Consider the following 284,480-nt stretch of genomic DNA (forward strand, 5'->3'; position numbering starts at 1 on the left):
TCCTGGCTAGCACAGTGAAACACTGTCTCTACTAAAAATATAAAAAATTGGCTGGGCACGGTGGCACCTGTAGTCCCAGCTACTCAGGAGGCTGAGGCAGGAGAATCGCTTGAACCCGGGAGGCAGAGGTTGGGAGGTTGCAGTGAGCTGAGATTATGCCGCTGCACTCCAGCCTGGGCGACAGAGCGAGACTTCGTCTCAAAAACAAAAACAAAAACAAAAAGAAAAAAAGAATAAAACATCCTGTTTTTCACCTTCAGTACAATATTCTATAAATTATGTGAGATATTCACCACTTTATTATAAGATAAGCTATGTGTTAGATGATGTGGCCCAACTGTAGGCTAATGTATGTGTTCTGAGCACATTTAAAGTACGCTAGGCTAAGCCATGATGTTTCATAGGTTGTGTACTAAATGTATTTTTAACCTGATTATTTTCAGCGTATGATGGGTTTGTTGGGATGTAACCCCATCATAAGTAGAGGAGCACCTGCATATAATTTTTTGTGTGTGCATATACTCAAGCAAGTGTCTAAGATGGGGGAAGGCTACAGAAGCAGGAAGTAGGGGATGGGGTATCAGGAGCTCTGTTGTGGATGCACGGAGTTTGAGCTTGTCTGTTAGAAATCCCTGTGAAGGTGCTGAAGGGCAGGTGGAATCTGGAGTTCAGAGTCATTTGATAGATTAGGTGGATGGGTGAGGTGGCAGAAGACCAACAGGGGTGAGAGGGTGGACTGAAAGGAGGAGAGAATCGAGGCCTGCCCAGGGCATCTGCACTTAGAGTTTAGACAATGAGGTAAACCCAGCAGGAAGAGGAGAAGGAGTGGCCAGTGAGGTACAGTTAATCTTCCTGAACGTTAGTTTCCTTGTAATAACTAGGCAGTAGTCGTTAATAGTATTTCCCTCATAGCGTGATGGTGAGGTTCCTGGAATGTGCACTAAAAGTGCTTAGAGCAATGCCTTGCACGTAGGAGCTGCTCAGCGCGTGTTAGCTAAAAATGAGAATCTTCTCTAAACCTTCTAAAGAATTGTCAAACCTTGCCTGCTGGCCTTAGTTATCAGGTGAGAGCATCTACAGAGAAACCTGGAGCCCACCTCAGCCAAGTGGCCTGGGCACTGTAGGATGCCAGCTGCTCAGGGGGAAGACTACTGCCCACAGCCTGGCACCAACAGGCTGGCCGAGGCACATCACCAAGCCAGCAGGTTTGTGCAACAGACTTGGCTCCCAAAAGGGAGGCCCAGAAGGCCCAGAGACCCTCAGGGATAGGGCCTGGCTGAAGACTGTGATTAAGGAGGTGAGAGTTTCGAGTCTGGTAATTTTGCTATTAAACAGAAATGTGACTTCATTTATACTCCTGAGCCTCGAAGCCCGGACTTAAATATTAATCCCCAGTGGGTGAGGCTGGGTACCAGGACTAGCTACATAATTTGCAGAGCCCACTGAAAAAGCAAATGTGGATCTCTTGGTCATGTGTCATGAGGAATGTAAAGGCAGTTATAGCAGAGCATTAAACCAAGTGTGGGGCCCTTAGCACCAGGGCCCTCTGTGACTGCACAGGTCAAAGGCCCATGCACCTGGCCCTGTCTGGCCCTGTCTTGTCTCCGTCCACAACCATGAGGGAGGACAGAGTCTGGAAGGTTGAAGAGAGAGGCACTAGACACTCGTGGGTAGAGAGACCGCTCTGGCTGCAGTGTGAAGAGTGGGTCATGGTGAGCAGGGGTGCTCGGGGCTGTTGGAGCTTCATGCTGAGATGGGATAAGATCTGCCCAGATGGGTGGGGAAGGAATGGGAGAGGGGTGGGACCCTCTCTCTGGGGAAGTTGTCCTGCAGCTTTCTGGCCCTCCCTGTTTCCTGCTCAGTTTTTCTGCCTTCTCCTTGGGAATTCTCCTGGGACTGCCATTCTGGGATATGCATTTTTGTTTGTTTGTTTGTTTTTGTTTTTTTTGAGACAGAGTTTCACTCTTGTCGTCCAGGGTGGAGTACAATGGCATGATCTCGGCTCACTGCAACCTCCGCCTCCTGTGTTCAGGCGATTCTCCTGCCTCACCCTCTGGAGTAGCTGGGATTACAGGTGTGCACCCCTATGCTCGGCTAATTTTGTATTTTTACTAGAGATGGGGTTTCACCGTGTTGGTCAGGCTGGTCTCAAACTCCTGATCTCAAGTGATCCACCCTCCTCGGCCTTCCAAAGTGCTGGGATTACAGGCATGAGCCACCAAGCCCAGCATGTTCTTTTATTCCACTCCCTTTGGTAGAGAGGGAAGCTTCCCCACTGGTGTGGGGGCTGAGAGCAGATATCCCCCACTGACAGAAACGTAGACACCACAACCCCTCCCTCATGGTACCATTGCTGTCCCTTCAGGAACTGCAGCTTGGGATGTCCTGTTGAGTCACTTCACACCCAGCCTCTCACTGGCATTGACTGTCTATGACATTCAAAGGCAGAAAAAGTACAATATGATTTTATTTCTTAATTTAATTTAATGTTCATGAGACAAGGATTGAACAATAGAACTTAAAAAAAGTTTTAGACAACCTCTGTCTTATTTATTTATTATTTTTTATTTTTCAGATAGGGTCTCACTGTGTCGCTCAGGCTGTAGCCCAGTGGTGCAATCTCTGCTCACTGCAACCTCCACCTCCTGCCTCAGCCTCCTGAGTAGCTGGGACCACAGGCGGGCACCACCACGCCTGGCTAATTTTTTATATTTTTGGTAGAGATGGGGTTTCATCATGGTACTCAGGCTGGTCTTGAACTCCCGAGCTCAAGTGATTTGCCACCTTGCCCTCCCAAAGTGCTGGCACTACAGGTTTGCGACACTGAGGCTGGCCAATACAACTTTTTTTTCTTTTTTGAGACAGAGTTTCACTCTTGTTGCCCAGGCTAGAGTGCAGTGGCATGATCTTGGCTCACTGCAACCTCCATCTCCCAGCTCAAGGCATCCTGCCACCTCAGCCTCCTGAGTAATGGGGACCATAGGCATGCACCACCACGCCCGGCTAATTTTTTGTATTTTTAGTAGAGATGGGGTTTCACCATGTTGCCCAAGGGTCTCGAACTCCTGGGCTCAAGTGATCCTCCCACCTAGGCATCCCAAAGTGCTGGGATTACAGGCATGAGCCACTGTGCCTGGGCAACAATTTTAAAGAAAAAAATAATGAGAACAGTGTCACCAAAACTTTGGCATAAGGAACCTAGATACTGAGCAACTGAGCATTCCTCTCAGATGCCCAGGGCACAGGGAACAGATGAGGCATTTCAATCTCCATAAAATGGGGAGCATAGCTGCAGGAAGGGCAATCATCATAAGCCCTAGTGTCTTTAGTAGACCCCTCCCCACCTAGGAACTTAACCACCCACCCACATCACTCCAGTCCCACCTGTCCAGGGGAACAAGAACTTCAGAAGACAAGAAACGATTCTTGAATGGTGGAATTTCAGGCACCATGGTTATCATAATATGTGTTGTGTTCATGGGTGTGTGATGGTGGCAGAGGGATCTTTGTCTCCTACCTGGGACGAGATTAGTGTTGCCTCTACTTACCATAAAATGGGTCCTCCCAGGATATTAAATCCAGCTTGTGAAAGATCTCTGTGTTAAATTGACCCACTCAATTCAATGATGAACCACAAGCTTTTTGGAGCACTGTGATATGTGAGTGGGGCCCTTTCTGCAAAGAGCTCACAGGCCAGTGCAAGAGTAAGAAAGCAGAGAGTTTTGAGGCAGGAGTGTCCCCTGACACTGAGGACAAGCATGGGAGACTTTGGTGGCTTGGAAGAAGTGAGCTGGGCCAGCCTGGAGGTGAGGGAGGGTTTCCAAGAAGAGGTGACTTCTGAGTCCTGAGTGGTGCATCGGTATGTAGGAGTGAAAGTGGTGGTGGTCTCTAGGCAAAGAGCGATTTCAAGGTCAATTGGCTTGTGATTGGAGGACCTTCTGCTCGGACTCTGGATCCCACGACTCGAGCAGGTTCAAGGCCTCCATTTCAGCGAGTATCCTGCTTTTCTCTGCACTACCATTTTATCCCTTTTATTCTCATTTGCACACAAACATGTTCTAGTATCTCCCTTCAAGAAAGAAAGAAGGAAGGAAGGAAAGAGGGAGGAAGGGAGGAAGGATGGGAGGAAGGAAGGAAGGAGGGAAGGAAAGAAGGCGGGAAGGAAGGAAGGAAGGAAAGAAAGAGAGGCGGGGAGAGAGAGGGAGGAAGAAGGGAGGGAGCGGACCTCTCTATCAGTTAGGGTCCTGGCAGGAATCATAATCGGCTCAGATGGCTCAACTGATGTCAAAGAGGTCTAGGCTGTGTTTCTGGTTATTCTATGAATAAAACCCACTGAGCTAATACTGTTTACCTTGTGACTACCACTGTGGCATTCAAGCAAGCTGATATAGGTGAAAGGACTTCAAAGAGTCCTTTGGTACAACAGAAAATCAACTCAATCAATGAATGATCATCATCATGACTTATATCACAGTTGTGAAAGTATCTCATGGCATTCAGATCCCAGGAATTTTTGTTCCTGGGCTCAAACACCTGCTGCATTTCCTGCAGGCAGGCAACAGAGCAAGGGCATTGAAAACATGAATTCGGCTTCAATGAATTTATCTAGAATGGGGCAATTGGAACATCTAGAAAGAGACTGTTTTCATTTCACCATACATTCAGATTTTGTGTTTTGTGGTTTTTAGTGTTATTTTTATTTTGACTCATATTTGTGGGAATAGATGCCATAATCCCTTCAATGCTTTGACCCTGGAAAGGACATTACATCATCCTTCATTTCTAGTCACTCCTCATCCCCTTCCAAACAACCTGCCAGAAACAGCTGGCAGCCCTCAACTCACTGCCCCAATCTGTGTGCATCACCTCTTTCTGTAGCCTGTGATCATTGGGAAGCTTCTGGAAAATAATATCCTAGCTATGGAAATGATTGGCACTGTTCCAGTGTGCTTACTCATGCAGGGCTCAGAGGCTGGGGGCTTTCTGTGTATTGCTCACTTAATCTCTGTGACAACCCTACTCAGGCAATTTTCAGATAAGAACCCTGAGGCTCAGAGAGATAAAGTGACTTGGTTAAGGTCACATTGCAAAGGAGGGTTAGAAATGAAATTTAAACAATTTCCTGTTCTGCAGCCCTGGCCTTTAAGCCATTCTTCATGCTGCTGCCTCATGGAGGCTGGATGGAACCAGAGGGGGCAAAGAGATGACCTCATTCTGAGTCTTCACTTTATGGAATTATATGTCAATAATATGAGACCTCATCTACTCCCAAATCCAGGTTGCCAGATCCTCTGTTCATATTTCCCATATATGTGTAATATATGTGACTATAAATTTAATAGGAAAGGAAGTTTCCTTTAAAAGACCCGGTAGAATATTTAGGTGCCTATGAGGAAATTCAGTCTTGCAAAAGTAAAACAGTGGAACTGTTTTTGTGTATGTTGGTTTTTTTTGTTTGTTTTGAGACAGGGTCTCACTCTGTCACCTGGGCTGGAGTGCAGTGGCATGAAAGTGGCTCTCTGCAGCCTCAACTTACCAGGATCAAGTGGTCTCCTGCCTCAGTCTCCCAAGTAGCTGGGACCACAGGCACGTGCCACCATGCCCGGCTAATTTTTGTATTTTTTTGTAGAGATGGGGTTTTGCCATGTTGCCCAGGCTGATCTTGAACTCCTGGGCTCAAGAGATCCTCCTGCCTTGGTCTCCCAAAGTGTTGGGATTACAGATGTGAGCCACTGTGCTCGGCCAAGCACAGACAACTCTTCCAAGACATTTTGCTATAAACGTAAGCAGAGAAAGGGCAGAAGCTGGAAGGGGATTTGGGGATGAGGGAAGGTGTGCTGGCCATTATCCCATCCAAGATCCATTCACTGCCCATTTGGTTTCCACTCTAGGCCCCGGGGGAGAGAGACCCTTTTGCACTGCATTACCAGGGCTCTTCTGGATAGAACACTTCCATATGGGTTCAGCCAAGCGGAGGCAAAGGCAGGAGAACTGAAGGCTGGAGGAAAGAGAGAGCAGGTGTTCTGCCCATCCCTCTCTGCTTCAGTGCCCTGTCTCGGGCAGGAGCTGTGTCCCCCTCCAGGCCTGCAGTTCCTTCCAGGCTGCCCTTTTCTCAATGGCTCCTGGAATGCTATTTCTTCCCTTGGTCCTTTCTGGGCCAGGAGTTGTCACCCTACAAACCTTCATTTGTCTCTGGGTGCTGCAACATCCTTGTTTGTTCCCTTAACTTTGTTAGCAGCCTCTTTGAATCAGTTGGACCATCTGAGAGAATCCTGATTTCTGCCAGGACCCTAACTGATAGAGCGGTCCCTCCCTCCCTCCCTTCCTTCCTTCCTTCCTTCCCTCCCTCCCTTAAGGGAGATACTGGAATATGTTTGTGTGCAAATCAGAATAACAGGGCAGATGGCTGGGTGCAGTGGTTTATGCCTGTAATCCCAGCGCTTTAGGAGGCTGAAGTGGGCAGGTCGCTTGAGGCCGGGAGTTTGAGACCAGCCTGGCCAACATGGTGAAACCCCATCTCTACTAAAAATACAATTAGCCAGGGATGATGGCAACATGCTTGTAATCCCAGCTACTCAAGAGGCTGAGGCAGGAGAATTGCTTGAGTCTGGGAGGCGGAGGTTGCAGTGAGCCAAGATAGCACCACTGCACTCCAGCCTGGATGACACAGCCAAGACTCTGTCTCAAAAAAAAAAAAAAAACAGAGCAGAAAGGGAGAAAATGATGATGCAGAGAAAAGCAGAATACTCACTAGATCAGAGGCCTTGAGCCTGCTCGAGGGCCTGGGATCCACAGTCCCAGCAGACAAGACAGACATTGCCTTAGACTCCAGCAGGATGCCTCCTCTGCGGTTGCAGGAGGAAAGGCAGGAAGCCTGGGCGCAGGGGCAGGAGGGTTGATAGATCTGGCCTGAGGGCTTTCAGTTTCTCAAAGGAGGGCGACCCATGCCCATCAGCTAAGGAGTGCAGGGGAGTTTGTACAGACAGAAGACAGTATGAAATAGCCATCTCAGGGAACTGGAAAACGAACCTTCTAGGAAAGGTTGGTAGGATTGCCAGGTATGAGGAATGCCAATTTGAGGTTTGTGGTCATGAATTTATTTATTTATTTATATTTTGTTATATTATTTTTTGAGACAGAGTCTCGCTCTTGTTGCCCAGGCTGGAGAGCAGTGGCACAGTCTCAGCTCACTGCAACCTCTGCCTCCCGGGTTGAAGAGATTCCCCTGTCTCAGCCTCCTCAGTAGCTGGGATTACAGACGTCTGCTACCACGCCCAGCTAATTTTTGTATTTTTAGTAGAAACGGGGTTTCTCCATGTTGGTCAGGCTGGTCTTGAACTCCTGACCTCAGGTGATCCACCCTCCTTGGCCTCCCAAAGTGCTGGAATTACAGGCGTGAGCCGCGCGCCTGGCTGGGTCATGAATTTAAAGAGCAACCCGTCAACAGTGCTGTGCGCTTTTCTCCAGCACCTGCAGCTGCTCTGGCACCGGCCTGAAAAAGGTGAGGGTTAGGTTTTGGAAGAGTTGGGATTTAGCCAGGTTTACGTGATGGACAGAGAGGGGCAGGTTTATTGAGGGTTTCAGCCAGGGAGTGACAGTCATGGTGGAGCATGGGATCTACTTGGGGTTAGAAGGGAAGCAAGCACATGAGTGGGTGACAGTGAAAAAGGAGATACTGAAAGAGGATTGGAGGCTCTGATGAAGCATGGCATGGAGGGAAAGCTAGAGCCCATGACAACCGAGTTGAAGTGATTGGGAGATGAGTGCAAGAAACTGCAAGTGAGGGAGCTCAGGGTGTACCCTGATGGTATCAGCCGGGCAAGGGTTTTGAAAGCAGAGGAGGAGAAATGGCTCAGAAAGTAACTGAATGAAAAGAGGGCATCCACATACCCTCCTGGCCTTCCCAGGACGTTTCTCCCTACATCTCCCAGAGCAGTTCTGTCTCTTGCCAGGTTGCCTGAAAAAGCCCACGACAACTTGGGTGGCTTCAGTTTTAGGCCAAATCAGGCCATTTTTCAACTTTGTTTCTCCTTACAGCCTGATCCACAGCCTGGTTCTGACTGCACTGCACAGGTGGTAGTGATGTGTCTTCTAGAACAAGCACCTACGGGCACATGGGAGTCAGATCCCTAGACAGAAGGCCTGGTTTTTTCCTCTGTAAACTGCATTCTCTCCCTCATTTGTTTATTCAAATATGTGTTAAGCACTACTGCATGCCAGTCCTATTTGCTTTATTTTCTTTACCTCTCTCAGCCACCCTGAGGGGAGGGATTATTTTTTATTTATTTTCATTTTTATTTTGTAGAGACAGGATCTCACCATGTTGTCCAGGGTTGTCTCGAACTCCTGGGCTCAAGTAATGGGGGGAGGATTATTATGCTCATTTTTACAAATGAGGAAATAAAACTCAGAGAGCTGAAAAATTTGCTAACGTCATATTGGGTCTATCTGAGTCCAAGGAGACTCACTATCCAGATAGGGAAAGAATCAGGTAGGGAAATAATAAAACATAAGTACTTGTGCCAAGTTTTAAGGGAACATGGAAGTTAGAGAGATTACTCCTGTTATGGGAGAAGAGGTGGGGTGCATGTGAGTTAGACTTCCAGGATTAGTAGAAATTTACATACGGAACTGGAGAGGAAGGACTGCAGACAGAAGTGATAGCCTGAGCAAAGACATCATGACATGAAACTCCATGGTGTGACCAAGATTGTTGAGTTAAAGGCAGAGACAAGATTGTCTATAGGCCTGGGGTTCAAGAACAGCCTCAAGGAGATGGCCCACAAACCCCCAGACATTTGATCTCAGTTGTGGGTGTCTTTTTTTTTTTTTCTAGAGAGAGGCTTTTTATTTTCATCGATTCTTCAAACCGGGACATTCACTCAAAACAGCCTTGGGTAGCAGATAAGCTTGGAGACATCAGCAGGGCCCGGGAACACAGGACCACAAAGCCCTGGTTCAAGAATTCATACTTCACTCTGAGGCCAACAGGGAACCCATGGTGTTTTCTAGCTGAGAGAAAGCACTCACCTTAAGCACGCTTTCTAGCCTTAGGAAGACAACGCAGTTTACTGTGAGCTGAAATAGATGGAAAGTCCTTTTATAAACGGCAACATGATCTACGTTTACTGCCGTATCCCTAGAGTCGGGCGCAGTGCTGAGCACATATTGGGGGTTCAGTAGATATTTGTTGAATGAATGAATGAATGAATGAATGTGCACAGATGTATGTCATAACAATAAAAAGAATGTATATCTCCAGGGTGGCTCCATGCATTTCTTGACTGATTTAACTGAAGGTGAAATCCACGAACTGCAAACTCTAGAGCTTCAGGCTCTAACAGAAACCTACCGAGTCCTGAGATGATGCTACGAGTGGCGGGGCAGGGGTGGGTGGGGGAGAGTGGGTTTGGCACCTGAGGGTGTGGCCACACCTGGCTGCGGGATAGGGCTCTTCCCAAAGTGCCCCTTGGCGTCTTTGGAGGAGTGGAGGCTACACGGTCAGGATGGCCGGAATTCTTCTTTTCCTCCTTCGACATTCAATCCATCGGCTTGTCCTGTTGACTCTGTCTCCAAAACATATCCTCTATCCCCTCAATCTCCTCCCTCTCCTCCACTCTCACCCGGTTCCTGCTCCCCACCTGGCCTGGGCCATCGCAGCTGTCTCAAAACCAGAGTCATGGCTGTGCCCTTGCCTCCCTACCATCGGCTCTCCATGTGGCAGCCTGAGGGATCTTTAAAACTCTCCACCTGCAAAGAACATGGCTTTCTTAGAGTACTGTGCTTCTAAAAATTTAATCTATTTTTGGGTCATGTGGGAATTTTGCTAAGATGCAGTTTGTGATTCAGTTATCTGGGGTTGGGCTCAAGACTGTGTTTCTAATAAGCTCCCAGGCCATACAGTTGCTGCTGCTCCTGGATCGCATTAGGAGTAACAAAGGCTTGGAGAAAAATCCAAACTTCCTTCCCATGTCCCACTTTATCTGGCCCCTGCATAGCTCTCCCACATCATCTCCAGCCCTCGCTCCTCTCCCTCATCTTGCTATGGCTCCTCTGGCCTTCACTGTTCCTGGAGTATGCCAAGCTGCTCCTACCTCAGGGCCTTTGCACACGATGTTCCCACTGCCTGGAGTGCTCCTTTCCTGGAACATTCCACATGGCTTGCTTTTCTTTATTTATATCTTAGTTCAATGGTCAGATAATAATTCTCTGTCCACTTCACCTAGTGAAGTACCTTAGCCACCAGAGACTCTCGGCTATTTGCTTTCTTCTTCTTCTGCATAGCACTTATGATTCTGTTTATTTTGGGAATATATTTGTTGACATTCATTTCCTGTCCTTCCCTTCATGTAAGTTCCACGGGGATAAGGACTCAGCTTCCTTCGCTTTGAGCCTGCCCCAGAGCCTGGCGCATGGTAAGTGTCCTCTTCATGTTTCTTGGTCCTGTGCATGAAAATGCTCCCACCGCTGCTGTTGGTGTTTGGATGCAGACAAGCTGGGAAAAGCAATGGAGGGACCTGAGACAGAGGAGAGGAAGGAGAGAGTAAGCAAACTTTCTCTACTGAGGTGCCTCAGAAAAGGCCTCAAGAACCTGGAAATGATGCTGAAACCCTGAATCAACACATAATAGATCAATTCATCTAACTAGAAGAGATTCATTCTGGAAGATGGGGAAGAAAGTAATGCATAGTTCAATGAGTTAAGCATTTGGAACAGTTTCAGTAGACATACAGTAAATATTTATCAAATAAATAAATATGCTGAACCCTTATTTTATGACCATTACTTTGTGTTATATAATCTGTTCATCCTCATAAAACATTATCACCATCTTGCAAATAAGAAGCTGTGCTACCAGATTAGGAGATTTGCCCGAGGTCATATAAGACTTGTCAAAGGTCATACAGTGATTCAGAGACAGAGCTGACTACCCTACTCTCTAAAACAGCTCTATTCAAAGTTGTAAAGGCCATATTCCCTGTCCCCTTCCCTGCAGTGCCATACCACCTGTTACCACTGACACACTGTGCATTTATCTGCTTGTCTGTTTCCTCTCACCACAGCATAAATTCCCTAAGGGTAAGAATCTTCGTTTTGTTCGCTACTCTTTTCCAGAGCCCAGAACAGGGCCTGCCATGTAAGTGGCACTTCATGAATGCTTACTGAATGTTAAAAGGATGAATGAAGGGATTATTTAAAAATCCTTATTTCGGCCAGGTGCCATGGCTCATGCCTGTAATCCTAGCACTTTTGGGAGAGTGAGGCCAAGAACAGGAGTTTGAGACCAGTCTATATGACATAGCAAGACCCTGTCACTACAAAAAATTTACAAATTAGTCAGATGTGGTGGCAGGCATCTGTAGTCCCAGCTACTCAGGAGGCTGAGGCAGGAGGATGGCTTGAGCCCAGGAGTTTGAGGCTGCAGTGAGCTTTCTTGCACCACTGCACTCCAACCTGGGCAACAGAGCAAGACCCTGTCTCTTAAAAACAAAAAACAAAAACAAAAAAGTTTCTCCACCTCTGATGGGCAGTTCTATAAACTTGTGGCTGACAGATGACTCAAATCCAGGCAAGAAGGCTGGAGGCTATCTGTGAAGAAGGAAAGCTGTGGCCTGCTGAATGCTTTGGATAATCAGAGGGAAGACTGTATCCACAGAGGAGAGACTCGTTGCATGGAACCTGGCGGGAGAGTAACCAGGGAGCTGGCATTTGTCCAGTCTCAGGCTCTGACATCACCCCTGTGGTGATATGGGTGGGCATGAATGCCACTAGTTGGCAGTGGCTCTTCTTAGGATGTGGCTTCCCACATAAAGTGGCCCTAGAGGGAGAATGTGATGACCAGGCCCCCGTGGCAATAACAAGTTCGATGTAAATGCATAAATAGGCACTTACCGGAACATTTCTTGTGAGCCAGGCATGGTAATTCACGCCTATAATCCCAGCACTTCAGGAGGCTGAAGGGGAAGGATTGCTTGAGCCCGAGAGTTTGAGACTAGCAGCCTGGGCAATGTAGAGAGACTACATTTCTAAAAAAAAGTTAAAGTTAGCTGGGCATGGCGGCACACTCCTATAGTCCCAGCTACTTGGGAAGCTGGGGTGGGAGGATCGCCTGAGTCTGGGAGGTCGAGGCTGCACTGAGCCATGATCATGCTACTGTACTCCAGCCTGAGTGACAGAGCAAGACCCTGTTTCAAAAAAAAAAAAATCTTTTGTGAATTGCGTTAGAATGAGTGAGTCGTTCAAGCCTGGAAGCTCTGGCTGCTGGACAGAGGCTCTGAACCAGCCAGGCTGGGTTGTGGATAGTCCCTTGAGATAGTTCTCTGCCCACTGACCTTCTTCTGTACCTAGGCTTCTCAAAGTATAGACTTGAGACTGGGCTCAGACTAACCACATCAGTACCACCTGAGAACTTGATAGAAATGCAAATTCTCCTGCTCTGTCCTCTGATCTACAAAACTAGAAACTATAGAGGTGAGGTCCATGGTTCTGGGAATTAACAAGCCCTCCAGGTGATTCTGATGCATGTTCAAGTTTGAGAAGCACAACTAGTTTCCCTTTCATAATAGTTACTACTTTGCAAGGAGTCGGGTGGGGTTAAGGTAACAGGCTGAGAAATTCATAATATCGTGCAGGGGGTCTTTTTATAAGTTGAGTGAGGACTGGATCAATGACTCTCAATGGGAAAGGCCAGGGGTTAGGGAGGAACCTCTTCGCATTTGGAAAATCTCGAGGAGGGGTTAATTTGCAAAAACAAATTTTAAAGTTATAGTTTTGCTTTCTATACCTGATTTTTAAAAATTTATTATTTTTTTAGAGACAGTGTCTTGCCATATTGCCCAGGCAGGTCTCTAACTCCTGGCTTTAAGTGATCCTTCCCCCTTGTCCTCTCAAAGTGCTGGGATTACAGGCGTGAGCCACGGTGCCCAGCCCTTTATTTGGAAGGCTGGTGTAATATAAACATTAAAGGAAGGTGTAATACAAATTGCCATCCATTATTGATTGTTTTAGTGTCTATAAGGTTTGGATCCCACCTCCTGTCCAATTCTCATCCTCAAACACAAAAACAAAACAAAACCAAAAAAACAACTGTCTATCTATACACACACACACACACACCCTTGGCTGGCCTGAGAGGTAAAAGAAACATCCCGTAGGACCCGCGGAAAGAGCTCCTGAGGCACGTTGGAGGCTTTCTTGTGTGCCATGCACTATACATCTGGCACTGTAAAGAGGGTACGATAGCTAGTGGCTTCTGCAATCAAGCAGCTTACAAGAGAAAATTCAGAGGGGAGACATTTTTTCTGGTTGACAGATGTCGAAAGCATGAAGGTGTGGGAGCTTTGATCAGAGACTTGGTTTTTCAGTTTTGCCAGATAATAGAACACATGGGGTGAACTAATGGGAGAGGAGGGTGAACAGATGGGCGAGGCTTGATTGCTGGGTTAGGAGGCACAGAAAGGCACAGAGGACAGAGGACTACCAGTCCTTGGCAGTACTGTACTGCTCCATGGCCACTACTTGGGTCCAGGGCCACATTCAGATCTGAGGTTAGATGGTAAGAATTGCTAACATTTATCCAGCGACCACATGTGCGAGTAATCAATCTAGGTGCTGTGCATGTATTAACTCATTCTTCATAGGAACCCTACGAAAGAGCTATTTGATGAGGAGACTCGGGCATTCATAGGAAATCGAACGTGCCCAAAGTCTCACCCTAGACAGTGGTGGAGTGGGAATTTGAGTCCTGGCCACTTGCTCCGAAGCCACCGACAATTCAGTGTGCTGTCCCCCGTGTCTGGGCTGGCTTGGTGGGCTGGGAATGGCGGGGGAAATGGGACACTTATTTTGGTAGGTAAATGTGGTTCAGAAGAAAGCTCTTCGTCTTTCTCCAAGCCTGAACAATCCTTTTGGCGCAGGCAGTCCAGACTAGAACGCTTTGTGAGCCAGCTACAGGAGAAGTGCTGTAAGCCCCTTCCCACTAGATGGCAGCCCCTAAACCCACATACAAATCCTGGAACCTTCCTGGTCCCCATCTTCCAGGGCTGGGCTGCAGCTGAGGAACTGCGGGACGCACGCCCGCCGGGCGTCCAGGGGGCGCCGCCCCATCCGGGGGTCGCGGGAAGCTCCTAGGCCGGGTGGGGGGCGGAGGCAGACGGGGAGAAGCTGCTCCCCCGACTCTAGGCGCCTGGGGGAGGAGCCGGCACGGAGCAGCCCCACCCGGGGCTCCCAGTTGGGGCCCGCCCTCACCGCCTGCCTCGCCGCGGCCGCCGGGAGGGGACGGGAGAGGAGGGCTGGGAGGGCGGCGCGGGCGCGGGCGCGGGCGCGGTCTGGGGCCCCGAGGGCGGAGGCCGGCGGCAGGTGCGCGGCGTGGACTACAAGTCCCAGCATGCTCGGCCGCCCTGACCCGGCCCCCGCCGCCGCTTAAAGGCTCCGGGAGCCGCAGCCGTCGGGTCGCCGGGGCTTTCGCTTTGCCGCCGCTGCTGGGAGGGTGGAAGCGGCAGACGAAGCGGCAGACTCAGCGGCCGGCTCTATCGGCGTCCCGGCTCGGGCAGCGCCGAGGGGCGCTCCTGGTCCAGCTCTCCTGGCTCGGGGGTTCCTTGCCGAGGCGCCCGCGCCCCGGTCTCCCCGCCTCGGCCGCCGCGGCCCCGATGCCGAAGCATGGATAGAGCTGCGCTGCGCGCGGCGGCGATGGGAGAGAAGAAGGAGGGCGGTGGCGGGGGGGATGCGGCGGCCGCGGAGGGAGGCGCAGGGGCCGCGGCCAGCCGGGCGCTGCAGCAGTGCGGGCAGCTACAGAAGCTCATCGACATCTCCATCGGCAGCCTGCGCGGGCTGCGCACCAAGTGCGCTGTGTCCAACGACCTCACCCAGCAGGAGATACGGACCCTGGAGGTAAGTGGGTCGGGGACCGGGCTGGGCTCGAGGAGCGGCCCGGACACCTCCCTCCGGGCCCCAGTTCACTCTTGGCCGAGTTGCATCCTTGAGCCCGCGTCGCCCCCTTGGAGGCTTCCCCTCCCTCCGGCACTCGCTGATGCGGCAGACGGAGGACCCGGGACCAGCCCTCACCTTGGGCAGGATTTGTGGGGCAGGTGCGTGGTGGGAACTGGGATGGAGGCTCGAGGGGCCCGTGGGCGGGGTGGGCTGCGCGCGGACATCCCCTTTCCCCCCTTCTCCGCCCCACCCCATTTCCAGTTTGCGGGGCCGCAGGACTCGTCCCACTGAGTCACAAGCTGGACTTTTCCCCGTGTGACTGAGCCGAGCACCCGTGGGCCGGGGTGACGGAGGAGGTTCCCCTGAAGCGTGATCGCAGGCCTGCCGTCCCCTGTTCCCCTCACGCCCCAGACGCCGTCCTGTCCTTCCTTTCCTCTCCTCCCAGGTCTTGTCTGCCGCCTTTTCAAAAAGTGTTGCTGAAACTGCATTTTTGCTATTCAGGCGTTTGGTACTTTCCTTTCAGGTTGCCACGGAGGCTCGCTGCTTAAAATGTATTAATAATTACCCGCTGACTCCCCCTGCTTCCCCCCAAAGATTGGATTTTGGCTTAGGAAGGATTATGCTGGGAAGCAAGCCTTTGGTGGGAAGATGACACTGTTTAAGGGGTTCTGATGGAGACAGCCTGGAGTGTAAAGAAGAAATAAGATATGCGGGCCTTCCTCTCTAAAATTATAGCTGGGGAAGTATTTGAAGGTTTTGGAAAAACCAGCCGGAGGGTTGTTGGGGCACCCTGTCCGTACACAAATGAGGGCAACTAGTGGATTCCGAATGTAATTTTGGCCAGGGACGGGGCGGTGAAACGTCAGACCAGTTAATAGCTGCCCCGTCTTGAAGAAGGAACCTCTCACCATCTTGCCCTGCCACATCTGGCCTCCTGCAGGTCTGGGGATGTTTTGTTTTATTAGATCCTGAATTTCTCCTCCCCCTAAACCCTCCCCCCGCCCCTTATTGCTAATTGCCTCCGCCAGCTGTCATAAGGCCCTCTGTGATCGCGGTAATTATTACAAGACCAATCCTTCCTCCAGGCATGCCACAAGCCTGAATCCTTATTTGATCCCAAATGCTCGGGGGTGACTCTCCCTCAGTTTTATTTTCTTAAAAGCTATAAAACCACAGGACATTGGAAGAATACAGTCAGTGCTGGGTATTATTATTTTTTATTACAGTTGGCTAAAGCTGTAGTGACCAAGGCTTTGCTTAAAAAACAAACAAAACCCCTTACAACCGGCCTTTCTGCATGCATGCTGCAGGTTTCCAAGTATTGAGAGAAACTGATTTTTTGAACACAGCTGAGTGTGTTTGCTCAGCAAAGTTCAGTTTTTAAGCTGACACAATAGGGGGCCTGTGAGGCTCAGTTCCGGGAGGAGGGGTCGCTGTCCGGCAGAGTGTGCGTGGTTGGACTTCGGTGTTGCTGGGCTTGGAGAATGCTCTCTGTGTTGGCCTCTGTGGGATTGTCCCCACGTTGCTCTGAAGTACTCCTGGCTTCCAGAGTGTGTATATAGGAGAACCATTTGCTGTGCATTCTCTGGAATGGCCTTTTGTCCTACCCTAACTTCCGGAGTCCCTCATTTTGATGGCAGTGTGGCGTTCATGACACCCCAGAGCATCCAGCTATTTAAGTCTTGGAGCTGGTTTATTCAGGGGCTTCCCTCCTGAGTGTTTGTTTAGACGATCATCCCTGGCAGCAGAGAACCCATCTGAAGGCCCACGGGGGATTTGCAACTCCCTGTTCTTCCCATCGTGATGTGGATTCGGGTTCACTCCACTTCCTGAAAAGGCAGGGCCTGGGTTGTTTTTGGGGATGGGAATTTAGACCCCTGGAGCGAGTTCCATGGGGCTGCCACCAGCTAGTTTAGATGAGTCACTTCATCCCGGAGGCCTCAGCCTCCTCACCTGCAAAACAAGGAGGCTGGAGTGGATCTCTGAGGGCTCTGGAAGCTCGAAATTCTCTAGGTTAGAGAAGGAGACTTGGTTGGGTGAAATCAAATGTTTGTGATTGTTTTTATACTACCCTTGTTTAAGAATAACCCTCTTTAAGAATGGTTCTAAAATCCAGATTTACTGAACCCATAGTAACATAGGGGTTAAGTTTATTAGAAGAATCTTTGCCATAGGAGCAGTGTGGTGAACAGGAAGCCCCATGGCTTTCATACTGGGCCTGGGTTCTGTCTGTGTGACCTTAGTCAAGTCCCATGACTTCTGAAACTCAAGCTCTCTTGTCCATAAAATAGGAACGAGACTGCTCACACCTGCAGCATTTTGTCTGTCAGTCCATGCTGTTACTACCAAAAGAGTCTGCCTGGCAGCTGTCCCTAGTGAGGGTCCAGTAGCATTTATGGCACAGGCCACCACTAGGGAAACTTAACCCCTACTGGACCCTCGCTAGAGAAACAACTCCTACTTTATGGGTTCAGTAAATCTGGATTTTAGGGAAAGGTACTTCTGCAGCTGCCTCTCATTTCATACAGGTGGGTGACACAAGCCAGGAAACAATCTCAGCAAGCTGGGTGGGGCCGTCCACCGCCAGCAGCATGTGTTGAGGCCGGGCAGGCCAGTGGCATTGTCCACTCCAGCGTTCTTTCCTGTTCTATGGGCTCCCCACACACCAGGCCGTGGCCCCAGAGACTGTGCTTGCAACACTGGATTCCTGGCTTTTGAAGAAGGATCTGACCTGGAGGGCTTGGCCTGTGCAACTGCATCGGACTTACCTAGAATCTTAGGAGCCCCAGCTCACTCTGGCCTTCATTAAATAAACACTCAGTGGGAGAAGCAGCACGTGAAATGTCCCTGGAGGTCCCTGACCAGGGATGGGCTGCTGCCTGAAATCGGGTTGTGATGGGGTGTAGTGGGTCAGCATGTCTGGTTGTCTGGGGATAGCTTTTCTCTGTGTCGTGGTCCAGTTTGGATGGAAAAGGGTAGAAGGAGCTGAGACTTAACGTTTGCTGCCTATGTGCCTAGCAGCGTGCCTGACTCTTCTCAAACTCACACATGTTCCTGGAGATCAGCAGTCTTCATCATACACATTTTCCCTCTCTAAATAGAAAGGGAGGGAGGCACAATCTGAAACCAGGGTCTTAATCTGTAAACAGAAGTTGTGAGGCTACTGCTTCCTGGCAGGACCTGGTGTTCTGTCTCCGCTAGACCCTCCTAGGGGTCTGAAAACTCCACCGAGGCAAACGGGAATGTTCTTATGCCCCAGTATACTCACGGAGGGACACCTGGCCTGCCTAATAGCTGGGCCTGCAACCTATGCCACTAATAATTACCTTCATTCCTTTGAATCTGCCTAGCGCTGGGGAGACAAGGGTGTGTAGAAGCAGACACATGTTGCCTCATGGAGATTTATGTTCCAGGGACATTGTGACTTGCCCTTTCCTGCCAGCCTACTAGTACTTTCCAGAGACAGGCTCTGCCATGCTGAGTCTCCCCACCTTGCGTTCTTGTGGAGAAAAATCCCTCCTAAGCAAGCTGGCGTGGAGAAAGGGGCTGCAGGACTTTGACCATCAGGCTTTGCTGGGGGAGGTGATGTTGGAAACTGTGGTAGGTGCAGAGGGGAGGCAGTGTTGGGAACTGTGGTAGGTGCAGAGTCAGGCTGTGCTGGGAGGCGATGTTGGGAACTGTAGTAGGTGCAGTCTCTGCCCTTCGGCTGCTTTCCTGAGCCGTTGCCTTGGAGCCGCAAGGGGTCAGAGGGGAGGCCCTCCTGCCACCTGGAAGGTCAGAGAGGCCTGGCCCTCACACAGCTCTGCCATGGCAGAGGTCAGAGTCCCACCGTGTGGGGGACCTGAGCTCGCCCTGTGCCTCCCAGGAGCATCTGGCGATGGAACTGCTGGGAGAGGGGAGGGGTGGCATGCCTGCAGATTGGGTCCTTAGGGTGTGTTGAGGCACGTTCCCTGGACAGACCTTTAGTTACTGTTGATGTGCTTACCTGGCTGGTGTTACTGTTGATGTGCTTACCTGGCTGGCGGCCACCTAGCAAGGGTTCTGAAGTAGGTGGGCTGTTCTCCCAGTCTTTGGGGTTTAGGGACACTTCTAGTCTAGTGAAGGAACCAGGCAGGGCACAGTAATGACTGTAGTAGCACAGCTTGCAGGACCCTGCATTGGGAACCCCACTGAACCCTTGGCCCATCCAACCTCCTGGGTTTTTTTTTGTTTTGTTTTTTGTTTTTGTTTTTCTTTTAGTCAGAGTCCCACTCTGTCGCCCAGGCTGGAGTGCAGTGGCATGATCTCGGATCACTGCAATCTCAGCCTCCCAGGTTCAAGCAGTTCTCCTGCCTTAGCTTCTGAGTAGCTGGGATTACAGGCATGCCCCACTATGTCCAGCTAATTTTCGTGTTTTTAGTAGAGATAGGCCAGGCTGTGTTGGCCAGGCTGGCCTTGAACTCCTGGCCTCAAGTGATCCACCAACCTTGGCCTCCCAAAGTGCTGGGATTACAAGTGTGAGCCACCTCCTGGTTTTCTGGGAAATATTCCCAGAGTCTTGGGGACTTCTCCCAAGTCACAGGTCCCTGGCAGAACTGAGAGTGAAACCTGGTTTTGCTTTCCCACCCAGTCACTGTCTCGAAGTGTGGCGTTTCTCTGCTTCTGCTCTGTGGTCACGGTTGTAATCCTCTGGCCAAGTGGCTCCAGCCATCTTTGAAGAGATACAGAGCTGGGAGCTGGGGCTCTGGCCCTTTTTGTGTCCACTTTCACCTGGGTAACTTTTTCGCTGGTAAAACCTACCTCCCAAATGTTTCTCGGAGGCAGCCTGGAGGGAGACCCACAGTGGCTGTGAGCCTGGGGAGGGCTGGGTGGTGCTGGAGAGAGGTCTTATCAGGTCTGCAGCTTGGGTTGACGTGGGTGCCGGGAGGTGTGGTTTGCTGCCTGCAGCTATGGGAATGCCTTCTTCCACATCAGGGTTGTTTGCTGCTCTTGGAATGGTCTGGGCTGCCTCAAAATCCAGGAAAGTGCGCCGTAGGTATTCTACTCCTGCCCGCTGGATGTGTCTGGAGATGGACCATGCAGAGATGCTGGCCCATGGTGGCAGTGTCTGCAATGCTGGGGAGAAGCAGCAAAGCCTGTGGCCAAGTCTCTCTAAGCTGTGCCTTTTAAAAAGGCCATCCTTTCAGAATAGGCTGGTTGAGATCTCTTTTTTATGTTTAATTCAAAGGGAAAGCTGCATAGGTGCCTTTGGGGTTAGGGGAATGATCTTCGAGTAGAGAGGGCAGACACAGATGAGGAACATGCTTGATCACCTGTTCTATGTTGAGCGCTCCACTAGGCTCTCGGCATATGTCGCACCTTAACATTCACAATGATGCTATGAGGCCTTATCCTGATGTTGCAGATGAGGGAGTTGCAGCCCAGAGGGGTGGAGAGACTGTCTCAGCAGGTGGTTGAACCCAGGTTGACTGGTCTTGAGAACTTATGTTCAGAACTCCTCAGCTGTTGCTATGGTGGGGTGCAGGGCCATGGTTGCTGAGACCAAGGAAATGGCCAGTAATAAAAAGAGCTGGGCCGAGAGCATTCCGTGGCTCAACTCTCGATGTTTGGGCTTCCTGGTGGCCACCCAGGCTGTGCAGCCTCAGGGTTCGGGCATGGGTCTGCTTCCCTAATGTCCAGGCCAGCACATCCTCAAAGACAAGACTCTCAGCACCATGATGCAGCCAGCTCTACGCTTGTCTCATTCTGAGAAAGGAGAAGCTGCCTAGAGATCAGTTTACTCATAATTTTTTAAATGGCTACCTGTCTTATTCTTTCTGAACAGTTCCTCTGATAAACAGTATATTCTTTAACTTTCTACTTTTAATTAAAATATGTAAAAAATACATAATGATATATGTTCACTATAAAAAAGAAAGTACTAGATGTACAACAGTGAAAATCACCCATAATGCCACCTCTCAGAGTTAATTCCAGTGCACGTTTTGTTGTATATTCTTCCTGCATTTGCATACAAATGTACATGTGTATATTTGTGGCACATACCATGTGCATTGCCTTGTAAGTGTCTTCTGTCTATATCAGCACATATACATATGCATCAGCACTATTAGTGGCTGCATTGTGTGGTCATACCACAAATTCATCTAACCGGTTTCCCTGTATGGGCCATTCAGGCTGTTTCCAAGTCTTGCTTTTATAAATGGTGCTGCAATGAGTATCTTCCTACAAGTGAGATTTGCTGGGTCAAAGTGTATGAATACATTTAATATCTGTCCTAGTCTTTAATATCTTTGTGGCATCATAACTCCCCCTCTCCTAAGCAGGAATGGCAGCCTTCATACATTTATCCATTTGCCACTGCATCTGTAATCACACTGACGGCCACGAGTTTAAAAGGAGGCTGGGGCTGGGTGCAGTGACTCATGCCTGTAATCCCAGCACCTTGAGAGGCTGAGGCTGGTGGATAGCTTGAGTCTAGGAGTTCAAAACCAGCCTGGGCAACATGGTAAACCCCGTCTCTACAAAAAATAGAAAATTAGCCATGCATGGTGGCATGCTCCTGTAGTTCTGGCTACTCAGAAGGCTGAGGTGGAGGTTGCAGTGACCTGAGATTGCACCATTGCACTCCAGCCTGGATGACAGAGAAAAAAAAAAGAGGCTGGACATGGTCCTCTGGCTGAGGTTCTGGGATAAGTGTTAGGAACTATGGCTTCTAGTTTTGTGGTTCTTGTGTCTGAGGTTCTGGGCTATGTGTCAGGCATTGTGGCTTCCAGTTTTTGTGGTTACCTGCAGCAAAGGGGGGCCCCCTGGGCTGTTCAATTAGAAGAAGGCCTTTTCCTTGCTCCAAGATAGCGGAGGGAGGGGCTGGATTTCAGGTCTCCCTGTCCAGGGACTGATCAGCTTTGGTAGTACATAATCATATGGTGAGGTCTTGATCACTTGAGGCTCATGAAAGTCACTTTAACTGCATTCTTGGTTGCATCCCTAACTACAAATACTGATCACAGTGCTATTTGGGGTGCCTGGCTTTGGGGATGATTTAGTAGAGTTGTGGGTTTCTACGGCTGCAAAGGGTCTTGGAATTTCCATCTGGTCCAGCCCTCTCATCTTGTAGGTGAGGAAACTGAAGGCCTGAGGGAGAACTGACTTGCCAGGAACCCCTGTTAAGCAGAATTAATAAAGGGTGGTTATTAAAGGAGCACTGAGTTGGGAGTCAGACCTGGAGGCCCACACCCTTGGTTAAGACGTTATACCACCTTGAGTCTGGCCTGTTGACTGAGGGTGAGCCACTCCATCCTCCTCTGATTGTGGGGTGTTGACCTCAAGGGGTTTCCTGTAGGAAGAAGCAAATGGATTTGCTTTCCTAGCTCTGTCCCAGTGCCTTAGGGACCCTGAGGACTGGAGAGATTCTTGGAGCGCCATCTGGGGTATGTCGTGGGTGGGCCTTTTTTGAAGGTCAGTCTGCCCAGTGGGCTGGCTCAGCCCGAATGAACTGTCTTGAATCTTTGGAGTTGTCTGTGTACTTTTAAGGGCTTCTCATCCTTGCACCAAAAGATCCCCTGGAAATTAGGTGGGAAAACCTTAACTTTTGTGGGGGGCCTTGTGTTTGTCTTAAAAGTTCATGCACATGGCCAGGTGTGGTGGCTCACACCTGTAATCCTATCCTGGATCCCTTGAGTCAAGGAGTTTGAGACCAACCTGGACAACATAGTGAGACCCCGTCTCTACAAAAAATAAAATATTAGCCAGGGGTGGTTGTGCGCATCTGTAGTCCCAGCTACTACAGTGGTTGATGCGGGAGGAGCACTTGAGCCTGCACTGAGCTGTGATCTCACCAGTGTACTCCAGCCTGGGCCACAGAGCAAGACCTTGACTCAAAAAAAAAAAAACAAAAAAAAACCCAGCAAGAAAAATTCTTGCAGATTTTGCATTCTGTGCCACTATGCATTGGTTTTCATGTCAAGATAATGTCAGAAATTCTTTACAATTGCTTCCAGAAGGAGTAGCCTTTTAATCTAGTGCACAGGTGTCCAGTCTTTTGGCTTCTCAGGGCCACATTGGAAGAAGAATGCTCTTGGGCCACACATAAAATACACTAATGGTAATGATAGCTGATGAGCTTAAAAAAAAAAAAAAGGTTTGTGCATAATTTTCATGATACCCACCACCACAGATAGGCGGAAAAGTCCTTGTAGTCAAAGGGTTGGACATGGCTGATCTAGTGTCTTGGCGTCCATTTTGGCTTTCTCCCTGATTCCAGAATGCAGGTAGAGATGTAGAGATGTGCTCTCAGGACAGCTGTTGAGATAAAAAAAATTCGTTGTCATTTATTCCCAGGCACAGCTGTTTGTCATTTGCATTGAAAAAGTCTCCATTCAAACTGCTGTAACATATAAAACCTATTTATGTAATTCTGTATTTTTCTGTTGTCTTGGCCTTGGTGGGCCGCAGTGTGTTTTAACTGAGCAAACTGTCTTTCCAAATAATGAAGCTGAAGTCAGCCTACCTGCTTGCCATTTTTCTTCCCCTTCCATTTTTCTAACCTCAGGATAATTGTAAGAATGAATTAAGATTTGTGTTTAAGGCCGGGCACAGTGTCTCAGGCTTGTAATCCCAGCACTTTGGGAGGCAGAGATGGACGTATCACTTGAGCTCAGGAGTTCCAGACCAGCCTGGGCAACATACTGAGACTCCGTCTTGTATAATTAAATTAAAATTTAAAAAAAGAAGAGGTAAAGACCTGTGTTTAAAATTTTTAAAAAAAGAGGGAAAGTGTAATGCAAAATGTGGACTATGCCAGCTATGATTGGGAAAAATAATTTTTCATACAGCATTATCTATAGACTTGTATTAGCAGCATACTGGTCATAAGCGTTTTGCTTTCTGCAAATATGATGAGGTAAGCTACTTTAAAGTGTGTTGGGGCTTTCTTCCGCGTGGCTCCCGGAGGTGTTGAGTCCCAATTTAGCCAATTAATTTGGGTTTAGTTTTGATATGGATAAGGGATACCAGCTTCATTCATGGTGTACACACAGTTTTGCCAATAAGGAAAAAAAAAAAAGCAACCTGAATGTTCCTACTCATTAGGAGCTATCTGGAGAGCTCCCACCCCACCCCCATCAAGGCCCGGGCCCTTAAAAAGACTCAGTGCAGCCTTTCTGTATCTCACTGTATTCTGCAAGATGCTCCTGTGAAGAAAGTTGTGCTGCATCAGCCATCTCCCTCCTGAAGATCCCTGCGGATGAGGATTTGTCTTTTAAAGGTTCTGAGAAGTACTGCAACAACAGTTCTCAAACTTATTTTTCCAAGGGATCTTTTCTTCCACTGAACGTAGTTGGGGAGACACGACCTTAAGCCTTGAGCAGAGAAGAGACAAGAAACTGTTGGCTCACTTACAACCAAGTGTTGTGTTTAAGTTTTAGGTTTTTATGAAACTGAGGTGCTGTTTGAGTTTCCAAATAAAATTGGGTGGTTCAAGAGAGGCTGGTATCCCTGTAGACTTATCCAGCCATGAGGGGTTGCCTTTTTTACAAAGGGAAATAGGGTGTCTCCTGGGCATCACATTAGTACTTAAATACATGTATCACTGAATCCTTCTAACAAGAAGAGGAAACTTGCCCAGAGAGGTGTGCCCGCCTGCCTGCCTGCCTGGAGTTTGCACTTCCTGCCTCCTCCTGGCCCTGGGTGCATTTAGGTGGTGTTAAGGGCATGGTCTGCTCAGGGTCTACCGGGAACCTCATGATCCCCTTGGTGGGCAGAAAACAATCCAAGATAAGTGCAGATGGCTGTGGGTGCATTTGAGCTTGGGCTGCCGGGAGGTTGGGGGAGAGGGCTGGGCTACAGATGAATGCTTTTTAAAATAAAAAAGGAAATGTTGGCTCTGAATGGAAAGGAAAGGAAGCAGCTTCCTGTTTCTCGTGGTGGCTTTTTGAAAGGAGGAGCTCTTTCTGGCCTCTTGGCCAACGGAGGCCTGGGCTGCCTGGGGCCACTCTAGATGCGCTGGAGTCGAGGCTCCCACACCGCTGCCTGAGGTTTCAGAAAGAGAGCGCTGGTTCCACCCCGTTTCATTTTCCCCGGTCGCTGAGTCAAATGGATGCATGTGGTTTCCAAAACGAATATCTGTACCTGTTACAAAATGGATGTGTCATAATAGGTGACATTTACTTTTACGGCAAGCTTGCTTGGTGCCTGGCCCCCTTGTTAAGCTTTATGTAGCATTTACTTTTCACAACACCCTTGTGAGGAAGGTCTTCTGGCTGTCCCCATTTTACAGATGAAGAAACTGAGGCGCAGAGTGGTTAAGTGACTTTCCCAGAGTCACATAGCTAAGGAGAGACTCAGCTGTGACTTGAACCCAGGCAGTCTTAATTCCTTGCCTTTACCACCCAACTTGGATTTGCAAACTCCTCTCTCCGTCCAGCTGGAAAATCTGTTAGCATAGGATAATTTTGAAGACTCTGGTTGTCTTTGTCTAGGCTCTGGGGGGTAGCCCCAAACCCTGGGCCAGGCCATAGTGATTCCTTGGTGTGTAGCGGCCAAGGGAGAAACTTACTTTTTGCCCTCTGAAGGTTTACTGAAAAATTAACTCACAACATATAGATGACTAAGAGAAATGGCATATAAATTGATTCTCCCTGGTGTATCACAGAATCACAGAGTGATTACTTAATATCCCAGTGGGACCCAAATATTTCTTTGAATGTTCCTAAGAGATAGACATTATCTTGTGAATGGGTCTCTTAGGGTGTGGTTGCATTTTTGGTCTTTTTTCCTGCAATAGATAATGAGATAACAGTGAGGGGAAGAAAAAACAATCCTTGGTCCCTGGTGGGTCCATCTGGTCTTTTTATAGATAGGGGAAATGTCTCTTTCAGTGTCTGTTAATCTCTAAGGGCCTTTAGTTTAAAATGCTCATTATATCAGAGAGCTATGTTTTGAGGTCAAGTTCCCTGTGCTCCATCAGGTGAAATGCCTAGGTCTGAGTTTATTTATTTATTTATTTTTTTTTTGAGACAGAGTCTCGCTGTGTCCCCCAGGCTGGAGTGCAGTGGCGCAATCTCAGCTCACTGCAAGCTCTGCCTCCCGGGTTCATGCCATTCTCCTGCCACAGCCTCCCGAGTAGCTGGGATTACAGGTGGCTGCCACTATGCCCGGCTAATTTTTCGTTTTCATATTTTTAGTAGAGACGGGGTTTCACCGTGTTAGCCAGGATGGTCTCGATCTCCTGACCTCGTGATCCACCCGCCTCGGCCTCCCAAAGTGCTGGGATTACAGGCGTGAGCCACTGCGCCCAGCCATGTATATTTTTTTAACTTTATCATGGAAAGGTTTAAACTTGTACAAAAGTAGAGAGAATGTTGTGACCACCTCTATGTAGTGATTACCCAGCTTCAGCAATAACCAGCTGTGGCCAATTATTTTTTTTTTTTTCTGAGATGGAGCCTGGCTGTGTTGCCCAGGCTGGAATGCAGTGATGAGATCTCAGTTCACTGCAACCTCTGGCTCCCGGGCTCAAACAATTCTCTTGCCTCCGCCTCCCAAGTAGCTGGGATTACAGGCACACACCACCATGCCTGGCTAATTTTCTTATTTTTAGTAGAGACAGGGTTTCACCGTGTTGGCCAGGCCAGCTCGTGAGCTCAAGCAATTTACCCACCTTGGCCTCCCAAAGTGCTGGGATTACAGGCATGAGCCACCGTTCCTGGCCTGTGACCAATCTTGAGTGATCTAGGGTATTTATGCTCTGTTTTGGCAATGGTGGCCCTGGGCATTTCGTCTCTAGGAAGCAGAGTGACCCAGGGCAGTCTTCTCCAGCCATCCGCTTCCAGGCTGAGCTGTACCTATCTCAGCAGGCTGGGAGGAATCTCTATGTTTTCCTATGAAAAGGCAGTTTTGATTATTTTCTCCTAAGCTTGCTCTGGCTTCTGGCAGCAGGTACATTGCGGAGTGTCCGTCTCACTATCTAACCTGAGTCTCCTGCTGCACCTGAGACCTGTTCTCAGACGGCTGAGTGCTTTCCCTCTCCCCACAGCAGTCCTGCCAGAGACTGAGATGAGAGTCTTTAACGAAGCAGGGCCCCCAGACCCAGCGGAATCCCACTGTGCATGTCCTGATTTCCAGTCCACTCTTGCCCATGCCTCTAGTGTCTCTTCCCTTCCTTTTCCTTGTTGCTTGTTCCCATTATGAGATAAGTGTATTTCAGCTAACATTGATTAAGCTTCACTGTGTGTGGGCCCTGGAGAGAAAAGCTGCTGAGTACAGGAAGGTGCTATTCTCTGGGAGCCCCTGGCAAACCCTCATTTCTGTGGTTCCAGCCTGGAACCTGGATCCAGCACCTGTAAAAGGCTTCCTTGCCCTTCCCGGCTCTTATCTTGAGGCTCTGCACAGTCCTTCCCGAAGCCTGGCTTTGCTGACCGCTTTCTCATTTCTTTTCTCCGTGGTCTTTTGATCCCAACAGGTAGTTTTCTTTTGGTTGTTTGTGCTTTGTTTTGGCTTTTGCTGTCTTCTCTTGCAAGCATTTCTCAGGTGCCAAGTCACTTTTTGCTGGCTGTTTCAGTCTCCGAGTTTGGCCTCCACAACACAATCGTGATGTCGCTATGGGAAAGAGCCCCTCAAGCACTTGGTAGGACATTGAGGCGTGCATTGAGGGCGCCAGGATGTGCGGGAACTCTGGGGTGAGGATGACATATTCGTATTCTGACTCCATTCCTTGCCAGCTCTGTGACCTTGGGCAAGTTCTTTAGCTCTCTGGACCTCAGTATTCTTGTTAGTTAAAAGGGGATAAGAGTAGGTTAATTTTGGATTCTTTTGAGAACCAAGATACAGAAGGAGTGCTGGACAGTGCCAGGTACTTAGAAGGAGTTCAGTGTTTCCCCCCCTGCCCCCCGCCTTTCATGTAGCATTACTCCAAAACACTTTTCCATGTTTCCCTGTTATCTTCCTTTTGGTCATTTTATTTGCCACATGAGAGTGTATCTAGTGGATCTGCTGTAACTTGGCAAAGCATTTTCCCTGTTATTGGACATTTCAGTAGTTTCTAGATGTCTGCAATTATAAACAATGTGAATGGAATCGTTTTTATATGGGCGCTTTATTTTTGTTCCTATTCTGAATTTGTTTTCTTGGGATAATTCCCAGGAATGGAATTACTGGATCAAAGAGCATGGAGATGGAGTTTGTGTGTGTGTGTGTGTGTGTGAGAGAGAGAGATAAGACTTGCCAAACTGTTCTCCCATTTTTTTTTTTTTGAGGTGGAGTATCGCTCTGTTGCCCAGGCTGGAGTGCAGTGGTGTGATCTCAGTTCACTGCAACCTGCACCTTCTGGATTCAAGTGATCCTTCTGTCTCACCCTCCTGAGTAGCTGGGATTACAGGTGCACACCACCATGCCCAGTTAAGTTTTGTTTTTGTTTGTTTGTTTGAGACAGAGTCTCGCTCTGTCGCCCAGGCTGGAGTGCAGTGGTGCGATCTCGGCTCACTGCAACTTCCGCCTCCCAGGTTCAAGCAATTCTCCTGCCTCAGCCTCCTGAGTAGCTGGGATTACAGGTGCCTGCCACCACGCCCAGCTAATTTTTATATTTTTAGTAGAGACAGGGTTTCACCATGTTGGTCAGGCTAGTCTCAAACCCCTGACCTCGTGATCCACCCACCTCGGCCTCCCAAAGTGCTGGGATTACAGACGTGAGCCACTGCGCCAGGCCTAAGTTTTGTATTTTTAGTAGAGACAGGGTTTCACCATATTGGCCAGGCTGATCTCAAATTCCTGACCTCAGGTGATCCGCGGACCACGGCCTCCCAAAGTACTGGGAGTACAGGAGTGAGCCACCACACCTAGCCCCTCCATTTAACTCCTTTTGAATGATGGCTGTTTTAAAAATTGTACTCCTGGGTAAGTATCTCGTATTTTTTACAATTCTTTCTGACCTTTGTGCCTTTCTTCTTCTCTCCTTTATTCTCCCCATTTTTTGACCTTGTTAGATATTCCTCATCTTGAATTTGCTGTTTGTCTCTTCTGTCCATTCATTCAGTGACTTTTTTTTTTTTTTTTTTTTTAAATTTCAGACAGAGACTCACTCTGTCCCCCAGGCTGAAGTGCAGTGGCACGATCTTGGGTCACTGCAACCTCTGCCTCCCGGGTTCAAGCGATTCTTGTGCCTCAGCCTCCTGAGTAGCTGGGAGCACAGGCACGCACACTACACCCGGCTAATTATTGTACTTTTAGTAAAGACAGGGTTTTGCCATATTGGCCAGGCTGGTCTCAAACTCTTGGCCTCAAGTGATCTCCCTACCTTGGCCTCTCAAAGTGCTGTAAAGGCATGAGCCACCATGCCAGGCCCACTCAAGTGATGATTTATTGAGCATCTGCTCAATATCAGGTTTGTTTTAGGCACTGTTTTAGGCACTGAGGAAGGAGCAAGGAAGAAAATAGAGGGCTTCCTTCAGTGGAAAGAGAAAGATAATAAACACGCCAAATAGATGTGCTCTCAGGAGAAAACTGGAAGTGGGTTAGAGAGAGGTGGGGGTGTGGAAGAGGTGATTTCTTTAGATGGGGTGATTGGGAAAGGCCTTCCCAGAGAGGGTGACTTTTGAGCTGAGTCTTGAAAGATGAGAAGGCCACTGTAGCCTGGAGGAGTGTTCCCGGCAGAGGGACTGGCTTGTGCAAGAGCCCTGAGGCAGAATCGAGCTTGGTGTGGTCAAGGGCCAGGAGGAGGCTGGTGTGCCTGGAACACAGTGTCAGGGGAGGATGGTTGGCCTTGGGGTCAACGAGGTAGGCAGGGGCATGGGGCTGTTTTTTCAGTGCTGGGCCCCAGGAGAGAATTAATGCAGCAACTCAACAAACAGGTGTCCTCCCACGTCCCCCTCCACCCTTCTGGCCGGGTTTCGTGCCAGGCGCTGTTCTGGAATATAAGAGTGAATGAGAGGTGTATTGTGCTCCAGAAAGCCAGCTTAGTGGGGGAGTTTGTGGATGAGTAAACCCATAGAAGGTGCTGGTGAGATGTGAATGAAGGCTCATCAGGCCGCACAGCTGACTCGTCTCTGCACTGAGGTGTGTAGGGACTTGGGAAATGTGTCTTGATTTGCACGGAACTGTGCTGTGTGCTGCCAGCCTTCACTGTGGTAACTGAAACTCGGTTCGCTGATGTAAAGCCTGGCAGTCCCGGCCTGCTTGGGGGCACGTGGACCCCCGTCAGGGAAGGGGTCCTCAGACTTGAGGTTGCCAGCTCAGATGTGGGGCTGCTGATACCAGGTATGAGTGTTTAGGCTCCCAGTTATGGGAAACAAGCCCAAGAGACAGCCATGGGAAACCCCCTTCTTACTGAGCTGCCTGCCCTGCCTCTTTCTCCCCTGACTGTGGACTCTGATTTGTGGCTCTGGTTGGGAATGTAGACTTGGGGACATTGTGCTCCTCATGGGTTTCTTCCCGTAGGATGGGGCAAAGAAGGGGTTATGAGATCGAGCAGATGCTTCTGGGAGTCTAGATTGTACTCACATAGCGAGGTGTGGACCTCATGAGAGTGCCTGGAAATAGCCTGGTGGAAGATGTTGGCACCATTTCGTTTGGAGGAGGCTGAATGACTCATAAGCCCCAGGGGGGCTCTGATGTCATTGAGTTAGGGGCCTCCTTTGACCAGGGTTAACCAGCACCTTGGGTTCCTTGCGTGTAAGCTTGTTGCTATTAAATAAATGGGAAGTGGGCTGGGCCCCGTGGCTCATGCCTGTAATCCCAGCACTTTGGGAGGCCGAGGTGGGCCGATTACCTGAGGTCAGGTGACCAGCCTGGCCAACATGGTGAAACCCCGTCTCTACTAAAAGTACAAAAATTAGCCGGGCATGGTGGTGGGTGCCTGTAATCCCAGCTACTCAGGAGGCTGAGGCAGGAGAATTGCTTGAACCTGGGAGACGGAGGTTGCAGTGAGCTGAGATCATGCCACTGCACCCTAGCCTAGGCAACAGAGCGAGACTCCATCTCAAAATGAAAATAAAAAAATGAATGGAAGGCCAGAATCCTGGGAATATATCAATAATAACTCAGGGCCCTATCCCTTCCTCCCACAGTTATGGCTAATGTGAAGTGGACCTGCCCAGGTTTTTTGAGACAGGGTCTCGCAGTGTTTCCCAGGCTGGAGTTCCGTGGCACCATCTTGGCTCACTGCAGCCTCTGTCTACCTCTCTGGCTCACCTTCAGCCTCGCAAATAGCTGGGACCACAGGTGTATGTCACCATGCCCAGCTAGTACCCAGGTTTAAGGCAGCAAGATTCTGACAGCAGTTCTCTCAGTTAACTTCTCGGTGATGATAACTTTATGAGCCCATGTAGGTGATGAAATAAGGCCCAAAGTCACACAGTAACTGGTGGAACTGAATTGTCTGAATTTCCATTTGTGTTCATTTCATTGCCCTCTTTAGAAATTTGCTTGATCTTGGGTCATGTTCAGGGCAGAAAGAGATAATACAAGGCTTTGGTAATGCTTAGCATTCTAGAAGAAGTAATGCTGGGTGGAAATGGATTTGGCAGTCTCGTTTTTCGCATCATTGGAATGGGAGTCCCTCACAGTTGGAGACAGGATGAAGTAACAGAGTGTGGGGATCTGGATTAACAGGTGGCCATTCGCAGAAAGGAGGCTGCAAAGCAAGAGGTGGGGGCTTCTGGCTGAGCAGGAAGATGGGAGAGGGGCATCCTTGTGAGGAGCAGCCTGCAGGGCTGGGGTTTGGGCAGCAGGCAGGCGGAGGACTTTATCTGATCATCTCAAATAATTTTGCCTCTGCTTGGAAGGGTTCTAGCTACAAAGGCAACATAGCAGGTAGTGCTTGGGTGTGATGGCGATAGGCACAGTGGTATTTTAAATACTGGTGGTACATTTTAGGAGAAAGAAGGTGACAAGTCCTTGGGGAGAGTCCCTGTGGTGGCCATGACTCACCGTGGCACAGGGGACAGAACAGAACAAGGAAGAATCCATCAACGAATGGAAACTTGTCTTTTTAGGGGACAGGAAACTTTTTTTGTGTGGTTGGCCTGGTGGCTTATGAGGAGAGGTGAACATTTGAGACAAAACCCCAGGCCACTCTTCCAACTGCATCTTTGACAATTTTGAGAGTTTTAGGAAGTAGTTAAAAAAAGAAAAAGAGAAACCAAAAGCCAAAGACCTCGTTTACTCACAATACCTGTGTACAGCCAGCCGTGTGGGCTGCGATCGGCCATGTGTCTAGAGGAAACTCCTTCACTTGCATCCCTCCCACCTAGACCCCTAAACCAGAGGGGGCTTCTGACTATTCTTAGAAGACTTAGGCGGCCTCAAATGACCAGACCTTGTCTCAAGCATCTAACAGCTTAGGCCAAACTTCCTCTCTGGCCCTGTTTGGTTTAAGCAGTTTCCTGGTCTAGCAGGATTTGTTATCTTAGCACCCAGCTTGTCAAAGCCGTAGTGCTACTTGTCATAGCAAACAGGCCCCTGTCACCCTGTGGCTGCAAGCCAGGCAATGCTTATGTTCCAAAAGTCAGACCTGCTGTTCTTACTATAAAGCTCTGCTGGACCATGGGTGGCTTCTATCTTTGGATGTAAGGATGGGAGGATGAGCAGCACCTCATGCTGTGTAAGAGCACAGGTTGACAGCCTGGATTCAGGCTGCACTGCCTTTCTGGCTAGCTGTGTGTCTTTGGGCAAGTTGCTTACCCTTTCTGAGCAATAGTTTCCTCATCTGTGAAATGGGGATTATAATAGGGTTGTTTTTCATAGTAAGTAAGATGAGCCATGGAAAAGCACAATGCCTTGTGCAGAATGCGAATATTTTTATATTATAATATTACTATTTATTTTCTCGACAAGTGTTTAATTAGCACCCATTAGGGGCTGGGCACTATTCTTAGCTCTGGGGAAAATAGCAGTGAACAAAATGGACACAAATGTAGACCTTGTGGAACTTATGCTTTAGTGTTGGGAGGAGACATTCAGATGACAAGTAAATAAGTAAAGCCTGGAGCAGTGACACACACCTGGAATCCCAGTTACTTGGGAGGCTGGGGCAGAAGGATCACCTGAGCCAGAGTTCAAGACCAGCCTGGGCAACATAGCGAGATTCCCATCCCTAAAAATACCACACACACACTAAGGAAAATGTGTTATCTGTTAAGTGGTAAAAGTGCTGTGGAGAAAATGAAAGCAGGGAGGGGTGCCTAGATGGTGGTATAATTTAAAGTAAGGGATCAGGATGGGTTTGCAGAGGAGGTGATATTTGAGTAAAGAGTAGAGAAGGGCTCCACGGGGATACAGCTGGAAAAGAGCTTTGGAAGCTGAGCTCATGTGGAAGCCGAAGGGGAGTGAGCCCGGGTTGTTGGAAAACCCTGGGGCCAGGGGTGAGGCCACAAGGGGCCCTGGGCATGACATTTAGGGAGGTGCTTGCTCTCCAGTACCCACTGCACTCACGGGACTCTGAGCACAAGTGTGAAGGAGGAAAGAGTAATGAGAAGAGAAGGTGGTGAGAAGTGCTGGGTTTATGTGGGCTCTGCCTCCGTCCTGTAGGATCCACAGGGGATTTTGAAACTTGTGTCTTACTAAAAAATGGAGTTTGGGGGCTGGCACACTAACCTACTGATTTACAGAAAGTCACTTTCTGACTGCGTGGGCAGGTGACAGAGCACTGGCCCAGGGCAGGCTGAGGCTCTGCCACTCACTGAGGGCATCAGGTGGGTGAGCCATGTTTATTCCTCCAGCAGCTTTTACAGAGCTCCCACGGCAGGAGATCGTGCTGGCACCTGCCCGGTATTACTCTCTTCATCTATGACATGGTTGGATGCCCTTCTGTCCGCTCCATCCTTCCAGGGGTGTTCCTCCTGAGGCAAGAACGCAATAGAAAAGCAAAGCAGAATGTATGAGGCTATTTGCATTATCCATAATACAGAAAAAAATGAAAACAAGGTAGCTGTCCAGTGGTAAGGGGAGGTTTGGCAGTCCATGGCACAGCACACGATGGGTGGGTCATCACACACACAGATGTCAGTTACAGAGGCTGGGTAAGAACATGAGCATATTCATACTGTTACATCGAGAAAAAATACACAGTATTTAAGACTGCATGTATGTGGCATTTGTAGTCCTGTAAATATGTGATGATATGTATGCAGATGGAGAAAACTAGAGGTGAAATTGAAATGAGTTATGTGTGGTGGGACTGTTTTTCTTTTGGAAAAATTCCTTTATTATTGCTATAATTGCATTCCTTCATTTATTAAAGTAATGAATATTTGAGCGCCTCCTAGCCATCAGGCTCTGAGAAGGTGCTTGGGTAAAGCAGTGGACTGGACTGCACGGCCCCTGCCCCCGGGAGACCATGCTCGGTGAGCGATTCTTGAGCCCCCACCCCTTCTCAGCACTCAAGGATTGAAGGCTAATGAAGTGGTGCAAAATTCAAACTTTCTAAAATAAAATGGAGAGTTGGTCCTCCAGGTTCTCTGCAGGGTGCTTGTTGAGCCAGTCCCAGATTCTGCTGAGAAACAGGGAAGTTTCCAGAGTTGCCACCCCCTCCTGAGGGCAGAGAACTCAGGGGTAGAGCTGGCTTGGCACCAAAAGGGCTCCCTGAGTCTTGGCTGCTGGGACTTGAGCAGTGCTGGGGCGCTGCCAGTGAGCTGTGATCCCCCCTTCCCAGGGAGCGCCCCTGCCCTTTTGACTGGTGCCATTGGTATGAGGGGTTGTCCCAGGAAGGAGACCGCAGCTGTGGGCTCATCTCCTGGGTGCCCAACACTCACAGGGTCCACATTGCCCGTGATGTGCCCTGGGAAGCCCATGGTTGACTCAGAAGGACTGAAATGTTGGACAGCCACAGATGGTTCCCGCTGCCCCACTCTGAGAAAAGCCCTCTGGCTGTTTGGATGATGGTGGTGGCGATGAGGACATTTATAACTATAGCACACATGTAAGGCCTGCTGTCTATGTTCTGGGCTCTCAGATAGCACTGGGAGTACTGTATCCCACCAGTCCCCTCCATTACAGGAAAGGGGTCCCGATCCAGACCCCAAGACAGGGTTCTTGGATCTCATGCAAGAAAGAATTCAGGGCAAGTCCATAGAGTAAAGTGAAAGCAAGTTTATTAGGAATGTAAAGGAATAAAAGACTGGATACTCCACAGACAGAGCAGCCCTGAGGGCTGCTGGTTGCCCATTTTTATGGTTATTTCTTGGTGATATGCTAAATAAAGGGTAGATTATTCATGCCTCACCTTTTTAGACCATACAGGGTAACTTCTTGACATTGCCATGATACATGTAAAGTGTCATGGTGCTGGTGGGAGTGTAGCAGTGAGAACAACCAGAGGTCACTCTTGTGGCCATTTTGGTTTTGGTGGGTTTTAGCTGGCTTCTTTGCTGCAACCTGTTTTATCAGCAAGGTCATTATGACCTGTGTTTTGTGCTGACCTCCTGTCTCATCCTGTGACTTAAAGTGCCTAACCATCTGGGAATGCAGCCTGGTAGCTCTCAGCCTTATTTTACCCAGCTCCTGTTTAAGATGGAGTTGCTCTGGTTCACACGCCTCTGACACCTCTAGCCGCCCTGGAAACACCGGAGTTTGGTTCTTACCTCCTATTGTACAGGGAACTGAAGCCCAGAGAGGTGAGTTAGACTCTTGAGGGCACACCAGTGGTGACAGGCTGAGATTAGAATTGGAGTCTGGCTGATGACCAAGCCCATGCCTTTGCAGTTTCTTTGTCACAGCTCACTGGACTGTGGGGTGGTAAAAGTTAAAAATCTGTCTACATAGGGAAAACGGTGATGTATAGACCCCTCTCTGCCTCCTGCTCCACTTCCGGCCCATCCCTCCCAGAATGCCATCATAGCCCCTCCACTTCTACACCAGATGCTTCAGGGAAAGTTCCCTGCTCTCTTTTTTTTTTTTTTTTTTTTTTGAGACAGGGTCTCACTCTGTCACCCAGGCTGGAGTGCAGTAGTGCAGTAACAGCTCACTGCTGCCTCGGTTTCCCAGGCTCAAGCAATCCTCCTGCCTCGGCCTTTTGAGTAGCTGGGACTATAGATATGCACCACTACACATAGCTAATTCTTTTATTTTTTGTAAAGATGAGGTCTCACTATGTTGCCGAGGCTGGTCTTGAACTTCTGGTCTCAAGTGAGGCCAAGGCCTGCCTTGACTATGTCATGACCTTTTTACCCAGAAATTCCAGGGCCTAGCCCAGTACTTGGCACACAGTAAGTGCTGAGGAATTGAACGAGGGTTCTGGAGTATGTGCTTTAATCAGGGCTAAACTAACCTCACGGCATTCCTAGAAAAATAACACAAACCAGTGTAAAAGGGGATGGTGTCAGGGTTAGGAGTGTGGCCTCTGGGGTCAGACAGCCTGAGTGTGACTGCACCTGTGCTGTGGACTCTTCTTACCTTGGTCAAGTTATTTTGCTTTTCTGGGTTCCAGTTTCCTCATCTGAGGAATAGGGACATATGAATGGGGACAATGTCATACCTACTGGTTGGGGCTGTTGTGCGGATTATTTGTTGTTTTTTGCATGACGTCACCACATTGGTCATGAGATGTTGTGAGGATTAAATGAATACAGTAGGTGGAGTAGGGCTTTGTGCCCAGTAAGCACTTGATAAACATGAGCTGTCCATTATTGTTCTCTGGGGAGAATCCTCTGCCCCCAGGTGTGGGTTCTCATCCTGTCTGTGGCTTCAGAGTCCAGACCTAATGCCACTGACCTCCTTGCCCTTCCTGCACCGCCACCATGGAGCACCATCAGTGGAGTGGGGTTGGGGGCTTATCACCCCAGAAAGATTAGATGAATTGGGAGGTGGGGAAGTCTTGGGCAGACTCAAGACCCCTGAGTCCCAGCTTTGTCATGCTGTGACCCTGGGCAGGTCCCCTCCTGGGAATCCATTTCCTAATCTGTGAAATAAGCACGACTGTTGCTGGCGTCACGAGAACATGGTCAGTGCCATAAAGCATGTGGCGGGTAGACCTCCATCCATGCTCCTCCCTTCATCCATGCTCCTCCCTCCATTCATGCTCCTCCCTCTTTCCATGCTCCTCCCTACATCCATGCTCCTCTCTCCCTCTGTGCTCCTCCCTCCCTCCGTGCTCCTCCCTCCATCCATGCTCCTCCCTCCGTCCATGCTCCTCCCTCCCTCCATGCTCTTCCCTCTATCCATGTTCCTCTCTCCCTCTGTGCTCCTCTCTCCCTCTATGCTCCTCTCTCCCTCTGTGCTCCTCCCTCCATCCATGCTCCTCCCTCCATCCATGCTCCTCCCTCCATCCATGCACTTCCCTCCCTCTATGCTCCTCCCTCCGTCCATGCTCCTCCCTGCATCCATGCTCTTCCCTCCATCTGTGCTCCTCTCTCCCTCCATGCTTGTGCATCTGTGCTCTGCCCCTCCTCCCCCATCCATGCTCCTCCCTCCATCTGTGCTCCTCCCTCATCCTGGAGTGCCAGGCCCACTGTCAATCTTGTGTGAGTTCACAGAACCCACGTCAATAAGGCGAGAGCAGATGGGTGGCTGGGTTCCCATTCTCGCTGCAGCATCCCAGGTTGTACCCCTCACCTCTCTTTGCTCTTCCTTTTGTTCCTTCTGAGGCGGGTGTAGGGAAGGGAGGAAGGTGCCGCTCCTAGTGCAGGTGACAGGGATGGGCCGCTGTGACCCATACTGGCCCTCCACCTGCTTTCTTTGCTCAGTTGAGACCCCTTCATCTCCTTCAAGTGCTGCAGGACATGAGACAGACGCTTGGACTTCCCTTGAGAGCTGGGCATCCCAGACCTCTGTTGCGGCCTCCAGGGAGTGGGTAGGTTCTGGTTGGAAGGAGGAAGGGCTTCAATGGGATGTGAGCCTCAAGCACAGGAGAGAATTACATCCCTGGGTCCAGATAGTTGAAAGGGGCCATTCCCAAGCCATCTGCAGCGCAGGTGCTGTGGGATGAGAATGACTGACTAACAGGGGTGGCGGCACCACGCAGATATTAGAGGGTGACCTGTGCTGCGGGGGCACCTGGGTCGGACCATATTCTCTGGGGTGTGTGTGAATGTATGTAGGTGTCTGCCTGTGTGTGGGTTTGTCTGAATGTAAATAGGAATTCTTGGTGACATTCAGGGAAAAGTTTAATGATAAAGGGGTCCTTTAAAATGCAAGTCAGCTCTTTTGCATCATCTGCAGAGACCATTGACTCTCATTCCACTTGGGGCAAAAGCCAAAGTCAAGGCCCTAGCTTCTGTCCTTCACCCCATTGCTCATCCTGCCCCAGCCCCTTGGGCCACCTTCCTGTTCTCACATCCCCCAGATGCCCCCAGGCCTCCTCCCCTTGCCTCCACTCCCAGAGTGAGGTCTTCTCTAAGCAGCCCATGTCATTGTGAGCGCTCCTGCCTCCCCCACCTAACACATACTGTGGTTTTACTGACTGGTTCATTGCCTGCCTCACCTCCCTAGAATGAAAGCTCCACAGGGTAAGGATTTTTCTCTTTCATTCACTGATTTTCTTTTCTTTCTTTCTTTCTTTTTTTTTTTTTTTAATTTTAAGACAGAGTCTTGCTCTGTTGCCCAGGCTGGAGTGCAGTGGTGCGATCTTGGCTCACTGCAACCTCCACCTCCCAGGTTCAAGTGATTCTCCTGCCTTAGCCTCCTGAGCAGCTGGGATTACAGGCATGCACCATCACGCCCATCTGATTTTTGTATTTTTAGTAGAAACAGGGTTTCTTCATGTTGGCCAGACTGGTTCTTGAACTCCTGACCTCAGGTGATCCACCCGCTTCGGCCTCCCACAGTTGTGAGCCACCGCACCTGGCCTATTCACTGATGTTTTATCCTCAACGTCTAAACAGAGTAGATGCTTAAATAATATTCAAATGAAAGAAGGAACAAAGCAAGTTACTAAGAAAACTGCCAAGGCCTAGTGCAGTTTGACACTCAGAGCCCAGTAGGACCCATTGAGTAGTTTTCCGATATTGGAAATAACACCAGTGGATCTGGGCTCGATCCTCCTTAGTTGCATGCATGTGTGTTTTCTTCTTTTGTATCAGCCAGGATAATGCAGGGTGTGTTCCAGGCCTCTGTGATTAAGGTTTCAGTAACACTGTGATGTCATTTTACAAAACAAAACTACCTTTGATGGAAACAGCTTATTGTGTCTTTAGCTTTTGTTGTTTTTATTATTTACATCTCTTGACTTTGTTTTTTGGTCAAATATGCCGGAGACATGAAACCAAATACCTCATCAAAGTCCTGTAAATTAGATACTCAGCTTTGTTTAAACTTCAGGTAGTTTTTTTTTTTTTCTTAAAATAGAAATTTTGTTTTTGGGAATTTTTGTGAGTTTTGTGATTCACATACTGCTGTGAGTTATTGCTTAGACTGCTAGGTTGGGAGGCTGTAGACGTGGGTCTGCCGTGAACTGGTTTTGTGACCCAGTGTCCTGAGCCTCAGTTTTCTTGTTTGTGGAAACAAGGTGAGGGAATTGGACTGGCTGATTTCTTCTGAAGTCTCTTTCAATTCTTTAGTTCTGTCTCTCAGGGGCCAAACTCACAGAGATAGTAATTTCAGTTCATAGCACATACGTGCCATATTTTAGCCGATAAGGCATGCTGCACCTTGTACATAAGATACACGTAGGTACTGTGGCCCTTCAATCACGAGTCAGCCTCATGGCTTCCTGTTGTGTGGTTGTGGACTGTGGAGCCACCAGCCTTCCTGCTTGACTCTCTGGTGACTGCCAGCATGATGAGTGGGGCCACCAGCACTTACATAGCTATCTCCATGCCATGGAAACTCATCCTTTTGGGAGTTCAGCTTCAGGGGGTGCAGTGGTTTTAGGTTACGTGGATTAATTGTAGAGTGGTGAAGTCTGGGATTTTAGTGTACCCGTTACCCAAGTAGTGAACATTGTACTCCAGTATGTAGTTTTTCATTCCTCACCTCCCTCCCACTGTCCCTTCTCCTGAGTCTCCGCTGTCCATTATACCAGAACTGTAGATTTTATTGCCAGAGTTTGAAGCTGGTGCCCTTGGGCTTTGGAGACAATTTCGTTTAAATCCTGAGTGCTATGATGCTAGCAGTGTTCATTGATTGGACTCTGTATGTTGAACCTTAATTTCTTTTGTCCATCAAATGAGGGCAACAGCTTCTCTCAGAATGTTTTTGAGGGTTAAATGTTATCGCACATGCTAGCTGCTTAGTAAAAAGCATAAATGTTGTTGGTGGTGCTGAGAAAGAAGAACTACTATGATGTGGGGGTAAAGAATATCTCCAGGCCAGGAGTGGTGGCTCATGCCTATAATCCCAGTACTTTGGGAGGCCAAGGCAGCAGGATCTCTTGAGACCAGGAGTTTGAGACCAGTCTGGACAACATAGCAAAAAAAAAAAAAAATTATATGTATATAAAAATTATATCCGTGGTCCTGGGGTTGCAGGAGCAGGGATTCACTGTCTGCAGAACACCAGCAAGGAGAAGGCCCCATCTTTTGGAGTTGCTGAGGCAGATAGTGAGCCTGAATGTGTACGACCTCTGGTAACTGTGCTGCAGGTGGGAACAACCCATTGTTTACGTTTATAAGATGCCAGCTCAATAAAGTTACATGAGTCTCGGCACTGGAGATTTGTGTTAAGGACCAACTACTATTTAAAAATAATTTGGCCCCAGGATGTTAATTGCAGCATTATTTTATACTGATGAAGAATTACAAATCATCTAAATATCCAGTATCCTATACCTACAACCTTGGGATAGTGTGTAAGTAAAAGTAAAACTGGAACACATTTGGACCTATGGCACTTAAAAACAGCAAACATTTGCTATGAAGAATTACTACTTGAGAAGATATTAATGATGAACCACTAACAGGCAACAAAACAGGTTACCAAATAGTATGACCCCAGTTAATTATTATAAATGAAATAAGTGGAGGGAAAGTGAAGGAAATGCATGCAGTTGTTAAAGATGAGTGATTTGTCCACCATCAGTGGATAGTGGCCTAATACTTAACTTATTTTCCTCTTTTTTCTTTCCCAATTTTTCAATAAATCTATATGTCTCGTGTTGGGGGGAAAATCATGTCATCCACAAAAAAATATTTTGGCTGGATTTTCAGTACTTCACAATGTGACAGACATTTCTCCCATGTTATTTTTGTGCCCACTGTCAAGTTTTAACCATTTCATTGCGCAGGCCTTGTCCCTGGCTTAATGTGGTTATCTGCTCATGTGATGTGGTTTGAGTCTACAGGTAAAAAAATAGGTTTTTCGAGTATGTGAACTAGGAGCTTGAGAATGATGAGGGAGAAAATGGAAATTTCACATAGCAACTCATCAACAGGTTTTTTGAAGTGAAATTATGTGCTCTTAAAAATAATCTGAAACCAGGAAAGAGCACGTTAGAGCCTATCAGCTCAGTTGTGAGGTAGAAATCACAGACCCAGCTGGGCACAGTGGCTCATGCCTGTAATCCCAGCACTTTGGGAGGCCATGACGGGTGGATCACCTGAGGTCGGGAGTTCGAGACCAGCCTGATCAATGTGGAGAAACCCCGCCTCTACTAAAAATACACAATTTGCTGGGGATGGTGGCACATGCCTGTAATCCCAGCTACTCAGGAGGCTGAGGCAGGAGAATCGCTTGAATGTGGGAGGCGGAGGTTGCAGTGAGCTGAGATCGTGCCATTGCACTCCAGCCTGGGCAACATGAGTGAAATTCTCAAAAAAAAAAAAAAAAAAAAAAAAAGAAATCACAGACCCGTGCTTTTCCTCTGTGACTTTATGTGTCATTTCTTTCTTAGGTGACTGGACTGATGTTCTGTTCTAGATGAAACTCCTTGAGGGGACCATTTGAAAAGGCTTGATGTGCTGCCCAAAGCCCCCTTCAGAGCTGACTTCTCCACCCCCAGCTGCTGTGAGCCTTGGCCGCTGACAGCTCATAGCTGAGTCCCTCCCATGAAGTCACCTTCTGCTGAAGGGCACATCCTCTCCCAAGGTGACCCCCCTCCAACATTTAGTGTCCGTTGTAATAATGCGTCTATAAAAATAGACCTTTTGAAGGAAGAGGTAAGGAAAGCTCTGTTTGCTTCCTGCAGCTCTCTTTGAGGGCCTCTGGATGGGAATTCCTAGATGGAGAACTCCCTTGTGTTGCAGTGGTGGAGGGTGGGGAGCTGGGGATGTGTCTCTTTTGTATCTGCAGTGCCAGGTATAGAGGAGGCTGACTTGGGGTGTGAGAAATATTTGCTGGAAGCAGACAGAGAGCAGTGAGGTGCCAGTGACCTTGGTCAGTCCCAGTGTCGGAGGCTCCAATGGGGAGCCACCCTTCCTTCCAGGAGGGTTCTGTCCTTTTCACAGATTTCAGAGAGTGATAATAATACTTGTTATTTATTTATTTAGAGACAGATTTTCGCTCTGACGCCCAGGCTGGAGTGCAGTGGCACAATTTCGGCTCATTGCAACCTCTGCCTCCCAGGTTCAAGCAATTCTCCTGCCTTAGCCTCCGGAGTTGCTAGGATTACAGGTGTGCACCACCATGCCCGGCTAATTTCTATATTTTTAGTAGAGACGGAGTTTCACCATGTTGCCCAAGCTGGTCTTGAACTCCTGGCCTCAAGTGATCTGCCTGCCTTATGCTGGGCATTACAGGCGTGAGCCACCATACCTGACCCCGTTGTTATTTATTTAGTGAACATTTATTGAGTACCTAGTGTATGCCAGACATTCTGACACGTGTCATGGGTACAGAAGGAGGAGCCCTGATCCCCAGCATACACACAATTCCCGTCCAGTGTGATGGGGAGGTCCCTGGGGAGCTTGAGGTCCTGCGAGGGAGGGAGGGCAGGTGCACAGAGAGGGAAACAGCCTACCTGCTTCGGGGCTAGGGGTCAGGGCCTGCCTCTCAGAGGAGCCGATGCTTGATCTGAAGCTTGAACCTTCCTGATCAGAAGAGCACGGAGGATGCTCCAGGCAGGAGATTACCCTGGAAGCTGCGCAGTGTTCGTAATGGCTGCGTTGTGCAGGGAGTGGTACATCACATCTGTAAAATGTGTCTCAGAGCTTTATTAGGAAGTGTATGTGAATAGGCTCCTTTACCAACACTGTCTTCCCCACGGAGTTGGGGATGGAAGATTATCCCTACTTTTACAGGTGAGGAGACATCCCGGAGAGGTTAAGACAGTTTCCCCAAGAGGGTTGTTGGTCAAGCCTGGATTGAACCTGGCTTCCTATCCCTGGCCCACTTCCCCAGCCTGGCAACACTGCCCCTGCCTAATACAAGAGAGTCCACCAGCTCTCGGGCCATGGTTGTCTGTCATCGGGGCAAGTATGCCCACCCTGGACTGTTCTCTTCTCTCACATGAGTCATCTCCTGGGTTGTCAGCCTGGCATGGTGTCCACATGTGGGCTGATGGGTCACCAGGACCCTTGGTCTGAGCTGAGGCAGAGAGGGCAGGGTGATGGGTGGACGCTAGGCTCTTGCTGTGTTTGTAACTGCTGGGGAGACACTCCCTCTCCCCCACTGTCAATCTGGCTTGCATGCTCCCATTCCTGGAGTTCAGATGGGTGGGCCTGGGAGTCTGGGAGCAAGAAGTAACAGGCCTGACTGGCCCTCTGCAGACAGAGTAGATTTAGAGGAAGCCCAGGACCTCATGGAGGGGACACAGGGCAATGTCTTTCACAGTGGGTTTATTATAAATGAAATAAGTGGAGGGAAAGTGAAGGAAATGCATACAGTTGTTAAAGGTGGGTGGTTTGTCCACCATCAGTGCCTAATAGTTAACTTATTTTCCTCTTGGTACTTTTTTTTCCTTTCCCGATGTTTCAGTGAACCTACTCGTCTCATGTGTTGGGGGCAAAATTGTGTCATCAGTAGGGCTTGTGCACAGGGCTGTGTCTTGTGTAGTGGGTGGGGAATGGGCCTTGGAGCCAGCCAGACCTCACTTTGCCATTTGCTGGCTCTGTAACCTTGGATGAGTGACTTAACCCCAAAACCTTGATTTCCTTTTCTGTAAAATGCGTCTCTCCCCCGAGGGCTGCTGGGAGGATTGAAAGAGGCTCTGTGTGCAAAGAGCTTAGCTACAGGGCTGCTATATCTTAATTCATAGTAAGTGTTCTCCAAATGTTAGTTCTTCTAATTATTCTTCGTGCTTCTTAGTGTGCCTGGCTCACAGTGGGGTAGGATTTGAAAAGAACGTATGAACTCAGGTTTATGAGCGTTTGTTAAATAAGGAAGTATTAGAATTTGGATTAAGTTGTTTCTGGCCTCCAATACATGAAGCAGGCATGGTGGATTTTTGCTGCAAGCAAAACCATCCTGTTTTCTTAACTTCCCCTGGCTCTGAGCATTTGTGATTCTTCTGCACAGCCCTTCAAGGATTTTCTTTAATGTAAACACACTGACAAGGGTGGTATTTAACAACTGGAGTCTGGTTTGGCTCCGGGTACCCACCGTTGTCTTGGGTCTGGCATCCAAGGCTGCTGAGCTGGTGAGTCTGGTGCGTGGTTGGCATGAAGGCATCAGGGTAAGTGCTCCCCAACCCCAACCACCCCGCCAAATGTGGTTGTGACTGCAAAGTGGCCAGTATGTGGAACTCCCTAGTGGGCTTGCTTGGCATCAGTTTGCTGGGAGGATCTCTGCTGAGGACACAGGAGTGGCCATGCAGGCTGACAATGCCTGGAGAATAAGGATGGGAAGTGGGGGCCCTGGAGCCCATCCACCCATCTGAGTGTACACAGGCTGGAGGCAGCAGCCCCGGGGATGGGGTAGGGAGGCTTCAAAGCTCGGAGTGCCAACCTTGACTGTGCTCCTTGACTCCTACCTTGGGATTTGTGGTCCCCTCCCTGAATTCTCCCTGCCCACCTGAGACTGCACTGGGGGAGGGAGCTGTAGGAGGCACAAGCAAGGCGCGTGGTTTGGGGTTGGAGTGGCCTGGGAATCCCTGGTTGAGAGAGCAGGCTAGATAACACTGGACTGCAGGTGGGACACTTGGCTTCTCTTCCCGAGTCTACCACTCACTTGCTGGGCAGCCTTTGACAGGACATTCAGACCCTCTGGGCTGCAGTGTCTTTAGCTGTAAAATGGGGAAACTGTCGCCTTGGGTACTTTCCTGATCTATGATGCTGAAACACGCTGGAGAATTGCCAGTGACCTTTTTTTTTTTTTAGATAGGCATGTGATAAAAGACACTAGAAAGCTGTAAAAGAATATAGAGTGAAAGAGTAAACCTCCCTCATACTGTGTTAGTCCACTTTATGTTGCTATACAGGACTACCTAAGACTGGGTAGTTTATTTAAGAAAGAGGTTTATGGCCGGGCGCGATGGCTCACGCCTGTAATCTTAGCACTTTGGGAGGCCTAGGCGGGTGGATCACCTGAGGTCAGGAGTTGGAGACCCGTCTGGCCAACATGGTGAAACCCCGTCTCTACTAAAAATACAAAAATTAGCCAGGCGTGATAGCACACATCTGTAATCCCAGCTACTCAGGAGGCTGAGGAAGGAGAATCGCTCGAACCTGAGAGGTGGAGGTTGCCGTGAGCCGAGATTGTGCCTCTGCACTCCAGCCTGCGTGACAGGAGCGAGACTCCATCTCCAAAAAAATAAAAATAAAAGGGGTTTATTTGGGCTGGGTGTGGTGACTCACTCCTATAATCCCAGCACTTTGGGAGGCCAAGGTCGGTGGATCACTTGAGGCCAGGAGTTCGAGACCAGCCTGGGCAACATGGCGAAACCCCATCTCTTTAAAAAAAAAAAAAAAGGTTTATTTGGCTCACAGTTCTGCAGGCTGTACAAGCATGGCTGTACAGACATAAATTTTATGTTTTTTTTTTAGAGGCGGAGTCTCACCTTGTCGCCCAGGCTGGAGCAAGTATAGTAGAGCATCTGCTTCACTTCTGGTGAGACCTCAGGAAGCTTTTACTCCTGGCCGAAGGTGAAGGGGGAGCAGGTGTGTCATGTGTCTAGACAGGGACCGAGAGAGGAGGAGGTACCAGGCTCCTTTAAACAACCGGCTCTCGCCTCTTGCTTGAACTAATAGTGTGAGAACTCACCCATTACGGTGGGGTCAGCACCAAGCCATTCATGAGGGATCCACCCCCATGACCCAAACACCTTCCACCAGACAACACCTCCAACATTGGGGACCACATTTCAACATGAGACTTGGAGGGGACAAATATTCAAACTATATCACATACCCAATCCCACTGCCTCTCAGTGTCCCTGGTCAGAGGCATTCATAACAGCTTTTAGAGATTTTTTGTGCATGTGCACCCATAAATGTGCACATGTGTTCCAGCCTTTAAAATTTTTGAATTGTGAAATATCATACATTCAAAACATATATAAAGTTTAAAGAATGATAAACTGAACATCCATGTACCCACTACTCAGGTTAAGAAATGGAATATTCCCAGTCTCTAGACCCCTTCTGTGTTCCACAATCCTTTTACTGAAGTGGGAATATGCTATTTATGCTCTTTTTACTTTTTTACTTCTGTCTGGCTCACATGTCTTGTTTTTTTTAATAGCTGATAACATTTCCTCTATCTGGATGTACCATTATTATTAGTAGTTTTTTTAAACCAATTTCCTCTTGATGGTTACTTAGGGTGTTTCCAATCCTTTGCTGTTACCAACAATACTGCAATAATTTTTCTGGCTTCCAAGAACTGACATTAATTAGAATGTGCTATGAGAAGTCCTATTAGCAGAGCATGGTGGCTCACTTTGGGAGCACTTTGGGAGGCCAAGGCAGGAGGATTGCTTGAGTTTAGGAGTTAGAGACCAGCCTGGGCAGCATGGTGAGTCCCTGTCTCTATTAAAAAATAATATCAGGCCAGGCGCGGTGGCTCACGCCCAGCACTTTGGGAGGCCGAGGCAGGTGGATCATGAGGTCAAAAGATCGAGACCATTCTGGCCAACATGGTGAAACCCTGTCTCTACTAAAAATACAAAAATTAGCTGGGCGTGGTGGCGCATGCCTGTAGTCCCAGCCACTCGGGAGGCTGAGGCAAGAGAATTGCTTGAACCCGGGAGGCGGAGGTTGCAGTAAGCCGAGAACACGCCACTGCACTCCAGCCTGGCGACAGAGCGAGACTCCGTCTCAAAAAAAAATTTTTTTTTTAAATGTCCTGTTGTCTCGGCATCTCTGACCTGTCAGTCCTTTCCAGAGCAATACAGAAACATTTGCAGCACGAAAGCCCTGCATGGCTCTGGTCTAACATGTTGATGTCCTGTGCCACTCTCCCTGTACCTGGGTGGTGCCAGCATTCCTGTCTGATGCCATGCCTCCCTGGAAGCCCCTGGGGGCCGGGCCCGTGGGAGAGTGTAGGATTCTCATTGGACTCTCAGCTGGGTGTCTGCCATGGGCGTGCCCACATGCAGGGTGTGGAGAAGTGTGCTGATGGGAACTCAGCTGCAGGCTTGGCTCCAAGCAGAGTTCCTTTTCTTTTGATTGTGCAACATCCCTGCAAGGATCTGGGTCTGCCCTTCTGCTTTTCTTCATCTTCCTGCAGCGGGGAATGAGGCAGGGGGCCTGGTTTGGGGGTTCAAGCCCAGGCCACTTGAACTTTTGAGACGAGGCTCCTTGTTTTTCTTTGCTTGCTCCATCTGCCACTTTCCCTTTCCTCTTCTCTTTTGTTCTTTCTCCTTTTCTCTTTCTTCATCCCCTCTTTAGACTACAATTCCTGGTAACCCTGGCTCATTCTTCCATCCGTGTGTACAAAAGTTCTGGCTCTTCTCTTTCTCTCCCATCTGAATGAGATTTGGGGGCAGTAGAGTGAAAGTCAGAGACAGTGAATCGGAGGTTGGGGCCCTAGCCCGCTTTTGCTTCTTCTCTCCCCTGTGGGGCTGCTCTTCTTGGTATCCTCACTGCCTCCTCGTTCAGGTGTGTGGCTGTGAAATGAGAAGACCAGATCTGCCCAGGAGGAGGTTATGAAGAATCCACAGTAGGGAAGATGGGGGCCCAGGGGCAGGGAGGTGGCTGGGAGGTCGGCAGGAAGAAAAGGAGGGGCAGCTGCGTTCTCAAAAATGACAGTGTTTCCTTGCTTCACTGATCTGGGCAGAAAGGGCTGACCCAGAAGCTTGTTGCATGCAATTGGTTCAAAGAGGCCAACAGGCCAAGATCTGGAAGCATTGCGTGTGTGCATGTGTGTATACCTGTGTGTGTGCTCAGACCCTTCACTGGAAGATGGTAAGGTGTCGGGCAAGTGTGTGGACTCTGGGATGGATTGCCCAGGTCCATTCTGCTCTACCTGTTATCAGCATCCTGGTGGGACCTTACGGAAATAACTTCTAAGTCTCCATTTCTGCATTTGTACAAGGGAGCTGTTGAGAGGATCAAATGGGATTATCCTTAAAAAGTTAAGCATATAGTAAATGTTATGTAAATGCTAGCAATTATATGAGGTGGTTTTGTTGATACTTACTGTAAAAGACCACAGCAGACTATCTCATTTATCATGGAAAATAAGGTTTTGTTGTAAAATTATGAGAAAGTTATTTTTACATAAAACCATTTTATCTTCCCCATTGTTAAAGAATGAAGATGAACGGAACCTTAGAGTTCATCCTGTGGTTTCCAAAAACCTTCGCCAGAGCAATCGCCCTTTCTTTCCCAAGTGAAATCTTACATGGAAAGCCAGTGTATAAATAAGGTGAAATGGAAGCTGCACTGGTAGGAGGATCGGGGGTGGGGGTTACAGAATGTGGGCAGCAAAGACCTGGGGGGTCTTCCTGCTGGCTTCCTGAGCCTCATTCTTGTGGTCCAGGGAGCAGTTAGCAACTCTAATACATAATTGAGTTGTACAAATAGGTACTGCCTTTTTGGATGGTAATTGACAGTATTACCCTTAGGCAGCTGACCCCTGTAAATTACCATCATTATTGAAATTGAAAATGTATGTTCCTTAGGATTCAGCAGTCTCACTTGTGGGACTCTGACACCTGTAGAAACGATAGCCTGTACACATACAAGCATAAGCACAAGGTGGTTCATTGTGTAAAGGGCTAGAGACACCTAAATGTCCAGTAACAGGGGAAAGGCTGAGTCAATTTTGAACTTGCTTATGTAACCATAAAAGGGACAAAGTAGATCTATGGACTGTCTTGGACAGATTTTCGTGATATATTCAAGATGCAGAACAATATATATAGTATGATCCTTCTTTTGAAAAACCATATATATCTGTATCTATAACTGTGTGTGTATGTATACACACACATATACACATATACACACGATACACAAAGCACTCTAATTTTTATGTTTTTTTTTTTTAGAGGTGGAGTCTCACTCTGTCGCCCAGGCTGGAGCAAATACAGTGGCATGATACTAGCTCACGGTAGCCTCAAACTCCTGGGTTCAAGTGATCCTCTGGCGTTGGTCTCCTGAGTAGGTGGGACTATAGGCTCATGCCACCAATCCTGGCTAATTTTTTGTTAGTGGTGTGTGTGTGTGTGTGTGTGTGTGTGTGTGTGTGTGTGTGTGTTGGGGGCGGGGTGGGGGGGGAGTGGAATGTCTCACTTTCTTGCCCAGGCTGGTCTTGAACTCCTGACCTCAAGTGATCCTCGTGTCTTGGCCTCCCAAAGTGCTGGGATTACAGGCACGAGCCACTGTGCCCGGCCACAAAACACTCTAGTGCTCATTACTTTAGGAACCAGCTGGGAAGGCTACAGACCAAACTGCTAATAGTACTTATTTGGGGGGATAGAGGGGAAACTGGTGTTTTTTACTTTATAGTTTTCCCCTGTCCACAGAGGCTGGTACTTTGTGTAATTTATTTCCTAATTGGTATTTTCCTTCAAATTAAAAAGGAAGGGAAATAAAAGTATGCTGGTCATCATAGAGGTGAGAAAATGACTTACAAGGGGGCAGTGGATTTGCCCAGGGTCGCCCAGGTCTGTGTGGGGAAGTGGCCGGCTGTTTAGTGTGTGCAGCAGGAGAGCTCAGGGGCTCCGATTGAAGTTAGTCTGCTGGGAGGCCCCTTGCTCCTGCCTTGTTTTTGCCCTTACAGGCTGGCTCCAGGGCTGCACTCCTGCTACACTCTGCTCACCATCTGTTAAGGAAGCAGTTGGTAGGCTGTGAGCAGCGCCTGCCTCCCTCCCATGTCTAATTTAACCAGTCACCCTTCTCTCCGTCGGCCTCCACCAAGGCTGTGGGATCATTCTTTAATTACTTACAGGGGTCAGCCACCTGATGGGACGCCTTTGCTGGAGACAGACGGTACTGACAAGCAGATTAGTTGCACATTGGGAGGTGGGAGGAGGGAGGAGACGAGGAGAGTGTGTGCAGCAGATATGAGTGGGTGGCTTCAAAATAGAAATTCATGAAGGCTCTAGGAAGGTAATTTTAAACACTGTTCATTTAGAGGCTGTGGTTCAGGGGTGAGCAAAGCTGGTGGCAGCCCACCCAGCACATGTTGACCTTGCTTTCCTGTCAGACTTGGGAGGGAGGAAGGGAGGAGTCTCCTCAACTCACCTTTGCAGAGCTCTGAAACTGGGTCTGTTCAAAGTTACACCTGCTTGTTTCTTGTGCCCGTGAATTCCTTTCTAGGAATGATCAGGCATCCATAGGCAGGATCTTCCTCAAGAGTCAATAGACCTGAGCCCAAATGTCAGCTCTGTGTCTGAGCTGCCATGTGACCTTGGACAAGCTGCTTCCCTTCCCTTGCTTGGGCTGAGTTTCTAACATTCCTAACTCGGGATCAAAAGAGGTGAGTCCTGTGGACTTCCACAGCTCTAGAATGTTCTGTGAGTAATATGCCCCTACTTGCTGTTTGCAGGGAGGCAGCCATGAGTTAGATAAAGCCCCAGAATTCGAGGCACCCATCCCTTCATGCTGGCCACCAAGCAGACCTGTGGATCTTGATTTGTCCCTTATCTGCCCATAGATGTTGGCTTGGAATAGGGAGGAGGTGGGACTTACTTTGAGCCTGAGTTCCCCATGTACAAAACGGGGCTAACAGGATTTGCCTTGCAGGGTAATGAGGATTTGTGAAAATATGGTTGAATTCCTGGCACGTGGTAGGTGCTCATTAAATGGTGTTATACACTTAGTACTTGGCATTCCCAGCCTTACTTTTTGTCTTTGCTGGAAATATATTCCATGCGGGGAGGGAAATGGGAATGATCTTACTTTATAGATGCCACTTCATAGAAAGCATTGGCACTGGGATTGCCAGCCTTTCCCAAAGCAGTGTGTGTTCCTTCATCATTCTGCTGATGATGATCATTTATGGAGCAATTTACTATGTGAGGTACATGATAACCCCAGTCTCCTTTAATCCTCGTGAAACCCTATGAAGCAATAAGGTACTATTATTATCCCCACTTTATACATATAAATGAAGAAAGTGAGGCTTTGTGAAGTTGAATGATGTGCCCAAGGTCACCCAGTTAGTAAATGCTGAAGCTGGAGTCCTCAGTCTTAGTTATTAATGTAAGCTTGCTTTTCAGGACAGAGAGGGCTTTGGAGGACCAGGAAGGGCTCCAATTCTGAGGCAAAGGCTGTGAAACACCGGGGTCAGACAGGAAATCATGCCCTTGAATTCTTTAATGGGGCACATTTTTTAAGTCAGAGACATTAACGATCAGCTCCGTGTAGTGTTTCTGGCCTGTGTGACCCTGCCGCATGGTGCCTGTAGACCCCACTGCCCATGTGTGCCTCATGATTCCATTTCTGTCTTGCTTATTGCAAGTGACCTTGAATTACCTAAAACCCAGGGAAATGTGTTCTTAATCTGCCCTTTTAACAATGCTGATTTTACCCTTCCAACTCAGATTTAAATAACCTTTCCTTCTGTGTTGTCACGAGTGTAAAGAAGCAGCATCATGAAAAAGCCCAGCCCTAAACTCTCTGTAATTATGGGGTATGGTGGAGAGGGAGGGGCACTGAATAGGAAATAATGGGGTCGTGAGACCATTGGAAATTGCACTGGTTATATTCGGTAGCAGAGCTGGAGATTTTTGCCTGCTGCTGGGAAAAATTTAAAAAGCAAAACAACCTCTGCCTCAGCCTTGGAGGTTTAGCTGTTGAATTTACTCCCTTTAATTTGAGGCACCTGAGGCTCGCATTTTGTGGTGTGATTGGCTGGGCTTTCCACCACTTCTTCCTCTCTCTGGCCAGAGGGAAACTTGGGGACGCTGAGGTGGTTTGTAGCAGCTGTCATCCATGTCCGCCTTTCATGTCCGCAGTGGTTTGGAGCAGAGGCCCAGAAATGCTTGGGGAGTCTCTGTGAATTCAGAAGAAGGCTCCTTCTCCCACTCCGCTGTCTGACAGCGGGTTAAAAAAAAATTACAAAGAGCTTCCAGGAACAAAAAGTGGAGGTGATTTTTTTTACGGCCCTTAAAGACTTGAAATTTGCAGGAGAAATGCCGTGTGGTTGTGTAATTCTATACATGGAGTATCTGGAATTATTCCTGGAGAGGCGGGCATGCACCCGGATTAGAGATGTGTAAAGTGCAGTTTTGTCTTGCAGTCCAAGCAGGTGAGCATTCAGGCCTGTGGGAAGGAAGGAAGGAAGGAAGGGAACAGCAGGTGGCAGTAACTGGGAAGCTTGCCTCTGAGTGAGATTAACTAGAATGCGTTTTTTCCGCTGCATTTAAAGAGCCAGTGAAAGGGGCAGATTTACCCAGGGTCACGTGCCTGGTCAGTGCCTTCAATGGACCCAGGGTGTGAGCCCCTGAGTCGTCGTCAGCCCCCTCTGCCTCGACTTTAACAGAGTTAATGTTTCCCCAGAGACTAATAGAGGGACTGATATTAGGGATTCTGGGGACAAGTACGAACAGCTCTTTTGATTTACATTTAAAAGCAGTAGAGAGCAGGAAGGAGATTTCTAGCATTTGTGCAGTTTAAAAACCAACTAGACAAAAAATCTTGATGGAGCTGTTTCCCAATCAGCCTGGCAATCCTCTCAGCATTGACGTCGTGAGAATGAAAGCTTCTCTGAGAGTGCCATTGGGCGGTGTCCCTTCCAAGTTCTCCAGGAAGCAAATTTTGGACCCTGGCCGCTGACTCAGTGTGGCCTGCTGGGTGGCTCCCTGTGCCTGGGAGGCGGCCCTGTCAGTGTCCCTGGGCTCAGCCCATAAGCGAGTGCCCCAGGTGATCCTGCTCCCATTCAGTGACTGGAGAGGCAGAGGGAAGGGGCTCCCGGGCAGTGCGGGTTCCAGGTGGGCACAGCTGGTAAGCCGGGCTGCTGGACAGGGGAGGGCGGGCGGAGGCTTCAGGTGTGCAGAGTGGGTGTGAGTTCTGCACAGCGCAGGAGGTGGTTTTTGCCCTTACCCATTGGGCAGGGAAGGAAGCTTGAGAAATCAGACTTGATTTTAGCAGGACAGGAGCTTGTGGGCTTCTGAAAGAATGCGTGCCTCAGCGGCACAGGGGTCTGGGGGTGTTTGCAGGGTGGGGAAGGAATCTTCAGAAGCTGAGCTTGATTTTAGCAGGACAGGAGCTTGTGGGCTTCTGAAAGAATGCACGCCTCAGTGGTACAGGGTTCTGGGGGTATATGCAGCGGCTGCTCCTCTCCTCCTCCCCTGAGTCCTCTAATACTGATCTCACACTTTCCTGGCCTTGTCCAACATCTTGGGAGGCAGAAAAGCATAGTTTATATGTGTGCTTGTCTTTGTACAAGGCTCTGTGTGTGACTGTGACTGTGGGTGTTTATTTAACTCAAGAAAAGTCCAAGGGACCCCTCACACAGAGGAGGTGAGGTGCATTGGACAACCTGGGCCAGGACTTGGAGGACATGTCTGTCCCAATGATGATTTAGGCCCAGTCCCGTGGTCTCCTTGGGATATAGTCCCCTGATCTGCCCCAAAGGTGGAGTTGGGCGACAGGAGGGAGGCTTGGAGATAATTTCTCATGTCCCTTCCAGCTCTGAAATCTGTGAGCAATGTTGTCCAGTGAGGCTGTCTCTACCAGGTAACACATGACTGCCAAGTGGGTATTTTAATCACTGTGATTTCAGAGTAACAGGGCGAGCTCTCACAGAGCATTCATTGCTTCATTGATCATGCAATCCCTGTGGAACCTGAGTTGATGGCGGGTCTACAGTCGGTTCAGTTTACTTGTAGCTGCCATTGATCAGGTGCAAACATGCTTTTCAAAGCCTGGAATCATTTTTTTTAAGTTGGATCATATTTGCTTATTATAATTAGTAAAATTTGAGTGTTGCCCCTGGGCTCTCAGAGGGAACAGTTTGGAAAGTGCTTCCTTCCAAGAAGAGACGAGATGGTAATGCGCATAAGCCTCCTTTAGGGTTGGGTCTTTATGCAGGCAGATAGTAAATGCTTCTGGAACGTTTTGAGTTCTGCCGCCTACTCCATGAGCCGTTCTGCCGCCTACTCCATGAGCCGCCGCAGGATCTGGCTTGTTGGGACCTCATGGGCCAGTGGTCAGGCCCAGCATTATGAATCTCTTGGCCAAGTTCCTGGGATAGGCCTGTTTCTCCTTTAATAACTGCAGTGTGAACAAGTCTTATTTTGAGTAAGAGAGTGAGGCCCCGGGTGGCGTTTTTTGTGTTTGCCTAAGGGAGATGCCTCATCTCCAGCCACCCAGATGTGACCGGAGACAGCCATGATGCTGCTTTTGTTTGTCTCCAATTACATTTAATAAGATGGGGGCAGGGGAGGAAGGCATAAGAGTGCCGTAGAAACCCCAATTTCCCCTAAAATTAGAAACCCTGAAACTCATGAGTTGAATAGAAAAACCTAGATGGATAATTTGCATCCCTTTCTCTATTTTGTTCACCTTGGTGGCTGATTCTGCCTGATTTTAAGTATTTGAAATATGTCTCAGCCAGATTTTCTGGTCCTCTTTCCTCACCTCTCCCCTCCCTTCCAACAGAGGGGAGGCCCCCATGTGGTCTTCTTGCCTAGCCGGGCCTCCTGTGCCCCAGAGCGAGAATCTGAGAATGCAGGAATTGGGTTGGGACTGTGGGGAATTTGCATGTGCCATGGTAACCAGCAAGGGGATCCTGGGGGATCTCAGGTTAATGATTAAGCCCTGAGTCTTCATTCAAGCCAGGCAGTGGCAGTGGCCCTCAGGATTTGCAGCCACCTGCCAAATACAGGGCCTCTTACTTCTGTTTGCTTTTCAGGCCGAGTGAAGATGGAAACTGTCTTGGAGGGATACCGAGAGGCTGGCCGTGTGCTAGTGAATTTGCTAGTAGCTACAGCCCTGCCGTGTCCTTCTCTGAGATGAGAGTGTGGGCCAGCAGGTTAGAACTCTGAGGTTCAGCTTTCATCAATTGCACACAGTTTTAAAAGCTCACATTTGTCTTTCTTTTTGCGTAAGCAGAAAGGATCCGACCCTTCCTGCTCTGGTGTTTTCTAGGGGCAGCAGTAAGTGGGCTTTTCCTCCCTCCCTGTTGGGCAGGAGAATGCGGAGCTGCTCATTAAAGTCAGCAGATGAACAGATATTTGGTCTTCAGCTCTTTCATTTGCACCCCTTTGCGATATGAGACAGCAGACATTCCCAAAAAGGGCTTGTAGTTTATGTTATCGGTAACCCATTTCATTCTTCCAGATGGTGAAGGACCTTAAACTCCATACAGAGAAACAGAGGCTGAAGCTGGGGAAGATTGAATAACCAGTGCCAGGGTGGGCTTCATCCTCTTATCGTGGGACCAGCTGTCCCAGTGACTTTCACTTGTCGGTACTGCAGTCCTGTCTGGAAAATGTCCTGGGACAAGGATGGTGCCCAGATGTGGCTGCATTAATTACTGTAAACCCCATAATGAAGAAGACGTCTCCTTACAGCCCCCTTTCAGTCCTTGAATGGCCTCTAGGAGAAAGTCTGAAAGTGACCTCCCTTTCTAAAAAGCAAGGAGTGGGACCAGGAGGAAACAGGCCTCAGGATCCCGGTCTTCTGCAGGCAGTGGGGCCCCAAATATATAATAATGTTGTTTTGTTTCAGTTATGCTTGTTTTTATGGAAATCTTCTGTATGGCACAGATACTAGTGTCTCCTTTATGGTAATGAGATAGTTTCTTTTTTAAAAAGTGAGTAGATTTAAGAGAAAATATTAAATAATCGTACTGGTGGCATATGCCAGATTTGATGAACAGCCCACGTTTGAGAAGCCCTGTTTGGCTGCAGCAACACATGTGCAGCAAGGAGGGCCGGCAGAATTGGTGAGGAAGCTCCAGGAGTGACTGAGAAAGAGATCTTACTGGAAAGTCTGGCAGAGTCAGCGCGTGCACAAGACCGTCACGGTGACAGTTTCTTTCCGGGATGGGCAGGCAGGTTTGTACAGGTTTTGCTGCAAAAATGAGGAGTGTGCGTGTGCGTGTGCATACTGTTTTTTCCTTTAGTAGCAGTAATATTTTGCCCTTAAAAATGCCTCTTGAGGCTGGGAGCAGTGGCTCATGTCTGTAATTCCAGCACTTTGGGAGGCTGAGGCAGACGGATCACTTGAGGTCAGGAGTTCGAGACCAGCCTGGCCAACATGGTGAAACCCTGTCTCTACTAAAAATACAAAAATTAGCCAAGTGTGGTGGTGGGCGCCTGTGGTCCCAGCTACTCGGGAGGCTGAGGCAGGAGAATGGCATGAACTCGGGAGGCAGAGGGTGCAGTGAGCTAAGATTGCACCACTGCACTCCAGCCTGGGCAATAGAGTGAGACTCAGTCTCAAAAAAAAAAAAAAGGCTCTTGACCAACCAACTCTACTTACACACAACTTGGTGTGACAATTCTATTTAGATAATTTCAACCACAGGGGAACAGCTCAGGAGTTTCCAAGTAACAAGCCCAATGGGCAAAATCTCCTTTTCAAACTCTCCCACTTTCCGGACAGTCCAGTGGTTCTCAAACTTTTGTCATTGTCAGCATTGCTTGGGGAAGCTGATAGAAGATGGAGGACCCACCCTGCTGCACCCAGCCAGGCCTCTTTGCGCTGTTTCTCCCAGGGTGATCCCGATAACACTAGTGTTTGAGATCGTGGCCCAGGTCGTGGGTGCCAGCCCTGGCTGCCATTAGAATCTCCTGGAGACTGTTAAAACTGTTGAGGCCTGGATCCCACCCTAGCGAAGCCCCACTGGAATCTTGGGGTGGGGCCTGGGCATTGGAATTTTTAAAATGCTCCTCAGGTGATGCGGTTGTGTGGGCAGGTGGAGACTCACTGGCCTTGATGGAGACTCTTAGGGAAACTTTAACGAACATGTGGCAATGCTTTGAGGAAGAAGCAAAGGGCGGCATGAGGCACTGAAAGAAATGAGTGCGGCTGCAGAGGAACCCTCAGATCTGAGTTAGGTTTTAGAGGACTTCTATGAAAAAATGGAGTTAGAAGGCAAGTAAGCCAGGGTGAGTGGGAGAGCAGCACCGGCCTGTTGGTTTTAGAGCAGGGCCAGGAGGGTTAACAGCTAGGGGATATGCAAGGGCATCAGAAGGGTTCTTGAAGATTTGTTCAGAGCAAGAGGAACAAGGGTGCGATCAGCCTGAGGCAGAAGCCAAGCAATACACCATTAACTCAGGGAGGTGGAGGGAAGCAGCGCCTCTCTGTTTTCTGTTGGGCCCCTGGGCAGCAAGTGTAACCCAACCAGGAGCGAGAGGGAACTGAGGCAGAAACCACAGTCTGCTTTAAATGAAGTCCACCCCTAGGGCTTATTTTCCTGGGCACTTGGGAACCTGGTTATTACCATCACAGGATGGTTTATCAGTCAATTGAAATAGCTAAGAAGGGAGATCAAGGCACCGGACAACCAGAGGGGGGCAAAAATTTTCCCAGCTTTTGGGAAATTAGGAAAATGTGAATTCCAGAAATTATAGTCTGCTAAGGCTGGGCTTCATTTCTAAGAAATTTCCAGAAAGCATTATTAAAGCAGTTGCTTTGTGAGCACATGTTGAGCCCAGTCTGGGTCAAAGTGATGGCCCCTTCCTATTTTCAGAACAAGGTGTGCCAGGCTAGCCAGGCCTGTTCTAGTAGGTGGCAGACAGCTGGCCCTTGGCAAAGCTATTGGCAAGGCACTCATGATGTCATCTTCATGTGCTCCCCACAGTGAAGATGGGTCTGGCTCTCAGGTAAGCCTTCAATAATGTGTTAGTGAAAATCCTGTGGAGAGATGGGGACTGAATGAACTATTGTGTGTCAGAGTTTAAAATTCATCAGCCACCACCAAAGCAGAGGGGATGTACGAGGCCTTCTGTTTGGAAGGGTGTCAAAGGGAGTTTGTTGCAAAGTACTGACTGTGGCAAGCACACGGTTCATTTGAGTGCCTGTTATCTGAGGCTGGCCTGGGAGGACTGGCAGCGATTGTAGGGTGGAGTCACCTGCCACATCTGCACCAGTGCTGCTGTCATCTTGAGAGTGGACTCGTGTCAGATGGGAGAAGGCACCTTTGGCCTCTGCTGTTCTGCGTTATGGCATCACCTTAGATAAAGGCACATTTGCTGAAGACCCAGGTCTGGGGGAGCTGAGCCAGGATGGATGACCAGCAAGCTTATAAAGAGTGCAGGGGTCAGTGGGACAAGGGAGGTTCTGTGCAATGCAGTGGGTGTAAAGCTTTGCACCTGGTCAGAAGCCTCCTAGAAATGAAACCCTTGAAGCCTTCCCTTGAGCATTAGGGTCCAGAGTGGCCCTAGTGATCTTTAAGATGATGAAAGCTGATGTTAGAAGTGATGTTCCCAAGGCCACCCAGTAGCTGTGCAAGTACTGATGGGATAGTGTAGGTTTGGTGGTGTGAAAAGACAGGTTTCAGCTGCTGTCATGCTCCAGAAGGCTCTGTGGAGGTGTGGCAGCCAGCAAGGACAAGGACACCTTGGGCCATGGCAATACAGGTTTGATGCTTAGCCATGCACCTGGACCAACCAGGCCTCATTGAGATGTTCATGTTCTGTTCTGGGTACCACATTTTATTTTTAGCTTATTTGGTTAAATTAGAAACTAAAGTTGTTTTGGAAGAATATTTTAAAGTTCTAAAAGTAGTGTTACGACAACTGAAAATTTGGGAGAAATTGAGGGGTACACATTGGAAGAGATGTTGACAAATTTGTGGGTCATTGGGGTGCAGAGGTATGAGAAATGGGAGGAGGTTTGTGGAGGAAGGATGGCACTCACCACCTTCAGGGATTGGGGCCCTCTGCGGGTAGGGGGGGCAAAGGGTGCTGCCGGGTCCGGACCCTGACTCTGCCAGGCCTTGCAGCAGCCCCTTTACATGGGTTGACTCTGAATCCTTGGCTTTATCAGGAGATCAAGCTTATGTGAAGCTCCAGGATGCAGGATTCATACCAAAGGGTATGCAAGTTATGTGATAATGACAATGGCGGATGTGTTTCAAGCCCTTCCTATGTGCCAGGCATTGTGCTAGGCTGCATGAGCTCCAGGATACAGAATTCAGACCAAAGGCTATAGGAGTCTGTAACAGTAATTGCTGATGTCTGTCAAGCCCTGAGCCCTTCACTTTGTGCTAAACTCCTTTCATACATTGTTTCATTTAACCCTCATTGCAGCCCTATGATGCAGTATTTAGGCTTGTGGTTGCTTTAGAGTCAGAACCTTGACCAAGGCTATATATTAGGTCATCAGGAGTTGTCCTAATTTTCTTTTCTTTTTCTTTTTTTTGAGCTGGAGTGCAGTGGCTGTGATCTTGGCTCACTGCAATCTCTGCCTCTGGTTCAAGTGATTCTCCTGCCTCAGCCTCGCAAGTAGCTGGGATTACAGGCACGCGCCACCATGCCTGGCTAATTTTTGCATTTTTAGTAGAGATGGGGTTTCACCATGTTGGCCAGGTTGGTCTTGAGCTCCTGACCTCAAAATATCCTCCCGCCTCGGCCTCCCGAAGTGCTGGGATTACAGGCGTGAGCCGCCGCACCCAGCTTGTCATAATTTTCATCACAATGATTGCTGTTCCAGACACTGCTAAATACTTTCCATACATTGTCATTAGTTCTTATAATAACTTGATGGAGATTTAGGAAACATTTTGAGGTAAAGGAATTGAGGGTCAGGTGGGCTGCTGTAGCAGAGCATGCAGACTTCGCACAAATTACTGAAAGTTGTCCCTCAGGTAGACTGTGCCAGGTGCTGGGCTTGGTGGAAATTGTGTAGGCTGGATTGTGCCTCCATGCCTGCCTCCTTGATTGGTACCTTAGCCAAGGGCTCAGACTGCATGACAGCTGATGGCTCTGAAAGGTGAGCAAGGGGCTGAGAACTTGGCAGAGCCTTTCAGCTAGGAAATGGCAGAGCTGGAATTCCAAGCCAGGTCTGCCGATTCTGGAGCCGGTTGTTGTAAACCACTGTGGAGGGGAGAAAGCTGTATGCCTGTCAGAAGCGTCCGGTGTAGCCTCGACCATCCTGAGGCTTGTCTTTGGATGTGGTCCTGTGAAGACAAGGTGGCTGTCCATCAACATCACAAGAGGAATCCCCCAGTGGGTGGAGGGAGAGTGGGCCTGATGACCCTGAAGTATCCCCTCCCTGATTCCGAGACCCTGTCTTACATGTGAGGCCATCTGTCAAAACTTAATGTCTTAAAATATGACATTTTCCCTGTACAATCTTTTCCTTTTGCTAATTTAAAATCGACTCCATCCTCTCCTTCCATTCTCTAGCCCTTGGTGAAAAGGCAGAGGCCGGCCTCAAACCACATGCAGCCTCACAGGCGGTCATTGTAGGCTTGTGGGTGACCTAGTCCCTTGTCAGGAGCCCTCCTCGGGGGCAGGCACTGGTTTTTCATCTTTCTGTGCTTGCCCACACTTGAGCGTCAGCACATTCCAGAACCTACCTTAACCGTAATCACGGCACAGATGTTGTTTGACTTAGTTGTTGGGGGCTGGGGTGCAAATGGCAAGAATTCTGCAGCAGCCTTCCAGCCTTGGATTCCTGTCTGGGGCCAGGATGACCTTGGGCCAAGCGAGTGGCTCCCCTGGCTCTCTAAAAAAGAAATCTCTACCTGGCTGTTCCCATCACTTCTCACGGACAGTAATGCTAGCAGCTGTGCTGATGGTAACAGTAACACAATGAGCCCCAGTTACTGACAGGCAATGCCACTGCTGCCTCACCCTTACCATTTACCATGTGCCTGGGCTGAGTGCTGTAAAGGCATTTGCCTGTTGAATCCTCACAACGACCCTTTGAGGTGGGTAGCAGCATTCTTATATTGCAGATGAGAAAACTGTCTCTTAAGAAAGTTCTGAGTAAGATATTTTGAGGGAGGAGGATGATGTCATTATTTTCTTTGCTCTTTAATAAAGAGTATACTTCTTGTAAGTCTAAAGCAGAGGTTCTCAACTAGAGGTGATTTTTGTCCTCCAGGGACATTTGGCAATGTCTGGAGACATTTTTGGTTGTCACAATTTGGAGAGGGAGTTTGCCACCAGCATCTCGTGGGTAGAGGCCAGGGATGCTGTTCAACACCTTGTGATGCACAGGACCTCCTGCAACAAAGAATTATCTGTCCCCAAATGTTAATAGTGCAAGGTTGAGATTCTCTGATCTAGGCCGGGTGGCTCCTGCCTCTAATCCCAGCACTTTGGGAGGCCGAGGTGGGCAAATCACTTGAGGTCAGAAGTTCGAGATTCTCTGATCTAAAGAGAAGACAAAATCATACTCAGCCTTTTGTCCAGTTTGGTATCATTAACTCCTGCTCAAATCCTGCTTGTGGTCGTTGGTGCAGTTCCCATCTATTTCTGGTTGTCTTTCTACTGAGCACGTGGGAGCATTGCACTCTCCTACCTTCTTCAGTTAGGTGTGGATGTGTGACTTGTTTTGACCAGTTAACTATGAGCAGGAAGAAACATGACATTAAAGTGGGGAAACCTTTATTGCTCATGTGATTTGCCACACTCCTTGCTCCTACCCTCTCGTGCTCCTAGATGGTGGAGGCGCCATCAGCCTAGTCCTGGTGTAAGGAGGTGCAGGTCGGAGCTCCTAGTCAACTCACGATGAACATGTAGTATGAATGAGATGTAACCTCTGTTGTTTATATTACTGGGATTTGGGAGTTGTTTGTTACCATGGCATAGCCTATGCAATCCTGACAGATGTACTCTGAGAAGAACAAAAGAAGAAGTTGGCATTTGGATTAGGCAGGTGGATATCTGGATACTGTGGATAAAAGCCCAAAAATATCCAATATTTTATGGGTTGTTTCCTATAGTGAAGATGTTGTGCTTGGCCCCGTGGGAAGTATAGAGACACTGGCAGGTTGCTTCATAGAAGAAATGGAAGGGAGTTTAAAAGGTGAGTCTCTGAGGTCTGGAGAGGTTTAATGACTTACCCAAACATCTGTGAAGGCACCTGCTGGGATCCAGCAGCTGTGCCCAGCCTGGCTCTGTGAGGCTGGGCCACAGTCAGCCGGCCATTCTTACCCACCTCAGTCAGTGGTTTCAACTCAGTTGCAGGTCTGTGAATATTTCAAGGGCAAAGTCTGTCTTTACCTTCCCAGAGCCTCTCGCAGGCTGTGGCACAGTCACGTTTGTTGAGTGAGTTGGGATATGGGGGGGGAGAAGGCAGACAGTGAGCAGTGCCATGATGGGGTGCAGCTGTGGGGTTTGAGGGTTCCAGGGAAAGAGATGACCTGAGGAGGCCGGCAGAGACCCTGGAGCCTGCTTGAAGGGTGGGTACGGACGGGGATCGGGCCTGGGCAGGGAGAAGGGCTGGACATTTCTCACTTCTCTCTGAGTTTCACATGGGCAGGAAGCACCGCAGTCCTGAGGGACTCCATGAGGGAGGAGCACTGTGGGGTGGGGGGATGTCTTCCCTGAGAGGACATCCCCGCCGCCATCTGTCTGAGCAGATGCTGCCTTACCTGAGTAGCACGTGCCCTTGGGAGGGCTGCTCCTTTGCAGGAAGTGCGCCGAAGGCTCATGAATTATGCTCATCTCCCTCAGCGGCTTGGAGAATAATGATTTAGTGCCAGGAGCCGGCTTATCCTGGCCCAGAGCCAGAGCTGTTCCCAGCAGCACAGAACAAAGTCAGCTTGGCTTACACTCCCAGGCGCCTCAGTGTTCCTGTCTATAAAACGGGCATTATCTGGAAAGCTCTGCCTCTCTTCCACTAAGGTAAGCATGTGGGAGGGCTCTGTCCCATAAAGCCAGGGAAAGATGCCCTTATGGGTCAGAAAGGGATGGTTCAGATCTTCAGGGAACTCTTACCTAGAGAGGGATTGGGACAGGAGCCCTGGGACAGCTCTGATAGCACCTGTGGAATCAGTACCTGTTGGCTATGGCCATGGGCTATGACACTTCAGGAGGATAGTCTGTTTGAATCCTCTGGGAGCTGGCCAGTGAGAGGGATCTGTTCTCACCTCCTGGTTCTGGGTGCTCCCAGACTGAGGGGTTGACCTGAACTCGTTGTGGGCTCTACAGTGCAACCCATTTGCCCCTGAGATGGCCATCCCCCAGGGTCCACAGGCCTGCGTGTGCATGCTTCCTGTGACTCTGCCCCTTCTCTGTCCTCATTAACCTAGGAGGGATTAGTTCTTCATCTAAGAAGGTGCATGCCTGCAGTCTCCACCTGAGCTGGGTGATTCGCTCAGATACAGGCAGCAGAGGTTTGTTATTAGTGCTCTAAGAGAGGCAATACGGCAAACAGCCCTGCTCTGGAGCCAGACTGCTTGGGTTTGAATCCCAGCTTTGCCACTCCCTGGCTGTGTGGTCTTGAGCAAGCTGCTGATCTCCCTGTGATTCAGTTGCTTTATCAGTAAAATGGGGATGGTAGCCGTATCTCCCTCAGGGGAGTTATCACGCGTCTTAAATAAGTTAGTGTAATTACCATACACTAACTTATACCAGTGCTTATACCAGTGCTGGCATATCATAAACATGTTTGCTGTTAATATTTTTTGTTGATGTTTCTTCCATTTTGTACCAGGTATTGGTGTCACCAAGGGGTTGCCATCAACCATGCTTCCAGTCGGTTCTTTGATAGAAACAGTGGATGTGTTTTCAATCTTATTTGAAGCACCATGGTTCTAGTCTCAGCCCACCCACTATGGGGGAGCATGGGGCATCAGACCTCAGGGGTGACCAGGATGGCTTGTGCATAGTTGATGTTCTTGGTACTTTTCTCATTTTTTTCTTTTCCTAGAAGATAGCGTTTAAAAAACGATGCATTGCATACACGGCATAAGAATGTAAAAACAACTGGTTCAGGGCCCCCACCTAACCAAACTTTTCATGTTTCTGTGCTCCCTCCTTGTCCTTGTCTGCAGGCGGATATGTATCTGGTTCACATCCTCTGCCCCAGAGGCACCACGGGAAGGCAATAGTGTAGTAATAAGGTTGGATTTGGGTTTTGGAGTCTGAGGGGCTTTGGCTCAGTGTGGCCTTGGCCCCTTGCTGGCTGGGCCATCTTGCTTAAGTGAATTTTACTTTGAGGAACCTCACCCTCACTTTCTCTCGTAGCATGGGAATAATACTACCCTAACTCATGTCTCCACTGCAATAATTACAAGAGGTAGTTTAGGTAAACATTCTAGCTCGATATGGTTGTTTAACAAAGCATAGTTTTTATTATTAATTGTAGATGTTCACTGTAGAGTTTTTAAGCACTGCCTGGTACTCGATTATGTGGATATAGTTGGATTTGTCCAACCTGTGTCTGGGGTTGTACATTTCGGTGATTTCCACCTCCCCTTCTTGGTCATCTCTGGAGAGAGCAGACTTGTGGGCTGGCAGCTGGGAATCCCCTGGAGTCTTCCCTTTGCAGTTGGTAACTTGGCGTTCTTGGGAGTTTGTCCAGCCTTTATCTCCCATCTCCCACTCCCACCCCCCTCCCCCCACCCCCAAGCTGCATTTTTCTGTGGTGTGAGTATTGGTTCAGCTCCCTAGGGGATGCTTTGGCCTCTGCAGGTGTCATGGGTCATGGAAACCCCCAGCCCTGCCCAAGCCTGAGGAAGACAGAGGGGAAAGCTTTTTCATAGCCTGACAAACAGGTATTTCCTGTTAGCCCCCAGCTGTCAGAGAAGTTGGTCCCTCTGGTAATTCAGAAAGAAGAGCCGCACACATGCCAGCCTCCCACCCCTCAAATCTCAGGATCTGATGAAAAAGGACAGCTGCACTGTCTAGAACTTTCTGCAATAATTGAAATGTTCATTCTGCTTTTTCCAATGCGGTAGCCATCAGCCACATGTGGCTTCTCAGCACTGAGGCTGTGGCTAGTCCAAGTTGGGGTGTGCAGTGTAAAAATGCTTGGTGGATTCAGAAGACAATATGAACAAAAGAATGTGAAAGATCTCTTTAGGCTGGGCAAGGTGGCTCATGCCTATAATTCCAGCACTTTGGGAGGCCGAGGCAGGCAGATTACGAGGTCAGGAGTTCAAGACCAGCCTGGCCAACATGGTGAAACCCCGTCTCTACTAAAAATACAAAAATTAGCCAGGCATGGTGGCAGGGGCCTGTAATCCCAGCTACTAGGGAGGCTGAGGTAGAAGAATTGCTTGAACCCGGGAGGTGGAGGTTGCAGTGAGCCAAGATCATGCCACTGCACTCTAGCCTGGGTGTCAGAGCAAGACTTTGTCTCGAAGGAAAAAAAAATATATTTTTTTAATGTTTTATATTTATTTTTGTATGTTTTGTGTGATTATGTGTTAAAGTGATATTTTGGGTATGTTTGGTTAAATAAAATAGATCATTAAAATCTTTTTTGTTTGGCTTTTTTTTTTTTTTTTTTTTTGAGACAGAATTTCACTCCTGTTGCCCAGGCTAGAGTACAATGGTGCGATCTCGACTCACCGTAACCTCTACCTCCCGGGTTCAAGTGATTCTTCTGCCTTAGCCTCCCCAGTAGCTGGGATTACAGGCATGAGCCATCACGCCTGGCTAATTTGTATTTTTAGTAGAGAAAGGGTTTCTCCATGTTGGTCAGGCTAATCTCGAACTCTCAACCTCAGGTGATCCACCTGCCTCAGCATCCCAAAGTGCTGGGATTACAGGTGTGAGTTACCGTGCCTGGCCTTTGTTTGGCTTTTAATATGGCTACTAGAACATACCAAATACATCTCTTGGATAGTCTTGTTCTAGAGCGTGTAGCCTGGCAGCTGCTGTCCTGCCCTAGAAGGGGCTATCTTGGCTTCAGAGGGGAGAAATGACACCCATCTGGGTACCTCCCTAATCTCCCACGTGCCTCCAGTCTCCTGCTCCCCAACCTGCCACCTTGATTACAAAGGAGCAAGTGCCCTGGGCAGTGTTCACTGTGGCAGCCACCCTGTTAATACATTACTCTGGGGTCTTAGGTCAGCAAGTTAGGTTACTGAGGGAGCTTCTGTTGGGGTGGAGTGGCTGGTTAGGGTGGACTTTGGAGGCATGGACATGGATTTGAATGTGTCTAACTGGACAGAGGAAGCCATGAGCCCTGTATGGAATCCTGGCTCTGAGCAGTTAGAATAATGGTTACCATTGACTGGGTGCCTATGGCCTGCCAAACCCTATGCTGGGAACTTTTGTCATCCCTCTGAATCCTCCCACTGAGCTGGAAGGTGCTGTGATGTCCATTTTGCAGATAAGGATCATCAGAGGCCTAAGTTGTAACATACTAGCCTGGAGTCCTGCTATTTGTAAGTGGCAGGAGCTTGTAGTGAAACCCCTCTCTGACTCAAGGTCACGCTCTTTGCCCCACATCACTCCTCTCTGGGCTTATTGCCTCTTCTCTCCAACCCTTAGTTTCCTGATGAAAACAAAGAAGACTGGACACTTGCTCACAGGAGGTGCAGGAAGGGCAGGGACAAACACAGGCTTGAGATTCAGCCTGTCTTCACTGGGCCCTCTTTCCTAGGTTTGGGCCTGAATTTTATTGATTGATTGATTGATTGATTGATTGAGGTAGAGTCTTGCTCTGTTGCCCGGGGTGGAGTGCAATGGCGTGATCTCGGCTTGTTGTAACGTCCGCCTCCTGGGTTCAAGTGATTCTCCTGCCTCAGCCACCCAAGTAGCTGGGATTACAGATGCCTGCCACCACGCCTGGCTAACTTTTTGTATTTTTAGTAGAGATAGGGTTTCACCATGTTGGCCAGGCTGGTTTCAAACTCTTGACCTCATGTGATCCACCCACCTTGGCCTCCCAAAGTGCTGGGATTACAGGCATGAGCCACCGTGCCCAGCCTGGGCCTGAATTTTGAACACACCCAGCAGAGAAGCCAGGTGCAGAGGGGTTGGGCAGCCAGGCCTGATGCTCCAGTGGATCCTTTGCAGAGTGAGCAAGGAAAGAACAGTTTCCTACATTCCAGGCATTTTTCTGCAACCCTGCTTCCTAGGCCAAGTGGCTTTTAAATACCAAATAAATATTAAAGAAGCCAGAGCAGGCTGGGTGCAGTGGCTCATGCCTATAATCCTAGCACTTTGGGAGGTTGAGTCAGGAGGATCTTTTTTTTTTGTTTTTTTGAGACGGAGTTTCGCTTCGTTGCCCAGGCTGGGGTGCAGTGGTGCAATCTTGGCTCACTGCAAGCTCCGCCTCCCAGGTTCACGCCATTCTCCTGCCTCAGCCTCCTGGGTAGCTGGGAATACAGGCACCCGCCATCACGCTCGGCTATTTTTTGTATTTTTAGGAGAGACGGGGTTTCACCATGTTAGCCAGGATGGTCTCAATCTCCTGACCTCGTGATCTGCCCACCTCGGCCTCCCAAAGTGCTAGGATTACAGGCGTGAGCCACCACGCCTGGTGACTCAGGAGGATTTTTTGAACCCAGGAGTTTGAGGCCAGCCTGGGCTACATAGGGAGAGTTTGTCTCTATTTTAAAACAAACAAACAACAACAAAAAACAAACAAAATAGCTGGATGTGGTTGTGCATGCTTATAGTCCCACCTACTCAGGAGGCTGAGGTTGGGGGATTGCCTGAGCCCAGGAACTTGAGGCTACGGTGAGTTGTGTTTGTGCCATTGCACTCCAGCCTGGGCAACAGAACAAGACTCTGTCTCAAAAAATAAATAAATAAAATAAAGGCCAGAGCCCTTCATTTTGTATGAAAGGCCATGTTGGGGGAGCAGAGGCAATACCCAGCCTTGGCTTTAATCTCCTTACCTAGAGGTGGGCAGACTTGGCTCAGAGGTAGTGGAGTTCATCATATAATCCTAGTTTTGGGGGCCTGAGGAGGGTAGTACCCTAAGTGCTAGCACTTCACCTTGTCCCTCCTCTTGGCACTTGGGAACTGGGGAATCTCTCTCTTCACACAAGCTCACCTGGGCCCTGCCTCGAAGCTTGCTGCACCTTGCCCAGAGAGAACCTTTCTGGTTTTCCCTTTTTCCGTGGACTTCTGATCCTTTCTTCTGAGGGCCATGAGTTGTGGCAGAACCAAGACTCTGGAAAAACCATCCCTGATTAGCCTGGGAAGGTGGCGGGGCTGCCCCACCAGGGCTCTTCCTGACCATGGTTATCCCAGTGACCTCTGGCACATCACTTCACCTCAACGAGCCTCAGTTTTCCTCATCTCTAAAAGGGGAGTGTTGGTGGTGATAAAACTTATTCACTGAAGAGTTATAAGGACCGAGTGAGTAGACGTAAAAGGGCTTGGTTGCCAATAAAGCATGAGGTACCAGCATGAGTGGTCATTTTGTGTAGTTTAATGGATGGTTTTTAGACACGATGAAATTGGAAAGAGTGTGGGAGCTAGAGAGAAATCCAAGTCCTAACACCAAAGAGCTGAGTGGCCTTAGCTTAAGGTAATTTAGGTAATTTAACCTCCCCAAGCCTCAGTGCCATTGTCTGTAAAATAGGGCGTTTGAGAGGATTTGAGTGAGGCTGCAGTGCCATCCGTTCAGAGCAGATGCTCTCTTGCTGGTTCATTTTTCCAGATGCATGGGTTGGGGGTATGATGTGCTTGGCAGAGGGCTACCAAGAATGCTTATCTAATGTCTTTTAAAAGTGTACAGATAACCATTTCCTGGCGCAATTCTCTGCAGCAAATGCACTTTGATCCTCCTCTGAGCATCCCGCGTTGCCTGCCAGGCACCCTTCTGAGCCAGAGTTATCTTGGTATGGAGCGCCGTACCACCCAGGAGCCATGTAGCATGTTTCCCATTCCTTGATTCTCACAACTGTCTTGAGAGCAGGGAGAAAGCTATTATCCCCATCTGAGAAGACAGAGTCTCAGAAGGTGGGGATGAGCCTGCCTGTGCACACTGCACACAGCTCTTGGAAAAACAATCTGGAAGCTCTAAAAACACCTTTTCTGTCCACTTCTTCTGCTGTTTACGTCTTTCTTAGGAAAAAAGTGAGAAGGGTGAGGAGTTTCCTGGCTAGAGATTCTAGTGCATCTTGCTCCTGCAGAATGTTTGGCTGTGAAGAGGTGGGCCAAGAAACGTGGTGACGGCTGGCTGGGGCTGGAACACTGGCAGGCAGCTGACTGGACTGTCATGACATCTCAGAGCCGGAAGCCTCTTACCTTTCTTCCAGTCTGAGTGCTCTGGAGATGCACTTGCTCACCGGTGCGGGGAGGTAGAAGGCTGGGAGAGTGTGGAGGGTGCATGCTGTGCATCGAGGGGAAGGCCGGGAGGGTGTGGAGGGTGCGTGCTGCTGTGCATTGAGGGCTGTCTGTACTTGGCTGGGAAGAAACTGAACAGTGTCAGAAGGTAGGGAGGGGGAGCATCGTTGGTCACTTGGAGTCTGGAACTGAGAAAGACAGGAAAACAGCCTGCTCTCTGGAGCAGTTAGACCCCACTCAGGAGGGGCCTGTGGAGCGTTGGGCCAAGTTTCCTGCAGGACCTGGGGCGAGGTGGGAGTGGGATGCTTCTGGGCTGGCAGGGCTGGGCTGTGGCTCCTTGGTTGAGGTATCTCCATAGGGAGAATGTGTGATTTAGAGGCAGCTTGGTCAGCTTAGGAAATGGAGGTTCCTGAGGCAAACCTTTTCAGTGCCCAAGCAGGGTTGCCCAGGTGAGAGGGCTCTCAGGGTCAGACTCCTCTGCATCCCGTCTCACCGGCGAGACCGTTGCTGTGATGAGCTGCAAGCATCCAGGTTTGTTTGCTCCCTGCCACACATATAGCAATTCTTAAAACTAGTTTTTGGTGTTAGGATAAGCACACCCGACAAACATCTGCTTAAGTGTAAGCTTGCTCACCAGGGAGAATACGCTGATTGATGTGGACTTTCTAGGATAGCAGAACCCAAGTGGCTTTGTGCAATTGATAGTAGTCATGTGTATGTTAAGTTAGCTTGAGCCGACTCTTCAGGGCTGGATTAGACCAGATCCTGAACCCCTTGTCCCCTCATCAAGGTCCTGATGTGTCTCTAGCCTTTGTTTTGATGACCCCAGCAAAATTCCCTGCTCTTCCTCCCTGTAGTGACTTCTTTGTTGCTTTCTGAGCTAGGTTAGGTTTCCATCACTAATCTGTGGAGAAAATGTGTATATCCCAAGCCATTTCCTCCTTCAGAGGAGGTTATGATTTTGGCTTGGAAAATAGAGATGAATATACTCGAAGCGTCCAGGGAAGGATGAATTGCTGTACCCTTGCCAGTTTCCAGTGGAACATAAATGTGAGCATTTCTTCTCTGAAGAGGAGGATGCCAGGCATCCTGGAGGGGTGATAAAGTGGCATAGGATTCAGGTTCAATCAAGATGTATTGAGAATGGCCAGGTGCAGTGGCTTACGCCTGTAATCCCAGCACTTTGGCAGGCCGAGGCAAGTGGATTACCCGAGGTCACAGGAGTTTGAGACCAGCCTGGCCAACATAGTGAAACCCCGTCTCTACTAAAAACACAAAAATTAGCTGGATGTGGTGGCGTACGCTTGTAATGCCAGCTACTCGGGAGGCTGAGGCAAGAGAATCGCTTGAACCTGGGAAGCGGAGGTTGCAGTGAGCTGAGATCGCGACACTGCACTCCAGCCTGGGCAACAGAGCAAGACTCCGTCTCCAAACAAACAAAAAGATGTATTGAGAACCTATGGTAGGCTGGGTTTGTTTGGATCTAGATATCATTACTTTTCATTTTTGCTTTCTGTTTATATTGTAAAATATATACAGACTCAGAAAAGTACACAAAACGTAAATGTACAGCTTGGTGAATTATCACAAAGTGAGCACCCTTGTAACCACCGTCCAAGAAAAGGAACCCTGCCAGCGCCCCCGGAGGCTCCCTGATCATAACCTCTTCTCTTACTGCCACGCACAACATTAGCTTGACTTTAGTAGTAGTAGTTGCCTCCCTGCTTCTTAAAATAAGTATTTACCCAAAATATAAATCCCTAAACACTGTAATTTAGTTGTGCCTGTTTTTTGAACTTCCTACAAGGATAATCATGCTGTATATATTCTTTAGTATCTGGTTTCTTTCATGCAACATTGTTGTGAAATCCGTGCATTTTCATTGCATGTAGCTGTCATTTGTTCATTTTCATTGTGTGTTATTCAATTGACTGATTAGCACAATCTTTCTATTCATTCTCCTGTTGAACATTTTATTTGTTTACATTTTGAGGATATTCCTAAAAAATGCTGCGGGCTAGATGCGGTGGCTCATGTCTGTAATCCTGACACTTTGGGAGTCTGAGGCAGGAGGATCACCTGAGCCCAGGAGTTCAAGACCAGCCTGGGCAACATAGCAAGACTCCTTGTCTATAAAAAAAAAATGCTGCTGTGAGCATTGTTGGACATGACTCTTGGTTAGCCTGTATTGTGTGTGTGCATGCACACACTTGTGTTGGGTGTACCTGGAGGTGGCATCACTGCATCTCATCCCATCTTCATATTAACCTTGTAAGCCGATGGGGAGAGTGGCTCACCTTAGCAAGGGTGTGTCTGCTGGGACCCCAGGGAAGCTTTGCTTACTGTCCTATGTCTATACCCCTTGGGTTGTCTCTGAGCTTCTCTTGGGCACACATCGTTTTCCAGGTGTTATGAGGAATTACAGCAGTAAAGCTTGCTTGATGCTTGCGTTTAACCCCTGCAAGGCGGAATACGGGAGTTGTATGTAGCCAGTGTGGGGGGCTGGTGAAGAAGGGTGTAGGGCTGTGTTGGGGCACAGCCTGCTCATCACACAGGTCCTCCAGAGTGGACCTGAACGCCCAACCCCTTTAATCTTTAGTGTCTGCCTGCAGTGTTTCCTCCCAAGTGGGTTTGGTGCCCTTCCAGCATATTGAGTGGAGAATGGTCAGAAAGGCTGAGGCTTCAGCCGAGTCTCCGGGCCACTGCTTGCGGTGCAGCTAAGCTCTTAATGTGTTTTCATAATCAAAGCAGAAAGGTCCCATTGTGGCGCTAACGCCTTTGCCATAAAGCACTTTTTGTTTCCTAACAAAATTCCAAGTCTCAAAAGCAAGTCAGCTTAGCAAAAACACAATACCAATGAATGGCCATTTGCCACTTGCAACAGCTAGGCAAGCTCCCAGTAAATAACACTCGGTCAGCCTGTGTTTTATTGGGGCACCCCAAAGACACCAAAATACTTTGCAGGCTACTTGGAGGAAAACAGTAAGATATTAGGAGTCATATTTATCACTGGGGAATTATAACCTGATATTAAGGTGCCAGTTTGCTTGGCTACATATTTCAGAAAATTAAGTAAGGCTGGGGACAGTAGCTCACGCCTGTAATCCCAGCACTTTGAGGGGCTGAGATAGGTGGATCACCTGAGGTCAGGAGTTCAAGACCAGCCTGGCCAACATGGTGAAATCCTGTGTCTGTTAAAAATACAAAAAACTAGCTGGGCGTGGTGGCGTACGCCTGTAATCCCAGCTACTCAGGAGGCTGAGGCAGGAGAATCCCTTGAACTCAGGAGGCAGAGGTTGCAGTGAGGTGAGATTGTGCCATTGCACTCCAACCTGGGTGACAGGAGCAAAACTCCATCTCAAAAAAAAAAAAAAAAAAGAAAAGAAAAGTAACACTGGAAGTTAGGGATTATTTTTCTTATGAAATAAAAAGCCCAGAGGCTGACAGTCTTACGGCTCCACGTTGCTGCCTCCTGTCTTTTTGCTTTACCATCTTCAGCACAAAGCCTCATGCTCCCAAGATGGCTGCTATATCTCCAGGCTTCACATTTGCATTTCAGGTAGGAAGGTGGCTTTTGTCACCTGCCTCTTATCCATTTTAATGAGGAAAACTAACTTTCTGGAAGTACCAAGCAATAGGCTTTCCCTTACATTTCACTGGCTGGAAGTGGATCACATGGCAACTGCTGGTTGTCAGGGTGGCTGGGAGCTGAGCACATTGTTATTTGAACAAAATCAGGGATTCCCGAGGTTAAGGAAGGAAAAAAGGAGGATGGACATGGGAAGGCAGCTAACAGCAGGTGCCATGATTCACTGGATAAAATAGATAGGAAACAAGCTGTTTCATGGAAAGCGAATTTATATTCAGTAACTGAAACATTCCTGTAAGCACTAAAATGTATTTTAATCATTTTAATTGCAGTCATGTGCCGCATTGTCAACAACAGACCACGTGTATGACAGTAATCCCATGAGATTATAGTACTGTATTTTTGCTGTACCTTTTCTGTGTTCTGATATGTTTAGATTTGTCTTACAAATGTATTACAGTCACCTACCGTACTCATTACTCTGATGTTCACACAAAGCCAAAATCACCTAAGGACATGTTTCTCAGAACGTATTTCTGTCGTTACACGCCGCATGACTGTAGTTTGAGAAGACACATTTTCTTCTAAACAACTTAATGACTTTTTCGGTGTGGCTGGGAGTCTCAGTAGGCTCTACTGAGGTGTGGTTTGAATGGCCACTTTGCCTCTCATATAATAGTCCCAGAAAATTATGCTTTTTAAATCTTGGGTCTGCTTCGTAGTTTGTTTTTTTTTTTTTCACTTATTCCATTATTGCTGTCAGGTCTTCTGGCCTCTGTGCATTTACCTCTAGAAACCTGGTTCTTTTCACCTTAAAAATGTTCTGCTTTACTATAATCTATGGATGGGAGAAACCAGAGAACCCAACATGGTAGAAATGCGGATTGAGGAAGGAGGCTCTGGGGGAAACCATAGACTCTCCTCTAGATTAGGTAGGGCTTTCATGAGCAGGCTTAGTCTGTTTTATCAGCTCTGATCTCTTCTGGCCTATCAGATAAAAGAATTTGCCTTTTTTTTTTTTTTTTTTTGTTAAGGGAAGGAGTTTGAAATCTTCTCCAGTCAAGGCACTATTTAACAATTGGCTCTCCATGGCTGACTTAATGCTAATTTTCTCATCACCATTCAACATAGCTTCCTCCTTACCTCATCTGTCTTTGTGAATGTAGCCCCCATTTTATAAGCACAACCTCTAGAAAACCTGGTTTTATCTGATTAAGAGACCTATCACATCCAGGAAGTTGCAAAAGGAGAAAATCGAGAAAAGGTAGTTGTGTGACGTTGGGCTAGTTACCTGATCTCTGTCTGTTTTCTCATCTGTGAAAGAGCAATCGTAATGATTGCCTTATGGTCGTTGTAAGAAATGAGGATGAGTTAAATGAAACAGTGCCTAGTATGTAGTAAATGCTCAAAAAAACTATTATCATTAATATTATCATCATTATCACAGATGGGGTGTGTTCAGCGTGGGATTGGGCCACCCTGGGAGGGTGTTTGGACGGAGGCCAATGTGAGCCATATTTACCTGATGAGAGAGATCAATCCATTGTTGGAACAGATGTCTTCATGTGCCTTTGTCCTCGCTCCCTTTCTGTGATAGTGCAGAGTAGAGTCTCCCTCCCCCTCCTCCTCCTCCCCCTTTCATCCTTTCTTCCTTCCATTCTTTTCCTATCTGATTACAAGAGTAATATATATTCCTTGTGGAAAATTTGAAAAGCATAAAAGAAAATTGAAACACTCTTAAAAATGTATATATAGAGAGAACTTTTCAAAGCTGGAATCATCCTGTACTTTTTGCTCTATAGCCTGCTTTCATTTTTTATTTTCTTTCTTTCTTTTTTAATATTTAAAGAGATACATTCTGAGCCAAATGTGAAGACCATGACCCATGACAGCTTCAGGAGGTCCTGAGAACATGTGCCTAAGATGGTTGGGTTACAGCTTGGTTTTATACATTTTCGTGAGACATAACGACCAGTCTAAACATTAAAACAGAGATCTTAATACAAAAGAGACTCTTTGTGGCAATGAGATACCAAATTCCAACCTGACTCTAGTATAACATCACATGACAGATAGCAGGCCCTGACAGAAAGAAACAAAAACAAAAGTATTTTATCCTAAAATAGATTTCTTTGATATATTTTGAAATGGCCCTGCAAAGCTGTCTCTTGTGGGAGAAATTTACATTCTGTAGAGAATCCCCTTCCCTTTCTAGGTAATTTTCTGATCCTGAAAACATTAACTGATCTGATCCTGAAAAGATTCACCTTTTAAAGGTCTGAATGGGAAACATTTGCCATCTATTGCCTTTAAGGGTGGCTACCTATGAGACTTCATCTACATAATAAGAACCTTGTGCTCCACAACCCCTTATCTTAACCCAGACGCTTGTTTCTATTGATTCCAGGTTTTTAATAACTCTTTTTCTTTTTCTTTCTTTCTTTCTTTTTTTTTTTTTTAAGCCAGAGTCTCACTCACTCTATGGCCCAGGCTGGAGTGCAGTGGCGTGATCTCGGTTCACTGCAACATCCACCCCCTGGGCTCAGGTGCATACCACCATGCCTGGCTAATTTTATACTTTTAGTAGAGATGGGGTTTTGCCGTGTTGCCCAGGCTGGTCTCGAACTCCTGATTCTGAGCTCAAGCAATCTGCCCACCTTGGCCTCCCAAAATGCTGGGATTACAGGCTTTGGCCACTGCACCTAGCTGATAATAATTCTTTCATTTTCATTGGATGATAAACTATGAGTGTTATTGAGTACCGCTCCTGTGTAGCATTTCATCAAATGGATTTCAACCTGGAGTTGGAAGAGACCACTGAGGATTGAAGATAGATTGGTTTTCCTGGGTGAGCTCAGAGAATCCACCCTTGGCCCACTTCTGTATTGTAAGACTTGCTTTTTTCTAACTGAGGGATGGAGTGCATTGCAGTTGGGTCCCTATGTTATGTAATTGTGGGGATTGTAAGCTTGGATTGTAAGTGGAAGATTTGGGGACCTGGGATGATTTCAGATATAGGCAAGAATGGAAGAAGAATGATTATAAGCTAAAGCAGTAACGCGATTCAAGCTATTTATTCATTTGGTCATTATTGAGGACCTGCTGTATGCCACCACATGAAGCCAGATGCTCTTCATACAGAAATAAATAAGAGGACCTTCTAGTTTCAGACAGCATCTGTCTCAGTGAGTGAAGACTTAAAAAACCAATTCATGCAGTAGGCTGTTAGAGATGCTCTCATTGAAATCTATCCTGTCCCCAAAAGAAGTCTGAAGGTGGGGGTTGGCAAGGGGGGAGCTGGCAAAGGCTCTGTAGGGAGCAGGGCATTCTAGGTGGAGAGAGCCTATAAACAAGGCCCCAGAGGTGTGAAACAGCTTGGATGGATTAGCTTAGCAGTAATGAAGCAATAGCTACACCTTTTCATTTCTCAATCCATTTAATACTGGGTGGAGTAGCTGCACTTGTGAAATTTGGCGTGAACCTTAATATTCTTAAAGAAAAAGGCAGAAGGTATGTATTTAGAAAGCATCCTATAGTTTTCTTTCCGTCCTTTCTTTTGGAAAGTGTAGCTCTCCCCTGGAAAAGCATAGAAGTGGTTTCTGTTAACTCTGGTGTTTGCTGTCTGCCTGCCCACCCAGTGCCCATCCATCATCTGAGTGCCCCCTCTCTACAAGGCACTGTGTGGGGGAGCTCAGAGCCTGACCTTGCCAGGCTCTTGCAATCTGGGTCAGTGGACATCTATGTTGATAATTGATGTTCTGTGCTGACAAGTTCTGTGGGAAAGTGGAGGTAGGAGCAAGAACTGTGTTGGCAGGAGTCGGGAAAGCTTAAGGCTGCGATGCTCAAAGGAGAGGATAAATGATGGACACTCCCTTGACCCTCCTCCCTCTCCACCAAAGGCATAGCCTTCGTAGTGCTGGAAATGTTCCATATCCCTCCATTGTGCCGTGGTGGGAAAAAGACAGGGAAAGAGCCCTCCAGGGAACTGGCATTTGTTGTGGCCTGCACTGGCTGGTTCCTGGAGTAGGATGTGTGCATCATTAGCCCTGCATAGCACAGTAGCTGTGAGGAAGTGACCGCTCAGGTGTTGGATGATGTGTCTAGGGTCACATTGCCTAGAAGAGTGGCAGGGCTGCGCTTGCTGCAGGCTTGCTTGATCCTGAAGCCCTGGTTCCTCTCACCATGCCCTGGGCTGCAGAACTCACTTCTGGGCCTTGTAAGGCCGCTGGTGGGTAGTGGTGACAGTGGAAGGAGTAATACCTGAACAGAGGCTGCCCTAAATAATAGCTTGTGGTGGTCAGCGCCTGGAAGCCCTGGATGTGGTTCCCTGCAGAAAGGAATTCTGAGTCCTCAGAAATGAGGTTTTGTTTTGTTAAAATTGTCTTGGGCACCCACTCTCCAGTTGCAGGTCAGGGCCTGCCCTGTGGCTCAAGTGTGGGGCCACATGGAGGTTGAATCAACTGCTCCCTTAGGGCTCCCAGGGGTGGGAGGACAGGAAATCCCTGCAGGATTGTTTAGTTCAGCAATACTCCTCCCCACACCCATGTTACAGCTGAGGAAAGGAGGCCCCTTCAACCCCAGGCATTTGGTGATTCTGTCATGTCGGCATAGTTTCTTCTCTGACCTGGCCATGGTGCGTTTGATGCCAAGAATGGGCAGCCTGAGTGGTGATGGTCAGTCAGTGCCACTCTGTCAGTCCCGGGACCCCAGCTGTCCCCGTTCTCTGCACAGCCCAGCCTTGGATGCTTGCTTGTGGGGCCTGCAATGTGAGTGTTTAGAGCTGCCAGATTTGTGGGGGATTTCTGCCACTGTTAAAATCAAACAAAAAGCAAGGAGCTCTACTGAGCTGTATGATTATTTAGGCTCCAAACTGGGACGGGTTGTGGTTGAGGGACCTAGAGTCTAAGACCAAAGGAAAGTCCATGGCACGGGCTTTGAATGTGGGCCCCGTCACCTGAGAGCTGTGAGCTTTGGGAGGAGCTCTTCATCCAGCCCAGCTGGGAGTGGGGATAGTAAAACTGTTTCCCCAGCCAGGAGTGGGGATAGTAATACTGAAGCTGGCAGGGCTGCTGTTAGACCGTGGGTGCGCGATGCAGCAGAGTCTCTGTAAATGGCAGAGGTGGTGCTTCGCAGATGGGAGAAGGGAATAAACCTGTAGCTGATGTCAGGCCCTTTGTTGCACCCTTTATACCGAATTATTTCATTTCACTCCATAACACCTCTGAAATAGGCTACATTTAGGTGACAGACACCAAAATGAGTTTCGGAGAGTTTCTGAAACTTGTCCAAGTTCATGTAGCAAATGGAGTTTAACTTCCAAATTCTTTCCACCTTGCCATGAGAAAATTTCCATTCCTGCAGAAGATGGCCTTCTATAAAGGGCACCAAAGGGATTTAAGTCACACCTTGGGACACATTCCTAGATCCAAGTGGTTTCTGTATGTTATAGGCCAGACAGTAGCAAATGCAAAAGGTAAATGTATGTGCCTGTAGAGGGGGAGAATTAATTTTTTCCGCTCCCTGGACTTTAACTCTGGAAAGCTTAATCTTCTAAAGCTTAATCTTTAGAAAGGGCTCAGAAACTCTGCTTGGTGTGCATAATAAGTGCTATGTCCCCTAAGGCATTTGTTAGATAAAACGAAAATTAAATAAATAAATAAAATGCTAATCGTGCCACCAGCCCTGAAGTCTCCTTGTCTCTGCTGGCTTTTCCGTGCAGAACGGGCACAGTGGAGCTTTGTTCTTCTGCCCCTTTGTCCGGACGAGGCCTCTCAGGGGCTGACTCACAGGCAGGGAGGCCAGGCTGTGCCCGCCCAGGTTTCCCAGGCCCCGCTGCCTCCAACTCTCACTGGCCTCCTTTTCCCGAGGGTGGGGTGGCCCCCTGCCAGTGGATGGGAGGGGTGCTACCTTCCCCCTTACCTATTTCTCCCAGTGGCCAAAAGGGGCTGAGAGCAGGTAGCTGGAGGGTGCGGGAGACATGTGATTCCCTGTTTGCCAGTTGGCGTAACTGGAATCTTCCTGAAATCATTGTATTCCTGTGAGCAGACAGCAGGCACTATGGGCTGTTTGGCCTTGGGTTCGCTTCCTGCCTTGGGCAGTCTGTGGAATGGGAGCCCGGTCCTCAAGCACTGGTGGCTGTCACCAGCAGGAAGTTTGTTCAGCACCGTGGTTCTGAACCCTGTCCTCATGTTTGAATCATGGGTGCTTTTAAAACACATCCATATCAGGAGCACAGCCCTGGGCCAGCTGACTTAGTACCTCTGGGGTGGGAATTGGCCCAGGCATCTCTATATGTATACCTGCTCCAAGTGATTCTGATACACAGGGAGGGTGGAAAGCCCCTAGTTAGGATACCTGAGCTGAAAGCACTGCTCAGGAGTTGCTTGTTCCACCCTTCAGTTTACCCACGAGGACGGTGAGTTGACAAAGGCCATTCCTTTTTTTTTTTTTTTTTTTTAAACAGGGTCTAGCTCCATTGCCCAGGTTGGAGTGCAGTAGCTCACTGGCGCCCCGACTTCCTGGGCTCAGGCAAGCCTCTTGACTCAGCCTCTTGAGTAGCTAGGATCACAGACATGAGCCACCATGCCTGGCTAGTTTTTCAATTTTTTGTAGAGATGGGGTCTCACTGTGTTGCCCAGGCTGGTCTCAAACTCCCTAGGCTCAAGTGACCCACCTGCCTCAGGCTCTCAAAGCATGGGGATTGCAGGTGTAAGCCACCACGCCTGGCCTGCAAAGGCTACTCTGATGGAGGCAGGTGGGTTAGAACCAGGTCTCCTGACGTCTGAGCTCCCAAAGCACTGTCTGTTGCCCTGTTAATCCACACTCTCATGGCTATGGGAAAGGCAGGCAGTTGGAATTATGATGTTGATGGTAAAAATGTCTGCTCATCACCCATGCTGCTAGGGAGACCAGGCTTAGTTAGGTTTACTTTCTCTGTTCTTTCCTTTGTCTTGCACATATTTACCATCACATCTTTTCACATGACATCACAAGTATTTATTTTCTAGGCCATGAGTTCTCAGAGGGCAGGTTCTGGGTAATGGCTGAGTTTTTGTTACAGCCATTGTTATACACTGGTACCTGGCCAGAGCAAGCTTTCAATAAATGTTGTGGAGTGGAAAGGTGGATACCAGACCCCGAGCCTTGAGCCCGGTGGAGTGTCTCTCTGAGCCCCTGGTTTAACTGGGTCAAGGCAACTACCCTTTGCACTTGGGGCAAGTTCACATGAAAAATCCATAGACAGGCAGAGTCAGGAAAAACAGGACTGAGAAGGGGCTATGAACTTGATCCTAGGAATACTGGCTTACTTAAAACTAAACAACCACACGATCCTCCACACAGCTTCGGCCCCTGCTCCCTGTGGCCCTCCCGCCCAGCTCGCCTTTGCAGTGAGTGGATCCAGTATACATGTCACATCTGGAATCTGGCTTGTGTTTGGAAATAAACAACTTGGCCCCTCTCTCTGCCTGGGATTTTCCTTTATCAGGAGATGCTCATGAGCCACCACCAGAGATGAGGTGTTTCTTTCCAGCAGAGATGAGATGTTCTTTTCAGCAGCCTGCCTGAGAGCTCCAGGGAAAAGTCGGAGGGCTTTGTGGTGGGACAAACACCTTCACATTGTCCTTTTCTGGTTGGTATTGGAGAGGGCTTGAGTGAGTAGGCTGGATATGAAATAATTTGAGGGGTGGTGAATGCAGAGGACTAATCCACCAACCCCCCAGCAAGTTTGCAATGAGGGAAAGTCTCTATCTGTCTTGCAAGAGGAGACACCATAGATAGAGAACAATGGGTGCACCGCTCTGAATGCTGGCTGCCCAGCTAGGTTGCTTTTTGCAGGGTGGCCTGTCCTCAGGCAGCAGCCAGACAACATTTTGGGAAGAGTAGCTCAGGGGATTCCTGTGTTTCTGCTGTAGCTAGTTCAGGGTACTAAGAAAGAAAAAAAGGATCCTGCTACCATCATGTTAGGTAGAAACTGGCAGTTTAGAAATACAGCATGGGGAGGGGCCTCCTCTCTCACACAGGGCCCTGGGGAGTGTCAATTGGTACAACTACTCTCAAGAGAACTTGACTAGATGTGGTGAAGTTAGGGATACACAAACCCTATAGCCAAAAATTTTACTTCTAGTGTCTGTACTGGAAAAACTAGCATGCAAGTGCTCAAGGAGAAATAGATGTACGTTGTAGCATTTTTGGTGATGATGAAAAACTAGAAGGAAACTAAAAGCCTATTAGCCAGGAGATATATCAATAAATGATGGTTTACACAGTGTAGTACTTTTCACCAGTTCCATCTGACTTACATGAATCAGCCCGACTACATTTAAGAAAAACGTTGGTAGAAAGGTTGCAGAATATCTGTAGTAATGATACCATTTCTGTAAGGTTAAAAAAAAAAAAAAAAAGGAAAAATACCATTTTTGTGTGTTTGAATTATTTAGAAAATGAGAGACATGTTGCTGCCATCAAGTTGCTTGCAGTCTAATGGGGAAAGTTGGCAAATAAATAGCTGGAGGCTTCCAGATAGTGAATGTTGATGTTATTGACCAAGTTCCTTGTCTTGCAAGACATGACCAATTTGGAGGGGATATTAGATAAAATGGAGTTCAAATAACAGGAACTCAAGCAAGTTAATTTTTCTCACACATAAAAGAAGTCTGGATGTAGGTAACCCAATGTCGGTGTGGTGGGTCTACAAAGTCATTAGGAACTCAGGAACCTTCCAGCTCACCCTTCTGCCATTCCTTGTCCTTATGTTCCTAGATGGCTGCTGGAGCTCCAGCTTTCACATCAGCTTTCCAGGGAGCAGGATGAATGAACTGGAGAAGGATGTGTCCTATATATATTCCTTTTGAAATTACCATGTGGCACTTCCATTTATGTGTCATTGGCCAGGTATTAGTCACACAGCTACACCTGCCTGCGAGGGAGGGTGGAAATGGGCCAGCTAAAACCTCAGCATTCTGTTAGGAAGAAAGGAGAGTGGAAAGTGGGAGGCCACCACTAGATGATGAAAGATGAGATAATGAGTTTGGGTACCTCTGGCCCATGCAGGCCAGCCGTCCATTTGGGGGTTAGATTGGGGCTGGAGCTTATGAGAGGAGTGGGGTTCAGAGTTTTCTAAATTGGGAGTCATAAGCATGTAGGTGATTGTGGGAGTCCTGGGAAAGGAGGCTGCTGAGTTGTCAGAAAGGTAGGAGAACTGGGAAGCTAGAGGTGGGCATGTCTGGGAGGAGAGACCACCTGGCCAGATGCCCCAGTGAGGTCAAGCAGGATGAGGGTGGGAGTGAGAACACAGATTCTGGGGGCTTCTGCAAGAGCAGTTTTGGTGGAGTAGAGAGACTAAGATCAATGGAGGAGTAATATTGAACAGCTGAGGAAATGTGTCAAGATCTTTGAACTTGAAGGGAATGAGAGAGAGAAGGGGGAGCTGAAAAGAAAGTATTTATTAAGGCCAGAAAGATTTGAATGCAGGTTTGGAGGCTGAAGGACAGCTAGATCTCCCCTCCCCATCCCCTTTCCAAGGAGGGAGGTAATGATGGGAGGTGAGGATAGGCAAATCCAGCAAGTACAGGCCAGTGGCCTCCAGTATCTCTGCAAAGGGGCTTGTAGAGCATGAAACTGGTGAAATGCTGCCCCAAGAATTGGGGAAGAGCAAGGAATTAGATAGGATCAAGTCAAAGAGCTGCTAAGCCAGAGGAAGTAGGTCAAAACCTAAGACTTTGGATGTCCCCAACCCACCTGCACATTGAGTTTTCTCCAGTAGCAATTACAGGAGCAGAGAAAGAGAGATTACCCAGGATTAGAAGGCTGCAGGCAGAGCGGCAGGAAAAGGCGGGGAGGGGGCTCTGGGTTCCTGGAGTGGCAGTGGTGGTGTGGAGTTCAAGCAGGGTTATATTACATTATGCTGTAAGGTGAAAAAGAGTGGGGCACATTTTAGAAATATTGCCGTTAGAAATGGTAAGAAAGAAAAAATCTTATGCCCATGAAGTTGTAAATGTCAGAGCATTGTCTCATCGTTACTGAAAATGTGATCATCTAGACACACAGAATTGTGCTCTCAGTCACCCGCATCAGTGCTTCTGTATATTTTGAGTTGCATTAATTTGCAGACCACTTATTAATATGAAACTGTGCCGGCTTGTTACTTGGTAGCAGACCTGGGAGCCAGATGGCCTGGGTTCAGATTCCAGCTCCGCCTCTTACTGTGTGAACTTGGACAGGGCTGTGTACAGTCAAGCAGGTTGTGCACTGCACAAGGGGGTGAAGGGTTCCTGAAATCCAGACTGCCCCTATTGCCAGGAATATGCCTTTTGTGGTTCTGTGCTGTGTCTGTGCAGAGGATGGGATGCACTCTTTCACCTTGCACAAAGGCACTGCATGGGTTGGTTCTGGCTCTGGCTTTGGGCAAGTTGCCTCTGTGCATCAGTTTTGCTGGAGAGAATAAATGAGTTACCGCATGTAATGTGCTTGGAACAGGGCCTGACACATGGCTAAGAACCATGGTAAGGATTAGATGCTGATTATATGTAGTACTGGAATGAGCTGAGCCTTCTGGGTCTCCTCTGAAGGCTTATCTTGAGTTTCCCAAAGCCTGGCATTTAGGAGAGGATACAGCTCTCCACCCCTTATAGTTTGGTCACTGAGTTTGCATTTTTTCCCAAAGGTTCCAAAGGTTTCCAAAGGTTCTCTCTAAACCTTAAGCTTTTCCAGGTTGCAGCTGCTTAATCTTAAGGCAGCTGACCTTGGTGTTCCTGGTGCCTTCTTCATCTGAAAGAGGATGAGGTAGTTGGGGCCAAGGACACCCCGGGTAGTCTAGCAAGATTTGCCCTTCAGACATTTGCGTAAATCTTCTCCCTAAACATCAAACTGGAGAAATATAGGTGTGCTATAGGGAGAATGAAAACAGCCCTTTCCAATTTGGAACAGTTTGCGTGGAAGGTGGGGCCTTGCCCCTATGGCATCCAGATCTGTTCGGTAACTGCAACTTTCTCTCTCTCTCTCTCTCTCTCTCTCTCTCTCTCTCTCGTATGAATTCTAATTAAGAGACATTACATTCAGAATTATAGCACTCAGTGATAATTTTCAGAAGACAGTAACAGCTTCTTTGCCACTTAAGGGGTACAAAGGGTGCAGCTGTTTCCCTGAAGGAATTCTTAAGTTAGTGACTACTACCACTCAAATTTTCCTAGTTGTCGCTCTGTTACAGGTTACTGACCGCAAGTCCATGTTCCAGACATTCTTTGCCAACACAATTAATTACAAGAGAGCCACCCCCAAAGTCTTAGGGTGAATTGGGAAAGGGCCAGTTAAATGAGGAAACAGGCCATTCCTTGGTAAAAGTTTGTAGTTTTCTTTCCCAATACATCTTCTCTTTATTGAGAACTTCATTTTTATCCTGTGTTCCTCCTCTGCCATCTCACACTCTCGCTCTGTCTGCTGGATTTTGGCCACAATGCACCTCATTCATTTGTATCAGTTGCAGTTGTAAGATGGACATTTGTTGATTGTGTTCAGTCCTCATGCATCTTTTTTAAAGCACCTTCATGAGAGATTTTGCTCCTGTAGTTTTTGTTGGCTGTTATTCTGACAGCTGAACACGAGGGTTCAGATTGATAGGTCCTCTCACGTGTTGGAAAACGTATGAACTCTTTCTTATCATCGCACAGTTCTCTATCTGAAACAGCAAATGATTCTTGGGCCATGGCGTCGGAGTGGTATTTGGGCTACCTCCTCCGGGGGAAGGGGTGGAGGGAGTGCTCTGCAGGAAGTAGAGCTGCTCCAGGAGCATGCTGGTGATCTCCTTCCCTAGGACGTGGGTACTCAGGAGGGGGTTGACGCTCCCTTTCACCTTCTCTCTCCTTTCATGGGCCATAATTGTTTTAGTCTGAGCCTCGATGTTCTCCCAGCACTTCTTCAGCTGTTTGAAATCCGGCAGGGACAGCTCGGCTGAGAGTTGCATTCGTGGGTCAGTGCCTGCAGGTACATTGATTGCTTAAGGGCAATAGTTCACACATCAGTTTTCTTACATTCCAGCACATATTTGTACGTTTCTACTAAAACCAGCAGGGTGCTCTTTTCTACTTCTGAGAAGTATTTGGCAGGTTTTATAATTTCATTGTTTTGCATTTTCCACTATATTTCCCCTGGCCGCCAGCTATCCTGTAATCCCAGCTACTTGGGAGGCTGAGGTAGGAGGACTGCTTGAGCCCAAGAGGTCAAGGCTACAGTGAGCCATGTTTGCACCACTGCACTCCAGCCTGGATGACAAAAGGAGACACTGCAGTGGCACACCCGCCCCCCCCTCTTTTTTTTTTTCTTTTTTGAGACAGAGTCTTGCTCTGTCACCTAGGCTAGAGTGTAATGGCGTGATCTTGGCTCACTGCAACCTCCGCCTCCCGGGTTAAAGCGATTCTCCTGCCTCAGCCTCCCGAGTAGCTGGGACTACAGGCGCCAGCCACCACGCCTGGCTAATTTTTGTATTTTTAGTAGAGATGGGGTTTTACCATGTTGGCCAGGCTGGCCTTGAACTCCTGACCTCAAGTGATCCACCCACCTTGGCCTCGCAAAGTGCTGGGATTACAGGCGTGAGCCATGCCCGGCCTGACTTCTTGTTTGGGGCACAAATCAGACTGTAAGAATCATGAGAAAAACAGTAATATCTTGGGCTTTCACCAAATGTTTTATCCTGGTCAGCAGTATCTTTAGAAGACATAAATTTTCATAGTTTCTTGATTTTAGGATATATTTCGTAGTTTAATATTTCTGAAATTGGGAGGCTTTGTACGATGTCTTTAATGTAGTAATTCTTTGCTCTCCCCAAATGCTGTTATTACATTGATTATGTGTCTCATAAATGAACATCCCTACCTCTTGTGGGTCATCCAGGGTGGAATTTGTTTTATTGGTTAGTAGAAAAGGCTATGACCTAATTAGTGTATCGAGTAGGTATTCTGTGTAAATTAATGCATTTATTTTGTTTTTTATTATTTTTGAGATGGAGTCTCACTCTGTTGCCAAGGCTGGAGTGCAGTGGCGCCATCACAGCTCACTGCGACCTCTGCCTACTGGGGTTCAAGCGATTCTTGTTCCTTAGCTTCCTGAGTAGCTGGGATTACAGGTGCGTGCCACCATGCCTGGCTAATTTTTGTATTTTTAGTAGAGAGAGGGTGTCACCATGTTGGCCAGGCTGGTCTCAAACTCCTGACCTCAGGTGATCTGCCCACCTCAACCTCCCAAAGTGCTGGGATTACGGGCGTGAACCACTGTGCCTGGCCAAGTTAACACATTTAGTCTTTAACACATTTAGTCTTTGGAAGAAACTGAAGCTCAGGGATGGGTCAGTAATTTGTTAAAGGTCACACCGCTAGAAAAGAGTGGATCCAGTATGTGAGCCCAGCTCTGTCTAACTATGATGTTCAGTTCTTTCTCCTTCTCAGGAGAGACCTGTACTTCTTCACTTTTGGCTCCTGCTGTTTTTTTAAGCCAAGGATGCCCTCTTCTCTTCCTATTGAAACTCCATTTATGGGCCAGGCACAGTGGCTCACGTCTGTAATCCCAGTGCTTTGGGAGGCTGAGAAAGGAGGATCTCTTGAGCCCAGGAGCTTGAGACCAGCCTGGGCAAGATGGTGAGACTCTGCCTCTACAAAAATTAAAAAATAAAAAAAGTTAGCTGGGTATAGTGGTGTTCACTTGTAACCCCAGCTACTCAGGAGGCTGAGGTGAGAGGATTGCGTGAGCCTGGGAGTGTGAGGTTGCAGTGAGCTATGGTCACGCCACTGCACTTCACCCTGGGTGACAAGAGAGACCCTGTCTCTACTGGAAAAAAAACCACAAAAATTCCAAAACAAAACTTACACAACTTGTTCCCCAAAAACCTATTGGAAAAAAAAACTCCATTTATTATTCTTTCAGTTTGGATAACATTTTATGATTATAAAAATGACACCCGTTCTTTAAAAATACAAAAAAGTAAAAAAACTTTCCAGTGTTTACATTTTGAGATGTTAATTTTGCTATAAAAATAGAAATTGACCTCAAAGTTGAAAAAAGAAAATTAATGCCTTAAATTAAAATAAAAAAGATATGTGAAGATCATACTGCAAATGTAGTTTTCTTATCTTGAGTTGTTAACTTTCTAGAAGATTATGGGCGTTGCCTCATATCATTAAGTACACTCTTAAAAGGGACTTAAAAAAAAAAAACTTGCCTCATAGTTTTCTGTGATTGACACACCAGAATGTAGTTACCTGCTTCCCCATGTTTGGCTATTTTAAGTTACACTTCCGTGAATAGGCTTATGCTTACACTTAATTGTTTCTTTAGGATAAATTCCTAGAAGTGGAGTCTGGCTCAAGGGTTAAGGGCCACCTGGCGAGGCTTCTGTTGCATCATCCTGTTTCTCTGCTGCCCTCCAGGGGGGCGATGCCACTCCATGCTCCTGCCATGCTCCTGCCACAGCCACACTGGGGAGTCCCTCTGCCAGTGTTGCCAAACATCTGCCCATATGTTTCCATTTTGTATTTCCTTGCTTATTATTAAAGTGGGAGGTTTGTTATGGTTGCCGGCAGAGGTAACTTTCCTTTGAGATAAACATGTATATTTCCTTGGCCTGTTTAACTGACTTCTTTGTGCAACCCCAGTCGTTCTTCAAGACCCAATTCAAAGCTCTTCTTTTCCATTAACTCTTTCCCGACACCCGTCTTTTCTCTGAAGCTGGAAGCTTTAATTTTCATATCTGAATTCTCACATCCTGTGTGTATCTGAAAACCCTTGTCAAAGACACTTTTGCATTGCAACTTGATATCTTTGGCCCCCCACTTGAATCTGAGGTCTTTAGGGTAGGAGATGGGTCATTCATTTCTGTATTGTTTGCAGAGCCTTGACACCATACTGGGTAACTAGTGGGTACTCGATAGTCTTGAATGGATGGATAGATGGACACACACTGTTCTTAACAAACCAACCAATCCACCCCACACCCGTCAGCAAAATGAGTTTAATGTCACCTTATGAAATTGCTCTCTTCCTTTCCACATCTTTCCCTTTGGAATCAGTGAGGTTTTGCTCCATCTAAAGACCCAGCAGGGGCTGGGTGCAGTCCCAGCACTTTGGGTGGCTGATGTGGGTGGATCGCTGGAGCCCAGGAGTTTGAGACCAGCCTGGGCAACATGGTGAAACCCCGTCTGCACAAAAGATACAAAAATTAGTTGGGCGTAGTTGTGTGTGGCGGTGGCCCCGGGTACTCAGGAGGCTGAGGTGGGAGGATCGTTTGAGCCTGGGAGGTCGAGGCTACACTGAGCCATGATTACACCACCACACTCCAGCCTAAGCAACAGAGTGAGACCCTGTCTCAAAAGAAAAAAAAAAAAAAAAAGACCCAGCAGGGCAGACGGAGTAACCAGCAAAGCCGACCTTAGTGGTGAGGCTGGGCATGGCGGCCTGAGCAGGGATCTGCTCCAAATAGTACGTCTACCGTGTGCTCCTGGACCTTTCTCCCTTTGCTAGAAGAGAAGCACCAGCACCCTCCCTTTTCCTCTTGCGACATTTTAAAATGTATTATTACCATTCATAGCCTTACAAAATCAGTACACAGTAATTAGAGAACATTTGGAAAACACAGAAAAGTAGAAGGAAGAAAATGATTACCTATAGCCTTCCCACTCAGATCAGCCCATTCACAGATGGACATTTCTGCTGTGTTTTCTTTCAGTTGTGTTTTCCAGGCAAAGACTTTGTGTGCGAGGTTTTGCTTACGTAGTTCTTGCCATCCATCATGTAGATTTTTTTGTCCTGCCTGTCGCTTAGTAAAATAACACAAAAAACTTCCTATGTTTTTGTAAACCTGCTCAGTGGCTCTGTCATAGTTTAGTAAGTGGTTTTACCATCACCTCCTTAGCTGTGCTTCTATTGTTGGGTCTTTGGGTTGTTTGCACTGTGTCCCTCTTGTAAACAATGTTGGGATGGACAAGTTTGTGCTGGGCGTTTCCTTGTCCCTTTGGCTGGTTACCTCAGGCAGACTGGCCCATACCAGCCCTTCCCCTCTTCATTCTCCTCCCTTGGGGCCAATGCCCTATTTGCCTCTCGGTTTGTGTTTCTCAGTCTCTGTGTGTAGCAATATGTTGAGAAACGGCTTCCTTTTTCAGGAAGAAAGCTCAAGATGTTGAGCCTCGAGGAGGCTGTGCACAAAGGTGCAGAGTCCTGCCTGCTGGGTCATGGCCTTGGCACTGCAGGGCGGCCCCCTTCTGCCTCACAGGCCCAGGGTTACAGAAGGTGCAGGTGACGGGGAGGCCACGCCTTTGGAGGGGCTGCCTGGCAAACCTTTTCCCCTGACAGTAAGCTGAGGGGGTGGCCCTGGTCACATGTTGCAGGTCTCTGGAGGGGGTATAGTGAATACCTGAGTCCTTTTTCTCTCTGGTCCCAGACTCGGATCCGTCATGGCAGATCTGGCCCCTGTGTTGTGTGGGCGAGTGTTAGGGGAGAATCCCTCCTGTGGGGCTGCTGAAATGTGTGCTGTGCTGGAGGTGGCTTCAGCCCTGCTCCTCTGAGCAGCTGCTTGGGGCTTGGGGCATGCTGTTGAGCTCCAGAGAGCACTTCAGCATATAGCCAGCGGCGCCCTGAGGAGCTGCAGTGACAAAGGCCACTGTGGCACTCAAGGCTCCGGTTTGGACGGTGGAGTAACATTGCCTGGGTTCACCTCCCACCCTGGACAGTTACTTTATCTCTCTGTCTTTCATCTCCACGTGGGGATAGTAATAACACCCACCTCCCCAGATGAAATGAGTTAGCATTTTATACACTTCTCAAAACAGTCCCTGTTTGTTAAATAAAAATAGGGAACCAGTGTTAACAGCTAGACCACTTGCTCACAGCAGGTTGAACCCAGGACTTCTGCCGTCCAGTATGGGGGAAAGAGTGCTGGACAGAACCAGGAGACCTGGAGACCGTCCTGGCACTGCCTTCTACTTTGTGTGACTTTGACTAAGTCGTTGTCCCTCTCTGGGCCTCAGTTTCCTCATCAGTTTTTCATCTATTTCTGTGAGATGACCTTAGGCCCTTCTTATCTTAGAACATCCAAGGATTTTGTAATTTAAAGGCATTTCAGACATCTCAAGATGGGTCTGGTCCTGCTAATAATCCTCACTGGTTGACGTGGTCCTTAGATGGGGCCAATTGCAAAGGCCAGAGGGCAGGAGATGCAGAGCCCTGTGGGGTTTGCCTGGTTGTTCTCGGTGCGGGTGAGCTATCCTCCACCTGGAGGGTTATGGTAGCTGGGTCACCTGGGAACAGGCTATGGGAGAACTGGCCTCCTTGGGAATGTGCTGTCCTGCACGGCAGAGCACTTTCAGGTACGGGCTGCTCTGTGAGGCCACCCTGTGCTCCAGCCCGCAGCACTTGAGACTGACTTGCCCTGAGGTTTGTGTGAGCGAAATTGGGTCTTATGCAAGAGTGAGTGCATGCATCTCCGCTTCGAGCTGTTACATCAGAAAGCTAAACACGGAGAGCCCTTGCGACTGGAGAACTAGCAGGAGACCCTCGCTCTGGTTCTTTGTCAGCGGGTGGGATGGGGTAGGACGTGGCTTACAGGCCGCTGTGGAGGAGAGGACTGTGCTAGGAAAGAGGTTGGAGCTGGTGGACTCTCTCCCAGGCGCTGCTTTTCCAACAGGCTTTCTGGAAGATTCTGGCCTCCTTCTGATCAGGTGGCGGAGCATCCCCGGGGCTCCTAACCAGGATTCGTGTGCTCTGGGTCAGTGATGTCTCCATCTGCATCACTGCTGGTGGAGCACAGTGGGAAAGGTCAGCCTTCAAACTGTGGAAGGTCAGATCCAGCACCTCAAGCCTGGAGGGGCAGCGTGGGGCATCAGCCTCTTATGAGTTTAAGTTGGCTCTAACACATACCAGCTGGGTGAAGTTGGATTGGCTTCCTGACCCTCTGAGTCCTTTTTTATAAATGAGAACATTTGTACCAAGATGCCCAGCATTGGCCTGATGGACAGTAGGCACCCCAAAAGTCTCATTCAAGGAAGTAATGTAGCCCATGGTTAAGAGCATGGGCTGAGCAGCTGAACTTCCTGGGTTCAGTTTCTTGCTCTGCCACTTACTAGCCACATGACGTGGGACTGTTCTTCGTTCTCAGTTTACGCCTCTGTACAATGGGGATAGTTATGTTAGGGTGTCTCTCACAGGTTTGTTGCAAGGATTAAGTGAGTTAATTTAGTTGTCCCTTGGTATCCACGGGGGAGTGGTCCCAGGAACCCCTGAGGATACCAAAATCCAGATTCTCAAGCCCTCTTAGTACAGATGCAGATGCAACCATTCTTTTTTTTTGTTTTTAGACGGAGTGTCACTCTGTCGCCAGGCTGGAGTGCAGTGGCATAATCTTGGCTCACTGCAACCTCTGCCTCCCAGGTTCATGTGATTCTCCTGCCTCAGCCTCCCGAGTAGCTGGGACTACAGATGCACACCACCATGCCCAGCTAATTGTATTTTTAGTAGAGATGGGGTTTCACCATGTTGGCCAGGATAGTCTCGATCTCTTGACCCTGTGGTCTGCCTGCCTCGGCCTCCCAAAGTGTTGGGATTACAGGTGTGAGCCACCGCGCCCAGCCGCAACCATTCATTTTTTAAAAAAGATTTCTGATCTGCCATTGAATCTATGGATGCAGAACCCACAGATCCTAAGGGCTGTCTGTACACATAAAGCACTTAAAGCAGTGTCTAGCGCATGATAGTCACCCTTGTTGGAGTTAGCTGTCATTGTCTAATTTCTTCAATAAGGGTGGTCAGTTGATTTCTTGGGAGCTTGGCAGCATACCGCCTCTCTTTATTTTGAGATGCATCCCCACTCTGTTCAGCTAGAGCTTGTCCAGGTTGACAGGTGTGTGTGCGCACGCGTGTGTATGTGTGTGTGTGTACGCGTGTGTATGTGTGTGTGCGTGTGTGTGTGTATTTTTCAGCCGTGTCACCGCTATCCAGGTCTGGAGAGTAGCTCCCCTTGCAGCCTGGGGGCCAGGCCTCTCCTCGGCTTACTTCTTCAGGCTGTGTGCATCTTGTTACCAATCCTGGTTTGCCTCCCTCTTCTGCACAGACTGTGCTCAGAGGTTCGTGTTGCACAGTTTGGCTCGGGTGTGCCCAGCTCTTGACCTCCTGAGAATAAAGTAAGGGCCAGGAAAGCCATCCTTTCAGTGTGAGTGCGTTCCAGCCACGCCTGGCTTTGTCTACGTTTGCCCATTTTCAAGGAATACACCAGGGTAGCTTGGGACATGCCATGTAGATGGAGTCATCCAGGAATGTGTTTAAGAATCTTAAAGCAATAAACAAGTCAGACTAACTGCTTTCAGAGTACAAGAGACTGGAATTTTCATGATAGAGATAGCTGACAATGAGTGTTAATCTATTATAGCAGGCCTCATGTCTTCAGCAATAGACATCCCCCTCTTCCCCCATTTTGCAGATAAAGGAAACTGAGGCAGAGAGTGGTTAAATAATCTGAGTTAAAGCAGCTAGTCAGTGGCCGAGCTGGGATTTGAACCCTGGTCTGTTGGCCTGTAGGCCCCAGCACCTGACTATCCATCACTATACTGCCCCTGGCTGGCATTCCTGGGATTATACAGCAGCGGCATCCTGTCGCCTGAGCCCTTTCTCATCCCCCGCTAATGATAGTGCTGGTAATGTGAGTCCAGTTACAGCTGTGTTGCCTGAGGTGCACAGGGCCTAGGGGGATAACTGCATTGTCTTTAGCCATTGCTTGTTAGAGAGGGTGGTCTTGCCTTCTTTCTCCCTCCCAGAGCTGATGTTACCTAAACCCTGCTGCAATATTATTCCTGGGTTTCAGGTCTGATTTTTATGTCCCCTACATCCCATATCTCCTTCCTCTGACCAGACAAAATGGTCCCTCAGGAAAAGAGCTTTGAAGATTATATAGTGGAGATGGCTGTGGCTAATCAGTGACCTTCTCAGATCGCTTAGGAAAAGCGTGTGGATGTCCTTGTCAGGTCTTTCTTCCCTGAGAGGCATCTGAGAGGTCCCTGGGGTCACAGCTGGGAGTGACCTTGGGTGGGACTCAGTGTTTCAGGGGTGCTTGGTTTTAATCTAAGAATTTCAAATCATGCTTTCCTGGGTGGGAGTTGGGGTGGGCAGTGGTTGTGAAGCTGGCGCCACAACATAGGATGGTGTGTAGCCTTGGCCATGTGCCTTTACCTCTGAGCCTTGGTTTGCAGTGAGGATCAGACGAGGTGCTGTCTTGCCAGAGCGCTCCGTAAACTCTGTAGTGCTGTGACTGAGCATGAGATGCTGCGACCAAGTATCCGTAAGGTACACAATCATCACATTGGTATGCGCCACAGAAAGAACACACAGTCATGTCACTAGGAGTAATTCTGGTCTCATTTGAAACTCAGCGTGGTGGTTTGGTGCCAGAGGTGTTCCTTGGGCCTCTGGTACAAGTGAATTGTTAAAAGGGTGTGGGTGCTGATATGCCCTCTTGCATAGAGCTTCATTTCACAGCCGGTTGCTCTCCTTGTTCCATGGGAAGCTTGCAGATACATTAACAGATCAACAATCGTGATTCTTCATCTGGACGCTTTCCTTCTGCACTCTTCCCCAGTCACCCATCCTGGTTTTCCTATCAGTTGCCAAAGGCACAGCTTTGATGTTAAGATTAAGATTGCAGCGAAGGAAGATGGGAAGGAATCTTTGCTGGGAGCTCGCAGTCAGCCAGCTGCTGTGTCATATTGTTTTGTCTTCACAGTGATCTTTTGAGGCTGATCTTTGCCCCTCATTTATAGCAGAGGAAGTGAAGGCTCAGACATTCAATTGCCCATGGGGCCCTTAGCTGGTAGGAGTCAGGGCCGAGTTTCAAATGAGACCAGAATTACCCCTAGTGACATGACGGTCCATTCTTTCTGTGGCGCACACCAATGTGAGAGGGCCCTGTGGGGTCTGGCCATGATGGCAGACACTGCCTCTCTCCCATTGCTTTCTGTCTGACCCACCTCCACGGGTGTGGGGAAGAGTTGGAGATGGTACTGTTGGAGCAGCGGCTTGTGCTGTTGGCAAGCATAGGGTTCCCCTCTGTCTGGGAGACAGGGCAGGCACAGCACTGAAGTGAGAGACAGCTGGGCTGGGGCTGCCTGTGGGCTGAGTGCCCTTTGAGGGTGGAATCTCCAGCCAAAGGGCCCCTCCCCGAGAAGCACCAAGTCCTAGTAAATCAAACAACAAACAGGGCTCTGCTTGGGCGGCTCATTTGCTGGAGAAACTCAGTGCTTCAGCTTCCTGCTAAGGTATGCTGGTATGCCAGAAATTCCCTGGACAAGCAAGAAGGGAAGTCATGTCTTTATAGTAAAAACACTAATAAAACAGCTCTAGAATCTTCTCCTTCCTTTACACCCACACTGCCACTAACTAAATTACCTTTTGTTCTCATCGTTTGCTGAATTGCAGTGCTTCTTAATTGATTTTCCTGTCTTTGGTTTCTCCACACCCACTTCAATCTGTCCTCCTTATGGTTTCCAGAATGAGGATCGTTCAGAAATGCAAATCTGATCACGTTTTTTCCTTTGCTTCCTGCCCCACGCCTGCAAGATTGAGTGCAGATGCCTGAGTGTGGCATTCCAAGACCTTGTGGAACTTTGTAGGACCTGCATGAACTGGTCCTGGTCCCTGACTGAAACAAAAAAAAGTGGCACCAGCCATTGATCTGGAGGGTCTAAGAAGGCCCTGCTCATGCACCTGGCCCTGGGTGGGGACCATTCCATCAGGGGCAGGCCCAGGGCCACTCATTATGGTCTCTTCATCACAGTAGTCAGGACTCTAGGAGACTCTGTACTCTGTTGGACAAAGTAGCCACAGACCAACCCAGGTTCAAGGGGAGAGGAAATAGACCTCCAGATTGGAGGAGTGTCATATACTTTGTGGCCATCTTCAATCTGCTGTGGTCGTCTACACTTGTATGGTAGACTCAGATGATCCTGTGACTACCCAGTGGGGAAGAAGAACCCTCACCACCCACTGCCAGGAGCGGGGGCTCCCCCACCTATTCTTTTTCTCTAGCAAATGCAAGATCCTACATAGCCTGCTTCACCCCCACCCTTACCTTGTGCACTCCGGGAAACTGAGTCATCATGTGTCTTCCTAAGTGCAGGGGTGCAGCTGGGGGTTGTATTCCCAAACACTCAGCATCAACTGAATCAGGGTAGAACAACAAGGATTCCATATCTCTAGCTCGTGGCAAATGTTTGTCTGTACTCCAGGTCTTATATAATAGACTTGAAGGTACTCTAAGGTACTGCATGTGGTTTACAGTGTGCTAGGGTCCTTTTTCAAGGATATGTAACTCTCTCAGCCTCAGTTTCCTCAGCTGTAAAATGAGATTAATAATAGTACCTGGCTGGGCGCAGTGGCTCACACCTGTAATCCCAGCACTTTGGGAGGCCGAGGCGGCAGAACGCCTGAGGTCAGTTCGAGACCAGCCTGGCCAACATGGTGAAACCCCATCTCTACTAAAAATATAAAAAATTAGCTAAGCGTGGTGGCGGGCACCTGTAATCGCAGCTACTTGAGAGGCTGAGGCGGGGGAATCGGTTGAACCCGGGAGGCGGAGGTTGCAGTGAGTCAAGATCAGGCCACTGCACCCCAGCCTGGGCAACAAGAACGAAACTCCATCTCAAATATATAAACAAACAAACAATAAAATAAAAATACCTATCAGGGGATTCATGTAGGTATTAGGTGAGATAATATAGAATGTATAGCATGATGCCTAGTACATAGGAATGCCCAGTTAAAAAGAATATATCCAGTTGTGGTTAAAACAGTCCTGGAATACAAAAAATAACTCAACGTGGATCAAAAACCTAAATAAAAAAGATACAACAATAAAACTTCTAGAACCCAGGAGAATATGTTTGTGAATGTGGGCTTGACAAATATCTCCTAGATAGGAAATAAAAAGCACAAACAAACAAAAAAAAAGATTATTAAGTTGGACTTCATAAAAATTAGCTGCTCTTCGAGATTTAAGGACTTTTGGAAGAATGCTTTTGGATGGCATGTGGTTTGAAGAAGAATGAGGGATACCTTCTTTTTACTGTTGTAGGTTTTCTGGAAGCCAGCAGGAAGCCTCAGCCTTAGAAACATTAGCAGTAGAAGGAGGTTTGGAATACTACGAACTTAATAGAACTACTTTTGGTTGCAAGTAACAGAAAATGTGACTGGAATAGGCCACTATGTTTCTCCTACAGTGAGTCTGGAGTTAGGTGGCACACATATGCTGGTTTTGCAGCTGAACAGGGATACTGTCTCTGGTTTTCCAGGCAGCTCTTGCCATCCTTGTGGTTGCGAGATGGCCACTGCAGCTTGTCTGTTTTCAAAATGGGCAGGAAGTGTTGGGCAGCCCCAAGATCTGTCCCATGCTTTCCCAGCAGGTCCCCTAGCAAGCAAGTCCTCATGCCTCATTAGCCAAAACTGTCACAGGTAACCAGCTTCAAGGGAAGCTGAAAGTGGGGACTGAATCATCATGATGGCTGTGCAGGGACCCCATTCCGGATCAATTATGTCACACTCGCTGAAGCTGAGGCTCGTGGGCTGTGATGTGAAGACTGGGCTGTGAGCCACTGACTGAGACCAGTTCATCACTGGGCACAGTGCTACCCTGAACAAAACTGGGTCCTGTGGGCAAGGGAGAAGCTGGGAGCTGATATTAGGTGGAGATGAGCAGTCTGAGCATGGTGCTCCACAGGGCGTGGCAATTCGGGCGCCCCTCATCCTTCTGGGGGAGTTCACAATGCATTCATTGATCCCTGGTGTCTGGGGCACTCATCTGTCATTGCCCCTTGCCCCTGTCCAGCCCTTTGTCCTTTTCTGTGATGGCCTGAATTGCTAAGCCAACAGTCACGTCCCCGGAAAGAAAGCCCTCTATCTTTCCAGCACTGGGCACAGTCTCCTTCTCATAGTTGGTGCATATAGGTCAGAGTTTAAGGTGCCTTGCCTTCCCCATCCCTCCCTTCCAGTGTCACCCCAGGGAACAGGCCTTAAGGATAGGTAAGGGGTTTGGCCCATTGGCAGAAATTTACCTTTGCCATTAGGTGCAGCCTCTGCCTTTTTCCCTAGGCCCCTGCTTGGTAATTCACACCCAGGTGCCTTTCAGTTTGCAATGTCAGGAATACTCCAGGATTACCTGTTGTGATTGAGGAGTTGAGCTGAGGGGGTAAACTAGTTCGTGGCTGTGCCCTGTGGGCCTGGTGACCTTCAGACAAACACGTGGAGTGTGTGTTTGAACTGGGACACAGGCCGTGTTGATGAAGTATCTGGTCTGTGAGCAACACCACACCTGTGGCTCCTGACACCTGGGCCAGCACTCCCCTCAGCCTCCCAGCAGAAGCACCGAGCAGCGGGGCTGCTGTGTCATGGACGCTCAGACCTGCTGTCTGTTGCTTTGCCTTTCCTAGCCTGCGGTCAGGTGTCTGTGCGGACACATCTGTTCCCCCAACTTGTGTGGGTTCCTGAAAATTATGGACCCCTGCCGCTTACGACCATTGTCCTTGGAGTCCAACGGTGCCTGGCATTGGGAAGAGGTTTGGTTGTTGAATGACTGGATGATGGGCAGAAGTTCTTTGTTGCCCTTATTCAATTGCTTCAGGCACAGGGGAGTTAGGGGGTAAAGTGGGTGTCTTTCTTTCTCATGATTTAGTCCTGTTGGTCCCCACAGCCCCTAAGGACTGCGGGTACTAACAGCACATGAGATATTGGGGGGTTACATCAATTGAGGCAGGAAGGAAAACTTGAAAGGCAGATCAAGACAGATCATTTACTGACTTCAAATAATTGCTTTCTGAAGAGCAGTGTTTTGACTCACCTTGGCTTTGCAGGTGGGAACTGTATTAGGCTGTTAGGTCAGGGAAATGCCTTCCTCTTCGGTTCTGCCGCATCTCACAATGTCTGTGGCGCATGAAATGGCCTAGCAGTTGTTGCTGAGAAAACTCGGGCCCTTGGCCATTCACTCTGGCCCAGTTCAAGCTCTGCATTTCCCAGGAAGCATCATGGGTGCTTTTAACCCATAGTTGACCACAGTCTTCTTTCCCTGACTGCTCATGCTTAGTACTGGAGCAGTGGGAACAGGTGATTTATGTGATTTATCTAAGGTGGGTGCCTAGTTGCACAGAGGAGCTAACTCATCAGTGCTTCCATACAGGGTCTCCTGCACCCACTGCTGCACCAGCCAAAGGCAGTCAGTCATACTCTTAGACAAGTGAGCTCGTTTTGTCTCAGCCTGGGGTTGAATCTCCCATCTACAGTCTGTTGTCAGGTCCTCAGACTTTGCATTCCCAGTGGAGCTTAGGGAAGGGCAGGAGGCCCTGAGTTCCCAGCTGTGGCCGTTCTCACCCCTGGCCTCCTTGGGAATGTCTCCACTTGTGGTCTGGGTTAGACTTGTTTGTTTGTGTTTGAAGTTCCCCGACTCCGAGTTTGACGTCAAGGCAGGATTGCTGGTGGGAGGCTTGGCTGGGAGGTTGTCTCTACACAAATGTAAAAGCCTGGCAGCTTCCCCAGAAGAGTGCGGGTACGGGCCAGGCCGGGAGAGGGCTGGCTATTGTGAAATGCCCAGCTCAGGGATTGAGGTCACTTGTACTTTCTCCTCTCCTTGCCCCACTTTCCCTGTGTGCCTCTCCTGCTCTGTCCCATGCCCATGAATGTCAGCCCCCGTGGGTGCCCTTGAGGGCTGGGCAGTGCTGGGAGCCAAGGGCTGCCTCTGGTGCCCTTGGAGCTGGGTGCTATGGTCACTGCGTTCCTGTGCTTGGAACTGTCAGCTGCATCACAACTTCCAGAGGCCTCCTTACATTCTCAGAAATCATTTTGCAACAAGTTGGCCATGGCAGCCAGGCTAGACTGCTTAGCTGGCTGGGTTGGCGGGAAGTCCCCAGAAACGCACTCCAGCTTTGGGAACGAAGTGGAAGATGTAAGGGGAGCTTCCCCGAGGCATGGACAGAACGGGTCAATAGTGGAGGAGGAGCAGCAGCTTCAGGGACCACTGGAGTGAAGGCTGGAGTAAGTTGCCAGGGCTTTGGTGGCATCCTGAAGTTCGGGATGGTGTAGTCAGCGACTTGGCAGGAGCAAAGACTGCTGTGGGCACCACGTAAGAGTCTGGTGCTGCCTACTGAGGAGAAAGGAGTCAGGGTCTTGTGGGTGCTGGTGAGCTGGAAGCTGGTCCACAACTGCACCTGCCACAGGAGGACTAAATAAAACAAGAGGCAAGTGATGGATGAGTGGAGTGGCTGTCCAGTTGCTTCGTGTCACTCTGTAAAGCATACTAGGGTCTTCTTAAAAGGGATGACCTCAGGTTATAGGCAGGATGATGGCTAGTTTTAATGAATTTAATGCTGGCTTAGAGCCAGGGGTGGGGTACAGCCCAGAGGGTAGGTTACTGCAAGTCAGGACCAGAGGTGGTGGCCCAGCTGGGTGGCTGGATACATTTAGAGGGTGTGGGCAAGCCTGTGGCTCTTATTCACAGGATTCACTGCCTGGAACAGTCTAGGCATGGCTGGATTTTGGGCTTTGGATCGCAAAAGAGGTAGACCCTGCCCACTGCCATCCTGCTTGTACCAGTCAAGACAGCTTAGGGTGTGGGTTGCAGGAGTCATTATTTTGAGAGGTGCATAGAGAGCATTAGATTGAGGTTGGAATTCCTTCTTTAACCACAGGATTCAAGAAAGTTACAAAGGCTGGTGCCTTGGTTTCTTCATTGTAAGATGGGAATGATGAAGTACACCTTTAAGTCTTGTGGGTTTCACATGCGAGGTTTTATGATTTGTGAGTGACGGTGAAGGATGAGCAGTGACTCGTCATTTGGCTGAGGCTGGACTCGATGGCAGGCATGCAGGTGAGCATCCCTGAGCCAGTGAGTGAGCCCAGTGTGCTGTCCAGTACCCACATCCCGATGTAGCTTTGTTTTTCTTTACTCAATGTTGAATACACAGTACATCCCATCAGAAGTCTGGAAGGGTCTGTAGTGTTTTCAGTTACACATGAGTGTATTTTGTGGAGGGAATGATGTGCTTTAGGGACATTGCCAGCTTTAGGGTTGTGTGTGTGTGAAGATTGGGACATCAGTCACCCTTGTGCTATTGGGGATCTACTCTAATTCCTAGCCTCTGGAATTTTCATTGACAGTCCAGGTAGAGGAAGTGATATGGTACCATACATAAGGAAAAGATTGTTAACGCTACTAGGTTGACAAATGAGTACTGACATGATTCTGTAACTGAGGGAGCCTGCTACTATACATGGGAAACTAGTGTCCATGTTAGCCTGTGCCTTGGATTCATTTGCTCATTTATATGTTAACATCTGTGACATCTGTCACAACAGATTTAACCCCCTGCCCTGCTTCTGAGACATGAAGATCTGGGCCACTGAGAGGGTCCTGTGTCAGCCAACGACCAAAGTCAGGGTTAGGGTGACAACCTATAATAGGCCTTGGCATCTGGCTGCTAACATAGCCAAGATCATGGGTTTGAGAGTTGCCCACAGAAGAGACCTCCCCATCTCAGGCCCTGCAATTTTAGGGTGGAGCTGACTTTGTTTGCAAAGTCAGTCGTCTGGAAAGAGGTGTTTTTTGCAAAGGTGCTAAAAAGCCTGGGTGGGGTATAATCCAAACGGCACCTGCCAAAAGTCTTCATGCTTCTCCTTTTCGAGGTCATTCTGCAGGCTGAGCAGGAGTAACACTAACAGAGTTCTATTTAGTGAGCACTTTATATGTTCTGGACATTGGACTAAACACTTTGCATACGTGAGTCTGCAGCAAATTCTCAGCAGTGCTATGGGGCATGTATTGTATTTTCTCTGCTTTACAGAGAAGGAGACTAAGATGATGTGATCTAGATCCTGCCACACAGCTGATGTGTGATGGTGCGAGGGGTAGAGCCTCCTGGCTGCCAAACCCAAGCCTCTCGCAGGTGGGGATGGGACCACTAACTAATGGTAGGCATGGCCTCTGACCAGTCAGAACAGGTGCTGGTGGTAAACAGGAGGCGTGGGTCATCTGCCTGTCACTGCTGCACTTCCAGCCAGTCCAGCACAATGGCTGGCCCATCCCTGTCCACACACCCTGTGGAAGCCCGTGGGAGCTTTCTGTCTAGACTGCCATTTTAGCTGGTGCTAAATGGTCTTGCTTTTAGAGGCAAGGCAGCTGTTGCTCCAGCTCCACTGTGGCAGCCTCCAAGGGATGGTTGGTTCTGTGGCCACAGAGGAACCCAGCCTCCCAAATCAGACTGACCCACGGGTAGGTTGCCTGGGACAGCCATGACACACCATGGAGGATGGGCCCAGGACCCATGCTATGGGGCACCAGCTATGGAGAGGCAGGTTGGGGCGCAGTGTAAAGGAAGGATGACAAGGAAAAGACCTGCAGGGTAGGGGTGTGAGGCCTCCATGTTCCTGGGGATCCCTGCAGTTCTGGGGACTGTGTCCTTTACCTGAAGAAGTCTCTTTCCTCAGTGGCACGTGCTTCTTGGCACAGTATCTGCTCAACCAGGCCCACGCTCTCCAGGGATGTCTGACAAGCCTCACCACCATCCAAGTGATACTCATGGAGCCTCCATTTGGGAGGCCTGTGCCAGAGTCATACCAGAGCAGCTGGGGTGGCAGATGACACTGAGGCTGATCAGGATGCCAGGTTACGGGTGCAGATGTTCCTTTGGGCAAGTGGAGCCGATGTCATTTCATTCCCATCACATCCTCTGGTGCTGAGGTTGGAGGTGAGCACTCAAAAGAGGATGGGATTGGGTTCCCTGGAGTCAGCTGGGTGGGTACAGGTCTTGGCCCTCTCGCCTTTAGAAGAAATATATCTGATTCGTGGGTTCCTCCAGCATTGTCCTGAAGTCAAGACCAGATTTCAGGGTCTTCCTTAGTCCCATCTCTGACACGGGCAGATTCCCACCCGTATCTTCTGTATTGCCTAGGGAGGTAATAAGAGAGAACGTGAGGGCTTCGCCTGAGAAGAACACCACCCACGTCCGCTGCCGCACAGGAGTGTTTTCTGTGTTCCACACGTTTTGCTGAGCATTTTGCATTCATATTTTTCTCATGTAAGCCTTCACAACAGCCTTTTGAGGTAGATCAACCCCATTTTACAGGTAGGAAAAGTGAGGCTCACTGATTAGATCCCATGGCTATGTTCACCTAAGGGAGTGGTGTCAAGGGACTTTAGGGCTAGAGATGTCCTTCATGGAGCCACACTGACTCCTAGGTATGGCTGGAATAACCAGTGGTAGAATAATAGGACCCGTGGTTTGTTTTTTGTTTGTTCCAAGCACTTTGTATATGGCAACTCACTTGGCCTCAACCTCCATAAAATGATACTCTTTTTATAGGTGGTAAGACTGAAGCTGAGCCAAGGGGGATTTCCCCAAGATCTTTGATTTTAGATGTTAGAGCTGGGACTACAGCTGAGCTCCTTCAGCCCCAGATACTTAGTGAGCACCTGCTGTAGTATCGGTAGCACCCTCCAACTGTTTGTGGCTGGCCTGATGCTATTCTCTTTCTGTAAGTCAGACTCTGGTCAGGGCTGGGGTGGGCCCACAGTACATTCTTGAAGCAAAAGAATATTGGGGCGTGAGAGATGTTGGTTCCAGCCCAGGGCCTCCCCTGTGGCCAGAGACCTAATGACTCTTTCCTTTTTGCTGCTGGTCCCATCCCTGAAACCCCAGGTGCTTGTCTATTCCGGAAAATTTATATCTTGCGGTTTTGTGGTTAAGAGAAAATGACGCTACCAATGAAAGGTCCCCTTTTAGGCCCCCAGGGCTCGGCTGGCAGGCCCCACTGTGGTTTGTCTGGGAAAGTAGCCCCTTGGCGCTTCTGTGACTGCAACCAACTTTCCAAGAAGTGAGAGCAGCTTCATTTCACTCTGACGGGAGTGGCTGCCTGCAGGCCACCTCCATCCTTCGTCAACCAGAGAAGTTTTGCTCCATCAGCAGAACCCAAATCTGCAGAGGTTGATTCTTGACAAGTTCTGGGAGATAGCAGCTGCCAGGACACCAGACCTGCCAGTAGCTGGGTCGTGCTGCACTGCATGTCTTCCCTTTTCCTTGTCTCAGGCACAGCTAGTCAGGTTTATGGGTTATCTGGGTGCAGAGAAGAATCACTTCAAGTTCTGCACAGTCCTACCCATGGGCCTGCTTTGGGCTGTCTAGCGGGGATCTCTACTGGCCTTTAAAAAAAGAAACCGCTCGCTCCTCTTCTAGGGAAGCTGCCCTGGCTTTTGAGATGTTCAGACCCCTGTCTCATCACTTGCCCAGTTGGTGTTTGTTTTTCGCTGCCATTTGATAAACTTTGTGTGCCTGTCTGGCACAATGTATTGTGTGTTTGTGTGTTCATCCTTTCAACAAAGGTTTTAAAATAGCAAACCAGGCCAGGTGTAGTGGCTCATGCCTTTAATCCCAGCACTTTGGGAAGCTAACACAAGAGGATCACTTGAGCCTAGGAGTTAGAGACCAGCCTGGGCAGCATGGCAAGACCCCATCTCTATTATGAAAAAAGAAAAAAAGCAGACCATGTGCTGGGTGCTGTGCTGGCTCCTGAGGTCTGCTGGTGACCAAGAACACCAGCTGGACCCCCACCTCCCAGAGTTTCCAGCCTGAAGAGGGAAGCAGACAAGCGTGAAAAATCAGAACTGCGATATGTGATCTGGGCAGGGGGCTGGAGGGCTTGAGGAAGGCTTCCTGGATGAAGTGGTGTCTGAGCTGATCCTTGTAGGCGGAGAGTCACTGGGAAGAGCTTGCTTAGCAGGGGACCCAGTGCCTCAAAGCTGAAAAGGAAGGCAGGTTGTGGGGAGGCTGGACTGGGGAAGGCCCAAACGCTGGCTCAGGCTAAGGCCAGGTGGGCTCATCTCAATGTTGGCCTGTGGTGGCCAAAGTCTTGTGCAAATGGCATATGTTATGAATCACTCCCAGAGGCAGGACCCTTGAAAGCCATGTGCCAGTGACAGAAGGGCTCTAGTGCTGCTGCTTTTAGTGCCAGCAGCCCGACCTCTCCAGTTAATGTAGAAAAGAGTGGTTTTGAGTTTGCACAGCTGTTTGATTTATAGACCTGTCTCTGGTCAGCCCTTTGAAGTGGTGGTTTCAGAGCCGCGTGGAATGGAGGGAAGGGCTGGCTGTGAGAAACATGGGGATAAGAACCACACATTTTCTTCCTCTGGCACTCCTGAGCACATGTTATGTGCCAGGTGCTGTAGTAGGAACTAGGGATATGAGGGAAATACGGCCCCTGCCCTGATGTGTAATTATAGGGGGATCTAACCTAGTCTTTTGGAGGTCTCCATGCTGTAGTTGAATATGAGCTAGGTATCATCATTCCTGTTTACAGGTGGGTGAACTGAGACTCAGAAAAATTAATTTTCTTCCTTGGGGCAGTGCAGCCTAGTATATGGTGGATTTGAACCCAGATGTGTTCAACTCAGAAGCCTGGGAGCTTGTGTCTATTGGGGGAGACCGAGGCAGAAGCTGTTAACTGTAGTATGATAGTAACTTCATGATCGGGGCTCTGAAAGAGTCACACATGACACACCAGGAAGGGGAGAGGCGGACTCTGACTTGGCCTGGGTAGGAAACTCCAGCAGGTATTGGAGGAATAGCTGTTGGGTGAGTGTGTGCCTGGTGGGCAGGGCCAGGGGCTATGGAACGGAGCTGGGGGGCTGGGGGAAGTTGGGGCCCTGGTTTTGGAATTTGCCTCTGGTCTCACTGGGCGGGATGGATCAGAGTGGGGTAAGCCAGGATAGGGCACATGAGTGCCTCCACTTAGACCTGTAGGATAAAAGCTTACTCGTGTGTCTACGGTTGTGAGCTTCATGCTCTGTAGGTGCTCCCCAGGGCTTAGGTTCCATAATAGGACAGCAAGTAGACTCAGAGTCCTGAGCCTCAGCAGTATGTTTGATTTAGCAGGGTCTGCTCTGGGCGCGTGAGGGGCAGGGGTTGCAGGAATGTCAGGGGATCAGCCTCTGGGTCTGTGGTTTCACCAGACATCAAAACTGTGCAGTTGAGAGTGTGGAATTATTTTGATTCTGACTCAGTGCTCCCTCTCCAGCAGTTGTCTGCACTTGCCACTGAGCCCCTAGCACCCTGAAGGGAGCAGGGGCCATGCGAGAGGGTTAAGTAACCCCAAGGGGGTTGAATCTGGCTCTGTCAGATTGTTGGTGAGCCTGGGGCCAAACTAGTTTTCTGGGGGAAATTTCAGAAACGCTGATGTGGCAGCAGTGGTTTCATTATTATGGGTCTCATTTCATGCTCACATCTCTCTAGCCATAGGAGTTCTTGACCTGGCGTCTGTGGATAGAATTCAGGGGGTCCATCCATGAACGTAGATGGGGAAGAAAATTGCACTTTTATTTTCATTAACCTTAACTGGAATTTAGCGTGTCGTTCCACTTGGTTGTAGGCAATGAGGCACAGTTATCTTAACAAACACCTGTGACTTGGTCACCAGTAGGAATCACAGTTGTGGAGCTATCTGAAAAAGCAGTTTACACTTGTCACAACTTTAAAGTTATGGCAGTTATTAGATGCACTGTTGGATGTTTAATACTTTAATAAAGAAGCTTTTATGACTCTATCACAGGTTTTTTTTTTTTTTTTTTTTTTTTTTTGAGACAGAGTCTTGCTCTGTCACCCAGGCTGAAGTGCAATCAGACAAGGGATACTCAGCCTGTATCTCAATATATTTTTCTTTTTATTTGAGACGATCACCAAGGCTGGCAGGCTGGGGTGCAGTGGCACGATCTTGGCTTACTGCAACCTCTGCCTCCTGGGTTCAAGTGATTCTCCTGCCTCAGCCTCCCGAGTAGCTGGGATTACAGGCATGTACCACCACGCCTGGCTAATTTTTGTATTTTTAGTAGAGACAGCATTTCACCATATTGACCAGGCTGGTCTCGAACCTCTGATTTTAGGTGATCCACCTGCCTTGGCGTCCCAAAGTGCTAGGATTACAGGCGTGAGCCACCATGACTGGCCATCTATCACAGTTTTCAGTAATTTGATAAATGTGTTTAAATAGAATTGATTTCCTTTGTAATTGTAAGTGCGTCGTTTTATACATTTCAAAGCATTGTTCTGTCCAGGTGCGATGGCTCACGCCTGTAATCCCAGGACTTTGAGAGGCTGAGGTGGGAGGATTGCTTAAGCCCAGGAGTTCAAGACCAGCCTAGGCAACATAGTGAGACCCCCATCTCAAAAAAAAAAAAGATAAAGATAAAAAAAAGAAATAAATGAAAGTATTGTTCTTTGAAAAGAGATCATGGGCCTCCCTAGACTTCCAAAAGGGTCTATGGCCCCAAACTGGTTATAAGTTTTTATTCTAATTGGAAATTTGGAGTCTTTCTAGGTATTTGAAATTAAAAATTATTAATTCATCATTTTTTTCTTTGTAAAATATTGTGACTCTGTTAACAAGAGTCCTTGCTCTTTAGAAGAATGTACTAAGGTCCTGGTGCAGTGATCCTGAGTGTTTTGTTTTATACTCAGATCAAGTGATCTGCCCACCTTAGCCTCCCAAAGTGCTGGCTCATGCCTGTAATCCCAACACTTTGGGAGGCGGAAGTGGGCAGATCATCTGAGGTCAGAAGTTGGAGACCAGCCTGGCCAACATGGTGAAAACCCGTCTCTACTAAAAATACAAAAATTAGCCCTTTATGGTGGCATGCACCTATAGTTCCAACTACTTGGGAGGCTGAGGCACAAGAATCACTTGAACCCAGGAGGCGGAGGTTGCAGTGAGCCAAGATCGTGCCACTGCACCCCAGCCTGCCAGCCTTGGTGACCATCCCAAAAAAAGAAAAATATAGTGAGATACAGGCTGAGTATCCCTTGTTTGAAATGCTTGAGGTCCAAAGTGTTTTGGATTTTTGATTTTTTAGAATTCTGGAATATTTGTATTATACTTAATGGCTAAGCATCCCAAACCCAAAAGTTCAAAATCCAAAATGCTCCAGTGAGCATTTCTTTGGAGCATCATGTCAGTGCTCAAAATGTTTTAGATTTTGGAGAGGTTCAGATTCTGGGTCTTTGGAAGCGTTTCGGATTTTGGGTTTTTGGATTCGAAATGCACAACCTATATTTACAGATGAAAGGAAAAGGAATGAATTAACACCAAAACCATGAGGGACAGCAGGGTTGAGAAGTGTCTTCAGAAGGCAGGTTCCTGTAAGAGACTGTGAAGGTGGTACTTATTTTGGGGGGATGCTTGGAAGTCACCATTAGGAGGCCACCAGAGTCTTAGCAACATTTCAGGAGCTCTCCCTGGGTCCCTGGGTCACTTGGCCGTAGCCAAGCCAGGCAGCTCCCTGGTCTTCTGGCGGTGAGCTGGTTTCCATCTGTTCCATCAGTTCCATTCCAAACTGACCTCTGTTTGGAATGCGAGTCCCTTATTTTTCATCATACCTGGGCCATGCCCTCCTTGTGCTTCTCTGTATCCCATGTTCCCCAGTCCAATGCCGGGCACCCAGTCAGAGCCGAGTGTTTGTCGGGTTGACCCAAGTCAGGCTGTCCTTGTGTAAGCTTATCTTATTTGAAGTTTTAGCCATTTGCGAGTCTTTTGAAAGCTTTGGACAATAACTCTAGAAAATACACAGACTTGCATATCTGAAATGTGCATACATTTCAGGGTGTGGATCCCTGAAAGCCTACTGGGAATCTGAGTCCAGGACCCTGGCCAATACTGCTGCTGCTCAGTGGTCATGGCTACACTTGCGGTGCTCACTACGTGCCAAACGCGGCATTTCTTCCATCTCTCTGAGAGTCAGCTTCTGTTATCCCCATTTTTCTGGAGGACAAGATGGAGACCTTTGACAAGATGGAGACTTTGATAGGGGGTTGAGTAACTTGTCCAAGGTCACAGAGCTAGGGTGTGACTGAGCCTTTGGATCCCAACCCAGGCAGTTGGATTCTTTGCTGGAAGCATCCTAGGCGGGAGGTTACCCATTCTCCCCAAACCAGCAGGTCTTCCATATTAGCAATTACCAACTCCCTGACCCCACCCTGGCAGGAAAGCCTTCTTTTTTTTCCCGAGACACAGTCTTGTTCTGTCACCCAGGCTGGAGTGCGGCGGTGTGACGATGGCTCACTGCAGCCTTGACCTCCTGGGCTCAAGCGATCCTCCCACCTTAGCCTCCCAAGTAGCTAGGACTACAGGCATGTGCCACCATGCTCGGCTAATTATTGTATTTCTGGTAGAGACAGGGTTTTGCCATGTTGGCCAGGCTGGTAGGAAGGCTGCCTTATATTTAACCCAGCTCTCTGTTCTGACCAGTGTTGCCCATGACGCTCATGTCCTGAGGTGGGCAGTGTCAGCCGCCTTGGGTAGGGCAGGGGGCTCATGGGTGGCCACCAGCCTCTGCCTGTTCTCCCAGACCCTTCTCCACCCTTTCCCCTCCCCTGCAAACAGCAGAGAGGAGAGCCAGCCCCTTCCCTCATCACATTGCTTGTGTCTGCCTGAGCTCCCCTGTAGTGTGCTTGGGCCTGCCATATGGTTGGGCCACAGATGAACACAGGCTTTCTTTTTTGGACTTTCTGCAGGCGAAGCTGGTCCGTTACATTTGTAAGCAGAGGCAGTGCAAGCTGAGCGTGGCTCCCGGTGAGAGGACCCCAGAGCTCAACAGTTACCCCCGCTTCAGCGACTGGCTGTACACTTTCAACGTGAGGCCGGAGGTGGTGCAGGTATGCAAGCTGGGGCTCAGCGCAGGGATAGGCATGAGGGGCCAAGCAGAGGGAACACACACAAACCCGAGGGCTAGCTTCCCCGTGGCTAAGACTAAGGGTTGATGCTCTCTACTCTTGAGAAGGAGGATGGGGAGGGACAGCAGCAGCCAGGAGGGATCCAGGGTACATGTGGCTCCAACAAGTGCCCTGAATGCTATTGCCTGATGAACTAGGGCAGCCCCACGCTGGGCATTGATTTGTTCATCATACTTACAACAGCCAACATATCTGGAAGCATTGGCTGTGTGGCAGACACTGTGTTAAACGTTTCTGTGTTTTGTAAGACAGATAATCTCACTTCTCATGAACTCCTATAAGGAAATTACTATCATTGTTGCCATTTTATACTTGAGGAAATTAAAGCACAGAATGGTTAAGTAAGTTGTTTAAAATCACACAGCTAGTAAATGATAGCTTGGAATTTGGAAATAAGAGTCTGAATTTAGTTTAGTCTTCTGACTGCTACAATATGCTGTCATCCTTCCATTGTTCTCTCTTCCTGTCTGTGCAACCTACCCACCTGCCAGCCAGCCAACTAACCAACCAGCGTACCCGGAGTGTGTACTCTGCCAGGTGCCAGGGGTGCAGGTCAGCTCTCATGGAGTGCAGATTAGTCCTACTTGGCAGGCATGGTTCACCCAGTCAGATCTCATAAATCCCCTACTTCTATCCTAAAATTAAAAATATTGGCTTTTGCTGCTGTGTAAAAAGCAGCATGAATTCATTATATATAGATACTTTGGAAACAGAGAAGGAAAGAAATCACATACATACACCTAACACTCAGAAAATCTATGATCATTAAGGTCTTTTTTTTTTTTTCTTCCTCTCCTCAATATGGAAATCTTTTAAAAATTTCTATCTGGACTGTCCTGTATGGTAGTCACAAGCCTCATGATTATCCAGCACTTAGAACATGGCTAGTCCAAATTAAAATGTGCTATAACTTCTTCCCTTGCTCTCACCTGTGTGGGCAAGGCCCTGTGGCTCTCCCCCAAGGCACACTGCTGACCCGCCTGCCTCTCTCCCTCCCCATCTCCAGCACCATGGTCCAGGCTGCTGTCACCTCCTGCAGAATCTCTGCAGCGGCACCTCGCCCCTTGCATTCCATTTTCCACCCAGCAGCCAGGGTGCTTACCTAGAAAGGTGACTTAGATCCCATCCTTTTTCAGTGCTTCCTGTTTCCTTCAGGATAAATGCCAGTTGCCTTCCTTGATCTGGCCTCTCTCGCCTCTGCTTGCTCACCTTCTCCTTTGCTCGGTAGACTCTAACCTTTGAACTTGCTCCCCCCTTCCCTGGAGTGCTCTGCCCATGACTCATCCTGTGAATATTTTTCTGGTGTTGAGTGTTGTTACCGCCTCCAGGCAGTCGTCCCTGGTGATGTGATCTAAAGATCACCCCCTGCTCATCATTCTCGCCTGCGCACCTGAGTTTATTTTCTCAATGACACTGACCACTTTCTGGAGTGACCTAGCTGATTTGTTGTCTGTGGTCTGTCTGCTCCCCCTGGGGTGCGAGCACCATGAGACACGGCCTTGCTGTTTGGGTTTGTTTGCCACAGAATCCCCATTGAGTGTTGGGCCCAATATGGCAGTTGCTTGGTTGCGACAGATATAAAAATAAATACCTATTTATTTACTGAGTAAGTAGATTTCATCATGACATGGTAGATGTCTCCAATAGCCCAGGGTTTGGCCCCAAGTGGGTGGTGTGACACAGGTTACTCTTAGCTCTGGCTTTCAGTTAAGTCCTGCAAGAGAGGCCAGTGTAGGGATCATAGCCCCAAAGAACCCCCTTCCCAGCTATGCCTGCTGCCATGAGTCACCTCCATGAGTCACCTGCCATGAGCCCTGGGAGAGTTGGTGCCCCCAGGTGAGATGGCCCTCTCCAGGAAGGCTAGGGCAAGTGCCCCAAAGATTTCTTGGATGCAGTAGCACTCCCCTCTTCCCATGCCAACGTCCTTTTCATTCATGAAGGGCTTGTGCTGCCAGGAGCCCAAGCAGCCCTGTCCTGGGAGGCCTCTGCTGTCTGGTTATTGAGCTGCACTGGTGGCCACAGTGGGGTCCTGGGGCCCCTGAGAGCCTCTGGGTTCTTTTGCCTCAAAGTTGACACAGAGCACATCTGGCGTGTCATGATGGGTACACTGATGTGTTATTTAATTATCCCAACACCCTACTTAATAGAGACCATTTTCCCCGTCTCACAGTTGAGGAAGCTAGCACTCAGTGGGTAGAGAAACTCACCAGGGTCCTAGAGCCACAGAGGAGCAGAGCCGGGTGCCCCTCCACACCTGACTGTGAGTCCTCAGTCTCAACCACTTCTCTCTCCTTCTTCTTGGAATGCTTGGATTTAGTCACCTGGCCAAGCCCTTTCACCTTCCAAAGCTTCAGTCTCCTCCTTTTGTGAAATGGGAATAACCCATGTGCTGCTTGCTGGCACAGGCAGTTGTGAAAGTCAAGTGCGGGGGTGGAGGAGGAAAAATGAACAATTTCCCACCTCTCTCTTACCCTCAGCTACTGTTAATCCCAGGTGAGAGCCAGACCCAGCAGAGGCAGCTAGAGAGGCCTGCACACACGGCAGCTCTCAACAGCCTCCTGGGGAGTGAAGGAAGGCTGGGAACGGCTGACTAGAGGCAGTTTTCTGAATCAGGAGAGACAGCGGGAGTCAGCCCAGAGCTTAGGACAGAGAGGGCAGCACACCAGCCTGACAGAGCTGGCCAAGTGTCCTCCTTCCATCCCCCCAATTGGTACCAAGGGTGTCCTCACCAGCAGGGCCAGGAGGAAGTGAGGCTGGAGTGGATGGGGAGCAGGATGGCGGACTGGGCTGCAGGAGCCTGCTGGAGGTACCTGGGCCTGGCAGCTTTCTTCCTGGGCTTTAAGAACCACAAGGAACCGTTAGCTGCTGTCATTCCATCTTCCCCAGACTCTCCAGAAACCCCTTCTCAAGATTTCTCTTTTTCTTCCTCCCAAATCTCATGTCAGTTCCTAGGCTGTAGCCAGAGTATTCTAAACCCTAGAAAGAAAAGGCTATTTCCTTTAGTAAACCCAGCTTCAGCTCCTACAGACTGAGGAGAGGGCTACCTTGGTTCAGTTCTACCTCTGGGAGTTTCTCCTTGTACATGTGTGGAAGCCTAGTGATGGGGGAACCCTGAGTTAGAGCAGTTCTCCAGGGCTTCGGCTACAAGGGCTGGCCCCAGGGGTATGGGTCTATTTTATTCTGTTTCTTAACCCAAACAGTTCTTTGGACTCTGATTCGATACCCACTGCTGCCCCTGACCCCTACCCTGGCCCTGATGGATTCTGTGTGCTTTCAGTGGGAATTGGCTCTATAAGTTCTGCCCATCAAAAATAGGTGCAGTATTCAGAAGCCAAAGTTCCAAACAGCATTAAAAACCCACGTCTGTCAGAGAATCTTTTGACTTCTTAACCCATTTTTGCCGGAGGTTGCAGTTTTTTGAATTTTTGCAGTCAGACCTTGGCAGTGACCTTGAGCAGTAGGATATAAATAACTCCCATGTGCTTAGCATTCCAACAATGGAACACTAGGCATAAGTGGTTTGTCATCTAAAACAGGGGACCCATCCCCCAGGCCACTGACAGGTACGGGTCCACTTGGCCTCTTAGGAACTGGGCCACACAGCAGGAGGAGCGTGTTTACAGCTGCTCCCCATTGCTCGCATTACCACCTGAGTTCTCCCAGCTGTCAGATCAGCAGCGGCATTAGATTCTCACAGGAGCACAAACCCTGTTGTGAACTGCACACGCGAGGGATCTAGGTTATGTGCTCCTTGTGAGAATCTAATGCCTGATGATCTGTCACCGTCTCCCATCACCCCCAGATTGGACTGTCTAGTTGCAGGAAAACAAGCTCAGGGCTCTCACTGATTTCTACATTATGGTGAGTTGTATAATTATTTCATTATATATTACAATGTAATAGAATAAAGTGCGTGATAAATGTAATGCACTTTAATCCTCTGGAAACCATCCCCCACTCCCTGTCCCTGGAAAAATTATCTTCCATGAAACCAGTTCCTGGTGCCAAAAAGGTTGGGGACCACTGTTCTAAACCGTTGTTTATTTTCTTAAATAAACTTTTTACTTTGGAATAATTTTAGATTTACAGAAAAGTTGCCGGGATGTACAGAGAGTTCTCGTGTGTACCCCTCACCCAGTTTCCCCATCATTAACGTTGTCGTGACCAGGGTGCCTTTGTCAAAACTGAGGAAATGACACTGGTATATTACTATGAACGCAACTCCAGACTATTTAGGTTTCACCAGTTTTTCCTTTACTGTCCTCTCTCTTTTCTAGGATCAATCCAGGGCACCACATGGTTTACATTATTTTGATTTATCATGTCTCCCCAGTTTCCTCTGCTCTGTGACAGTTTCTCAGTCTTTCCTTATTTTTCATGACCTTGACACTACTTTGTTTTTTGGAAGTGAGCCCTCCCTTAGGATTGGGGGGTATGGGGGGTAGGTGGGTTAAGCTCCGTCTTCTCTGGGGGTATATCTACAGATTATTTGGAACTTTTCTATAGGAAAAAGTTGTCTTTTCTCCTCCATTTATTTATTCATTCAGTCATTTATATCAGTATAGGCTCATGTCTTTTTCTTTTACACATTGGGTTCTAATCCAATACTACATGATTTATTTTGTTTCTCAAGTTCTTCCAGCTTTGGCCATTGGGAGTTCTTGCAGGTTTGTTCCTGCATCCTGTGACATGCCCCATCCTTCAGTTTTGTTTGGCATGTGTGTGTGTGTATGTAGCACTTCCTTTGCTTTCTGACACTACGGTATGCTTCAGCCCCCTCTGTTTTTTACTAACCCCACTTCTAGAATCAGTTATTTCCCCAGGGAGCCTGGTGAGTCATTCGCTCTGCTTTGTTTTGATTTTATTATTTTTATTTTTTAAAACTGTGGTGAAATACATATAACATAATTTACCATTTTAATCATTTCTAAGTTTACAGTTCAGTGATACTAAATATATTCACATTGTTTTGCGACTGTCACCACTGGAACGTTTTCATCTTCTCAAATGAACCATTGGTTTTATTAGAAGAGATGTGTTTATTGTAGGGGGTAAAATGAAACAAAGGAGATAAAGTGAAAGAAAATTGCTGCATTCCATTTCCCTGAAGCCTGCTCATCTTTCTGGACATTTTCTAGCCCTCACATTCCTCTGCATGTTGTCTCTTTTGTACATATGAGATCAGGCCAGACATTTGGTTCAGGAACCTGCTCTTTCCCCTTAATGACCTGTATTTCCATGGTTACAAACACTGCTACCAAGAACATCTTTGTGCACCTGTGTATTTCTACAGGGAAAAAATCCTAGAAGTGAACTTGCTAGGCTGGATTTTAATCAGTGTTGCCAAAGTGTCTTTTAAAATACAATAAAAGCAGTCTTTTTCTTCAATGGTTATTTATTTATTTATATATTTTGAGACAGGGTCTCGCTCTGTTGCCCAGGCTGGAGTGCAGTGGTGCAATCCTGGCTCATTGCAGCCTCAATGTCCTGGGCTCAAGCGATCCTCCCGCCTCACTTCCCAAGTAGCTGGGACTGCAGATGTGTGCACTACCACCCTGGCTATATATATATTTTAATTTTTTTGTAGACACAGGATCTCTCTATGTTGCCCAGGCTGATCTTGAACTCCTGGCTCAAGTGATCCTCCTACCTCAGCCTCCCAAAGTCCTGAGATTACAGACGTGAGCCACCGTGCCTGGCCTGCTCAACTTTTTAATGAGACTCTCATTCCAGGTGTACCTGGACCAGACAGTAGACTGCACATATACCTTTTCTAAACTTGTACTTGGCTGGGCGGTAGTTAAGACCCCCAGCTCATCCCTGTTCCTGTCCCTGTATGTTTCCTAAGAAATTGCGTAGGGCCATGCCCACAGAAGAAGACTCAGAGTCATAGGAGGGAGCAGGGTCCCTGGGTGTGTTGAATGGTCAGTGTGGTGCAGGGCCCAGATTCCAGCCTGCCCTAGTCCTGCCTCAGGAATCCCTCTAGGGTGCCCAGGTCTTTATGGGTTGGTGTGGCCTCTGTTATGTCCAGACTGGCCTGGTGCCTTGGAGGCTAGAAGCAAAGTTGAATTTTCTCCCTGGCTGACCTGACTTAGTGCCTTAGCCCTCCTGTTGTTTAGGAAACTAGAGAGCCCCGGAAGGGCCAACAGGACAGCTTGGCTCACACGGAGGGGGAGGAGTGCCAAGGTCCTGCCAGTGCCCCCATGGGACAGCCTGATCCAGGTCTGCAGGGAAAGGGACTTCCCTTTGTCAAGCTTCAGGAGGGACCTAAAACCCAACAAGATCTCCAGAAACCTGGCCCAGGGGGTGGGGATAGGTCCTTGGGGGTTTCTGTGGGGCAGCTGGTCTGGCTTGGAGGATATTAGAGCTGGACCCCTCTCTGCCTGACCCTGAAGTTTGGCCTGGAGAGAAGTCTCCTCCAAGGTAGCTCAGACTGCAGAGATTGGCACCCTGAAGGAATGGTTCCCCGTACGTGTGAGAGAGGTTGGACCAAAAGACACCACCAGCATCAGGAGGAGTCCTGGGGGGAATAGAGGGGGCCAGGAAGTCATGGCATTTGTCCCCTCTTTCCAGGCAAGAATTAGACATAGCATGCTCACTTGGCTGCTAGTGCCCACTGTGGTGGGCACTGCAGGGAGGTAACCCTGCCTCCCAGAACCACTGTCCAGTGGAAGCAGGATGGACCTGCATGGCCGTGGCCATGGTTGACCCAGGCAGGACCTGAGATCCTATGGGTATCTAGAATGGGCCTATCTGCCTTTTACACAATGTGAGATCTTGGGCAAGTGACTTCATCTCTCTGGGCCTCAGTTTATCCATATGAGAAATGACAGATTAAGTGACCTTTTAAGTCCTTTCCTCAGATGGCTGCTGCTTCTGGACAGTAAAGGAGCCTAGAGTAGAAGGAGTTCTGTCAGGTGAGGTGGTTCGGAGAGACCATGTGGAGCGGCACCTTCCCCTGAACCCTCCAGATGGTGGCTTTGCCTTGCCTCTCAGATGTGTCTGCCCTCCTGTAAGTTGTATACCGTGCTCTCTTCGAGGTGTTTCATCATGTGCTTTTCCCACTGGCTCCTATGTAATGTTTGTGTGCAGCAGTTGGAGCTCTGCCGCACAGATCATGGTGCAATTTTTTTACTCCTGTACTCTGTGCCCCCGAGTCGGGCTTTTCTCCCGTGGATTTTGGGCAAAGCTTCCTTGTGTGTCTTCACTCATTTTTTTTCCTTTAGCCCACACAAGATGTGATCAGCTATCCATTGTTACTGAGAGATGGGAGTTTTAAATTTTTCAACACCAAGCAAGTACAGAAGTGTTAGAAAGCAAGCAAAGGCCCTCCTCCTCTTCCACTTCACGGGGGTAACACCTTGTTAACAGGTCGGTGGGTGCACCTGCCAGACCTCTTCATGCATTTTACAGTCACTTAAAATGACGTGCAAATTTACTCCCTTCTCTTTTTTTTTGTTTGCTGAAATGGGATCATATGATAGATATCATTTTGCAGGTTTTCAGTCTTAACGTCATCTGTGTTATCCATAAAAATTCCTGTTATCCTTCTTTAACAGTAGAGTAGTAAGAGATACAGTTTCTTCAAGGTATGATATGAATGCCTGTGTCTGAGGGATACCTACCTGCTCACATACACGCGCACACAGTGACATCAGGCAACTTGGTGGTTCAGATGACTCAGCACCTGAATGAAGATGAGAGCCCGCGCCCAGAAGAGGCCAGGTGCCCAGCTGTAACACCTGGCACATGGGAGGCCCTGGCAAATACTTACTGGGTGAAGGAATGTACCAAAGTCACTGCAGGATAGAGGTCAGGGATGCCAGACTTGAAAACAGGACTCTTTCAATATTTGTCTGTCTGTCTGTCTGGTTTTTTTTTTTTTTTTTGCTTTGGAAGGGAACAAAATCCGTGAAGTCTGTCTGTTTCCTTTTGCTAACCTGGTAGTGCTGAAGCACCCCAGTATCTGTGCAGTCAGTGCCTGAAGATGATCTGCCCAGGGCTGTCCCCTGAGGCTTCCTGGGGAAACTTTGTGTGGTGAGATTTGTCCCTTCAGTCGCTTCGAGTTCTCTGCTGACCTTGACTCTTCATGGCTTCATGACTAGGACTTTGATTTTTCCCTTAGGAAAACACATACATGGATCGTTTGTGTGTGCAGCCATCTGTGTGTGTAATCTTCTCCTTTCTTTTCTATATTGCTTTCCTAGGGGCCATCCCTGCAGGGTTATCTAAATACCATTTCAGCTTTTGTCTTTTGGTTGGATAGTGTTTGCGGTCTTAAAGTTTCCAGGAAATAATGCCTTTTCTACTAGAGGAAGAGAGGGGGTAGACGTGGATGTGGTCACACAGCACGGCAGCTGCATTTCCAGGTTCCTGGTGTGGCTGAGGTGGCCCTGCGTGGGTTTCTTTCTGTTCCCACCTGAGTCAGATGCCAGCCCTCTGTGGCTCCGTGCCTGCTGCGGCGCTGCATGCCTGACCTTTGGTTCCTCGTCTCTTCCCTGTCTGTAGATGTTGGAGACAGAACTTGGGCGATGCCTCCATATGTTTGCCCAACCATTAGACCTTCATCTAGAGCAGCGCTGTTCAAAACGTTCTGTATTGTCCATTCAGTGTGGCAGCCCTTAGCCATATGTGGCTTGGGGACACTTGAAATGTGTGTAGTGCAACTGAGAAACTGAAATTTGTGTTTTATTTTATTGTAATGAATTTTAATTTGAATAGACATCTGGCTATGACTGCATTGACCAGGGCCCTGTGGTGAGAGCTGGAATGCTGAAGACACCTTCCTCTGCCCCAGGAGCGCACAAACTGGGGTGAAACAGGAAGTGAGAGCCCCAGATGCCCTGATGGCTCTGGGATGGGATCTGTTGGAGCCAGCGGGCCGACTCGTCCTGGGTAGTCAGGGAAAGACGGATGTCCGGGAAGGCAAGAGCACACCAGGCGGAGGGAAGAATATCTGCAGACACCCTGAGGATGAGGAAATCAGAACGCTCGTGAAGCGCATGAGAAGGAGTCTGTGAGGAGGCTGGCGGGGAGCCGGAGTAGATTCCTGCAGCTTTCCCTGTGTGCAGTGTAGGGGTTGGGGCTCCTCTTGGGGGATATTGGAAGCGTGTATGAGAGAGGGGGAGGAATTCCAAATGAACATTAGAATTGTTTAAAGGAGAATAAAACTCCTAGCGAGAAGGCTGCATTCACATGGGGATGGGCTGAGAGTGACGGGGTGAGGAGCGCTGCCTCCCACTTGGCTGGAGGGTGGAAGGGCCAGGGATAGGAAATGAGATGGGAGGGAGCTCAGAGGCGGGGCCCTTCCCTGCTCCCGGTCATTTGGATTTGCACACTGTGGCTGTTTCAAGCTGCCCCCTGTCCCACAGGTTACAGCTAAAAGTCTCAGCTTCATGTTCTGGCTGCAGCTGGGGAAATGATTTCAGAGCCTGCTGGCATGGAGCCATTTTTTTTTTTTTTCTTTAGCAATTTCCCGGTTGGAAGTTGTTGAAAGGAAGTGGCAACCGCTGCCTGAGCAGTTCTAGCTGGGAGAGGTGGGTGCTGCAGAGTCTGGGATTCCAGGGTGAAAGCCACAGGTTCGCCTGAATAAGCTCTTACTGCTTGTGGTTCCTGAACTGAAGATGCAGGCGGATCTGGTAAGGGGATTTTTGTTGTGATCCTGACTGGACATGTTTCTCTTTCCCCTCTCCTCTATCCTTGCGTTCCTGTGTTTAAGATGAGGCCTTCTCCCAGAGATGGGAGAGAAAGCTGCCTGACTCCTGCCACCATTTTGGATTCCCAGTGGCTGGGGGTGGCCAGAGTTCTGTGTGGACACCAGGAATGTAGTCTGTATGAGGCAGTAGGATGTGTGAGACCTAACCAGGAAAGCGAACCCGCATTTGGCTCCTGGGGTGCAGCTTGAGTCGGCATGACTATGGCCCTCATTCCTAGCGTCTCCTTCCCACCCCACCTCCTGTCGGCCCCATACTCTCTCTTTGAGAGCCAGAGGCCCAGCTGTTCTTACAACCTTGCTCTTTGGCAACTGGGAGCCTCCCCAGGAAGCAGCATACACCCTCACCCAGCCTCCTGGAGGGATCTGTGCCTTGGTACCAGCCCAGTGGGGGATGGGCCACACAGTTCTCCACTTAGGAGGGGGAAATGGTGGCAAGTGGTGGACCGGCATGCCTGTATCACCCAGCCAGTCAGGAGAGGAGCTGAAGTTGGAGCATGGAAGGAAGGGGCAAGCTACAAGGCCAGCATTGTATAGATGTCATCCTGTTTCATCCTTACCTCTGGGACAGGAGAGAGGGAGATCTGATGATCCCCTGCAAGCTGATGGCAGGATGAAGATTCAAACCCAGGTCCTTGTACTTCCTTCTTATACACAATTTTGTCATCTAATATCTTACCCAGAATAGCCCCAGTAGTCTGGGGCTACTGTATGATGCGTAGTTGTGTAAATGAATTGACTGCCTGCCTTTGTGTGTGCGCATGTGTGCGCATGTGTGTCTCTCTCTTCCCCCCTCATTTCTTCTTTCCTTTACATTCACTCGTTATTCATATGCACCCATTGATCACTTACCTTTTACCTGCTACCTTGATTAATTATCACAGAGGATTAACTGATGAGCAAAATAGTCTGTCCTGGACGCTTACAGCTAGTGTGATGCACACGTCTGCATATAACTAGGGTGCATAGCTGACTGGTGGCCCCAAGGAGGGGGGAAGGGATGAAGCATGGTCAGGTACAGAGCTGAGGTCCTACTTCCATTCAGTTATTTATTCACTCACTGAGTGTGTATTTAGTACCTCTTGTGTGCTCGGCACTGTTCTAGCCACTGAACATGAGTTCCTGTCCTTCTGGAACTGGCAGACATCACTTTCTCCAACAGATGAAGTCATTAATTTTTCTGATCTTGAGCCAAAGGTACCCACTTTTCAGGGTGCGGGTTCCCCTGGTTTCATGAATCTGAAAAATCATGAGCATGAATGTCCTGCTTAGTCCTGTACTGCTTGGTGTTTGTTTGTTTGTCTGTTGTTTGTTTGTGGCAGGGTCTTGCTCTGTCACCCAGGCTGGAGTACAGTGACGCAATCTTGGCTCACTGCAACCTCCACCTCCCAGGTTCAAGTGATTCTTGTGCCTCAGCCTCCTGAGTAGCTGAGACCACAGGAACATGCCACCACACCCGGCTGATTTTTGTATTTTTAGTGGAGACGGGTTTTTTGCCATGTTGGCCAGGCTAGTCTTGAACTCCAGTTCTTAAGTGATCTGCCTGCCATGGCCTCCCAAAGTGCTGGGATTACAGGCGTGAGCCACCAGGCCTGGCCTTGCTTGGTGTTTTTGATCAATCCTTTGGATTTCTGGGCTGCCCAGTCCAGTGAAAACTGACTAGACTAGAAGCAACATGTTGGCAGGGACCTGGCTGTTTTGTTCACAGCTCTATTCCCAGTGCCTGGCATGTGGTAGGTTTTCTTGTTGAATGATCGGATTCAAATAACATTATCCAAAGAATTTTGGTCTCTTGGCCCAAGGCGTCTCAGGAGCTCTCACCTGGGCCAGTGAAGGTTGCGTTACAAGGATCTCTGGGGAGGGTGAAGACGAGGTGGCTGCTGGTGGCCTGCTGAATCCCAGGGCTCCGAAGCTGCCTCAGGCTTCTGTTGGCCACAGAACTTGAGCAGGACTGTGTGCCTATAGCCCTGCCATGAGATGGCTTTGGTGTAGTGTGTGCCTGAGCCCCCTCTGGGGACTACCTGGCTCCTGAGTGGTCCTGAGCCCCCTCTGGGGACTACCTGGCTCCTGAGTGGTCAGCTTGTGTGTGTTCCCTCCTCCTCCTAGGACCACCTCAAAGGCAAGATTGCTCTAGAACAGATCTGACTATGGCCAGATATCATTGGGAAACATTTATGTCAACACTGCACTGTTTTAAATATTATAAAGCAGCAATCTCTTATTACCCTTCTTTTAAAAAAATAGCACATAAATTTCAGTGGCCCCTGCTCCTAGCTATGTACCTTTGGGGGAGGCCGCAGGATTGGGAAACAAAATTGTTTGAGTGTCAGCTCTGGAAGTAAATGGCCTTGGAGGCAGACAAAATTTTGACAAAATTCTTCCTTTGCCACTTGCAGCATTGTGACCTTGGACAGGTCCCTTGACTTCTCTGAGCCTGCTTACTGTCTTAGCTGCTCTTGCTGGAAACCTGGGAGTCGTTTCCAACTCATTCTGCTTCCTCAATGCCCACGTGGAATCAGCTAGCAAATCCTACTGGCTCTATGTCCAAGTATGGGTCTCAAGTCCTTCTGCATCTCTTTTCCATCACTGCCACCTCCCTGGTCCTGACTAGTCCTCGGACTGTTGCAGTTTCCCCTGTCGCTCCCTGTATCCACTCTTTACCCTCTTGATTTCATTCTTCATGACCTAAGAGTGGTTTTAGCAAATCCGGCTATCTTACTTTCTTACTTTCTCACTTTCTCTTTTTCCTTTCTCCTTTCCTGTTTCCTTTCCTTTCCATTTTCCTTTTCTGTTTTCTTGCTGCCCAGGCTGGAGTGTAGTGGTGCAATCATGGCCCACTGCAGCCTTCAACTCCTGGACTCAAGCTATTCTTCTGCTCCCCAGTAGCTAGGACTACAGGTATGCACCACTGTGCCCAGCTATGTTTTTATTTTTTAGTTGAGATTGGGTCTCACTCTGTTGCCCCAAGCTGGTCTCAAACTCCTGGCTTCAAGTGATCCTCCCACTTGGCCTCCCAAAGTGTGGGGATTACAGGCACGAGCCACCGAGCCTGGCTAGATAGTTCTGAGTTAAATATTCTGTCAGTGTCTTGTTACGCTTAGCACAAAATCCAAACCCTTCACCTACCTTTGAGGCCCCTTAAGTATTCAGTATCTGCCACCTTCTTCCACGTCATCTCCTGCCTTTCCGCACTCTGCCACTGGCAGGAGAACGCATCAGATGGTTTCCTGTCTTAGCCCAGGGCCTTTGTATGTTCTGTTTCCGCTCCCTGGAAGTTGCTGTACCCTTGTGGCTAGTGCCATCTCATCCTCTGACCAGGACTTAGAGGTCAGCTCTTCAGAGAGGCCACCTTGTCTAAGCTTAGAGGCCTGCTATACCTGCCGCTTTATCTCAGCATGCTTTTTCCTTTTAGCACTTATTCACAAGCTTCAATTACGTATTTTAGCTATTTTTTGATTTGTACAGTTGGTATTTGGTAGCTTTTTTTTTTTTTTTTTGAGATGGAGTTTCACCTTGTTGCCCAGGCTGGAGTGCAATGGCACGATCTCGGCTCACTGCAACCTCCACCTCCCAGGTTCAAACTATTCTCCTGCCTCAGCCTCCCAAGTAGCTGAGATTACAGATAACCGTCACCATACCCGGCTAATTTTTTTGTATTTTTAGTAAAGACAGGGTTTCACCGTGTTGGCCAGGCTGGTCTCGAACCCCTGACCTCAGATGATCTGCCTGCCTCGGCCTCCCAAAGTGTTGGGATTGTAGGCACGAGCCCCCGCACCCGGCCTTCAGTAGCTATTTGTTGACTGGATGGGATGGATAGATGGACAAATGGAAGAATGACATGGCACCAGGGCTCATAGTAAGTACTTACTTAATCGAAGTTATATTCTTCTATTCCTAGTTAGAACTTTTTTCAAAGCAAGTTCAGATACCTGTTGGCTTAAAACAGAGACTTACCAGTTTAGGCAATACAAATCCAAGGAAGTCTGGATGCAGGGGCTCAGGTGATGCCATTAGGATGTGCCTGTGGGACAGGCTTGCTCCACATGGCAGGTATGAAGAGCACAGGCAGCTGAGCCTCACTGCCTTCTACTGTAGTCATGCTTGTCCATGAAGGGCTGTTTCCCTTGACTGAAAAATAGCTGAAAAATCCCAGAGAAGGCTCTGATTGGCTTGGCTTTGACCACATGTGCATACTGTAACCAATCACTGGGCTAAGAAGATGGAAGACCCCCACCTCCCCCACCCCCAATAGGCTCAGGAAACGGGTTCTTGGAGGAAAGACAGCCCTGATAACAGAAGGCAGAGACCTGTAGAAACTTTTCCTCCCTCAGAGATGATTTGTCAGAGGCTTTGCAGCTTCGCAGGAAGGGTCTGCAGAGATCATGTTTCTAGACTACAGTAGGTGAGCCCACCCTCCAGTTTTTGTTTTTAATAACATTTCTTATTTCTCTCACTATGAAATCAATGTTTATTTTAGAAAATAATAGAAAGGCAAAGAAAACCCTACTCAGAGACAACCATTGGCTCTTAGCTTTTTAGGTGTTTTCTTAATATCCAGTAATTTACATATATGTTTATTTTCAAACTGTGTAAAGTATAGAAATTATAGAAACAGTAACAGCTACCATTTATTATGGTTTGCACTGTAATCTTACTACTCAAAGGAAATGCTGTAAACCATTTGATGCATTTCTTTCCAGTCAACCAACTTTGCTAGGCTTCTCTTTTTCTTTTTCTTTGTAGTTTATTTATGAATTTATGCTGTAATTCTTTAGCAGGCACTCCCATTGTGCCTGGGACTGAGCTGTGAGCTTTATGTGGAATCTCATTCACTCCTCCCAGTAACTGTATGAGGAGGCAATGCTTTTATCCTCAGTATAAAATAGAGATGGAGAAACTACGTGAAATTATATTTATTTAGTTTTGAGATGGCATCTCACCCTGTCACCCAGGCTGGAGTGCATTGGCACAATCTTGGCTCACTGCATCCTCCATCTTTTGGCCTCAAGCAATCCCCCTACCTTAGTCTCCCAAGTAGCTGGGACTACACGCACACCACCACAGCAGGCTAATTTTTTTGTATTTTTGGTAGAGACAGGCTTTTGCCATGTTGCCCAGGCTGGTCTCAAACTCCTGAACTCAAGCAGTCCGCCTGCCTCAGCCTCCCAAAGTGTTGGAATTACAGGTGTGAGCCACCACAGCTGGCCACTAATTATTATTTTAAAACAGCATTCTGTAAATCTAATTATGAACATCCACTGTAGAAAAAATTTAAAATACAGAAAAGTTTAAAAATAAAATGAAACCCCCACATAACCATGCCAGCCACTGATAGCCAGCACTTAACTGTTTTATACATTTTTTTTTCATTTGCATGGACTCAAGTCCACGGTTTCTGGTGTAGACCTCTAGGAGTTTTGACAGCTGAGCATCCTTTTGAAGGTTGTCCCATGAGCCATCCCAGGCATCTGCTGCAGTTCGTAGGGTTCTTCCTGTTGGTCTCCATACCACCCACCCGAAGCATGCGAGAAGCTGCAGGGGCTTGGGGGCAGTTGGAGTTCATGTGGGGGTGGGGGTTCCCCAGATGATTCACTGGAAGGAGGGAGATGACAGTGTTCTTATTGACTCAGCTCCTACCTTTTGGAGGGAGGTGGCAAGGCAGGGGAAACCTCTTGGTGGCCTCGCATCGCGGACATCCTGGGTGCCTGGTCCCCAGCCCCTGCTGCAGGGCCTGCTGGAGCCTGCACGTCTCCCACCCAGCACCTGCCCCGGGAAGTATGTGCTGACTCCCCAGCTCCCAGGCACAAACTATTTTTGGCTGCAGTGACTGTTCACTACAGTCATGAAAACAGAAACCCCTCTCCTTGCCTCCTTCCCTGGGACACTGCACTGGGGGCCAGGGCTGCCGGGGACCCTGGGCTCAGGCCCCCTTGTCATGAATCGCCTGTGGAGCTGGGTGACAGCCAAGGTGTCCAGGGGCACAGGGCCCCCACCTCCAGGGATACCAAGAGAAGCCCGAGGCGTGAGCCCACCTGGGCTGGAGGATTATGAGGTAGGCACGGGGGTCTGGGCGCAGGAGGCCATTCCACAGCTCCCTGGAGTTGAGTCTGTTTGCTAGACTCTGAGTCCCTGCTTTGCTAACTGGCTGTAGAACACGTGTGGAGAAATCGCATGTTGGGGCAGAAGGTGCTTCTGTTTCATGACTTCATTCGCTGTCTTCTGTGTGATAAAGTCACTAGGGATCAGTAAGAATCTTCCTGAAATAGATCTCCCCATCCTTCTAGTGAATAGTGTTTGGTCATTTCCTGTTTTTGAGTAGGACACACGCTTGTTCTGAGCATGCTGCTTTTCTACAGGGAGCTTAAGAATGTGGAGCTGTATGGGCTGACCCAGCCCTACCTCTCCATGCTTCTGGTTGACCAGGCAGGGAGGCCGATGGTTATAGAGACTGTGAGTGCTGACCTTGGGGTCACACAGACCAAGGTCCAAATCCAGGCCCTGTTACTCAGGGCTTGCCGTGTCTCAAGGTGTGTAACTTAATCTCTATGAAGCTCAGTTCCTTAGCTACCAAGCAGTTGTGCCCAGGCTACTTACACAGTGGTGATAATACCAATAGTTGTTATTTTTATGATTAGACTAATTGTGAAAAGGGGAAATACGTCAAGAAGCTGTGTAAGAATCCATGTGCCATGGCCCTGAGTGGGTCTCAGGACCTGGGCATTAGGGTGTCGCTGGTGACGTGGGATCTGTTTCTTCCTTTCAAAAAGAAGAAAAGTGCATTGTCACCAAAATGGGGGTGGGGCTCACATCTGTAATCCCAGCACTTTGGGAGGCTGAGGCAGGAGGATTGCTTGAAGCCAGGAGTTCGAGACCAGCCAGACTGACATAGTGAAACCTTGTCTCTTTTTTTTAAAAAAAGTGGTAATGGGTAGGAGTGGGCGAGAACATGGACTTGAGGAGTTCTGCCCATCTGCCACCTTCTAAGCCACTGAGGCCTAGGACCTGGCTAGGCTTCAGGTGAGGCCACGAGCCCAGAGCCACATTGCTTCTGGATTGCACAGGGCTCTGGGCCCACGAGGCACTCATGTGGCTTGGCGTCCCTTAGGCAGAGGGAGGTGATTCTCAGGGCAGACCTCAGGGAGATCTTGACCTTGGCTCCCTTCTTGGACTAGCGCAGAAAACCTGGAAGGAATGAAACCTTTGCACTTGGGCAGGGAATGCGTTCTGGAAACTGGCGCGCCCTCCTGGGGGCATGGTATATCCTGGTGTTGGTTACTGGCAAGTGTGTCTGGACACCTGGATCCTGGTCCTGGCACCATTGTTTGGGGTGACCCAGGCAGGTTTTCTCCTCTGTGAAATGAGTGCTGACTAGATTGTCCCTAAGTTCCCTTTGGAGCCTGCCTTTGATCTCGGCAGAGAAGGGGTTTCTTCCCGACCCCTTGAAGATCCGTTGGCCCTTTCATGCCCCTAGAGCCTGGTAGCTGTGGCATTGGTCTCCCCAGCTTCTCCTCGGCCATCTGCTCAGGGTCTCTATTGAGCTCCCATAGCTTTGACGTCTGTTGCTGCTGTGGGGCAGAAGTTGTTTTCAAGGTTTCTGGAAAACCACAGAGGGGCTGCCTGAGGGGAGCAGGAGCTCCTGAGACACCTGTCTCCTAGTTGGACCCCCATGGGGCAGCTCCGAAACCCGACATCTCTTGTTCCTAGGCGGAGGAGCCTGGTTCGTCTGTCTCCAGCTCTGGGCTCACTTGCTGTGGCCTGGCTCATCTCCCATCTGAACGGACAGACCACCCCAAAGGACAGACCTCACGTGCTAAACACTGGGGCATGTCCCTCTGGTGGAGGGCATCTGTGATTTGGCTTCTGGCCCCACAAGGGACCCACCAGACTCCAAGGCTGGCTCCCAAGGCCTATTTGACACTCTGGACGCCTTCTGGCACCAGGGCCCTCACTGGCTGAATTCCGAGCTCTTGCCCTGTGCATGTGGAGGAGGAGGGGACTCGTCTGACCATTCTCTTTTTCAATGGTGTGTCTGAGCAGGGGAGAATGGGGAGGGGGAGCAGTAAAGATGCCGGGGACATGGCCACACCCAGGAACCCCTGTTTAGTTCTGTCAGTGCCTTGACCCCCAGGAGAGCTGGGGTCCCCCATGGGGAGTTACATCTCTAGCCACACCTAGCACCCTGCACCCTCCTCATAGGATTACTGCATCCCAGTTTGCCGGCAACAGTCCCAGCTGAGGCCTGCTGTCCGGGCTCTGCCTTCCGTAGAGGAAAAGTGTCCCTGTTGAGGGGCACGTCCTGTGCCTACCCTCCTCTGTAGCCCTATCCTCAGCCAGCTGCCATCCCAGAAAGGGCCTCTGATCCTAGGCCCTCAGCTTTAGCCCCTGCACATAGCCCTATTTTGTGCAGGGCGGGACTTTCTCATTTGCCAGTCCCCTAGAAGTCAAGTGTCACCCAAGGTTAACGCAGCTCTTTGGCTGTGGCTCACCCTCCCACGTTCCATCCTGACCCCACTTTTCCTTTTGAATGTTCTTTAAACATTTAAAAAATTTAATGTATTCATTTTGACTCAAGTTCTAGTGTGGGATCTTGTGGATAATACTGTTTCTTTTTTTAAAAAAAATTAAAATTTTACAATCACGCATTTTGTGAAATGTTACAAAACATCCTGGGTGTAGGGAAACCCACTCTGTAGAAGCCTTCCCATCGCGTCTCTACATTTTGGGAGTAATTGGGGGACACACCAGTGCCCAAAGCTGGAGTAGCTGTGTGTGTTTCTCTAATGCAGGACACATCTGGCCATTTTCACACAGGAGCCTGGTTTTAGAAATGTGTGTTGATGATGCAGAGAAAGGTGACAAGATATGGGTGTGCCAGCAAGCCTGTCCTGCTGACTGTGTGCTGGGGGTTAGGTGGGGAGGTGGGAAAGGAGGAGGAGCCAGGCCCAGGGCCACCAGGAGGTGGAGCCCAACAGCATTGCTGTGTGTTTGGGGGTTGCCAAACTCTGGCCCATGGGCCAAATCTAGCCCAGCACTATTTTTTGTAGAGCCTTGTGAACCAAGAATGTTTTTTATGTTTTGAACTGGCGGGAGGAATTAAAAACAACAGAATATTTCGTGACCCGTAAAAGTTATATGAAATTTGTTTCAGTATCCATAGTTAAATTTTATGGGAGCACAGCCACACCAATTTGTGTATTTGTTGTCTGTGGCTCTGGGGGTGCCACAGTGGCAGAGTGGAGCAGTTTCGACAGAGACCATGTGGCTCACGAAGCTGAAGAGACTCTGTGTGGCTTTCAGAAAAAGTTTGCCTATTCTCACACTATGTATTAGACCTCTGGATTTATAGAAGGAAGAATGGGGCCTTTCCACGCTGATAGGGAGAGCAAGGAGGCAGCCACAGGACAAGCTTTCCAGGAGGGTGGGCTGGCCTGGAGAGAAAGTGGTGGCTGTGGTGACAGCGGGTGCAGCTGGAAGCTAGATATCTGGTCCCAGGCAGAGTTGAAAAGTGCCAGCCTCCTCCAAAGGACTGGAGTGGAGGCTAAGTGGGATTAAAAGGGAACATGGAGAGACCTTCTTGGAGGAGCCTCCTGCAGCTGCTTTAAACCCCACTGCCAGAGCTCACCCTAGCTGGGGCCAGGGATAGAGCGGTGTGGGGCCTGGAAAGTCAGATGTGACCTGTGATGCCAGTGGTGGCAAATAAACGCTGCCCTGGGAAAAAGGGCTCACTTCATAATGCAAGGCTGTGGACACAAGGGCTGGCTGGTGGTGGGTTGAGATGGCCTTGTTCTGTGTGGCCTTGAGCAAGTTACCTGCCCTCTCTCAGCCTTATCTCCCATCTCAGGCTGTTAGGAGGATTGCATGTGCTGACCTCTGTGGTTCATCTGACAGAGTGCCTGGCACGCAGGACATGTGTAATAAATGCTGATTGCCCTTTCTTGAACCCCTCTCATCTCCTTCTCCCCTTTGACCTGTATTCCTCCACACCCACCACTGTACCTTCTTTCTAAACAAGCTTTCAATCCCAGGCTTACCAATGCATATGTGAGAAAAAGCCAATCCTGAAGGTCCCAGTTCAAGCCCAGCTCCCCACTGTGAGCCCCTATTTGCTTTGTGGAGAGGGAGGCAGGGACCTGGGCACAGGAGAGGACGTCTCCTGGGATAGCTGTGAGCTTGGGCTGGGCTCGAGTTCAATGGAAGGAATATGGCCTCCTGAGCACAGCCGTGCTGTGGCCACATCTGCCTTCTGGTCTGGACATCCCCAGACCTGTTCTGTCCTGGGCTGCTTTAGCCAAACTTTCGGCCCCAACGCCTGCCTGCCCTCATGGTCCGCACCTCCAGAAATTCTGATTTGGCTGGTCTGAAGTGGGGCCCAAGCATTGCGATTCATTTTTAAACTCCCTGGAAAATTCCAGGGCACAACCCGGATTGAAAGCCATTGATTTGTTCTAGGCAGAGCCACTCATTTTATAGATGGGAAATCCGAAGCCCAAAGAGGGGTGGGGACTTGTCTGAGGTCAGGGGCATTGCGGGGACCCAGTCTGGCTCTTTGCTTCACTGTGCTGGCCTCCAGGGAATGGTGTTGAGAGGGGAGTAGTTTGCCCTCAAGGAACCAACTGACTCTTCTGGGAGGGGGCTTTGTTCGCCTTGCTTCCCAGGGGTGGGGTAGTGAGGAGGCTGGGCCCAGAACTGGCCACAAGCAAAGCCAGCATCCCCAGGCTTTCTGCTGATTTCTGTGGAAGCCCCTGGAGGCTGCCTGACCTGGGCTCTTGCCTCAGCCCTTCCTGTGCCTCCCAGAATATCTGACTGTTACTGTCCATGTCTCACTCCTCCCTCTCCGTGAGCCCCAACAGTGGGTGCAGGTAGGAGGAACATCTGTCAGGTGCTCCCTTGCCAATTTGAGATGTGTGGCTCCCAGCCGGGGCTGCCATAGAAACCTTCTCCACTTGCTCCTCTCTCTGTCTCTCCTTCCAGCCCCACTGGGCTCTGGCCTCAGAGGGATGTGCAGGGTCCTATGTCACCACCCACAGGGCTCTAGGAGCCCACGTTTGGCCTCTCTGGTCTGACCAGTTCCTGGGGAAAGGTCTGGGGTTAAGGATCCCTTTCATCCCAGCCAGGGAGGCTGGGGGATGCACCTGCCCATACACACCAGTGATCCAGGTTCCACAGATGTACCTATGTTCCAGCAGCACTGCCTGAGGCATGTTCTAGGGATGCAAAGCTGAACAGAAACACAGAGCCTGGGTTTGCTGCTTGATCTTCCTTCAACCCAGCTTTCACCCGTGTTCTTGCGTGAAGTGCAGTATGTTTGTATACATGGCCGGTACAGCAACAGTGCCGCCCCTGGCATTTTCCTGGTCCACCTGACTGGCCACAGAGAGTGTGGCGCCTCTCAGTGTCAGCAGGCCCGGGTTTCTAAGTATAGACCCCAGGCAGGCCCGTGGCTGCTAGTAAATCCCTGGATACCATTTGATACCTAACTGGCCCTGAGCTGCCGGCTTACCCAGCATGGCCTGTGACGCCAGCCTCTGCCAGCTGCTGGGGGAGGGGGTAGCACGTTGCCCAAACTCATCCTCACCCTCCACTGGAGAGAATGGAGACCAGCAGTCTCCTGCTAATGACATGACTGGATTGTCACAGACTGGGAGTGACCTCAGCACTCAACTGGCCCTGCTCTCCAATTATTATCAGAAAGAATAACTTAATCCCACCTACTGGAAAACATATCTCCTGGTTTGAGGGAGACAGGCAGAGGCAGGGAGCCAATGATCTCTGACGCTGTCACTCTGCTCCTCGTTCCTGCATCCCCACCTGTGTGCACCCATGCTAACCCTGAGACTTGTCAGAGCTGGGACTGGACATCTCTCAAGATGGTTTGGGCATCTCCTATGATGGTCTGGGCATCCATGTCTTCCATTCTTGGTTTGTTAGACAGAAGCTGGGGTGGGCAGTAATTCTCCTGGAAGCAGTATGGACTCCCAGCCGGGTTCTCCAGAACTTTGGGGTATGGGCAGAGAGAGGGGCCTTTTGCCCTTGGCTTTGAGACAACTTAACATCTTCTGGGCACCTCCTGGCAGATGGGATGCCCTTCTGGGGCACTGGAGCCTCTCAGGCCTGAGAAGGTTTCAGAGTGGCTTCACCTGCGAGTTCACCTTCAGCAGGTGGCAAAACTGATTCCCTTATTTGTTTTTGGTTTAGAGATGATCCAGGAAAGTTGTGAGTTACTCTGCTTTGAAACATCTTCCTAAATCAGACTTGGCTGTGCCTGTCACTGTGGCTGGGCGAGTCACATCCATATGTGAGGTTTCGGGGGTGCTGAGTTGCTTTGAGGCACTGTTGAGTCATGATACTGGGAGATGTCAGGGCCCCTCGCGGGGGCCTTCACATCCACGAGACCTTCCTGGTAGCTTTCCTTTCTTGATTAAGTTAACATTGGGTCTCAGAGTCAGTTGTAGAGTTGGGAGGTGGGGCACTTTGTTTCCAGGGTGGGCCACTCACTGAGAAAGCCTGGTCCCCTGGAGTACTTGCTGCTGGGCCTGCATCCTTCCCCGTTTGCCTACAGAAATAAAGTTTTAGACGTCACTCACTGATCAGATTAACCTTGGAAGGCATCAGATTCTTCCCGTGGGGTCTCCGCGCTTAGGCCTGGAAGCCCCATGTTCTTCATGGACATAATTTGTTTTGTTTGCACAGATTTGAATTAGTTATCACCATGTAAAAGCCAGCCATTTAAAAATAAAAATTCAGATTTCTTTAAAACCAGAAGGTCTGGTGCCCCTCCATTGCCTGCCACTTTCCCCAACACCAAGGGAGGAAAGCGGGGGGTTTCTGTTTAGCATTGCCATTGCTGCCGTTGGGTTTCTTGTTCAGTAAAAAGGCAGAGAAGTGTGTTAAATCAAGTTCAGCCTAGAGCTGCCTCCTTAGATATTTTAAGTTCAGCCTAAAGGTTTTTCTGTATATCATGAACTATAACAAGTGGAGGTATAAAAACACTGTAGACTACACTTGTGCCAATCAAATGTAGCCAACTGTTCGAATCTTGTTCAAATAAGGCAAAGGAGCTGTAACCAATCCAGCTGTTTCTGTACCTCACTTCTATTTTCTGAAAGTAGGTAGAAATTAATTTACTTTGAAAAAATAATTTCCCCTGAAAGGTAGCTGCTGTATCCCAAGGCTTTGCCAGGTTAACAAGTGACAGCATGGAATATTTGGAGGAGGTTTGGAATCGTGCGCACATGGGTTTCAATTCTGCCCAGCCACTTGTTAAGCTGTGAAGTCTCTGAGCCTCAGTAAGATGGACTTAACTCCATCTACTTGCGGAGTTGATTAAAGATAAAATAATGTATACAAAGCCCTAGGCATATTGTTCTGGCAAATAGTTTGTAATAATAAATGTAGTTACTTTGAGAACTTGAAACTTGGTATGGGTGAGGAGGAGATGAATAAAAAGAAAGAAAAAGAATCCCTATTTGCATTATAGTTAGGTTGAAGATTGGGTTTCCTCGGCCTGGCTCCCTCCCCAGCCCCATTAAACATCTCTATCATCTTCTGGGGAAACTGCTGAGTCATCACAGCCTTGGAGTATGTGGTGGAGAGACAAACGGAGGACACCCTTCCAGAGAAGTAGAGGATTGCTTTGTTCAGATAAGGTGAAGGTCGCTTTTGTGCTTGCCCTGACGGTATCGCCAAGGTGCTCTTAACAGTCAAATGAGGGCAAAGATATCCAAACCTCATTTCAATGGAAGACAGGCTAAGGGAAAGAAAGCAAGACATGTTGATTGAATAGAAGCTTCTGCATGGCACCATTTGTCTAATCTGCCTCCCTGCTGGTGCCGTTCTCATCAGTGGTTTCCTGTGACACTTTAGTTTTATCTTCTGGAAGGCAACCAGGGTTTTGGCCAGTGATGAGCTTCTTGGTACGGTTATGTGTCTGGCTTTATTTTGGTGTGAATCCTTCTAAGTGGTGATGTGATTCTTGCCTACAGCCCTGAAGATTGAAGAATATACTGAAAAGCTACAAAAGCATCTGCCATCAGCGGGTACAGTAAAAAACAAACCAAAACAAAAAGGCAGGCATCTAGCTCCAGCCCTGCTATGGGAGAAAGGGGTATGGATTGGGCCTCATACCTTCAGGACTCAGCCAGTATCTTCATCAGGGTTAGTTTTGACGCTTGAGGCAAGGAATTACAGCATGTAAATGGAATGACAGTGAAATTAGTCCTTAAAAGTAAAATTAGACACAACTTGCTAAAAATCATTGTAAATTGGCTTAGATTCTCAAGAACTGTGAGCTTTATAGCAGTCATTTGATGTGGAATGTCTGGCCTTCTCTGTTATAGAAAATCTGGAAAATATAGAAAGGGTTAAAGACAAAAAAAAGTCTGATCTGGTCCCATAGCTCTTTGAACTCTCTCTGCTCTAGTGCGCATCTTATTGCATTGTGGTTACCTGTTTAAATGTCTGTCACTCCTCCCACTGGGCTGTGGGCCACTTGAGACCAGAGGCATGTCCCATTGGTTTTTTATATTTGTCCCAGGCTTGGTATTGTTGCTGGATATAGGGGTCCCATTCCGGATCCCAAAAGAGGGTTCTTGAGTCTTGCACAAAAAAGAATCCTGGGTGAGTCCACAGAATAAAATGAAGGCAAGTTTATTAGAGAAGTGGAGAAACAAAAGAATGGCAACGTAGGCAGAGCAGCCCTGAGGGCTGCTAGTTGGCTATTTTCATGGTTATTTCTTGACCATATGCTAAACTGGGGTAGATTATTTGTGAATTTTCCGGGAAAGGGGCAGGCAATTCCTGGAACTGAGGGCCCCTCCCCCTTTTTAGACCAATAGGGTAACTTCTGGGCATTGCCATGGCATTTGTAAACTGTCATGGTGCCGGTGGGAGTGTCTTTTAGCATGCTAATGCATTATAATTAGCATATAATGAGCAATGAGGAAGACCAGAGGTCACTTTGGACACCATCTTGGTTTTGGTGGGTTTTGGCTGGCTTCTTTAGCTCATCCTGTTTTATCATGGGGTCTTTGTGACCTGTATCTCGTGACCTCCTGTCCCACCCTGTGATTAAGAATGCCTGACTTCCTGGGGATGCATCACAGCAGGTCTCACCCTCATTTTACCCAGCCCCTATTCAAGATGGAATGGCTCTGGTTCCAGTGCCTCTGACAGTGTCATGTGGCTCAAAGTAGTCAGAGCTGGAGAGGTTTCCTCCCTCCCTGATGAGAGGAAAGGGCACAAGTTTTGAAGTCCACCGAGCCTTGATTCAAACATTCATTCTTTGTATTTTCCGTTGCTTCATAACAAATTTAGCAGCTTAACACACCACCCGCTCTCCAGGCAGGCTCTGCTTACATCCCTACTTGGGATCTTACAAGGCTGAGGTCAAGGTGTAGGCCAGGCCTTCCTCTTACCTGGAAGTTCTGGGGAAGAATCCACTTCACCTTCATTCAGGTTATAGGCAGAATCCATTTCCTTGTGGCTGGAGGTCTGAGGTCCTCATTCCCTCAATGGCTGTCAGCCAGGGGCTACTTTTTTTCCCAGAGGCCACCCCCATTCCCCTCCTCCTTCAAAGTCTGCTGAGTCCTTTTCATGCTTCGGGTCTCTGACTTCTCTGTTACCAGCTCAAGAGAACCCTTTGCTTTTAAAGGGCTCTTGTGATTGGATGAAGCCTACTTGGATAATTTCCCTTTTGCTGTATATAGTAATGCCCCCTTTTCTGTAGGGGATATGTTCCAGGACCCTCAGTGGATGCCTGAAACCATGGATAGTACTGAATATGTATATATATGAGATATATACTGTGTTTTTTCCTATACATGCATACCTCTGATAAAGTTAGTAAGTTGGGCACAGTAAGAGGTTAATAATCAACAATAACAAAATAGAGCAATTATAACAATACACTATAATGAAAGTTACAGGAATGTGGTCTTTCTTCTCTCTCTCAAAATATCTTACTGTACTGTTCTCACCCCTCATCTTGTGATGCTGTGAGATGATAAAGTGCCTACGTGGGGAGAGGTGGCAGTTGATCTGATAACCAAGATAGCTACTAAGTGACAAACAGGCCGGGAGTGGAGACAGTGTGGAGACGCTGGACAAAGGGACAATTCACGTCTCCGGTGGGATGGAGCTGGATGGTGCAAGATTTCATCACATTACTCAGAATGGTGCATAGTTTAAAACTATAAATTGTTTATTTCTGGAATGTTTTATTTCTGGAATGCATTTTCCATCTAATGGTTTTAGGCTATGATTGGCTGCTGGTAACTGAAACTGCAGATAAGAGGGAGACTGCTGTAAAGTAACAAGATCAGGAGCAACACCAGGGGACGAAGGTCACAGGACTATCTTAAAATTCTGCCTGCCACTTTCTTCATCGTATGGCCTAGTGACCTCGTGCAGGTGACATAATCTCTCTGAGCCTCTTTCTTCAGCTGTCAGGTGGGCCCAGTGAAAAGTTTTGACAGAAATCAGGTGAGGCAGTAAGTGCCTCTGCAGTGTTTGGTGAGGTTTTTTTTTTTTTTTAATCCTTCATTTCTTGAGCCAGTTTGATTTGAAATCTCTCTTATCTGATTCAGATACAACAAAATTGTGAAGGGCCATCTTTGTCTGAAGTACTCGTCATTCTAAAAAGTTGTTATGACTCGCTGTTTTTTTTCTGTGCAGAGGAGTAAGAAGAAACAAGCTGGGCAACATGCCCTCATCCAAACCTTTCTGGTCTTTACTTCCTCCCCTCACCCCCCACCGAGTCTGCTTCAGCTGCTGTCTCTGGGAGCCTGGAGGGTGGGGGCCAGGGAGCTCTGCCTGTGTCCCCAAGCACGTGGTGGCTCTGGTCAGAGGCCGGCCCAGCCAGCAGCTGGCCCCTGCCACTCAGCAGGAGGCCAGCCTGAGGCTGAGGGGCTCCCGGCCCAGCCGACTGCTCACGGCCTCTCTGCCTGTCCCTCTGTCCCCTCAGGAGATCCCCTGCGACCTCACGCTGGATGCCCTGCTGGAGATGAACGAGGCCAAGGTGAAGGAGACGCTGCGGCGCTGCGGGGCCAGCGGGGATGAGTGTGGCCGTCTGCAGTATGCCCTCACCTGCCTGCGAAAGGTGACAGGCCTGGGTACGTAGGGCCTGCTACCCTCTCCCTTGCTTGGCCTGGTGCCCTGGGGGCTGTGGCCTTCACCATGGTGGGTGATGGAGCGGGGGCAAGCATGGCCCAGGGTTTCTGGGGCAGCCTGGAAAGGCCAGGGTTGGATGTTCACAGCCTCCTGAGAAGCTGTCACGGGGTCCTCAGGGCTCTGGAGAATGGTGGGTCTGGCCAGGCCGAATCTGAGGGGGCTTCAGCCGTGGTTAGAAATCCCAGGCCTGTCTGCTGGGCTGGGCTGGCCTGGCATGGTTTCCTCTCTGTGGAGGGTTCTGTGTACCCTCTGCCAGCTTCCCACATTCCAGCCCCCAGCCCTGTCCCCGCCTTCTCCTGTCCCCGTTGCTGACTGGGTTCTGTGCTCAGAAGGCACACGCTGATGTGGGCCTGAGCCAAGGGTGATTAGGGAAACTCTATGGCTCTTTAGCTGGGAGTGTGTACGTGGCTGTCCCAGGCAAAGTGTGTAATCCTGGCCTTGCCACGAGGTCCTTGGGAATTATTCACAGGCTTTCTAAATCTTGCCTTGGTAACAGCTTCAAATGCCTGACTTAATGGTCCCACTACCACATAGATAAGGCATTAAAATAAGCCTCATGAATGGAATCAGGCCTGGTTTTTAATTATCTGAGGCCCCTGTCTTATCTCTGTCTGCCTGAGGCTTAAGGAAGGCACTGAGGTTTATATTCTGCCTGGTTTTTTTCATCCCAGAGAGGATCAGGCTTAATTTCCTCTCTGCCCTCATTGTATCAAGTCCTCTGAACACGGCCCAGTGTAGAAAGTTGCACTCAATTCAGAAAATCTTGACCTGCCAGGTCTCCCGGCAGATGCTGGAAATAAACACAACAGAGGTGTGGCTGGTGTTCTTGTTCTCACATATTACAGGAGGAGACTGAGCTCAGAGAGGGAAGGGGGTTGGGTAAGGGCACACAGCAGTTGGTGGCTGAGCCAGAATTTGAACCTTGGGCCGTGATGGCGATTGGTTTGTCCCCATGCTTGCCACCCAAGCTGAGATCTTTGGGGTAATTTGTCAGCCCATCTTTCCTTCCTCCTTATGCCTGGATTTTAAAGAATTGTGGAAGAGTCAGCTTTTAAGTGGTAGTGACCCAGTTGTGTCATGCAGGCTGCTGTCCACCTGTCCTAGATGCCAAAACAGGGAGATCACTAATTTATGCACCTACTGTGTGCCAGGCGTGTGACACACATATTGTGGCCACACCGTTGTAAGAGGTAGTGTTGAGCTCACTTTGTAGCTGAGGCCTCTCTGACCACTGGAGGCGTTGGATGAGTCATCTGGGGCCCCACACCTGGCATGGAGCAGAGCTGGGCTTTGAACTCAGGTTTCTTGTTCAGAGGGTGCTTTTTCCAGCAGGCCTTAGAGGAGGTCCCTGAAGAAGAAGCATTTTCTGGGTTTCTTCTCTCTCATTTAGTCTCAGCTTGTGGTGCCTCTGCATCCCCAGCAGAGTCCTAACCCCATCACAGTCCAGGATACAGGCCTTTCGTCTGCCCAGTGCTGGCTGCACTTCACAGGCACCTGCTGGGATCCGCTGGGTACCAGTGATCCCATCAGATCATGCATCACAGCATCTTCATTGCATCCCCAGGGGGCTTGGTGAGAGCAGTCTAGTCACAGTACGGGTGGGCTGTGGAATCAGACCGCCTGGGCCCTGCCTGGGCCCAGCACTCTGCTCGGCCACTTAGAACCTGTGGGACCTTGGTGAGTTACTTCACCTCACTGTGCCTCAGTTTCCTCATCTGTAAAATGGCAGTGATAACGACACCTCTCTCAGGGTTGTTGTGAAGAGGAAATGAGTTAACGTAAAGTCCTTAGATCAGAGCCTGGCATGTATTAGATGTTCTTTTCAGTGTGAGGCCTATGAGGTGATAGAAAGCGTGGAAGTCATTTCCTTTGCAATCTCTGGTCTAAAGAAAGGTGACTGAACAGCTGGGCATGGTGGCCCAGGCCTGTAATCCCAGCATTTGGGAGGCTGAGGCAGGCTGATTGCTTGAGTTCGGGAGTTCAAGACCACCCTGGGCAACATGGCAAAACCCTGTCTCTACAAAAAATACAAAAGTTAGCCAAGAGTGATTGTGCGTGCCAGTAATCCCAGCTACTCAGGAAGCTGAGGTGGGAGCATGGCTTGAGCCTGGGAGGTAGGGGTTGCAGTGAGCCAAGATCGTACCACTGCACTCCAGCCTTGGTAACAGAGTCAGACCCTGTCTCACCAAAAAAAAAAAAAAAAAAAAAAAAAAAAAAAAAAAAAAAAAAAAAAAAGTGAGTGAAGGATGGTTGTCTGTGCTGGTGAATAGGAGATGAACATTCCTGCTGATCCTCCCAGTCCTTCATCCGAGGCAGATATCACTAACCCACAGATGTTTCTGTGTGACTCTAGTGTCATTCTCAAGCAGTCACTGCCAATCAGCTGGTGTCGGTGCACACATCAAGACCCACTGGCCATCCTCAAGTGGGCCCAGAGCAGTGGTGATTAAATAGGCAACTTGCAACTTTGGGGCTTGTTTCCTTTGGTGGCAGGCTTGCTCCCTTTGGTGGCAGGCTTGCTCATAGATTCATGAAATTCATTCTTTCATCTGCTCAACAAGAAACCCGTTTGGTGCCTCCAGTAGGCCAGTCTATGAGCTACAGTGTCAGTCATGGCTGCAGCTTGTAAGGAGCAAGCGGTCTGGGACACAGGGACTGAGCAGCTCCTGTCCAGTCGGTTCCTGAATAGAAAGTCACTGCAGTCAGGTGGGAGGAAGGGTGTTTGAAGAGGGGATGGGATGTGCAAAGAAACTTATGAATTGGGAAGGCTAATTCATCCCCCTATTCTTGATAAGTGGCTTGACCACCTCTGGTGGAGCTTGTTACCTCCCATAGCTGTTCCGCTATAGGTTATTCAGAATCAGTAGCATCGTCAGGGGCACGGTGGGGAGCATGGTGCTGAGATAGAAGTTTTTAATTCCCATCCCACCACTTTCTTAGCTATCTGGCCTTGGGCAGTGTCTGTGGCCTCCCTGAGTCTCAGTGACCTCCACTGTACACTGGGGAGAAGAACAGGCATTGCGGGAGGGAGGAGGGAGGCAGGGCTTGTGCAACACAGGTGCGTCAGTCCCTTCTCACAGACTGTAAAGAAATACCTGAAACTGGGTTGGTTGTTTATTTATTTATGAGATGGCCTGGAGTGCAGTGGCGCGATCTTGGCTCACTGCAACCTCTGCCTCCCAGGTTCAAGCGATTCTTGTGTCTCAGCCTCCCAAGTAGCTGGGACTACCAGTATGCACCACCACACCTGGTTAATTTTTGTATTTTTAGTAGAGACAGGGTTTTGCCATGTTGGCCAGGTTGGTCTCGAACTCCTGACCTGGTGATCTGCAGGACTGGATAATTTATTTAAAAAAGAGGTTTACTTGGCTCATGGTTCTGCAGGCTCTCTAGGAAGCATAGCAGCTTCTGGTTCTGGAGAGGCATCGGGAAGCTTCCAGGCATAGCGGAAGGCAAGGGGGAGTGAGGCGTCCCACAGTGTAGGAGCAGGAGCAAGAGCAAGAGCGAGAGGGGGCAGGGAGGTGCCACACACTTTTAAACTCACTCTCACAAGACAACAGCAAGAGGATGGTGCCAAAACAGTCATGAGAAACCACGCCCATGATCCAGTCACCTCCCACCAGCCCCCACCTCCAACATTGGGATTACAATTCAATATGAGATTTAAAGTTCTTAGCAAGACATTCAAGGCCCTTCCTGATCTGGCCCCACTGGGCTGACCCCTCCAACTTCATCCCTTGCCTCTCCCCAGCTTGTCTTTACCTCTGACAGCACACAGAACTCTTTGTAGTGACCAGAAGGTGCCATATGCCCTTACCTTCCCATTATGCTGTTCCCTCTGCCTGGTGCTCCTTTTCCACCTTCTTCCATAGCTAGCTCAGCCCAGGTGCCACCTCCTCTGGGAAACCTTCCCTGGCACACTCCCTCTCTCCACCCCCACAGCTGATTTAGGGTCTGCTCCTCTGCAGAGCCCCCTGTACTGGCACAGAGCATACATAGTGTGTTATGTGCCTGTCACGCCCATTCGACTCTACAAGCACAAGGATGGGTCTTTTTAGGCCTTTCCACCCAGCATCCAGCATGTGCTTGAATGGCTGGAGCTCAAGCACTACAGAGCCACACAAGCCTCGGGGGCCTCAGGCACAGGGTCATGGTAGGGGCAGCCCACAGTCACTCGAAGGCTGGTGTAGAAGGAAGTGGCTGTTGATCCCTTTCTTCCTGGATCTTTTTTAACAAGCCCCGGGGCACTTTGCTGTTGGATGTTCAGAACAGCCCCTTGTCCCAATGTTTGAATTTTCTTAAAGTGGAGTTTTTCCTTCCTTCACACACCCAGCTTCCCTTTCCTGACTCTTAAAGATTGGTCACCCCTTAGGTTTCTGAAGTCACCCACTTTTGGGGTGGGTTTCCTGGATTGCTCCCCCAAGACCTGCCCATAAGAGCCCTGCACGAGCCAGTTCCTCTCTGGGCCGTGCTTCCTCCTCTGTAAAACAGAGATACAGTTTGAGTATCGCCTATTTGAAATGCTTAGGACAAGAAGCATTTTAGAGTCTGGGTTTTTTAAGATTTTGGAGCATTTGCAGTATGCCTACCTGTTCAGCATTCCCCATCCCCAAATCCAGAGTGCTCCCCTGAGCATTTCCTGTGAGTGTCATGTCAGTGCTCAGAAATTCCCAAGTTTTGGAGCATTTTGGATTTCGGATTTTCAGATTAGGGATGCTCAACTTGTGGTAGTATCTGCACTGAGGGCCTCATGGTTGGCTAGATAATGTGTGTGCATGAGTGAGCGGCCTTTATAAACCAGGTAAAGGTTGGTAGTTGAAGCCTTCCCTTAAGAAACGGTGCAGCCTCACACCAGGTGTTGAACATCTCTGGCCCCTAGCCATCTCCCCTGTGAATGCCTTCCAGCCCTGACCATCTGTGACTCCACGTCTTGGTCCACAGGAGGGGAACACAAGGAGGACTCCAGTTGGAGTTCGTTGGATGCGCGGCGGGAAAGTGGCTCAGGGCCTTCCACAGATACCCTCTCACCAGCCAGCCTGCCCTGGCCCCCGGGGAGCTCCCAGCTGGGCAGAGCAGGCAACAGCGCCCAGGGCCCACGCTCCATCTCCGTGTCAGCTCTGCCCGCCTCAGACTCCCCCACCCCCAGCTTCAGTGAGGGCCTCTCGGACACCTGTATTCCCCTGCACGCCAGCGGCCGGCTGACCCCCCGTGCCCTGCACAGCTTCATCACCCCGCCTACCACACCCCAGCTGCGACGGCACACCAAGCTGAAGCCACCACGGACGCCCCCCCCACCCAGCCGCAAGGTCTTCCAGCTGCTGCCCAGCTTCCCCACGCTCACCCGGAGCAAGTCCCACGAGTCTCAGCTGGGGAACCGCATTGACGACGTCTCCTCGATGAGGTGAGTGCTCTTTCTGGGCAGCTACCAAAAGTGCCCTCTGTGGTTTTCTAATTATAAAGACATATGGAAGGACCAATAAAATCAACCCCTAGAGAAGCGTGTAAAGTCAAAAGTAAAAGGTGCCCCCATCTTTCAGTCCATTCCTCAGACTACTTTAGTGGTGTGGGCTGAATCCTTCTAGATTTGGTTCTGTATGTACGCGTACGTGCACATGACGTGATGCCATGTATGGGTCAGGGTAGGCCAGGTTACACAGAAATAACAGATATCCCCAAATCGCCAGGTCTTAAAGGAACAAAGATGTGTTTCTTGCTCATGCCACCTTGTCCATCTCGTCCATCATGGGTCAGCCTCCTTCCGGGCCCAGACTGTCTGAACATTGCTGGCCACAGTGGCAGAGGGAGAAGTGAGTTCCAGGTGTCATGCTCTGGCAGTTGAGTACTCCTTCTTGGAAGTTCCACTCACCATTCCTGGCCCAAGCTGAACAGGAGAATGAAACAGTGCTCTTCGCCCACATGCCCAGGAGGGGAGAACTGGAATATTTGGCGGAAACCACTAGTGACTGTCAGATACCACCATACCATCTACTCTGTCCCATGACTTGTTTTTTCAACTTCCCTTGGTATCTCTGAGAACATCATGTCAGTACATCTTGGAATATTTTACTCTTTTGTTTAGTTTTTGACTTAAAAATTTTTCTATCTATATATTTTGAACAAGTGAGACAGTCACACTGTCCAAAGCGCAGTAGCTCTGTGGCTCCTCAGGGTAGGCGGTGAAAACTCTACCCCACCATTTTTATTCAGTCACATGGTTCCCCTTTCAGGAGCCAACCAGGCTAGCAGTTTTGTGTATGCCTATAATTAATTAAACCCCATTTGTTTGACTTGTTCATGTTATTTCATTGTATAGTTTATCTTGTCCCTTCTTGATGGGCATTAGATCATTGTCTTTTTAGTTACAAAGATTGCCCTTGTCAATATACCCTCGGCAGCACAGAAAGAAAGGGAGTGTTTTCCTTGGGTGCCTCTTACCTTCTTGTACCCCTGAGGATTGGGGCACCTGGTTTCTCTCCTCTGCATGGGCACCCCTTTCCTACACTTGATCTTAGCCAAAAGGCCGAGAAGCAATAAGGGCACCCCTTTTCTAGGGGGTTCCTTGGGCCCTGGTGTATCTTGGGCCTTGGAGTCATCTTTGGAACGGGCCTCTCCCAGTGCATGCTGTTTGGGTCCTTTATGGGATGGAGCCTGGACAGCTCCGATGGGTTTGAGTGTGCTGTCCAAGGAGGAGAGATCCAGGTGTCACCGACCCTGCTGCTCCCACTCGGGCTGTCCTGCTGGGGCCTGGGGCCCACCCAGAAGGGGCTGTAGAATGCAGTGATGATGGCCACATGAACATGGGTCAGTCAGAGGAGGCCTCACAGCGGGCTCAACCCAGGCCCTCTGTTTCTATCTTCTCCCAAGAAGAACATTAGGAAAGCTGTGGTCTCATTCCCATGCTGGAAGGTGGCAGGGACACAGCTTCAGGCAGATGACACAACTAGCCTCAAACTCCAGCCAGTGACTCTGCCTCAGACCCTGGGATTCTGAGTCCAGTCCCTGCAGAGCTACCAGAATCAGCATTGACATGATGCTGAGGCCACCTCGCTGTTCTGGTGACACCTGAGTGCTCTGCTTCCTCCAGCTCCATGTGTTCTTGGGGGCAGTGGCAGCCCCCTGGGGAGGCTCAGGGTGTGTCCCTGCCTGACTCTCCTTTCAGGGGCTACCTCTGCTCTGCACAGCTGTTATCTCTGCCCTCCTGTCCAGCCACACCCTTGCCAACTGATAGTTCTTTTTTCTTTTTCTGAGAAGGAGTCTTGCTCTGCTGCCCAGGCTGGAGTGCAGTGGTGCAGTCTCAGCTCACTGCAACCTCTGCCTCCTGGATTCAAGCAATTCTCCTGCCTCAGCCTCCCGAGTAGCTGGGATTACAGGCATGCGCCACCACACCTGGCTAATTTTTGTATTTTTAATAGACACAAGGTTTCATCACCTTGACCAGGCTGGTCTTGAATTCCTGACCTAGGTGATCCACTCGCGTCAGCCTCTCAAAGTGCTGGGATTATAGGCATGAGCCACCAGGCCTGGTCTCTCCAGCTGACTGACCCCTTTTCTTGCCTGGCTCTGGGCCAGGCTCTCCCACTGTGAGCCATGTGACCTACTGAGCCTCATGAGGCTCAGTTTTCTTGACTGTGAAATGGGCTGAACTCTAATTACCATGTTTGGTTGCGGGTGAGGCTTACGTAAGCTAATGTATTAACGTGCACAGCACTGAGTTTCGATGTCCCCTGGGGAGGCCTGGGGAATGCCCTTCTAGTCCTTTCCATTGAGGAAATGTCCCCACAGAGATTGCAGGGGTTCCCAGAGTCAATCAGCCAGTCTGGCCTCAGGCCAGGCCTCAGAGTCCCACGTCCCAGCCCCTTGCCTGCTCCTGCCCAAGGGTAATATTCTAGGAACACGCCGAGCCAGCATGGTGACGTAATCCCCCTCTCTGCTTTTTGTCTCCTCCAGGTTTGGTAAGAGAGATTCATTTCCATCCCCTCTACCACCTGGGAGTCGTGTGTGCGTTGCTGTCCCCATCGGGGGTGGACCTCTTTGACCCCCCTCTTAGCCCATTCAACCTCTCCATAGTCCAGAAGCAGAGGTGCTGGTGACCACCTCAGGAAATAGCCCTAAGACAGGTGGCCTTAAAGTGACCGGCTGGCTTCAGCCCAGCTGGTGGCTGCTCTCTGAGAAGCGGAGACCTTGAGCACATCTCAGCCCGCAGGCAGCCCCATGAAGAGCCCTGTCTCCACCTTGCCCTTCCCCGCCAAGACTCTGCAGCAGGGACTCTGGCCTGCTGGGCTGCCACGGTAAAGCAGCGCCCCGGGAAGGCGGTGCCATCTGCCTGATTTCACTGGACTTTAGCCATCTCCAGAACCCCACCTGATGTCCCGGGACCCCACTCTTCAGGAAAGGGACATTCCTGGAGGCAGAAATGTAGCGCAGCTCTGAATGAGGCCCCAAAAGATGGGAGATGCAGAAGCCCCTTTGGGAGGAGAGGATACCTGGGCAACCCTTGACCCCCTTTCCCACCCCCACCTCCAGGTTGGGAGCACGTTCCTGCACGTGGCTATGCTGTGGGGCCTCTCTCATGAGTCAGAGCGGAGGGAGACAGCTGTGCCTCTGGAGTCTGCTTTTAATTGTCTGGAAATGCAGAGATGTCTGGTTTTTGCCTGAGCAAAATAGGAGTTTATTTTTGTACTATCCCGAGCTGGCTAAGGAGAGTCACGTAGCTGTGGGTGGGGTCTTGGGGATGAGGAGGGGTACAGCAGGCAGGGACTATGCTGAAGTGGAGCTGGCTGTAGGAACCCCAGGGAGGCACAGGGGGAGCGTGGAGAGGAGCTACACTTCCCTCCCTTAGTGCCCGGGCATAAACTCCCAGGGCCCTTCACAGAACCTTGGAGGAACATTCAACACCCCCATCTCTAGGACAGCTCCAGCCCTGTCATCCTCCAATTGCTATGGTAACACGGGGACTGGAGCAGTGAGATTGTTAGGCCTTCAGGACCAGTGTCTCCATGCAGATCAGATGGAGGCAGTGCCTGGCACAATATACCACCTGACTGCCCATGCCCACAGAAGATGGTGCAGATCATAGGTGGCTTTTGGGGCTAATTGATTGAAGTTCCACCATCCTAGTCTGTTTCTCCTAGGCTGGCAGCTGGCGCCTTTAGCCCCATGTGTTTTTTAATTATTTTTTTCTTTTGAGACGGAATCTCGCTCTATCATCCAGGCTGAAGCGCAGTAGTGCAATCTCAGCTCACTGCAGCCTCTGCCTCCCGGGTTCAAGCAATTCTCCTGCCTCAGCCTCCCGAGTAGCCAGGATTAAAGGTGCCTGCCGCCACACCTGGCTAATCTTTGTATTTTTAATAGAGACAGGGTTTCACCATGTTAGCCAGGCTGGTCTCAAACTCCTAACCTCAGGTGATCTTCCTGCCTCGGCCTCCCAAAGTGCTGGGATTACAGGTGTGAGCCACTGTGCCCGGTCATCCCTGTGTGTTTTGGTGGCCTTGGCTGTTGATGGGTGGGGTGAGCCCCAGGAGGAAGTTGGGACAAGTCAACCTCATGGCAGATGTGCCAGGGAGAGCTGCAGGTGAGATAGATTGTTCCTATCCCCATCTCCTTGATGTGGGAGGACTCAGTACCTCCAGCACACCCTTCTCATGGAGGTTGGTTATGTGGTACTTGGCCTTAAGTGAACCAGCACTTCATGAGTCCAGCTTTGTGCTAGACCAGCACTTGGGATTGAGGGGGGCAGTGGCCACCCTCGGGGGACCTTCTGACTCAGAGGACATGAGATGGCCACACTCGAGCTCTGTGTTCCTGACCTTTCTGGGTCACAGGTCACCTTGATGGTTGGATGAAAGTCTTAGATCTTCTTTCCAGAGAAAAGCCTACAACATTCTACTGAACCAGTCCAGAGGGTTCCCGGACCCCCGAAGCCCACCCGTGGGCTGGCTCTGGGAGGCAATGGCGCTGAGTATGGGGGCGTGAGTTGAATGTGCGGGCTGCCGGTGGGTGGAGAGAGTGCTTCCAGCAGCTTGTCTACTGCACTAGGGATGCCTGTTCTTACAGGGAATCCCAGGCCGGGAGAGGGAATGTCCTCTGGGAAGGCCAGCAGCAGGGGCATCCCAAAGCATATGGCCCTTATCTCATCAGAGAAGGAGGGTGCCCAAGAAGTCCCCAGAGGCTCAGGCTTGTACCTGGGTGGGGCTGGCCCACGTGAGAATGTGGTAAAACTTCGCCTTGTCCTTCTTCTATCTGCCCATATCTGGCAGTGGCCTCTCTCAAAGGAATATCCTCCAGGGGCTTCTGCCTGGAAAGGCACTGGATGGGCTGACTAGCCTCGGCCCTCTGCTTGAGGTAAACAGCTTCAGCCGTTTACCAAGAAATACCCAGAATTGAGCCCCTGCACACTGGGGGCCTGTGGTGTGTCGGTGAGAGGTTGGGCTGTGTAGAAGCTTCTGCCCTCACTCTGGCTTTGCCTTCTGCCTCTCCAGCCTGCCTTGCTCTTCATCTGGAAACATCACAGGGGCAGCTGACTGAGCCATCCTCAGAGGCCAGGAGCAAGCTGGAGGACCAAGCGAGGCGAGGGGAGCCACGCCATGCCACTGGGCTAGCCTGGCCTGCTCCTGTGTTGATGGACATAGATCAGGGAGATGCTTATATAATAAACCATTGTGCCCTCCTCTAGCCTGTGGTCTCTGAACTAGAAAGTCACGGGCACGAGCTGTTGCCTGCGGAGTTCCTCAGCCTGCCCATCCCGCCTCTTTCCCTGCAGATCTCTCACATGGATCCCCACAGATGGTACGGAGGGATATCGGGCTGTCGGTGACGCACAGGTAGGCACAGCGGACCTGGAGGGGGAGCAGGGCATAGAGCCGGGCTGGAACCCACATGGGGCCAGGAGTTCTGGTCACTGTTTCTCAGTGAGCTCTTTGCCTCTGACGGGCCAGCCCATTTCACCTGTGGGACATGGCCCTGCACTTACCTGGAGCCCTCACCTTGCCAGGGTGGCCACATGGACTTGCAGCTCCCTCATCTGCACCTCCTCGGGTCTCTTCCTCACTCTGCTTAGGGAAAACACTTTCCTTCTTTCCCAGGACACAGGTCCCGGGAGAAATAGAGTCAGGGTCATGGGAAGGAGTCGCAGGAGCTTCCCCTGCATCCAGTGCGATGTCACGTGAGTCCTGAAACTGGCTGCATATCAGAGTCCGCTGTAGAGCTTGTTGAAAATCCAGATTCCTGGGCCCCACCCCTAAGGTTCTTGCTCCCCTCATCCCCATTGCTGATGTGAGAAGTAATTAAAACCCAATGAGGGAGACAGAGAGCACGTGTGCATGTGTGAGCCTCCACAGACCTGGTTGCATCTTGGAGAGGCCAGGCCGGGTCGCAACTCCTTAAAAGGCACTCCATGCAGTTTGGCGTCCCCTGCCACCGGAAGCTCCCATCTTTGTTGGGTGGAGAGAGTAACATTTATGGATCTCTGCTACCTTCCATTTACACGGCGTATCTGTGATCCTTCCCAAATCCTGTGAGGCTTAGCATTAACCCTATTTGCAGAGGTGTCTGAGGCATCTTACAGCTGGTAGTAGGCAGAAGGCAGAATTCAAACATAGCTGTTTGCCCCCAGAGCCTGTTCTCTTTCCCTTGTGCTCAGGGCCTTTTTTGGCCTCTGCTGGACCAGTGGAATCTCTTATAGAGAAGCTCTGTAACTCTTAAGTTCAGAGAGCTGGGATCCAGACCCTGTTACGCAGCATCCCAACTGTGGCACCTTGGGAACATCACCTGACCTCTCTGAGTTAGTTTCCTTGGCTGCACACTAAGAATCCTGGACCTGCCTCACTCCCTGGCATGGGCATAAGAATCAAATGAGCTAGTGTTGGTGGATGCATTACGAACTACTTCCCAAATACTGTTGGCATTCATTCTGTTGTTACTGTGATATACAATATGTTAAAAAAAAAACTGTGTTTCCAAAATATGAGTTATTTCTGCTCTTAGGCCTCCCCACCCTGCGGACCAGCCTTACGCTTTTTTTCTGGAGGACACCACCCACTCAGCCCCCATCCTTCCTTCAAATCTATCTTTCGTGTTTTCTTTAATGTTCTACATTTTGGATTGAAAATACACTGATATGTTGAAACGTCAACAGAAAATTGCCCTCTTGTTCCTGTCCCCAACTCCTCAACCCCCTCTGTAAAGAGGTCTTAGCTATGTGTTGTCTTCTAGAGATATTTTATACAAACAAATATGTATATATGTTTTCTCCTTTATTTTTTACTCAAATACTGCGTGTTATACACAGTCCTATACTTTGTTTTTTCAAAAAGGGAGATACAATTTATATAGAGCAAAATGCAGAAGTGTGTGTGTATGTGAATTTATGTATTCATACACACACACCTCTGTATACCATCCAGATGAAGATGAAGAACATTCCAGCACCCAGAAAGTTACCTTTAGTTCTCCCTAGTTGACAGTGCTACCATCCAGTGGTTACTATTCACTTCTATTGTCATAGCTTAGTTTTTTTCCTGTACTTGAACTTCATGTGAATGGGATCATATCTTATTGTACCTTACTTTTTTAACTTGACAGTGTGACTTGGAGATCATTCCATATTTGCACAGAAAAAGCGTCCTTGTTTTAGTTTCTTGCTGCATAGTGTTCCATTGTATGGAAAGACCATACTTTAGTCAGCCCCAATTGATGGACACGTAGGTTATTTTCTGTCTTTATGCTGCTAACATGCTGCAGGCATACCTTGTCCATATATCTTGCAACACTTGTGGGCCTATGTGTTGGATAAATTCCTAAGAATTCCTAAGAACTGTGGGGTCAAAGGGTATGCGCACTTGTACTCTTGATTGCTGCTGCCAAATGGGTACTGCCAGATGACCACACCAACTTCAGCATATTGACAATGATGACTTTGCATCTGGGAAATTTAAATGCGAGGGGAGAAGCAGTGGCCCCTGGGTATCTCTGTCCTCTCTGGGAGAGGGCCCATGGGGCTCTGGGTTGGAGCCAAGACTCCCAGTTGCCCTGGAGCTCCATGGGAAACCTTCTGTGGCTGGGCCTTGGCCTCCCAGCTGGTGCAAGCATGTGCCTGTGTCCACCCTCTGCAGGTTCTCCACCAAGTCCTGGCTGTCGCAGGTCTGTCACGTGTGCCAGAAGAGCATGATATTTGGAGTGAAGTGCAAGCATTGCAGGTGATGGGAAGAGGAGTGGGGGTGGGGGAGCAGACACTTTTAGTTTAGTAAATCAGAGTTCAAACGCGCTTCCCTATACTTGCTATTCATAGTCCTATTCAGCACACCAGGGAGTGATCAGGCCTCTTCAGGGAGATTAACCAAGTTACTCCTGGAAGAAGGGAATACTTGAGGTGGGCTTTGAAGAATGAATAGAAGTTTACAAGGTAGACCAAGGGGAAAAGAGAATTCCAGGCCATGGGTGCATCTTGTACTAAGGCCCGGAGGAATATGAGGACTGTTCTGGGACCTGTAAGGAGTTCTGAAGTTTAGCCTTACATTTTGTAGCCCTCAAGAGGTGGCAGACAGGCGATGGTAAAAACAGGGAGTTGGCTTGCGGAAGGGGAGAGTGAGCGGAGGGTATAGATTCTGTACAAGTCCAACTTTATTTTCTCATGCCTTGTGGTTTCTGGTGGGAAGGAAGGTCAAGGATAGGGAACAGTGTGGGCTAGGTAGAGTGTGTCCCCTGCTGTCCGGCTATCTTCACCTAATGCAGGGAGGCCTTGGAGGCTCGGTGCCCAGCCCACTCTGCCCCTGCATTGCTGTGTGATCTGGGGCAAGGCACTTGCCCTTTCTGGGCCTGATTTTTAATGTATACATCAACCATGGGGATGGCTCTGAGAACCTGAGCTAGTATGTGTGATTGCATCTGGGCTCCAGTCAGACTGTAGATGGTGGGTCTTGTGCATATCAGCTGGACCCATTACTTTCCCAGCAACTCTCCTGACTTCTAGGGAATTGCTGAGTTTTCTCTCTAGTCTGGGTCTCCTGTGGCTCCTGGCCACTTGGCTTACATTAGGGACCTCTAGCTCCCATCATGTGGAGAGCACAGGATGACCTCTGAGCCCAGGGCTGTCCTGCGATGCAGTATGAGGTTGATAGGACACCCTTAGCCCATTAGTGAGAAATCTGAGACTCAGTGCAGAAGGCAGGACCACAGTGAGAATCCAGTTCTTTCCAATCTTGGCCCGGGGCTGACCCTCAGACCGCATGGTCCATTGCACAAATGTAGCCAGAGGGGCTGCCCTTTGGGTCCCTGGGATTCTTTGGTAAAGCAAACATTGTCTGTCTAATTCTTCTTTTTTTGTAAGTTCAGATTTGTCTTGAGCTTTTTCAATATGGGTAGAGGGTCTCCTTTTCTTTACAAAAGAAAAATAGGTGGGCGACCTGGGGCAAGTCAAAGTGGGCATCATGAGACCTGCTTTGCTGTGAGGATGGATAGATGACAGTGGAACGTGGTAAATGCTCAGCATAGCGGCTCAGTGTAGCAGCTGCTATTACTATTAATATCATGATGTTCTCTACTTTTGAGCTAACATTTGTTGAGAAGTGTATGAAAATGGAGACAGTCCTGAGTGAATGCTACACAGAGCTACCCCTGTGTGCCCGAGCCCCCCGATGTGGCACTCCGCACGCCAACCTCCCCTTCTTTACCAGGTTGAAGTGTCACAACAAATGTACCAAAGAAGCCCCTGCCTGTAGAATATCCTTCCTGCCACGTGAGTTTTCTGCCTTCCTCTCCTCTGCCTTCTGGATTTGGGTGAATCTTTCTTTAGCTTGACCTGTTCCCTGGTGATGGGTTTTCCCTCTTTTCAAACAGTAACTCGACTTCGGAGGACAGAATCTGTCCCCTCGGACATCAACAACCCGGTGGACAGAGCAGCCGAACCCCATTTTGGAACCCTCCCCAAAGCACTGACAAAGAAGGTACACTGGGTAATGTTGGGGAGGACGCCCTTCTGCCACTGGCCTTCCTTCCTATAAAGCACCCCTGCCTCAGAGGCTCAGTGGGGAAGTGGGGCATGACACCACCGTCTCAGATTTGTGGCCAGAGGGTGGCCTTGGGGATCATATCTTGAGCCATTAGGAGGCTTTACATTTAAGTTTACAGCCGTGATTCCCAGTCCCTTCTCCTTTGAGCTAACACTTCCTGTGTGCTTAGTGTGTACTGGAAACTTCTTCCATTGCTGTTTCATTTGAGCCCCACAATAGTTCTGAAGGGTACATACGGATCCATTTCACAGGTAAGAAAACAGCACAACATCCCGAGAGCAAGAGACAAACCCAGAGTGGTAGCTTCGGCAGCTGCCCAGCCCCAAAACCTGGGCCCTTAGTCACAATGCAGCAGATACACCTTCAGTTGTTCATTAAAGCAATTGCCATGGCAGCCACCGAGCAAGGCTTTGCTGCCCTCACAAGAATGCACCCAAAAGTAATACAAAGAATGCATTTCCATCCATAGCCATGTCAGGCTTCTCTGCTGAGGCAGACAGGTGTCCTCTGCAGCTAGATGGAGTCTGCAAAGCCTGTGTCCCCTAGGAGGGTTGGCACACCTGTCATGGGCCTCTTTGCACAGGTATGCCTGGCATCTGGGAGGTGCCAGTGCTGATGGCTTCTGATAGCAGCTCCCATCCTGGCTGGCTGCTGGCTGCTGGCTGCAGGCTTCTGGCTGCTGTGGTTTTGGCTGTGTATTTTTAAGTGTGTTCTACCTGCAGCCCCAGACCAGGGGCTTAGCGTGTGCCCCCCCGATGAGTGTGTGCCCACCGATGAGCATGTGCCCAGTTGCCCCATGGCTGTGGCTGGCCATGTGGCTCAGGCTGGAAGAGAAAGACAGGCAATGTGGCCAATTCATACTGGGGACCCTGAAGATACAGCTTCAGGGGCTGTTCTGGGAGAGCCAGGGCCACCTCTTACTGTCAGACAAGAAGGCCAGCTGCCCCAGGCCTGACTGTCTGCCACGGGCCTACACCTGTCCTCTCTCCTGCCTCTCGTTTCCCTCTGGTGGTAGCTTCTCACCCGGAATGGGGAGGCAGAGGGGAAAGATGATAGGGTCCTGTCTTAGTGTGTTCAGGCTACTGTAACAAAATATCATAGACTGGGTAGCTTAAAAACAACAGAAATTAGTTTCTCGTGGTTCTGGAGCCTGGGAAGATCAAGGTGCCAGTAGACTCAATGTCTTGGGAAGGTCCACCTTCTCACAGATGTCATTCGTGCCGCATCCTCCCATGGTGGAGGGGCCCAGCAAGCTCCCTCGAGCCCTTTCATAAGGGCTCCAGTCCTGTTCCTGAGGGCTCTGCCCTGATGACCCAGTTACCTCCCAGAGGCTCCAGCTCCCAGTACCACCTCCTTGGGTGCTAGGGTTTCAGCGTGTGAGTTGTGGGAGTTCACAGTCATTCAGACCACAGCAGCTGCCCAGCCCTGGCTTTGAGTCCCAACTCCTCTCTTGCTTCCATGACCTAGAGTGAGCCACTTGACCTCTCTGAGCCTCACTTGCTGCTTTGTAAATTGGTGTTACTAATGCTTCATTCACAGGGTATTTGAAGGGTAAAGAGAGAATGTTCACGAACTTGTAGGGAGCAGTACCATACCATCAACTAGTAATTATTTTCCCAGCCCATCACAGATAGGATCAATTCCTCAGTAGGAATGCAGTGCCTCCTGCCCCCATTGCCAACAATGTCATCATTGCTCCTGCCTTTCCTCTCCAGCTACACCAAGCACACCCTCCAGGCCTGTGGGTCCTGCACAACCCCCTGCCCATCATGTTCAGTCCTGCATCTCCACCCACCTGGACACCACCCCTCAGCCCTCCTCACAGCACTCTCTCTCTGTCCCACCTCCCCCATGAGCCCCTCCTACGTGCACCTGCTTGGCCTCTAAGTCCACACAGTGGTGGTGCCAGAGGCCTCTCATCTCTGAGAGCAGTGGCCCTCCAGGATCCCACTGAAGGTTGCTATGATAACATGAGCTAACCATTACTGAGTTCTCACTAGGGGCCACACATGGTGCTGAGAGGTGTTTATCCTGTTCCCCTTTGACCTCTTCTCCCGCCACCTGCCCCTCCACCCCTGCCCGCCCCACATTCCCCTTCAGCACAGATGCTCCCTGAGGGCCCAGTGATGCTGTCTTGCTCTCGTTGGCACCAAGCACAAAATAGGCAGGCAGGAAACCAGCATATTGATTGTTGAATGATTGAACAACCCTATGACCTGGCAGCTGTTACCCCCATATTACACAGTGGCTCTGAAAGGTTGGATCATTTGTCCAGGGTCACAGAGGGACTGATGGAGGGTCCTGAGCCTTGGAGCATGAGTGAGAAGAGGGAGGGCTCAGTGGATCCAGCTCCCACCTCTAGCTTGGCACCACATGATGTCAACTATCCCTGGCCAGAAGATTCCAGAGGTCACTGTGTACCCCAGAGCCTTCACGGCCTGCAGCAGATAAACCTGTTGAACTTAGCATTTAACCCAACTTGGCCTCAACTTCTTTAACCAAGGAATTCCTCTCCCACCCCCAGGGGAATTGATGTTTGCATTCAGGAAGCACTGGTCAGATCCAGGGTCCTGCCTAATGTAGAATCCACCTGGAGCCCTCTCTCTGTTGGTCTTTTGGCCTTGCTGGGGCCCAAACTTCTGGGTGCTCCTAGCTAGCAGGTCTGCAAAAGAATGTGGAACAAGCATGTATTAGTCACCTGCTGTGTACCACACACTCCCGCCTTTGTGATGCTACTGATCAGCGCAGTAACCCTCTGACATAGGTGTTGATGTTTTATTTTTGTGGTTGAGGAAATGGAAGCTCAGAGAGGTGGAGGAAGTTGCCTAGAGTCACCCAGCTAAGTGGTGGTGGAAGCTGGCTGAGAATTCCAGTCTGTCTGCCTCCAAACCCAGTGCTCTTTCTTTTTGGCCACAGGGAGAAGCTGGAGCTTAGGCCTCTCTCCCTGCCCCCCACTTTCTCCCTTCATCCCCCTTTTCTCATTTCTAGTGCAGCAGCCCTCCCTTCCCAGGGCTCCCTGCCCCCCACATTCTCCCTTTGCCCCCCTTTTCCATTTCTAGTGCAGCAGCCCTCCCTTCCTAGGCCTGTGTCTGGTGGTGCTTTGCTCCCACAGGCTCTTGCTCGGAGCTGTGAGATGCTGGTGCCGTTCTCAGGGGTCTCCTCTGTGCTGTGGCTGGGAAGCCATGGCCACAAGGCATCCTGGAGCCAGGATCATGCCAGGCCCATCTCCCATGACCGTGGGCAAAGCCCTTGGCTTCCTTGGGCCCTTCTCCCCTGAGCTCTGCAGTGGGGCCGTGGTGGCACGTAGCGTGGATTGAGTTGATAATCAGTGCCGCCCAAACTTCATCAAAGCTGAAAACCATCTTTATGGTTTCTGTCTGAACCAGGTACCACCTGGGCTAATACTTACTTATAACACTTCATTTTTATGTAATCATCACTATCATAATTGGAAAAACCATGATCCCTACAGATAGAAGGTAATCATTAAAACAAGCACAGTTAAAACCAAAAAGTTACTAAGCTTCATCCGGTTATCACACTTGCTTAAGGCTTGGAGCTTGAAGCCCTCACTCTTGAATGGGCAATGAGCCAGTGTTGGAGAGGCATTAAAGACATAGCAGCTCAGGCCGAGGCCTTCTCTCAGGTAGAACAAGACAGGAAACAGAGCGCCCCTCCTCCCTGGTGCAGTGTCCTCTGTGTTGTGTCCAAGGGCCTCCTAAAGGTGTCTCACTAGGCATCAAACATGTGTTTCCCATGGCAAGCACTGGTTGATGTGATCCATTAGCAGGGGGAGCATGCTTGCTTTGAGTGTGGAAGGGATGACATTAACATTTAAGTTGGGACAACATGAGTGAACCAGGCCTGTCCTGACAAACCAACTCCTGTGGTCATCTTCTAGAAAGTTCTTTCTAGCTCCAGAATTCTTACCCCTCCAAAATGGCAGACCGCACCAGCCCAAGCTATCACCTCTTTCAGGGTTTTGTAGTTTGACTCTAAGACTTCACAGTGCCTTTGATTCAGCCAGGTTTCCAAAGAAAAAGACTGTACACCTCTCGCTTATCATTGGTCTCCCTACTTCTGGCAGAGTGCCTGGTGCCTAGCAGACATGATATAACATTTATCAGAGCCTGAACTTAATTCCTTATAAAATGCTAATGTGTGCCCAGCTCAGAGCCAGTCACTGAGTATGTGACGGTCACCCTGGCCTCATGGAACACACGAGGTAGTGGGAGAGACTTTCATCAGGAAAGTGCCCGTGGACATCTGCAGTAGACACGGTGCCCTGATGAAAAACTGCTGGGAACTGTGCCAGGATGGAGAGGAGGAGCGTGGTCCCAGCCAGGGTACAGGAAAGGCTTCTGGGAAGAGTGTGCTTGAGCTGAAATCAGAAAGCTGAGCAGGAGCCCCCCGGGGAGTGAGCACTGAGGTGAGGGCCTCTGTGCGCTGCCCTTCCTCAAATGTTAGATGTGTAAAATGTCAGACCCTGAGGATTCCCTGGGCTGACTGCTTCCTTTCCAGATGGGGAAGGGAGGGTGTGGCTGGTGGGAGGCAGGTGGGGCAGGGACAGCCCTGCCATTCCCAACATCTCTGGTCCTGCAGGAGCACCCTCCGGCCATGAATCACCTGGACTCCAGCAGCAACCCTTCCTCCACCACCTCCTCCACACCCTCCTCGCCGGCGCCTTTCCCGACATCATCCAACCCATCCAGCGCCACCACGCCCCCCAACCCCTCACCTGGCCAGCGGGACAGCAGGTTCAACTTCCCAGGTACCACATCTCCAGGCTTTTCTGGGTTCTAAGGGGTGCGGTCAGATCCCCTTCTCAGCAGACCCAAGTTCAGCAGATTCAAGGTTAGACATGGCCACAGCTAAAAGCTGATGTTTATGGAGCACTTGTCAGGTGCCCCAAGCACAATAGCTCTGAGGTTGATGCTGTTGTTTTACAGATGGGAATACTGAGGTTCAGAGAGAGGGAGGGGCTTGCCATGAGTTGTACAGCCTGTAAGTGGCACAATGGAGATCAAACCCAAGTCTGTCTGACATAACATAATTCCCACGCTGCCCTCCACTTCGTGGGGTGGCCTCTCCTGGGCAGTGCTCACTTTCTCGGGACTGGCTTCTGAGCTCCCAGGAGGCATGGCCAGCAACGGAGGGAGCTAGAAGGCCTCAGAGAGGGAATCTGGGGTCCTGCTGCTTCCCACTCGTGATCTGGGTAAGCTCCTTCAAGGAGACCTCTCGTTCCCTTTCCATAAGATAGGTGACCATGTAAAGTTGGAATTAGGTTGTTCCCATTGTGTGGATGAAGACACTGAGTCCCACAGGAGTTTAGAGCAGAGTAGACCTGAGCCAGAGCTGACCTCCAGCTCCACCCCAGCCCACTGCCTGGTGTCTGTGGGGAGAGGTCAGAATTCCAGCCTCTCCTGCCCTCAGCTGCTGGCCCGGGGGTGTCTGCCTCTCCAAGCAGCAGGGTGAAGCCCACCTGCCCATTTTGGGACTGAGCTGCTGCCTCGGCCTCCCTGGCAGCTCCTCAGAGTCAGTCTCAGCCTTCAGTTTATTACAGTTTGCAGTCTCAGAGGAAGGAAGGTGGCTGTGACACTCCTGTTTGCTCTGGACCCAGCCACAGGCCGTCTCCAGCCCATAGAGTCCAGGTCAGGCCCCTGTCTCTGGCCTCTGGAGCTCCAGGTCCATGAGGACAGGCACAGCTCTCCCTGTGCCAGGAGAGCCCCAGCTGGAGCCATACCCAGCCAGCAGGAGGCCAGGGAGCTTCTCCTGGGACTTCTTTTGGGGACGATGGAGACGGAGACCTTGTAGGAATCTCTCTCTTTGCCTTCACCTCAGTACGCACGTGGCTGGATATCTCCTGACATTCACGCGTTGTACTGAGCACGCCCCTCCCCTCCCCGCATTGAGTGATGGCCCATTTGATTAACCTCCTCTCCCATTCTGCTCTGTCTTTATTATGCTCTGATACTGTGCCTTTTGCTAAACCTCCCAGTTGGGGTTTTTGTAAAAGGAAAGGGTGTGTTTGAAACACGGCAGTCACAGAAAAAGTTCTTTTTGCACAATCAGCCAGACTCTTGCTGCTTTCCCTGATGTCCCCAGATTGGGCCTTCATTGTCCCCTGCACAGCAGCCTCACTCTCTCCAAGATCCTATCTCTTTGGTCGTGGCAGCACCAATGGGTCAATCCTCCCCCCAACCCCCACTGCCCACCCCACTGGCCCGGTGGTTCAGCTGGAGAAGGCACGCCTCCTATCGTCCCCCTGCTCTGTGCTGTGCAGGGGCGTTGCACTTGAACTTCAGGGCTAAACCTGGGAAAAGATTATAGTCACGTGCTGCTTCACAACGGGGAAATGTTCTGAGAGATGCATTCCGCGATTTCATTGTTATGTGAGCATCATAGAGTATACTTCCATAAACCCAGATGGTAGTCCTCCACACGCCTCGGCTGTGTGGTGTAGCCTATTGTTTCTAGGCTGCAAACCTATGCAGCATGTGACTGTACTGAATATTGTAGGCAATTGTAGCACAATGCTAAATATTTGTGTATCTAAACATCTGAACACAGAAAAGCTACAGTGAATATACAGCATAAAATATTAAAAATAGGGCTGGGCACAGTGGCTCATGCCTGTAATTCCAGCATTTTGGGAGGCCGAGGTAGGCGGATCACTTGAGGCCAGGAGTTCAAGACCAGCCTGGCCAACATGGCGAAACCCCATCTTTACTAAAAATACAAGATTAGCCAAGTGTGGTGGCAGACACCTGTGGTCCCAGCTACTCAGGAGGCTGAGGCACAAGAATCGCTTGAACCCAGGAGGTGGAGGTTGCAGTGAGCTGAGATTGCGCCACTGCACTCCAGCCTGGGTGACAGAGCAAGACTCTGTCTCTAAATCAATCAATCAATAAATAAAATGTTATTTATTTGTAGGGGACTGGAAGCTGCTCTGGAAGAATTCCTGTACACTATTGTAGACTTTATAAACACTAAACACTTAGGCTATACTAAATTTATTTTAAAATATTCTCCTCAATAATAAATTAACCTTAGCTTACAACTTTTTAAAATTATAATCTTTAAACATTTTTTTTAACTTGGACTCTTGTAATAACAGCCCAAAACAAACATATTGTATAGCTGTACAAAAACATTTTTTAATTTTTATAAGCTTTTTTCTATTTTTAAAATCCTTATTTTTTCTTTTACTTTTTAAACTTTTTTGTTAACTAAGACACACACGCTAGCCTAGGCCTGTGCAGCCTCAGGATCATCATCAATATCACTGTCTTCCACCTCCACATCTTGTCCCACCGGAAGGTCTTTGGGGCAGTGACATACATGGAGCTGGCATCTCCTGTGATAACAGTGCCACCTTCTGGATACCTCCTGAGGGACCTGCCTGAGGCTAGTTTACAGATAACTTTTTTTTTTTTTTTGTAAGTAGAACAAGTATACTCTAAAATCATGATGAAAAGGCCAGGTGTGGTGGCTTACGCTTGTAATCCCAGCACTTTGGGAGGCCGAGGTGGGCGGATCACCTGAGATCAGGAGTTCAAGACCAGCCTGGCCAACATAGTGAAACCCCGTCTCTACTAAAAATACAAAAATTAGCCAGGCATGGTGGTGGGCGCCTGTAATCCCAGCTATTTGGGAGGCTGAGGCAGGAGAATCGCTTGAACCCGGGAAGCGGAGGTTGCAGTGAGCTTAGATTGTACCATTGCATTCCAGCCTGGACGACAGAGCAGGACTCTGTCTCAAAAAATAAATATATAAATAAAAAATTTAAAAAAAATGGTTAAAAGTACAATATAGTAAATACATAAACCAGTAATAAAGTTGTTTATTCTCATTATCAAGTAAGATGCTACCGTGCATAATCATGCGTGCCATCCTTTTATACAGCTTGTAGTTCCGTGGATTATTTCCCGCCAGCATCACCACAGATACGTGAGGAATGCATGGCGCTACCCTGTTACCACAGCTACCACATCACTAGGCGAGAGGAATTTTTCCACTCCATTATAATTAGGGCCACTGTTGTGTATGTGGTCCCTTGTTGACCAAAACAACATTCTGTGGCACATGACTATATTTATACCCCCATTTGACAGTGAGATAGCTGGAGAGGTTAGCCAACTCCCTAAGGTCCCAGAGCCTAGTTATGTGGCAGAATTGAGGTTGGAACATGCTGTCAGCTTCCAGAACCCCAGTGTATCCTTTTCAGTCACCTATGAGAGAGAGAAAAAAAAAATGTGGGTAGGGAGTGGTAAGGTTGAGACACTCTGGAGGTACAGGTGGGTCTCAGGGGGAGGAGGCCATTCTTCTGTACATAACACTGTTCAACTTTTCCGAATCACTCTCTCCCATTGTATTTTGCCCTTCTGGGCTCACATGCATTTCACAGAGCGCTGGTGACCAGAGACGGGGTCTTGGAATGCCCAATCCTCCAGTGCAAGCCCCTTTAGTCCTGCGGACTCCTGCCAGGGCCCATTTTCTCCCAGCTCTTTTCCTCCTTCCTGCACGGTTTGGCCTGTCCTTGCCAGGTCCATCTGGGGTAGGGCTGTCCCAGCCCAGTAACAAGTCCCTGCCTCCCAAGCCGGTACCTGCAATTCCGCTCCTCCCTCCTGCGTTGGCCGTTCTGTGTGTGTGACTCACCTCCTCTTCTGTTTAAAGCTGCCTACTTCATTCATCATAGACAGCAGTTTATCTTTCCAGGTGAGTCCTTTGCATGGTTCCATTAACTGCCCTTTGCTGTGACCCCTTCTGTCCTGCCCACCTGGGCGCCCTCTCTCTGGATACCTTTGGAGATACTTGAGTCTCCCTCCACCTGTTCTGAGAGCTGACTGCCCATAGAGGATGGGAAGGGGGCAGGGCAAGTGCCCTGGTGGTAGGCCTCTTATGTGAGAAGTTCTTGCTGGGAGGGACCCTGGAATCCATCCCATCCAGCCTCTTGTCACAGAGACTGCAGGCGACCTTTTCAAGGTCACACTGCTAGGAGATGGCAGAAGCAGGACTAGAATCTGGGTTTATAGAATGGGGAGAGGACTTTTTGCTAATGCCTTATGAGCATCTGTCACCATATCCTCCTTTGCACAATGATGGGAGGATATCTTATGCACAATGTAGAGAACCCATTTGGGAAGGTCTGCTGGCTTCTCTTAGTGGGGTTCACCCTTCTGTGCCTTACCACACAGTGCCATCTGCTGGCCATTGCTGGAAATGCCTCATTATTGCAGAAAATTTAAAGGAAAACACTTTCAGTAAGTCAATACATTGAGTCCCTTCTGCAAAAATTGTTTTCTACACTTACTGTGTACCAACCTTTTCATTCCTGTCCCTAAAGTGCTTGAGATCAGTGCTTTTTACTGTAACTGAAGGTGATGAGCATAATGGTGTTTAAAACAAAGACTGGAGCTGTTTTTTTCTTGGGTTGAACAGGACTGTCTTGAAGTCACAGTATTTTGGTTACTCCAGGCTTTTCTATTCCCTAAGCCAGCTCCATTAGGGGGCTGACTTGGAGCATCTGTGAGTCCTTAGAGGACCATCCATATGGCGTTGCTCAGGTGTGAGCAGGGCAGCAGTCAGGGCCCTGAGAACCCGCCTCCCGGAGGCTCCCTCTGAACAGCTGAGCAGCCTCTGTAGTTTCACACCGGTTTTTTGTTGTGGTTCCCCTGGTTACTAGCTCTAGGATGCACACAGGGGATTACCCCAAAACATTGGGAAGATATGGCTCTTCTCCCAGAAGGGTCCATTTTCCCCCGAAGATATGTCACGGGGAGGGCAAGGAAATACATTTTTATTAAAGCAAACGTGAACACATTTTGGAGCAGAATGCATGATACACTCTTAACTTTTAAGGAAAAGCATGAGGCTTCAGAGAGGCATTTTGCCTTCCCACTTGGGGTTTGGGGAGAAACCACACCCCAACTCTTACTACTTCCCTCATGCTTTAGGCGTGTGTTTGCCTTCTGTGGAACATTTGAGCAGTGTGGGATGGGTGGAAATGCCAGGCCCCTGCTGGTAGTCTGCAGACACACTGTGTCCGGGGGAGGCCTTACCAGTAGAGGCTTCTAAGGTTCTGATCCCCCAGAAATTGTGCACAGGATGTTGGGCACATGTGTGCATTTCCCTGCTAAGAAGGCCCACGGCCTCTATCAGATTCTCCAAGTCTGTGAGGTCCCAGAGATGTTGACAGCCTGTGGTTCAGATGACCTTCAAAGGCAGAAGAAAGCCCTAGAAGAAGGTCGAGGGAGGTCTTTTGGCTGAGCGGGGAGAGTCTTTGTCCACACAGGCAGGAGAGAGGCCTTTGATAGCTTCAGCCACTGCCACTTCCTGTCTCTCTTTTTGCAGAAAAGAGCAGGGAGTGAGCCGTCCGTGGCAACCCTGGGGCCACCAATCTCCCTGTAGCACTTTGGTTCCATGCTGGAGTAACCTTTGGTTCTGGTCTTCCTGGACATGGGACTTTTAGCGCCAAAACTGGGAACACCCGAGGCTCAGGGGTCAGCCCCAGCTGCCCACTCTTGGGCCCCTGATATGTGGCGTTTCTTCCTCTCCCCTGAGAGCTGCTCCACCAGTGACCCATACCTGAAGCCGAGGGGTCAGGGCCTCTGTGCTGGAGATTCCCAGCAACTGTACTAGGCACCAGGTGTCACTAATGAGCCACCTGCACGTCCTGCCACCGGCCTTGCTGGCCAAAGTGAGGGAATCTCATTACTTTCAAGGGTTGTTGCAAGCAGCCCCTGCTTCCAAACAGCAGCTTTAGCCAGCCTGTCCAGTAAATGAGAGCCCAGTTTGCTTTTACCACTTGCTTGTGGGGGGCATTTTGGCCACGGGCGTGGTCGTAATGAGAAGTCTCACCCTCCCCACCTGCCCAGATCCCCTGCCCGGAGCCTCTGCCCAGAGCCCCTTCCCGAGACACAGCTGTATATGCAGAAGCAGGTGCTGTGGAGGCTGCGTCCTTGCAAAATTTATGGAAGGGCCCAGGCTGGTCCTTGTGGAAGTGCCTGAGGAACATGTGGCAGTCCACTCAGGGGAAAATCAACCTCTCTGGGGGTGCAGGGTTTCAAGCACGGTGTCTCTTTGGGGAGGGGAAAGCAATCTCATGCTTTGTGTTTGGTTTTTGTTTCCTCCAGACATTTCGGCCTTTGCACAGGCAGCCCCGCTCCCTGAAGCTGCCAACGGTACCCGGTAGGCATCCCTAGGTAGTGCCTCCTTCCCTTCTTTGGGGAATTATTAAGGCTGGATCCATATCCCTGGCCACCTCCCACTCCACCTTTCTATCTCCAGCCAGCCAGATGCAGAACTCCCTGGGCTCATTCACCCTCTGGGCAAGTGAACTCCACAGAGGGTTTTATTTGCCTCCTATCAGTGCGGTCAACATTGGGTGGGGCCGCATGTGAAACTGGAGCAGTCTTGGGACCCAGGAGGGGTGGATAGAGGGCACTTGGAGTTAGAGAAGCCTAAGAATAGCTCCTGTGCAGAGCCCTTTCTCTACCAGGCCATGCTGAGCACTTGACTCACATTCCTGCATCTCACCCTCAGCGCGGTGGTAGGTATCAAAGTAGGTGTCATTCTTAACACACAGCCAGCCCAGAGAGGTTAAGAAATTACATAAGGTCACACAGCTAGGAAGCGATAGAGCTGGTTTTCCAAGTCGAGGCCGTCAGATTCCGAGTCCTGTGGGTGTGCTCTGAGACCCTGTGTAGCAGTGTCACATCTGAAAAGGGGCTTTGGGGATCACTGCCCACCTCTCAGCCCCCACCACCCTCAAGTTAGCCTAGGGAAGGCTGAGGCTGCACAAGGGGCAGGCCTGGCCCTCAGCCTCCTGCCTATCGCCATGGTATCCACGTGGCCTTCCCCCTAGCCAGGTGTGAGTCAGAATAGGTACCTTTGTCTCAGATCTCTCCCGGGAGTCCCCGCCAGCTGAGAGCAGAGCGGCCTCCCTCAAGGTCTCCTTGACAAACCCTGTTTTACTCTTAGGCTCGATGACCAGCCGAAAGCAGATGTGTTGGAGGCTCATGAAGCGGAGGTAAGGGTGACACACATGCGTCCACAGATGGCCTCTCCCTCTTTTCTCCCTTCCCCATCTCAGAATGTGCAGGTGGCTTGAGGGTGAGTGGGTTCTGGACTTTGGCAAGGGCTATGCCAGGCACCTATTGCAGAGGTGCATGGCAGGGAAGAACGATGAGGAATGTAATGGAGCAAGCTTGTCCAAGCTCTGTCTTCCCCACGCTCCCCAGGTGATTGTAGCCAGGGTCAAGAACCACTGCCTTGACCCTTGAACAAAAGTGTCAGCCAAGGCTGGATCCCTCCATTGCATTATGGCTTGGAGAATGTTAACAGACTGATTTACTCCTGCCCAGGGGAGAGTCAGAAACTCTGTTTAAACAAGAGTTCCAGAAGGATGGATGCAGTGAAATTCTTCTATGCCAGGGATGCTCTTGGTCTTCCCTAGACAATTAGATGTTGCTCACAGGTAGGTACTGGAGTATTAGCATGACGAAGGGGCCTCAGGTCACCGGGGCCAGCCACCACATATTGTGGATGAGGACGTTGAGGTCCAGTGATGCTAAGTGAGCTGCACAGCAGGCCAGTGCAGAGCTGCAACTACAACCTGGGTCCCCTGGCAGGATGCCTCTCTCCCCTGTTACCTGGCTAGGGCCCCAGGAGAAGGAAGAGACGTCGCAGAGCCTAGATCTGCTGCCCATCCCTGTTCCTTCCTCCTCTCCTTTCAGGCTGAGGAGCCAGAGGCTGGCAAGTCAGAGGCAGAAGATGACGAGGATGAGGTGGACGACTTGCCAAGCTCTCGCCGGCCCTGGCGGGGCCCCATCTCTCGCAAGGCCAGCCAGACCAGCGTGTACCTGCAGGAGTGGGACATCCCCTTCGAGCAGGTAGAGCTGGGCGAGCCCATCGGGCAGGGCCGCTGGGGCCGGGTGCACCGCGGCCGCTGGCATGGCGAGGTGGCCATTCGCCTGCTGGAGATGGACGGCCACAACCAGGACCACCTGAAGCTCTTCAAGAAAGAGGTGATGAACTACCGGCAGACACGGCATGAGAACGTGGTGCTCTTCATGGGGGCCTGCATGAACCCGCCCCACCTGGCCATTATCACCAGGTAACCAAGCTCTAGGACCTCATGCTGGATGGCCAGCTCAGCCTCCCCCTTCCCAGGGAGCCCTGTTTGTGTGGATGCCCTAGAGGGTGTGGAAGTTCTAATAGAGGCATAAAGAAGAAAACCAAAAATGGGGTATAACTTCCTAATCACATAACCCCATTGACACTAAAAAATAAATAAATATGGGCTGGTGCAGTGGCCCATGTCTGTAATCCCAGCACTTTGGGAGGCCAAGGTGAAAGGATTGCTTGAGACCAGGAGCTTGAGACCAGCCTGGGCAACATAGTGAGACGCTGTCTCTACAAAAAAATACAAAAAAATTAGCTGGGCCTGGTGGCAGGTGCCTGTGCCTGTGGTCTCAGCTACTTGGGAGGCTGAGGCAGGAGGATCGCTTGAGCCCAGGAGGTCAAGGCTGCAGCGAGCCAAGATCATGCCACTGCACTCCAGCCTGGGTGACAGAGTGAGACCTTTCTAAGTTTAGAGAAAATCAAATGTCCATAAAAGGTACGGAGTGAAAGCCAGTCTTCTCCCACTGCAACTGAGCGCTTCTCCCCAAAGTCAGAGACACTATAAACAGTTAACATTCCTTCTGTTAAAATGAAGACATTTGCATATACTCACGTTTTGAAACTGTTTATTCCTTTTTGTAAAAATACAAAGGAGAGATCATGCTGGCTCACACCTTGCCTCCTGCACTCGATTGTGGGTCTGAGGTCTACTCTCTTCTAACACCTGCACAATATCCCCGTCACGTAGGCTGAACCCAGTGGTGTGCTGGTAAATGTGTAACAACCAGTTTTGGGGCAGTATGGAGGGAGCCCTAATTTATAACATCCATCACTTCCTGTGGTGTGAATACTCTCACCATGGTCAATTTCAGACGACCAGTGTTATCTCCCTGGAGTGGAGTAGGGTTGGGAAGAGTTGTATAACCAAGAGCTGATCACTGGTGGTCCCGTAATTTATTTACAGAACAAGACTCCATCTCAAAAAAAAAAAAAATTAGTTAATGAAAAACAAAACAGGTAATTAACTAATGACAAACTAGACAGGGTCTTGCTCCGTGCGTGGCGTGGTCTTGGCTCACTGCAACCTCTGCCTCCCAGGCTCAAGCAATTTTCATGCCTCAGCCTCCTAAGTAGCTGGGATTATAGCCGTGTGCCACCACACCTCGCTAATTTTTATATTTTCAGTAAAGATGAGGTTTCACCATGTTGGCCAAGCTGATCTCAAACTCCTGACCTGAGGTGATCCACCCACCTCAGCCTCCCAAAGTGCTGAGATTACAGGCGTGAGCCACTGTGGCCTGCCTGAAACAGGAAAATATTCATTAACAAAAAAATCTTACTTTGTTTAGAATACGCTGAAGAAAAGTGGGACACAGATAAGGAAATCACCAACCAATATTCTCTACCCCTTGCCTGGTTTTCGAAGGCTTTGAGACTCCAAGAATATTTTCCTAAAAACATAGTCCCTTCCTAAGATAGCTCCCTTGGACCCACAGACTTCTCTCTGGGTCCCTCTCACCTGGGGTTTTAGGAGTTGATGCAGGTGGAGACCCCAGAACTCAAGCTCCTTTCCCAGTAGTCACCCTGATGCCCCTACATCTACCCCACCCCCTTTGCCTCCTTGCACACTCCTTTATTGTAATAAAAACCCTGTGATCAAGAAAAAATGAAAACTATAATGAGACTCTTGACAGTGAGCCCCAGAGCCTTGATGTTGCCTATTGATGGCCTTAAATTAGCCAAGTTCTTCCCCATCAGAGTGGTCCTGCCTTGAACCCACCAAGCGTGGCTACTCTGAGTTCCTGAGAGCTTTGATGCACTGTTTCCTGTTGTAGGATGGGCAGGCACTGGCTCTCAGGGAATAGGGGTTTGTGTGTGTGTACGTGCGTGGTGTCGTGTTTCTGCACGTTCAGGCCAGGCCCCAGCAGGACTGGGCTGGGTTAAAGAAGATTTGGCTCACAGTCGAGGGGCTGGAGAGAGTCCTTGCAGGCAGACGGGCACAGTTCTCCCCATGGGCTCCACCAGGGTTAGGGTCAGGCTGCACCAGCCCCAGACTCGTGCTTGACCCCCACCACCCTCGACAGCTTCTGCAAGGGGCGGACGTTGCACTCGTTTGTGAGGGACCCCAAGACGTCTCTGGACATCAACAAGACGAGGCAAATCGCTCAGGAGATCATCAAGGTGAGGGGGTGCCCAGCTGCTGGGGGTGGGTTTCTGGCCGGTTCCAGGGCTCTCGGCTGTTCCTCTCGGCCTGTTACTCCCTGTTAGGGTGGTTTGGGCAGCTTTGCCTCTCTCTCTAGCTCAGGCTCCTCAAGGGTGGAAGGAACCCCATCTCTTCCTCCCTGTCTCTGTCTCATTCATTCAGAGACAGGGAGCTGACTGTCCACATGATTAGGCTTGATGGAATTGACTTGGTTGGGAAGGAACTTGGCAGGCTTTAGAGGCCAGTTTCAATCCTGGTCACACCCTTTGTATGACCTTGGGTAGGTTTAGCCTCTCTAAGCCTCAGTTTTCTCGCCTGTAAAATGGGGATCTTCATATATCCTCCCTCTCTGGATTGGTGTGAGGTTAAAAATGCAATAATCCATGCTGTGGGGTACACAGGAGCCCTGGGTCTGGTGTTTGAAAACAGCTTGACCTTGGATGAGATCATGCCTGTGTCACCCACGTTCCATGCACCTGACTCATCAGTGTTCAGTTCAAATAGAGCATTGGTTAGAAATCACCCACTGCCACCTTTTCACTTGATAGACAAGGAAACCAGTCTTCAGAGAAGTTGAGCACTGTGTCTAAGGCCACAGAGTGAGTGAGAATCTGAGCTGAGATGGAGTTCAAACCCCGGATTTCTTAGTCCAGGGCTCCTTCTACTACAGCTCAGATATTAGGAGCACTCAAAGTTGGGGACCCCACTGTGGGAATGCCTCTCTGTTCCCCCACCTTGAGCCCTTGCCCTGCCTGAGAACACAGACCAGCTGTGCATATCCTGACAGAAAACCCCAGCTCATTTAGGTCCTTTATGACTGAACACTGATAATCTCACTGTCCCTGACCCCCTGGCTCTCTGCCCATCACCCTGTTCACACCTCCTACCTTAGCCAAGGTTAACGTGGTTGTTTAGAAGCATGGTAACGTTAAAAGAGCATGGACCGGTCTGGGATCAGATCTCAGCTCTGCTTCTTCACTGCTGTGTGGCTTGGGGCAAGTGACTTTCCCTCTCTGAACCTTGATTTTTTCTTCTGTAAAATGGGGACAATATACTGCATGGAATTGTGAAGATCAAATGTGGGGATTTAGGTAAAGCATCCAGCCCAGGGTGGCACCTCCGTCATCGTCGCACATCTTCACTCCTCCTGATGTGTCCTCCAGGGCATGGGATATCTTCATGCCAAGGGCATCGTACACAAAGATCTCAAATCTAAGAACGTCTTCTATGACAACGGCAAGGTGGTCATCACAGACTTCGGGCTGTTTGGGATCTCAGGCGTGGTCCGAGAGGGACGGTGAGTTGGTCTTGAGTGTCTGGGTGGGATGTGGGTGCTGGATGGGGAAGAGCAGGGCTGAGGTCTGGGCACTTTCACTGTTTGTTGTTGAACTGCAGCCCTCCCTGCAGGGAAGCCCAGGTCACTTTGGTCCTGCCCTTGTAGTTCTGGTTTAGAATCAGATTTGGGTCGCGTTTGGATTCTCAGGCTGACTTCCATGGAAACCAGGTCCCCACACTCACATTTGCCCTGGCTGTTCACCCGCTTGGCCAAGGAACCAGGATTCATTTCCCCACAATGAGGAAGAGTGTCAAATTTTATTTTCCCATATCTTGAAGGGATTGGCATAGGGAGAAAGGCCCCTCCCCTCACATCTAGGGGAACCCCAAAAGGGAGCATGGCAGCGAGGCTGCAAGGCCAGCCCCAGGCAAGTTTGAGATCCACAGGCAGATCGGGGTTCCTGGTTAGAGAGGCGCCTCATTCTCCAGCAGAGGGAGCTGGGCACCTTCACCGGCAGCTCCCTGTCAATATTTATCCATTCTTGCCCTGCTTTTCTAGAAACACCTGGTCATGACTCCTTTCTAGAATTCCTCAAAAGCACCGGTGCCTTTCCCAAGTGCAGGGTCAGCGTTCTGGGTCTGGGTTTGTTTTCTAAGCTGTGTGTGGGTGTTCTGCCGGCCCTGGGGCAGACCTGTGCCAGGCAGGCCTCTGCTGCCTGCTGAAAGGCCTGTGTCCTTGTCCCGGGTTCCTGGTCTCCAGGCGTGAGAACCAGCTTAAGCTGTCCCACGACTGGCTGTGCTATCTGGCCCCTGAGATTGTACGCGAGATGACCCCTGGGAAGGACGAGGATCAGCTGCCATTCTCCAAAGCTGCTGATGTCTATGCATTTGGGTGAGTAGGCCCCTGGTGCCCTGAGGCCAAGTGTGGCCAAAACAGAGGGCCCTGGTGGCCATTGGGGGCAGAGGGAGGCATGCTTTTAGGTGTTGAAAACCCAGGCTCTGGAGTAAGAAATCAACCTTGAGTCCTGGCTCTGCCGCTTGTTGAGTGAGTGCATGGTCTTGAGTCCTGGCTCTGCTGCTTGTTGAGTGCATGGTCTTGAGTCCTGGTTCTGCCGCTTGTTGAGTGTGTGACTATATCCTTGACCTTCTGGAATAGCTCCTCCCAACAAGGTCATTTCATGAGGACTAAACCAGGTAATTGTGTGCAGTGCTTAACACTGGCTCTCAGCCCCACCCAGCTGATCTGGGAGGATGCTCACCAGAGCTGACTGAGAACTGCCCCTCCCAGTCTGGGGGAGCTGGATGTCCTGCCGGCTCTGCTACCCCACAAAGACCTGGGTGCTGACCAGTAGCAATATAATGTGAGCCCAATATAGAAGTTAAAGTTTTCTAATAGCCACATTAAAAAAGAAATGGGTGAAATTAGTTTCCCCTGTTTGTTTTATATATTATAAAATGATATATTTTATTTAACTCAATATATCCAAAATATTATTTCAACATGTAATCAGTATACAAATTAATAAGATATTTTATATTCTTTTTTCCTACTAAGTCTTTAAAATCTGGTGTGTTTTCTGCCTAGAGCACCCCTCCATTCAACTGTGCACATTTGAGTCACTCAGTAGCCCCCCTGTGGCAAGAGGCTCCCACATTGGACAGTGTGGGTCTGATGGAGAAAGTCTCGTCCCAAGTCAAGAAAGCCAAGGGGACGTAGAGAGGCCAAGGAAGTCTCGCCACCCCGGTCACCTGTGCTGTCTCTGGGTATCCTTCCCAGTGGGGTGGCCTTGGCGCCATCCTTCCTCCCTGACCTTTAACAGTATCCTTTCCTGAGCACCCCTGTGTGCCAGGTGCTGGGCTTGGCCCTTTAGTGCTCCTCAAACAACCCTGTGACAAGAGACATTAGCCCCACTGAGGTGAAGCAGTTTTACTGTGATGTTGCAGCTAGAAGGTGGCAGAGCTGGATTTGTGCTGAGGTCAGAATGACCACCAATGCTCCGGTCAAACCTGCGCTGTCTCGGACTTCCCACCCCATGACAGCACAGGGCCCAGGTCCTCTAGGGCTGGGAGGAGCCTCCAGGAGCCCATTGTAGCATCCCTTGAAGCCAAGTGGGTGCGGAAGGCTGGAGAAGGGTCCTGATCCTCTGGCTGGGCTATGGCTCAAGGGCCCCTGGGTGTGAGCTGGGCACAGCGGCCCAGGAGCTCACAGACATGGCTGGGTCTCCGCAGGACTGTTTGGTATGAGCTGCAAGCAAGAGACTGGCCCTTGAAGAACCAGGCTGCAGAGGCATCCATCTGGCAGATTGGAAGCGGGGAAGGAATGAAGCGTGTCCTGACTTCTGCCAGCTTGGGGAAGGAAGTCAGTGTAAGTAGCACCTGCCCTGGGTGGGGCAGTAGGGCTAGAGGTGGGGTGGGGCACGTGGCACAACCGCCCTTCACTCACCCACCTGAGAAATGGGGTGGGTGAGGAGCTCTGCCACCTGCAGGTGTCTAGCTAGAGATGAAAATGATATGCATTGCCCGGGAATGGGGAAGGAACAGGGAGGCATAAATAAGAAAATATCCATCCTCACCCCACTGCTCACCTTTTTCATTCCTTTCAGCCTTTTTTTTCCTTAAAGATAATGGTTTTTGTTGATTTATGAGATGAAAAGGAAGTAAAGACCCATGTTATTTACATGAAAGAAGATAACTTTTTTAAAAATCACTGCTCAAAATACAAATAATTGTGTTGTGCTGTGGTATTAAATCTTTCCCCATAATGTTTTTTTGACTATTAAGAACAAATCAAAGTTTCCGCAGCAAACTTGTTTTCAAAAAACCAAGTCTTAATTATAGTGGCTGACTTCTCGTTTCTGCATGGTTTCTCCTTAATGGTTTCTCTGTGTTTGTAAGTTTTGTCAGGCTAAATAAGAGAGAGAGGCTCTCAAAAGATGTTTATTTAGAAATAGAGCGTTGCACTGGGAATATGCATGCCATGGTGAATGGCTTGCTTATTCAGGGAGGTAAAGGAAAAAATGAAGAGGATTACACAATTATTTTGAAATATTTAATAGTTTTCCCTGGCTACAAAGATCAGTAACAAGACTGATGTCAGTCCAAGGTTAGACTGGTTGTTTGGGGCAGATGTCCTTGTAGGAGTATTTTTGTATAAGGTTGCCATAGCCTTCATACAAGGTTGCAGTTTTTGCAGTCTTTAGTGGTAGTTTTTGTTATCAGATATACAAGCCCAAGAAGCCTCTCTTCGTGGCTTTCCCAGGCCCGATTTGTCAGAGTTTTCTTCACATTAGTGACTCTCTTTTGATTCTGACAGCTTTCAGTTTCCTTTATCACAGCACAGTGATATATAAAGAAACTCCAGGGCTCAGTGTTTTCAGTGCCATCAGTTATAGCCATGTGTCCATGAATCAAATAGGATTGGGACAAAACAGCCTTGATGTTAATAAGCAACTCCAGTCAGTATTTGGGCAGCATAACAAGTGAAGTCTTCAGAGGGACCACCTAGCACTTGTCCAGGCTAAGATACAAACAGGCTGTGAGCTTCTTGTTAAGGTCACGAACATTGCTGGCAGGATCACTGTCTGTCTGCAGACTCTGTCTGCAAATTTGCAGTGATGAAATCAACCTCATCTTCCTCCAAGATCTTAATAGATTGTAATATTTTTCTCAGTCGACTGGTGGCAAGCAGCTAGGGCGTCTTCAGAAGGCTCACTCAAGATGACATTATATTTGATCTACTTTATTCCACAGTAGTATATGTCATCTTGTTGAAGTCCAAAATATTTGTACTAGGATGCCCCTCCAAAGATGACACCAAAATGCTATTTAACAACACTAACAGCAGGCTTCTCGTTGGCCAGTTGACACCATTTCATCTGGGGTGCTGGGCAAGGGCCATGGGTGATGAGCACCTCTCTGACACTCTCAGGCCCGTCCTTCTTGACTTCCTTCTGGGCCAGGGCCAGTTGAACATCACCTTCACCTTGGTGCATCCTCGGGCGCCTTAGGAGCATGTGGTGGTGATGCAGAATTTTTTGCTCCTTAGCTCAGCTAAAATCCAGGTTCTTGTCTCATGACCAGGAAAAATTAGGCATGCGGACACATTGAAAGGTGAGGAGAGCAGAATTCATTAAAAGAAAGCTCTCAGCAAAAAAGAGGGGGTCCTCCCAACAGGCTCCCATCTCCCAGATTGAATATCAGGCCACCACACACGAGCTGAAGAAGTCAGGCTCCTCCCCTGCATAAGGTGCGAATTCCTGGTGGCTCCACCCTATTCCCCCAGTGCATGTGGGTCTCCAGTCCATTGTGGGTGTACCCAGGCAAGACCCTGTGCAGGTTCCCTCATCTGCACAAAAACATCTGGTGTAAACACTTGGGGGGCAGGACGGAGGTTCTCCAGGGACCCTTTATCTGCCTCCTGCAACTGTCAGTGGGCTCAAGATACAGGTTTTGGGCTCCTGGCTGTGGCTGCAGCCTCCTTGGCTGGGCTCTGGGGCAGCTCAGATGGCAGCTGAAGTAACCACTGCCTTCCAGTCTTTTTAAATTTTTTTTGAGGCAGTTTTGCTTTGTCGCCCAGGCTGAAGTGCAGTGGCACGATCTTTGCTCACTGCAACCTCTACTTCCCAGGTTCAAGTGATCTCCCGCCTCAGCCTCCAAGTAGCTGGGATTACAAGCATGCACCAAAATAATCTGGCTAATTTTTGTATTTTTAGTAGAGATGGGGTTTCACCATGTTGGCCAGGCTGGTCTCAAACTCCTGGCCTCAGGGGATCCATCTGCCTCAGCCTCCCAAAGTGCTAGGATTACAGGCATGAGCCACCATGCCCAGCACAGTCTTTTAAAAAAATATTTAAGACATGCATGTCATAAAACCTAGCTGATTTTTTTATTGTGACTTTTTCCACATGACATTTTATTATACTCATTACCTCAAATCATTAACAAATCCTTATTGTTAAGACTGTCTGCCCTTATGTCCTGTGGCCACACCATAATGTAACTACTTCTGTCACTGGACATGGGGATTCTTTCCAGTTTTCACCTCTCTTTACAATAGAGTTAGCAAGGACATCTTTGTATAAACCAGAGTATTATGTATATTTGTTGCATCTGAGAGAAAAGATATTCTTCGTTCTGCTCTCCTGGCAACAGTTTGTTTCCTTTCTGCATACTTAGCATCTTGGAGCAGAGAATGGTAAGTGCCATCTTCAGGGAGGCAAAGGCTGGAGCAGAGCTGAGCAAAGGGCTGCAAGGGAGTCAGGGCTCAGCACTGGCTGCAAGTTGGAATCATCTGGGAGGTTTATAAAAATGCCAGGGTTAAGGCCTCCCCTACAGAGGTACCAATTTAATTGGCCTGGGATGGGAATAAGATCATAGTTTTTTTTTTTTTTTTTAAATAAGCTCCTCAGATCATTCTAGAGCACAGCCAGAGTTCTGAACTAATTGAAAGGATTTCTTTTAGTGCGGGGTCATGGTGGTTTTGAGACCAGTTTGGGGTCAGGGCATGGGGAGTGGGGACAGAGCAGATGCTCCGGCAGCAGCTTGTGGCTCACAGGAGTTCCCTTTCTTTTGTCCGGTCTTGCCTTCCCTTTTTAACACGTTGCTATTAGGGGTAGGGGAACATTGGTCAACGCAATAAAATTATTTTCTGTCATAGACAAAAGCTGGGAGTGCCCTCTGAGTGGTGCCTTTCTCTGTCTCTCCAGCCACACTGCTGTATAGTTCACCACCGGGCACTGCTTTATGTACTGAGGCAGCCAGTGAGTTTTTGGTCATTGTATCTAAGGGTCCATGCACATGGGAAGACATCAAAAGACCAGAGGGTTCTTAATGAAAACCAGCAGTCCCTCACCCTAGATCATTCTCCAAAGGCATCACCTGGGTCTGTCAGCTTTTCACTCTGGCACTCTGTTCTTTCTGCTGCACCACTTTGGTCAGCTCTCCCATTACTTATTGTTAAGGTTGCCATGATTAAATCTTCCATGCTGTGCCTGTTGATGGAGGCTGAAAGTGAGAAGATGATGAACAGTGTATACACTACTATAGTAGACTGTAAGTGGCATTAGCCACTGGTCAGGTAATTCACTGGGATTACATTTTCTTTGTGGGTCCATCTCTTCCACTTCATCAATTACTCAAAGGCTCACAATTTTGTTGGCTTCACATTTGGACCATGGCTTTCTTGTGCAGTTTAGGTTTTTCCTGTAGTTTCTATTTGCCTTCTTTTTTCCTTCTTGCCTTTACTTATTGCTGAGAGAAGAAACAAACACCTTTCTCATATTCCTGAGGTCTTTCAGCTTCTGCATTCTGCTTCCTAAATGGAATTTGTTCCATTCTTTTCAGAGCCCACTGGTCTCTTGTCATTGGAATCAATGGGATGTTAGGCCTGCTGCACAGCTGTTACCCTTCTGTTTTCTTTTCATTCACTCCTGGGTCAGTTGCACTATTCCTTATGTCTCATATCTTGCCCTCTCTTTATTTGCACTCCAGCAAACAAACTGCGAGTGAAACCTGAAGGAACTGCCTCCCAGTGGAAGAATGGGAGATAATCTTTGAATCGTTGCATGCCTAAAAAAGTTATTATTTCGTCCTCATATCAGAAGTAGAATTCCAGGTTCACAATAATTTTCCCTGAGAACACAGGGATTTTGCCCTGCTGTCTACTAAGTGTCCAGTGCCTTGTTGAGAAGTCTGGTGTTGGTCTGATTCTCAGCCATTTGTGGATGCCTATCTTACTCTTTCTGGAAGCATCTAGGATTTTCTGTTTATCCCTGCTATAGTGAAATTTCATAAACATATATCTGAGGGTAGAGTTTTTTTGTGTGTTTGTTTGTTTTTTAACTTTTTAGTGAGGTCCCTTTATTGGACCTTTTCAGCTGAAGACAGCTGCTACCTTTGAAAGCTTCTGGTAAATTTTCTTTTATTATTTCTTTGATAATTTCCTGCCCAATAGTCTGTTTACTTTTGTGGAAATCCCCATTAGACAGAATTTGCTTCCTCTTAGTGAGCCTACATTTCTCTTACCTTCTTTTGTATTTTCCATCCCTTACTAGAATTGAGCCTACAGTCTGGGGAATTTCCTTGATTTTTATCTTCCAGCACTTTTAATGTTTCAGTTCAGAAATTATATTTTCATTTCAAGCACTTTCTTATTTGTTGATTTCTTTTTTTATTGCAGCCTGGTCTTGTTTTATGGATAGAGTAGCTGCTTCACACAAATGTACACACACATATGTACACCCCGTATCCTCCAGAGACAGTGTCTTGATCTGCTTATCTTTGATCTCACTCTGATTTTCCTGATACGGCAGGCAACCCCATGGGGTCCAGTTGTATTTAAGAGCAAAAGCCTGAGGTGCTGAGTCTGTGTGGGTGTATGTGTTCTGCCTGCTCGTATGTGCAAGAAATAGGCCTTTCCTCACAGGCAGCTCTGAATCAGAAGGCTGCAGGGCTGTGCTGCTACACACGTGGATCCTGGAATAGGCAGCAAAATGACACAGCAAGAAGGGCTTTGCTCTGGGGGCAATTGGGACAGCTGTTCTGCTGACTCTTAGCTGCTGCCCCTGTATCGAGTCTTCCTTGTCACTCCAGCCGCCGTTCTAGTAAGGCTGAGGCTCCCTCCTCCGCTGCAGCCCCGCCTTGCGCATATTCCGAGCATATTGCATTTCACCTGTGAACATTGTACCTTGCACTTTGCATCTTCAAAAAACCAACAGCCCCATTTCTGATCTCTTTCCCATTGCTGGTGTGTTCATCATGGTTACTCTTATTTTGGGGTGAGCGCGGATCTAAGAAGGAAGGAGGTGAGGTAATCTTGTGCATTCCATGTTGAACCAGAAGCATGAGTGGTTCTCTGAAACCCAGTTACTTCTCACCCCTTCATGTCGGCGGGTGTTCAGGGGGCCACCAGCTAGAGGGCACTTGAGAACATCGAAGGGACTCTTTGTGGAGCGCCCCTACTGTGTGCCCCCTCCCTCCCAGCCAGCTCACACACCACTGATGGCAGCTCCATTTGCAGGAGATCCTGTCGGCCTGCTGGGCTTTCGACCTGCAGGAGAGACCCAGCTTCAGCCTGCTGATGGACATGCTGGAGAAACTTCCCAAGCTGAACCGGCGGCTCTCCCACCCTGGACACTTCTGGAAGTCAGCTGAGTAAGTGCCTTTTCCATGAGCCAGACTGCCAGCCAGGCCCTCGCAGCCTCACCTGGGGTCTTAGAGGGCACCTTCTGCTCTTTCTGCCCAAGACTTTGTTTTTTGGGGTGTTTTTTGAGACAGAGTCTCGCTCTTATCATCCGGGCTAGAGTGCAGTGACACGATCTCAGTTCACTGCAACCTCCGCCTCCTGGGTTCAAGCAATTCTCCTGCCTCAGCCTCCTGAGTCGCTGGGACTGTAGGCACCTGCCACCACACTTGGCTAATATTGCATTTTTAGTAGAGACGGGGTTTCATCATATTCGCCAGGCTGGTCTTGAACTCCTGACCTCAAGTGATCCTCCCGCCTCAGCCTCCCAAAGTGCTGGGATTACGGGCATGAGTCATCATGCCTGGCCTCTGCCCAGGACTTTGATCTGAGGAATACACACAGTAGGTCACCCAGAGGTGACTAGTCCCCTTGCCCAAGTGATACCAGGATTACGTTTACCACGTTTATTTTGGAGACTCCCTTTGACAGGTGAGCACCTCCAGTTTGCAACTCTGAAAAACTGCATCATCACTATTAGCCGACCAGCACTGATGCCAGGCCAGGCCAGGACTAGAAGGCTCTGCCGAGGGAGGGGCAAGATGGGGCCAGTTAGAAGTCAGAGTGACGTGGTACTATAAGCTTCACTGAAATAAGCAGAGCCAATATTGCTTACAATGGCACCCACTGAAACACAAGAAGCCAGCCACCTCTTATGGGGACCACAGTCACTTGGGTTTAGAAGCTCTCTCCCTCCTCGTTTAACACACAGCCCTTTGCACCCCTTGGTGCGGGGGTGATGTCCACCAGGTCACAGGCCACTGTCGTCTCTCCTGCATTCTATCTCATTCCCTTTTTCCTTTGTCTTCTGGCTGCCTCTGCTAGAACACTCAGAAGAGACCTCTGCCCTGTCACGAATGCTCTGTGAGAACCTGGGAAATTTTGTTCTGGGCCTCAGTTTCCACGGCATTAAAAAGTCTCTGGACTAGGGGTTGGGCCAGGTCTAGGTCAGGTAAACTTGCTGTAAGGGGCCAGGTGAATATTGGAGGCATTGCAGGCCAAGAGGGCAACTCAAGTCCTCACTCTGGGGCTGACTTCAGCAGTGTGCTGAGCACCGTCTCTGTCACGGCATCTCAGCTCTGCCATCGCAACACGGGAGCAGCCACGGATGGCGTAAACCAGGGAGCTGGCTGCGTGCCAGTAAGACTTAATGCTGGAAATTGGGATTTCACATGTCATGAAATAGTCTTCTTTTGGTATTTTTGCCCCCAACCATGTAGAAAGTGAATCGCTTCATCTCATCCAGGAGTCCAGCGTGTAGGTCAAGTATGGCCTGCCACCTGTGTCTGTACAATCTGCAAACTAAGAATAGTTTTACCTTTCTGAAAAACTTTTCAAAAAAAATTCTTGTATACATAGAGATCAGATCTCACTATGTTGCCCAGGCTGGTTTCAAACTCCTGAGCTCAAGTGATGCTCTTGCCTCGGCCCCCCAAAGTGCTAGGATTACAGGCGTGAGCCACTGCGCCCGGCCAGTTATAAACTTTAAGGAAAAGGACACTTTCTAAAAGTGAAATCTCCCACAGAGTCCCGCTCTATAAAACCCATAAAGTGGAGCTGCTCTTGATGAGAGTGAGGGGAAGAGCCTGTCTGCCACCCACTGCCAAGAAAGCCCCTGAGGCCCCCGTCCCTGTGTGTGTGTCACTGAGTGCCTGGAGAAGCTGCATCCCCAACTCCCATACCTGGCGCCAGGTGTGGTGATGGCAGCATTCCTTATCCTAGGAAGGGTCAGGTAGTAAATATTTTGGGCTTGCAGGTGGCACAGTCTCTGTTACATGTTCTTTGTTACTGTTTTTTAACCCTTTAAAGTAGTCAGAACCTTTCTTAGTGTGTGGCCAGATTTGGCTTGCACATTGTTTTCCAGGCTGTATCTTTTTTTTTTTTTTTTTTTTTTTAAGGCAGAGTCTTGTTCTGTCACTCAGGCTGGAGTGCAGTGGCACGATCTCAGCTCACTGCAACCTCCACCTCCCGGGTTCAAGCGATTCTCCTGCCTCAGCCTCCTGAGTATCTGGGACTACAGGCGCACGCTACCACACCCGGCTAATTTTTGTATTTTTAGTAGAGATGGGGTTTCGCCATATTGGTCAGGCTGGTCTCAAACTCCTGACCTCAGGTGATCACCACCTCAGCCTCCCAAAGTGCTGGGATTACAGGCATGAGCCACCGCACCTAGCCTCCAGGCCTTGTCTTTTATTTTTTTGTTTTTTCTGAGACAGAGTCTCGCTCTGTCACCCAGGCTGGAGTACAGTGGTGCAATCTCGACTCACTGCAACCTTCGCCTCCCGGGTTCAAGCGATTCTCATGCCTCAGCCTCCCAAGTTGCAGGGATTATAGGTGCCTGCCACCACGCCTGGCTAATTTTTGTGTTTTTTTGGTAGAGACGGGGTTTCTTCATGTTGGCCAGGTTGGTCTCAAACTCCTGACCTCAAATGATCTGCCCGCCTTGGCCTCCCACAGTGCTGGGATTACAGGCATGAGCCACCGCGCCCGGCCTTCGGGCCCTGTCTTGATAAAGAACCAAAGTGGGCCTCCGGCTGCAGTTAAGGAGAGACTCAGCATGAGGTTTCTCTCCTGCAGAAGTCACTAAAGAAATGCTTGGTGCTTCACTGATTCAGGCCAGGTAGAGGGATGGTCTGGAGGAACGACAGTGTGGGCTTAGGGAATACCACGTCTCATGCAATACTGGGTTCAGTATTTTGCTCTTAGGATGGGTCGGAGTCCAGTATAAATGTGGGGTAATGGATCGTAGCCATAGAGGTGTGCATTTTAGGCAGCCATTGCTGCACACCTGCCGCATGCTTGGGGAAACACAGATGACCAAGGCCAGGGCTCCACCAGCAAGGAGGTTCCAGTGTCATAAAGACAAGACACACTGTAATGAAACCTGCACATATCAGGACTCTTTCTTTTCACCTTTGTATTCCTGGCTCCTAGTACAGTCCCAGGAACATTATAGTTGGGCACCAAATATTTGATGTGCATGAATGAATGTGAGCAAAGGGTGATACCATGCCAAGTGCTGTGGTAAAGCCCAGATGGGGGCTTCTGCATCCACCTGGGGGACAGGAGGAAGAGTCTCTGGAAGAAGGTCGTCAGGGCTGGATTTTGAGCCAGAACTATCCCAGCAGAGACCAGGAGCATGGGGCTCTTAGCAGTTCAAGGAGGGTGATGTGAGGTGGCGAGGCCAAACTCCAATCAGACCTTGGGCAATTTGCTTAACAAGCTGGGCCCTGGTTTTCTCCGTGACGAAAGAAAAGGCTCCACTAGGTGGACACTGGCATTCAGAACATCATTCCAGATTCCCCAAAAACCATATAGTCCCACCTTCTCATTTCACAGGCAGGGAACTGAGTCACAGATGGGGCTGTTCCCTACCCAGCCCCTTCGAGGAAGGCATGCGGGCTTTCCTTTCCTGAATGAGTCTGTGTCAAAGCTTCCTGTTCACAGTGTTTACTTTCTACACGCTTACCCCCTAATTCTCACTTTCTCTTTTCTTTCCCATTGATCTTGTCACTTTTTTATTTTTGGGGGGTGGCGGATGTGCTGTTCTGTCATCTCCCCCTTTCCCATCACCTGATTCCTCCACCTGTCCACACGTACCTGACTCATCACCTGCCGGGGCCGGACTGCGCTCTTCTCATGCCTGGCGGAATGGTTGCTGGGCACTCCCAGTCGCTGGAGGAGCCGCTACTATGGAAAAGGACGCTACGGCCACCCTGACTTTAAGAGCTCCTGTCCGGTTCTGGAGGAATAGTGTGTTCCTGTTACTTCCTTCGCTGGCTGCCTGTCTCTGGTTTTCCTGACGCAAACCCTGCTTCCTTTCTGTCGCTGCTTCCCAGCTTCTCCCATCTTTGTGTCATTTATTCTCGCAAACCAAAGTGAGGTTTCTGCAGCTGAAATGGCTGCCAGCAAGGGTCACACGGGCTTGCATTTTTCGCTGGGTGAGAGAAGAGCCACAGCATGTGGCGGGGCCTTTGTCCACACCACGAGTGAACGGGTGACTTGTCCCTGGCTCGGAGAAAACTCTGGTCGTTGATTTGAGCCCCCAGGATCCCAGTCCCCCTGGCCAGAGCTCAAGAGAAGAGAATCCAGTTAAGCAGAAATACTCTTGGAAGTAGATTTTACTCGTCAAGGGCTAAGGAGCTGTGGGCATGTTCCAGCCTCTTTATAAACGTGCTGCAACTGTGCCCTGCGGGAGCTTAGAGAAGGTTCTTTGTGCCCAGGCTCCCTTCTGAGCGTGCAGTGCAGCCAAGCCTGGGGGATGGAGTCCAGGATGACCCTTTCTCTCTGGAAGAGAAAGGGAGTCCCCTGCCCAGCTGCTCTGGCCAGACCTCTAGCTCCCGACAGACTCCGCATGGGGCTGTGATTCTGACGCTGTTCTTTGCTTTCTTCTCTTTCCTTCTGTAGGTTGTAGGCCTGGCTGCCTTGCATGCACCAGGGGCTTTCTTCCTCCTAATCAACAACTCAGCACCGTGACTTCTGCTAAAATGCAAAATGAGATGCGGGCACTAACCCAGGGGATGCCACCTCTGCTGCTCCAGTCGTCTCTCTTGAGGCTACTTCTTTTGCTTTGTTTTAAAAACTGGCCCTCTGCCCTATCCATGTGGCCTGCATATGCCCGAGTAACTGCTCTCAGAGGATCCTACTAACTGAGCTCCCTCCAAGGCGGTCTGGGCAGCTTCTAACTACCTTCCTGGACGTGACTGATTGCTCCCGTGTTCTTCTGAGGGCTGGTCTTGTTTTTGTTTGGGTGGCTCTGTCTCACTGCTAACACCTTAGTGAGATGCCTTCCACCCTCCTGAGCACACCAGCCTCCCACTGGGTGTGTGCCTAGTGCGGGGCAGGCGGAGGTTGGGAGGATGTTGGCTTGGCTTTTAACCTGTGGGGATTTTGTCCAACAAGGAGTGGAATGATTTCAGAGCTGCCCTGAGGCTGGCACCCTGGTCACAGGAACCCTCTGCGCTGGCTCCTGTCTCTCAGTCCCCTCTGTAGAGTTAGGTCAGAAGATACAGAAAGTTCTGTAGCCATGAAAGATACCAGCTTGGAAGGGTTGTGTCTTCAGTGGCACCCTCAGAAAAATTGTCTTGAAGCAAAGAGGTACCTGGCTCCAGACAATTTTTCTGATGAAAACAAAGTCTCTGCCCCGTCCCCACCCTGCCACCCTGGCAAAGTTACTTCCTTTACAGCTGCCCAGTGTGCCATAGACCAGACCCCAGGTCAGCATTTGTCAAGAGCATGGCTGCTGGGTCCCCTGCGGCAGTTGCTGCACTGTTTACTAAATGCAGGTTTCTGTTCTCCCTCCCCAGCAAGACCTGCTGAACCCAGATCTCTGGAATGGGGCTCTAGGAATCTGCATTTCAACCTGCTTTCCAGGTTGCCCTGATGCACCCAAGTGTTAGAGTTTATTGCTAAAAGGAACATGCCCTGTCACTCCTGGTATCCTGGGGGTCATGTTTCTCTTCTCTCTCAGTTCTACTTGGAACAAGAGCTTTCCTGGGCTGCAAATGAGAAAACAATTCCGAGGAGTCCACAGCAGTACTGAGCATGCTGGGAGCTTGGGACTTGGAGATGAATGAGCCACTGTTGCTGCTCCAAGTAGAACTACTTGGAGTGTAGCTGAGGCCTTGGATGCAGTATGACCAGGGGCAGCTCTGCCAGGGCTGTTGGCCAATCAATCATTTTCATTTCTTGTTGGAGGCCAGGTCCTCTGCTGAGCTCATTTCCGAGCTAGTGTTACCCTAATTCTGATGAAGACCAACGGGGCTATAATTCTTGTTTTTGTTCCTCTTTGCAGCATTAACAGCAGCAAAGTTGTACCCCGGTTTGAAAGGTTTGGCTTGGGCGTCCTGGAGTCCAGTAATCCAAAGATGTAGCCAGCCATGTGGTTTTTCGCTGCTGATCTCTTTCTTTTTAAAATGTGTTTCTGAAACATCCAAACAACCACCACGACAAAAAAACACTGCCTGCCCAGCGCTGCAAACCAGGAGCATGCGTCCTAGATTCAGACTGTTCGCCATAAACCCCACTCGGGAGATGGAGCTGCACCTGCTATTTCTTAAAATGACACCACCAACAACCAAACCTGTCATGACAGACAGCAAATGTTTACACGTATATTTCTCCTGAGTGAACCTGATGTTTTACAATAGGTAATAATAAAAACAGTCCGTGCATAGATGCACTGGCACTGACGGCCAGGATGGCGGAAATGGCCGTCCCCTCTGAGGACCTTGTAGGCAATGAGGGACCCATGCTGGGCCAGAAGGAAGACAAACATGGTGATTGCAGCTGTTCTTGGGGTAGGGCGGGGAGCCCAGAAGGTCTGACCTGGCCTCTGCTTTTTGGCCCAAGACCCCATCAGGGGAATCTCTCTAGGGCTCTCCCCTTGTCCTTTCAAAGGGATACTGCCCCTTCCTCGTCTTGCAGAGGAAACCCTGGCTAGGAACTGAGCTAGTTTATGGAGTCTGGAGCTCCTGGAGAGCTTGGGTTCACCTTCTCACCCCTGTAATCCAGGCTGCTCCTGCTGGAAAAGTAGAAACAGAATCCAAAAAAGGTCTGGACTCACCCGGTGGTTCCCAGCCAGGGTTTCTGCTGCAAGGTGAGGAAACATCCATGGCTTGTACAGATGTGAGTCTTTGATGAAGCCCCCAGGCAGGCACCAAGGTGATGGGACTCAGGGCCTTGGCTTTTAGATACATCCCAGTCCCTGACTGACATCTGACCATGAGGGCTGGATGAGTGGGAACAAGGAGGATGGAGGAAGGAGGAGGAGTAGATGGCAAAGGTACCTGAGCCCCCTTCCCAGCCACAGGGTGATGCTGGCATTGTAAAAACCCTTTCTCAGTCGTGCCAGAAGGTTCTAGAACTGCCCACCTCTTCCATTTCAGTCCTGCTGAAACCCTTTAGCCCATTTCCAACTCCTCTGTCCATGCTCTGAGCTCAGCTGGGTGGTGTGTGGCCTATCACCCCTTTCATTTAGACCTACCTAGCTGGCCCCCATCTGCAGAACCTTCCTTAGCACCATTAGGCCTTCTACTTGTGTCCATTTGAAGCAGGAGGGGCTGGATTTGGAAAAGTCTTTGACGTGAGAGCATCACGCTTGTCTTCGTTAGAAACTCTCACCTGCAGAGAAAAGTTCCAGATGGCAAGGGAGCCCTTAAGTGGAGATTAGGTTGCGTTAGACTCCAAAACCAGAAAGGAAAAAGGGTGATGGGAGTGGAGACGTGATTGGATTCAGGCCCAGAACCTGTGACCATGCTCTGAGCTCAGACTTGGGGAGGGAGGGGTGTGGCTACCACCCCTTCCAGTTAAGACCTGCCTAGCAGAGCCCCAGTCTCCAGCCCCTTCCCTAGCACCAGAGTCTGGTCAAAATGCTGCAGAAAATGAGCTGCTCTGCCAGCAAGCTGTGGAGCTGCCTCCTCTCCAGGCCTGGCATCCCTTGGTCAGCCCCTCCTTGGAGGGCACAGCCGTATTACAGTGCCAGTGTGCCTGGCCATCAGCATCTTCACCCTTCCCAGTCCATGTGGGGAGGCTGTAAACCACGTGGATTCAGCTCTGTGTGGAGTTTCTGTGCTATGGTGGGACTGCTCATTTTGCCCCATCATCCCTTTGGCCTCCCACACACCTGCCCCTTCCCAGGGATCACGTGTGTCTCCAGCCTTTCATCTTTCTATTGCAGCGGTGGCCTTTGTCCAGGCAAGAGCAGGCCCGATGGATGTACTGGTGAGCCCCATGGTTGGACTCAGCCGTCCAACTGGGAGGAATAGTAGGCTCAGTTCCTCCCCGACCCCTGACACCAGGCCGCAGTGGGCATGCACAGGCCCACAGAAAGTCAGTATGGGTTTTGCTTTTTCTCGTGAGCATCACAGTTAAAGAAGCGCTCATTGAGCAACTAGAGTGCACTTGGTCTTCTGCAAGTCCTGGGCACCTAGAGATAGGAACAGTCACGGTCCCTGCTCTTAAGGAACTGATGACCTGGTGGGGCCCTGTTATCTTCAAGGAACCCAGAAGCCACTGGGCCCCAAAGGTGGAACTGAAGGACTGGGGGCAGCTGGCTCTCAGCCTGCCACCTCTGCACTGCCTGTCTTTAAAGAATCCCACCCCACCCCATTATGGTCCCCTCTGTTCCCCTTGTATTTCAGTGACTGTGAATTGAGGTTAGGAAGGCACACCTGCCCTTCTGTGTGCTCTCTCCACACGAAGGACGACAGATACTGTGAATTCAGCCCTCACGGCCAACTGTGAAGGGGATGGAGAAGGCTGGGAGGGCTCGGGGAGAGCTCTTAGGGGCTGCGGAAGTCCCCACTGGGGTCTGAGAGTGGAACCCAAGCTTTGGCCCTCCAGGCATCCCCAGTTTCCAGCCTCACCTCTGAAGCCCTGCTGCCTTTAACCACCAGAGCCGCAGCCCCCTGGGTTTCTGTCTAACTCGAAGTCTTGAATCCTAGCTAGTTTGGGGTTGTGAGCAGTGTGTAGCAAAGCTGATCTCTCCATGTTGCCAAATCAAAACACCCTCTGTCATCCTACGTTATTTCCTCTTGAGGTCACAGAGAGGAATGGCAAGCCCTGGAAACCTGTGTTATTCTCTGTTGATTTGGTGTAGGCGGAGGGTGGAGACGTAAATGTGAAGCCAGTTGGAGTTTGTGCTATGCAGCAGTGTTAGCCAGGATCTCATCAGCGTGCAAACCTAGCATCTTCTGTGGCCACAAGCCACACACTTGCTTTTTTTGAATGTGATGTAAAATTTGTACAGTAAAGTTTTTATATTTTCTATCAACTACATTTGTCTTCCAGACATGCTATTAATTTAAATTAAAATGGTTAGTATTAACAAACATGTTGTATCGGGTTTTTTTGCCACTGGCAAGAACATGCCCTCTGTGCTAAGCCAGGCCTGGGTGTCTGGAGTTTGTGAATAAAGTTATACCAAGGTGTTCTGGGGCTTGTGTTTGCTTTGGTCAGTTCCAGCTGAGTCCTGGGGACCATTTGGATGGGTGGCATGGGAATGGATAGGTCTGGGGTGACTGAACACCTGGTCTATAGATTAAGGAGCTCCTTCCAAAGGAAGAACTTATGCCAGGACCTCAGTGGCAGGTGTTTCTAAACAGATGGAGGAATGGAGAAGGCAGTGTCAATGGCCCACAATGTGCAGAGGAAGATCATCCAGGCCCCAGCAGCAACAAAGCCATGAGCAGGCCCAGCATCTCCTGAGCTGGAGATGCCTTAGCCTTGTGGAAGCCTTGGAGGGATGAAGTGGCGTTCATCTGAATCCAATATCTAGGAGCCCCTCATTGCCAGTTATATATACAGATAGGTGGAGAAGAGGTACTTTCTAAACACCATCTCACTTTAATCCTCACAAGGCCATGAGGTAGAATTGTGATGTTTCAGCTGAGGAAAATGAGAAACAGAGAGGTTAAGGTATTCACCCAAGATCACACAGCTGCAGGGTGGCTAATCCAGGACTCGGGCCACAGCTTTCACTCCAGAACCTCTCCAGAAGTCTGGGAATTTGCTGATCAGACATTTACTGAGCACCTACTGTGTTCATAAGATAGTGCTAAGTTGTGGAACATTTTCCAGGATAGGCCACGTGGTAGGCCACACATTAAGTCTCAATAGATTTAAACATAACATACAAAGCATCTTCTCCAACCACAATAGGACGAAGTTAGGCAGCGGCACTAGATTCTCATAGGGGCACAAACCCTGTTGTGAACTACGCATGTGAAGGATCTAGGTTGTGCGCTCCTTAGGAGAATCTGAGTCTAATGCCTGATGATCAGAGGTGGAAAAGTTTTATCCTGAAACCATCATATATTCCCCTCCATCCGTGAAAAATTGCCCTCCGTGAAACTGGTCCCTGGTGCCAAAAAGGTTGGCGAATGCTGCCTTAAACTACTACTGGATTTACTGAGTGAGGCAAACAAAGTACTGTTTTGTCATAGTCTATTTGCAGGAGAGAGGTGCACTGTTAACTAGCCCATTAGGAAGCAGTTAGAACCATATAGCTGACTTTATGGAGGTAGAATACGCTCAAAGAGAATGTTTGTTCTCAGCGGGGGGGATGCGCATGCATGTTTTAGTGATTAATGTGGTTCAGTACGGCTGTACCAATACAATGAGGTTTCCAAAGGGAACTGGACGAGACAACCCAGGGCCCCCTGCATTGTACGACAGGACTCAGGTGTCTACGGGCATCACTGACTGCCCTGCCGAGGCCCTCTGTGCTGGAGGTGTCACTGCAGATGGAAGGATTCCTTCTTGAGGAACTCTACTACTGGTGAAGGTGAACGGGTCTGTGCACAGGATCAGTGCAGTCCAGGAGTGACTCTAAAGGTGCTGGTGTGTGGGCACTACGTGCGGAGCTCAGCCCCAAGTCCTTTTCATGCATTAGCCCATTTAATCCCCATAGCATCTCTCTAAGGTTCACATTCATTTGCCTCATTTTATGGGCGAGGAAAGGAAGCTTGGAGAAATTAAGGAACTTATCGGAGATCACACAAGAATTAAGTGACAGGGCCAAGAGTCAAACGTGGGCTATTCGTACTATCTATAGAATTGTATGTCTGGCCCACATTTTGTTGACCCCTCATCCATTGATGGACATGCGTTGCTTTCACCTCTTGGCTTTTGTGAATGATGCTCCAACAAACATGGGTGTTCACATGTCTCTTTGAGTTCCTGCTTTTGCTTATTTGGGGGATATACCCAGAAGTGGAATTGCTGGATCATATAGTAATTCTATGTTGAGGTTTTTGAGGAACAGCCATGCTGTTTTCACAGAGTTCCAGTTTACCCACAATCTAGCCAACAGTTGTTATTTTCTGGATTTTTTTTTTTTCAATCATAGCCATGCTAATGAGTGTGAGGTGGCAGACTCACATTTTGAAAAGATCCCTCAGTCTACAGGGCAGAGAACAGAGAGCCTCTGAGACAGGTCTGCTACTTTGAATACTAGAGCTCTGAGAAGAAACATTCACGAGGGCTGCTTCTCATCCCCTGAAGACCAGGGTTAACCACTGGGAATGGATTGTGGTGACTGAAGGGTGCCGGAACTGTGCCTCAAAGTGTCTCCCTACTGTGTTGATTAGTCTAAAAACACGTCAGCCTTTGGGTATGACTGGGGCCCCTCCAGGCAGGGTGTGGAGCAGAGGACCCTCCTTTATGGGCTGGACTCAATAGTGAGGCTGCTTACCTGTGACTCACCTCCAAGGCTCAAGGTGATGCTAAGGTGCTGATTTGCTAGAACTCTGAGCTGTGCCTGTGTCTCCTTGGGCTCTGGGAGATTTTTTCTTTTAGCAGTATTTTATGGAAATATTGTCTAGGTAGAGTAAAATGTACAGATCCTGGTTTTCTGTTTGAGTTTTGTTTTGTTTTGAGACAGGGTCCTGCTCTGTCACCCAAGCTGGAGTGCAGCGGCATGATCATAGCTCACTATGGCCTCAACCTCCCAGGCTCAAGCAATCCTCCTGCCTCAGCCTTCCTGTAGCCAGCACTACAGGCGTGCACCACAATGCCCCACTAATTTTTTTGATTTTTAGTAGAGACAAGGTCTCATCATGCTGCCCAGGCTGGTCTCGAACTCCTGGGCTCAAGCAATCCTCCCTCCTCAGTCTCCCAATGTGTTGAATTACAGGTGTCAGCCACTGCACCCAGCCTCAGCCTGTTGTTAATGGATGTAAATACCTGTGTGATCGCCACCCAGAACCAGATCCAGAACATTTCCAGCCTCTCAAAGACTCCTTCCTGCCCCTCCCAGTCAGAGACCCCCAAGGGTGACGCCATTCTGGCCTGTTGTTCAACTTGACTTGAATGGAATTCTCACAGCCTGTGTCTGTTTGGATCTGGCTTCTTCTGCTCAGTTGTGAGGCCCATTGATGTTTCCTGTGGCCTAGCTCCTTTTTATTGCCGAGGGCTACTCTGTTGTATGAAAACCACAATTCATTTCTCCCTCCTCCTTTGGTGAACATTTGCACTGTTTCCAGCCTGGGGCAATGATGAGTAAAGCTGTTAAAAACAGGCAAATATATTTTTCTTTCTCTTGGGTAATTTTTTAGAAGTAGAAAAGCCAGAACATAGAAGTAGATATTTGACTGTATTACAACTCACCAAGCAGTTTTTCTTTTTATTTTTTATTTTTCAATTTTTTGAGACGGAGTCTTGCTCTATTACCCAGGCTGGAGTGCAATGGCGTGATGAGGGTTCAGTACAGCCTTGACCTCCTGGGGTCAAGTGAGCCTCCCACCTCAGCCTCCCACGTAGCTGAGACCACAGGTGTGCACCATCACACCTGGCTAATTTGTTTGTTAAATTATATGTAGGGACAGGGTCTTCCTACCTTTCCCGAGCTGGGCTGAAGTGATCCTCCTGCCTCAGCCTCTCAAAGTGCTGGTATTATAGGCATAAGCCACCACACCCTGTTCATTTTTCTAAGCTGGATTATTTTACACTCCAGTCTGCTGTGAATGAGAGTTCCAGTTGTTCCGTATCCCAATCAATTTGTGATTGCCTACAAATGATGTGCCATGATGAAATTGTCCCTGGTGTCTGAGAGGATCGCAAAGAATTTCCCTTCCTTTCTCTCCTTTCTGCTCCCCTTGTACTGTCTACTCCTTAAACTGGTACTTGATCCAGGAACATAATGGGGATGGACAGTGCAGATGGCACACATGGCCTCAGTCTATTGGAGCATCTCAAAGGAATTAGTCTGCAAATTCTAGGGCATCTAGGTAGAGCACAGGAAGGAAGAGAGGTGCAGACTCACATATGGCCCTGGGACACCTGCCATCCTCTCGCGCCCGTACAGCCCTTACCTGCCAGCACTTACCTTACCCAGCTTGAGTTCTGGGCCTTCTCACCAGCACATCGCTGGGACCTGGTCGACTTCAGGTAAGTTTATTTCATGCCTCCCTCCCCGCAACCTGCACATGCCATATGTTCCTTCCCAGCCCCATGTCACTTGAAATGTTCTATTATGTCCTAAAGTGCAGGAAATAAGGATAGAGAAGAGAAGGAGAAGAGAAGAAGAGAGATTCATTGAGAGGGAGGATCAGAAGCTCCTGGGCACCCCATACTGTAGAATAAAAATCTTCATTACGGTGTTTTTCTTGCAAAATATTCCCCTCTACATAATTATGTTTTTACATGAATAATATAAATTTAAAAAGGAGAAATACTTTTTGAAGAGTCTGAGAATCTTCATATAGCTCAGGCGGTCACGAATTAGCTGTGTGACCTGGGGCATGCCCCTTAGACTCTGAGCCTCAGCTTCTCTATATGTAAAATGGGTTGAAGCTGCCCTTCCCCACAAGCACCCTGTGCACAGCCCCATTATTTTCTGGACTCCGTGGCCAAGCGTGCTTAGGACACACAGCCACATACTTCTGGGCAGTGTCATCTGGCAACTCGCTGTCATGTCAGTGTGGTCAAGCATTGTAGACCTCTATGAACCAAATATGCTTCAGGCTCGGGTTGAGCACAGGAGAGGGAGGAGGGAAAGGTCACTGAGGCTGGGAGTGCCTACTTCCCTCTGTGAGTGTCACCCCAGTTCACCCAGTACCGTACCTTTCTCTCTCTGGACCCACTTCCTCTTGCTGCCGGCTCCTCCCCATTGAATAACAGCCAAGTTGCTTTGGTTTCTATTTCTTTGTTAAGTCCTTCCCTCTGCAAAGGACTTCCTAGCGGGTGTGAAAGGCAGCGGTGGCCACAGAGGCGGTGGAGAGATGGCCTTCAGCGGTTCCCAGGCTCCCTACCTGAGCCCAGTGAGTTCCGGGGCTATGGGCACAGGGCTGCCGCAGCCAGAGGGACACAGCTCTGGGGCTCTGAGGAAGCAACTCCTGGATGGCAGGGGATGGGGGTGGGGGCATCCCAAAGAGAACACAAGCAGGGCAGAAGTGTCAGCGAGGGTCATCCTGGCACACCTGTGCCATGCTGAGCTCACTCATGCCTGGAGGGATGCTCCTTCCCACGAGTCACGGGTTTGACAGTGTTGACTGAGCTGTCCTGTCCTGTGCTGTGTGCTCAGGGGAAGACAAGTAGAGCTGGGTGGTTCATGTAAAGAGGAAGCAAGCACGCTTCTGGGACAGTAAGGACGCTACCCGGCATGGTAGTTAAGGGTGCTTACTGTGAAGATGGCCTCCCTGCTCCAGCTATTTACTGGCTAGTGGTCTCTGGGCCTCAGTTTACATATCTGTAAAGTGGGAATAGTACTTGAGCCCCCCACTCCCAGGGTTGGGATACGGATTAAGGAGGTAGTGTATCTGGTGTGTTTGAACAGTGCCTGACACACTGTAGGTGCTTTGGGAGTGTTTCATGTTATTGGGAGTCTGAGGGCAGCAGGGAAGACCTCCCGAGGAGGTGTCTGTGCTCTGAAGGTTGGGCATGGGCATGTTCAGGGCATCTGTGGAGGGGCAGTCTCAGAGGTGAGAGGGAGGTGAGGACTGTCCCTGCAGTATGGGGTCAGAGGGCGGCAGGTACCTTGCTGAGACCCTGTGAGGTTTATGAGTCCCCTTCATACACGGGAAAATCTGAGGCTCAGGGGGGCGGAGGCCAGTTGCCAAATGCCTCCAGATGGGAGTGGCAGCCCCAGGAGCCCAGGAGACTTCAGGGGTCACTGTGTCCTGGGCCGGCTCCTGTCATAGGATCTCACCCCGCCTTGGCAAAGAGCTTCCCGAGGGGCTGGAGAGGGTGGGCTGATGGGTCCTTCCTGGGTGGGGAGGGTGGCCAGAGGCAGGGTGCTGAGGGCAAGGAAGCTGCCACGGCCCACCTCAGCAGAGGCCAGCGTCGGGCTTGGGTGCCCCATGGTGACTGAGTCCAGAATGAGGCTGCCTACGTTCTGGTCTGCAGAGCTCGGCTCTGCTTTCTAAACTCCAGAGAGAAAGAGTGGGGAAAGGAGGCCTGTTTCCTCCTGGCTGTCACCAATGACACCTCAGCCACCCTGTTGAGGCCCCTGAGGTAGGACCTGCACAGAGGGGGCTGGGGGAAGCTGGAACAGGCCGCTGGTGGGGGCCTTAGGGTCAGCAGGTGCTGCCTTGGGCATGTCACCCTGTCTCTGGTTTTCTGTCAGAAAGGGGATCCCAGAGCTTCTTCCAGGTTCTGACATATTATTATTCTGGCGACTGGTTTTTACTTTCTAATCTTTGGATTCAGTAGGAAAATTCTTCTATGGACATCAGAGAGTTAAAACAGGGCCTTGGAGTCCAGACAAGAAAGACGATCAGTGCAGCCCCCATGGGTGTCCAGAGCACCCCTCTACCCCACAGGGGCTCCCTGGGTCGGGACAATTAAGCCTCACTCGGTGACCCATCTGGCAGTCGGGGCCATGCTTCCTCCACATGCCGACAGTGGGGGAAGGTCACGCGGTTTGCTGTCCTGCTGAGGAGGGCTGAGTGTCATGAGAGCCTGGCTTAGAAACCTCACTCCCACTTCTTGTCTGGCTTCATCTAGCCCAGCCTCTTTGGAGGGCCTGGGGGAAGCTGGAACCACATGCTGTGTGGCCCAGGAAGCACAGGGAGAGCCAGGAATAAGGACGTTCTCAGCTTCCTCATGAGAGGAAGCCTGTGTGGTGGTTAGAAGCATGGGTTCTGGGGTGCAAATCCCAGCTCTGTTGCTGACCAGCTGTGTAACTTTGAGCAAGTGACTGAATTTTCTGTGCCTCAGTTTTCTCATCTGTAAAAGTGGCCGGGGTTGCTGTGAGGATAAATGTTCCTGGTCATGCCCAGAGCCCTCAGGGACACACATGGATCCAAATGCCACAGCAGCCTTAGCTGGTCAACCTCAAAACAACACATTTGTTCTTACAGTGTTGGAGGTCAGAAGTCTAAAATCAAAGTGTCATAGAAGGTGGCCAGCAGGACCATGGAGCCTCTGAGGCAGCGGGGCACCTTGGCTAAGAGCCACGTACTGGCCTCCTGCTGACAGGCAGTCTCAGCCAGCCAGGCTGAGCTCCCCACTCTCGGGACCGGGCCTGGGTGTCCTCTGGTGATGCTGAGTCCAAAACAAGGCTGCCCACATTTTGGTTCACAGGGCTCAGCTCTGCTTTCTAGACTTCCAGATAAGAAGAGGAGGAAAAGTCCCTGGTCTCTGGGCACTACTAGGAACAGAGAGCAAGTTATGACTCATCAGAGGGATCGATTTGTTCAATGCAAAGAGCTGCACTGTCATGTCCGACACAAGCCAGGGGCTCAGCACACGGAATCGCACCCAGTCCTCTCAGAAAGCTGCCAGCCAGGGGCTCAGCACACGGTATTCCACCCAGTCCTCTCCAGAACGCTGCCAGCCAGGGGCTCAGCACATGGCATCGCACCCAGTCCTGTCCAGAACACTGCCAGGTGGTGTTACTGTCCTGCCATTCAGAGGAGGGAATTGGGGCACAGGCAGGTCAAGCAACTTGGCCAATATCAGAATTACCAGTGTATGGAGCTGGGAGGCAAGCCCAGTCCCGTGGGACCATAAATCCAGTGTAAAAATCCATCCTCCTGCACCGCATGGAACAAAAGCAGGTCCAGTTGTTTTCCTGGGTTTTCTGGACACACTTATCTAAATTCCACAGCAGCCTTGGCTGGCCAATCTTAAAACAACAAATTTGCTCTCTTAATGATTCTGAAGGTCAGATGTTAAAATCAATGTGTCAGCAAAGTTGTTTCCTTCTGGAGGCTCCAGGGGAAAATCTGTTTCTGTTCCTTTTCCAGCTTCTAGAGGCTGCCTGCATGCCTTGGCTTATGACCCCTCCTGCCATCTTTAAAACCAGCAGCTTTGGCTGGGCCCAGTGGCTCATGCCTATCCCAGCACTTTGAGAAGCCGAGGCAGGAGGATCTCTTTAATCCAGGAGTTCGAGACCAGCCTGGGCCACAAAGTGAGACTATGTCTCTACAAAAAATAGACAAAAATTAGCCAGGTGTGGTGGTGAATGTCCGTAGTCCTAGCTACCTGGGAGGCTGAGGTGGGAGGATCACGTGAACCTGGGGAAGTGGAGGCTGCAGTGAGCTGAGATCGCACCAATACACTCCAGCCTGGCTGACAGAGTGAGATCCTGTCTCAAAAAAAAACAAAAACAAAAACAAAAAACGAAAACAAACAAAAAACCCCCCAAAAATGCAAACCAGCTTCTTCTTGCTTCTGTGCTTCTGTTGTCACATCTCCTACCTCTGACACTGATCCTCCAGCCTTCCTTTTATAGGATCTTTGTGATTACATTGGGACCACCTTTAAAATCAGGACAATCTCCCCATGCCAAAATTACTAATTTAATCACATCTACAAAGTCCCTTCTACAATGTATTCACAGTTTCCGGGGATTTGAATGTGGATGTTTCTGGGGGGTGGCCCACTGATAACCAGTGTTATAAGTTTCTTATAAATCCTTCCAGAGATATTTTATCTATAAATAAATAAATGCAAATCCATAGGCTTCCCCCACCCACTTTTTATACAAATGGCATCATTCCACATCGGTGTTCAGAGTTCTGTCTTCCTCTTTTTCTTTTCTTTTTAAGGCTACACAGAACCTATTATATGGAAATACCCTAATTTATTTCACCTTTTTCCTGTCAGAGGAGTTTTTTTTTTTCATTATTATTATACTTTAGGTTTTATGGTACATGTGCGCAATGTGCAGGTTAGTTACATATGTATACATATGCCATGCTGGTGCTTAAGCTCTTTCCAATGCTTTGCTTTATGATCCTTTGTGTTATAATGCTGCAATGAATAACCTTGTTTGTAGGATGATATTCAATTTAAAAACTCATTTTTCAGGCCAGGTGTGGTGGTTCATGCCTGAAATCTCGGCCCTTTGGGAGGCCGAGCCGGAAGAATCACTTGAGCTAGCCTGGGCAACACACAGAGACCCCATCTTTACAAAAAAAAATTGTAAGATTAGTGGGGCATGGTGGCCTGCACCTATTTGGTCCCAGCTATTCGGGAGGTTGAGGCGGGAGGATTACTTGAGCCAGGGGGTGGAGGCTGCAGTGAACCATGATCACACCCCTCACTGCATTCCAACCTGGGCAACAGAGTGAGAACCCATCTCTAAATAAATAAATAAATAAATAAATAAATAAATAAATAATCTTGTTTTTCCGAATTTTGGGGGCACTATTTAAAATATTTTGAAACCTCACAGAACTTTTTTGGGGAACTCGTTGCCTTAGAGATTAGCCTGCCCTGTCCCACCGCATGATCTGTACTTGCTCTTTCTCCCTCCTGACTTCCTTAGTTAAGCCTTGTGTGTACTTGTGAGCCCATGTTCATCACGCTCTGCCTTCAATTCTAGATGCTGTGCTGTGAATATGCTTAAGTGGAGGCCACATACTTCCCAGGAGGGTGTGTATTTTCAGTGTTGTCTCTCATGATAGTATGAAAGGCTCTGGAGAGAATCACAGGCTTCCGCAAACAGGCAAGGGGAAAAATGTTCCACAGACATGTTTCAGGGAAAACAGGCTTCCGCAAACAGGCAAGGGGAAAAATGTTCCACAGACATGTTTCAGGGAAAACAGGCTTCCGCAAACAGGCAAGGGGAAAAATGTTCCACAGACATGTTTCAGGGAAAACAGGCTTCCCAATCCTAGGCCGTGCTGGTCCATAACTGGATCAGGCTGACTTTCCTTCCCCCACACCGCTGGTGTAGACAGGGACAAGAAAGAGAAGTCAGAGACACAGAGAAGCTGTGATTTGCTTGAGGTCACTAAAGTACTTAATGGCAGAGTTCAGACCTGACCTGAGGGGCAACAAAAGACACCCCCCTCAAATCCATGGGAAGCAGAGTCTATCTGAATCAGATCCCAGATTTCCTGGGTCTTTCACCGTGCCAGGTGTGTACACTGAGCTAGGATGGGTTTCCCAGGGTTCTGTGTGGTCACACAACTCAACAATACAGACCAGAAAGCAGCGGCGAATAGGCTGAATTTGGCTGGTGGGTGTTTTCTGTTTGGCCTGCACAGTGTTTCTTTTAACTTTTTATTATAGGAAATTCAAACATGCAGAGAGAATTGTACCATCAACAACACACACCCATCACTCTGCTCCAACAATGATCAACTCAGGCCTATCTTGCTTCATCCTATACCCTTGCTTGCTTCCCTTCCCACCCTCAGATATGTGGAAGCAAATCCAGAGATACCATTCCATTGCAAATATTTCATTTTGTATCTCTATAATATGGGAATTTGGGGGGTTTCGAGACAGGATTTCACTTTGTTGCCCAGGCTGGAATACAGTGGTGTGATCATGGCTCACTGTAGCCTCCACTTCCCAGGCTCAAGGGATCCTCCCACCTCAGCTTCCCAAGTAACTAGAGTTAAAGGTGTGCACCACCGCACCTGGCTATTTTTTTTTATTATTCTTTGTAGAGATGGGGGTCCCATTATGTTGTTCAGGCTGGCCTCAAACTCCTGGGCTCAAGTGATCCTTCTGCCTCAGCCTCCCAAAGTGCTGGGATTATAGATGTGAGCCACTGTGCCCAGCCAGGAGCTTTTACATAATCCTTTTTGACAAATTTTTTCCCCCAAGAAATTAGAAAGTTTTATAGAAAAAAAAATCCATATTTCTGTCTTCTCTTAAAAATTTGGAAGCTCTGCCAATACTGGGCCCAGAGGGTAATCATTAGTTAGCACTGAATAGATGTTGCCTTTTTAGATGAGGGGTGTGACGTCTACTTTGCCACAGTCCCCACCACTCCCCCACCTGGCCATGTCACCCATACACATCACCCGCCTGGCTCCTTTAGGCATTTAATTTGTGTAGGAAATTGACCTAAAGGAGATATTGGAGAAGACATTAAAAACTTGAAGAATGTGAAAATCAGCCAGGAGATAGAACTGTGCTTTAATGCGGGTTATAGAACCACATTGGATGTGAGGCATTTTGGGAATAAACTTTGAAAATTAGAAGTACCAGTTTGTGAATTTTGCTCAGAGAGACCAAGGTGGGGGGTGGGTGACAGTGGTGAAGCACCTCCTATGTGCCAGTCTCTTCCATCACAGGCCTTTTCTCACAAAATCATCAATCATATGCAGCAGGTGAAACACCTTCCTATTTTACAGGTGAGGAAACTGAGGCACAGAGAGGTGAAGTAGGCTTCCCAAGGCCACTCAGGTCATGAGCAGCAGAGCTAGGATTCAGACCTGGAGTCGGCCTCACTCTAAAACGATGCATGCCTCACCATCGCCCATCGCTCCTTTAAAGAGCCCCGGAAGAGAGAATTTGACAAAGTGGTTGCCCATGGGGCCTGGGATGGGTGGGGAAACTACGCTAGGGCTCTGGGCTGCTGAGGGCCTGAGGGAAGGAATGGGGAGCCTGGGGGCAGAAGGAGAGGAGGGGGCTGTCCCACGGCTACAGAAGGCATCTGGGAAGACGCTCTGCTGAAGGTGGCCAGGAGAACAAAGGTCAATGGCGGCCATTGTTATATGGTGGTGGTGGGGAGAGGGGGATGGCTTCTTCCTGATCTTCTTGGGTGAGTCGAAGGTTTACCCTCCAGACCCTTGATGGGTCCCTTTCGTCCCTTGGGCTTCCTGAGTCTCCAGCCAGGGCCTGGGACCTTTGCTGGGAGCTTAGCATGGGGTCCAGCAGCCCCCATTGCTACCTAATTCCTTACCAGCCCAGGGTGTCTGCCTGCTACTTCCCTGCCTGGAAGGAAGGCCTTCCACCTGGTGTGTTCCTGATGCATCCTCCACTGCCTCTCAGACTCTCACACAAGCTCAGCTCCCTGATGCGTCCTCTCAGGGCCAGGCTTCTCCTTATCACAAGCTTAGACTGTCTGAGTAACTAGTTGGATTTGTGTTTGCCTCCACACAGGACCCTAAGACCCATGGGGCTGAGAATCCCTCTATACTGGTCACAGCTGCACCCCATCCCCTCGCATGGCACTGTCAAACCCAGGCCGGCCACTGACTAGTGCTGGAGGGGAGCAAACGGGAGGCCGGCCACCTCACTGATGGCCCCACACCTTCTCCCTTCAGGCCGTCCCCTTTTCTGGGACTATTCAAGGAGGTCTCCAGGACGGACTTCAGATCACTGTCAATGGGACCGTTCTCAGCTCCAGTGGAACCAGGTGTGTGTGTATATGGACGGAAACGTTTCACTCCAGCCTCGTCCCTTAGTAAAGCCACTGTGCCTGTGAGCCTGGATTAGCTCAAACAACAGCATCCAAGCTCACGTGCCTGGCTCAGGGGAGGCCCAATGCGTCCCTAACCCATGCCACAGGACAGCACTCCGCAGGCACAACCTGCACCCAGGGGTGCCATTAACCTGGACTCCAGGATGAATGGGGCCTTGGGAGCTGACGGTCTAAGGAGGGAGTGGGATGGTGAGAGTTGGATGATTATGTTCTGGGTTGAACCTTGCACACTGTGATTAAGAGTTGCAAAAATCAAACTTCCTCCATTTCCCATAACTGCTCTCATCCACTCTGAGCTCTCCTTCTGCTGATGTGAAAATATTGAAAATTGCCATCAAAAGTAATTTGGTCTCTTTTGGTTTCAAGGCCTTTTCTAGAAACTACTAAGTCAATTCAAAATACTAACATTGTATCAGGGCTGTTTCCCACCCCCTCCTCCCGCCCAAGGTGGGCTGTCTGGGAACAGAGAGGAGCTCACATGGCTTCTCAGTGGCTGGGAGGGCTCTAGACTCTCACGCAGGCCTGGCTGACCCCTGCCGAGGCACCCCGACCGGGTGGCACAGAGGTGTGCAGCTCTCTCCTGGTTTAATGGGGGACCATGGGTGGCTGCCTGCTGAAGTCTGTGGGGCCCACAGAAGAGCCTCTGGACTCATGACTCTCTCTCGGAAGCCTCAGTCCCAGGGGACCTCTCCTTAAGACCTTCTGGGCCTCACAGATCCCAGCTAAACCTCAGCTTGGACACCTAGATTCTTGGTGACCTCCTCCGCCATTGCCATCCTGCTGTGGGACTTCTCTGAGAGACTGCAGTGCCCTCAGGAAATGCCAAGGACAGGGAGGCCCCGATCCCCCTGAACCCTCCAACCAGGGGAATCAGGACCATGCCCCTGATCTTCCGCCCCTTCCTCTCTCCCTCTCCCTCTGCCTCCCCCACCTCCCAGCACCAGGAGGGCTTCCCACTCCCATCCTGTCATATAGAGACAGATCCTACCTCAGAGGGCCCTCTCCTCTCAGGAACTTTCTGTCTCTCCCTTCCTTGGGGCAGGAATTTCCAAAGGACTACAGGGATGAAGCTGAAGGACTCCAGAGGAAAAAATACATGCAGAGATATTTCAAATGCAATCTTCTCCATTTATTCATTTAATTAATTAATTTTTTTCTTTTGAGACAGGGACTTTCTTTCACCCAGGCTGGAGTTCAGTGGTACGATCATAGCTCACTGCAGCCTCGAATTCCTGGGCTTGAGCGATCCTCCCATCTCAGCCTCCGGAGCAGCTGGGACTACAGGAGTGCACTATGATGCCCAGCTAATTATTATTATTTTTATTTTTTTGAGATGGAGTCTCGCTCTGTCGCCAGGCTGGAGTGCAGTGGTGCTATCTGGGCTCACTGCAACCTCCGCCTCCCGGGTTCAAGTGATTCTCCTGCCTCAGCCTCCTGAGTAGCTGGGACTACAGGCTCATGCCACCATGCCTGGCTCATTTTTTGTATTTTTAGTCGAGACAGGGTTTCATCATGTTGGCCAGGATGGTCTTGAGCTCCAGACCTCGTGATCCACCTGCCTCAGCCTCCCAAAGTGCTGGGATTACAGGTGTGAGCCACCACGCCCAGCCAACTTTTTTCTTTTAAGTAGAGATGAGATCTCACTATGTTGCCCAGGCTGGTCTCAAACTCCTGGGCTCAAGTGATCCACCTGCCTTGGCCTCTGCGCCCAGCCCCAATTTCACATGCTCTTTACATTTGTTCTCTTCTTTCCCACTTAATCAGGCATGTGCTGGCCTCCAACAAGTGTCCACTGGCACAGAAGGCTCTCTCTTCTAGGCGTGCTTAACAACTTCCATCTTTGGTATCAATTGGTAATCACTTTCCAAGACCTATGCTTCTTGTTTGCTAATACCAGCACTTTTCCTTAACCATTTTCTACTTGTTTTTAGCAAATCATGCTGTAAAGGCAAAATCCAACAATTAAAACAAAAACACATTAGATCCCAATTAGAAAAACAAAACCGATGCCAACAAAGCAGTCTCTGCCATGCAGGTTGTGTGCAAGATCCAGACAAATGCAAAGCACAGGCGCGGGCCCTCCTGTACCTATCACTGGCAATAATCCATGCCACAGAAGACTATTTGCTTTCCCTGGGCCTAGGTTTGCTGTGGACTTTCAGACTGGCTTCAGTGGAAAGGACATTGCCTTCCACTTCAACCCACGGTTTGAAGACGGAGGGTACGTGGTATGCAACACGAGGCAGAATGGAAGCTGGGGGCCCGAGGAGAGGAAGACGCACATGCCCTTCCAGAAAGGGATGCCCTTTGACCTCTGCTTCCTGGTGCAGAGCTCAGATTTCAAGGTGAGCAAGAATCCCCTCCCCACCTCTTGCCCCTGGGACCCCCAGCCGTGTCAGGTGAATGGCCTTTAAGTAATCACCTTAATCGACATTCAGCCAGAGTGACACCACTATACAGATACCACGATCATTTCCTTGTGAGGTGTTACGCATGGCTGCCTAGTCTCCTTATGCACCTTCACCTGAATCTACAGGTGCATCTGCTGCTTCTTTTACTCTGAAAATAAGAACTAGAGAAGTCATCACGTTGCTGTTTGGTGTTGTGTGTCTTTGAATTCCAAGCTCATTCCATTCCTCTGCTATAGCCATTCCTCCTCTCCGGGTCACTGGTAGCATTTATTTTTCAGCGACATTTTTCCAGCCTTTATCCAGGGTCTATTAAGGGTATAGTTTTGTAAGCACATTGCAAATTACCTTTGCAAGCACAGTAGGTCTCTGCACTTGAGAAGCCTGTGGGTAAGTCAGTCTGAGTATGCTTATCTGAGATAAGGATGTCCCCATCCATTCAGTATGCAACCTGAGGTCACCTCTCCTCTGCTCCCCATGAGCATTTTATGCATATATAAGTAATACCCCTGCAGCCATAAAAAGGAATGAGATCATGTCCTTTGCAGGAACATGGATGGAGCTGGAAGCCCTTATCCTCAACAAACTAACGCAGGAGCAGAAAACCAAACACCACATGTTCTTACTTATAAGTAGGAGCTGAACTATGAGAACACATGGACAAAATGAGGGGAAACAACACATCCTTGGGCCTGGTGGGGGAGGGAGAGCATCAGGAAGATTAGCTAATGGATTCTGGGCTTGATACCAAGGAGATGGGTTGATCTGTGCAGCAAACCACCATGGCACCCGTTTACCTAGTTAACAAACCTGCACATCCTGTACTCGTACCCTGGAACTTAAAATCAAAGTTGAAGGGGATGGAAATGGCAGATCACGCCTATAATCTCAGCACTTTGGGAGGCTGAGGAGGGCGGATCGCTTCAGGTCAGGAGTTCAAGACCAGCCTGGCCAACATGGTGAAACCCCATCTCTACTAAAAATACAAAAATTAGCTGGGTGTGGTTGTGGGCTCCTGTAATCCCAGCTGCTCGGGAGGCTGAGGCACGAGAATCACTTGAACCACTGCACTCCAGCCTGGGCGACAGACTGACATTCCATCTCAAAAAAAAAATGTTGAAGGAAAATAATAAATAAATGAAACCCCAGGTGAGCTAAGACTAGAAAGACAAACCTACTGCAGGAAACAACCAGAAGAACGAAAAGTCCAACTGGAGCCCAGTAGAGGCTCGGGTTGATGCACTTCGGGTTACACACACGTTCCTGTAACTGGCCCCACACTGAAGACCAGACTCACGTCTTCATTTTCTAGAAAGAGGGTCCAGGAGCTCAGGGGTGGTTCCCATCCCAGCCTGGGGTGCCTCCCCTGGAACACGGGCTCTCCTCTGGCAGGTGATGGTGAACGGGAGCCTCTTCGTGCAGTACTTCCACCGCGTGCCCTTCCACCGTGTGGACACCATCTCCGTCAATGGCTCTGTGCAGCTGTCCTACATCAGCTTCCAGGTCAGACTGTCCACCTGGCACCGGTCCCAGGGGCTGGGATGCAGGGCCCAGTGTAGCTGTGCCTAGGCCCTGCTGGGTGGACCCAAGCCAGTCTCCTACCCAGGTCACTCTGAGGACAACCTCTGCTTCCCTGTCCCAGTACCTGCCCGCCCCTTCTCCTCTGTCACTCTGCCCCTCCTTCTGTGTCACTGTGTCTGTCTGGAACACCTGCCTTGATCTCCCAGACTCCTCAGCTTCCCCTTTCTCTTCATCCCTCAGTTTCCATCCTGGTAAGGAGGGCATATTGTTCTAGAAAAAGCCCAGGCTCAAGAACCAAACTGAATCCAGTTAAAATTCCCAGCTCTGCCATTCACCCTCTGTGGGATCTTAGACAAGCGACTTCACCTCTCTCAGCCTCGGTTTCCTCATCTGTAGAATGAGCATGGTCATTGCCTGCCCCCCATGGGTGGTTGTGTGGTTCAGTGAGGAGACAGATATCAGAGGTCACAAAGTGGCCCCCCCTGGGCCCACACCAGGGTCTGTTTGACCTCTGTGTTTTAACAACTTTGAATGTGTTGCCAACATCTAAAAGGTCAGGAGAGCCAGGTATGGTGGTGGAGGTCTGCAATCCTGGCTACTCAAGAGGCTGAGGCGGGAGAATGGCTTGAGCCCAGGAATTAGAGTTCCGCCTGGGCGACATAGCAAGACCCTGTCTCCAAAAAACTTTGTTTAAATAATAAAATAAAATAAATAAAACTAAAGAAGGTCAGGAGATACCAATACCACATGAAAAATGGGAAGATTAGGGTATGCTGGGCCCACATTCCCACAGGACACCGGCAGCTGGGTGGGAGCTGCTATTACCCTTTTGGCATTCGAGGGAGCTACCTGAGATCAGCGAAGCGCACAGTAGGCCCTCAGCAAATCTGGGCTCCTCACCGTTTGGTCCTCATCTCTCATTCCCTCCTTCCCTGACTCTCTCCCCTGCAGGTGGAAGGGGAGGGAAGAGCCGGAGGGAGACTGCCCCCCTGCACTGCTCACCAGAGCCTGGCTCTTTCCCATCCCGTCTCGGCATGGCCCTAACCCCCTTGCCGCATCTCCCTGCCTGCCTGGTCTCTCCCTCTTGCCCCTGCCTCTGCCTTTCAGCTTCTCCTTGGCTCTATTAATGCTTCTCCTCACTGTCCGGTGCCTTTTGTTTTAACAGAACCCCCGCACAGTCCCCGTTCAGCCTGCCTTCTCCACGGTGCCATTCTCCCAGCCTGTCTGTTTCCCACCCAGGCCCAGGGGGTGCAGACAAAAAGTGAGTTCAACACAGAGGCCCTGGGTGGCTGAGCAGACAGTAGGAAGGACCGAGGGTCTGAGAGGCTGGCCCCAGCCAGCAGGCCACCCAGGGCCTACAGGCCCCATCTTGCCCACCCAAGAGTTCCCTGTCTCTGTCTGCCGGGCACCCAGAGCTGGGGACCTGAGGGTCACCCTGGATTCTTCACTCCCTCTTCTTTACATCTCTCCAAGGCAACAACGTGTCTCCCTCCCGAAGCCACTGATGGGGCCCAGGCCTCTGGGATTCCTCACCATGATGACAGGGTTCCAGTTCCCCACCCCTACACACAACCTCTGCCACAGTGACCTTTCTATAAGCAAATCTGATCACACCCTCTCCCTGCTTAAAAATCTTAAAAGCCCCCAGCCCTACAAATAAAGCCCAAATTCCCCAGCGGGGCATACAAATTCCTCCCAGTCTGGCCCCAATCCACCTCCCTGCCTCACCCCCAACCCGCAAAGCTCACGCAGACTCTGCAGCTCACTCAAGGCCCTCTCGGGCCACCATGCTTTTGCATATGCTGTCCCTGGTCCCGGAAGCACCCTCTGGCAGCCTGCCCCCAGCACATGCCTAATTGCCCTTCCATGCTCTGCCTAAGTGTCGCTCCTCTGGGAGTCCTCCCCACCCAGAATATTGTTGGATGCTCCCCCATGTCCCCACGGAGTCTGTACATATCTGTGCCATGCCAGTTCACAGCACCCCATTGTAACTGTGTTTGCGTGTCTTTCCCCACCACTCCACCCCCATCTCCCTATGCCCCTGAGGCCCCAGAGGGCCAGGACTGTGGCTTGTTCATTTGCACTGTGCCTGGCACTCAGTAGGGACTCAGTGAATGAATGTGGAACGTGGTTCACACAGCCAGGGAGAATGGGATACCAGCCAGGGCCAGAACAGTCTACTGGGTGGGGCAGGATCCAGGACAAGGAGGCGAGCAGCCCTTCCTCTGGCCACTCAAGTAGTGGGGACTGGGAGGAGGGGCGCTTTGTCTATGCAGTCTTCTTGTGGCTCATCACCATACAGACAGGGCACCTGCCTCCTGCCACGCTGACTTCAGGACTGGTCGAGGCCCAGGGAACATTTGCAGGGCAGCCCAACTTTGGCCCTGGCCCTAGCACTGGGCCTGGGCCTGGGGAGGATAGAAAGTGTGCTGGATATAGTCAGACAGAATTGGCTGCCACTTTGGATTTGATCCCTTCCACCTTGGCAAGCTTGGGCAAGTTGCTTAATCTTTCTGAGCCTCATTGCCTCACTAGGGACGCAGGAGCTGAGGCTGCTTCCCTTGTTGGAAAGCACTGAAGCCCAGGAATCGACCCACAACAGGCCTTCAACAAATACCACTTCTCACCGTATGGGTGAAATATGGCACTGGAAATAATGCTCTTGCCTATGGGAGCTACAGAAAGCATTGAGGTCTCTATCAAACCCACTCTCCTCTCTCTCGAGAGGAACCAGTGGTGATACCCTACCGCCCAACCCCAAAGCCGTGTACACCTGGGGGTAAAAATCTGGGTGCCACGGGCTCAGGAAGGCTTTCTTGGGAGCAAGAGGGAGGTGGGTGTGTCTGGGGAGGCATTTCTGAGCACAGGAGCCTCCCTGGAGTTTGCCATCGTGTCTTCCCATTCTGCGGTGCCTGGGATAACCACTGTTCTGACTCTCCTCACCCCTCCAGCCTACCGGCGTGTGGCCTGCCAACCCGGCTCCCATTGTAAGTCTCTTGTTTTCTTTTTGGATCCTCTTCATTTTGGCTCTTCTGGGCTCATGGAGGAGGCAGGGCCAGGCATTGGGCCTCTCCTATTGGGAGTGGGGAGGGCACAGGCCAGGCCCTTGACCGTCTGCCCGGCCTGGTGAGGTTGGGGGTTGGATGTGGTTGGCTGGCCGTGATGGAACAACCTGAGTTGCCGCTCTGTGGGCAGCCATGGAAGACCATGCCCCACATTCACTTCTCTCACCTGCAAAGGGAGGCTAGGCTGAGAGACGTTTCCCCGAGAGGAAAGATGGGCCAGAGCCACCAGCGTCCCTATCTGTCTTCTCCAGGGTTCTAACCTTTGCTCCTCGCTCACCCGCTTGAGAGAAGAAACACCTGGGCCCAATCTCTGTGGGGTCTGTGGGGCCATTGGGCTTGTGGCACCCTCTGGTGGGAGCTGGTGGTTTTCACACGGGAGAGCCTGGGTGAGACCTGGTTTCTTTCTTCCAGACCCAGACAGTCATCCACACAGTGCAGAGCACCCCTGGACAGATGTTCTCTGTAAGTCTAAAGTTCTGGTCAGTTCACAGCTGCACAGTGTCCTCCTTCACCAAAAACTAAACTCCCTAGAGCCCTAGAGTTGGGAAGAAAGTGGTTTAGCAAGGAGGATGGGGATACTAGGGGCTGAGTGCTTGGCTCAGGTGACATGTGGCTAAAGCTTTCCTTGGGACAGCAGAGATTCTGGAAGAAGCAGGGTTTATCCAGTGGTGGAAGAGGCAAGTCCCCTAGAGACCGGGAGGGAAACTGGTCCATCTGTCACCAAGTGGGGAGTGCAGTGGCCCCAGCAACCGGATGTGAGGTTCCTGGCCCTGCATCCTGGGTCCCCAGGATGTCACTACTGATCACAGGCTTAAGCTCTTCTCCTGATGGTGCAAATCAGGCGGGGGAGCTTAGAATTAGTGGGGCTGCCTGCGGAGGGGTTGAGGGGCAGGTGACCGTGGTGTGGTCCGGGAACATGGCAGGAAGTTCCAAGAAGGCTAACATGAAAAGGGAGGTGGACGGGAGAGTCCAAGGGCCAAAGGCTCACGACGTCAGCCTCACAGTGGAGCCCCCTCTAGAATGCGTGGGTGCGCGTGGGTGAGTGCTCGCACACAATGTGCTCTCCCATTGAATTTCCTGGTTTCTTTTCAACAGACTCCCGCCATCCCACCTATGATGTACCCCCACCCCGCCTATGTAAGTGGTTTCTCAGGGAGGGTGGAGGTTCTGTTTGTGGTGGGCAGACTGGGGATGAAGGGCCGCTGCGGGGGGATCCACTGGCCTTGAAAAATTAAAAGCAGTCATTTGGTAAGCTGAAGGGCTTCAAAGCATCCAAGAGAATTAGAAGACTGTGGAGAGGAGTTTTCAACCTTAAAACTGTCATGTCAATATGAGCACATTGCATGTCCCTCCCTTTTCACCCCACGAGACGAGTCTTTTTGTGTTTGGCCAAAGTTCCTTTCATGACACTAATCTAAGCCCATTAATTTGAGGAGCACTGGAAAGTTTTCCTTTGACTTTTATGGAACCAAGTAAAGATATCAAGGGCTTCTTCTCAGCTGACAGCCCAAATTCATGGGAACTGGTACAATCTTCCCCTTCCGCGTGGCGGCTGACCTGTCCCCCTTCTTCCGACAGCCGATGCCTTTCATCACCACCATTCCGGGAGGGCTGTACCCATCCAAGTCCATCATCCTGTCGGGCACTGTCCTGCCCAGTGCTCAGAGGTAAGCCAAGGGCTCCAGTGACCTCTGGGAAGAGAAAGCCCTTCAAGGTCAGTCCAGCCATTCCCCTGGCTTCAGGAAGACTACTGATGATGGGGAGGAAATGGGACTCAGAACTCAGTGGACAAAGGTTCAGGTGGGCTGCCCACCCCAGGTTCCACATCAACCTGTGCTCTGGGAGCCACATCGCCTTCCACCTGAACCCCCGTTTTGATGAGAATGCTGTGGTCCGCAACACCCAGATCAACAACTCTTGGGGGTCTGAGGAGCGAAGTCTGCCCCGAAAAATGCCCTTCGTCCGTGGCCAGAGCTTCTCGGTAAGGCACCACAGTCTGGAGCTTGGAGAGGCTCCCATGGGTGCACAGGAGGAGGGGGTAAAGGAGGTCTGAGGTACCTTGAACAGGATGGGGGCTGATACCTCTGGGATGAGGGCCCAGAAGAAGAGAAGGTGGCCAACAAATTATTATTATTGTTATTATTATTACTGTCCCACACATGAAGGAAGTGTTGGGATCTGCTTTTTCAGATGAGGAAACAAACTCACAAGTGCAGGTTACTTGCTTGTGGTCACACAGTCAGTAAGTGTCAAATCAGACCCAAGAAGGAGGTGTTATTCATTTCTTCATTTATTCAACAACCATTTTCTTGTCGCCTGCTTTGCGCAGGAAGCACCCCACATGATGGGGGTGCAGTCATGAAGCAGACAGACCGGGTCCTGCCTCCAGGGAGTTTACAATTTAGGTGGGGAAAGAACAAGGAAAGTAAAGCGTGGACAGATTGTCACAGATAACAACAGTGCCACGCACAAAGCAAAACAGAGCGATGAGATAGAGCGAGCCTGGGAGGGGCAGCTAGGGCCAACGTGCAGAGGCGCGGGTGTGGCCTGTCCAGGAACAGCAGGCAGGTGTGCTCTGCCCTGACTACACATTCAAATCACCCAGAGAGCTTACAAAGGAAATATCAGTGCTGGGACCCCAGCCCAGGCCAATGAGGCAGTCAGCTGGGCGTTCGTATTTTAAAAATATGCCTTAAGTGATTATACTCTGTAGTCAGAGTTGAAAATGACTGATGTAGGGCTTTGCAGCCATGGAAAGGAGCTTGGATTTTAACACAGTGAAAAGTCTCAGGAGTGTTTCAAGCCAGGGAGCAATATACTTTGATTTGTAGACAGCTGTGTGACCTTGGACAAGTGACTTAATTATTCTGTGCTTCAGTTTCCTCATCTACAAAATGGAGCTAATAATCATGAATTTCCTAGAGTTGTAAGAATGGAATGAGACAGTATCTGTAGCATGCTTAGGACAGTGCCTGGCACATGGCATGTGTGATAGGAGTGTTAGCTATTGCGAAGGGAAGGAGGTTTTAACATTTGTACCCTGACTGTTTCGTGGAGAAGGCATTGGGGTGGAAAAGACAAGTTAGGAGGCTGATGCTGCAGGAGCCCAGGCCCAGAGCACTCCTCTGTGCTGGGCCTGAGGGATACAGATGGCACAGTCCAGGGCTCCAGTCCCTGACGGGGTGGGAACAGTATTCTAGGACAGGGAAGAGTACAGGGGAAAGAGCACGCACAGCCTGTTTAGTGAAGAGCTGTTGTTCAGTGGGGATAGAGTGCAGGTGTGGGGCTTATTAACAACTGAGGAGGGAGGGAGGGAGGGAGGAGAGGGGAGGCTGCAGTGAGGGTGGAGGACTTCCCAAGTGTAGTGCAAACGGCATGATCTCTGCACAGGTGTGGATCTTGTGTGAAGCTCACTCCCTCAAGGTGGCCGTGGATGGTCAGCACCTGTTTGAATACTACCATCGCCTGAGGAACCTGCCCACCATCAACAGACTAGAAGTGGGGGGCGACATCCAGCTGACCCATGTGCAGACATAGGCGGCTTCCTGGCCCCGGGGCCGGGGGCTGGGGTGTGGGGCAGTCTGGGTCTTCTCATCAACCCCACTTCCCAGGCCCAGCCTTTCCAACCCTGCCTGGGATCTGGGCTTTAATGCAGAGGCCATGTCCTTGTCTGGTCCTGCTTCTGGCTACAGCCACCCTCGAACAGAGAAGGCAGCTGACGGGGATTGCCTTCCTCAGCCGCAGCAGCACCTGGGGCTCCAGCTGCTGGAATCCTACCGTCCCAGGAGGCGGGCCCGGTCAGGGAGAGGGGAGGAGCGGGCAGTGCAGAGGAAGCCCCATGCTCAGTCCCCTCCCATCCCCCATGCAGCTCCACCCCAGTCCCAAGCCACCAGCTGTCTGCTTCTGGTGGGAGGTGGCCTCCTCAGCCCCTCCTCTCTGACCTTTAACCTCACTCTCCCCTTGCACCCTGCACCAACCCTTCACCCCTCCTGGAAAGCAGGCCTGATGGCATCCCACTGGCCTCCACCACCTGACCAGAGTGTTCTCTTCAGGGGACCGGCTCCTTTCCCAGTGTCCTTAAAATAAAGAAATGAAAATGCTTGTTGGCACATTCATGTGGGTTGACCATGGCTTCTTTAATTCATTTGGAGACATTTTGGAGTCTGTGGAATTGGGCGGGGGTGCTGCCGAGAGGAGTGGGATGGGAAAGCATGGACTCCCTTTGGGCAGGGGGTCCTGACCTCACACCTCCTCCCAGAGGATCTCTTGCAAATCCCACGAGGGTGTTGGAGAAAGCGGGCTGGGGCTCTAGCCTTTTGGGCAGGAGTCTCGGACACAGGAAGGGTGGTAATGGGGGACACCAAGAAACAGCCCCATGCCTCCGAGATGGGAGAGGGGCTGGGGCAGAGCCTGTGAGGGCCACAGCAGGGTCAGAGCTGGCTCCTCAGACCTGGTGTCCCAGTGGGAGGAGGTGGCTTGGGGAGGGGGGGTCAGGAGAAGCTGACCCGAAGCACCATCTGGGTGTGTGTTCCATTGTGGGTCTCCCCGGCATTAGGGGTTAGGGCTTGCATAGGAAAAGTGGCTCAGTGTCCATGTGTGGGGTTCTGCCAGCCACTGGGCCACCGCCCGACAGCCCAGCTCCGCGTCCACGTGATGCCAACACATCCTGCTTGGCCCAGCAAGAACCCAGTTCCTCAGGCCCCAGTGTAGTATTCGCAGCCGGTGGCACCAGAAGCAACTGGGAGCTTGTTGGAAACGCGGCATCCCGCGCACTGCCCCCCAGCCCCGCGACACACACACCTACCTGAGAGATCAGAGCCTTCGTTTTCACAACACCCCAGGTGAGACACACACATTAAAGCTGAGAAGCCGGCCAGGCACGGTGGCTCACGCCTGTAATCCCAGCACTTTGGGAGGCTAAGGCAGGCAGATCACCTGAAGTCCAGAGTTTGCAACCAGCCTGGCTAACATGACAAAACCCCGTCTCTACTAAAAATAATCATAATAAAAAAAATTAGACAAGCGTGGTGGCGGGCACCTGTAATCCCAGCTACTCGGGAGGCTGAGGGGGGAGAATCGCTTGAACCCAGGAGGCAGATGTTGCACTGAGTCAATAACGCGCCATTGCACTCCAGCCTGGGTGACAAGAGTGAAATTCCGTCTCAAAATTAAAAACAAAACAAAACAACAACAACAACAACAAAAAACAAACCTGAGAAGTCCTGGTCTGGGAGCAGACTCCTGGCCTTGTTGCTGAGATGCACGGCTGTTGCACAGGGCACAGAGATTTTCTGGAGCCTGAGGTTGGCACTGCACCTTCTCCTGCCACCTGAGACTCTGCTGCTAGAAGAGGGAGGGGAGAGAGAGGGGCGAAGTCGGCCAGGGCGGCCAGGAGGCAGACGCCAAACCCAAGCTGGGAGCCGTGTGTTGCCAGGACCCCAGTGTCCCCGCTGAGCTCCTTCCTTGGTTCTGACCAGGAGAAGGAAATGGGGCTCAGTCTCTTAAGAAGCCTTCCTTGGCCAGCTCCAAACCCAGGAGGGTCCCTAATCCCTCGGACGAGGATGCTGTGGCCCACACTTGCCTCGACATGTTGCCTTCCCAGCGGCCACATCCATATGAGACAAACTCACATGGGACAGGTGGCCCCAGAGCAAAACGCTTTCTAAGACAGTGTCTAAGAAGAAGCTCAAGGCCTTCCCGGAAGTGCTGGCTTCATGAGAGAATCCCACCCTCGCCAGACCCCATGTCAGATCCTTTGTGTGGGAGGCAGGCCTGCTCCCCCTGCCCTACCACAGGTCTTTGGACCAGCACGAAGCTCCATCTGCTGCTGTCACACCTGGCAGCCATTTCAGAGAAGCCATGGCCTACCTGGGGTGTCCCTCTGTGGGGGATCTGTCCAGGCTGCGACACCCACCAGCTCCCCACTCTGTATAACTGAGGGCCACATTCCCTACAAAACAGCCTCCAACCGCACCCCCCCAACACACATACAGTGTGATTAAAGTAAAATTCAATTCATGTAAATATCTCCATCAAGGAATCATACAGGGAAGACCCAAGTGGCTGTTGGGAACAGACTAAGGTGTTAGTTTTTTAAACAGATGCATAAATAACTGTACACAAGGCAGTTAAATACGCAGTGGTGCGACAGCACCTCCTGGTGGTCACTTGAAGTGGTGCACTCAGCGCGGGTTCCATCTTTCACCCATTTGCCAGGTCTGGCATTGAAGATTTCGTCTCCAAGGGACCAGGAAGGCCCCAGCTTGAGAGAGGAGGCTCCAATCAATCCAGGGTGCTACTTGGGAGGAGGTCAAGTAAAGGGCTTGATGGGGAACGAAGTGAAAAAATAAGATGTGAGGCTGGGGGATATCACTTTCCTCCATCTCCCCAGGCCCTGTGACCTCTGATAATGCAGAGCTGGCTCCATGGTTAAGTTCTGTGCCGGCAGCTTTAACCCCTCCTATGGGCCATCAGAGCGCTGACATCTCCAGGCTCCTGGGCTGCACTGCCGCCTTGTCCGCTTGTAGGGAAATACAGCACCAAAGATATTTTCATGATAGCACTTCTGGCTCTTTTAGGTGGAAACAGAGACCAAAGTGTCAAGTCCAGGCTGGCATGAGCCCCTGAGGCTGCCCAGCTTCCCTATCGCATGGACCTCCATGAGCCATCTGTCTTCCCAACTGTCAAACTAACACTGTGCTTGAATCTGGTTTAGACTCTAACGGCCCTCAGCACCTGATCTGGTGTGGGCCCGCTAACCATCTCCAAAGCTTTACTTGGCATTCCCATTTCCTGCTCAGTGCTCATCCCCCACCCAAGATGCTCCAGGAAGTGTGAGCTCTGAGATAAATGCGTTTGGGAAATGCTACGTCATTTCTTTCCTCCCAGCCTTGAAGGGTCCCGATGCATAGCAGCACATTGAAGTCTCCCAGAAGTCTTGCAGTAAAGCAAAATGTTTGCCTTGGCTTAACTAAGCATGTCTCAGGCTATTCAACCTTGGAAACTTTTTGATGCCAAGTACCTACCGACCCATTCAACACATTTGGGGAAATGCCTGTCATCTCCTCACTGTTCTTCAAACACACCAGCTTAACTCCCACCCCCGGGGCCTTTGTACCTGCTGCCCCTCCAGAACAGCCCAGAGTGTTTCCTTCAGTGTCCACAGGGATCCTCCTCACCATCTCAGGTTTATTCTCAGATGCCGCCTTCCAGCTCTGCCTTCCCTGGCCACCCTATTTAAAATTACACTCCCCAGCATTCCCTGGGCTGTTTCCTGCTATTTTTCTCTGAAGCACTACACCTCTTCCTTGTTTGGGTTTGTCAGCCCCAGTGGAATGTAAAGAATTTTTGCCTGATTCATTTACTGCTCTACCCCTAGCACATAGTAGGTGCTCAATAAATGTTCGGTTGAACGTATGAATGTGTCTTACAGAGAGTATGGAAGTGACAATCACAGGGTTTGGTACCAGAGAGAGGCAGACTGAACTCTAGGCTTTCATATTCACTGCTGTGGTCCCCGTAGGCCCCCTTCCCTCTGCAAAATGGGGTGCCTCCCTCATAAAATCCTCGGCAGCACTGAACAAAATGTCACAGCAGAATCCTTGGCAAGCAGTATGCCCAGTGAAAGCCCTTGATAAATATCACTACTATCATCATCAATAAAATGCAAGCCCTTCCTGCTGGGGGGATGAGGGTGAGCAGACACCAGCCTGGGTGTAAATAAGAAGTGTGAGGTTCACACGAGGCTGACCGGGGCAGCCTTGCTCTCCCCTGTGTTCACAGCCTTGCTTTGGCCACACAGATACTTTCTGAAAGGGGGGTTTGGGGAGAGGCCAGGGAGACTCTCCTGCCCCCATTCCACAGATGGAAAAATGGAACACTTTCACCCGACTTCTCAAAGCTGCCAACCAGTCCAGGATGTGCAGTAGGGCCTTCTGACAGCCCACCCAGCTGAGATCTCGGCCACTGCTAAGATTCTCTTGGGGCCCAGAACTTTTCTGGGCCTGACTCGCCTGGGTCTACCTGCCACCCCTAGTCCTGGCTCCAAAGGCCTGTGGCCTTGGCCGGCACCTTCAGCCCACACACCCACTATTATACCTTGAGCTGAAATAAATAGTCCTTGACCTGCTCCTCATTCAACTTCAGCTTGGCAGCCACCAGCTGCTTCAGTGTGCGGGCCACATCCCAGGCCATGCGCACATCCCCGCAAACATAGAGGTGGCCCGGCTCCTCGTGGAGCACACAGAGCACCTCGCCGGCCAGCTGCTGCCGCAGGATGTTCTGAACATAGACCTGAAACCAGAGGAAGTGGTGGGTTCAGTCCCCAGCTGCTGGGGACAAGGCTTGCAGGCAGGCCTGCTGGCCTCAGGGAGGTGGGGAGAGGGCACTAAGGGGTGAGGAGTGAGTCCCCTCCCAGCCAGGACCTTGCATGGGGCCAGGCTTAGGATGAGGTGCACAGATGCCCCTGTGGCTCGACTGGGATTAGAGAGATAAATGCTGGACACAGTCCTGCCCTCCAGGGGTTGACCATCCAGTGGGGACCCCAGACTGTCTCTGAATTTGCCATGCCTCAAAGAAGCATCAATGAAGCCAGTCCCCCTGCCTAGGGCTCTGTCTATACTCCGGAAAATGTAGCCTCTCAATGCAGACTGTCCATCAGGTCCCTGCAGGGTACGGATCCTGGGCTTCCCAGTTAGAAGGTCCAGGAGTCAGTCGGGGACTCTCTGCTCCTGCTCCACACAGGATGCCCAGTGGCCCCAGCACTGGGCACAGAGCACTGGACCCGAGAGGTGCCCTGATGGGACAAATGTGTGAGGACCGAGAGTCTGTTCTGACACCTCCGGCTCAGGAGACAACGCGGCCCTGGGGGCAGCAGAGCCCGTCTGAGGGCCGTGGTGGAAGCGTCGGCCGCCCTCCAGTCTTGCTGGGCTTGAGCATAGCCAGCCTGGATCACCTCTCCCTGGGCAGTCGCATGTCCCAGGGGGCCTGCTGGGGACCTTCAGCAGGCTGAGCTCTGGGCTTAACCCATGTGTGATCTAGGTAGTCCTGAACCTCTCCGGGCCTGTCGCTTATGCTGTATGAGAGGGCGTAACACTCTTCGTAGCATCACTCTGATGGTTGTGAACTACCTGCATTTTAGAGCTCAAGAGCTGAAGGCTCAGGGAGGCGACGGGCCCGTGGGGACCCAGGGCTCATACTGAAGCCTGTGTGTGTAATGCTTCACCAGCTTTTAGGCTGCATTTACCTTAGCTTGCCAGGCAGGCGGGAATAGGCGTGTGCACCGCATGCAGCACCTGCTTCCGGGTTATCTCCAGCATTTCCTCCCGGTAGGTGGCGGTCCTCATCTGGGCGGCGGCACCAGAAGACCAGGGTCCTGCGGCCTTCCAGCACTACTGCCAGAAGTCCCGGGCTGTTGTTACCAAGTTGACCACCAGAGGGCGCAACGGCTCCAAGCCCGACTGGAATTCTCACTTAACTCCCACAAGTATCCTAGCTAGTTAATAGCATTATCCCCACTTTACAGATGAGGGAAGTGAAGCCCAGAGCATTCCGATCACTCATCCATAGCCACACAACTGAAAATGCAGATGCAGGATTCCCTCAGCCCATCGGAGGTCAAAAGCAGGGACTTTCCCATTGCCCCCACTACCAGGAGAGGGAGCCCCGGCTCCGGTGCCGGAGACGTGAAAGCGGCCATTCTAACCCACAGAGGCCCGCACAGGGAGGCAAACTTGGGAGGCCTTCCCTCCAGAGAGGTCCAGGAACCGTTTGTGGGGCTGCGGTTCTGCTTCTAGGCAGGCGCTGCCCCTAGTGCCCCTCCCACCTGGGAAGCCTCCAGCCTTACCCTTGCGCTGGGAGTCATGGAGCCGCTCCTGCCAGAAACTGTGGAAGGGAGCGATACCTGTGCCAGGCCTGACAAGGATGCAAGGATGGGAGGGGTCCTCGGGGAGGTGGAAGCCGCTGGCACTGAAGAGGACAGGAGAAGAGGGGGCCAGTCCTCAGACACCCCAGGCCCACGCACACACAGGATGGCTGAGGAGCTGGGCCTGTGGGAGGCGGTCGTGAGGGGGTGGAGAGGACAAGAAGCTCCTGTTTGATTTCCCACGTCCTGCAGGCTGCTTCGCTTCTGTCCAGCCACCAGCACCTCCCCCAGGTCCTTCTGAAAAAAGGCCAAGCTCACTGGACTCTGGGCCCCTCCAGCACTGCTGTCATCGCTGTCCCTGCTAGAGACAGGCACACCAGTGTGACCCCAGTGTCTTCTTTATGGGCCACGGGGCCCCCGAGCGGCACCTAAACCCCAGATCCCTCCCTTTCCTCCCGGAACCCCCAGGGGTCGGCGGCCCCACAGGGGACAGAGTGGAAGGGGTGCTTACTTCCGCACAAAGAAAGACACTGGGTTTTGAGGCTTCAGTTGTTGAGCTATGTGCTGCAGACGCCGTGGTGCAGGGGACCCTGGCCATCTGCAACGATAACACAAAGTGACCAACGTCCCCCACTGCCCATGCGCAAACTGTACCAGCTGCCCCGCCCACACCACGGTCTCCTTGGATGCCCCCACTCAGGCACTCTCAGGACTCAATGAGCAGCTGTTTGTTCTGGTTCTGAGATTCACCCTCTATGAGCCCAGAGCTGAGGAAAGTTGAAAGGGACTTAGAGAGGCTGCAAGTTGTTCCATCTGCCCAAGCAGAAACTGAGTTCGGAGTGGAAAAGTGACTTGGACAAGGTCACTCGGGTCACGGTGGAATCAGGTGGACAGCTCAGGTTCCCTGACTCCTACTCCAGTGATCCTTCCAAAGAGTTTCTCCAGGAACACTCCCAGCTCACCACTGAGCTCCACTGACAGCAGCATGAAGTGACCCCTCAGGGTGGCTACTGCTGTGTGTGCTCATGAGCATGGCCCTTGCTGGTAGCAACCCGGGGTGGTGGATGAGCTCCGCGCATTTCAGCCTGCTCTGGCACCTCGCTTTCCTCCTCAGCGGCCCCTCCCGGGCTTGTAGAAACCCAGGAGGTTTCTCTGGGTTCTGTTCCCCTTACAATGGCCCAGCACTTGAAGGAGGCCTCCAACCAACTGCAGAGGTCCCCCTGGTTTTCCTCGGGATTACGTTTTGCTCTCACAAGACATGTAGGCCTCTCCTCTCCTGGTCTGGGTGGGTGTTCTCTAGCAGGGCAAACAGAGTCTCTGGCCAGTTTTTAGAAACTGTGTTTGTGCTTCCTAGAGGACAGAGGACTCAGAAGTGTGGGCAGCTCCCAGCTTTGCCCACCCAGGCAACGCTCAGTTACAGAGGGCAGGGCAGGGGCCAGCGGCCAGTGGTGGAGCTGAAACCACCTGGACGAGATGTTGGCCTCCCGCTCTATGGCAGCATCACCCCGCCCCCTGCCACCCCGGCCCACTTCCCTTCCCTCAGTGACCCTGACCTTTCCTTCTTGGCTTCAGCACAGTGAGAATCATCTAATTATTTCTATGTCTATCTCTCCACTGCTGCCTCTAGATGCTCCCTGAGGGCAAGGCTGATGTCTGCTGTATTTCCACACCCACCCCAGTGCCGGGCACGTGGAGGTGTGAAATAAACCATCACTGAATGAGCTCAGTAAGTGAATGAACAATCAATGCAGAATCTCCCCTGCGTTCAGGCTGCACGACCAGGAAGACCAAGAACCACTGGCCTCCCACCAAGCATTGGGTGTTCTCCACGTCTGATCTCATTAAATTGTCCCAAGAGTAGTGGGACAGTGGAGTGGTGGAGGACTTGGACTCAGCAGTTAGACTAACCAGGTCCGAATCTCTGCTCTCCACTTACTAACAGTGTGACTTTCTGTGCCACCTGTAAAATGCACACAGGGCCTACCCCACAATGTAACTGATCATATACATACAGAAGGCTTGGTTTAGTGTCTGATTCCTAGAGATGTCTCCCACACGCCTCCTATTACGGTTAACAACTCTGGTTGGTGGGTGTTCCCTCCCTCCTTGAACTGATGAGGGAGCTGAGGCCGAGTTGATGAACAGTTGCCCAATAAGGGGCGGAGCATGGCTGCTCCAGATCCTCCTCCCTGGGCTCACCTCGGGTGTGGTACATGAGCACGGCCACAGTCAGGTGGATCTCCATGGGCTTGTGATCCCGGGAGGAGCTGATGGAGTAGAACCTGGGCTTTGGAATGGGGAGCTGGGAGAGCAGGAAGCCAGCAGACACCTGCAGGAACAGAAACTCCTCCAGCACCTCCAGGAATGTGAGGCTGTTGGTGAACTTCCACTTGCTGTACTCTGGGGTTAAGTGGAGGGTGATGTGAGCGACTCAGGGCACCTGCCCCACTTTGGGGGAAAAGGCTTTCACAACCCAGTATTCATTCATTCATTCACTCACTCAACAAACAAGCCCATGTGCCAGGCACTGTCCAGGTGCTGAGACTACCAAGCTTGAGAAGAAATAGTTCCTGTCCTGGAGGAACTCAGTCCGGTACATTTATCTAACTTATGTGACCTCCACTGTCAGCAACTCGTGGGCAGGGGTCAAATTTTTGTTGCAATTTAATTTGGGGCAAGGCTTGGAACCAATCAGACCTGGGTTTAAATCTTGGCTGGGTGTCCTCACTAGCTGTGGAATCTCATCCCAATTACTTAACCTTTGTGAAACAAGGATAGTATTGCCTGCCTTGTGGGGATGTTTTGGGAATTAAATGAGAAAGCATGTGCCAAGTTAGTACATTGCAGCCACAAAATAATGGTGGTGGAGGTAGTTGGGATCGAGATAATTAGCTATAATGATGACAATAATAATGATAACCAGTGCCTTTTGCAGACTTGGAACCAGACAGTTGCAGGTGAGTTAATGCATTCTCTCATTAACTTATTAATTCACCTCTCCATCTGTTGCTCTGCCCATTATGCCCATGTATGCATTCATCCACACCATCCATCCCCCAATACATCTTAAGTGAAAAGTTTAATTCCAGTTTTGGGGAAAGCAAAGATGGATAAGGACAGCTCCCCTTTCTAGCTAATGTTCAAGGCAATGCACTTTGTTTGCATCCTGCAGACACTTGGAAAAACTCAGTTTACTCAACATAGTTGTGTTGAGTGACATGGGACTGTGGATGGTGCCTGGCTTCCCACCAGCCTTTGACAAGTCTCACTTTGGGAACCTGGTGTGGATCTCTCTCAGGAGTTAAAGACCAGGTCTGGGCTCTGGCTCCCCACATGCTGGGACCCCCCACATATCCCCACTGCCCACCAGCCCTGATCTTCACCTGACACAAGGCCTCCAGCCTCTGTCTCTCAGTCGCTTCTGCAGCGACCTGGGCCAGCTTTTGGAGCAGCAGCTGGGTTGGGAGGGTGGTGATGTCCAGGAAGTAGGTGAGGGCCTGGTTGAGTGAGCAGGGGGCAGCCTCTTGCCACTGACCCAGTAGCTGCCCGGATGGGGAAGGAAGGTGTCAAGATAGAAAAGAGGCCCCATTTGGGATTCTCAGTAGGTAGCGAGGCCCCCAGGACAGACACCCCCTATTCTCCAGCTGCAGGGGAAAGGAGGCTCCAAAGACCTGGCTCTAAGAGCGAAAGGCAGGAAGAAGGTGGCACACAGAGAAAGGACTGCCAGGGAAGGCTGATCACCAGCCCCCCAAGGGGCACTAAGTTGGCGTGGTCCTGATGAACTAACCATGTCCTTCTCTGGCCCAGACCTGAACTTTAGCAAGACACTCACCAGTGATCTACAGACTCACAATGACTAAATCCACCAAAGACTAATGGATACCTCACAGGCCAGTTGTTCACTTAGAGAAAAGCCCATGACTGCAGTCCCTTGGGTGCTGTACCAAGAGGTGCTGGGTGAGCAGAAGATGAGCCCAAAGGGAAGTCCCAGGGGGCAGCATGCAGGGCAGTCACAGCACAGACCCTGGGGCCGGAAGACACGGGTTCAAACCCTGGCTCCCCACTTCCGAGGTGACTAAAGCCTCTGGGCCTTGGGTTCCCTCCCTGTGAAACAGATCTGATACCACAACCTCTCTTGCTGGGTTGGCATGAGCGCTGAATGAAATTGTGCACATATAGTTGGTGCTGTGGCCAGGTGTGGTGGCTCACACCTGTAATCCCAGCACTTTGGGAGGCTGAGGCGGGTGGATCACGAGGTCAGGCATTCAAGACCAGCCTGGCTAACACAGGAAACCCCGTCTCTACTAATAATACAAAAACTAGCTGGGCGTGGTGGTGGGCACCTGTAATCCCAGCTACTTGGGAGGCTGAGGCAGGAGAATCACTTGAACCTGGGAGGCAGAGGTTGCAGTGAGCCAAGATCATGTCACTGCACTGCAGCCTAGGCGACAGTGCAAGACTGTGTCCAACAACAACAACAAAAAAAGTTGGTGTTGTGCCTGGTAAACATGCTCCCTAAATATTAGGTAAAAATATGAGTATGAAGTTATTTCCTCTGGACCAGCATCCTGATGAACCACATCCATCACCCTGCAGTCATAAGGACATCTGTCTCCTCATCCTCACTTTCTCCTAGATGGTGGGGGACACTACCAGGCTCTGCCTCTCTGATCCCACTTTTTTTTTTTTTCTTTTTTGAGATGGCGTCTTTGTCACCCAGGCTGGAATGCAGTGGAGCAATCTCAGCTCATTGCAACCTCCTCCCCCCGGCTTCAAGCGATTCTCGTGCCTCAGCCTCCCGAGGGGCTGGGATTACAGGTGTGCACCACCATGCCCAACTAATTTATTTTGTATTTTTAGTAAAGATGGGGTTTCACCATGTTGGCCAGGCTGGTCTTGAACTCTTGACCTCAAGTGATCCACTTGTTTTGGCTTCCCAAAATACTGGGAATACAGGTGTGAACCACCACGCCCAGCTGATCCCACTTTCTGACTTTGGCCACTGCATTGAGGGGGATACACTGGCGGTGTCGTTATCACTGGGGAAACTAAGGCCAGGGAGCCATGCCTATGGCTGGGGCTGTTTCCACAGCTGCTTTCACATAAGATTTTGGCAGCCCACCCTCTCAGCAGGAAGGACAGGGATGACAGTCACTTGCAGGCCCAGGCTCAGCCAGCCCCTCAGCCAGATGGGGTGGCCGGAGGATGCCAGGCAGCACTGGCTCCCCGGCCCAGGGCTCACTGCTCTCATCCAGAGCCCCCAGGTGCCCTATCTGGTGGGGTGTGGGGCCATCCACCACTTGCTCCAGCATGCCTTGGACCAGGGCCAGCTGATTGCCTGGGCAAACCCCAAGGTGTTCCCCCGGCAGGTAGTTCAGGCCTTGGCCCTCCTCACAAGAGAATTCCACCAGGATGGTGGTGTGGCTGGGAAAGGAAATAGAAGCCTCAGGTGGGCCAGGCACCATGGCTCATGCCTGTAATCCTAGCACTTTGGGAGGCCAAGGTGGGTGGATCACCTGAGGTCAGGAGTTCAAAACCAGACTGGCCAACATGGTGAAAGCCCTTCTCTACTAAAAATACAAAAATTAGCTGGGCGTGGTGGCAGGCACCTCTAATCCCAGCTACTCGGGAGGCTGAGGCAGGAGAATGGCTTGAGCCTGGGAGGCAGAGGTTGCAGTGAGCCGAGATCATGCCACTGCACTCCAGCCTAGGCAACTGAGTGAGACTCCATCTCAAAACATAAAAATAAAAAAAGAAGCCTCAGGTGATGTTGCAGGATTTCCTCCAGGGCTCCCCGATGGGCAGGCAAGATTCCCCAGGGAATGTGCCCTCCTTTCACTTTCCTGGCTGGTTCCACAAGCATGGGCTGCCACTCTGAGCTTGGGAAGCATCCCCACAGCCAGGGGTGCTTGAGAGGGCCCCAGGAGCTTCCCTCTGGGGAGGAGAGGGGCTCACCCCTTCCCAGCAGCTCTCTGAGCCCCCTGAGCACTTGGCCACAGCCTCTGCCTGGAGAAAGCATCCCTCTTGGAGATAATGGACATCAGAAGAAACCTTTCCTTGTCACCAGGACAAACGCTGTTATTAGAACCAAGGCCAATTTTCCTAATGCATGTGGGGAGGACAGCACAGATCAATGAAACCTGCAGATAATCCACAAGGCTTGTTTCCCAGAGCTGGGAAATTTCCTTCCCTCCCAACACTTTTCCTGAAAGTTCTTAAGAATGAGTCAAACAGTTTAAGTCTCTCTTGCACTCTCCTTTTAGTGAAAGAGTTCAATGAGGAAGGAGAGGAAGTGGAACAGATGCTTACAGTCCAAGCTGGAAAAGTGGCCCGTGGTTAACCAAGAGTAGATGTAAAAGCACAGGTGGCCGCAGGTTACCAGGTGAGCCGGTCCTACCGATGGCATGGCTGCTAATGCCAGCAGATGCTCCTCTCCTCTCCCTTCAAAGACTGACTTCTTCTGGTCTTTCGTTCGTTAAAATAAAATCAGTAGAGCATCACCCGAGAAGCCCTGCACTTTCCCCTACCTGGATGTTGGACTCTGTAGATTCTGCCGAGATTTGAGCCTCATGGTGAACACGTTCTTCGCTTGCATGCCGCTGAGGGCTGTGGAGGACACAGAGATGGTGAAACGGCAAAGTGGCTCTTGAGCATGGGTGGCAGAAGCCCCCACATGTCTGAGTCAGTGACACCAGGACACTATCCTTGGGGCATCCTGCTGAGGTGGCTGTTGGGGTTTTCTTTCCTTTCCTTTTATTCCACTGTTTCTGAATCACAAATAAAGGTCCTTGGTCTCATACAGGGCAGCTGGGTTGCTTCTAGGTGTTGGGAAATTCAATTTAGGAACCTAAAATGGAAAGTCCCAGGACATCTCCATAGCTTGGGATCCACAGGAGAGCATCATTGACATTGGGGATATCTTAAACATGTAGAAACCCTCAGGACTATTTAATCAGGGCACAGAGCACAAAACCCGGGGGTGCAGAGTGGAGAGTTCACCACTACAGCCTGGAATCGCCTCTGTGATGCCTTCTTCATGACCCTTGGCTGCCTTTGTGGCTAGAATGTTGGCGCTCAGATCCCAACGTGGCCACAGGCTAGCAGCTTGCTTCACCTCCCTGAACTGCAATTTCTCCATCTGTGCCTTTCTCCCAGGAGGAGTGTCCAGGCTCACTTAGCCCATGTGGGCTAGGAGCCCTGGAGAGTGCCCAGCACTCAGTGGGCCCTCGGCGGATGCTGTCCCCTTCTCTCTCCACCACTCTCCTGGGGCTCCCTCCTGAAACAGCCTCCCTCAGCACCTTGAGTCTTGTACCCTAACAGGGTCTTGCATGCAGTGAGAGGGAGGCCCCTAGGCCAGCTGTCTCTGTTCAGAAGGACTTGGGGGTCTCCTTGACCATGGGCTCAGGGCTCAGACCCCAACACAAATAAGCCCCGTGTGCTGCAGAGAAGCAGGTCCCTTAGCTGAGGTCCAAAGGCTGTGAGTCCTGCACAAGCCTAAAGTGGTGCGGGTCCCAGGTCACACTGGAGGTGTAGAGCTTGGGGATCTGAATGTGCTGTTTGCCTCACACATCAAACGTTTCACAGGCTGCCTGGAAGAAGGTGGAGCAGATGGGGGTTAATGGTCAGCAGCAGCAGCATCCCCACCACTGGGGCTACCACTTTTTAGGCCCTTACCATGGGCCAAACACTAAGCCATATGCTTCACGTAACTTCTAAGCACACTTAGCTGATAGGGTGGCAGCAAGGACTCAAAGAGGTGTCTGGGCTTGGCACATAGTAGCTATTGCTACTATTTTGAATGTTGTTTTGCCTTTGTTTTTGTTTTGAGACAGGGTATTGCTCAATCACTCAGGCTGGAGTACAGTGGTGTCATCATAGCTCACTGAAGCCTCAGCCTCCCTGGGTTCAAGCAATCCTCCCACCTCAGCCTCCCAAGTAGCTGAGACTACAGATGTGCACCACTAAGCTCAGCCAATTTTTTGTATTTTCAGTAGAGGCTGGTTTTGCCATGTTGCCCAGGCTGGTTTCAAATTCTGGAGCTCACGCGATCTGCCCACCTCAGCCTCACAAATTGCTGGGATGACAGGCATGCGCCACTGTGTCTGGCCATTATGAATGCCAATATTGACATGATCTTGTTGTATCCTCATGCCCACACTGGGAGAGGTCTGATTGTTCCCTTTTCCTATTGTGGAACCACATGGAGGAGGCCCGGGCTTTGGAACCAAGCCTGCCCCAGTGCAAGCTGATGCTCCTAAGCACCACCACTGAGTGACGCTCTGCATGAGTGATGAGTTCCCTAAATAACTGGGGCCAACCATAGCAGTAAAGAGCTATGGAGATACTGAGTGGATCCAAAGTGGATCCGCCACTGTGTGGTGCCTATCCCCAGGCTCTCTATGGCTGCGAGACTGAAACAGACACAGTAGTTAAGAGGTGACCTAGGTAGTCAGTAGGGGAAAGACCTTAAACTAGAAGCTCCCTAAGGGCAGGGGGGTATCTGTGCCACCTTTTCCCCCAGAGTTTTGTGCACAGTGTGGAGCTTTTCTAGGGGGCTGAGGGAGAGCAGCAGTGACCTAAGCCCTCAGGCCTGTGGCCCTGACTCATGCCTGGGACCACATCTATAGGACCAGGGGCAGAGGTCATGGCACCTGGGACGCCCAGCACAGATGTCCTAGGCATGAATGCACCCTGTCATGTCCCTGCTGTGGAGCAGCTCTGGCTGGGAACCGACCTTGAAGGTTTGCATGGCCCAGCTGCAGAAGGCATCCTCTGCCCACTGAGCTCATCCTCTTCCCCCATCGGGGTGAGCTGAGAGGCCCCCAGGTGGGACAGCTTCTGGGTGAGGTCATGAGCAAAGGCACAGAACTGAGGGTACTTGCTGGAGCTGAAGCCAAACATGACATACCTGCCCGAGGAAACACACAGACTCATGTCCCATGCAAGCAGCACCTGGCACCCAGCACCCAGCACCAACAGCCTGGAGGGCCAGCCCCAGACTCTCCCCATCCAGCTGGAGCATGGATCTGCAGCCCCTTCTAGTCCTCCCAACCCCTGAGCCTTGTCACCAACTCCCATGACCAACCCATGCTTGGCCTGCAGACCTGTGAGAGGGACTTGGTTTCTGTGGCTTTACCCGTGACACACTCCAAGGGCAAACCTCTGGCCCAGGGTCCCTCTGTGCCTGGTCAGCTCTGAGAAGACCCCGTATGCGCACCCAGTTGCATCCCCTGAGCCAGACATTGGGTCCTCAGGGCAAGGTCAGAAGGTGCAGGAGGAGGGAAAAAGGTTTATCTGAATTTGTTGGTGAGCTCTTTCAGCATGAAGAGGGATTTCTTCAGTTTCTAGAAAGAGAGGGAACGACAGAGTTCTCAGGCCAGGATGAAAAAAAACACTGCTTTTTCCATTCCTCTGGAAAACTGGCCATAGCTGGCAGGAGATGGCTCCTGGCCCACAATGGGAGTTGGTTTACATATGGGGCCACCTGGGCAAGGACCTGGTTGTCAGGTGAGAATTTTAGCTTGTCTCTCACTCCAGCTAAACTGTAGCAACTCGTGTGGGCCCTGTCCCTTGGTGGGAGACCCAGAACAGCCTGGCCCCCTCCCATCCAGCCCTGGGCATCTCTGGAGGGCCTCCTAATAGGCCGTGATTCTGTCTTCTTGTTTGGAACCTGGTAGAAGCAACAACAATTGGTCTTACAGTCTCTGCAATAAGGCTGGCTTTCCAGGAAGCCAAGATGATTCCAGGAGGTATGTGACCCAGCAGAACTAGCGTCAAATCCCATGGTGACTATTTACTCCCTTTTCCATAATTTATTTTTTAGTTATTCCCCTTCAATTACATTTTCATTCTTTTGAGCACTGGAGAGACAGTCTCGAGTTGGTGCTAATAGACCTTTAATACCTCTCTCATTGCCTAGTACTCTTTTTAAAAAACAAAGAAAGAGCAGGCCTTGGCCAGGGAATAGTATCTAGCTAAAATTCATTAACTTCATTTGGTTTTCATTGAATTTATGTTTTGCTGCTTTCCATTTGTGAGAGTGATGCAAGTTTCCTTTAAACATGAATTTATAAATACAAACAGGTAGGCCATTCACAGAAATATATTAAATATATCATAGGAAAGGTGGCACTCCCATATGGCAATAATTATTATGGAGGCCGGCAAATGACCTGAGTGACCCAGATGGCCTGCACACTGACTCCCAAATGCCCTCTGTAGGACCTGCTGCATTCCCCAGACCCTTTCCTGGGTCCTCCCACACCCTACCACCCCCTAGACCAGCCAGACCTCAGGCCACCCACCTCTCCGTTGCTGGGGCAGTCTCCATTCCCAAATGTGCTGGTCTCCACCAGCAACAGCTGTACCTCCTCCAGGCAGCTCTTCTAGCCTGTACTTGTCCATGCAGAGAACCTGGATGGTACCCAGGTGGACATCAGTCCTCAGCTCCCAGTAGATGCTCTGGGCTTCCTCCCACAGCTCCCCCAGGCCAGGGCTTCTGTGCTCATCTGTCTCTTCCAGTGCCCGGCACAGGTGTGGCACGGAAGAGGTGAGTGAACAGATTTGAACACATCATCCTCGGTTCTCCTTCCATGCTCAAGCCCTGAAGGTAACCCATCAGGAAGCCCTGGATGCTCTGCCTCTAAAATACTGCCTATCCTATGTCCAAACTCCTCTCATCACATCCATTGCTATTTGCAATTTTGTGTGTGTGGAAATATTTCCACGAAATTGGAATGAGCTGGGCCGGGGAAATGTGCCCTCGCCTTGCTTTTCTATCCAGGCCCACCCAGCTGAGGATGGGGCACCTGCCACCACTCTCCTGGGAGTTCCGGACTCCTGGGAGCTGGCAGGTGAGGACCCAAGAGTGTTTTCAGTGACCTGGCTGACCTGGTCATCCGTCAGTCCCACCTTAGCCTAGGCCTCTATGCAGCACAGACCACAGCTCATCCCATCGTGGCATTACACTGGCCTGTGCCCTGTCCTCGGGGTCATAACCGTCTCCCAGAAGCCGTGCAACCCTGGAAAACCCATCGACCTGTCTATCAGTCAGGTTCCTCCTCTGTGCATTAGCAATGGCATTGATGCCTGCTTTGCAGGGTGCTGGGAGGGGAGAAGGAGGTGTATGCTGGAGAGCTCCCCAAGGGCAAGGCCTGGTTCTGCGTCACTCACTGTCAGATCCTCAGAGCCCGGGGCTGGCCTAGCATGTGGCCACCATTCCCTAAGTATTGGATTTGCTTCATCAGTGCTGAAGGCAGGGGATAGAGCTTAGACAGACCCCCTGTGTCCTGTCTTCTTTATCTGCAGCTTACTCATTCTTGCCCCTTTCACACACACCCTGTAGAGCAGATGTTCACTGAGTTTGAACAAAATTCAGCTAGAGCAGCTGATGTATATTGAGGCCTGAGTTCACCTGCCTGGGTCTCTGAAGTCCTCGGAGTCTCTGTGTGGCCCCCGTGGTCTGACACTGAGGACACGCCTGTAGTCTGCTGATCCCAGAGGGAGGGGTGTGTGCTGCCTGGGGTGGGGAAGATGTCAGGGCATGGCAGGCGGCTCCTGGGACTGCCCCCCAGGGTTCAGAGAGGCTGAAGGCTTCCTGCCACACACCCTTATCCAGGGCTGTTGGGCCTGGGATACAGCCCCCTGTCAGAACTCAGGTGGGAGGGGCCTTGGTTGTCACCCAGCCCCCTTGCCACCTCACATGGGGACCTGCCTCCGCAGTGGGTGACTGGACCCAGATGTGGGTCACCCTCTGCCCTCCTGGGCTGCTCAGTCCATGCCAGGACTGACCTTTCCCACGCCTGGCTGAACTCTTGGCTCTGGCTCTGGGCCCGGGGTCCCTCCTGTGCCCTCTCCCTGAATGCTGTGGGGGTCAGGGACACCTGATTCCCTTGTCTCCCTGGCTCAAGGCTTGTCGTCCTGGCACCCTTAGAGGGATCTGCCGGAGTGAGGGGACTCTGCTGCTCTCTGAGGCTGTGGGTGCTCTCAGGGAGGGGTGGGGGCTCCCACAAATGGGTCTGGCTCCTCCAGTGCCCTTGAGGGCCCTGTGAGGGGGAGAGCGGGCCACCATGGAAAGTGGGAGGGGGCTTGTTGTAGGCTCTTGCCCACATCCCCCTCCTGCACAGTATGTTCCATACACACGCACTGAGCACCTGCCTTGAGGGATGGTGGGCCTCCTGTACTTTCTTAGAGTCCAGGAGGAAGAGGAGAAAGAAAGGTGAAGAGGAAGACCCAGATAGTAGGATTGGGGGTCCTGGGCACTCCCCCAGTATTGACTGCCCCAGAGGGTGATTCAGGAGGGGACCTGGTACTGGAGCCCACCTGGGGGTGGCAGGTTCCCATGCTTCCTTGTTAGTTTCTTCATAGAGGCCCGAAGGTGTTTCAGAACAGGATCATTGTCCATGGCTCAGGTATGAAATAACTGGTCTCGAAAATGTGCCCACAGGCCAGACCTGGACATCTTCATGAGGTGCTCTAGGGACAGGGTGGGCATCAGGCCAGGAGAGTTCCCTGGGAGAGGTCAGAGCCCACACCCCATGGCCACTTCAGTCTCCCACTGGGCGATGCTGGATCCTTTCATGGCCACTCCAGGGGTCCAGATATGCACAGAAGGCTGTGGCTGGGGGTTAGCCTGGGCAAAAAAGTGCTCACTACACTCCTGACTTTCATCTGGGTCACGTGGGGGATGGGCTTGGTGTCATTGTGCCCTGCCCAGCCCACCTGGACAGACCTCCTTCTGGGCCAGAACAGAAGATCATGAGAACAGTGTGAGGAAGCTGCCCTTGGGCCAGTCAGGGTCTGACCCCAGCGCTCCCCAGGCCCCACTGGCCACACGTGGACTTACTCCTCTGAATCTTAAAGGCAATGTTTGTTATCGGCATCAGCACCTGTTCCCCTTTCAGCAAATACATGTCCCACAGGTGCAGGGTTAGCCCAAGAGATATCTGTGGGGACAGCAGGCATGGGAGGACCTGGCCCTTCCAGGCTGGGGTTGGTGGCTCGAGCTGCACCCATTGGGGCTTCAGTCTCCAGAGTCAGTGACCTTCCCCATGAGGGTCACCTGACCCCTCCAGGACACTGGGTCAGACAAGGTCTTGCAGCTCCTCATGGGGGGCACTCATTTCAGTGGGGATGTGGCTTCTGGAGACAGGGGCTTGCCCAGGGCTTGAGGCTTCCCTGAGCCCTCCCAAGTTGGGTCCTGGCCCAGTCTGCCCATGAGGCTGGGCCTGAGCCCCAGCCTCTGCCCTGGGATGACCCCTCTTGGGCAGAGGGTCTTGCTTGTGTGGCCTGCAGGGGCCCTCCTGGGCCTCGTGTGGGCTAGGGGCGAGCCAAAACCCTGGGCTGGGGACGCAGGGCACTGCAGGGCAAGGAGGGTTCTAAACCAATGTGCAGAATCTCCTGGCCACCGCTCCAGCCCCTCCTGGAGTGACTCCTTCATCCTCCAAGTCTCCAGGGTGGCCCCTATGCAGCCAGCCTCTCCCTGATCCGTCAGCATCTGGCCACCCAGACCAGTTCTCAGTCCCTATGGTTTGGCCTTTTCCAGAGTGGCCTAGGAATGGGAATCCTATTGTGGTAGCTTATTGGGCCTGGCTTCTTTCCCTTAGCAAAACGCATCTAGGATCCACCCACGTTCATGTGGGCATCACTAGATCATTCCCTTTTCTCACTGAATCTTCTGCCATTTGAAGGCAGGACCACCCTTCCTCTCTGCGTTCCCGTGTTGAAGGTCATTCCCGTAGCCTCCATGTGTGAGTGTCAATGAATCAAGCAGTGAACATGGCATGCAGGTTTCATGTGGACACCAGTTTTCAAATCAGTGGGTTCAATATCAGTGATGCTTTGGGGACATGTGGTTCAAGTCCATTGAACTTTGTGAGCCACTACGCAACTGGCTGCCAAAGTGGCTGTGCCATGTGATGTTCCCAGCAGACCTGGATGAGAGTTTCCAGGACCCCAAGCTCCCCCAGCTTTTGGTGCTGTCAGTGTTGCCTGGGGAAGCTCATGGGCCCTCCATCCTGCTGCCCTCCCGTGGGTCCTACCATGGGTCCCTGTGGGTCAGGGAGAGCACTTTTCACCATTGTGCATGATTTTCTTTGCTGCTGTCTGTCTCCTCAGGATCCTCCTGGGTTCTGGCCCCACATGTTCCAGTCTAGCCCAGGGCTTGGAACCTGGGAGGTGCTCGGTCCATGGTACCAGCTGCTCCCTGGTACAGGAGAGCTCTTGGCAGCTCTGTCATCCCTCCTGGGTGACCCTGGCTTCTGCTCCAGGGAAGTCCCCATCCCTCTGGTTCACCCCATCTCCACTGGAACCCTGTGGCTCCCATAGGCTTTCTTGACTCCATATCGGTCCCTGAAGAACAGGTGGTTCCTTAATGTCTGGCTCATGTCCAGGTCGATCTGGTGGATGTGTCCAGAGGACTTCTTGTCCTTCTCCTTCATGACCTGTAGGGCAGGGCCAAGAGGAGGAAGCAGAATCAGAATAGATGGAAGACTGCCCCAAATGGCAGTCAGCCCACAGTCAGCCCTTCTGGAAGGAAGGAAAGAAGAAAGATGTCCTTCTGCAGAAAGCTGCTTTTTGGCTTGTTTCTGAAGCCGGAGAGGGTCATGAGAGCTGAGTTCGTCTGTGGTGACCATGTCACCGTCTGTGCCCAGGATGTGCATCTGACCACCCCCCCACCCCCAAAGCCTGGGCTTGATGTTCCCTCTAGCTGGAGACCTGGGCCCCTGACATGGCCTGGCCTGTTTGTTGTGCTCTGGCTGAGCATGCCTGGTATTTTCTGGGAATTTTTGCCTTGTTTTCCTGAATGTTCAGGAGGATTGACCACAGTTGGCCCTGGATGTTCATGGGAATGCCTTTATACACTCGCTCAATCAGCTGTGGGCAGAAAACAATCTGGTGTCACAGGCCACAGGGCAATCCCAGTGAGGACCAGAGCCCGAGGATTCTGGAAATCTTTGGTTTTGGCCCCATGATTCCTCAGTAGAGGTGAGGTCAAGCTGGTACAGGGTCTTCCTTCCCAGGATTGAAAGAGTGTGTGGGCACTGAGTCCTGAACACTGATCTGGACCTTTTCCTTCTTTTGGGTCACCAGGAGGCATCCCTATTCTGAGCTCCAGGGGGCCCCAGCCCTAGATTCAGTTTCCCTCCCAGCAAGGTGATGCTTGCATGAATGGGCAGCAAAGCTGGCAACCAGGCCTGTGGTCCTCTGGGTGAGGACAGTGTGCCATTCGTCCTCTGAGAGGCTGACGGTGCCAGGCCACAGCCATAGGTGCCTGTCCCCTGTCTCTGCAGAGTGGTTCCGGGGGCCTCTCCCTCCACACATTACTTTTTTGCTGTTCTGATATGTCTCCCATTCTCCCAGCATTTCCATCCACTTGCTCTTTCATCTCATCTCCTGCCGCATTTGCTTTCAAATGAGGAATGTTGGAGTTAGCGGAGCTGCCAGGCTTCCTGGAGTGGCCCTTGGATGCTGGGTCTTGGGCTCTGAAGCCTTGGTGGGACCCAGCTGGAAGGAGCCAGGGAAGGGCAGACCCTAAGGGCTGAGGGCCTTTGAGCAAATAAGCACCAGTGGGCTTGCCTTGGGACCCCGGGACATGCCATCCTCAGGCCACAGACACACCAGTCGTAGGTCAGGTCCCAGCCTCTAGGTGGGGTCCTAACACAAGTGGGCAGCCACCCCCATACCATGACTGTGGTTCTCACTTTGGAATTTCATCAAACTGCCAGTGATAAAACAACCTGGGGTCAGGTCCAGCAGGAACAGCTGCCCCTCCCAGTGACAGCGTGTTGCCCTCACCTGCCACTGCCCAGACCTGCTGCCTCCTCTGCCTCATCAACCACCCACCTCTCCCTCATCAACCACCCACTGAGTCCCCCTGTCCCGGGACCAGCCCCCGATGGATCAGGCTCTTACCTTCGCCTCCCAGGTAGTGATAAGGGGCAGCTCCGTCTCACTGTAAGGGAACCCAGGCAGAGCTGAGGACTTGCAGAGGGTCTGGAGTTGTCCGGGTCAGGGAGTCAACCCCCAGAAAGGACTGGCTCTGTCCCATCCAGCTCAGGGCTCAGCCCAGGAGAAGGCACAGGGAAGGGAGGACAAGGGCCTTCCCATGGGGCTGACTCCCAGGAGGGGCCAGGACCTGGGAGAAGAGGGAGTAAACAGCCAGCCTGGCAGGGGTTACTGGGGCCCCTGGTGTGGGGGGTGGTCAGGTTGCACAATGGGTCTGCCCCTCTTGGACTGGAGGTGGTGCTTTCTGCTGGAGCTGAGAAACGTCAGCCCTAGGATAGGATGTGGATAGGATGGGGGCTACCCACTGTGGGTGACCAGGCCCTGACAGTAATCCCTCAGGGAGTGACCAGTCTAGGGGGTCTGGTCTGAGACCTGCCTGGTATACCCTGGCTGCACCAGGGGCCCATCCCACTTGAGAGTCCCAAGGCCCTTACAGCATCTGACTTCCCAGGGTCCACCTGCCTCTCCCTGCACCCAAGCCACACACACTGCATTTCAGAAATGGCATGGCTCATAAGCTCCCTCCCATCCTACCTACCCTGGGATCCTCTGTCTCTCCATCCTGTGATCCCTGAGGGATGGGCTCTGGGCTGGGCTCCTCTTACCTGGCCCCAGATCCCTTCCCAGCACCAGACCCAAGGTCATTAGCCACAAGCTCTGCTGCCTCCCTGGCTCTCCGTGAGATGCCCAGAATACGGCCCTGCCCATCTTCTCCTCCATTCCCCTAAGACCACAGCCCCTACGGTCCCCATGCCTTTCCCCCTTCACCATGGGGACAGTAAGGGCTGTAGCTCTAGGGAAATGGGGGAGAACAGGGGCAGGTGGGCCCTCAGAGACCTGCTGGACAACAACCCCGAGGCTGGGTCAGGCATTCCCTCACCCTGTGGCCACAACGCTTGGATCTCACTGGGGTTGTCTCCAAGTGAACAGGGCCAGACCCTCAGGCTGCCCCCCTCCTCTAGTGCTAACTTGGAGACAGAATTGCTGAGAGCCCAGGGCCCTGACCTAGACCCCTCTCCATTCCCACGCACTCCCTAGATGGGCCCTGCACCACTGGCCTAACAACAACCTCGGGCTGGACCTGCAGGGGAGCCAGGGAGGAGTTCTGATCCTGGAAAGGAGGTTGGCTCGACCTAGGGAGACATGTCCTGTGTCAGAAAGGTCTTTGTAAAAGCAAACCCATCCCTGAGCAGAGATAGGTGCTTTAGGGGCTGAGGGAAGCACAGAGGACTCACTGCAGAATCCCAAAGCGATCAATGTTGCCATAGATTCCAACAGGCACAGGCCCCATGTCCTCTGGCAGACCAGCTCGGTGTCCCTGTAACTCAGAGGGAGCCTTGGTGAGGGGTCCAAGGTAAAGGGTGCAAGGGCCTTTGTGTATTGGCCACCCATCCCTGCCCTGTGCTCCTAGGGAGCCCAGGACCCTTTCACCAGGGTGCTCTGGAGGAGGCCTCCCCCCAGGGAGCAGACTGACCTCTACCTTCTCATGCTGCATAATGATGTCCCCTCACTCCTGCAAAGTATCTGCATCCTCTACCATGTCCATCCTGTGAGACAAAATTGTCTAAAGGTTACACTGTACCTGAGAGCTTCAGAGAACACCTGAACTTCTCCTGCCTGGTTCCCAGATGCTGCCTGGCTGCGTAACACCCATTCCACCACTGCACCCAGGTGAAAAGGGGCCAGACCCAGTGGCCCACACCTGCACAGGTCTCTGGAGTCTAAAGCCTCAAGCATGGGTGTGCATCTTCCTAAGGACTTGAGGACAGTGGGACCTGGACAGAGAATCCCGTTGTCCCCAAATGCCATGAAATGGGCACACACCTGCCCTGGCAGTTTCAATGGTGTCCACCTGCCAAGGGTGAAGGGCCCATGATGGGCTATTCCAGGGATGTGGAGGCAGACTGGGGACAGGGACCAGAGGTCTCTGTACAGTTGGCCTCCTGGGATGCTCGGGACCACAGAGATGCTCAGCTTCCTGTGGGGAACAAGACCTCTCCTGACTGTTCAGTTCTACTCCACTCATCACTTGGACTGCCGTGGCCCTTCAGTCTGAACAGTGAAGCCACTTTAGGAACAATGCCAGTTGAGCAGGAGAGTGTTTGATTTTTGGGATGAAAATAATCTACTGTCTCCAAAGCAGCCCCTGTGCTCATGGAAACCACATCTCTCAGGGAGGGATGGTGGACTCCACCATTCTGAGCTGTCCATACAGGAAGGGGCTTCATTTTCCTGGGTCACTGAGGAAGAACAGTGGGTCTTTGGTCCTGGAGAACACCTAGATGGACTGTCCCTCCTGGGAACACTTGGGGCAAAAGGAGGGCAAGGCCTTGAGAGGATCAGACAGAGAAAGAAATACCTGGGGAGAACCCCAGTTCCTGGACCTGTTTGAACAGGATGGAAGATAGTCTCGCTCCAGCCAGCTCTCCAGGGCTCCTTCATTTTCCACAGCTGCCCAAAGGCAGAAGGCTCCCCATGCTACTCCCAGACAAGGGACCATGTGTGTCCAGTGGGTCCCACAGGGACCATCAAGACTCAGCTTAGGGCACAGATGTGTTCGGAGGGCCCTCCCCTCCACCCCACCCACAGTGGATCCATCCCAGTGTCTCTGCCAGGGCCAGGCTCTGCCCCTTCAGGATCGGAAACCCTGGACAAATTTGGGATCTAGGGCAAGGAGGCCACCAGGTTCAGGCCTTAAGTCCAGCCCAGCACAGGGCAGGGCTGAGAGCAAAACCCAGCGTCATGCCTGGATTCCTGGGCTGGTTACTGCTTCTCTGAGCCCAGATGTCACACCTGTCGAATGGGTACATTCAGGAGCCCCCATGAGGATGAAAGAGACAATTGTCTACATGGGCAGCATAGAGTGGGTACCCGGTGAGTGCTCAGGGGTGACCTTCCTCGGCAGCTGCCCAGAAGCTAGCATTGCCCACAATGTAGCCACTGTCACCAAGCCAGCATGGAGGGAAGAGAGCAGGTCACACTCACCTGATTCTGATGAATCAGCGGGCCTGGGCTATGCCTTTCAGGGAGAAAACCTTTGAGTCCACAGAGCTTCTCACAGATACCACCGTGTGTGTGTAGCTGCTGTAGAACACGGAGGCAGGATGGAGAGCGGACGGGTGCTAAGCATCAGTGACATTCTGAGGTCATGGCAGGCATCACAATGGGGACTTGCCTGGGTCAGCAGGGCCCAGAGTCAGCATCTTCCACTGCCTGAGGCAGCAACATGCCTGCCTGCAATGTGTTTCCGCATGTGTGTGCACACGTGTATGTGGGTAAACACATCTGTGCACGCATGTGTTGCTTATCTGGCCAGGCCTGGCTGCCCCACTCATGTGTGCACCCAGTTCCTTGCCACTGTCACCCCCGGGGCCCAGGGCCAGCATCAGAGCATCCATGGGTGCTCCCTGACCTCAGCCCTCCCCGCCCAGGGTGGTCCTGGGATACACATAGGGATGGAGGGAAGTGACTGCTGCTGTTGAATCTCAGAATAAAAATGCTAATACTATTACCTAATGATCTTTTTACTATCTCTAATGGTCTTTTTAGTATCTCTAATGGTATCTCTTTTTTTATTTCTGATATTTTAATTGGGTATTTCTCTCCATGATCCTTGGTTATTCCAGCTAGGGGATCCTGTGGGGAAAGTGCCTGGCACACAGTAGAGGCTCACTCTTCTAGACATGTTATCGAAAATCTAGCTCATCTGTCCTTCCACCCAAGGCCTAGGTGATGCCAAATTCTAGGAGCCAGAAAGAGCTTGGGATAAAAAGAACATTCAAGGGGAGGGCTTTGACCTTGGCTGAGCCTGCCTGTGCCATCCAAATCAGGAGGCTCAAGTCCTGAAACAGGGTGTCCTGATGCCCCAATGCAGGGCCCTCCTGATTGACACCTGCTCCCCTGTACTCATTAGCAACCTCACCCACCCTACTCTCAAAGCACACTTGGCCCTCGTATCTGGGAGTTCTGCATCTGTGGATTCAGCCAACAGCAGATGGAAAATATTCAGAACTGAAATTGGATGGTTGTCTATACTGAACATGTGTAGACTTTTTTCCTGTCATAATTCCCTAAACAATACAGTATCACAACCATTTATATAGCATCTGCATTGTATTATGTATCATAACTAATCTAGAGATGGTCTAATGTATCAAGAGGATGTGCATAGGTTATATGTAAATACTAAGCCATGTTATATCAGAGACTTGAGCATCCATGGATTTTGGCATCCCCAGGGACCCTAGAACTAATCCTCCATGGATACCAAGGGATGACTGTATAAACTCACTCAGGAAGGCTTCTCATCGGAGGAAGGGCCCAGTTCAGGACAGACAGGGACATCCTCCCTGGACTAGTGTCCATTCATCTATCCATTCATCCATTCTCCCCCCAGCAACTCTAGGACTGTCCCAGTGACAACCCTAGCAAGTGGAGACAAGAAAAAAGACCAGCTCATGTTGTCCAGCTTTGAGTCTTGGAAGAAGTTGCACTAGTATGAGGATAGGGGGTCAGTTTCCTCCAGGATCCAGAGAGCATATCAGGCAGCCTCGGGGTGAGGAAAGGAGCCCAGCCTCTCCAGCAGCCACACAGGCCTGCAGTAGGATGGGGCTGGGGCTGGCCCTGTGGATCACTTGGGCCTAATGAGGGGAAATAAAGACCAGGGGGCAGAGGAGGAGCATGGGGGCAGCTGGTGGCCTAAGGAGAAGGCATCTCAGGGAAGGGGTCTGTATTAGTTTGTTTTCACACTGCTATAAAGAAATACCTGAGACTGGGTAATTTATAAAGGAAAGAGGTTTAATTGACTCGCAGTTCAGGAAACTTACAATCATGGCAGAAGGCGAAGGGGAAGGAGGCACCTTCTTCACAAGGCAACAGGAGGGAGTGAGTGGAGAACAAGGAAGTGCCACTCTTTAAAACCATCAGCTCTCCTGAGAACTCACTCACTATCAGGGGAACAGCACGGGGGGGGGGAACTGTCCCCAAATCCAATCCCCTCCCACCAGGTTCCTCCCTTGACACCGGAGGATTACAATTTAAGATGAGATTTGAGTGGGGACACAGAGCCAAACCTATCAGGGTCTCAGCCTGTCTTGCAGCTCCCCTGCGGCTGAGGATGTGTGCAGATCTCCTGACCCTGCTCTATAGCACTCGGGGGCTCTGTCAGTGCACCCCCATCTGCTGCTTCCTGGGGGCGGTGTCTGCTTCCTCAAGAGGAGAGTGGATCTGCTCTCCTGCCAGCCCCACGCAGGGCCTTGTGGAGCTCTGGCCATGTCCTCCCAGGTTAAGGGCAGGAAACCTGGCTCCTTGCCCTTCTTACTCCTTGGGTGACAAGCCTGGGGTCATCCTTAGGCCCCGTCACTGCCGCTGCTTCTAAATGGAGAGCATGTTGCCAAATCTTCCTGGGAGAGGCTGGGGGCTCATCCCTGTTGTCTGTTCCATCTTGTTAAAGCCAGGTTAAGACATCTGGGCAAACAGACAGTAGAGTGGCGCCCAGGAAGGGTGGGTGGAGGGCGCTGGCCTTTGGGCTTACCTGGACCGTGGTGGAAGGGGGAAGTTTACCAAGAAGCAGCGCTGTCAGGGTTAAAGTCAGGAGGAGGTGGTTATGCTGGTGGGGGTGGTGTGTGGCTGGTTTGGGGTGGGGCATAAATAAGAGCCAAGGTTGGTCAGCACCCAGAGGGGGCAGCTGACTCATCCCTATGGCAGCAGAGCCCAGTGGTTGCCCTTAGTTCCTGGATCCAGGGAGATTTCTGGGGCCTGGGTCTGGGGCAGCCTAGGGGTGGAGGTGGTGGGAGAGGGGTGGGAGAAGAGGCCTTGCCTGGCAGAGTGCAGGGCAGGAAGCAGCCCAGGGACTGGTTTGCGGTGGCTGCTGTCATCACTACCCCCACCCCCAAATTCACCCCTACTCCCACCCTGGGGCAGACCAGGGCCTTTTCAGGTGTCCTCTGCTGTGGTCTCAGCAGATCACAGTATGGAAGCTGGCAGCCTGGCAGGTGCACCACTTGAGCCAGGGGTGACCTGGAGCTTCTGTTTCTTAGAGTGCAAGGTCCCACACCCCTGACTTTGAGGGTGCTGGGAGGTGGGGGACCAAGCTTCTGTAGCCCTGTGTGTGTGCCCTGAAAGGTGGCCTAAGACTCCTGTGTGCACCTGTCCAGGTGGGGCCCCAGGAGCCTGAACAGTGGCAGGGAGGGAGATGAGGAGGGAGAGAGAAGTGGAGATGAAAGAGAGAGAGAGGAGAAGAGAGTGAGAGCAAGAGGAAGACAGATGGGGAGAGAGACAGAGGAAGCTGAGAAGAAGAGAAGGGAGAGAGAGAGTGAGTGACATAAAAGGTAAAGAGACAGGGAGAGAGGTGCATGAGTAGGAGGTTGGGTCACTCTTGATCCCAGTTCGCAGTGAAAACTGTTGGTCACTGTCACCTAATCACACATGGAATAAAGTCTTCTGCCTGCTGCTTACAGCCCCCGAGAACCCCTTCTTCAAGAGAATAAAGTCTTTGCCCACTGCCCTTCCCTAGTGGATTTTGGTCATGTCTTCTAATGAACCATGATGTCTCTTTGTAGGAATGGTGTGGAAAAAGAGCCAGATCTGAGGAGGAATGTAACATGAGGCTTTCCAAATTATTCTCAGCTGAAAGGTCTTTAACGAAAGTTTCAAACTCTTTAGTAGTTGGATCGCTGGCATCAGTGGTGCTGGAGCTAGCCCCCTTTCCTTTCTCTCATTCATTGTTTGAACTTGCTGAGGATTGAACAAGTGTGCAGATGACCTGAATAGGCCTTCACTTTTGACAGTCACATTCTTGGTAAGTGGATTATACCTATGATAAAGGAGACAGATCAGAACCACACTCCTGCAGCTGGAGTACCCAAACCCTGGGAAGGCAGGTGTGCAGAGAACGTGAGAATCCTTGGGATAAATGTGGTGCAGCTTCCTAAGGAAACAGAGTTTTAATTTTGAGTAATTTATTATTTTTAATATGTTAATTAATGAAGAACAGATACGGGTATACTATAAAATGTGTATGGGTTTTTTATAATAATTTTTTTTTTGAGACGGAGTCTTTCTTTATTTCCCAGGCTGGAGTGCAGTGAACCTGATCTCGGCTCACTGCAACCTCTGCCTCTTGCCAGATTCAAGCTATTCCCCTGCCTCAGCATCCTGAGTAGCTGGGATTACAGATGCCCACCACCATGTCCAGATAATTTTTGTATTTTTAGAGGAGACAGGGTTTCACCATCTGGCCAGGCTGGTGTCAAACCCCTGACCCAAATGATCTGCCTACCTCGGCCTCCCAAAGTGCTGGGTTACAGGCATGAGCTACCACACTCAGCTTGGGTTTTTAAGATTAAATATATGACTTCAGCCAGGCGTGGTGGCTCATGCCTGTAATCCCAACACTTTGGGAGGCCAAGGAGGGCAGATCACGAGGTCAGGAGATTGAGACCATCCTGCCCAACATGGTGAAACCCCATCTCTATGAAAATCCAAAAAATTAGCCAGGCGTGCTGGCGTGCACCTGTAGTCCCAACTACTCAGGAGGCTGAGGCAGGGGAATTGCTTGAACCTGGGAGGCAGAGATTGCAGTTAGCTGAGATCGTGCCACTGCACTCCAGCCTAGTGACAGAGTGAGACACCCTCTCAAAAAAAAAAAAAAAAAAAAAAGATTAAATATATGACTTCAAAAGAAAGTTAGTGCTTATAGTGGATACACTCTCATGTCTCCTGGAAATTGAATTCACTTTTCCTCCATCTGGGTATATGGATGGACAATTTGGAGAGGTGCTAAGTTAGGATATTCTCTGCCAAATGCCAAACACATCTTTCTCACCAGTTTCTCAGATCCCCTGCTGCCGTAGTTTATCCAATACTCTGCCAGAATGGAATAATCACAGAAAAGTCCTCATTACTCATTAGTGTGAGGTTCTAACCCCATCCATTTATGCACCACTAGATATCTGAAAACCATAAAAAAAAGGCAACAACTAAAATGTTTTCATTTATTTACCCTTACTTCAATGGGTATTCAAACTAACTCTTCAGAAATAGGTTAGCTATGGCCAGATGCAGACGCTCATCCCTGTAATCCTAGCACTTTGGGAGTTGGACTTTGGTGAACTGCCTGAGCTCAGGGGTTCAAGACCAGCCCAGGCAACATAGCAAAAACCCCATCTCCACTAAAAATACAAAAAATTTGCATTGGTGGAGCAGGCCTGTGGTCCCAGCTATTCGGGAGGCTGAGGCAGGACCTCCTGAGATAGGAGAGTCAGAGGTTTCAGTGAATTGAGATCATGCCAGTCTGGGTGACAGAGTAAGACCCTGTCTCCAAAAAAAAAAAAAAAAAAGAAAAGAAAGAAAGAACTTAACCAGTAGGGAGAATATCCTGTGGTAACATCTATACTTATCAAAAGATAAAAAGGAAAATGACAAGAAAAATGCTGTCTCTAGTAAAAATATAAAAATTAGTTGCTCTCCCTCTCCCTCTCCCTCTCCCTCTCCCTCTCCCTCTCCCTCTCCCTCTCCCTCTCCCTCTCCCTCTCCCTCTCCCTCTCCCTCTCCCTCTCCCTCTCCCTCTCCCTCTCCCTCTCCCTCCTTTCTTCGGTCTCCCTCTCCTTCTTTTTTCGGTCTCCCTCTGTTGCCGAAGCTGGACTGTACTGCCGTGATCTCGGCTCACTGCAATCTCCCTGCCTCGAGCTCCTGTGACTCTCCTGCCTCGGCCTGCTGAGTGCCTGGGATTGCAGGCGCGCACCGCCACGCCTGAATGGTTTTTGTATTTTTGGTGGAGACGGGGTTTCGCCGTGTTCACCGGGCTGGTCTCCAGCTCCTGGCCTCGAGTGATCTGCGGGCCTCAGCCTCCCAAGGTGCTGGGATTGCAGACAGAGTCTGGCTCACTCAATGCTCAATGGTGCTCAGGCTGGAGTGCAGTGGCATGATCTTGGCTCGCTACAACCTCCACCTACCAGCCTCCTGCCTTGGCCTCTTAAAGTGCTAAGATTACAGCCTCTGCCCTGCCGCCACCCCGTCTAGGAAGTGAGGAGCGTCTCTGCCTGGCCGCCCATCGTCTGGGATGTGAGGAGCCCCTCTGCCTGGCCGCCCCATCTGGGAAGTGAGGAGTGCCTCTGCCCCACCACCATCCCGTATAAGAAGTGAGGAATGTCTCTGCCCGGCCGCCCATCCTCTGGGAGATGAGGAGCACCTCTGCCCGGCCGTCCCGTCTGGGAGGTGAGGAGCATCTCTGCCTGGCTGCCCCATCTGGGAAGTGAGGAGTGCCTCTGCCCGGCCGCCACCCTGTATGGGAAGAGAGGAGCGCCTCTGCCTGGCCACCCCGTCTGGGAGGTGAGGAGCGCCTCTGCCCGGCTGCCACCCCGTCTGGGAGGAAGCGAGGAGCACCTCTGCCTGGCTGCCCCGTCTGGGAGATGAGGAACACCTCTGCCCGGCCGCTCCATCTGGGAGGTGAGCACCTCTGCCCGGCCGCCTCGTCTGGGAACTGAGGAGGGCCTCTGCCCGGCTGCCCCATCTGGGAGGTGAGGAGCGCCTCTGCCCGGCTGCCACCCCGTCTGGGAGGAAGTGAGGAGCACCTCTGCCCGGCTGCCCCGTCTGGGAGATGAGGAGCACCTCTGCCCGGCCGTCCCATCTGGGAGGTGAGGAGCGCCTTTGCCTGGCCGCCACCCCGTCTGGGAGGAAGTGAGGAGCGCCTCTGCCTGGCTGTCCCATCTGGGAAGTGAGGAGTGCCTCTGCCCGGCTGCCACCCCATATGGGAAGTGAGGAGCGCCTCTGCCTGGCCACCCCGTCTGGGAAGTGAGGAGCGCCTCTGCCTGGCCACCCCATCTGGGAAGAGAGAAGCGCCTCTGCCTGGCCACCCCATCTGGGAGGTGAGGAGCACCTCTGCCCGGCTGCCACCCTGTCTGGGAGGAAGCGAGGAGCACCTCTGCCCGGCTGCCCCGTCTGGGAGATGAGGAGCATCTCTGCCTGGCTGCCCCATCTGGGAGGTGAGGAGCACCTCTGCCTGACCGCCACCCCATCTGGGAGGAAGTGAGGAGCGCCTCTGCCCGGCTGCCCCATCTGGGAAGTGAGGAGCGCCTCTGCCCAGCCACCACCCCGTATGGGAAGTGAGGAGTGCCTCTGCCCGGCCGCTCCATTTGGGAATTGAGGAGCGCCTCTGCCCGGCCGTCCCGTCTGGGAGGTGAGGAGCGCCTCTGCCCGGCTGCCACCCCGTCTGGGAGGAAGTGAGGAGCACCTCTGCCCGGCTGCCCCATCTGGGAGATGAGGAGCACCTCTGCCCGGCTGCCACCCTGTATGGGAAGTGAGGAGCACCTCTGCCCGGCCGCCCCATCTGGGAGGTGAGGAGCGCCTCTGCCTGGCCGCCACCCTGTCTGGGAGGAAGTGAGGAGCACCTCTGCCCGGCCGCCCCATCTGGGAAGTGAGGAGCGCCTCTGCCTGGCCACCCCGTCTGGGAGGTGAGGAGCGCCTCTGCCCGGCTGCCCTGTCTGGGAAGTGAGGAGCACCTCTGCCTGGCCGACCCGTCTGGGAGGTGAGGAGCACCTCTGCCTGGCCACCACCCCATCTGGGAGGAAGTGAGGAGCGCCTCTGCCTGGCTGCCCCATCTGGGAAGTGAGGAGCTCCTCTGCCCAGCCGCCACACCATCTGGGAAGTGAGGAGAGCCTCTGCCCAGCCACTCCGTCTGGGAGGTGAGGAGCACCTCTGCCCGGCCGCCACCCCGTCTGGGAGGAAGTGAGGAGCGCCTCTGCCTGGCCACCCCGTCTGGGAAGTGAGGAGCGCCTCTGCCCGGCCGCCCTGTCTGGGAGGTGAGGAGGGCCTCTGCCTGGCTGCCACCCCATCTGGGAGGAAGTGAGGAGCGTCTCTGCCCAGCTGCCCCGTCTGGGAAGTGAGGAGCGCCTCTGCCCAGCCGCCCCCTCTGGGAAGTGAGGAGCACCTCTGCCCGGCCGCCCCATCTGGGAGGTGAGGAGCGCCTCTGCCTGGCTGCCACCCCGTCTGGGAGGAAGTGAGGAGCGCCTCTGCCCAGCCGCCCCGTCTGGGAGGTGAGGAGCGTCTCTGCCCGGCCGCCCCATCTGGGAAGTGAGGAGCGCCTCTGCCCAGCGGCCCCATCTGAGAAGTGAGGAGTGCCTCTGCCCGGCCGCCCTGTCTAGGAGGTGTACCCAACATCTCCGAAGAGACAGCGACCATCGGGAGCGGGCCATGAGGATGATGGCGGTTTTGTTGAAGAGAAGGGGGGAAGTGTGGGGAAAGGAAGGAGAAATCAGATTGTTGCTGTGTCTGTGTAGAAAGAGGTGGGCATAGGAGACTCCATTTTGTTCTGACTAGGAGAAATTCTTCTGCCTTGGGATGCTGTTGACCTATGGCCTTTCCCCCAGCCCCGTGCTCTCTGAAACATGTGCTGTGTCAACTCAGGGTTAAATGGATTAAGGGCGGTGCGAGATGTGCTTTGTTAAACAGGTGCTTGAAGGCAGCATGCTCTTTAAGAGTCATCACCACTCCCTAATCTCAAGTACCCAGGGACACAAACACTGCAGAAGGCCGCAGGGACCTCTGCCTAGGAAAACCAGAGACCTTTGTTCATGTGTTTATCTCCTGACCTTCTCTCCACTATTATCCTATGACCCTCCCATATCCCCCTCTCCAAGAAACACCCAAGAATGATCAATAAATACTTCAGAAATAAAAAAAATAAAATAAATAAAAAATAAAATAAATAAAAAATAAAATAAATAAATAAAAATAAAATAAAATGAAATAAAAAATAAAAAATAAAAATAAGTGTGTTAAAAAAAAATTAGCTGCACATGCTGGCACACACCTGTGATCCCAGCTACCTGAGAGACTGAGTCACAAGAATCCCTTAAACCTAGAAGGTTGAGGTTGCAGTGAGCTGAGATTGTGCCAATGCACTCCAGCCTGGGTGACAGAGAAAGGTTGTGTCTCAACAACAACAAAAATTACTAGCATGTCAAATAAATTGCATAGATTGTATTGCTTTGGGCTTGCCTTTATTTACAAGTAAAGAGAATGAGAAATGTTCTTTCTATGCATTTCCTATGTTCTTTGTGCTTCATGAACTAATACTTCTGTTACTCCTTTAGAGGAAAAACATCTTGAAAACATTTCCTAAGAAATACTACCACAAGCTGGAACTGGCTTTGTAGAATTACTTGAGCATAACTCTCCTTTTAAATAAGAAATCTAAGGCCATGAGGATCAGGATTTGATGTGTATTCTAAAGCGTCTTGTTTGATGCCTAGGTTGGAAGCATGTCACTATGAGTCAACTAAGCAATAACTAGAGTATTATTTATTCCAGAAAGCTTTCTCTTATTTTAACTCTGTATTTTCAGAACCTCAAGGTCTATGAATCATTATGCACCTATAAAATGAATTAAATTTAACTAAATGCTAGTATTGTGAAGAATTAGTTTTTCACCATTTCTGTTTACTCTTATACTGTCCTGATAAACATATGAATATAATGAGTATGGAATAACCAGCAGTAGAGATTGCTCTCGCCTTCATTCATTCATTCGACAAACATTTAATGAGCATCTACTAAGTGTCAGGCACTGTACTAGGTGCTAGGCATATATGTGTGAATAAGACAGAGGCAGTTTTTTCTCCCCTCATGGAGCTTCAATTCTCTTGGCCTATTGTTCTTTCTCACATATTTGGGAAGGGAAGATTTATATTAGTAGTCTACAGAGCATCTATTTAATCTTTTTCATTTGCCACACCCAGGCACTGTCACAGGGCAGGACAAAGTCTTCAGTAAGATTGGAAAGCATAGTCATTTCCTAGGCATTTATCTGTGTCTAGTATAACTCAGGTCTGTATTGAGCTGCTCGTATGCTAATACATACTACCTGATGAAGGTTAGTGGTGTTTCAGAAAAGGCAAAAGAAATGCTCTGGACAGGCAGGTTCAGAATTTGAACGTGTCGAACACAAATTTCACTTGTAAAAAGAGATTTCTGACTATTCAGATTTGAAAAGGCAATTTAACACAATTTTACAAACCAAAAAGATGATTGCATATTATAAGTGGAAATGTAGAAGATTCATACCAAAGCATGTAGTACATGGCTGTGTATGTTGGATTTAAAGCCAGTTCCTGAGTATTCAATAGCTTGTTATCCAATCTATAGAATTTTTTTTTTGAGGGCGTCTCACTCTGTTGCCCAGGCTGGAGTGCAGTCATGTGATCTCGGCTCACTACAACCTCCACCTCCCGGGGTTCAAGTGATTCTTTTGCCTCAGCCTCCTGAGTAGCTGGGACTACAGGCACAGGCCACCATGACTGGCTAATTTTTGTATTTTTAGTAGAGATGGGGTTTCACCATCTTTGCCATGCTGGTCTCAAACTCCTGACCTTGAGATCCACCCGCCTCAGCCTCCCAGTGTGCTGGGATTACAGGCATAAGCCACAGTGCCCGGCCAATCTGTGGATCATTTAAAACTCAATTTTATTTCCTCTTGGTAAGAGTCAAGGAAAGAAGAGAAAACTTCATTTTGAAGATGAAGGAACCATAATTCCTTTGGGGTAAAAATTTAAAAGGTTGTTTCTCGCAGACCCTATAACATAATCTAGAATTCCTTTTATGGCTCCTATTAATTACCTTATTATTTTAAGTATGTTTTAAAGGACTGTATTTGACTAATGGGTTCCCTTTAACTGAACTTGTTTTTATTTCTGATCTAACACCCCTTTTAAATGGATCAAGCCAAGACAGAATGTTTGTGACAATGGTGCTTGAGATTGAACAAATTTTGACAAGGGTAGGTGTTTTAAAGGACTGCATTTGAGTAGTGGATCCTCTTTAACTGAACTTCTTTTTAGTTCTGATCTAACACCCCTTTTAAGTGGATCAAGCCAAGACAGAATGTTTTTGACAATGGTGATTGATACTGAACAACTTTTGGCAAGGGTAAGTGCTTTCTGCTAAATGGCTATTTTGCAAATAACTGTGTACTTCTTAGATAGGATCCTGGATTATATTAAGACAGACAGGTTTAATGAAATTACCCATTCCATTCAATAAGTGTGCCTACCCAGGCCACCTGAATTTTGATGACAGCCATTCTCAGGTCATGTGGCGTTATTATGGTCTTTATGGATTATGTGGATGAAATGCTGAATTCTTACTTGCCCTCTTTTTTTTTTTTTTTTTTGAGGTGGAGTCTTGTTCTGTCATCATAGCTGGAGTGCAGTGGCATGATCTCAGCTCACTGCAACCTCTGCCTCCCAGGTTCAAATGATTTTCCTGCCTCAGCCTCCCAAGTAGCTGAGATTACAGGCACCTGCCACCATGCCCAGCTTATTATTGTATTTTTAGTAGAGACGGGATTTCACCATATTGGCCAGGCTGGTCTTGCACTCCTGACCTCAGGTGATCAGCTCACCTCAGCTTCCCAATTACTTGCTATCTTGTTTGTTTTTTGTTTTGTTTTGTTTTGCTGTCAACCAAAAGGGCATATAGGCAGAACATTTGCTTTCAGCTGTTTATAGCACTTTGTAAAATATTTTGATTGTTTTTTTCCCTTCCTAGCTTATGAGGTAAATAATAAAATGGCAGAATATATCAACAGTGCAGGCGTCCCCTCCTTGAATGTGGCCCTGATGCATACATTATAGATGTAGAGATGTATTGTAGATAATATATTGGGCTGGAGACTTTTTCATTATCACAGGAGTTTTTGTTTCATTTTGTTTTTTAATCCCTGCATAGGATATGTGCACATGTATTTAAAAGGTCAAAGAGAAAAATCTGAGAAAATAAATGCCATGCTATAGAGACTTGTTTTACTTTTTTATTTTTTATTTTTATTTTTGGTCAGCATTATAAAATTCTGAAAATATCTAATAGCTCATTCCTTTTCCTGGTGAAGTTGAGTAATATTCATCACTGGGTACATATACTTCCACTGTGGGAGACCTAGCTAACTAGCTGTAACAGTGAACTAGCCAATGGTCATGTATAGACAATAACATGGTGGGTTAGAGTGTACTTTCATCTGGCTTTGAAGATAATATGGAGGGGAAATGATTTACTACACTTAGTATATTGTTTGAGAAAACATTAAATGTGTATGCACCAATAAAACTAAATAAACTCTTAAAGATTTGTATGGAGGGTGTGTTAAAAATATAGTAGTACAGGCAGGGCAGAGTGGCTCATGCCTGAAATCCCAGCACTTTTGGAGGCTGAGGCACGTGGATCACGACGTCAGGAGATCGAGACCATCCTGGCTAACACGGTGAAACCCCGTCTCTATGAAAAATACAAAAAAACTAGCCGGGCATGGTGGTGGGCACCTATAGTCCCAGCTACTCAGGAGGCTGAGGCAGGAGAATGGCGTCAACCCAGGAGGCAGAGCTTGCAGTGAGCTGAGATTGTGCCACTGCACTCCAGCCTGGCTGACAGAGTGAGACTCTGTCCCTATATATAGTAGTACAAATAGGAAAGCAATTTTTGTGTATGTGTGATAGGGTCTCACTCTGTCACCCAGGCTGGGGTGCAGTAGTGCAATCACAGCTCACTGCAGCTTCAACCTCCCAAGCTCAAGCAATCCTCCTACCTTAGAGTCTTGAGCAGCTGGGACCACAAGCAGAAGACACCACAACTGGCTAATTTTTTCAAAGTTTTTTGCAGACACAGGGCTTTGCCCTGTTGCCCAGGCTGGTCTCTAACTCCTGTGTTCACGGGGTTTCACTATGTTTCCCAGGCTGGTCTCTAACTTTTGTGCCACCATGCCCAGCTGATTCCATTTTCTGACTTTGACCACTGCATTGAAGGGGATATACTGGCAGTATTGTTATCACTGGGGAAACTAAGGCCAGGGAGCCATGCCTTATGGGCTGGGACTGTTTCCTCAGCTGCTTTCACATAAGCTTTGGTGGCCTGCTCTCTCAACAGGAAAGACAGGGATGGCTGTCACCGGCAGGCCCAGGCCCACCCCCTCAGCCAGGTAGGGTGGCCAGAGGATGCCAGATAGCACTGGCTCCCCGGCCTGGGGCTCACCGCTCTCATCCAGGCCCTCCAGGTGCACTGTCTGGTGGGGTGCAGTGCCATCCACCATGCACTCCAAGATGCTCTGGACCAGGGCTGGCTGGTTGCCTGGGCAAACCCCGAGGTGCTCCCCCTACACACAGGTATTTCAGGCCTTGGCTGTCCTCATGGGATAGTTCCACCAGGATCATGAGGTGGCTGGGGAAGGAAAAAGAAGCCTCAGGTGGGCCGGGCACTGTGGCTCATGCCTGTAATCCCAGCACTTTGGGAGGCTGATGTGAGCAGATCACCTGAGGTCAGGAGTTTAAGATCAGCCTGGCCAACATGGTGAAAACCCATCTGCTGGGAAAAGACCCCAAGACTGGCCATAAACTAGATCTCTGCAGCACTGTGACATGCTCATGATAGCTATGATGCTCACGCTGGAGGTTGCTGATTTACCAGAATGAGGGCAAGGAATACCTGGCCCACCCAGGTTGGAAACCTGCTCAAGGTGTTCCTAAACCACAAACAATGGCATGAGAGATCTGTGCCTTAAGGACATGTCCCTGCTGCAGATAATAAGCCAGAGCCTGCCCCTTTGTTCTATGTAAAGAATACTTTTAGTTAATCTATAAACTGCAGAAATTACATTGATCATGGCTTACTGTCAATAAATAAGTGGGTCAAACTCTGTTCAAGGCTCTCAGCTCTGAAGGCTGTTAGCCCCCAATCCCACTTTGCATGTATTTCTGTGTCTGTGTTTTTATTCCTCTAGTGCCACTGGGTTGGGGTCCCCACGACTAAGCTAGTCTCATCAATTGGTGTCCAAATGTGGGGCTCAAACCTGGGTTGAAGGGCTGCTGGAGTGATGGTTGGAGAATGTGGAACTATTCTGGAGGACACTCAAGTGCTGTTAAGCAATCCCCATGGTGAGTAAGAAGGGGAGCTCAGAAGCATCAGGGTAACAATGAGACAAGGGTCAAGCAGGCACGAGGCTTATTTGAGTCAGCTTCAGCAGCTCATTGGAAAAGGAGGAGTGAAGGTTAGCACTAGCCAACTTATGCAGCTTTTTAGTGCAGCAGAGAAATATTGCCCCTGGTTTCCAAAATGAGGAACTATGGAGGTAGAGTTCTGGGAGACAGTAGGTAGCACACTGAAGAGGGCATATAAGGATGGTGCTGAGGATATTCCCATAACTGTCTGTTCAGTGTGGGCTCTGATTCATTCCACCTTGGGACCTTTTCACACTGAAGACGAGGAGGAAGGAGACAAAGAAGAGGGGGAGTGTGATAGTGTTGTGGAAGAGATAGAAGAACAGATCTGTCAACTGCTTAAACAGACCCAAGAAGGGGAAGCTTGTTCCTGCCCCTTGGCACTCCCTCAATATCTTGAAGATAGAGAATGGCCTGACCCTCCCAATCTTTCTTTTCTGGAGGACACTGGGTGAAAAGAAGACATCCCAGTGACTGAGCAGTGCTGCAAGTGACCACCTTCAGTTCTATTCAGGCAGGAATTCAACAAGCTAGAAGAGAGGGTGATTTAGAGGCTTGGAAGTTTTGTCAGGATACACCCCCAGATCAACAGGGGAATGTTATGGCTACATTTGAGCATTTTACCTTTAAATTACTCAAAGAGTTTAAACAAGATATCAATCAGGATGGACCAGGTTCTCCTTTCATGATGGGTCTGTTAAAGAATGTTGCTACCTCCATTCAGATGATCCCCATTGATTGAGAGGCTCTTACTCAAGCCTGTCTGACTCCTGCTCAGTTTTTACAGTTTAAGACCTGGTGGGCAGATGAAGCTTCTACTCAAGCTGCCTGCAATGCACAAGCTCAACCTCTGATTAATATAACTGCAGACCAACTTTTGGGAGTCAGTGGCTGGGCTGTGTTAGATGCACAAGTGGTCATGCAGGATGATGCTGTAGATCAGTTTAGAGGAGTGTGCATTAGAGCTTGGGAAAAAAATCTCTTCAGGTGGAGAACAATACCCTTCTTTTAGTGCCATTAAGCAGGGGCTGAAAGAACCTTATGCAGATTTTATAGCTCAGTTTCAGGAGTCTCTTAAAAAGGTGATTGCAGATTCAGCTGCTCAGGATATAGTGTTGCAGTTATTAGCTTTCAACAATGATAATCCTGAGTGCCAGGCTGCTCTGTGATATATTAGAGGGAAAGCACATTTTATCAGGGGAACTAGCCCCCAATATTTCAATGTAGGTTCTTTTCTATTTCCCTAAGAAATAAAGAGAAAGAATACAAAAGGAGAAATTTTACAGCTGGGCCTCCAGGGGTGACATCAAACGTTGGCAGATTCCGTGATGCCCACCTGAGCTGCAAAACCAGCTAGTTTTTATTAGGGATTTCAAAAGGGGAGGGAGTGTATGAATAGGGAGTGGGTCACAGAGATCCCATGCCTCATAGGGCAATAAAATGTCACAAGACAAATGGGGGCAGAGCGAGATCACAAGGCCAGGGTGAAATTAGAATTGCTGATGAGGTTTCATGTCCCACTGTGCACACATTGTCACTGATAAACATCCTAACTGGAAACAGGGTTCGAGAGCAGACAACTGGTCTGACTAGAATTTCACCAGGCTGGAATTTCCCAATCCTAGCAATCCTGGGGGCATTGCAGGAGACCACGGCGTATTTCGTCCCTTATCTACAACTGCATAAGACAGACACTCCCAGAGTGGCCATTTTAGAGACCTCCCCCTGGGAATGCATACTTTTCCCAGAGCTGTTCCTTGCTGAGAAAAAGAATTCAGTGATATTTCTCCTATTTGCTTTTGCAAGAAGAGAAATATGACTCTGTTCTGCCCAGCCCCACAGGCAGTCAGACCTTATGGTTATCTCTCTTGTTTCCTGAAAATCACTGTTATCCCATTCTTTTAGGATGCCCAGATTTCATATTGTTCAAACACACATGTCTTACAAACAATTTGTACAGATAATGCAATCATCACAGGGTGCTGAAGTGACACACATCCCCAGCTTATGAAGATGATGGGATTAAGAGATTAGAGTAAAGACAGCCACTGGAAATTATAAGAGTATTGATTGGGGAAGTGATAAATGTCCATGAAATCATCACAATTTATGTTCAGAGATTGCAGTAAAGACAAGCATAAGAAATTATAAAAGTATTAATTTGGGGAACTAATAAATGTCCATGAAATCTTCACAATTTATGTTCTGTGGTGGCTTCAGCCGGTCCCTCCATTTGGGGTCCCTGACTTCCTGCAACATCTCTCCCTTTCCTTTGATATAAATGTGCCATGGCAATGAAGGCTTGTTCATTCTCTCAATTTTGACTCAGGATTCTTTTACTGGTCCGACACACTAAAGACAAGCTGATTAAATGGAGAAACATAATTCCAAAATTTACTACAGTGGAGTCCGTAGTTGACCTAATCCAAGTCATGGGGTTTAGTCCAGAAAGATTTTCTGACACCTGATCTAATGCCTCAGCTCCAGGCACAATGGATAAATGAGCTTGAGAGGCTTCAAAAATTTGTTTCTTTAATTTAGTTATGTCCAATGATAAATTGTCTTCCCTATCGAGAAGGTGTCCTTTGACCATTTTCCATGAATGATCAGTCTCACTGTAGGAATATGGTGTAATCTAGAAATCAGAAGTGTTCCAATCACACTGCATTTGCATGCGATGTTCGAGACTCACTACCCAATCTCCAAGCCAAACAACAGTCTATCTTAAATCATTAATTTGATTAGTCAATTTTTGATCAATGCTTTGCTGAGAATTCCACATTTGGGTGGAAGTGGCTTGCAAATCATTAACAAAATGAGCCATTTGAATACACTGATATAACACCATTCCAGCAGTGGTGGCCATTGCAGTGACTAATTAGGCCCATGATCACAGCATTTAAAGTGAAGACAAATATCTTAGATCTTTTTATAATTTGCTGTAACACTTCATTAATTAAATGTGTGGAGGGAGAGGATTCCCAAGGTCTGGGCAAAGTTACCAGAATCCAGATTCCTTCTCGAGCTCAAACAAACATTACACTTTTCCTGGAGTCAAAATGGGAGTTAATACAAGTGTATAAATGACATTCAATGCATTGGACAGTTTGATTGTTAGTCCAAATTTTGATATTTCCCACTAACAGCATGTAAGGAGGCTTAACACAACTCTGTATGGGAACAGTCAGGTTGGAGGTAAGCAAAGCAAAATGTCTGGATCTACATTGATACTGAGGGAGAGGGACGGTAGTGGGGACAATAGACAGAAAAGTTTCCCCTTCCCATACTCACAGTCCAGACATGGTAATAGCCAATTTCCAAAGTTCTGGGTGTTCTGGGCTTAGAATGGGGAATATCATACAAGGCCTCAGGAGGGCAATGCCTTTATCTTCCCATTTTAAGGGAAAGAATGAGCTGAACCTCCTATGCAAATAGAATGATGATTCTCATTCTCCCAATAAGAAATAAAATAAGTAGCTTCCAGGCATTCCCTTCCCCCAGGGGAACAATTGTTTTTTAAATAGCCCTTTGGTGCCCAGTCTATTACTAAACCATGTGAGTCATTTTTTAATATTACTGCATGTGGGTTAACACAATCTTCCCAAATTAAAGTTTTAAGTGGGCCCTCAAAATTTGTAGGGCATGGTTTTCCTGCAGGTTTATATTGAAAGTATGGGGTGCCTCCCATTACTTCCCCTTTCATTTATTTTAAAGGAGAAAGGGAGAGGCTGGAGAACAAATGTCCTGGTTTCTCTGTAGCTGATCTCTCCGGAAGATAAGCAGCCCAGATTTGGGTTTCTAGATGGATACAACCAGATGCATGTCTGAGGCACAGAGAGGGGTATCTATAACCCATAGTAACATTAAATGCAGTGCCTTCTTCTTCTGGTTGAGCAGGACAATGGTCATCTGTAGCTCCAGACATCCACACACTATCATTAGTGTAGATTTCTGCAGGAGCATCCATCCAGGTGAGAGGTCAAATAAGTGGAGGAAAAGGCACATAAGCCCAACAAGAATAATTTTGTGTAGCAGGTAAATCAGTGTGAGAGGAAACTGGTGAGACAGAAAGTATAAGGAGGACAATCATTAAATAAAACCTGTTGTAAGTGAGATTCAGTGCTGAAGGAGGAAGAGAAGAACAGAGGGATGTTATTTCCAGGCTAATAGAAATGGTGAGATTTTTAGGTTTGTAAGGAGAAAAAGAAAGGTATTTAGGAGAAGTGGGATTAGTTAGATGGGTCTCCATTGCCATCAGGGAGTATTGAACCAGTCTTATTTTGATTTGGTGTGCCAGCTTCTGAGGAGTTGGTACAGATCTCACCACATCTGAGGGCGGTCTCTGATGTGGATGTCTTTTCCCTGTGGTTTTCATTGTCAGTATTCACACAAAGCTTGAGTCTCCTAGTGGGCACCCAGACAGGGGATTGATGATCTCCTGGTGAAACACAAGCATATCCTCTCCCCCACGTTATAATTGTGCCAGGTTCCTAGGTATTAGTTTGGGAGTTTTTCCATAACACTGGCTTGCCTTCGTTTAGGGAGCATCTTTTGCCTGTATAATGGTGTTTGGCTGCAGTTAGATTATTATCTTTAGGAGCATTTTAAAAAGTTAAAGTAAACAATGCCAAATGTAATTGGGAGTGGGGGGTAGTTAAATTATGTTTTTGTTGTTCAGACTGTTTGGGCAATTGAGTTTTTAAGGTGCAATGGACCCATTGCACTATAGCCTGTCCCTGAGGATTGTAAGGGATTCTGATAGTATGGGAAATTCCCCATTGTTGCATAAATAACTCAAAAGCCTTACTAACATACCCAGGGGTGGTGTCTGTCTTTATTTGATATGGAAGCCCCATAACTGCAAAGCAAGAATACAAATGTTTTTTAACATGGGCCATGCCTTCCCCTGTTTGGCAAGTAGCCCAGATAAAATCTGAGAAAGTATCTACAGAAGCATGTGCATATGAAAGTCTCCCAAAGGAGCTAACATGAGCCACATCCATTTGCCATAAATCATTAGGAGTTAGGCCTCTGGGATTAACACCAGGTTCCTGATTTGGAAGTATAAAGACCTGACACTGAGGGCAGCTGTGAACAATAAGCTTAGTCTCCTTCCAGGTGACAGCAAATTTATCTTTTAATCCAGCAGCATTGATATAAGTGAGATTATGGAACTCCTGAGCTTCTTGGGTTGCAAAAGAGACCAAACAGTCAACTTTATAGTTACCAGCAGACATGGGTCATGGCAAAGTGGTATGAGATCTAATATGTGTAATATAGAAAGGATGTTTACTGTTTACATTGGCAAACTGCCTGTTGTAGCCTTGAAAATAAAGAAGCCAATTCAGAATTATCGATATGTTTCATAGTAGTGATTTCTATATTTTTAGTGGCATGTACAACATAAGCAGAATCAGAGACAATATTTAAAGGTTTGGGGAAATCCTGTAAGGCAGTAATGACAGCAATTAACTCTGCCTTTTGAGCAGAGGTATAAGGGGTAGAAATAAGCTTGTCTGTAGGACCTACATCACCAGCATTTCCATTACTGGAGCCATCAGTGAACACTGTAATGGTGGGCTGATCTTTGGTTAATCGAGGGACCACCCAAGACGTCATTTTTATAAAATCAAACGATTTGTTTTTTGGATAATGATTGTCAATAATGCCAATAAAATCAGCCAAGTGAATTTGCCACAGTACAGAATGTTGAAAGGTGGCTTGAACTTTGAGCCGATTTAAAGGAACTACAATTAAATTCGGATCAAATCTGGAAATTTTAAGTATTCTACACCGTGCCTGTCCAATTAGAGTGGCCGTTTGGTCCAGATAAACAGACAAAGTTTTCAACACAGAATGAGGAGGAAAACACCACTCTACTAAATCATTATGTTGACCTATTAGTCCAGTAGGGGAGTGCAATGAAGTGAAAAAGAGAAGCTGAAAAGGCTGAGATGGCTGTACTCTAGATAACTGGGATGTCTGGGTTCCTTCCTCTATGAATTCCAGTTCTAGTGAAGCCTCAGGGATCAAAGTCGTGGGACTGCAGAGATTGGAATCTCCCCACGCATAGAAAACAAGTTAGACAGTGCATAGGTTGGAATGGCTAAAGTAGGTCTTAAATAATTAATGTTACCCAAGAGTTTTTGGAGGTCATTAAAGTTTTCAAAGAATCTCTCCTAATTTGAACTTTTTGAGGTTGAACACGTTGATTATCGACCAACATTCCTAAATATTGAACAGGAGTGGTCTGTTGAATTTTATTCTGAGTGATGTGTAATCCAGCCTCTGTAACACAGCAGCTCAAAATTTGATAACAGTCAATTAATTCTTTATCAGTGAGGGTAGCAATTAAAATGTCATCAATATAATGAAGAATATAGGCCTGGGGAAATTAGGCTTGAACTGGTGAAAGCACTTGTCCAACATAAAGCTGGAAGATTGTAGGGCTATTCAGCATTCCCTGAGGAAGTACTTTCCATTGATAATGAGCTGTAGGCTCTTGATTATTGATGGATGGTACAGTAAAAGCAAATTTTTCACAATCCAACTTATGTAAATCAATATAAAAAAATATTTAAGATCAATAACTGTGAGAGACCAATTTTTAGGTATTAAAGCAGGGGTAGGCATGCCGAGTTGGAAGGCTCCCATAGGTTTAATTACAGCATTAATGGCCCTTAAATTGGTCACCATCTGCCACTTGCCTGATTTCTTTTTTACTAGAGACACAAGAGAATTCCAGGGGGAAAGAGAAGGTTCCACATTCCCAAGTTGTAACTGTTCAGAAACTGTCCATTGTAAAGGGATAGGATCAGGAGGCATGGCAGTGGCTGCCATTAAAAAGGATAACCTAAACCAGCCCTGTCTTCTTTTACAGTAATTGGGAGGGGTTTAGTAATCCCTTCATGTTTTGGACTGAGTCCAGGAACAAACCCCATGTTTCCTATCATATGCTGACTGGGAGCACTATAAGAGTTATGTGGAACTTTTTTCCTTGAATGTGTATGGTGCAGGTGGGCCATTGTTTAGAAATTACATTAATCCAATAAGCAGCCTTTTCACCGCCAGAGCCAATCCCATGGCTACATGTCTTATCTCCTTTGTTTAAAACAATATTAAGTAGTAAAAGCAATTGAGCAACTGATTCACTGGATGGAATGAAAACAGGAACCTTGGCAGACCTGATTAGTTTAATCTCATCAATGGAATCAAAATTAATGAGACCAGTATGAATGGTGATTACTTTAGCAGAGGTAGATGCTCTACCTAACACCAGGGCCACTGAACCTTGAGGTAAATGGCCAGTGACCCCCATGGGGACAATTAAAGGCAAAGAGTTAGGTAGTAAATTTAGAGGAATAGTACTACAGAGATTGACTGCCCCGTGCCCTACTGTGGAGGTGGACAAGCATTGTACTGAGACAGAAGGAGAGGCTAGGACCCATCTGGGTTTGCTGTAGGTAAATTTGTTTGTTCTGGGGGCTGCGTTGGGACCACCTGAAGCAGAAACACAACATTGGTCTAAGTCTGAAGCATCCCATTTGATATTGGGGCCTGGGACTGGCCCCGCTTCCTGTTTCCCTGGTTTTGTGGCAGGGGGTTTCCATCTATATCATTCTTAGAGTGGCAAGTACTTGCCCAATGTTTACCTTTGTGACAATGTGGGCAAACAGTAGCAGCAGCATTTGGCCATGTTTGTTGAGCCAGCTTGGTCACTTTTAAGTTTTTAACAGTGCAATTTTTCTGAATATGACCAAGTTGACTGCAATTACAGCAGGCTCCAAGAAAAGAATTAGTGGGGCCAGTTTGATTGGTGTCCTTCATGGCCTGTGGCCACAGAATAGCTTTGTGGGTGTCTGATCCAATGCCTTCACAAGCGTTAGTATATGCAGGCAACACCTCACGATCAGGTAAATTTTGTCATTGGATGGAACACATGGCCATTTTACACTCATGGTTCACATTTTCAAAAGCTAACATAGGAAGGAGAATACCTTGAGCATGCTCGTCAGAGACAGATTTTTCAACAGCATCTTGTAATTTAGCTAAAAAATCAGGGTATAATTCAGTGTGACCTTGTTTAACCATAGTAAAAGAAACAGGAGCTTGGCCTGGGGCGCATAATTTATCCCAAGCTCTCATACACACCTTTGTTACTTGTTCTGTGATAAGAGCATCAAAGTTTAATTGGGCATAAGTATCAGAGAAGCTTTCAGAGCCTGTGAGGTGAGCCTGAGTAATTAGAATGCCAATAGTCTGATTTAGCTGGGCCTGCAAACAGGCCTCCTCTGACCACCAGGTATGAAATTGTAAATGCTGAGATAGGGTTAGAACAGCTTTTGCCAAAAGGTCCCAGTCTAAAGGAAGAAAAATGACTTCAGTACAAAAAGTTAGTAATACCATTTTATTTTTTTAATTTTATTATTATTATACTTTAAGTTTTAGGGTACATGTGCACAATGTGCAGGTTAGTTACATATGTATACATGTGCCATGCTGGTGTGCTGCACCCATTAACTCATCATTTAGCATTAGGTATATCTTCTAATGCTATCCCTTCCCCCTCCCCACACCCCATAACAGTCCCCAGAGTGTGATGTTCCCCTTCCTGTGTCCATGTGTTCTCATTGTTCAATTCCCACGTATGAGTGAGAACATGCGGTGTTTGGTTTTTTGTTCTTGTGATAGTTTACTGAGAATGATGATTTCCAATTTCATCCATGTCCCTACAAAGGACATGAACTCATCCTTTTTTATGTCTGCATAGTATTCCATAGTGTATATGTGCCACATTTTCTTAATCCAGTCTATCATTGTTGGACATTTGGGTTGGTTCCAAGTCTTTGCTATTGTGAATAGTGCCACAATAAACATACGTGTGCATGTGTCTTTATAGCAGCATGATTTATAGTCCTTTGGGTATATACCCAGGAATGGGATGGCTGGGTCAAATGGTATTTCTAGTTCTAGATCCCTGAGGAATCACCACACTGACTTCCACAATGGTTGAACTAGTTTACAGTCCCACCAACAGTGTAAAAGTGTTCTTATTTCTCCACATCCTCTCCAGCACCTGTTGTTTCCTGAATTTTAATGATTGCCATTCTAACTGGTGTGAGATGGTAACTCATTGTGGTTTTGATTTGCATTCAATACGATTTTAACATAACGAGAAGTAGGGCCATGCTGAGTACAAACATCCTTAAATTCTTTTAAAAAGGTAAGATTGAGAGGTACATAATGATACATTTGTACCCCTTGGAAGTTGGGAGGTTCTAGCAAGACTGGATAAGCCTGCACATCTAATCCACTTGTTTCTTTATTTTGGCATAATAAGCATTGCATTGAAGTTTCAAGAGTAGGCATCTGAGACGGAATTGGCATAGAAGTGACAGGAAAAGCATGTGTAGATTAGGGAAACTGAGGGTGAGGGGGCCGGACCAGAATGAGAGTGTGAGAAAGTGGCATTTGGGGAGCAGAAGGAGCAGAAGGAGCAGAAGTATACTGGTGATTACTGGCGTCCATGTGTGAAGAAGGGCACAGAGAAGCAGGCTGAGTGGATGGCAAAGTGACTGGTTGAGGAACCGAAATGACCAGAGGGTGAGGGGCTGCAGTGGATGGGGGAGGGCCTGAATAATTATAGGTAAATTGTAGTTTGGTCCCAGAGCCATTAGCTGACTCTGGAGGTTTGAAGAGAGAAGAATTAGCATATATATGGTCCTGGGCTGTCTGAGTTGGGGCCGCAGGAGCTACAAGTACCGGTTCTTTGTGAAAAGAAATAAGGTCATTGAGGGGTGACATTAAGCCAAAGTCACCAGAGTTAGATATTGAATTGTCAGCATCATTAATTGGGGGAGAAGTAGGCAAAGGAAGAGGCTGATCAGTTAACAAAGGCTGTGTAGGAGAGGAAGGTTGAGGAAGAGGTGGAGGGTCATCAGATTCAGAAAACTGTGGTAACTGTAGGGGGTCACGGGATTGGTATGTCATTAGGATGGCACATACCAAGGCCCAATCACCCCAAACAGTGATGGGAACATAATTTCCTGTTGAGACCAGTTCCTGGAATGTTGTGCCAACATGATCCCATAGTTCTACAACTAAGGTTCCTTTTTCAGGAAACCAAGGACAGTGTTCTTCCACTGCCCTGAATACAGTGACCATATTTTCCATGGTTACTCAGACACTGCCCTGTTTTTACAGGAGTTTAATATAGCAGAGATAAGCATGAAGTTTAGACTCCATGTGGCCCTTAGTTAACCCGGACCATACACAGACTACTCACCAGTTGTCAGGGAGTCAAACAAGGGTTTCCTTGGGCCGAACCGATGACGTTTCTCCCCACCTATCAAAGGGAATTGGGTTCCCACATGCACTTAGGAAAAAAGAAAAACCACGCTGGGTGCCAGATATCGGGGGAACCAGCCCCAAATATGTCAACATAGGTTCCTTTCTATTTTCCCTAAGTGTCGGCCAGTCTGAGAAATAAAGAGAAAGAGTGCAAAACAGAGAAATTTTACAGCTGGGCCTCTGGGGGTGACATCACATGTTGGCAGGTTCTGCGATGCCCACCTGAGCCGCAAAACCAGCTAGTTTTTATAAGGGATTTCAAAAGGGGAGGGAGTGTACGAATAGGGAGTGGGTCACAGAGATCACATGACTCATAGGGCAATAAAATATCCCAAGGCAAATGAGGGCAGAGTGAGATCACAAGGCCAGGGTGAAATTAGAATTGCTGATAAGGTTTCACATCTCACTGTGCACACATTGTCATTGATAAATATCTTAACCCGAAACAGGGTTTCAGAGCAGACAACTTCTCTGACTAGAATTTCACCAGGCTGGAATTTCCCAATCCTAGCAATCCTGGGGGCATTGCAGGAGACTGGGCGTATTTCATCCCTTATCTACAACTGCATAAGAAAGACACTCCCAGAGTGGCCATTTTAGAGACCTCCCCTGGGAATGCATACTTTTCCCAGAGCTGTTCCTTGCTGAGAAAAAGAATTCAGTGATATTTCTCCTATTTGCTTTTGCAAGAAGAGAAATATGACTCTGTTCTGCCCAGCCCCACAGGCAGTCAGACCTTATGGTTATCTCTCTTGTTCTCTGAAAATCACTGTTATCCCATTCTTTTAGGATGCCCAGATTTCATATTGTTCAAACACACATGTCTTACAAACAATTTGTACAGATAATGCAATCATCACAGGGTGCTGAGGTGACATACATCCTCAGCTTATGAAGATGATGGGATTAAGAGATTAAAGTAAAGACAGCCATTGGAAATTATAAGAGTATTGATTGGGGAAGTGATAAATGTCCATGAAATCTTCACAATTTATGTTCAGAGATTGCAGTAAAGACAGGTGTAAGAAATTATAAAAGTATTAATTTGGGGAACTAATAAATGTCCATGAAATCTTCACAATTTATGTTCTTCTGTGGTGGCTTCAGCCAGTCCCTCTGTTTGGGGTCCCTGACTTCCCACAACAACATTTGGTTGATTATATCAAGGCCTTTGACAGTATTGAAGGTAATCTGCATAAAGCTACTCTGTTGGCACAAGCCATGGCAGGACTGAGAGTGGGTAAAGGAAATGCTCCATTTCCTGGAGCTCGTTTCAACTGTGGGAAACATGGGAATACAAAGAGAATGTAGAAAAAATCAGAGGGTCCAACTGCCCAGTTTTGGAAAAAAGAAAACTGCTGAACCAGGTCTATGCCCAAAGTGTAAAAAAGGAAAGCATTAGGCCAATCAGTGTCATTCTAAATTTGATAAGGATGGAAACCCAGTTTTGGTATATGCCATGAGGGGTCCATCCCAGGCCCCATTCCAAACCAGAGCATTCGTGGCTCAGGCCACTCCCTCACCCCTGTACAATGCTTGTTCCCCACCACAGCTGTTAGTGCCACAGTAGATCTGTGTTGCACCAAGGCTGTGAGTCTCCTGCCTGGAGAGCCACCGTAGAAAATACCAACAGAAATCTGCAGACATCTGCCAGAAGGAAAGGTAGGACTACTTCTTGGAAGATCTAGTTTAAATTTAAAAGGAGTGCAGGTTCATACAGGAGTAATTGACTTGGATTGTAATGGGGAAATTAGAATCATTATATCTACCTCCATTCCTTGGAAGGCAGAACTGGGAGAGCATATAGTGCAACTTCTGATTTTACCGTATGTGGGACTAGGAAAAAGTGAAACTAAAAGAACAGGGGGATTTGGCAGTACAAATAAGTAAGGGAAAGCCACCTACTGGGTAAATCAAATTACTGATAAGTGTCCTACCTCTGAAATAACTATTCAGGGAAAGAAATTTAAAGGTTTGGTAGATACAGGAGCAGACATTTCAATCATTTATCTACAGCACTGGCCATCCATGTGGCCAATTCAACCCACTCAATTTAACATATTTGGAGTTGGTAAAGCCCCTGAAGTATATCAAAGTAGTTATATTTTGTATTGTGAAGGGCCCAATGGACAACCTGGGACTATTCAACAAATTGTAACTTCTGTACCTATAAATTTATGGGAGAGAGATTTATTACAACAATGGGGAGCACAAGTTTTAATTCCTGAGCAATTATACAGCCCTCAAAGCCAACATATGATGCATGAAATGGGGTATGTCTCTGGTTTGTGTGTAGGAAAATATTTGCAAGGTTTGAAGGAATTACTTCAAGCAGAAAGACAAAGTTCCTGCCAAGGCTTAGGATACCATTTTTGATGGCGGTCATTGTTAAGCCTCCAGAGCCTATCTCATTAAAATGGCTGACAGACAAGCCAATATGGATAAAACAATGGCCACTGAATAAAGAGAAACTGGAGGCTTTAAATGAACTCGTTAAAGAACAGCTTCAAAAGGGACATATAGCTCCAATGCTCTCCTCTTGGAATTTCTCAGTTTTCATAATTAACAAAAAAATCAGGTAAATGGAGAATGTTAACTGACTTAAAGGCCATTAATTCAGTTATACAACCTATGGGGGCATTACAGCCAGGACTGCCTTCTCCTGCTATGATTCCAAAAATTGGCCTTTAATAGTCATAGATTTAAAAGACTGTTTCTTTACTATCACCTTAGCTGAGCAGGACTGTGAATGGTTTGCATTTACGATTCCTGTGGTAACAACCTGCAGCCTGCTAAGCATTTTCACTGGAAGGTGTTGCCACAAGGCATATTAAACAGTCCAACCATTTTCCAGACTTACGTAGGGCAAGAAATTGAACCTACTCATAAAAGATTTTCACAGTGTTACATTATTCATTGTATGGACGATATTCTTTGTGCTGCCCCCACTCGAGAAATATTACTCCAATGTTATGATCACTTTCAAAATTCGATTTCTCATGCCAGTTTAATTATAGCTCCTGACAAAATTCAGACTACTACTCCTTACTCCTACTTGGGGACCTTAGTAAATGACACTACAATAGTGCCACAGAAAGTAACCATATGTAGGGATCAATTGAAAACATTGAATGACTTTCAAAAATTACTAGGGGACATTCATTGGATATGACCCATTCTAGGCATTCCTACTTATGCCATGAGTAATCTGCTTTCTATCCTTAGAGGAGATCCTAGTCTCACAAGCCCTCGGAAATTAACAAAAGAAGCTGAGGCAGAGCTGTAGCTAATCAAAAATCAAGTCCATAAGGCCCAAATAAATAGAATAGATCCAGAGAAGACTATAGATTTGCTAATTTTTTCAGCTCAGCATTCACCTAATGGTGTTATTGTTCAAGAGCAAGATCTTGTAGAGTGACTTTTTCTTCCACATACTAATTCACGGACTTTGACTCCTTATTTGGATCAAATCGCTACTATGATAGGAAATGGGAGAACTTGGATTGTTTAATTACATGGATATGATCCTGGAAAAGTTATTGTCCCCCTCATGAAGGCACAAATATAGCAAACTTTTATAAATAGTCTTACTTGGCAAATCCATTTAGCTGACTTTGTGAGTATTCTCAATAACCATTTTCCTAAAATGAAACTCTTTCAATTTTTGAAATTAACTAATTGGATTCTCCCTAAAATAACTAAATTCAAACCAATTGAAGGTGCTGAGAATGTCTTCACAGATGGGTCTAGTAATGGTAAAGCCTCTTATTCTGGATAAAAAGGTAAAGTTTTTCAGACGCCCTATACTTCAGCTCAAAAAGCAGAGCTTGTAGCTGTAATTGAGGTATTGACTGCTTTTAATATGCCTATTAATGTGATTTCTTATTCTTCATATGTGGTTCATTCTACAGAGTTAGTTGAAAATGCTCAGCTATGATTCCACACAGATGAGCAACTGATGACTTTATTTACCCAATTGCAAGAGCAGTTGGAAGTATAATGAACCCTTTTTTACATCACTCACATTAGGGCTCATACACCTCTTCCAGGACCTTTGACTGCAAGGAATCAAATGGCCAATCGCCTAGTTGCTACTGCAATATCTAATGCTAGACACTTTCACAATTTAATCCATGTTAATGTCTCTGGTCTCAAACACAGATAAAGCATTACATGGAAAGAAGATAAAGCTATTATCCAGCAATGCCCAACTTGCTAAATGGTGCATTCCTCATCTTTTACAGGAGGAGTTAATCCTCAAGGATTGGAACCTAATTCTCTTTGGCAAATGGATGTCACTCATGTTCCCTCATTTGGGAGACTAGTTTATGTACATGTATGTGTGGACACCTTTTCTCACTTTGTCTGGGCTGCACGCCAATCAGGAGAGTCTTCTTCCTGTATTAAATGTCACCTTTTGCAGTGCTTTGCAGTGATGGGCATTCTAGCTTCTATTAAAACAGATAATGCCCCAGGCTCTACTAGCCAAGCTCTAGCTACATTTTTCTCCATATGGAATGTTAAACACATTACTAATATCCCATATAATTCTCAAGGACAAGCCATAGTTGAAAGAATGAATCTCTCCCTGAAACAGCAGTTGCAAAAACAGAAAGGAGGAGACAGTAACTATAGGACTCCACACATGCAACTAAATCTAGCATTATTAACTTTAAATTTTTTGAGCCTGCCTAAAGGCTGATTGTTATTAGCAGCTGAACAACATTTACAGAAGCCAGCTACAAAAGCAGAAGTGGAAAAATGGGTTTGGTGGAAAGGCCCAATAACAAAACATTGTGAAACAGGTAAAATAATAACATGAGGCGGAGGTTATGCTTGTGTTTCTCCAGGACAAAATCAATAGCCAATTTGGGTGCCATTGAGACATCTAAAGCCCTACTATGAGCCAGATACCAAGGAAAAGGTTTTGGGAGGATCCCAAAGACCAACTGGTGGCAGCGTTGTCCAAGTTGATGCTGAGGAGGACCCCAACTGTCACGAGCAATCCCTGTCTAATGCAGCCACCTACCTGCGGACAGATCAAGAAGCTGTCGCAGATGGTGGAAGAAAACCTGAGGAAAGTGGGACAACCCGTCACAATGAGTAATTTAGTGATAGCTATGATAGCTGTGATTACCATTGCCATAAGTATTCCTTCAGCAAGGGCTGACACAGAGAACAATTATACTTATGGGCACATCTACGTTTTCCACCACTTCTATGGCCTGTAACTTGGCTGGACCCCCCATTGGAGGTATACACTAAAGATAGCTCTTGGATGCCTGGTCCTACAGATGATAGAGGTCCATCTCACCCACATGAGGAAGGAACTGTTATGCATATTTCTTTAGGATTTGAATATCTGCCTATCTGTTTAGGAAAGGCCACTAGTTGCCTACCCCCTCACTATCAATCTTGGCTGGCAATAATGCCTGGACATAATCACTCTATGATGCACTTTTACATGCTTTCTGGTCTCAGTATTTACCATAATGAATCTGCTCCTGTAATTGAGGTATGCCACCCTCAAAAACCTATTTGTAAACAGAATTGGACCTGGTTAGAAATAATGAACATACTTGTTTGAGAAGGTTACATTGCAGAGGTGCTGCACAACAGGCAGAGGTGCTGCACAATGATTCCTATGGAATCATTATTGATTGGTCCCCTAAGGGGATGTTTAGCATGAATTGCACCTCTCAGTCTGCGTGTGATGGCCACACTATGTTCAGCTGGTCTCAACAAAATGATCAGTTGGTAGAAATGATAAGAAGTATGGCAAGATTTCCTATTATCTGGAAACATGGCAGTATAGTGGCACCTCAACTTCAAATGATCTTGATAAGATCAAGGTTTGGGAAGAAAAATATGCCATGCCATTCACATTATAATCCTAATTACATTTTGGAACTTGTTGAAACAATACTATTTGGATACAAAGTTGTGTTCATCCTCCTTTCCTGTTGGTAATGGGCAATCTAAAGTTTGGCATCCCTAATTATCATGTAACTTTCCAGAAATGTAGATTGTTCTCTTGTGTGAGCTCTCCTTGTTTAATACTAATCATTCTATTCTAGTAGAGAGTGCTTGAGAACGAGTATGGTTACTGGTGAAGGTTTCCTGTCCTTGGAAAGCCTCTCCCTCTGTACATATTATTACTGAAATTCTCCAGAAAATTCTGAGACACTCTTGACAATTCATTGCTACTTTAATCTTGATTATTATGGGACTGATCACTGTCACAGCTACTGCTGCAGCAGCTAGAGTTGTGCTACATTCATCAGTGCACAGCAGATTTTGTAAATAAATGGCGAAAGAATTCTACTCTGCTGTGTAACTCTCAAACTAAAATAGACCAAAAGATAGTTAATCAAATCAATGATCTCCATCAAACTGTAATGTGGCTGGGAGATTGAGCAGATAGTTTGGAATATAGAATGCAGCTAAAATGCTACTGGAATACTTCTAACTTTTGTATCACTCCTCACCCTTATAATGAATCAGAGCATGAATGGGGAAGAATAAAAAAGCATCTAGAAGGACACTCTACAAACTTGTCTTTGGATGTTGCAAAATTAACAGAACAAATATTTCAAGCATCCCAGGGACACTTGACCTTAATGCCAGGAACTGGAGTGCTTGAAGGAATTACAGATGGATTGGCAGCCATAAATCCTTCAAAATGGATAAAAACACTTGGAGGCTCTGTGACTTCTATGATGGTTGTGTTATTAACCTGTGTTGTTTGTCTTTGTGTAGTCTGCAAATGCGGATCCCAACTCCTGCAAGAAGTAGCTCACCTTGATAAAGCCATCTTTGTTTTTATTGCCCTGAAAAAAACAAAAAGGGGGACACGCTGGGAACAGGCCCCAAGACTGGCCATAAACAGATTTCTGCAGCACTGTGACGTGCTCATGATGGCTATGATGCTCATGCTGGAGGTTGCTGGTTTACCGGAATGAGGGCAAGGAACATCTGGCCCACCCAGGATAGAAAACCACTCAAGGCATTCCTAAACCACAAACAATTGCATGAGTGGTCTGTGCCTTAAGGACATGTCCCTGCTGCAGATAACAAGCCAGAGCCTGTCCCTTTGTTCTCTGTAAAGAATACTTTCAGTTAATCTATAAACTGCAGAAATGATGTTTATCACAGTCTTACTGTCAATAAATAGAAGGGTCAAATTCTGTTCAAGGCTGTCAGCTCTGAAGGCTGTTAGCCCCTGTTCCCACTTGGCACTCTGTGTCTGTGTTTTTATTCATCTAGTGCTGCTGGGTTGGAGTCTCCATGACTGAGCTGGTTTCAGTGCCCATCTCTGCTAAAAATTACAAAAAATTAGCCAGACATGGTGGCAGCTGTAATCCTGGCTACTCAGGAGGCTGAGGCAGGAGAATCACTTGACCTCAGGAGGCAGAGGTTTCAGTGAGCCAAGTTGGTGTCATTGCACTCCTGCCTGGGCAACAAGAGTGAAATGTCATCTGAAAAAAAGAAAAATAAAGAAAGAAAGAAGAAAAGAAAAGGAAAGAAAAGAAAAGAAAGAAATAGTTGCTGAATTTTCTCAATATTAAAAATATTTGCAACTGGGTACAGTGGCTTACGCCTGTAATCCCAGCACTTTGGCAGGCCGAGATGGGTGGATCACTGGAGGTCAGGAGTTCGAGACCAGCCTGGCCAACATGGCAAAACCCCATCTCTACTAAAAATATAAAATAAATTAGTAGGGCATGGTGGTGCATACCTGTAATCCCAGCCACTCGGGAGGCTGAGGCACAGGATTAGAGCTGCCAACATGCCCAGCTAATTTTTGTATTTTTAGTAGAGGTGGAGTTTCCCCATATTGGCCAGGCTGGTCTCAAACTCCTGACCTCAAGTGATCCACCCACCTTGGCTTCCCAATAGTGCTGCCACCCCTGGCAGTCTGAATTTTTAAAAAGTAGTGAATATTCTTAATATCTTTTTAAAATACAGTGGTACAAAAATAAGGGAAAATGTTTAAAGATTATTTTGTGCTTTACAATTATCTTGGTTCTGTTCTTTTTTGATTAGTTTAGGGATTAAATTTATTGGGAGAGCTCCAAAATGATGAAATTTGAAAATAAGCTCTATAAGGTGCACTATTAAGTAGAAAGAGCTTATCAAGTTTTCTCCTAGGCTCTTTGAAGTTATTTTGTTTGGGAACTTTTTTCTTCCTAATTCTGCATCATAAGACAAAGTACTGGGAGATACAAAGGATAGTGATTTAATGGCACTGTTTTCCTAACACGGAATTATTTTCATTTGAAAGAAGTTGATCACTCTTCAGAAAAGTAATTGTAAAGTTATTTTTACCCTTGGTTCATTTGATTTCTTAAACAGCAGTTTTCCTGACAGAAATTTACAGTGTGATGACAATACATAACTGGTTCAGTGAGATGAAAATCCAATAATCAGCTTATGTTGAGACTGGATGTTGATTTATTACAGGATTATACACATGAATTCCATAAAACCAAAGCAAACTTTATGGCAATATGGGAAAGGGAGAATCTCATGGGATCAGTACAAAAAAAAATTGAGTAAGTTGCCTTTTATATTATTTTGTAGAATATTTATTCAGATTTGGCTTTAGGATATGTTCACAGTTCATTACAAATTGAGTGGCAGAACCATAGTTGAGATTTCAGGGTTTCCAATTCCCATTTCACTGTCTTTTAAGCATTGCTGCTACAATGTCATCCTAATCTACTTTTCCATTTTTATCTCAGGCTTCCCCTTATTTTATCATTGGCTCCTGCCAGCTTTGACTTTCCTGCCTTAATTCCAAGTCCAGCTTAGATGGTATCATCATGGTTCCCTGATCTTTTACCATGCACCCTAAGAATTATAATGTTACTTTTATGATCCTCTGCAGATAAGTCAAAGAAAATAAATTTTTTAAAATTACAACATTATCAGTAACTGAAGCTTTCCATGTTTCTCTTCCTGATTATCACCTATCTCTGCCCCCTCCCTTGTCCCAACAATTATATATTATAAACTATAATACATACACAAACTCATAGCCTTAATGTTAAATTATTTAAGGACTCTCAACATTTTTATGCTGATCTCAATCTATAATTTTAAATATTTTTTAGGTGAGGTCATTTCCTCTCTCCTTTAATGATCTATTCTAGCATTTCATACACATTTTTGGAAACTTTTTCACAACTGAACACTACTGACAATGTTAAGTCCCATGGGCATCTCATTGAAGCTGAAGACTTTCCAATTTGGAGCCATCTAATGATACCTGTCATCGTCTCTCTTGTGATGCATTATGTGATAAGTTTCATAAACTATGATATACATTGATCATAAACTATATATTATGTGTACTCTCAGAAACACTTCCCTAGAGATCCTTTATACTGTTGTAACAGGTTCAACAGTAAGACAGTTGTAAGATTTTTCAATCTGTGAGGACATGTAACCCTTTTGTTTTTGTTCATTCGTTTTTTGAGACAGAGTCTCGCCCTGTCACCCAGGCTGGAGTGCAGTGGCACGATCTTAGCTCACTGCAAGCTCCACCTCCTGGGTTCACGCCATTCTCCTGCCTCAGCCTCCTGAGTAGTGGGGACTACAGGTGCCCACCACCACGTCTAGCTAATTTTTTGTATTTTTAGTAGAGACGGGGTTTCACCATGTTAGCCAGGATAGTCTCGATCTCCTGACCTCGTGATTGGCCCTCCTTGGCCTCCCAAAGTGCTGGGATTACAGGTGTGAGCCACTGCACCCAGCCTCAAGCCTTTTGTTTAATTTCCATACAGTCCATTTACTTATACATTTTGAGGAATGCATTGAGAACCTGTGTAGGGGATGACCTTTAATGTATAGACATTGAGCACCCCACACACACAATGTTTTGGAATCACTAGAATGCAACCCATTGTAATAAGTTGCTTTTTGGAAAATGGCCATAAAAGATATGTTTGTGTATTCCTTAAACTAGCTCCTGAGTACCAACTCTGAATTAGTCACAGTAGAATGCAGAAATGAAAAGACCAATGTGGCCCCATAGGAGTTTATAATCCAGGTGCTAGAGGAAAGTAAGGCAGGTACTCAAGTTAGTATAATCCAAGGCAGAATACGATTAGTGAGATGAGATGATAATAGTACCTAACATTATGTGTATGTGTGTGTGTGTGTGTATATATAAATTTACACAGTATTTTTATGTATTATATTTTTTGGCTTCATAACAATCTTTTGGTTAACATAGAAATTATCAGTCTCATTTTACAAAACTAAGTATTGAGACACTTGTCTAAGTGAAGCGGCTATGAAATGATGGAGTATAGATTTAAATCCAAGTCATCAGTCTCCCAAGTCCAGTGTGTTCTTCGTTATATCATCCTGCTTTCTTCGGTGGTGTTTTCTCCTGTGCTTTGCACAGTAGCCCTGCATCTCAGTCAGTATTTCTGTTTTAACAGCATGACTCTCTTTTGTCTTATTAAGTATTTGTATGGTTAACTTGAATTTTAAAAATTTGAGGCCGGGCGCAGTGGCTCACATCTGTAATCCCAGCACTTTGGGAGGCCAAGGCAGGTGGATTGCTTGATTTCAGGAGTTCAAGACCAGCAAGGGGAATGTGGTGAAACCTCATCTCTACCAAAAATTCAAAAATTAGGTGGGCATGGTGGCATGCTCCTGTACTCCCAGCTACTTGCAGGCCTGAGACAGGAGGATCACTTGAACCTGGGAGGTTGAGAAGGCTGCAGTGAGCCAAGACTGTGCCACTGCACTCTAGCCTAGGTGACAAACTGAGACACTGTCAAAAAAAATTCTTCACTTGATTTCAGTGTTTCTTAGGCTTCAGTTGGTGGACTGCATGCACTATTGTGAAGGAAAACATTCCATTTCAACTGCTTTCCCACCCCATGTGCTAGATACTAAATCAGTGCTATGTTTTACTTCCACCTGGAGAAAATGAAGATATCAGAGGTAATAGACAAAGGAAAAGTAAGATTTTTTGTTTGTTTGTTTCAGAACGTTGAGTTATTTTGGTGAAAAACATAGTAAACTGTTAGAACTAAAATAGAGAGGCATAATATTTATCTGTTTATAATAGATATCTTTTTTTTTTTGAGATGGAGTCTCGCTCTGTCACTAGGCTGGAGTACAGTGGCATGATCCTGGCTCACTGCAACCTCCACCTCCTGGGTTCAAGCCATTCTCCTGCCTCAGCCTCCCGAGTAGCTGGGAATACAGGCACATGTCACCACACCCAGCTAATTTTTGTATTTTTAGTAGAGACGGGGTTTCACTGTATTGCCCAGGATGGTCTCAGTCTCCTGAACTTGTGAGCTGCCCATCTTAGCCTCCCAAAGTGCTGGGATTACAGGCATGAGCCACAATGCCCAGCCAATAGATATCATTTTTTAGGGCAAAAGGAAAAAGATTATGCACTTTTATTGTTCATTCACAGCTATGAAGAGGCTCACTTTATCTACTTTCAAGATCACTAGGGTCAGTCAGTTAATCTGATTTTGTATTCTCTGCCAAATATTTTTTTTGATGGAGTCTCACTCTGTCACCAGGCTGGAGTGCAGTTTCATGATCTTGGCTCATTACAAGCTCTGCCTCCCAGGTTCAAGCGATTCTCCTGCCTCAGCCTCCCGAGTAGCTGGGAGTACAGGCATGTGCCACCATTCTCAGCTAATTTTTGTAATTTTAGTAGAGATGGGGTTTCACCATGTTGGCCAGGATGGTCTCAATCTCTTGACCTCTTGATCTGCCCACCTGGGCCTCCCAAAGTGCTAGGATTATAGGCATGAGACACCACATCCAACCCAAAAATTTTTTTAAATTTTCTCTTTTGTCCCAGGCCATATAAAAGTGGGTCTGGAGTAAACAACAGAAGAACTGAGCTATTTTTGAAAAAGCATGACCACCTTCAAAAGTAGGTAGTATTGAATGCATGTGCATTATGTGGTTTTCCATGTTTATTAATTTATTTACTTATGTAACAAACATTTTATTATGTTTATCATAGTATGTGCTTTATCCATTCTAATTCATTTTGTTCTTCTGACTCTTTTTAATAGAAAAGAAATTGCAAATATTCTGACCATAATGAGGAAAGACCTTGTGCTCTTGAGTATTTCACATCACTTAATTGTTACCTTAATATGTTTTTTATTGCCTTAGTGTGTTCTTTCCCTCAGCAAGTCTTGCTCTAAAGCTTTGGTCCAATACTACAGGTTATTAGTAAAAATAAATCTGGGTGCGGTGGCTCATGCTGTAAACCCAGCACTTTGGGAGGCCAAGGCAGGTGGATCATAAGGTCAGGAGTTCAAGACGAGCCTGGCCAAAATGTTGAAACCCCATCTCTACAAAAAATACCAAAAAATTAGCTGGGCGTGGTGGCAGGTACCTGTAATCCCAGCTACTTGGGAGGCTGAGGCAGGAGAATTGCTTGAACCCAGGAGGTGGAGGTTGCAGTGAGCTGAGACTGCACCACAGTACTCCAGCCTGGGTGACAGACTGAGATTCTGTCTCAAAAAATACAAATAATAATAATAATAATGCTGATAATGACTTATGTTTGAATGGCCTGTTACCACTTACATATAAAGAAGCCTTATAAGGAGACATTGGATCATATACCAAATTTTTTAAAAGTTTTTATTTTCCAGGATTTCAGAAGAAAATACTTAAATACTTGGATGAATTGTATATATATCTTAAAACAAGCCGCCATAGTCTGCTTCATTATTTTTCTACTTTTCTCTGAAATGTACAGGTTTCTTTGCTCTTGGATTTATGTTTTGTCATAGAACTTACAGATCAGAAAATTACTTATCTCTATGGACTTAGCCTATAAGCACTTGAGCAGCTTGTATTGATGAGAGTTAAGTGTTAGGAATTATGTTGACATTTGCTACTGAATGTCATAAATTAGTCATGTCTTATGGGCTTAACATACTGTTCAATTTAGTTTTCTTTAAAAGTCACCACTTTAAATATAAGCTGTTGAAATCAAAACACAGAAAGATCCAGACCTTTTTAGAAACCTGGGTGCTCCCAGTGTTGGAACTAGTTTTCTGAATCTGTTGGATGTTATTGATTTGCACAAGGGGGCAGTCTCTTCTAGAGCATGTTTAGTTTGTAGTATTCATAGCTTTGGTAGCCCTTTTGGTATTTGACAAAGACCACCATAAAAAGAATTTTGCATTGTATCCAAAATTATATTAATCTATTCTGGGAGAACACAGTAATTTAAAGGATAACATATTCTAGTAGCACAAAATACAGATTAGATTGCATAAGTATCTCTATGTTTATTGCCTCAAAAGAAACAGAAATGCAGTAGTTGACTTTGACAAGAATGATTTGATGCTGAGAAGAGTCTATCAGTTATTATATACACAAATATTCTTTATTTCATGACTTCAGAACACATCACATATTAAAACTTTTCTATGAATTTTGCATAAAGTTTTGCATTTGCTTTAATTATTCAGGGTAAATCCTTGGGGAGTTTAATACCATTAATTTTACAGGAAAATGAAGCAATTCAAGTATACACATATTTAATAATTTGTTTAGGGTTATAAACTGGTGAGAAAATGGAGATCAAAAGGTATTTTTCCATTTTTGTTTGATCAAAGTATAAAGTCCCAATTTTACATATACCATACTTTATATATATTATATACTTTATGTACATTTATTTCAACATTCTTGTGAAGAAGTTTGTGTGTACCAATTCTATACAGAGAGAAACTGAGACAGGATGAAATTGAATGGAATAAGAGCTTCTGGAATTAGAGAATTTGTTGAGTCTGAAAGCCAGGGCTTAGTCATTGTTCTCAAAATGAGAACACAAGCTTCCAAATACTTTTTTTAGTCAATTTTGTTTTGTAAATTAAAACCACTGGCTAGATAATAAAATAACATTAAAATCATGAATAAAATATGTTTACAAAATAATGTGAAAAACTTCAGTTTTTCAGTGTTATTGTATTTCATTTGCTAAGTGCTTTGAGGAAGAAGCAGCCAGACATTTTTGAAATAACAAAAGCTATTAATGGGCTTTTGTCATAGTACTCATTTTAAAAAGTAGGATAGTTCAACAAGACAAAAAGAAAATTTAAATCACACATTACTACAAATTTTGTAACTTTTTTACTCTTTAGTAGATTGCACGTAGTTTTCCCATGTAGTTTGATTTTTTAAAAATATGTGGTGCATATATTGTATAATACAGATAAACCATAAATTATGTAACCATTTCCCTAATGTTGACCTTTTGGATTATTTTCTGTTTTTACTATTATACATAGTAAATTCTTTGCATGTATCTATCATTATTTTCTTATAATTCCTAAATTAGAATTGCAGGATTAAAGAACATACTCATTTGCAAAATTTTTCCTATAATGTTCCCAAATTTCCAAGTTTGATTTTTTGCAGTAGGGTCTGACATTTTATGGCTACAACTAGGTCTAAGTTTATGCTTCTTCACAAATATTGTTTTTTCATGATAATACAAATTTTTACTTGTTCCAAAATTACATATTTTTGCCTGGAAGAAGAGTGAATCAATTTTTGTAAATGAATGCCACACACACATGCAAGGAATTAACTTTGTAATGAATTGTTTTTACCAGCTCTCCTTAATACTCTTTTTATCTAAAAATCAATGTTTTTAGGTTTTAGCAGTTTGTGTTATAAAAGACAGAAATTTCTTTTCCTATAGGGTGGATAAGGTAACTTTCATTTTCAGCTTGCTTTCCCTGAGTCTGTCAGTCAGAAGAAAATACTGACTTTGAATTAGTGTCAAGCTCATAACTATTTGTTTTTCACTGGACTGTTGATACATTCTTAGAGGTTTTTTTGTTGCTGTTTAGATTATTTTCTCTTCCTTTCTACAGTTGTTCTCTTTCAGCTCTCCCTGATATTTTTCTTCTTGGAAAAGTATCTAGTTAATTTTGTATTTTAAAGTTCTTAACCTCACCCCAAGAACTTCTGCCTTTATAATCATTTCTCTCTTCATATTTATTTTATACAAGATAGATGGCTGATTATATTGTTGCTGTCTTTACAGATGGAGAATTAAGGAATAAAGAGGACAGACAGACTAGATTACCTCAAACACTGAAAAGCTATGATTTGTCCCAAGCCATACATTCATTATCTGACCAGGCATATGGTGCTTCTTCTGTAGAAGCATTTTGTCATCATGAAAAAATTATGTCTTCTGTATTTACCTTGATGAAGCTGTCAACTTTCAGAGGTTTTCAGTGGTGAAGAGAAACTCAGATGAGGAGATAACTTACACAAACAGAAAAAGCCTCATCTCTTCTGGATTCCTTTAATGCCAGTAGTCATCACCAGGTGCAGATTAACCACCCTTCACCAAAGCTGGGACCTCCACCTTCTCACCTACAGGTATATCACCTTAAAAATCTTCTGCATTTCACTGTCACCCAACACATTTTGTCCTTCCAAGGCTCTGCAGTCTCATGAGTTTGTCTCTATTTTTCTCCTTATAACTTACCTTCCTACCCTAGCCAGCCTGGATCTCATAGGAGATTAATTGAAATACTCCCAACATTGGGTCTTTCCTGTGCCCCTGTTTTCCTGCTGTACCCTGGTAAAATGCCAACCCAATCCACAGTCTATTGTTCTACTTCTGTATGTGAGGGCTAAAGAAAAATCAACTAGTCATATAGATTAACCCTGTTTTAAAGTAACTATTAATGCTGGGTGTGATGGCTCAGGCCTGTAATCCCAGCACTTTGGGAGGGCAAGGCAGGCAGATCATGAGGTCAGGAGTTTGAGACCAGCCTGGCCAACATGGTGAAATCCCATCTCTACTAAAAATACAAAAGTTAGCTGGATATGGTGGCAGATGCCTGTAATCCCAGCTACTCAGGAGGCTGTGGCAGGAGAACCACTTGAACCTGGGAGACAGAGGTTGCAGTGAGCCAACCTCAGTGGCAGTGAGCCACTGCACTCCAGCCTGGGTGACAGAGTGAGATTCCATCTCTAAATAAATAAATAAATAAATAAATAAATAAAGTAACTATTAAATATTTTCAACCTCATCTGAGTACTCAGTCTTGCCTGATGCCTTTTGCTTGCCCAACCCTGTTGGCAAGCAATTCTCATTCTCTTCAAGAATTTTACCAAATCTTTTCCTTCTCCCTCTTGACCTTCCTGTCTCTTCACCTGACACAGAGGTTCTTAGCTCCTACCTCATTGATTTTTTTTTTTTGAGACAGAGTCTTGTTCTGTTGCCCAGACTGGAGTGCAGTGGCACAACCTTGGCTCACTGCAAGCTCTGCCTCCTGGGTTCATACCATTCTCCTGCCTCAGCCTCCCAAGCAGCTGGGACTACATGCACCCACCACCATGCCCAGCTAATTTTTTGTATTTTTAGTAGAGACAGGGTTTCACCATGTTAGCCAGGATTGTCTTGATCTTCTGACCTCTTGATCTGCCTGTGTCAGCCTCACAAAGTGTGGGGATTACAGGCATGAACCACTGTGCCTGGCCCTCATTGAGATTTTTAAGGTTTTTGCTTTTTTCTATAAATTGACCTATAGGAGTGAGAGGTGAAGCCAACTGAACTTCCTGGGTCAAGTTGGGACTTGGGGAAATTTTTTGTCTTACAAGAGGATTGTAAAATGCACCAATCAGGAACTTTCCTGTCTTACAAGAAGATTGTAAAATGCACCAATCAGCATTCTGTAAAACACAGCAATCAGCAGGATTCTAAAAGTAGCCAATCATGGAGAGGATGAAAAAATGGCCTTTGATAGGACAGAAATGAAACATGGGAGGGGCCAATAAGGGAATAAAAGCTGGCCACCCAAGCCAGCAGCAGCAACCGGCTTGGGTCCCCTTCCATGCTGTGGAAACTTTTCCTTTCACTCTTCACAATAAACCCTGCTACCACTCACTCTTTGGGTCCATGCCATCTTTAAGAGGTGTAACAACTTTAAGAGGTGTAACACTCACTGTGGCTCCATTCTTGAAGTCAGCAAGACCACGAACCCACTGGCAGGAACCAACTCTGGACACATTTTGGAGGCTCATCCAGGATATTGCCACATGGTGAGTACCATCAGACCCCTTTTGCTTGCTATTCTGTCCTATTTTTCCTTAGAATTTGGGGGCTAAACATCAGGCACCTGTCAGCCAGTTAAAAGCAACTAGTGCAGCCACCGGGCTAAAGACATGGGTGTCAGGCTTTCTGGGAAAAGGCTCTCTGACAAACCTGACTCTTCGGAGTTGGGAGCACTGATTTGCCTGGAACCAGCTTCCACTTTTCCTGCACTTCCAGGCTGAGCCAAGGGTCAACAGAGAGGAAAGTCATTCAGCTCTGGGGTCCCAACAAAAAGTTGGTTGACCCTTCAGCCATGAGAAGAACTCTCAAAGTTACATTGGCCAAGTGAGACTTGCCAATCTATCCTATCTATCTGGACACTTGCCTCCTGGGTCCTAATGCCCGTCAGACAAACATCCTCCCACCTCTTCTCTGAGGCTAGTCCTGATTCTAAAAACCACTCCCTGTCTCTGGCGCTCTTCTAGTTTCTCCTACAAGGATGATTTCTAATATAAATTTTGGGACTCTCTTCCTTTCTTTAGGCACCCAGGCTCACCAATCAGAAAGACATAATTTTTGCCCAAAGCCCTGTTAGGGGGGTACTAGCTGGAATTTTAGGATCCCTCCTAAGACTAGCAGGTCTAACAAAGGCTATTCCCAAAGCTATGATATGTGGAGCCTCAGAAATTACAGACTCCAAAATAGGGGGGATATCCTTTCTATTAATATGATAAGAAGTGAAGACAAAGGTGTCACTCTTCCAACCCTGGAGATCCTTTCCCTCCCTCAGGGTATGGCCTTCTACTCAATTTTGAGGCATATCATCTTTTTAGGACAAGGGTAAGGTCTCCATACCAACAGGGGTAAATGCTAAGGACTTTAACTAACAGGTTTTCAAGAATGTGTCAGTAAGGGCCACTAAATCTGACCTTCCTTGATCCTCTTTGTGGTCTAAGAGGAAAGGCAGTGTTTCTGCTGCTGCTTCAGTGAGTGCAACTGTTCCAAACAGCAAGGTCCAGGGACCATTGTGGGTTCTTGAGTGGGGAAAAAAAACAGACTGAAACTGTGGTTGGCTTTTTCTTTCATATGGGAAACACTCAAGCATCAACAAGCTCACCCTTGACATGCACCCTAAGCCATTAGACCTATTTGACCTGCAAACCCTGAAAAAGAAGCAGCTTATTTTTTTCTGCACTGTGGCCTGGCCCCAATATTCTCTCTCTGATGGGGAAAACTGGCCACCTGAAGGAAGTATAAGTTACAATACTATCCTGAAGCTTGACCTTTTCTGTAAGAAGGAAGGCAAATGAAGTGAAATACCTTATGTCCAATCTTTCTTTTTATTGAAGGATAATCCACAACTATGCAAAACTTGCAATTTACATTCCACAAGAGGACTTCTCAGCTCACCTCCATATCCTAGCCTCCCTACAGCTCCCCTTCCTATTAATGATAAGCCTCCTCTAATCTCCCCCACCCAGAAGGAAACAAGCAAAGAAATCTCCAAGGGACCACAAAATGCCCTGGGCTATTGGTTATGCCCCCTCCAAGCTGTAGAGGGAGGGGAATTTGGCCCAACCCAGATACATGACTCCTTATCCCTCTCTGTTTTAAAGTAGATCAAGGTAGACCTAGGAAAGTTTTCAGATGATCCTGATAGGTGTATAGATGTCCTACAGGGTCTAGGGCAAACCTTCAACCTCACTTGGAGAGATGTCATGCTATTGTTAGATCAAATCCTGGCCTTTAATGAAAAGAATGTGGCTTTAGCTGCAGCCTGAGAGTTTGGAGATACCTGGCATCTTAATCAAGTAAATGAAAGAATGACAGCCAAAGAAAATGACAAATTCCCTACTGGTCAACAAGCTGTCCCCAGTATGGATCCCCACAGGGACCTAGACTCAGACCATGGGGACTGGAGTTGCAAACATCTGTTGACCTGTCTTCTAGAAGGACTAAGAAGAGTTAAGAAAAGGCCCATGAAATATTCAATGACATCCACCAAACTCAGGGAAAGGAAGAAAATCCTACTGCCTTCCTCAAACGGCCATGGGAGGCCTTAAGAAAATATACTCCCCTGTCACCTGACTCCTTTGAGGTTTAATTGATCCTAAAAGATAATTTTGTTATCCAATCAGCCACAGATATCAGGAGAAAGTTCCAAAAGCTAGCCCTGGGCCCTGAACAAAATTTGGAGACATTATTAAACCTGGCAACCTCAGTGTTCTATAATAGGGACCAAGAGGAACAGGCCAAAAAGGAAAAATGAAGGACAGAAAATGGAGCAGGCCAATCACCCAGTAGGGCTTGTTATCAGTGTGGTTTGCAAGGACACCTTAAAAAAGATTGCCCAGTGAGAAACAAGCCACCCCATCACCCATGTCCACTATGCCAAGGCAATCACTGGAAGGTGCACTGCCCCAGAGGACAAAGTTTCTCTGGGCCAGCAGCCCCCAACCAGATGATGCAACAACAGGACTGAGGGTGCCTGGGGCAAATGCCAGCTCATGTCATCACTCTCACTGAGCCCCAGGTAAGTTTAACCATTGAGGGCCAGAAAATTGACTTCCTCCTGGATACTGGCATGGCTTTCTCAGTGTTAATCTCCTGCTTCAGATGGCTGTCCCCAGTGTCCATTACCATCCAAGGAATCCTGGGGCAGCCTGTAACCAGGTATTTCTCCCACCTCCTCAGTGGTAATTGGGAGACTTAGCTCTTTTCACATGCCTTTCTTGTTATGCCTGAAAGTCCCACACCCTTATTAGGGAGTGACATATTAGTGAAAGCTGGAGCTATTATGTCTATGAATATGTGGAACAAGTTACCTATTTATTGTCCCCTACTTGAGGAGGGAATCAGCCTTGAAGTATGGGCATTGGAAGGACAATTCAGAAGGGCAAAAATTGCCCACCCAGTCCAAATCAGGTTAAAAGACCCCACCACTTTTCCTTATCAAAGGCAATATCCTTTAAGGCCTGAAGCTCATAAAGGATTACAGGACATTATTAGACATTTAAAGTTCAAGGCTTAGTAAGAAAATGCAGCAGTCCCTGCAACACCCCAATTCTAGGAATACAAATACTGAATGGTCAGTGGAGACTAGTGCAAGATCTTAGACTCATCAATGAGGCAGTAATTCCTCTATATCCAGTTGTACCAAACCCCTATATCCTACTCTCTCAAATACCAGAGGAAGCAGAATGGTTCACCATTCTGGACCTCAAGGATGCCTTCTTCTGCATTCCCCTGCACTCTGACTCCCAGTTTCTCTTTGCCTTTGGGGATCCCAGACCACACGTCCCAACTCATGTGGATGGTCCTGCCCTAAGGGTTTAGGGATAGCCCTCATCTGTTTGGTCAGGCACTGGCCCAAGATCTAGGCCACTTCTTAAGTCCAGGCACTCTGGTCCTTCAGTATGTGGATGATTTACTTTTGGCTACCAGTTCAGAAGCCTCATGCCAACAGGCTGCTCTAGATCTCTTGAACTTTCTAGCTAATCAAGGGTACAAGGCATCTAAACTGAAGGCCAAGCTCTGCCTACAACAAGTCAAATATCTAGGCCAAATCTTAGCCAGAGGAACCAGGGCCTTCAGCAAAGAATGAATACAGCCTATACTGGCTTGTCCTCACCCTAAGACATTAAAACAGTTGTGGGAGTTTCTTGGGATCACTGGCTTTTACTGACTATGGATCCCTAGATATAGTGAGATGCCACTCTATACTCTAATCAAAGAGACCCAGAGCACAAATGCTCACCTAGCAGAAAGGGAACCAGAGGCAGAAACAGCCTTCAAAACCTTAAAGCAGGCCCTAGTACAAGCTCCAGCCTTAAGCCTTCCCACAGGACAAAGCTTCTCTTTATACATCACAGAGAGAGCAGGAATAGCTCTTGGAGTCCTTACTCAGACTCATGGGACAACTCCACAACAAGTGGCATACCTAAGTAAGGAAATTGATGTAGTAGCAAAAGGCTGGCCTCACCATTTACGGGTATGTAAATGGCATACTAGGCACCAAAGGAAATTTATGGCTATCAGACAACTGCCTTAGATACCAGGTGCTACTCCTTGAGAGACTGGTTCTTCAAATACTCATGTGTGCAGCCCTCAACCCTGCTACTTTACTCCCAGAGGAAGGGGAACCAGTTGAATATGACTGCCTACAAATTGTAGCCCAGACTTATGCCACCAGAGAGGATCTCTTAGAAGTCCCCTTAGCTAGTCCTGACCTTAACCTGTATCCTGATGGAAGTTCATTTGTGGAGAATGGGATATGAAGGGCAGGTTATGCCATAGTTAGTGATGTAACAGTACTTGAAAGTAAGCCTCTTACCCCAGGGACCAGCACCCAGTTAGCAGAACTAATGGCACTTATCCAGGCCTTAGAACTGGGAAAGGAAAAAAGAATAAATGTGTATACAGATAGCAAGTATGCTTATCTAATCCTACATGCCCATGCTGCAATATGGAAAGAAAGAGAGTTCCTAACCTCTGGGGGAAGCTCTATTAAATACCACAAGGAAATCATGGAGTTATTGCACACAGTGCAAAAACCCAAGGAGGTGGCAGTCTTACCCAGCCAAAGCCATCAAAAAGGTAAAGGAGAAAAGGCAGAAGGAAACAGTTGGGCAGATGCTGAGGCCAAAATTGCTGCCAGGTGGAACCTCCCATTAGAAATACCTATGGAAGGACCCTTGGTATGGAAAAATCCTCTTCAAGAGATTAAGCCCCAGTATTCCCTGGCCAAAATAGAATGGGGACTTTCACAAGTGCGTAGTTTTCTCCCCTCAGGGTGGTTAATGATAGAAGTGGGAAAGGTACTCATACCTGAAGCCAGCCAGTGGAAAATACTTGAGACCCTCCACCAAACTTTTCATATGGGTATTGAGAACCCTCATTAAATGGCCAAATCCCTATTTACAGGGCCAAATCTCCTCTGGACCATCTGACAAGTAGTCGAAGCCTGTGAGGTGTGTCAAGGGAATAATCCCTTGGTCCATCATAAGGCTCCTCTGGGGGAACAAAGAATAGGGCACTATCCCAGAGAGGACTGGCAGTTAGACTTCACCCATATGCCTAGGTCAAGGGGATTTCAATACTTGTTGGTCGGTGTTGATACCTTTATAAATTGGATGGAAGCCTTCCCCTGCAAGACAAAGAAGGCTCAGGAAGTGGTTAAAGTCCTAATTCATGAAATAATTCCTAGATTTGGGCTTCCCCAAAGCTTACAAAGCAACAATGGTCCAGCTTTTAAAGCCACAGTAACTCAGGGAATTTATTGGTCAAGTCCTTCCCCTCTACCTCCCCATCTATGGATTCCTTGTGAGAAGGACCATACTCGGTAATTGTCTCTATCCCACTGCAGTTAAGGTGGCAGGAGTGGAATCTCGGATTCACCACACCCAAGTTAAACTTTGGACACCCCCTGAGGAACCTTCAGGACCATCAGCTCAGATCCCAAGATCAGCCAGACCAGCCTCGATACACCTGTGAACCACTGGAGGACTTGCATCTCCTATTTCAGAAGGAAACATCCCAGACTAAAAAGGCTCCTACAGCTGATCCTGAGGAAAAACCCCTTCCTACTTAAAAGAGATAAATGAAAAATTACATAAATCTTTTTTTAGTTTTTAATTTTTTTATTATGCTTTAAGTTCTAGGGTACAGGTGCACAACATGCAGGTTTCTTACATATGTATACATGTGCCATGTTGGTTAATGCACCCATTAACTCATCATTTACATTAGGTATATCTCCTAATGCTGTCCTTTCCCCCTACCCACACCACACAGCAGGCCCCGGTGTGTGATGTTCCCCTTCCTGTGTCCAAGTGTTCTCATTGTTCAATTCCCAACTATGAGTGAGAATATGTGGTGTTTGGAAAAACCTACATAAATTTTTAACACCTCACCTTGTCCCTTTAATGGAATCCTTTTACTGTTTCATCACATTACTAAGCAGCATACTAACCATACTCTTTGCAGAAGGACTATATACTGTAGCTCCTGCAGGGACAAAAATCCTAATCACATCAACCTTTTTTCTATCATCCTTCCTTCTGACAGAAATTTACTCCTACCTTTAACTTAGACTAGATAAAATGATCTCATCTTCCAGGGCACCCTCTTTACCTTCCTATTTACTCTTTGCCTATATACCCCTCCTGCTTCCTTGGGTACCCCCATAGTCACCTCTCCCCTTCCACTAGCTCCTAATTACCTCTAAAAGACTCTCAACTTAACCCTCTCTCTGTTATACCAGTCCAATCCTTCCCTGAAATGACTGTTGGCTTTGTGTCTCTCTATCAGCTACTGCTTACATTGCCACTCCCGTTCCTGCAAAAAACTGGGTCTTTACTAACTTAACCTACCACCCCCATTATGAAGGAAAAGACCCTTTCCAAATTCTAAATATGCAATTATTAGCCAACTTACCCACCTCTGATAGGACCAAAAATACCCTAACAGGACACGCAATCCAGCTTTTACGCTCTTACATTTCCAACCTCACCTATTACATGGGCAATGAAAAGCCCATGCATGGCCCTGTAACCATGAATACCATCTTAACTTTCCAAGACCCTTTATGTATCCAACGCAACCTGTTATCAGGCCTGCCCCTGGGACACCTACTATCCCATCAGTGTAATTACACCCTAAAACTTCAAGCCCCGACTGATCATAGTAACTTCTGAGTCACCCACACAGCTCCATTCAGACAGCTTGTCTGCTTCTCAGGGGCCCCAAAATCATCACCTCCTCTCTGCTTAACAAACAGTCTGGGTTTTTTAATGGCAAGCATACTCCCTGCATGACCATTCACCCCTGGACTCCCTGCAGCAGCGCCCCCACCACTAATAAATGCCTTCTCATCCCCTCTTTCAATTGCTCTCTTGAATGGTTCCTAGTAGATACAAAATGGTTTTTTCTCCAATGGGAAAATAGACCACAGGGAACCACTCAGTTTGCTCCCTTTCCAGCCACTCACCAGACCTACCTTGGCAAGTAGTCTAGCAGAATGGGAAAATGAAAACAACAAACTCACACACCTTTTTAACACACACAACCAGTTCTGTCTACTCAGCCAAGGCATATTCTTCTTATGTGGAACTTCAACCTATATCTGCCTCCCCACCAACAGACAGGCACCTGCACCTTAGTCTTCTGAAGTCCCAACATTGACATTGCCCCAGGAAATCAGATCCTATCAGTGCCCCTCAAAGCTCAAGTCTGTCAGTGCAGGGCCATATGACTAATACTTGTACTTACAGGGTTAGGAATAGCCACTGCTACAGGAACCAGAATAGCCAGTTTATCTACTTTATTATCCTACTACCACACACTCAAAGGATTTCTCAGACAGTTTGCAAGAAATAACAAAATCTGTCCTTACTCTACAATCCCAAATAGATTCTTTGGCTGCAGTGGCTCTCCAAAACCACTGAGGCCTAGACCTCATCACTGCTGAGAAAGGAGGACTCTGCACCTTCTTAGGGGAAGAGTGCTGTTTTTACACTAACTAGTCAGGGATAGTATAAGATGCCACCTGGCATTTACAGGAAAAGGCTTCTGAAATCAGACAACACCTTTCAAACTCTTATACTAACCTCTGGAGTTGGGCGACATGGCTTCTCCCTTTTCTAGGTCCCATGACAGCCATCTTGCTATTACTCACCTTGGGGCCCTGTATTTTTAACCTCCTTGTCAAATTTGTTTCCTCCAGGAATCCAGGCCCCAAGCTACAGATGGTCTTACAAATGGAACCCCAGATGAACTCAGCTCACAACTTCTGCCAAGGACCCCTGGACTGACCCACTGGCCTTTTGACTGGCCTAGAGAGTTCCCCTCTGGAGGGCACCACAACTGCAGGGCCCCTTCTTTACCCCTATCCAGCAGGAAGTAGGTAGAGCAGTCATTGCCCAGTTGCCAACAGCAGTTGGGATGTCCTGTTTAGAAGGGGGATTGAGAGATGAAGCCAGCTAGACTTTCTGGGTCCAGTGGGGACTTGGAGAACTTTTCTGTCTTACAAGAGGATTGGAAAACACACCAATCAGGGACTTACCTGTCTTACAAGAGGATTGTAAAATGCACCAATCAGTGCTCTGTAAAATGCACCAATCAGTGCTCTGTAAAATGCATCAATTAGTGCTCTGTAAAACCCACAACTCAGCAGGATTCTAAAAGTAGCCAATCACAGGGAGGATTGAGAAAAGGACACTCTGATAGGACAGAAACAGAACACGAGAGGGGCCAACAAGGGAACAAAGGCTGGCCACCCCAGCCAGCAGCAGCAACCCACTTGGGTCCCCTTCCACCCTGTGGAAGCTTTGTCCTTTTGCTCTTCACAATAAACCCTGCTACTGCTCACTCTTTGGGTCTGTGCCATCTTTAAGAGCTGTAACACTCACCGCAAAGATCTGCAGCTCCATTCTTGAAGTCAGTGAGACCACAAACCCAACAGCAGGAACCAACTCCGGACACATGAGTATCCTTACCACTTTCTGATAGATTTTAGGGGATGGAATATTTGTCCTGAGAAGGCCAATACATCCATCTGGCACTTGTCTCTATCCCCATTTGCTATGTAAGTATTTGACTCTTCAGCCATCCGGTACACTGGCTCTGTCTTTCTGGTTTACACCCGCTATCCCTGCATCAGCACTTATTTCCGCTTTAGCCCATTAACTTCTTTCCTCACAACTCTACTGAACTTGTCAATAGGCACATCGGTGATCTCCTGCATGTCCAGGTCTCATGGACATTTTTCTTCATGTTGTTTGGCTGCTGCTCTGCCTTACTTGATATTATAATCTCCTTTCCTTGAAACCCTAGGCTACTGTAGCACTACACTTTACTGGTTTTCCACTTACCTTTCTTACTTCTCCTTTGTTTTTTTTTTTCCAGAGTCCCTCCAGATGTGGCCTAGGAATCCATTTAAACACAGTGCTCCAGGCAGAAATTAGTTGGAGTTAGTTCACAAGATGCAATTTATTTGCCATCCATCCTTGCATTTCAGTTCCATTATTTGTCCTCAACATGACTGTCTATAAAAACACTTTCTCCTTCCCTGGGATGGCAGCTAACAAGACCTAGCAAAGAGAAATGGGAAATTTTATTCACAATTTCACATGGAAAGCAATTGGTAGGATTATTTTACTGCCAAGGATAATAAAATTAATGAGAGAGTTGAAGAAAGAGGTATGAATTCTCAAATTGTATAGAACCATCTAAGGGGTAAAGCTGAGGTGTTTTATCCATACCTGTAGGCTCTGTTTGTTTTCATAGAAGTACTGTTTGATTTATGGACATGCCATTGATTACCACTAGAATTACAGATTGGGCACATTAAGCACATCAGCTTAAAAATCCTTGACATTTTAAAAATACCTCTGGCAGGGTTTCAGAGTACTCATGATATTTAAAATAGTACCATGATTTGTTGGTTTCTGAAGTATAATTTTCTTTAGTCACATGTATGATAAGAACATACAGACTTCTTGCTGTGGGCATTGGCTCATGCTTATAATGCCTGTAATCCCTGCTCCTCAGGAGGCTGAGTCAGGATGATTGCTTGAGGCCAGGACTTTGAGACCAGCCTGGACAACATAGCAAGACTCTGTCTCTAAAAAAATAATAATCATAAAAAGATTCCTTGGTTAGTACGATTAACTTTTTTTTTTTCATTTTTCTCGCATTAATCTGCCACTTTTATCTAAGATACCTTAAGTTTCTTTATTCCTTGGACTGGTAGTATAGTGAAATGATTAGGGCAGGGTTTTGAAACCAGAGACCTGGGTTCAAATACCGGTGTGGACTGTATATTTTGAGGGCAATGGCCTTAAACCCTCTGACTTTCCAGTGTCTTTTAAATGAATAAAATAAGCCTTACTTTGTGGAATGTTGCAAAGATGAGAGAAGATGTAGGTAAAATGTTTACCTATTACAGTGCTTGATATGTAGTAGACAAATTCTAAAATTACACTGAACCATTTTGCCCCTTGTGGCTTTAGAATAGAAAAGCATACTCATACATTAAATTGTGCACCTAGGGCCCGGAGCGGTGGCTCACACCTGTAATCCCAGCACTTTGGGAGGCCAAGGTGGGCAGATCACGATGTCAAGAGATCGAGACAATCCTGGCCAATGTAATGAAACTCCACCTCTACTAAAAATATGACAATTAGCCGGGTGTGGTGGTATGCACCCACAGTCCCAGCTACTCGGGAGGCTGAGGCAGGGGAATCACCTGAACTTGGGAGGCAGAGGTTGCAGTGAGCCGAGATGGCACCACTGCACTCCAGCGTGGGCGACTGAGTAAGACTCCATCAAAAAAAAGTGTGCACCTAGAGCTAAGTGACTCCAGCCCTGTGGAACCCTTCAATACCAAAATGACATGTAGAGCTAGATAGATGAATGTCACCTGACCCTGAACGTCTATTAATACTCACTGTATTTTATTACTATTATTTGGAGACGGTGTCTCACTCTGTTGCCCAGGCTGAAGTGCAGTGAGGCAAACTCGGCTTACTCACTGCAACCTCTACCTCCCAGGTTCAAGTGATTTTTCTGCCTCAGCCTCCCAAGAAGCTGGGATTACAGGCTCCTGCCACCATGCCCAGCTAATTTTTGTATTTTTAGTAGAGACTGGGTTTCACCATGTTGGCCAGGCTGGTCTTGAATTCCTGACCTCAGGTGATCCACCCACCTCGGCCTTCCAAAGTGCTGGGATCACATGCATCAGCCAATGCACCCAGCCAACTCGATGTATTTTAAAATCACTCTTACTAGTCATTAGTCTTATTACATATCAGTATAAT

General features: G+C 48.9%; 4 protein-coding genes and 2 pseudogenes across 9 annotated transcripts; 2 read left to right on the forward strand and 4 right to left on the reverse strand.

The window, feature by feature from the left end:
- Positions 1 to 14,344: 14,344 nt before the first annotated feature.
- Positions 14,345 to 184,215, forward strand: KSR1 (kinase suppressor of ras 1). 2 transcript variants are annotated; one of them, XM_054535603.2, is made up of 21 exons: positions 14,345 to 14,889; positions 108,341 to 108,481; positions 135,232 to 135,379; positions 140,379 to 140,838; positions 141,020 to 141,024; positions 146,197 to 146,257; positions 148,547 to 148,630; positions 150,107 to 150,168; positions 150,270 to 150,376; positions 155,045 to 155,213; positions 159,119 to 159,160; positions 161,578 to 161,632; positions 162,425 to 162,473; positions 163,180 to 163,559; positions 165,652 to 165,748; positions 166,934 to 167,067; positions 167,806 to 167,937; positions 169,275 to 169,410; positions 175,063 to 175,196; positions 178,957 to 179,037; positions 181,079 to 184,215. In XM_054535603.2, the coding sequence occupies exons 1-21, from the start codon at positions 14,659 to 14,661 to the stop codon at positions 181,155 to 181,157; spliced, it is 2,787 nt and encodes a 928-aa protein (XP_054391578.1). In that variant the 5' UTR covers positions 14,345 to 14,658; the 3' UTR covers positions 181,158 to 184,215. The 2 variants fall into 2 exon arrangements, with proteins under 2 accessions (XP_054391578.1, XP_054391577.1); XM_054535602.2 differs by lacking the exon at positions 178,957 to 179,037 and having other exon boundaries at positions 14,346 to 14,889.
- LOC100462427 (myb/SANT-like DNA-binding domain-containing protein 3) lies at positions 83,901 to 84,914 on the reverse strand (annotated as a pseudogene).
- Positions 184,216 to 188,842: 4,627 nt separating the features above from the next.
- LOC100431336 (galectin-9) lies at positions 188,843 to 207,505 on the forward strand. 3 transcript variants are annotated; one of them, XM_054535605.2, is made up of 11 exons: positions 188,907 to 189,044; positions 196,239 to 196,330; positions 198,540 to 198,741; positions 200,197 to 200,307; positions 201,491 to 201,586; positions 203,277 to 203,312; positions 203,802 to 203,852; positions 204,486 to 204,527; positions 204,969 to 205,057; positions 205,209 to 205,371; positions 206,781 to 207,505. In XM_054535605.2, the coding sequence occupies exons 1-11, from the start codon at positions 189,006 to 189,008 to the stop codon at positions 206,925 to 206,927; spliced, it is 1,068 nt and encodes a 355-aa protein (XP_054391580.1). In that variant the 5' UTR covers positions 188,907 to 189,005; the 3' UTR covers positions 206,928 to 207,505. The 3 variants fall into 3 exon arrangements, with proteins under 3 accessions (XP_002827191.3, XP_054391580.1, XP_024090559.2); XM_002827145.5 differs by lacking the exon at positions 201,491 to 201,586 and having other exon boundaries at positions 188,843 to 189,044; XM_024234791.2 differs by lacking the exons at positions 201,491 to 201,586; positions 205,209 to 205,371 and having other exon boundaries at positions 188,913 to 189,044; positions 206,781 to 206,859.
- Positions 207,506 to 207,507: 2 nt separating this feature from the next.
- LOC100435087 (nitric oxide synthase, inducible-like) lies at positions 207,508 to 224,568 on the reverse strand (annotated as a pseudogene).
- Positions 224,569 to 225,124: 556 nt separating this feature from the next.
- Positions 225,125 to 226,360, reverse strand: LOC112128518 (putative TBC1 domain family member 29). Its single transcript, XM_063719053.1, has 4 exons — positions 226,331 to 226,360; positions 226,097 to 226,256; positions 225,574 to 225,622; positions 225,125 to 225,296 (listed from the first exon to the last, which is right to left on the reverse strand). Exons 1-4 carry the CDS (start codon positions 226,358 to 226,360, stop codon positions 225,125 to 225,127), a joined length of 411 nt encoding a protein of 136 aa, XP_063575123.1.
- Positions 226,361 to 226,754: 394 nt separating this feature from the next.
- Positions 226,755 to 232,366, reverse strand: LOC100939790 (ubiquitin carboxyl-terminal hydrolase 6-like). Of its 3 annotated transcripts, none has more exons than XM_054535608.2 (5): positions 232,243 to 232,366; positions 230,738 to 230,804; positions 230,493 to 230,575; positions 229,165 to 229,204; positions 226,755 to 227,693 (listed from the first exon to the last, which is right to left on the reverse strand). In XM_054535608.2, exons 2-5 carry the CDS (start codon positions 230,750 to 230,752, stop codon positions 227,541 to 227,543), a joined length of 291 nt encoding a protein of 96 aa, XP_054391583.2. In that variant the 5' UTR covers positions 230,753 to 230,804; positions 232,243 to 232,366; the 3' UTR covers positions 226,755 to 227,540. The 3 variants fall into 3 exon arrangements, 2 of the variants coding, with proteins under 2 accessions (XP_054391583.2, XP_054391582.2); XM_054535607.2 differs by having other exon boundaries at positions 226,756 to 227,693; positions 230,732 to 230,804; XR_008515056.2 differs by lacking the exon at positions 229,165 to 229,204 and having other exon boundaries at positions 226,756 to 227,693; positions 230,732 to 230,804.
- Positions 232,367 to 284,480: the final 52,114 nt, after the last annotated feature.

This window comes from Pongo abelii, chromosome 19, assembly GCF_028885655.2.
Source record: "Pongo abelii isolate AG06213 chromosome 19, NHGRI_mPonAbe1-v2.0_pri, whole genome shotgun sequence".
NCBI lineage: Eukaryota > Metazoa > Chordata > Mammalia > Primates > Hominidae > Pongo > Pongo abelii.

Coding starts and splice junctions, on each gene's coding strand:
- LOC100431336 (XM_054535605.2), top strand. CDS start 189,006: ATGGCCTTCAGCGGTTCCCAGGCTCCCTACCTGAGCCCA. Junction 201,587..203,276: donor CCAGGGGGTGCAGACAAAAA/GTGAGTTCAACA, acceptor TCACCCCTCCAG/CCTACCGGCGTGTGGCCTGC. Junction 203,313..203,801: donor CTGCCAACCCGGCTCCCATT/GTAAGTCTCTTG, acceptor TCTTTCTTCCAG/ACCCAGACAGTCATCCACAC.
- LOC112128518 (XM_063719053.1), bottom strand. CDS start 226,360: ATGAGGAGCTGCAAGACCTTGTCTGACCCA. Junction 226,257..226,330: donor GCAAGACCTTGTCTGACCCA/GTGTCCTGGAGG, acceptor CAATGGGTGCAG/CTCGAGCCACCAACCCCAGC. Junction 225,623..226,096: donor TGCCTTTAAGATTCAGAGGA/GTAAGTCCACGT, acceptor AAACACCTTCGG/GCCTCTATGAAGAAACTAAC.
- LOC100939790 (XM_054535607.2), bottom strand. CDS start 230,752: ATGCAGCATGAGAAGGTAGAG. Junction 230,576..230,731: donor TGCAGCATGAGAAGGTAGAG/GTCAGTCTGCTC, acceptor TCTGAGTTACAG/GGACACCGAGCTGGTCTGCC. Junction 227,694..229,164: donor TCACTACCTGGGAGGCGAAG/GTAAGAGCCTGA, acceptor CCTGCCCTACAG/GTCATGAAGGAGAAGGACAA.
- KSR1 (XM_054535603.2), top strand. CDS start 14,659: ATGGATAGAGCTGCGCTGCGCGCGGCGGCGATGGGAGAGAAGAAGGAG. Junction 150,169..150,269: donor TAGAATATCCTTCCTGCCAC/GTGAGTTTTCTG, acceptor CTTTTCAAACAG/TAACTCGACTTCGGAGGACA. Junction 163,560..165,651: donor CACCTGGCCATTATCACCAG/GTAACCAAGCTC, acceptor CACCCTCGACAG/CTTCTGCAAGGGGCGGACGT.